Genomic DNA, 282,755 nt, shown 5'->3' on the forward strand with positions numbered 1-282,755 from the left:
TACAAAGGAGGAAGCCTAGCCCCCTCTGATCGTGACTCTGCATGTTCTTTCACACCTCCAGACTGACCTCTGCTCTTCCCTCGGCCTGGGGCGCCTTCTCTCCTTTCTTAGCTCACTGCTTCTTATGCTTCCAAGTTCCGCTTGATTCAGGTATCCTCACCACTGCAATGTGAGTACCCTCAAGACACCTAGAGAAAGCACTCTGACTTCTCAAATGTGCTGTGTCCACAGCTCCCCCAATGTTTCATTATGAAAAATTTCAAACTTACAGGAAAGTGGAAAGAATTGATGGAGAACGCCCCTGCGCCCACTTCTCCAAAGCACTCTTCACACTATTGTCTGTTTACTTGTCTATGTCCTCTGCTAACTTTCGAATTCCTTAAAGGGAAGGGCTGCGTGGGATTTGTTTTTTTGTCTCCAGGGGCTAAAAGGGCCTAATGTACGGAAGGTGGTCAGTAAAGGTTTGATGAATCAATAACCCACAAAGCATTTGGTGTTTCCTAGCAAAGGAGGAAAGGGACTTCTATTTATTGAATGCCTACGGGGGATTTCATACATCGTATCAGGGCACTGCATACGTCATTTCACCAGACCCTCACAAGTCAGGCGAGCCAGGGATAGCTGCCTCAACTTTACAGACTAAAAGAGGTTTCATAATTTGTTCAAGGCTCCCATTGTGTCCCTGAGGGAGCTGGTATTCAGATAATCTGGCTGCAATCACAGCCCATGCTGGTGACATTGCACAGCTGCCTGCTCCATAGACTGGAGGATAGTTGGTGCTGGAGACTGTGTCTTATGCATTTCCAAATATCCTAGGACCTGGCAACGAGCAGGTATAATAATATTTTTTGAAAGAGTGAATGAATGAACCTTTGGAGAATATTTTCATACCACTGGAATTCACTACTGGAATGTGGCAGTCACTGCTGGAAATTCACTCCCTACTGGATTACGGCACCTGAAGGGAGCTTGTCCTTCACCTCAATCAACCTCTTCACTTAGCAGATGAGGAATCTGGGGCTTGAGGGGCAATGACTCAGCCAAGGTCATGCAGGGAGCTAAGGGCAGAGCCAGTGTGCTGACTCCCTGCCCAGTGCTCTTTCTTTTCTCTCCTCTGCAGATCCAGCTGAGCGTCTGGTTTGGTACCACTCACTAGCCCAGAGCCTGGAGACCCAGAGAAACTGCATTTCCTAAGAACCTCTCTGTGTCTGTGGGCGCCTATCCAGGCACAGGCCAATGGAGCCTTTCTTCTTTCTTCTCCATGACGGTTCCGTGGACTGCAGAGGCTTGAAGTTGCCAGTGAAATTGTGTTTATATACTTTTCTCAGGAGCGGATCCAGAGTTTACGTCAGGCTCTTGGAGCAAATACAAAAACCATAACCCCAAAAAGTGGGTGGGGGAGCCTCCCCTTTGTTCTTTCCAGCGGTTCCCCAACTTCTTGACTGCAGAGATGAACAGAATTTTCAAGAGAATATTAGGATGCAAATTTTTGCCAAGTAAGCCCATTAAAAAGAAATTAGCCACCATCACAACACTGTCACGTCATAAAAGGACATTTTAACCCCTCCAAATCAAAAAGGATGCATTCTACAGGCAGGATCATGGCTGTACACAGAGATTTTCCGGGTAAGTTTGCTGAGGAGGAAAGTTGGACCCCGAGGGAGCGAGTCTCCTGGGGAGATGAGAGCCATGGACCAGAGTGCTGGGCTGCGGATGGGCGGGGCCTTGTTTCCCTGCGGCCCCACGTCTGCCCTGTAGGGTCTCCATGAGTGTTTCTTGAGTGAACAGAAAGTATTAAGCATCTAAGCCTGACAAATTGCTTCAACTCTCCCAGCCTCAGTTTCTTCATCTCTAAAATGGAGTCGAAAATGTTCCTCTGCCCCAGACACCCTCTTTGCGCTTGGGCAGGATTTCCCAGCTTCTGCAGGGTCCGGGGCAGAACAGGCCTCGAGCCATAAACAAGGCTCCTTGCCAACGCTGATGCACCCAGCATGTTTGCAGGCGCTTCCACATTAGGTCCTTTCCACACATGAGCGCACGTAAGACCTGAAACCCCGATTTAGCTGTTGGTGTGTCCAAGCGACGCATGAAGAACTGGGGACTTGGAGGGGAAGCCACTTGCTCAAGGCCACTTCACAAGTAAGGGCATAGCCCGCGACACACATCTGGTCTGAGAAGGTTCTGGGAATACTGTTCACTGTGCATGGGACCAATAACAGCCCTTCACCCAGTTTTGTTGATACAAGAAAGATGAGAAATAAACAAATGCTTTTTGGAAATAGTTGGGGGCATAATTAGGGAAGAAATGACCAGAACATCTAAATCATTGAAGCTTTTCAAGGGAAGCCCTAGTATTATTTTCAGATACACTACAGACGACAACCAAGATTCAGCTACCGTGGGACCCAGCTAGCGCCCGTGCAGCACCTGCTCAGAGTGCCGGATGAGAAGCGAGAGGGATTGCTCATGGTTTCTAAGCTAATTTGTGTGGTTTGCTTAATAAGCAAATTTGCATGGTTTGAATGGTTTCTAAAGGACTTGAGAGCAGTTTGGGTTCTTAACAAAGTTACAGAATTCCTTGCCATCTCATTTGTCCTTTGAATTGGTTCAGCAAACCGTATTTTTGTTTTGTTTTTGAAATCATAAACAGATGTTTATGTTCAGACTGCTGGCTCCAGCTTAAACACAGGCTTTCTGTTTCTCCTCTGCCCAGCTGGCTCTTCAAGGCACAGCGTTGGGGCTTCTAGGCGGGCTGGAGTCCTGTCCAGGCCCCTCCCCTGAACTGTCTCCCCTGCTGGCTCTCCCTTCGCCTCAGCCTCTGGGGGAGCAGAGGGCCCTCAGGAAGGGAAAGGAGTGGCTGCTAAGGAGTGGGGCCTTCTGAGCCAGTCTGCATAGCCTTGAGCAAGCCCCCTCCTGTCCTGCCTGTGGGGTCCTTACCTGCCAGCTGAGGGGGTTGGAGTGACAGAGAGAAGGAGGGTCAGCGTGCCCAGCACGTGCCTGACACAGAAGGAGACTCAGTAAACACATGCTCCCTACTTTTCCCACTCCACCCTTCCCCACCCTCTTCTAGTCCAGAGGGTGAGCATGGGAGCTGGGGGGTCTGGCTCAGCGAGTGCCCCAGGGAGGGGAACCAAGTGTACCCCTTGTTCTAGTCCCTGGGGAGCTATGTGCAACTGTGAGCGTCGTTTCCAAATGCCTAGGAGAACAGAGGGGATGGCTCAGGTAGGCTGAGAACCTGCAGCGCAAGGTGGACCAGTGTGGAGGGAGTGAGGCACCAGGGAGGCAGGAGGGCCCGTGAGCCCCCTGCCCTGGCTGGGCGGAGGGGCGTGATTTCAGGTCTGTAGCAGCTGTCTGCTGAGGGAAGACAGATTGGGGCATGTGGACTGGGAGCTGGGGCAGGACACGCAGCCTGGGCCGTGGGCAGCAGACCGCCCTGGTTCAGATCTCTCCTTTCTTCCCAGCACTAAGCAACTGGGGGACTTTGGGCAAGTTTTCAAACTTTCTTAGCCTCAGTTTCCTCACCTGTGAGCCTCCTGGAAAAATTAAAGGAAATAGTGTGTATTTACACTGGGCCCATCCTATAGTAGACTCTTAAGAAATGGTAGATAAAGGTAAATTCAAATGATAGACCCTGAAGTCCCATCCCCTCCCTGACATTCATGTGAGTTTGTGCCTCTTATGCACCTGGGCCTGAGGGCGAGGGCACCTTGGCTGGCTCTGGTCGGAAGTCCCTGCCTCCAAACATATCAGCTCCCTCTCATAGGCTTCTGATTGCTTTCAGGTAAAAGGAGAAAGAGTTGGGGTGGAGTTGGCCTTCTGGGTGGGGCTGCTCCTCTGCGAGGGAAGCCCCAGAAGGCAAGGAAGAAGGAGCCCACAGCTTTGCCTCCATCCTCAGCTCTTCTCAGCCCCCTTCTCAGGAGAGGGCTGCAGCGCAGTGCTCTCTCCCACTCTACCCCGTCTCCGTGACCCCCTCCCCAAACACTTGGTCATGTTAATTCACTTTGGTCCAATAAATGTTCTCTTGTTTGTGAATTTCCCTTTCAGACAAGGCTTGGTGGGAATACTGGGATGAACAGGCCATGGTCTCTCCCCTCAGTGAGCTCATAATCCTGTTGGAGGGGTGGGGGAAGACATCTCAATATTCATTCATTCATTCAACAATGTTTACTAAGCACCTACTTTGTGCCAGGCCTGTGCTAGGGACTATGGAGACAGTGATGAATAAGGCAGATGAGGTAGCAGACCAGGCAAGAGACTCCTGATGCCCAGTAACAGGTGCCCACCATTTGGCTTTCTTCACCGCCTCCCAGGGGCTGGGGCCCACTTCTCTACCGGGGAACTCTTGGGGGAGGGTGGAGTGGTGGGCAGGGCTGGGTGGGTCCTTGGTGTCTGGAAAGGCTTGAGTCGCCATGGCCCTGCCCTGAGTGTGAGGGTGGTCTTCCCAATGCTAGAGTGCTGAGCTGGATCCGTGTCCAAGTCCTGATTTGGCAGGTAGGAAAGTGGGCACAGGTGGGCTAGTGGCAGGCTGTGGGAAACAGCTTGGTGGTTTCTCAAAAAGTTAAACAGAACGACCATAGGACCCAGCAATTCCTCCCCTAGGTATGTATCTAACAGAAGTGAAAGCAGGAACTCAGACAGATACTTGCACCCCATTGTTCATGGCAGCACTATTCACAACAGCCGAAGGTGAAAACAACCCAGGAGTCCATCCACGGATGAATGAACAAAGAGATATCTCCATACAGTGGAAGATGATGCAGCCATAAAAGGAATGAAGTCCTGATACATGCTACAACATGGATGGACCTTGAAAACCACATGCTTAGTGAAAGAAGCCAGACAAAGAAGACAAATATTGTGTGATTCCACTTATATGAGGTACTTCGAGCAGGCGGACTCGTAGAGACAGAAGATAGAATAGAGGTGACCAGAGGCTGGGGGAGGCGGGGTGGGGAAGTCATAGTTTGACGGAACTCGAATTTTTGTGGGAGATGATGAAAAGATTTCAGGTATAAACAGGGGTGATGCTTACATAATATTGTGAATGTATTTAATGCTCCTGAAGTGTACACTTACAAATGGTTAAAATGACAAATATTACGCTCTGTATATTTTATCACATTTTTAAAAAAGTGAGTGGCAGGTGGCATGGAGAGATTGCTCCCCCTGAGAAATCCCCCTAAAGTGGGTCCTCTTCAGCCACTGGAAGGCATTATGTTGAAGATGGCTGTGAAGACTGCGAAGGAGAGACAGTGCAAATACGCTCTGGATGTTTCCGGAGTCGCCCAGCGGGACAGGCGGGACAGTTCAGAGCACGTGAGGCGAAGGGCCTCAGCTTTCTGGGATACCTCATTTCTAAAACGGGCGCAGGCACCTCCACCTCGTACGGCTGCTGGAAGCTTAAATGCACTAACACATGTGCAGTTCTTAAAACACTACAGTAAGCACTCAAGAAATGTTATTTATTAGTATTTCATTTGTGGTGTTAGTGAGCGAAAAATAACGGCAGCGAAGAGGCAAGGAAGGGGAGTGAGGTCTATCTCAATGACTCCATCTTGGAAAAATGCTTTACAGATGAAATCGCATGAATTCCTGCATTACCAGGGGAGAGGGACAGGTGTGAGCGGTGGCCGTGTCCTCGCTGAATTACTGCCTCCCCCAGCAGCAGGACTCGGGCAAGGGTCCCCGGTCCTAAAGGTGCTGATTCCCATGAATAAAGAGGAAAGGGAGACAAGATGTTTCCCTGGGGGTCAGCATCACTTCGTGAGGGCTGAGTCTCACAGGGAATTTGGGTTTCCCAGGGGAAAAGCCAGTGTCCTGCCAGCAGGCTGACATCACTGCCTTTTAAGACAAAACGGGAACCAGCTGTCGTGGAGATTAACTGTAGGCCCAGATGTGCAGTCAGAGCCCCACAGTAAACAAATTCCGATTATACCCCGCAAAATAGCAGCAGCTGTTCTGCTGTGGCTGGTGGGGGTTGCGTTTCTGAATCTTTGGGAAGAGAAAGGCCAGCGGAGCCAGGCTTCACCCAAGCATTGGGAAGGTGGTACTGGGGGAGCACACTCGGGGAGCAGATATGGGGAGAGGGGGACTTTTAAGTCCATTCAAGCATGCCCACTGAGTGTTGGGGACTCACGACTTGTCGAATCAGGGCCCAGCCCCTCCCAGCTGGAAAGTTGTGAAGAAGTCATTGGGCCACCCGTCACGTTTCAGCAGGGTCCCTGGGGTCTGCAGGGAGTTTTATGTGATTGTGGTGTACTCTAGAGAACTGAGGCGCAGTCGGATCAAAATCAAGGTTTGTAGATAGGTCTCTATGGCTAGTCTGGGGTGAATGTGTGGGGGGCTTATTTCATCTGTGGCCTGGGTCGGATGTTAGTCCCTGACTGCTCTCAAAGGTCCTGTCTGTGATGGGGGTTGATATTTGTCATGTGTGTGACACTAACCCCAACCATCCTGTGAGAATCTCACCTGTGACCCTGGTCTCAGCTGCACCAGACCCACCCCCCATATCCCGAGCAGTGAAAAGCCAGGTGGATGCTCAGTCTGCCACCGCCCATGTGCGGCTACCTGGGTTGTGGAAGTCTTGGCTGGAAAGGACCTCGTTGGGCTGTGGGGTGGGGTTGGCGGTGGGGAATCCCATGTGCAGGTTAAGGTGCTGGACCTGGCCCTCCTGGAGTCACAACCTGCCTAGGCCAAGTGAGCACTAGCTGTGCCCAGAGAAAGAGCTGCCCCAGCTGGAACGGACTCAGTTGGTGCCTGGGTCCATTGAGAAACAAGAAGTCTGGGTAGGAAACAATCCAGAGCCATCCCTCACCTTCTGTGAGAGGTTCTCATTTCTGTTGTCAGTAACAGAGAGAAGGGGGCCAGTCCCACGTTCACTTCCACCCAGGCAATGTGTCTTTTCTGTGGCTCCTTCACAGCAGGAGGAGCCAGGGGCAGTGGCTGCCTGGACTGGAATCAGCCTAGTGGTCCTTCTGGCCAACCAAGTTGGAGATGGGACCAGAGATTTAGATACATGGAATCCCTGCGCCGTGACCGGGGCTGGACTTTATAAGGAGGTAGGTTTCTATGTAACGTGACGGCTCACGGTTGGAACCTTCCACTTATAGAACAGCTGCTTCCAGAGATGATGTTTCTGCCTCTGGGAGAATTTGAGCAGAGGCTGGAAGATTCCTTGGTGGATTTCATTCATTCATTCATTTATTCACCAGTCTAATCATCCATCCAATATTTTTCAAGCATCAAGTTTATGCCAGGTGCTGGACTAGTTGATTCAACTATGAATAAGATTGAAATGGCCCTTGGCCTCACAGCACTGTGATAGGGAAATAATGGGGATTATAGGAGCAGGGTACAGGGTCCGTGACCCAGACCTGGCAGTCAGGGAAGGTTTCCTAGAGGAAACTGCCATTGAAGCCAAAGCCTGAAGGCTGTGGAGGATTTAGTCAGGGTGGAGGAGAAAAGCTCCAGAAAGAGGAGGCAGCATGTGTGAAGGGCTGGAGAGAGCATAGCCAACAGAGGAACCAATGAGCTCAGTGAGACAGGGCTTCTTCGGGGGAGCAGAGTTGAGAGTGGGGTGAGCATGTGCGTCACATTAGAGGGTTTGAGCTGTATCCCAAGAGCCACAAGGAACCAACGGAGGGTTTTCAGCAAGGCAATGGTGTGGTCAGATGAGCTTCCTAGCTGGTTTCGCCAGAGACAGACCTTGAGACAGGCGTTCGTGGGCAGGTAGTTTATGTGGGAGGTGATTCCAGAAGATACCAGTAAGGGAATGGGAAATTGAGACAGAGAAGGGAGACAGCAGAGAGAGTGTTGGTCAAGCAAGTCACCACTGTGGGTACTGGAGCCTAACCCTGCTGGAGAACTCTGGGAGCCCCTCTAAAATCATCCCTCAGAGTTACTCCTCCCAAGGTGGGGGGAGCTGGAGTATTTATACACTACCTCCTATCAGCCATTGAAGGCTGTTGTCAGCTGGGTGGGTCATGGTCGCTTCCTGAGCACTTTGGTCTTCCAGTGGGGCAGACAGAGTGGGCTGCAGTGTGGGCCCTCAGGCAGAGATGCAGGGGCCCGCTTGGAGTGGGGCCCAAGGGGATATGGGCAGAGCGCCAGCACCACTGTGGCTGTGAGGTTAGGGACGGGGTGGGGGGCAGGCAGCAGCCTGGAGATCAATGAGGAGGCTACAGCAAGACTAGTCCAGGCAGGAGATGTTGGTGGCCCGGGCTGGAGGGGCTGTGGTTATGGGCAGAAGGGGACCATGTCAGGATGCAGAGATGGCTGGCCTTGGTGACAGATGTGCGGGCATGAAGAGCATTGTAGAGAGGATTCACAGCCTCTCGAATCTGCAAGGGGCCCCCTGTACTTCCCCCAGGGCTCTCTCCGACCCGCACACTGCTTCTCCTCCAGCAGGTCCTCTTCTGCTCTCACATGTCAGAGACACTGACACAGCCCCCAGGGCAGCTGGGGGCCACACCCCAGAGACTATGAAGTGTGTTTGAAGGGAGTTGAAGGTGCTGTAGCAACTGTTTAAACGAAAACTAGGCTGTCATCAGCCCTGGCCCCAAGTCTTGGAAGACATCACTTGGGCTGTGTGTGTGTGTGTGAGTGTGTGTGTATGTGTGTGTACGTGAAAATGAGAGAAAAGAAATCTGGAATGCCACCCTGCTCCCCATGTCTTCCTCCATGCCCACATCTATCCTCCATGTCAGATAAGGGCCTCAAGGGGACAGAAGCTCTGCATGGCTTGTTCACTGGCCCCGGCGCCTGGCTCACAAGAGGTGCTCTGTAACTGTGTGTTGAATGATGGAACTTGTAAATGTTACATGCCCTTCAGTGCTCCATGCCCTTGGGAGGGAGGGAGAGGGAGGTGCTGGGGCCAACTGAGTGGTGGTTTTAAGGACCCTCAAGTGTGGGGTAGGAGCATGGTTGGGAATAAGGATGGGGGTGTGGAAGCAGTGAGGGAGGAGATGGGATGGTGTCATCAACCAAGGTTTTTAGTTGTCAGCAATAGAAGCCAAGTCTGGATGAAATAAGTAGAAAGAGAAACCAGTGACTGATGGGAGGTGTCTGGACGCCCGGCTCCTCCACGCTTGCTTGGGATAACTCTGAGATCTGGAGCTTTGTTGTTCTGGTGGCCCACAATGATGGCTTGCTGGATAATACACCTTTCACGGGCCCCCCTCCTGCCCTGGCTCACTTACCCTGTCCTCTACTGGGCCTTCCTTGGATCACCTCCCACATAAATTAGTGCACTCAAATCCTGTCTTAGTGTCTGCTTCTGGTACCCGGGGCAGGTGCATCTGACTGGCAGACTAGTCGCACGCCCTTTCCTAGTTACAGGGGAGGATGGGGAAGCAAGAATTGGGCACTTTCAGCTTCTGAAGGGAGGTGGCTCTGCTTCCAACCAGGACTCGGAGATAGTGTGTCATCAGAGTCCCTGTAGGAAGCTGTCTCAATCTGTTCTGGCTGCTATAACAAAATGCCACTGACTGGGTGGCTTATAAACAACAGAAATTTATTTCTCACGGTTCTAGAGGATGGAAGTCCAAGATCAAGGTGCCAGCAGATTCAGGGGGTCCATTTACTGGTGGCTTCCTGCTGTGTCCTCGAATAGTGGTAGGGACAGATCTCTCTGGGGCCTCTATTATAAGGGCACTAATCCCATTCTTGAGGGCTCTGCCCACAAGACCTAATCACCTCCCACAGGCTCCCCCCAAAACCATCACCTTGGGGGATTACGATTTCAACATATGAACTGTGCGGGGACACACACATCTGGACCATAGCAGAAGCCAATGGCATATTCAAATTATAATTTGAAGAGGGTTTGTTGATAAAGGGGCTGTTAACAAAGGCATGGGGGCTGTGGGGAAGCACAGGGATGGGGCAGTAACTCAGGATCAGCAGCCGGGAGCTGTGGCCACCCTGTGGTCTGAAGGGATGAGGGGAGGGGGCAGTTGAGGAGCCTGGAAAGAGAGAGACAGGCAGAGGCCTCCTGGAGAGGAAGAGGGACACAACCAACACAAGGCCACCTCACTGAGACACCCTGAGGGGAGTAATGCCCTCATCTCTGTGCTGCCGCCCCCCGTCCTCCAGCCCACGGACAGATAGGCTCAGACAGGGGGAGTGGGGTGAAGGCCAGACTTGGAGGGCAAAGGGAAGCTACCTGGCACAGTGGGGAGTTTCCTGTACAAACGGGAGGCCTCAGGTGTGACACAGTGTCCCAGTGTCCATGGGGGTGGAAAAACATACGTCATGCTGGGTCCTGAGTTGGGGTTGAGGGCTCCATAGCTGCCCCTCAATAGGAGTGGGCCATTCCTTCTCCTCGGTCATGCGACATGTTTTTCCCCAAGAGTCCTCCTTTCTGAGTCCTGCTGGCCTCTCCAAGGCTGTACTCGGGGTGGAGCACCCAGGACTCAAAGAGAGCCGGCTTTACCCCTACCTTCTGTAACCACAGTTAAACCCCTTCTCCTTCTGGGCCTCGCTTGCTCTATATGTAACACCAGTGTTAACCGGATGACCTTTCAGGGTCCCTCCCATAGCACTGCCCTTCTAGAAAGGCTCATGGTCCCCTTCCAAGTAGTCCTGAGAAGGGAGTAAAACAAAGATTGTCCTTTTGGTGAACCAAGGCCCAGGGAGCAGAGGGACTTGCTGGGGGTCCCTGAGCATGTGGGTACTTGAAGGACTCCCGTCTCTTGTCAGAGCTGTCCCCTGAGCCAAGCCCGCTCTGCCCTTCTTTCCCTGAGCAGTATGGCCCTCGCCTGCGTTTATCTTCGATTAGGGCAGCAGCCAGCGTGAAGTTTCAAGATTTCTCTTGTGCTCTTGTTTGTGTGTATGGCTGTGAACGGAAAAGTGTAAGAGCAGTGGTTTCCGCGAGGCTTTGAGAGCTCACCAACCCCCCTGCCCCCTCGGGATGCAGGGTCAGTGCTCCTGGGATATTGAGCCTATGGGTCCATGTAAACCTCAAGGGGCTGCGTTTGTAGGGGGTTTCATAGAGAGTGAGGAGGGCCATGCCAGCAGCTCCGGGCCCCTCTGACAGCAGCCCTGCACAGCCAAATCCCACCATGTCTAGGAGGCCACCCTGAATCTTGCCACCCACCCCATGGCCCTGTGTCCCTAGGCCTGTGTCCCAGGCACGTGAAACAAAGACCATTTCATTTTATATCAAAACCCAAGGCCCTGGGTCTGCATGCCAACGCCAGGAGGCCCTCAGATGCCTCCTTGTTGGGACCACTGCCCTCTCTACTTGAATTATGGGGCAGGGGGAGAGCTGTTCAGCCTATCAAATGGGTTCTGTTGAAATTAGAGTTTTCCAACTGATTGCCCCGGGTGAATTACTGCCTGCATACGTGTTCTCTTTGGCTTGTGCCATGTTTGCCCACATCGGTTTGTTTTCACAAAATGAAATGATTTGTCAACGATTAGAAGTCAAATTGGGATTTTTGGTTCCTTTAAGAAACTAGAAGACCTGGCAGCCCTGGGCTCACATCCCTGTATGGGAATCTGTGCTTGGTGCCGAGCTGCAGACCTCCTCTAGATGAGACGTGTGCCCTTCAGCTCATCGTAGTCCTCACCATTCCCTGTTGTCTCCCAGCTGGAAGCTAAATATCCATTGCCATTTATCACTGAGTTTATGCTGCTGTTTCTCAAATTAGACAGTTATAAGGAAAGTAAAATCTTTTGGGTCCCCACATTTCCAACAAGAGTGGAAAAACAGTTTATTTACATTTCCCGCCTGGCCCTGGGGGGAACCACCTCTCCTGCTGTATAGGGTTGCTGGTGTAGAAGTTTATCTCCAGGGCTGTGTTTGCTCCCCATCCTCTCCTCTGCCACAACCACCACCATCACGGTCAGCCACTGTCACATCAATTTATTGATCCTCTGTCAGGGTGTGCACACAAAGAGGAATCAAAGGAGCAAAGCTTGGTGGGAAAGAAGATAGCAAGCAGAGAAGCTGAGGCAGAACCAGTTAGACCTACTAGGATGGAGACTGCACCACGCTAGACAGGGCCGCAAGGGGACACCTTCCGTGACACCAAGCAGCCTAGTGAGAACAGCCTCCTGGCCTTCTGCCTCTGACCGAAGCCGTGGCCTGTGGAGCAGTGGCCACACAGCAGTGGCCCAGCCCCAGCTCATTTCTGAGGCTGAAGAATGTCAGAGCGCTAAGGCAGTTTGCACAGGGAGACTCAGGGTGGGCCTGTCAATTCAGCCAGCTCACTGAAAAAGCCACCTCCATGTTCCATCTGCCTAGTGGGGATGTGAAGATAGGCCCGGCTCCCTCTGCGAGAAGCCTGGGCATGCTGGTCCTCTCGGGGCTCAACGCTCTCACCACACGGCCCCGCTCCGGTTTCCTGGAGGCTCCCCCAGGAGCCCGTGGGGGGCGTACTCCAGGCAGGTGCTCGCCGTCAGGTGAGGCAGGCACTTGGCTTGGTAGGAGAATTTCAGGAGGCCGTGGTTCAGAGGGCACATCACCGTATGTGAGCCAGACTTCGGAGCATGGTCACAGCTGCCGAGGAGGTCATCGTCCCAGCCAGAGTCTGTGTCCCAGACCTGCACCCTCAGGGGCCCCCCCGTGGCCAGGAGCACATCCCCGAAGTCCAGCCGCGTCTCCCACCTGGGGTTGTTGTCGTCCCACACCGTGCCGGTCCTCAGCTCCTGGCCTCCAAAGAAGACTTTCACGTAGGCGTCCGTGGCAGTGAACATGTCTCCCCACAGGTCTCTCGCCAGAAAGCTCATAACCTCCAGCCGGGCCATGCCCCTCCGCCGGGGACAGCAGTCGTGGCTGGTGGCCTCTGAGCCATGGCACACACACTGGCAGGGGTCGTGGGGGCTCTTCTGCTGCCCCGGGGGGCAGGGCCGGCTGCAGTCCCTCCAGCGGGCCTTGTCCCTCAGGTACTTGCTCACGGCCTGCCTCAGCGCCTCGCGCCGCGGCTCCTGGCTCTCCAGGAGCATGTGCAGGGGCTCCAGGCTGTAGTCCACCAGGCCGGGCCTGTCCTGCAGCGAGGCCACCCAGGCCGAGAACTGCTCGGGCTCAGCCTGGTTCGCGAAGAGCAGGTCGTGCATGGAGCTGTGGTGGCCGCCGACTACTTCAGAAATGCGTTCCCGGTAGGCCTGGTGGAAGGAGGTCCCCAGCTTGTGCTGCTGCTTCTTCTCCTCACAGGCCTTGTATTGTGACGAGGAGCTGCCAAGGCCGCCTATGTTGACCTCAGCCTCCACGGCCAGGCAGTCCGCCACCTCGTCGGCTGTGAGCCCTTCTAGGGCCAGCATGCAGGTACGCAGCGCGGTGAGGGCCGAGAGCCGGCCGCCCAGCTCCATGGAGCGGATGAAGTGGGTGCCGTAGTTGGAGATGAGCCTGAGGTAGTCAGGCTCGGTGGAGGCGTTGAAGTGGGGTGGAAGGGCCCTGAGGGCCCTCTTGAAATCAGGGTGGAGAGGGGGAGCGTGCACCAGGCGAAAACTGTGAGGGGAGAGAAAAACATCAGGTGGCCATATTTCCCCCATTCATTAACTCCCTCAAGATCGTCCGAGGTCACGTGTAAGGGGCAGAACTAGGACTTGAACCCAGGTGGCCTGGCTCTAAATTGCAATCTCTCAACACTGAGCCAGCAGGGAAATCCGGTCTATCTGTGGCCCCTTGGTGACCCAGATACTTTGTATAGCTATTTTTGCTCTTCCTTTTCAAAATAAGAGTTTTCTTTCCTTTTTACTTTCTAATTGTACAAGTGATGGTGCTGTACTAGTGGCAGCCCTGGCTCTGGAACCTAGCCGTGCGGCCTTCGTCTCTCTCCACTGGATTGGTCGTCAGACGCCTGGGCTCCTGACAGCTCTGGCCACACAGGCAGGAGGTGCTCTACTCACCGTGGGGGAAACGTGGTCTCCTGGTGTGAGAAGTCAGGGCAGGGGACTCAGGGTCACCCAGGGAGACCACGCATTTCTTGGGTGGGACCCAGGTCCCGAGGGCTGGGGCGTGACTGCTCTTGCTCAGCACTGCAGCCCTGGTTCCCAGCACAGAGCTTGACAAGGCAGGCACAAATAGCGGTGGGATGGATGAATGGGGCCCATGGATGGGAGGGACCCAGCCAGGTCCCCTGCCTCCCTCTCCCATCCAAGAAGGACCCCACAGAACGCAGGAATGCCCAGGAGAGAGGCATCAGGTGCTCAAGAGACCTGAATGGCACTGTGCTGGGGCTCTCAGGCACAGCCTTGCTCTTCCCCTCCACCTGCTCTCTCCCTGGGCTCTTCCGGATTAGGGCCAGAGGGCGCAGTGCCACCTGGTGTGTGAGAATCAGGACTGCGGGGTTCTCCTGGCGGAAGCGGCCTCCGAGTCCAGACCCTGACTTCCAGAGCTCCTAGACCAACCTGAGTTGCCCACACCTTTTTCAAGCCCCCTCCATCCCCACCTCTCGTGCTCACCTGTAGAAGCGACACTCCACTGAGTCGCTGCTGAAGCTGTACTGGTCCTGGTAGGTTTTCTGGGCCGCGAAGTCAGCAGCCTTGGAGTGAGAGCCGGCCACGGTCACTCGTGCGTTGGCACTGGGCTTGGGGGTCACCTCTAGACCCACCTGCCAGTCGTTGCGGATGCTGCCAGCTGCTTCCCGGGCAACAGCCTCGGTGGAGCTGCCCTTGGCCCTGACCACGTGGCGCCGGCAGCCTGAGCCCTGGGCGCGCCAGTCAGTGAGCGCCAGGGGCAGGCGCTGGAGGGCGTCCTGCTGCAGGGCGTTGCGACAGAGGGTGCAGGTGCCATCAGGCCGCAGGAAATGCTGGGTGTCCACCGGGAAGGAGCCTGAACGCCGGAGGCTGGTCACGTCCACGCCTTCTCCCGCCAGCCACGAGCCGGGCACGAAGGGGCGTTTGCGCTGGCACTCGGAGCGCGCGGCTGTGTGGCAGGGGGCAGGGGCTGGCGTGGGCAGCAGCAGCAGGAGGAGGCCAAGGAGAAGCTCACGGGCGGCCATGAAGCTGTGGAGACAGGGGACATTTGGGCTTTGGGAAGCTGTGGGCCGAGGCTTGGAGGATGGCTGACCCCTCTCCCCAGCTGTGGATTATCAGGGCCTATGGAATGGGGAGGAACGCAGTGTCTCTTAAGTCATCAAATGTCAGAGCTGGAATGGCCATTACAAACCTGGTTCACCCACCACATTGTACAGATGGGCCCAGAGGGGGGAAGTGACTTGCTCAGGTCACACAGCCAGGAGGAGCCCCTTGTTAGGATTTCACTATTTAAGGCCTAACGGGAATCTAGATTGATGGCTTTGTTGCCAGGACCACAGCAGCTGCAGGTGGGGGGGTGGGGGGGGGGCTCTGAGTAGCTGTAGCAGATTTGGGGAGGGACCTGGGGACTCTAGAGAAGGCTGGATTCTGGAGAAGTGTCACTTTTGGCACTGGAACAAGCCATACTTTTCCTAGCTCCTCGCTCATTCTCTCTCTCCCTCACTAAGCCCTTGACAGAATCAGGAAAGAAGTGAGGGTGTGCATTGCCCTTATTCTCCCCATTTTCCCTTGGTGTCCTCCCATGGGGAGCCCCATGGAAGAACATGAGCCTGAATTGCAGAATAAAAGCAGCCACACGGACTTAGCTCCTGTGTGGGGAGGGCCCTTGAGTTTGCTCTCCAGATCTCCTGGCGCTCGAGTGGCCTCTTGGGCACCTCGGCCATGCTCTGCGGGATTTGGGCAGCGACTGCGAGCTGGCGGCCTAGTGCCTACTATTGGACAGCCAGTCAATAGCCAGCAGGTTCTTCCTCATTTTGAGGTGGCTCTGGAGCCTCACCTGGGTCAGCTTATGATCTGGAATCTGTTCTCTCTACCTCTGTCCAAACTGAGCTCCTCGGAGGCCTTTGCCCTTGACACCTGCCAGGGATGGCAGCTTCTCTGAGACATGGGGGTTATGCAGAGCAGGAACTTCCCCTGCATTCCCACCAGAGCCTTCCGTGCCTACGCAAAGGAGCCGCTTGAGTGGTGGAATTCCCGGCAGCGTGGCAGGCCCCAGGGAGGTAAAGAGGGAAGGGGAGTATGTCAGAGGCTCTCGGATCACCCACCTAGGAGGCCAGCGCAGCTCATCGCCTTGATCCAGAGAACTCAGTCTCCGTCCTGGCCCCACTCATATTATCTCCCAGGGAGCCTGTTTCCAGCTTTTTCAGAAGCTTTAACTGTCAGCATTTGAAAGGGCCTTAGAGACTATGTGAAGACTTAGAGACGCTGTGAAGACTCCAACCTCTTCATTTTATAGATGAGGGTACTGAGGCCTGGAGCAGGCACGCGCTGCCCACCCCAAGTCTCTTGTCTTACAGATCACAGCACTTCCTACTCCATCAGGTTCTTCCCCTAAAGGGGCAGCCCCACTCCCGTGCCCCTCTGTCCGCAGCCCGAGTCTCCCAGCCTCCTGCTTCCTCCGTACCTGGAGTCCGGTCTTGAGATGCTCCTCCACAGACACCCTCTCTCCCCATGAGAGGCACCTGAAATGGTGGCGTCAGCCCCCGAGACAGGCTTACCGCACAGCTCATCACCCAGGCCACCGTTCACATCACGTCTGCTTCCTGCACCGCCCCTCAACTGTGGTCACAGGTCGCCTTTGCTCTCCCCCCTCCCGCTGACACCCACCCTGCCCTCACCTCCTCATCCGGCGCTGCTGACAGCCCAGGAAGCCAGCTGTGAGGGCCAGTGGTTCATCCTCCAAGCAGAGCTGCCTGGGCGTGGGGACCTGGGGCAAACAGGAGAGTCTTGCGGGGAGTGAGCACAGCGGCCTGTGGACTTGGAGCTTCAAGTCTGGGATTTTGAAGAGGCCAGCAGGGGCACTCTCCCTGCTTCTGCCCCCAGTCCCGCATGTGTGAGATGGAAGAGGCAGTGGGGAGGCAGCTTAGAGCACGGGCTTGGGAGCCAGGCTGCCTGGGCTGGGGCCAGCTCGGTTATGCTCTAGCTGTGTGGCCTGGCAAGCTTCTTTAGTCTCTCTGTGCCTCAGTTTCCTCAAATAAAAAAGGGGATAGCAATAGTATAGGCCCACAGGTTGGGGAGATTAGGGTAGTCACAATGTTTGAAGTACCTAGGTTAGTGTCCTGCCCTCAGCAAGGGTTGGTACAGGTGACCATTTCCTCCTCCCCGAGCAGTGGAGGGGCACAAACGTTGTTCAATCCTCCTGGCCGACTTCCTGTCCACACCCACAGCCCCGCCCAGCCCAGGCCCTGAGGCCCAAGCACACGCCCCGGACAGGGTCTTCCGCTTTGGGAGGAGGATCAGTGGCGCGCTGGTCCCCAGCCTCCTCCTCAGCTCTGGCCTGAGGTTGCAGCCACAATGCGAGTGGGTGGACAGCTGCGGGACCCTGCTGAGGGGGCCCAGGGTCTTCTTCTTCCTCTGCTGTACCTCAGGTCGGGGGGGGTGGGTGAGGTTTCCATGGGTTGAGTGACTCACAGAGCAACTTCTGGGGGGGCAAAGTCACACTGGTCTAAGGCGGAGACAGCTGGGTATGTGGGGAACCGTTCTCGTAGTTCACCCTCCAGCTGCATACGTGACAGGAACAAATAGCCACAGGCCCCAGACCACGTGTGACACTATGGGATGGCTCATCCCTTGAGTTTACGTCCCCCCTTGTGTCCCTGGCTCTTACGGGAACAGGGGCTTAAGTGGCCTTCTCGGAAGCCGGCCCCATCTTCTCCGCGCAGTGTCCCCCTCCCTCTCCCAGAAACTGCGCCCCCTGACCTCCTTCTAGCTCCTGCCCCAGCCTGACTCAGATGCTGAGGCTGTGAGTTTAGTTCTAGCTGTGCTCCGAAGACCAGTTTGAGGCACATGGAAATCCTGCAAAAAATCTGTAGGAAGAGAAAGGCGAGCTAGAGCAGGTTCTGATCCCAGCCTCCCTGGAAACTCGCTGTGTGACTCTCAGTAGTGGTCTTAACCCTTTTCTAAGCCAGTTTCCTCATCTATTCAATCAAAGGGAGCAGCTTGGGAGAATCCTTAGATTCTTAACGATGGGATGCCCATTTACCAGGTTTTGTGTGGGGCATGAAGTGGCTCATGTCCAAGAGATGTGTGTGTGGGGCCATTAAAGAGCAGTGATAACAGGGAGGTTTATAACCACTGTTTTTTGACCTATATAACTGATGACAGCCATGCTCTCCAGTTAAACTTAGACTTGAAATGTGCTTTTAAACAGTTTTTCCTCAAAACGTGTTTCAACAAGAAGACAATTTGTTCAATTGCTGGACACCATCATTAACAACTTTATTGGGATGTAATTGACATACCGTACAGTTCACTCATTTACGGTGTATAATTCCTCAGTTTTTAGTATATTCACAGAATTGTGCAACCACCACCACGATCAATTTTAGAACATTTTCTTCACTCCCAAAAAGAAACCCTGTACCATTAGCGGTCACTGCTCACTTCCTCCCACTACTATCTACTTTCTGTCTCTGTGGATTTTCCTATTTTGGACATTTCATATCAATGGAATCAGACAGGATACGACCTTTTGTATCTGGCTTATTTCGTGTAACGTGATAGTTTCAACGTTCGTCCAAGTTGCAGCATGCGTCAGTGCTTCATTCTTTTTCATGGTTGAATTATGTCTGTTTGTGCGGACAGACCCAATCTGCTCACCTGTTCATCAGTTGATGGACTTTTGGGTCGTTTCCACCTCTGACTATTACGAATAATGCTGCTGTGAACGTCTGTGTACAAGTTTTTGTGTGGACGTATGTTTTCATTTCTCTTGAGTAAATATCTAGGAGTGGAATTGCTGGGTTATACGGTAACTCTACTTTTAACTTCTTAGGAACTGTTTTCCTATGTGGCCTCACCATTCTACATTCCCACAAGCAGTGTACGAGGGTTCCAGTTTCTCCACATCCTTGTTATTACCTGACTTTGATAGAGCCATTTTTGTGCATGTGAAGTGATATCTCACTATGGTTTTGGTTTGGATTTCCCCAGTGGCTAAGGATGTCGAGCATCTTTTCATGTGTTTATTGGTCATTTGTATATCTTATTTGGAGAAATGTCTATTCAATTCTTTTGCCCATTTTTGAATTGGGTTATTTGTCTTTTTATCGTTTATTTATAATTGTTCTTCACATATTTTGGATTCTAGACTATCAGGTACATGATTTGCAAATATTTTCTCCTATTCTGTGAGTTGTCTTTTCACTCTCTTAATGGTGTCCTTTGAAGCACAAAAGTTTTTAATTTTGATGCAGTCCAATTTGTCTACCTTTTCTTCTGTTGCTTATACTTTTAATGTCATGTCTAAGAAGTCTTTGCCTCACCCAAGGGCATGAAGATTTACTCCTATATTTTCATCTAAGAGTTCTACAGTTTCTGCTCTTACATTTAGGTCTATGATTCACTTGGAGTTTGCTTTTCTGTACGGAAAGGGGTCCAACTTCATTCTTTTGCACGTGGATGTAGTTTTGACATATATTTTTATAAGGTTACAAAATATTTACTCTTGACAGAAAAGCTCCGTGGATATTCTTCAGAGAATGCAGGAGGAAGATACTGATCCTGTTTGCATCTACTTACATAAACTCTATCTACTATCCACACTACAGACACGAACCGCAACCAAGGAGAGAACAAAACAAGTGTTTAGATTGTGATTCTTGTGTGTTTTTTAAAGATCCAAAATGCAGTCACGGCTGTCATTCCTTTCATCCTGCGATCACTCTTTGTTCCCTTTCTTCGCAGGTTTGTGAAACTCTGCTTCTCCTCCCTCAGCCCGCAAACGTGTTACGTAGTTAGGCTCAAGTTTTCATTTAGTCTCATGAAATGAATTGCAGAGTCTTTCCTCTTTTTCCATTCTGGGGAAGTTTGTAGAGATTGGCACTCAGTTTTTGTAGTTGGGTAGATTTTTAAACACTGAGTCCATGCCTTCAAAATTTATAGTTCTATTCTGGTTTTCTGTTTTTTTTCTGGTATCGGTTTTGGCAGGTTACGTTTTTCTAGGAAATCTTCCAGTCTGTCTAAAATTTCATAGTTGTGGTCATGAAATTATTTACAATAGTCTCTGTCTCCTTTTCTCTTTTTAAAAAATATCTTTCTGAGTTGATAGTGATGTCCCCTTTGTGATCACAAATTTTTTTTATTATGGTTTTTCTCTTCTTTCTAGATTAGTCTTGCTAAAGATTTTTACATATTCTTTCAAAGGATCTGCTCTCGGCTTTATTGATCCTATTGTATCATTTAATTAATTTCATTCTTATCTTTCCATTTACTTCCTTTTTCCTACATTCTTTGGGCTTCTTATACTGTTCTTTTTCTAATATCTTGAGTTGAACCCTTAGCTCATTAATTTCTAGCCTTTCTTCTTTTTGAATGTAAGCATTTAAGGCTCTACACTTCTCTAGGAATCTTTTTTCATTACTGATTTTAGTATAAAGTTTTAGTATAAAGTTTTTTTCATCACTCTCTAGTTTCTTAACATTTTCTAAATTTCCTTATGATTTTTCTTTGACCTGTGAGTTATTTAAAAGTATGCTTTTTACATTTCCAAGAGAAAATGGAGTTCTCAGTCTTATCTTTTGGTGATTGATCTCTAATATAGTTGCATTGTAGTCAGAACATGTTGCCTATACGACACCCATTCTTTGACATTTGTTGACATTTTCTCTGTGGTCTACTAAATGTTCAGTTTTTGTGAATTTCCCGTGTACTCGAGAAGAATATCTATTTGTCAGTTTTTGGATGCAGGTTTCTATGTTCAAATCTGTGGCCTCTTGATATATTAATTTCTGAGAGAATCATGTTAAAATCTCCCATCGTGAAGACAGATTGTTCGAGATCCATAGATTTCTCCCTATAGTGAGAGTTCTGTCAACTTTTGCTTTATGTATTTTGTTAAACAAGCTTAGTATTGCTTTGTCTTCCTGGTGAATTGAGCTCTTTATGTAGTAACCCTTTTAATCCCAAACAATGCTTTTTGCCAAAATGTCAGTTTTGTCTGATATTAATAGAGCTATCCTAACTTTCTTTTTTTATTGTTTTTAATTGTGGTAAAATACACATAACATAAAATTTGCCATCTTAATCTTTTCAAGTGTGCCAACTTTCTTTTGATTAGTACTCACCATAGAGATCCTTTATCTTACTTTCTAATTCCCTTTGTTCTTATGTTTTAGGTGGGTCTCTATTAAGCATAATTATTTGGATTTTTGTTTTGTCATCCAATCTGAGAAACTATCTATGTGACCGTGCATTAAGTCCATTTATGATTATTGTGATTACTGTTCTACTGGAGTTTATTTCTACCATCATGTGTTACGTTTTTTCACTGACCTGCATTCTCTCTGCTTCCCCTCCTCCTTTCCTGCCTTCTTTTAGAGTGACTGAACTTTTAAAAAATTACATTCTTTTCTCTGTCCTGGTTTAGATCTTAGAATCTTTCTGATTCTTTAGTGTTTACCCATAAAAGTGCTAGCATGCGTTCTTAGCAAGGTCTAAAGTGGGTTACCGTAGTTCTCATTTCCAGGGATACAAGGATCTTCGAATGCTGTGAGCTAAAACCACCTTTCTCATTCGGAGGGTCGTTTTTGTCCAGTATTTCAGTTCTATCCTACTTTTCCTCTACTAATTAGTCATTGATTGGTACTATTACTTGATACAGTCAACGTTTGTTTATATTTACCCACATTTTCCAATTTCTTTGCTCATTATTCTTTCATCTCTGAGCTTCCTTTGGAGATAATTTTCCTTTTCTTACAGGACACGGTCAGAAGTGCCTTCAGCGGGCGTCTCTGGCAGCACACTCTCGGTTCCTGTTTGCCTGAAACATCTTTTTTTCGTTCTTGTTTTTGAATCATAGTTTTATCTGGTTGACACTTTGAAGTTGTTGCTGGTTGACACCTCTCTGCACTTTGAAGTTGTTTTGCTGTTTCTGGCTTCCATTGTTGCTATTATTTAATTGCTATTCCTTTATAGAGAATTTGCCTTTTGGGGAGGGGAAGGACTGTTTTTAAGATCTTTTCATTTTTTATTTTTCTAAAATTTTACTACAAAGTCTTTATCTAGATATGAATTTCTTTCAATTTATTCTGTTTGGGATTTGTTCTTTCTGAATCTGAGGATTCACATCTTTCATCATTCTGGAAAATATCTTGGCCATTATCCCTTCATATATGCTGTCTCCCTCATTCTCTCTAGTTTTGTTTTTTGGAATGCCAATTCGACATGTAATAGAACTTTTCACTCTCTCCTCCATGTCTATTATACTCTTTTTCTTATTTTCTACTTCTTATCTCTCTGTACCGTGTCCTAATTATTTTTCTCCAGTCCTTTGTTCCAATCCACAAATTCTTGCTTTAGCTGTGTCTAATCTGCTATTTAATCCATCCACTGAATTTTAAAATTAGGTAATACATCTACCAAGATGCAAAGATCAAAACAGTATAAAAATATATATATAGTGAATAATCTTGCTCCTGCGAGATTATTTCTTCATCTGCTCTATTCCAACTTACCTATACAGGTATGCCTTTTTTTATTTTTCAGTTTCTTTGGTGTCCTCTCAGTTTTTTCTCACAAATATAAGCAAATACTAGAAGAAATGTTTTCTTATTTTCTCCCTTTATCACACAAAAGGAAGCATATTATACATCTTTATACTTTGATTTTGTTATTTAAATAACATAGTTGAGGGATCTTTCCACATCAGCACATAGAAAGTTTTCTTATTCTTTTATTTTTTTAAAAATTGTTGCATAGTATTTCATTATATAGATGAAACATAATTTATTTGACCAGCCTCCTGTTGATGGACATTTGAGTTATTTATAGTCTTTTGCTTGTACAAACAATGTTGCAATTGAATAACCTTGGATTATTTTGGATATGTGATGGTGTATCTGTAGAATAAATTCCCAGAAGTTGAATTGCTGGATCAGAACCCCGTGGGTGTTTAATTTTGTTATAAATTACATATATATATGTAAATATATACACATATAAATTACATACTGTAGGGGCATTAGCTGGTGCACCCCTTTAAAAACCATGTGTCCTTGAGTCTGCTGTCAGGGCTGTGCGCCGGCCCTCACGGTGATAATAATCCTGGGCTTGGCCAGCCTGGCTGCTTTCTTGTGGGAGAGTTAGCACCATGACCCTTGCCGTCTGAGGGAACACGGAGGCCCTGAGAGGGGCTCTGATCCTTGGAATGCAGGTCACACAGGGATGGTCCCGCTTGGCACGCATGCAGCCTTTGTTCCTCTGCCTACAAGCCAGCTTCTCTTGGGGCGGTGGCCGGTTCACATTGCTGTCCAGCCGGCCACCGCTGGACCTTCCCTGTAAGTAACTCCCACTAAGCCCATATATCTCGTTCGCTGTCTCCGGGTCTTTTCTTTGATCTCTTGGCCATCTATCCTACCTGCTCACCCAGCTGGGTGTGTGATGGAACACATCCATATACACACACACACGTGCACACATATCCATACATTGCACATATACATATATAGTATGTATATACACACATACACACATATATGAGTATACATGCACACCCTCCAGAGGGCTGGCCCCAGTTTTCACTTGTACCAGCAATGCCTGAGTGGGCCTGTTTTCCCTCAGTCTTACCTACCCAGTGTGTGGTCAAACTTCCAGGTTTTTGTTCAGTTAAATTTTACTTTCAAAGATTTATTTTTTATTTATAAACTCCCTGTTTCATTCTGTTTCAAATTTTGTGATTATGTTTTTTGTTACTTAAAAAAATTTAAAAACATTTAAACATGCTCATTTAAAATTTTACATCTAGTCATGCCAATATCTGAAGCCTCAGTGCGTCTAATTCTTGGTGGTGTTGTATCAGCTGAATCCCCGCTCTGGGTGGCTTGCATCCCTGAGTGTTGGGCGTGTGGGTTCGAGCGTGGGCTCCTGCCGGGCTGCTCTGTCTCTGTGGGAATGCCCCATGCCTGAGCTGAGACTACTTCTCCAAAGCAGGTTTGCATTTGCTTTATGAGGCCCCTCCCGGCTTTACCCACCCACCTGCTTATATTTACTTTTTGGTTTGGCGTTCTTTGACCCACACAAGGAGTGTAAATTTGAACCTTAAATGCAGGGAAGGTAGGTCTGTGGTCATGATGTCTCAGGAGAGACTCTGTCGTTCCACTCAGATTTGAGACAAACAAGTGTCCTTCTGGACTTCCTTTCCCAGCAAATAGATCCTTTTGCTAATCTACGCTTTCACGCACATTATTAACCCTTTGAGAATTTATTTAGATTTCATGTGGGATGATCTCAGTTTCATTTCACCTCCCCTCCCCCTCCCCAAGACCTTCTTGCCAGTTCCTCTGTGGTCGTCGTAACTTGGGCTCTGGTTCTCCTGGAGGGACACACACCCTCAGGGCGTCCGTAGCTGGTCTGCCTGCTTTTCTCTTTAGTTCTTACTCCTTTGGTTTTTGGCTCCTCAGGATTTCTCTTACTAATTTTCCATTTCATCTGTGCTTTCTGATACATGTTATTACATTTAATCAGCCTTTCTAGAGGTTTTGTAGCAGGGGTGCTTTTAAGGATAACTATTCTGTAATAATTGATCTTTCAAATATTACTCATTCAATAAATATTTATTCAATAAATACTTCATTCAACAAATACTGAATGAAATAAATATTGATTGATTGCCTACTTTCTGCTAGTCTAGTCTATTCTTTCTATTTTATTCCAAAAGATTCAAAAGACTCTGACAAGTATAGCAACCACCTGTTAATTCACACACCATTAGATGAAGGGGAAATTTTTTCCTGTTTTAAGAAAGCGATCTGAGCCCATGGCAGGTGACAACAGTTTCACGTGAGATCAACTCACCCTAGACGCACTAAGAGGGCACTGGGAAGACCCTTGAGTCGAGGTTCACCTCACCACATTAATTTCTGCTGATTAATAAAATGGATATCCAGATTGCCAATGTGCATACCATGGAAATGAATAATAGACGTAGAATTTCCTGTCTTTTTTTCTATTAATCACTGAGAATAATGAGGGTTGCTATAAGGATATCCTCCTGTGGGAATCTCCCAGAATGCCGGTACTTACAGGAACTGGAATCACATCACTCTTCACTCCTCACTCTCCCCTGTCCATGTTGCCTTTCTCTTTCAGCCGTCAGCGTCTTCCATCTCCTCTTCTTTCTCTGCTCCATTTTTTCCTGAAACCAGACTGCCTTCTCGGCTCACTCTTCTGCTTCAATGGTTCCCTTATGGCTTTTTAAAAATGGCAGTCCAGCCTTCGCAATTGGCTCGTGTGGCTCCCTCTCTTGATTTTGTACAGCACAGACTTTACAGTTTACAAAGACATGCACATACATTATTTCATCTACACCTAACACTGTTGTGACATAAGCAGAATATTGTTGTCCCTAATTATTTTATTTAATGAAAAACTGAGTCCCGGGAAGAAGAAGTACTTGCCTGACGTTACACAGGCAACAAGTGGCAGAGCAGGGACCAAGCCCAGGTTTTCTGGCTTGAGGCCAGCGCTTTCTCAGGAGCCCAGCACACAGACAGTGCCGAGTAAATCCACATCCAAGTGAAATTCCAATGTCTGGAAAATTTGGATTTCTAACTCATCAGTGAGCTCCCAATTTTCTGACATTTCTATTAAAGAACACTAGGTCTGGGATTTCTCTGTGAGAGTGGTGGCCTCAGATTATAGAGTTTAAAAAATTGATGTGGGTTTTTGTGAATGTTCTTAGGGCCATGCTTGGCCATGTCTGAGTGTTTGCGATGGGTTACTAATGGCCAAGGACTTGTGAAAACAAGCGTCTCACAGAGCTCAAACTGGAATGGAAAAAAAGTTCTGGGTAAGAATCTGACTAATGGCTCTTTGGAAGAAACTGAGCAGTGTCTGAGACTTTTCCATCTGCCTTTCAGCTAGAAAAGTTTCTTCCTAAAACCCCACAGCCTCATGCATTTGACCAGCACAATGCACTGTGCATGTTCATCTATTGTGTAACTCATCGATGATGTCTTTTCTGAATACCTACTATGTGCCAGGTGCTGATGATTACGGAGAGAGTTACAAAGGCACACAAGACAAGATTCCATCCTTAAAGGGACTATAGTCCAGGGAAGTTGTAGCACCATGATTAACCTTACAGTCTTGGGATCTGGACTGCCAGGTCCAAAGCCTTGTTCCGGCACAACTAACAATCAACTTGGGATAAGCATCTCTTTAAGCCTCAGTGTCCTCATCTATAAAATAAGCTCAATATTTGTATCTACCCAACTATGCCTGTAACTCAGAGTATTGCTGTGGACATTAAATGAAGTAATGTATGTAAAGGGCGTGACACAGAGTAAAAGATCTGAATAAAAGTTAGGTCACTGGCATAACATCTTAAACGAGGTTTGGGATGTGTGGCTTAGAAACGAGGAGCTACAGTGGTCCAGAGCAGTGGTTTTTGGTTTGGTTAACCCACTGTCACTAGAATAGGATGCTCTTGAAGGATTGGTAGGTGGCAGAGAATGTGCAGAAGTTTCCAGGGAGAGGAATAGCAAGAGCAAAAGCATGAAGGCAAGAAAGAGACTCACATCAATGAGATAGCTTGTGCTTATGGGTAGGACGAATATCTAGGGTATGAATGGGTAGGTATTAATAATTGTAATTGTTATAAGTATACCATGTTTAACTCTCACTATCTGCCAGGCACCTTGGAAAGTACTTTATAATTACAATGTAAATTAATCCTCCCAATAGCATGTGAAATCTGAAACTCGTCAGCCAAATATCCCTTCTAGGACAGAGCCCCACACTGAGGAGAAATGGCTGGGAGCAGACTCTCAACTGAACAGAACAGTGAGGAGCCGAGCAAACAGAAGATCTAGAGAAAAAGAGGAGAGGGTATCAGAGGAAGCAGCTCTCAGACTCCTCTAAAGCCGCATTTAAAAGACATCTTTTGGTACAACAGAAGAGGGAGTCCCAGAGTCGTGAATCTTGGTCAAGAAAGCCTTGCCCACTCTCCTCATCAAGGAGTACAGGGAAACCTGTCTCACTTAAATATGGGCCACAGAAAATGACTGAAGAGAAGGAACCCAGCTTCATTCAGGCTTCTTGTAAGAAAAAGAGACTAATAAGCATAGTAATAGGTCATCAGATAATGGAAGTCTCTAGAAAGACACACCCACTAAACAAATGAAAATTTTAGTTTAATATTTTAAAATAAGCTAAAAGAATTTTTTAAAAAATGACTGAAGCTATGAAATTAAAGCATAATTGAGGGTGGTAAAAATTTATAGATGAGATGATGGGACAAAACAAAGACTTGAAAAGGGTTCACATAGAATTCAGTAAAGAAAAACTACTTTAAAAATGAAAACTAAACTAGAGTGAATACAAGACAGAATAAATAACACAAATAATAGCATAAGAGAAATAAAAGATGAAAAAGAGGAAAATTTAAAAGAAATAAAAATAAACTGGAGAATGGAGAAAAGAATGTATGAGAGAAAGCAACAGACATGGAAGACAGAGAAGATCCAACCCGTGTGTGAAAGAGACCGAAGGAAGACACTCAAGCAATGAAACAGAGCAAACACACAAGCATAGTGAAAGATGCCAACTTACTTCTCTCTGTAACTGATGAAACAAGCAGACAGCAATAAAATCAGTAAAAATATAAAAGATTTGAACAAAAGAATTGATAAGCTTGGCCCCATTGACATATTTAGGACACTGCGTCCATGTACCAAAGAAATACACCTTCTTTTTGAATGCACAGTGAAAATGTCTCTATGTTGGCCATATGCTGGGCCATAAAATAAGTCTAGAAAATGGATTTAATTTCAATAGATTGAAATTTTACAGAAAATGCTCTAATACTCAGTGGATTAAGCTAGAAATCATTAACAACAAAAAATGAAAGACAACCTCAAAGATGTTTGGAAATCAACCAATATCCTTCAAAATAACCCTAAGTCAAAGAATAAATTAGAAAATACTTGAACTGAATGATAAAAATATGACATACCAAAATATGTGAGATGCAACAAAAGTCATGCTTAGAGCAAAATTTATAGTCATAAACGCATATATCAGAAAGGAGATTTAATATCAATGATCAAAGTACTCATCTCAAGATGTTAAAAAAGGACAACAGATTAAATTTAAACAATGTAGGAAGGAAATAATAATAAAGCAGAAATTAATGAAACAGAAAGCAAATGTATAATAATAAAAATAAAGCCTTAGTTGGTTTTTTTAAATAAGAAATAAAATTTATTAACCCTTAGCAAGACTGATATAGAAAGAGAGGAGGACCTGCCTGGTGATGTAGTGGTTGAGTTTGCATGCTCCACTTCAGTGGCCCAGGGTTTGTGGGTTCAGACCCCAGGCACAGACCTGCACCGCTCATCAAGCCATGCTGTGATGGTGTCCCTCATACAAAGTAGAGGAGGCCTGGCATAGCTGTTAGCTCAGTGACAATCTTCCTCATGCAAAACAAGAAAGATTGGCAACAGATGTTAGCTCAGGGCCAGTCTGCCTCACCAAAAAAAAGAGAGGGAGAGAAGGCACAAATTGGCAATATCGGGAATGAAGAAAGCAGTATCACTATGAAGTGTATATTAAACATTAAAAAGATCATATGAAGATATTATAAATAATTTTATGCCAATAAATCTGATAATTTAGATGAAATTAATACACTTCTTAAATCAACAGCTTACCAAAACTAACATGGAAAGAAATAAAAAACCTAAATAATTCTACAGCTAGAAAATAAATATTTTTCCTTTTTTAAATTAAGATTTGCATACTATAAAAGTCATTCCTTTAAAATATAAAATTGAGTGGCATTAAGTACACGCACAATGTTGTGTAGTCATCACCACTATTTCCGAAACATTTTTGTTACCCCCAAAAAGAAAGCTCATGTCCATTGGCAGTCACTCCGCATTCTTTCCTCCCCTTCTCCCAGTCCCTTGCAACAACTAGTCTACTTTCTCCCTCAATGGATTTGCCTATTCTGGACATTTCACATAAATGGAATTGTATCCTAGGTAAATGTAGCCTTGCGTGTCTGTCTGCTTTCACTTAGCATACGGCTTTCAAAGTTCATCCATGTTGTAGCAATTATCACTACTTTGTTCTTTTTATGTCTGAATAGTATTATTAGTAGTATCAATAGCATTAATCGCTATTAATTGTATGCTTAATTACTATTAACAGTACTATTAATTACTATTAACAGTTCTATTACTAGTACTATCAGTACTGTTAATGCTATTAATATTATTAATTACTATTACTATTAATTACTACTAGTAGAATCAATAATATTCCATCGTATGGTCAGACCACATTTTGTTTATTTAACTGTCGGTTGATGGATTGTTTCCGCTTTTTGAACAGTGGGGCTGTGAGCACTCATGTACAAATGTTTGTGTGGACGTACATTTTCGTTTCTCTCGGGCATATACCTAGAGGTGGGCTTGCTGGGCCATACGGTAACTCTAGGTAATAAACTTTTTGAGGAACTGCCAGACTACTTTCCAAAGTGGCTGCACCATTTTATGTTCCCACCAACAGTGTAGGAAGTTTCCAGTTTCTCTTTAACCTAGTCAACACTTGTTATTATCTTTTTGTCTACAGCCATCCTAGTGTGTGTGAAGTGGCATTTCATTGTGATTTCGATTTGCATTTCCCTGATGACTAATGATATTAAACATCTTTCCATGTGCTTGTTGGTCATTTTGTATACCTTCTTTGGAGAAATATCTATTCAAATACTTAACCCATTTTTAAATTGAGTCGTTTGTCTTTTTATTGCTGAGTTGTAAAAGTTCTTTATACATCTTGGATGCCAGGCCCTTTTAGATATATGATTGCAGAAGTTTTCTCCGTTCTGTGGGCTGTCTCTTCACTTTCTTGATGGTGGCGTCTTTTGAAGCTCAACAGTTTGTAATTTTGATAAATTCAATTTATCTGTTTTTTTCTTTTGTTGCTTGTGCTTTTGGTGTCATATCTGAGAAACAATTGCCTGATCCAAGGTCCTGAAGATTTATGACTATATTTTCTTCCAGAAGTTTTGTATATTAGATCTTACCTTTAGGTCTTTGATTCATTTTGAATTAATTTTTATAAACAATGTGAGGTAAGAGTCCAAACTTCATTTTTTTCCCCATCTATATGTCTAGTTGTCCCAGAAGCATTTGTCGAAAAGACTAATTTTTCCCCATTGAATGATCTTGGCACTCTTGTTGAAAATCAGTTGACCGTATGAGTTTATTTCTGGATTCTCAGTTCTATTCCATTGATATATGTCTATCCTTATGCCACATATAAGTACCTTAGTACCACCATGTCCTAATTATTGTAGCAGAAAATAAATTTAATCTGTAAAACCAAAACCAAAAATCTTCCCAAAAAGATAACTCTGGGCCCCAACGACTTGACTGTGGACTTCTTCCAATTATTTAGGGATGATATAGCACCAATCTTACGCCAAATCTTCCAGTGAATAGACGTGGAAACGTTCCCAACTCATTTTATGAGGTCAGAATCACCTTGTTACCTAAACTTCAAAAGGATACTGCAAAAAATGAAAACAACAGATTAATCTCTCCAATGATCATAGACGTAAGTATTCCATAAATATTTTAGCAAACTGAATCCAGCAATATATTAAAAGGATAACAAACATGACAGAGCTGGGTTTATTCCAGGAACAGATGCCAGGATAGTTTACAATTTGAAAATCAATCAGCATAATTTATCACATTAACTTACAAAAGGATTAAAATCATATGATAATCTCAGTAGATATAGAAACAGCATTTGATAAAATTCAACACCCATTCATGATAAAAACTCTTAATAATCTAAGACTAGATAAAAACTACAGCTAACACCATTCTTAATGGTGAAATATTAAAAGCTTTTCCTTGGAAAATGTGAATAAGACAAGGGTGCTTGCTTTAGCTAATTTTATTCAACATTATATTGGAGGTTATTGCCAGTACAATAAGGCAAGAAAAAGAAATAAAAGCATATGCTTGGAAAGAAAGAAATAAAACTACCACTTTGTGAAGAAGACATATTGAATACATTGAAAATTGAAAAGAATCTAATAATAAACTATTGAATTAATAATAAATTAGCAAGGTCACTGATTTCAAAGTCAATATCCCAGACACAATCATAAAGTAAAATTTAAAGAATGATTCAATTTATCGTAGCATCATAATACATCAAATTCCTAAGAATAAGTTTAACAGAAGGATGACCCCTATACAGAAATCTACAAAACAGTACTGAGATAAATAATATAATGGAGGGATATACCATCTTCATGAATTAGAAGATTTAGTATTGTAGAGAAGTCATTGCCCCCAATTTGATGTATAGGTATAATGCAACCCCAGTGAAAATCCTAACATTTTATTATGGAAATTTACAGGCTGATTCTAAAATATATATGGAAATGCAAAGGGCCAAGGATGGTCAAGAATATATATAGGAAGAACAAAACTGGAATGGAGAACTGATGTCATCAAATACAAAGACTCAATATAAAGCTATAGCAATCAAGACAATATGATATTAGCATAAGTATAGACAAATAGACCAGTGGACAGAATAGAATCCAGAACACATATATATGGTCATCAGATTTACGACAAATGTGCCACTGAAATGCAATGAAAGAACGTCTTTTCAATAAATGGTGCATGACATTTGGATATCCATATAGAAAAACATGGATCTTGGACCTCACTGCACCTCATATAAAAATAAATTCTAATTGAATATAAAACTAAATGTGAAAAGACGATAAATCTTCTAAAAGATAACATGAGGTTATCTTTAAGACCTTGGTGAGGTAAAGATTTATTAATTAGGATTAAAATAGGGCTTACTATAAAGGAAAAAATTGATAAATTAGAGTTATGAAAATGAAGAACTTCTGTTTATGAAAAGATATTAAGGGAGTAAAGAGGATAAGCCACAGAGTGGGAGAAATCATTTTTAATAGATATATCCAGCAAAGGATTAAAATTCAGAATATAAATAAACTTCCACAAATCCGTAAGAAAAAGGCAAACAACCCAAGATCAAACCATTTAGATAACTAGCAGTGTCTTTTAAAGATAAACATACATATATCCTATGATCAGGCAATCCCACTCCTGGGTATATACTCCCCAGAAATGATTGCTATGTCCAACAAAAGATATGTACCAGAATGGTCACAGCAGTGCTATTCATAATAGCCCAAGTGGAAACAACCCAAATGTCCATCAACAATAGGATGGGTGAATAGACGGCAGTGCAGTGGAGTTCTACACGGCAACGAAAACAGTGATCAGCTGAAACAAGAAACAATTATTGATGAATCTCACACATAAAATTTTGAATACAAACTGTATGATTCCACATATAGAAGTTCAAAAGAGGGAAAACTAATCGATGGTGAGAATGGTGGTTCTTTTGTGAAGAAGGATTAGGGACGGGGAAGGTACGTGGAGGGGCTTCTGGGGAGATCCCAATGTGTGACTGTGTGAGCAGTCCTTGTAAGGATTGAAGGAGACAACGCAAAGTGCTTCAGACAGTGTCTACCTCCAGTAGATGCTCAAAACAATGCTTTTTAATTTGATCTCTAATCCTGTAATCACAGACAGGTGTCTGACATTTATTTCTTGACCTGGGAAGTAGTTACGTGAGTTACATGTGTATATTTCTTATATTCTATTTGTGTACTTTTGGGTATGTATGTTGCTCTTCAATAAAGAAGCTTATTTTCTATGAAGAGATACTATACTTTAAAGACACATACGGAGCTATTTATGATTTGCCTCAAAATAATCTGATGAGGATGGAGTGTGCATGTGTGTGTGCGCGTGTGTGTATGGGAGTGGGGAGTGTATAAATGAAAGAAGTTGTCTACAAGTTAACTATTAAAGCTGGCTTATGGGTACACGAAGGCTTATTATACTCTTTGCTTTTGTATATATTTGAAATTTTTCATCATAAAAAGTTAAAAGATAAAAGCAAAGAGCCCCAAGCACCAGAGTTTAGCTAGTGACATAGTGCAGATGTAATTTACATCCCTGTCCACCCTGGAGAGCAGGGGAGATCACTGGAAGTGTCATTTGCAGAAGGACCCCTAATCCTACTGGGAGAACGTGTTCAAGGATGGGTATTAGGCCTCTGGGACCCAGAGGCCGGAGAGTTATGTACAGAGAGTGTTGAAAATCTAGCGCTGTACCAGGAAGATAATCAGTGAATTGCCTGACTCGGAAAACTCTCTCAAAGGGCAAGACCTTCAGCTATTAGGAGTCAGTCTTGTTTTAACTCCGTCGTCAAGCTTCTCTTCTGACTGCATGTGCTCGCCTCGGTGTCAGCTCACCCACTGCTGTGGCTTCCACTGCCACTCAGAGACCGGCGATTCTCAGATCTCTCCCCAGACCAGGGAGCACCCAGGGCAGGATGCTCCCTGCATGCTGGGGGAGAGGGCTTGCCTTGGTGGAGTCCCAGAAACCTCAAACTCACCTTGCCCCAAAAGAATCTCTTTCCCTTCTGAACCTCTCCTCTCGGTTTCAGAGGACGATTCCGACCCGCTTCTTGTCACCAAGGCAAGAACCAGTGGGATTGTCTTGATTTGCTCCTCTTCTCTCTATCGCACCCCCTGCCCCCACACTCCATCAACTGCTATGTGCTATCTAGTGTATTCACCCAACTGCTTCTCATTCTGCAGCCCCTTTCCTAGACCTGCAGCCAGCGTCCTGGGTCAGGCCACCCCCTCTCTCCCATGGCCTGTTGCACAGCCTCTTGTGTGCTCAGATCCTCTCCTGTTGAACAGATCCCTCCCTTGTCCAATCACCTAGGAGATAAATGTGCACCTTGGGAGGGGCCCCGAGTAGGAGCCAGGCATCTGGAGGGTGCAGAATGCTGGAGGCAACGGAGGTGGCAGGGAGGGGAGGGTGCAAGCTGGAGAGATTACAGGATTAGAGATCAAATTAAAAAACATTGTTTTGAGCATCTACTGGAGGTAGACACTGTCTTAAGCACTTTGCATTGTCTCCTTCAATCCTTACAAGCACTGCTCACACAGTCACATAGTAAAGGTCAGAGCTGGGATTTGAACCCAGGTCAGCTCAGAGCAGAACTCCTGTTCTTAACCACCAGGTGGCCTCCTGGCAAGGTTGGGGCAGCCGGTGCTGAGCTACGGCGGTTGGGGTGAAGTGCCAAGCAGAGCAGTCCTTGCCTGAGCTGTCTCTGGCCCTCCTAGCCCACGTTTTCCTGTCCTTTCCTTTTTTCAGATGAGGAAAATGAGGCTGAGAGGCCCACAGCCAGCAGGAAGCGAGCTGGGACCAACCCAGATACTCTGACTCCAGAGCTTCCTGGAAGCGGGGATCCCACGTGATGAATATGGCAATGACCAAGGAATGGGGAGACCCACTTCCAGGCCGGGTGCACTTGTTCATGCATGAAGTGGAGGCAGTGGGAAAGCTTCATGAGTGCCCGCCTCTCCATCCGTGCCCAAACTAGCCCTATGCACTGCCTGGGCTGTCACGAGGGTCAAGGAACTAGAGCCTGGCAGAGTGCTCTAGGGACCGGGAAAGGCGCTGTGCGTGAACAAAGGCGGTGAGCAGCCATCACAGGTCCTCACTGTGGTCACACAGCCACGCCGAGGGAGGAGGGTGCTTAGGTGCCCAGGGAAAAGACTAGACCAGTGGGCGGAGAGGCAGGCTGAGCTCAGAGCAAGAAACCACTGTCTTAACAAGTTAGAATCATCTGTCAGGAAATGAGCTTCCTTTGGCGGTAGTGAACGTCCCACCACTGGCGAGCAGCAAGCAGCTGCTGGGGGTCTGCACTGGGGGAGACATGGGCTGGGTCCCCTCAGCTCTGAGACCGGCTCTCAGTGAGGGTCTATCTTTCCAAGAGGCTCTGCTTCTAAACACACGGGAGTTCCCAGATTAGAGCCTGATGTGTTTGAAAGGTTCCTGTCAAGAAGTGGGGAAAATGCTATTTTAAGTTCACCAGAAACTTTTTCTGTTTGTTTTCAATGGTTTGGCGTAGAGCTAGAAGATAGAATTTATCTTTGGATTAAAGATTGAGCTTTTGTTAAGAACAAAATGCACTTTACAATGGGCCTTTGGAGAAGCAGAAGAACAGGCCAGGTCCCGGGGGCCCTGGAGACAGGCCTGCGTTGTTGGAGGCGGGTCTGAGAGGGGCTGTGGTGACAAAGGTGTCTTCCCTGTGACTGGGTCCCACAGAGGGCTTCCCGCCTGGCCTCCGGGGGTGGGCTGGGGGAGTTGATCTCCTGTCCCACCCAGGGCAGGTGACATGTGACATGGCAGCAAGCGGGGACAGCAGGGATTGCAAGCTGGGGGCCTCCTTAGAGGTGGTAAGCCAGGAGACTGCATGTGCATCACATTCAGTGCCCAGTTGAAAGCATTCTTTGCTGTGGCGTAATGCCCTCCTGTCACCCCCAGGGGCCAGGCGGGCTCTGTGGAGTGTCACAGTGCAGTGGCTGGGCCCAGCAGGGCCCTGCCAGCCCTTCCATCGGGGCCAGAGCAGGAGCAGGGGTGGAGCACTGACTGCACTGGAGGGTTGGCTGGGGACCAGTGGCCCCGGGGCGGATTTGTGGAGCTTGTCGCCTCTCCTCAGGGGCTGGCAGGATTTATCTGGGTGGGGAAAAGCTGGATAAGGCGGGTTTCCTTTGGTGGCTTCAGCAAGGGCCAGGATGAATGCTAACTGGTTCTCAAAGGGAGTGTGACGCGTCGGGGCTGGAGGAGTCAGGGGCATCTGCTGGACACAGAGATTCTGACTCTAACAAGGGCACTACAGAACTGTCCGTGTTGCAGAAACGTTCCAACAGCCTTTCATCTCCTGGAAAGAATTTGCATCAAGAGAAATGCACTCTGCAGGCATGTTTGTTGTTTCTTGCAACCCCAGAGCAGTTCTACCCATTTTAGAGGGACTCATACTTTTTCCATTCTGGCACCCACCTGGAGACAGTTAGTAGGACTGAGGGGAGATGGGAGACAGAGGTAGGGAGGCTGGAACAACCCCATTTAGTTCCCATTCTAGGATGAGGAAGATGGCAAGAAGGCCCATCCGTGGTCTGAGGAGATTTGGGATTGGAGCAAAGTCAAGTTCATTGAAGGCCCACCACTCTCTGGGCAGCAGGGGCTCTGAGCAGGACAGGCCAAGAGCTGCCCGAAGCCACATTACAGAACCTGCACAGTCTGCAGCAGGCTGTCCTCGTCCTCAGAGCCCAGCAGCAGTAAGAATCGGCCCCCAGGTCTCAGAACCCAGCCGGGGAGAGTCCAGTTAAGAGTTTTATAACAATTCATGAATTCATTGCACGGCCAGGGCATCTGAGGAAAGGACATTTGCAGAAAGTGTCTGGTGGAATAAAAAGGGGAGGACCATTTGCACCCTACCTCCTCCCAGTAGCCCTAGATCTGCCACCTGTCAGCCCTCCTCTAACTACAGCCACCTCCTAGCCCTCTCTTTCCCAGGACCCAGCATCTGAGAGAAGATACGTACCTTGAGTTTCGGCTTCGCGGGAGCCCAGGCATCCCCAGCTGCTCTTGAGCAGCCAGCAGGGCCGGCCTCTGGACTGGATGGAATGATCTGCTAGCTGGCGCCACACAGCTCTGCTGTGGCTCCCTGGGAGCTCTTCCAAGACTCCCTGAGGGCTGTAGTACAGGCACCTGGCTCTCAGGGGTGGGGTACAAGTCACCTGGTAATATGAACTCCAGAGTCTCTTCACTGAGGTGACAGGTGTCTGACATCCAACTTCTGAGCAGTAAGTTTTCAGTCACAAAAGCCAAGCTGGTCATCACCCCAGCCAGAGTCCAAGTCCCAGACCTGTACCCTCAGGGACCCCCATGGCCAGGAGCACGTCCCCGAAGTCCAGCTGCATCATCCACCTGGGGTTGTCATTGTCCCACACCGTGCCAGTCTTCAGCTCATGGCCTCTGAAGAAGACTTTCGTGTAGGCGTCCATGGCAGTGCCCACATTTCCCCACAGACCTGTCACCAGAATGTTCACAACCCAGGCCGGGCATCTCTGCTGGGGATAGCAGTCCTGACTGGTGACCGCCGAGCCATGGCACACACACTGGCAGGGGTCGTGGGGGCTCTTCTGGTGCCCCGGGGGGCAGGGCTGGCTGCAGTCCCTCCAGCAGCCAGAAAGGCTTCTTGAAAGAGGCAACATTTAAGATGGGTGTTGATGAGCCTAGAGCTTTGGTTTTGTTTATTTTTCCCCTGACTATCAAAGCAATACTCATGTGGAGAGTTTGGAAAGTACAGAAAAGTTGTTTTGACAACGTATTAAATACCCTCTCAGCAGAATTCTCCATCACCATCACAGACCACATTGCTGACCTTCCTCTTGGTAAACTAGCACTGCTCCATCAATGCTACCCCAGGCAGGGCTTTGTGTGGCATTCTGAGTGGCTGCTGCTTGTCCCCGTGTTTCCATCTCTATGCTCCTCACTGCAAATAGAACATTGCCACTCCTTCCCCCTTACCAACATTACCTGCCTTGACCTTTCCCTCACCCAACAGGCCTCCCCCCGTGCCCCTCACCTGTAGAAGCGACATTCCACCAAGTTTGTGCTGAAGCTGTACTGGGCCTGGAACATCTTGCGGGCCACAAAGTTGACTGCTTTGCAGCGGGAGCCTGCCACGGCCATGGTCACGTTGACCGCCGGCACGGGGGCTATGAGCAGCCTAACTCACCCATCATCGTGGATGCTGTCAACCAGATCCTGAGTCACTTCCTTGGGAGAGCTGAAGTTGGCCCTGGCCATGTGATGCTGGCAGCCAGAGCCCTGGGTGCGCCAGCCGGTGAGCGCCAGCGGCAGGCACTCGAGGGCAACCTATTGCAGGGCGTTGTGGCAGAGGGCACAGGAAGTGCTGTGTGTCCACTGGGAAGGAGCCCGAGTGCAGGAGACTGGTCATATCCACGCACTGCCCTGCCAGCCACAAGCCAGGCACAAACCAGCGGACGTGCTGGTACTTGGAGGACGGCTGTGTGGCAGGAGACAGCTGCAGGCGACGGCAGCAGCTGGTGGAGGATGCCTGGGAAGAGCACGTGGGCAGCTGCGCAGCTGCAGCCTGGTAGACAGGGGGCACTAGTTCATGGAAAGCTGAGCCCGAGAAGGAAGTGAAAGAGACAGTCTCTGCAGCATCCCAGTTCCTTCCCTCCTTCCACCTCTCCACACACTGAGGCTGACTCAGCCACACCCAGCCCCCTTTCTAGTACCTCCACCTCCTGCACGGGGCACGCCTCCCTGGCAACAGGGGAGCTGGTGTGGGTGCAGGGCAGGAGCTGAGAGCTCCTCCAGGGGCCCTCTGGAAGGAACTAGGCCCCATTCTGAAGCCAGTCTTGGTCACAGTGCATGATCAACCATCTCAGTTTGCCCAGGACGGGGATTTTTAATGCTAAACCCAGAAAAGTCCTGGGCAAACCAGGATGAGTTGGTCACCTTAGTCACTGCTCCCAGCCAGTGCTTACTCTGATCTGTGAGAAATAGGACAGAGGCTCTCTGGATCCTGCAGACCTGCCTGGCTCTGCCCGCACTGTGGCCCCTACATCTCTGGGACCTTGGGTGCTCTGCTGAATGGGTTCAGTTCTGGCTCTGTGAGCATAGGCCAGACCCTCCATTTCCACATCTATAGACAGGAGAATTAGTACCCACCTGCTCAGCAAGTCACACAGGGTCACTGTGAACGTGAAAGGACCTAGTGGGGACCTTTGACAGGCGGCCGCTGGCATTGTGGTCGTCTTCGCCCTCGGCTCTCACTCCAGAGGGAGATTAGAAAGCTGAGGCCGGCCCGAGACCGCTGGGGTCCTTACTCTGCTGAAGCTCCTTTACATGCTCTTCTTCCCAGACTTTCTTACAAGAGCACGTTTGTGGGCCATTTGATCACAGTCAGCGTCGCTTGTGTCACTTGCACAACTTTGTACAGTTCACAAAGGCTTTCACACCCACCCGTGATCTCATTTGGTAACTTCTCAATTTCTCATTTATAGAACATGGACTCTACCCAAGCCCGCAGACCTGCTGTCTGAGTATTCTGTAATCCTCGTCTAGAGCAATAATGTTAAATGCAGTCCGAATAATGCCTGACGTTTGTTGAGTCCTTACAACGTGCCAGGCACTCTGCTAAGGACTTTGCCTACAGAAACCCTCACCACAGCCCCATAAACCAGCTCTGTGATTTTCCTGCTTTACAGATGGGGAAACTGAGGCTCAGGGGGGTTAAGAAACATTTCCTAAGTCACAGAGCTGGTAAGTGGCAGGCCAGCATTGCTTACTTTCCTTAAGCCCTTCTGGATCCTGCATCTGACAGTGACAAAGCAGGGGCAGTGTGTAGGCTCCCCCTGCCAAGGTGTCTAATGTCCGAGCGGGGGGTAGCAGGCTGCTAAGGTTGGAGAGGTGATGGAAAGAAGGAGGTGGAGTCGGTTGACAGGGCACCCCCAGGCGGTGTGGGTGCCCTGGACAGGATGCTGGGGAACCCGGCTTGGACTGTCAGAGCTTATGTTCTCCTGCAGCGTGGCCTTGGCCGGTTTACCTCCACTCTGCTTCAGTTTTCCCACCAGAAAAACTGTTGGGATACTCATGGTCATCATTCACAGGGCTGCTGCTCCATGACAGCTGAGCACTTGCCACGGATTGTGGGATTAATCTTCACAAGTTCCCTCGTGAGTAGGTGTCTTTGTTCTTTTAATTCTACAGAGAAGGAAAGTGAGGTACTTGAGAGGCGAATGACCAGTACCAGTCACCTGGGTTGGTGGTTACCGGTGGCATCAGACTTGAACCCGGGCCAGGCTGATTCCAGAACCCAAGGCCCTAACCTCTGGGCCAAATTTGTGGAGCCCTCAGGTTCCTGCCAGCGAGATGAGATCTGGGTTCTCCTGGGGCCCTCTCTCTTGCTAGAGTCAGGATCAAGCAGGGAAGGAAGTCCCAAGGGTGGGGGCCTCTGTGGGTGGTCATGAACAGCATCATCTGAGTCATGGCTGTACCCTAGGGGACTGTTCATATCAGTTTAATGTGATCCTGGAAGGGCTTCCTTCCCTCTCCAGGACCCCAGGTACCCGACTCCCTCACCAGCCCTCACCTGGATCATCTCGGATCCTGCTTCCAGATGCTCTAGTCCAGACAGGGCTCAGCCAAGAGGAGAAAAGCACATGGCTCACGGCTTGCCCTTGGACTTCGGGGTGGCCTCTCCCCACTCAGCTCGCAGGCTTGCATCGCCCCCACAGTCTCTGTCGGGAGACAATCCCTATGGGTCTCAGTATGTCTCCTTACAGCTTTGTTCTGGACTAACTTTCTGAGGATTTTTGCAGAGCAAAGGGCCCTGGAAGACAAAGATCTTGTCTCTCTCCGGGGCAGAGGGCAGAGCTGTTTGCTGTTCCACCAGGGCAATGATTGGGCAGGTTTGCTAATCCCTTATAGGATTGGAATTTCCTAACCTCAGGGTTCATCAGCTGTGGCACAAACCCACCATGGGCACAGCATCCCCCCAGGCCCACCTCCACCTTGGCCCTGTGGGACTCGGGGGGCAAGGGAATGTGAAGTTCATGCTGCGTGCTATGCCATGAGCAGCAAAGTCCTTGGTCTCTGACCCAGGAGTTTAGTGTCTTCTGCAAGGAAGCCGTGGATTAGCCCACCAGTAGAGTAGCATCTCAGAGCCCTCATAGCTCTTTACAGTTTTGGCGACAGTTTTTTGGGTGCTGATGGAGACATGGCTTTCTGGAAGAGGAAAGGCCAAGTGCCCCATGGAGGCCCCAGTGGGGAAGACAAGAAGACTCCATGGATGTGGTAACAAATGCTCTCACCTGAGCAGTGGGGGAGGGCTGAGGAGAAGGGTCGCTCACTGTCCTTCCTGTTAATGAGGCTGTGGGGCACGAGAGAGGAGGGAAACAAGCTGCCAATGTCACCTTGGCTGTTGTGTGTGCTCCTGCAGCCAGGAGGAGGAAGGGCCAAGAAGTCCCCAAAGCTGACAGACAGCTCGGGTGGGTCCAGTCTGAGCCCAGGCTGCTGGAAACCCAAGCACAGGACGGACTGCAGCTATTGGCATTTCTTCAGGCGACTGAGAAATCCACATAGGCTTCGAAACTGATCTGTGTCTCGTGTTTGGCTTTCTGGGCCATCTGCACTTTGACAGGGGTGCACCTTCCAAAAGCCACTCCCAGGGACTGCTGGAGGGCTCCACCTCCCGCCTCCTGGTGGCACTCACACCTCAGTGAGGCAGGTAGATCGTTGGGCGTGGCCGTCTCCAGAGAGGGCTCATCTCCTCTCAGCTGCTCTTGGGCCGCAGGGCTGGAGAGGTACGCGGACCTATTCTGAACTTTCAGTGGAGGTCAGTGGCTCCCGAGTGGCAGGAAGCGTCCCCTCTGCCAGCTGCAGTGGACTCAGGGAAGTCCACAGCTCGGCAGCCCTGGTTTGCCGCTCCTAACATGCAATCTAGAGTCCTTTTTTAGCTCGTTCCGGATTTGGTCTTCACACTGTACTTCAGTTCTCTGCGCACTTTGCTCTCTCCGTGACCTTGTCTTCCCGCAGCTCTCTGTGCCCTTCTGCCCAAGGCTTGGCTCCACTGGCCGTAAGTAGCCATTCGATGACTGGGAAGGATTTCTGACCCTGTTCCCACCCCACAAACCAGCTTCCCAGAGCTGACTTGGCTAATTGATCTGGAGGCCTTGCCAAAAAACATATCCTGGAGGCCTGTGAAGCACGAATGTGGAGCGGCTGTAGGGCCTGGCTGACCTCAGCTGCTTAGAGTTATAAAAAGAACAGAAGGGCCTGTGGTGGGTGGGTGACTAATGGTGACCACTGGGGCGTCACCATCAGCTGTTGGGTGAGATGATGTATTTCAAGCCTCACTCAGTTCCCAAGGCCAGAGTATCCCTGGAGGCTGCCATCCTTTCTCACCTTCTAGTTGGGGCTGCAGGGACCATTTCTACTGAGAGCACAGGACACGGGACTTAATTGGTGGCCCAGTCTCCTGAGAGCTGTCTGTGGGTCCAGCCCAGTTCTAGTTACCGGGGGAAGCCGTGCACTATGAGGAACCATTAGGAGGCTAACAATTTGGTGAGAAACGAAATGCTTACAGACCCTACAGACGCTACAGGAGCATGGAGAGTGTGGATTTTGGAGACTGAAGACCTGACTTCAAGTCTCAAGTCTGCCACTTATTAGCCACGTGACCTTCGGCTGATTACTGACTTCTCTAGACCTCAGTTTAAGTCTCATCTGTAAACGGGGCCAATACCTACTCCACGGGGTTTACGTAAACAAAGACAGTAAAATAAAATCTAACCTGACCTTGGGTCCTAAGGGGAGAAGTTATCCCTGGGTTGCTCAGGATACCCAACTCCCATGGCTGAAGGCTGAGCTGACGGAGCCCAGCCCTTAACGGCAGCCTGCACGACCCACACTGTGTGCCACAAACATATTGTCATTACTGTTATCATGTCAATAGGAGTGGTGCTCTCCTTGGGGACATTTTGACTTAAGCCTGGGTCCGTACACCATGGTGGCAATGGTCCTCCTGGGCATTGGAGCTGGTGGGGTTTTCTTTGCAAGCACCACCCTGACAACCGGGGCCTGGCCTGCAGCTCCCACACTGGTGCCACGTAGATATTTTCTATCCTAATCTAATTCCCAATCCACACACCCTTCATGCAGATGACTTCAAATTCCTAAAGGAACTGTTTAGTCCCCTAGAGAGAGCTGCTCACAGAGCATGGAAGGCTGAGGGGAGGGGACCTCAATGCTGTTCAATGCAACAAACATTCATTGAGCACCTACTGTGCGCCAAGTCCTGGCAAGACAAAACCTGAGCAAAGAAAGGCCCCTGCCCTAAAGAAATTTAAAAGAAATACTTCAACAAGAAGCATGTATATTTTTCCAGACCATAATAGAAATCTCCTAACACTGCAGCAGGCTTAAGAAACCACGAATGAGTAATTCATGCATTCATTCATCAAACATTTATAAAGCATCTACTACATTCTGGGCAGAACGTTAGACTGTAAGTAAACGGGAACCTTTAGCTCATAGTTGTTAAGCCAGTGAATAATTTCAGCATGGGGAGTTCCACCGACATTTGTCCAAGGCACAGATGTGGAGCAGGAGAGGGAGCAATTGGATGATTTGCTGGTAGGAGAATGGGGGCGGTTGTGTGTCTGGGAGTGTGTCGTGGAGGAGGTGACCACTGAAAAGGATTTGAAGGAAGAGTCATAGCCTGCCAGTTGGAGGTGTGGGGAGAAGCACCCCAGGCTGGGGAACAGCCTGTGCAAAGGCTCGGGGGCTGAGTCAGGGGCAGTCGGGCTCAGAGGCCCCGCAGGGGTGATCTCATCCCTCCACCGTGGTGCAGAGGGGGAGGGGCGGCCTGCAGCCGCCCAGCCTGGGAGCCCTGGAGCCTTGATGGGAACCCTGGCCTCCTCGCTTCCCAGCTGAGGTTTTCCTCTTGCTAGGCAAATACTAGACATCATACAAAACATCATCTTTGACACTCGAATCCCAAGCAGGTACACGTTCAGGGCCTCTGAATTTAGCTTAAAGTTTGCAGATGGAGAGCAGAGCTGGGGCACAGACGTTTCCTGGGGTCTGTGCAGTGCCTCCCACAGTGCCGGTTGCACAGCTGGTGCTCATGAATACTTGCAGCCTTCCGCACGCCGGATGGTGTGAAGGCCTCTCCCTCCTTTGCAGGACACATGGGTGACAGCTACAACTCCTGACAGTTTGAAGCTGGGGCTTGTGAGAGCTCTGTGCATATGGAAGGCAAAAATCTCACAGGCAAAGCTTGCGTGCCTGTGTCGCCCTCGTTTGAAAAGGGGCGGGTCATCTGGAAATGAGCAGATGTAGATTCACTTCCCACTGGTCTGCTGTGTGAGCGGGCGCCGAGAGCGAGGCCTTACCAGTGACGCAGAGCCATCAGTCTCATGGGCTACGAAGGCAGTAGAAATGACAATAGCTAATATTACGCCCTTTCTGCCCCGCTCTTAAAGAGCATACGGCTGTGTGTGTCCATTTTTGATGGGAGAGTGATATTTCTGTTCTCGTTTTCCAGATTTAGAAAACCAAGGCTCAAAGAGGGGCTGCAGCCCAGGGTAACCTATTGGAGCAAAGTTGGCCTTGCGTGACGAGAGAAAAGTTGCCTCCTCTGTGGTGTCATTTCAGACACTTAGTTCCACCACCAGACTGCCACCCCATTATGTTGAAAATATATAGAAATAGAATAGTATTCTGTCTTTCTGAAATATGTCAAATATATGTATTAAGAGATATATCTTTGGGGCTGGCCTCGTGCCACAGTGGTTAAGTTCATGAGCTTCACTTTGGCAGCCCTGGTTTTGTGGGTTTGGACCCACAGCACGGACCTACACAGTGTTCATGAAGCCATGCTGTGGTGGTGTCCCACATACAAAATAGAGGAAGACTGGCACAGATGTTAGCTCAGCAACAATCTTCCTCAAGCAAAAAGAGGAAGATTGGCAACATATGTTAACTCAGGGCCAATCTTCCTCACCAAAAAAGATAAAAAGATATACATCTTTGTTATATTTTATACTGATATATAATTTTTATTCATATATAATTATAAGTACATTACATAGTTATTAAATTATATATTAAATATATAAAAAATTATATATTTTATATATCATGATATATAAAATATAATGTACATTTATAGTATATAAAATACAAATTATATGTTAAAATATAGATTGCATAATAGAAAATATAATATAAAGATACATTTTAATGCATAATATTTGATATATTTCAAAAAGACAGAGAATACTATTATAAGCAGCTCTCCCACTATATCATTATTAATGTTTTCACCACTTTGGGCTCTAAATACCCGAGTACACGACTATGGTTGACTCTAATACCACAGTGTGAGTGAGGAATTTGAGAGCAGGTTTTACATCTCACTAGCTTTCTAAATCCTAACGCTGCTCCTGCACCCTCATAGAACCTTCCAGTGGCTGTTGAGAGCCCTCTGGATGGGCCAGACCCCTTAACATGGTCTTTCAGTCCCTACGAAGTTGGATCCATGCCCACCTTTCCCCAGAAGCCCTGGGTACTTCCTCCAGAAAGCGTTTTCTGACTGCTCAAACATAAGTTTGGCATCCCTCAGTGCCCTTACAGCACCTGTGCCTACCCCAGCAGGTCACCCCGACCCTGGAACGCCTGACCCCTTGTCAGTGACCCTCAAGAGACAGTGAGCTCAGAACACACAGACTGGTCTGCCATGGTCACCTCTGGACCCCCAGTGTCAAGCACAGAGCTGGGAGAGGGGGCGTGCCCAAGGGTTTGTAGACGTTGACCAGGAGCTGGAAGATGGAGCAGGGAGAATCTGTGTCCTGGGGGTGAGGGAGGTGCCCTGACTGGTTAGAGTCAGCAGAGGGAGACGCCACCAGCTCCAGCATCTTCCTGAGCTGACTAATTATAGAAGGTTGGAATCATCCTTGGGTTCCCACGTAGTAACCATTCACTCCCCTCCCGCTTTTGGATAGAAATCCGGTTTTGTTCATCCTCTATGAGTGTCCACGTGCTTCCAAGGAAGGACTCAGTCCTCAAAGGGACTGGCTAAGAACCAACAGGCTGAGGGCAATTCTGGACACTGAGACTTGGGGCAAACTGCTGCAAAGGGGCCTCTGGAAGCCTCCTCCTTGTTTTTCCAAAGGGGCACGAGAATCTGCAGAGTTGTGCAGGACAAATGATCCTCTATGTCAACCAAAAAAACAGAGAGGAAAAACAAGAGGGGGAACTATTTAGATCAGGGGCAGGCAAACTTTTTCTGTAAAAGCCAAGTGATAAATATTTTAGTCTTTGTGGGCAGGACTGTCTCTGCAGACGCTACTCCACTCAGCCTTTGCAGCATGAAATGAACTGAAGACTATGTAAACGAGTGGAGGTGGCTGGGGGCACTTACGAAAACAGGCCGTGGGCTGGATTTGTCCGAGGTGTAATCTGCCCACCCATGGTTTAGATTAGAGACTTCTGAGACACATCAGCCACAAGCAACGTGTGGACTTTGTTTGGACCCTGATTTGAACAAACCAAGTCTTAAAAGCAAAACTAAACAAAACAAAAATTTTTTGTGACAGTTGGAGAAATTTGCACAATGATGGGATATAAGATGATTTTAAGGAATTATGGTTAATTGTTTTAGGTGTGACAAAGACACTATGGTTTTTGTTGTTGATGTTTTGTTTTTGTTTTTAAAGAAGAGAGAGTCTTTATCTATTAGCTACTGATACCAAATGGGAGATGATGTCTGAAATTTGCTTTAAAGCAACCCAAGATGTGGAGGGGAGGGGATAAAAATGAAACAAGACTGCCTGTGTGCTGATACTGGTCGAAGTTGGGTTAGGGGTAAATGAGGGGATCTTCCTACTGTTCTGTCTTCTTTTGTGTATGTTTGAAAATTTGCACAATAAAATCTTTAAAAAAAGGTGACAAGAAAGAATTTCCTTCTCTATTGCCTCTTGTCACCATTGCATCTAGTGAACATATGTTACCTGGAGCTAATGCAGCCACTTTGTGACTAAGAGGGGACAAGCCTGAGGACAAGACTAACTACCAAGCATGGCAGAGTGGAAAGAGGAAGGAACTGTGGGATTGGAACAGCCCTGCTTTGGTATTCCATATTATGTAGGGTAATAAATTAGACCACACATAAATTTTTTGTTTTTTTGGTTACGTGTAGCCCGACTCATCTAGAGAAAGGAACAGAATGAAGGCCTGGCCCCTCTTTGCTGCAGGATGCCACCCACAGCATCTAAGAGGAGATCAAGATTAGAAGAAAGGCTTGTGAGAAATGGGTCCTTGCTAAATCTCTCTGAGTCCTTCTCCCACACCCAGGGGCTCCAGGAAATGGGAGGGTCTCTGCTTTCTGCCTTCTCTCTCCTGAACTGCAAAGGGCCAATGCTGGGGGCTGCAGTGGACTTTGGTAAGAAGGACGCCGATGTCGCAGTCACACACCTACAGTTGTGGGAGAGGAAATGGCAGAAACAGAGTTCCTGAAGACACTGGCCTCTCCGGCATCCCTCCTTCCAGGACAAGGAGACCTCCTCTCCCCGAACCCCTAACATGCAGTAACCACAACCACACCACGTCTACACACAGGGCACAAACAGCATTGTTTCTAACTGATCTCACGGCCCAGCCGGTCTCAGGGGTGTCAGCTGCTCCGTAATGCATGACAAATCACTGTGGTTAACTTAACCCGTCCTGGTCTCCTAGAGACGGTCATTAGACACTGGCCAAAAATGCACAGAGGGAACCCTGGGGGAAAGGAGAAGGGTGATGTGGAGAAGGACCACCAGGCACGGCCTCTGGATCGTCTGGATGCTCCTGGAGCTCTGCCCAGGCTCGGAGTTCAGATACAGCTGGAGCCCAGGCTTTGGAGAGTGGGGGGGAGTGGAGGGGGCAGCCTTTAATTAGGAGCAGGCCACAGATCCTCTGTGAGTTTGTTCTCAGTGCTAATTTGGCCCCAACTTTCAAAGTTTTGCCTAGAAGAGTGATTCTTAAATTTGAGCATGCATTAGAATGCCCTGGAGGGCTTGTTAAAACACAGATTGCTGGGCCCTGCCCCTGAGTTTCTGATTGAGAAGCTCTGGGGTGGGGCCTGAGAATCTGCAATTATAACAAACACCCAAGTAATACTGAATCTGCTGGTCAGGGGCCCCTGACTTGGGAACTTCCGGCCCTGAACCTCCTAGCAGGACTGTGGCTCTCAAGTCATGCGAGGGAGAGACCCAAGCTGTCTTTCTTCCCTTTGGGCTGGGGTGGAAACCAAGAGTGGTGATGCTCTAAGATCACCTGAAGGGGGCCAGGAGACTTGGGGTGTGATCCTGCCCCTGAGCAATCTCACCGTGTGGCCTCAGGGAAGTTACCTCTGCTCTCTGGGCCTCAGTTTACCCTTCTGTAAAATCAGCAGATGGCACTTTTCTGTACGTGTTATCGTTTTCACAACAAAAAAGTTTAAAAATAAAAAAGGAAAACAAAATGAATTAGGTGACGTCTGAGGGGAGGAGGGTGGGAGGACGTGGTGCAGGCACACTGGCGTACTCGGAAGCAGGTGGGTTGGAATCCGACTTGGGTGTGAATACAACTCTGCTATTTATCAGTGTCTGTACTGGGGCAAATCGCCTACCCTTGCAGGGCCTGTGAGCGGGGATAAGGATACGGACTTGCAAGATGGTTGTGGGAACTGAGGCAAATTTGGAAAAGTGCCTGGCCCACAAGTTGCAGCCATGATGATTGCTTTTGTTATTTTTAATATCTTTTCAAGACTTGGGGGAACAGAAAGGCAGCTCCTCTCCCCACCCCTGGCCAACTGTGGAGCCTGGTGACCTTCATGTTGATGGTGGAATCAGAACTTGCAAGTGTGTGTCTCAAATTTTCCTCTGGAATGGTTATTCTGGGAAATGCTTAACTCCCCAAATTTTCCACGAACTGTTCCTTCTCCAAATCCCATTCATTTGATTATTAATTTAATATTTATTGAGGGCCCACCAGGTGCCAAACACGAGACAGGCACTGTGGATACAATGAGGAAAAAGTCCAGACGAGGTCCCCGCTCCCTGTGGAACTCATGGTCTGGCAGGGAAGCAGATGCGAATTTGCAAATCCCACAGAATCAGGTGAGACTCAACAGTGAGAAGTGCTGTGAGGGAGCAGAGACAGTGCAGCAACAGGGGGCTTTGATCCAGCGGAGAAGCCAGGATAGGCTTCAGGAAGGGATGACTGGAAGGACGTCTAAAGGGTGAGCAGGGATTGACTGGGTGAAGAGGCAGGATAGAGCATTCAGGGCAGAGGGGACAGCCTGTGCAAAGGCCCTGAGGCTAGAAGAGCATGGCATACAAGGAGCTAGGCTGGAGGGCTGTGTGTGGGGGTTTGTGGAAGCAGGAGAGTCGGCATGACCACCCCATGCAGAGCTTCATAGGCTGAGTTAGGGAGTCTGATCTTTACTGGAGGTTTAATAGTGGAGGTGGCCACTTGATCTGAGGTGTGTTTCAAATACCTCCTCTGGATGTGGCTGGAGAAGAGGTTTCAGGGGCCAGAGAGGATGGAGGAGATGTTAGGACAGACTTACGGCAGTGTCCAGGGATGCTCGTGGCCTGGAAGGGAAAGGGGAGTGCGTTTGAGATGGAAGGAAGTAGCCGTACTGGGGGTCCTTTGGAGCGGACTCCATAGGGCTTGGAGGTGATTGACCGGGCAGGGGAGAGGTGACTAGGGTGGCTCTGGCTGTCTGGCTTCCTAAGTGGATGGATGGCAGTAGCTTTCTCTGAGCTAGGGCAGAATTCCCTCTCTCCTCTCCTGAGTATATCAGAGCCCAACTGGCCACTGGTCACACCAGGGGTTATAAGACAGGGACCCTCTACGTGTGTTTCAGGGTAACACAGAAAGTGTTTAGCACAGCAGCTGGTCCTCTACAAATGACAGCCACCTGCTGGGCCTCCTGAGTTGTGACAAAACTGTGCCTCCCATTGCATCACGCACACCCCCGCCCCCTGCAGTGGGCTCCTGGCCTCCTGCTGCAGAGACCTGTCTCAGGCTGACACCCTTACTCCCTTGGGGGCATCTGTGAGTCCTCCTGAGATGGGGAGATTTTGTTGTCGCCACCTCAAACCACCTCCTCTTCATCTTGGAAGGTGGAGCAAGGGAGGGAAAGAGCTGGTGCCCAGGGGAGGCTGCGCTTCTGCCGCTGAGAGCAGGTGCCTTCGTTCTTAAACCAGGTGGTCTCTAAGCTGGCTGTGTGACCAGAGGCAAGTTCCTTTTCCTCTCTGGGCCTCAGTTTACCTAACTGGTAAAATGGGGGCGGGACACCGGACTGGAGACTGTCTCAGAGCCCCTCCAGCTCTAACTCTCCGGTTTTGTCTATGCTCAAAGGTAGAAGTTGGGACTCCCTTCCTCCTCAGGGGGTGCTCTCTCTAGGCAGGCTGGGCCCCCTACCAGGAGCTCTTCGACCTCTCCACCTCCCCTGGGGAAGGCTCAGCTGGGACCCTTGTCTTCCATGGAACATTCTCCTGAGCCTCTGAGTCCCCATAGCTCTCACTGGTGGCCCTGCTCCTTCAGCTAGAGCACGTGTCTTACCTTGTTTTCAGGCTTTCTCACGCACCCGTCATGTCTCCCAACCGGTTGCTGACGGTGTGCAGTGTGAACCGTTGGCATCTCCCCCTGCACCGCCAGGGCCTTGGACCGAGAGGTGTTGGTTAAGTGTTGAAGACTGTCAGCAAGAGAAACACCCAAGTTGGTCTGGCCCGCGCAGAATCCCAAGGCGAGACTGGGAACCCAGACGTGCCTTCCTAGCAGGGTCTCCAGCTGACGGCCGTAGGTTTCTTTGCTTTGGCCCTGTTCATCCCCAGAAATGGGGCCGGCCACCCAGCCATTTCCCCCACCTTCTGGCCCAGACTCTTAGCTATGCTCCCCTGTCCCTTCCTAACAAAGGCTTCCTCAGTGGAAAAGAGCTCGGACATACAATACTTGCCAACAAAAGCAACCATTGTAGCCCCGGGGAAGGGGGCGGGGGAGGAGAAGCAGGGTGAGGTCTGCTCTCTGCTCCAGGGAAGGCCCCAGCCCACTGCTCATGAGGCGGGCTGTGGGGTCCCAGCGTAATCTGTCCCTCTTGACTGACCAAGTCTAAGGCAGGAAGGATGGGGTGGAGTCCAGGGTCACAGTGGCAGGGAGAAGATCAGCAAGCCCACGCCAGAACTTTTCCTCCTGTCCCCACAGGGCCCCCACTCTGCAGCTGGGAAAACTGAGACCCTGAGAATCATTTCATCCTGAGCTAGTTAGCGGGTTTGCGGAGGGCCGGAATGAAGACAGATCCAGCCCGGCCATCTCACAGCCTCTTCTCTAAGCTGCCACGGACACACACGTACCCCTCCCATTCTTGCTCCACCAGCCCTCACACACAACCACAGTCTGGCTCTTGGCTTCACAGATCTTAAAGGAGCAGAAACTCTCCTCTTCCTGAACTTAATCTCGATCAGCTTGGTGGTGCCATTTCCAAGCAACTGGATGCTCTGATGTTGCTTGGAGTGGAGCACTCTCTGCACCTGCACAGGACTTCAGGGTTTTCGTCTACGCCTCCTGTGACCCTCACGGTTTCCCCTTTGACAGACGAGGTCCTGCAGCTCAGAGGGGGAAACGACTTGCCCTTGTCACATGGCCTGTACTTGGCAAAGTCCGGCCTAGAATGGTCTCCTGACTCCTAATCGTGTCTCTCTCTCCAGACTCTGGGTTCTGACACCGGCTCTGCTTCGAATGAGCTCTGAGACCCGGAACACATCACTTCAGCTGCCTGAACCTGCTTCATAAATGCACTGACCTGCAAAACCTCGATGTCATTTCATTCATTCCACAAGCACTGCCTCTCAGGAGGCCCTGAGCCAGGTCCTGGGGCCACGAGGATGAAGATTCCAGCTCTCTGCTCTCAGGGCAGAAACACATTCAGAGCCCAGCAAGGGTGTAGAATGGGAGACCTCACGTGGGGAGAAGAGGGCAGGAACCCGAGTCCTCTCTCAGGGGACCAAGGGATTCCCAAGAGAAGTCTGGTCAGAGAATTTCTGTCCACGAGTTGGCCTTCCTTTAAGAAAGCCCCACAACAAAATGTTTGAACTCAAAAGCAGAAAGAGTAGGGGTCTTTATACACTTTACACAAAGGTTCTTTATTCCACAGTTAAAAAAAAATTCTCGTTTCTTCAGTTCCCACCTCTGGATTGCCCGAAATGCAGTTCATTTGCAAACTGTTAGGAACACATTTACAGAGTAAGGCAGGAGCTGGCTGCTTGCCCTGACTACTGAGCTGGTCTCAGCAACACTGCAGAATAGCACCCACTCTCACCTGGTGGCTGTCCCCACCCGGGGCTGTGTGGCAGGTGCTATTGGGGCCAGTGGTGGAAGGAGACGACGGTTACCATTTATCCAACATCTACTAAGCGCTGCAGTTAGCACCCATTTCACAGATGCGGAGATGGAGGCTCATGGCTAGGACTTCAATCAGGGCTGTCTGACCGGGAAGCAGGGCTCTCCCCTCACTTGCTCCCCGGCTCTTGACTAGGACCCAGGCCAGTCACAGCACTTGGGGGCGCAGGCAGCCGCAATCTGCAAAATGGGTGGATCCAAGGAGTCGAAGGTCAGTGGGGGCATCAAGACCGTTATGAAAGAAAGGAGGAGATGCTCCCTCTCGAGGTGGGGTGCTCATAGCTTCCCCACCCAAATGCAGTCAGACATCTCTTCGGCCCGAGGCTCTGGAGAGCCGGCCCTACGGTTGAGCAAGGGGGGCGGAGAAGCCCAAGGAAAGCGGCTACCGGCCGTCACTGCAGGGGAGCCCAGGCGTTTGAGGGGACACGCGCCCAGGACGCCCGGAGCCCCAGCTCTGGTTCCGCGTGGCACTTCCGATCCGGCCCGGCCGCGCACTCCCCAGCCCAGCGCCCCGCCCCCCGGGCGCACGGCGCCCCCCGCTCCAACCCCGCCCCGCCCCGCCAGAGTGCCCACCCAAGGCCCGCCCCACCACCCCCTCGCCCGGCTCCGGCCCCGTCCTGGAGCGTCCCGGCTCGGGCGGGCTGAGTGGCCAGCAGTTGGCACAGGGGCGCTGGCGCGTTGGCCGCTCCGCTCGCCTGCCGGCAGCCTCGGGTGCCCGGAGCCAGCGGTCCAGCCGGCGGCGCCGCGCGGGGGGCCGGGAGCGGGTGGGCAGGAGGCTGCGAGGCGGGAAGAAGCGTCGGCGGAGAAGGCGGAGACCGGCCGGCCGGCCCGCGAGCAGCCCCAGGCGCGCCCCAGCCTAGCCCGCAGCCTGGGGCTCGGGGCTCGGACGCCTGCCCGGCCCGCGTCCCCGCGCGGCCACATGGCTCCGCTCGGTGCGCTGCTGTCCTGCCTGCTGCCCCTGCACTGTGCGCTCTGCGCCGCCGCGGGCAGCCGGACCCCAGGTGAGTGCGGGCCGGGCGCGCGGGGGCGTGTGGGGGCGCGTGGGGGCCGGGGTGCACTCGGGTCAGGGTGGCCCAAGGGTGCCCCAAGAGACAGCAGCTTTGGAGCGGGTGGGAGGCGGTGCGCACACCAGGGCTGAGCTCGCTTTCCTTTCCCATGTGCCACCGACGCTGTTCTGCGATTTCTCTCCCTTTCTGCCACAAGATGTAGAGAGAGATCCCAGGAGAGGATTTGGGAACACGGAGCCTCTTCTTAGGGGCTGTGTATCTGTCTCTTTGTCTCTGTGTTTCTCTCTCTCTGTCTCTCCTGTGTGTCTTTCTCTTTCAGTATCTTTGTCTCCAACTTGTATCCGTGTGTGCATGTGTGTGTATGTGTGTGCATGTGTCTGTCACATGCACAGAATCATTCTGGCAGGTGGTTGTCTTATACCCCAGTGAGCACCAGCGCTCACCCACACTTCTGCATGGAAACACACTTACATTTCTCTCCCCCAGCATTCTCTCTGTGCGCTCTCTGCAGACACCCTCACTCCCCAGACCAGACACTCTCCACCCTCACCTTGCAGTGTGGGGTGCCTTCCTGGGGGCTCTGAGCATGGAGAGGGGGCTCCAGTCATTTCCAGGCAGGGTGCCTGCTTGTCTGTGAGCTCTGTTCATGTACCAGAGCAGGATCTCTCTAGCTGAAGTGTTGGGGGGTCTTCTGCTGTAATGGGTAAAACCTGAGGAGGGTTAGTCCTCCCCCACCCATAACTGCTTTGGACATGGGGCATTTTCAGGACCCATCATTTTCCAGGTCTTATCAGTGCCGTGAAGGGGGTTGGGGAGGCAAGAGATAGAGCCGCACAGAAATGAAAATTCCTCCCAAACTGTATCCGTGAATCACCAGGCCTGGAAGCCAGGGAGCTGTCATTCCTGCCCGGCCTGGCTGGGCTCCGGGAAAGCTGCGTGAGGATGGGGCCACTGGCGTGCAGCCTGGAGCGTGGGGCCATGACCTCACACTTAATTCAGTCCGAGTGGGCAGGTCACCCCGTGCGCCTCCTTTTATTTTTGAAGATCTATATTTACCCGGCTTGGGGCTGGGCCACGTAGAAATCTCAGCAGCCACTGTGCTGCTTAAAAACTTCTCTTTCTAAACTTGGAAAACTACAGGCCTGTGTCCCCTCCCTTCTCTCTCCGCTCCTCCTTTCTCCTTGACGCGTGCCCAGGATCCCCTGGGTTTCTAGGTGTGTTTGTTTTGCCAGCCGTGTTCCCAGAGCTTGGCGACGAGGGCGCTGCCCCAGGCTGGGCTGGTGGCTTCAGCACACTGGGGGAGTTTGGACAGGTCCGGCCTTCCCTCTCTTTGCCCTGGGGGCATTCGGAGAATTCCAGTCCTTTCCTCCAAGTGCCCAAGGTTGGAAGGCTTGTTGCCAGAGTGACAGGACTGTTTGGCATCATTTGTTTTCTTCCGCTAAGTTTAACAAGGACCTGGGGACTACAGGGAGCAATTTGTGTCCACAAAGTACTTGAACACCATTCATCGGGGTGCGGAGATCCAGGGGCTCAGGAAGCGCTGGATGGGGAATGGATGAGCTTGGGCCAAGGGGTCCCTCCCAGGTGATGCTCAGGCTTGCAGATCCCTCCCTGCCCCCTTGGGATTTCTGGCTTCCCTTCCCTCTGCACAGGCTGCATTGAAGTAACTCTTGGTTTACCTCCAACAGAGCTGCACCTCTCCGGAAAGCTTGGTGACTATGATGTGACAGTGCCCTGCAGCACAGATTTTCGGGGACGCTTCCTCTCCCACGTGGTGTCAGGGCCAGCAGCAGCCTCCGCAGGGAGTGCGATAGTGGACAGGCCACCCGCACCACTGTCACACTCCAGTCACTTCCGGGTGGCCCGAAGCCCCCGGCGCCCCGAAGGAGCAACGCTGCGGCCTGGCTGGGCGGGGCGCCCCTCCCTCTACTTCAACGTCACTATTTTTGGGGACAAACTGCACTTGCACCTGCAACCCAACCAGCGGCTGGTGGTGCCCGGAGCCTCGGTGCAGTGGCAGGAGGATTTCCAGGAGCTGTTCCGGCAGCCCTTGCGGCGGGAGTGTGTCTATACTGGGGGTGTCACGGGCATGCCTGGGGCAGCTGTCGCCATCAGCAACTGCGACGGATTGGTAAGGAACAACCTACATCCCTCACCCCACGCCCCGCCCCAGTCCCTGGCCGTCTGAGCCAGGCTGACATGGTTTCTCCTTGGCTCCCCTGTGTTTGGGATTCCTATGGGCACCGTGTGCAGGCGGAGGCTTCGCCGCCTTCCACAGAGAACCCTGCATGCCCTGCTGGCTCCCAGGTCCACACTCTGCCAGGTGTGAAGTGGCAGAGTTAGGATGGTACCTTATCCTGTTCAGCCCCTCACCATCTGCTGATGTACCAGGACCACGACTCACCTGTCAGGGATCTGTGAGCCCAGACACACGCTGGGGTGAGGAGGGTGGGCTCCGCTGGGGATGAATCCTGGCTGTGCCACTCACTAACCATGAGGCTCCGGGTATGGTCCTTGCCCTCCCTGTGGTTCTTTCCCTTATGCGTGAAGCAAGAATTTAGTCATTCTGCACACATTTACTGCACATGTCCCATGTACCCAGCAGTGTTTAGGCCCTCCATATGGAAGTGCCCGAGACAGACAGGGTCCCTGCCCTCATGGAGCTGATGCTCTGGTGGTGAAAATGTGGCCTACATCGCTGGGCAGCATGGTTGGTGGTTGGCACCTGCCTGGCATGTGGTCAAGGCTCTGTCGTGTTAACCACTGTTAGTGTTCTAACTGCCATGTCCTCCTCATCCCCCTGTTCCTGGTCCGAAGCAAGCTCTGTGAGCTCTTTCTTCGGACCCTCTTCCCAGGTGCAGGGAACACCCCTGCTAGTTGGCTCCGTGTTGCAAACCAGAAGGCCACCAGTGGCTTCCCTCTTTCTCGTGCTCAATTTGTGCTGGATCTTGTGCCCCTCGCTGCTCCATCTTTGGTGTGTCAGGCCCTCGTGAGCCTGAGTGGCAGCCCCAGGGCCCAGGTGGCACTCTGTCCATGGTCTCTACTCTGCCAGGGATGAGCTGATGTGTCCCAGGAGAGGACCCACTTGCCCCTTGGCCCTTCGGCTGTAAGAGAGGGCTGCGTGAGATGGGGGGGATGAAAAGGAGGGGTCTTTCCTCATGGGCAGGGCTGGGAGCACTTCTCACCATCTTCCTCTTCTTAGGAGGGGTCTTCCTCTGAATGTCACTGCTGCCTTTGTCTAGGCCAGTGTTTCTAAATCTTTTTTTCATTATCACCTTCTTGAGGAGCCTTTTTAGACATTTTTTCCTAATTGCCCTCTCATGACATTTTAATACCACAGATGTACTGAATATCTTTTTATAAACTGTATGTATATCTTTATATATAAGAAGAGTACATTTTTTGCCTTCCAAAGAACCAATTTTTGCCCCATTCGAGGCAATAGGGCCCCTTGAGAGGTGTGGTCTAGGCAGTTCTCAAAGTTGAGCACACGGGAATCACTCAGAATACAAGGGTTCTGTGGAGCAGACTTGGAGAAGCCCAGGTCGTCAGGAGGGCTGGAGGAGGTGGAGCCCTTGTTCTGAGGCCCGGCAGCCGCCCGCCCTGACTCAGCAGCTCCGTGCGGCACGAGCCCTCGGTCAGCCTGCTGACTCGCGCTGTGCTGTGGCCACAAGTTTTGGTTTGAAAATCCAAAGTGATGTACGGAATCATCCAGGGATGCAGTGTCTTTGCAGAGGGAGAGACAGAAAGTGCCAGGGCAAACCAGTGGCTTGGCTGAATTGCCTGGTGACCTCCTAAGGTCATCAGCCACGTAGACTTAAGCTGTCCAGGGACGGAGCTGGGGCTCCCGCTTCTTTGACAACCTCCATAGAAGGACCCTGGGTGCATAAAGGGAGACATGCGTGGATGATTGTCACCATTAGTAGGTGACTGTCTACCCCCTTTGCACCCTGAGAATCTCTTTGTCACTGAACCAACCCAGCAGACCGTTGACAAGTGGTCACTGAACTGCTAGGGGCTGCAGGGACCGTAGCCACGAAGGTCCCTGGCCCAGCGCCCCCTGATCAAGGTCACATGGCCATGCGGTGCAGTGTACACGACGACAAGCTGCTCTCTGGTTGCTGGAGCGGGAGGCTGCTCAGTGGGCCTGGGCCGGGCATGGCTCAGCCGGTGTTGCTGACTTTTGGTGGCCTCTGAGTGAATGTTCTCATCAGCTGTGTGACTTGGGCAAGTCACTTGCCATTTCTGGGCTTTACTCTTCTCGTTTGTCCAGAGAGGGGCTGCACTGATGCTCCCTGGCAGACGGAAATGGCTTCTGTGTGACGTTTGCAGAAGCTGGATCAGGTCTCAGAGGCTGTCCAGGCATGGACTTCTGGCAGCCGGTTCCGCAGTGGAACTGAGGCCCCGGGTATGGCTCCATGGGCACCCCCACCTCTTTTCCCCACCCTTGGTGGGACCTCATGGCCTGAGCCTCGGGCTGGGGCCCTGCTTAGCACCAGGCCCCTGCTTGTGCCCTCAGCTGTCTCCAGAAGCCAGTCCCTAACTCCAGCTCCCAGCGGGCTCGCCGCCCATGTCCCTGACAGGGGCCACAGCCCAGCACAAAGGCCTCCCCAGGGCAGAGATTTCCTCACTTCCGGCCACTCCAGAAAACTGCCCTGTGTCCTGTGAGAGCGAGGAGCTGTTCACAGTGACCCGGCTGAGCCAACTTCGGGCTCAGAGGCCACAGTGCAGCATTTCTGTGATGATAAGATTCGACTCTGCATCCTTATGTGGTCTCTGGGTTTCAACCCATCTTCTTCAACATCTCAAGTGTGGAAGTCATTCATTCCAAAAAGATGTGTACAGAGCGCTGGCTGTGGGCAGGGTCCACAGGGAGATGTAAGAAAATGAAAGTGACACCAATAATGACAGCAGCGGTAACGAGTCCTTCCCACAGCCCAGGCACAGTGCACACTCTCACATGCGTTCATTAACTCTACCCGCTGTGTAGATGAGGAAACTGAGTCACGGGGGCACATATGAAGATAATACAGATAGCTTCTGTTAGCACCGGACTTTACAGTTTGCAAGCCCTTCAGTCATATGAGGTATGTAGACATTTTTACCCTGCTTTGCAGAGAGTCAGGTCCCTGCCCTCAAGGACCTTGGGTGCCACGCAGGGGGTACCCCACAGGTAGTTTCAACATTAACCTGTTGGTTTTCCAGAGCACAATGCGGGTGTGTCCTCAGTAAATGGGAGTGATTATTATCTTTGGTGTTAGAGAAGGTGGTATTTGAACTGGGCCTTGAAGGATGAGTAGAAGTTTGCTGGGGCCAGTGGGTGGGGAGGGCATTGTGGGCAGAAGGAAGAGCTTGAGCAAGCAAGTGAGGGAGCACCACGCTGGGCAGGGCTGGGGGTGGGATCCCAGAAGATTCACTGGGCAGGTGGGCCTTGGTCTGACCTTGAAGGAAGGGCAGGATAGGAGAGGGGGCCCAGAGTGGGGATGTGGCAGCCTGTTACCTGAAAAGAGTCTGGGCCGGGAGTTGGAAGACATGGCTGTGTGACCCTGGGCCAGCTGCCCTCCTTCTCTGGGCCTCACTCACCTCCTGGGTGCATCTTGGAGGCTGGAATGGATGAGCTCGGAGCTCCTTCCAGCTCCGGCAGTGGCACTGTGTGACACGGGGCAGGCTTTGCTGGGGGAGTTTGAAGCCAGGTCCCATAAACCTGTGGTGGACTCCTCCCTCCCTGGCTGGTCCTGGGCCTGCTCCATGCCAGGCCTGGGCTGGGCTGCAGGTACAGAGAGGAAAAGATACCAGTCCCAAGCTTGGCCCTCATGGCTGAGCGAACCTTCCAGTTGTGAGACAGTCTGAAGAAAACCCCCTCTGTGCGGACAGACTGGCAGCCGTGTGGATCTTGGCTGCTCTGGTGAGAAGCACCGTGTCTAGACCTGTGGCTTGATCCTCATTTCCAACTGGAGCCTGCAGTGGGAGTCAGCGACCATCACCCCTCCACTTCTGCCATCCGGGGGGCCACTCACCCGAGGGCGCCTGGGACAGACGTTTGGAGGGGTCTGTGCGCTGTGGTTAATTCATGACTAAAACTGAGGGATGAGCGCTTTGTCTCACTTCCCCCCTGCTCTTCTGGAGGGCCTCGTGTATCATGGCCAGAGGAGGGGGTTGGGAGGGACCCAGGAATGAGGGACCCAAGACCCCTGCCCTGGATGAGTTTGCAGGTAATGGGGACCCAGACATAAAAGCAGACAAATTACAGTCCTGTGTGAGGCAGCAGTGGAAGGACCGATTTATTTATTTATTTATTTAATTTTTTTTTTTTGAGGAAGACTGGCCCTGAGCTAACATCCGTGCCCATCTTCCTCTACTTTATATGTGGGACGCCTACCACAGCATGGCTTTGCCAAGCAGTGCCATGTCCACACCCAGGACCTGAACCGGCGAACCCTGGGCTGCTGAGAAGCGGAACATGTGAACTTAACCGCTGTGCCACCGGGCCGACCCCAGGACCAATTTATTTTGGTTAGGGCATCTAGGAAGGCTCCCTGGAAGAGGTGGCACTGAGCCAAGGCTGTTCAAACATTATAAACATGAAAGAAAGTGCCAGGCCCCTGGCCAGCAGAGAGAGCAATTGACCCAGGCAGGCTTGAGGGTGTTTGGAGGAAGGAAATAAGATGTGGGGAGGCCCAGCCCTACCTGCAGAGTGTTTCCTCTGGGGTTGGGGGCAGCTGTCAGGCCCTTGGGTCCCAGATTGGGACTGTGCCCAGGCAGCAGCAGCAACTTGATGGACCGCTCTTCAGAGCCTCCCTCCTGTGCCCCCAACCTCTGAGGGTGTGCGGGTAGGGAGGGCCTGGGTCGTCTCAGGGCCCCTGGTTGGGGGCCAGGTGCAGAACAGACTCTCTGCTAGCAGTTGTGGCTCTGAATTCCTGGGAGAAACATGGAGGCCTGGGTCGGGGGCCAGTTCTTTGTGGGTCCTGGAGGGGTTGTGGGGTGCAGGAATGGGGTCAGTGGAGTGGGGACCCCGTGTACCACCTGGAACCTGGACTCCCAGCCTCCTGAAAGGCTGTTTCCTCTGTTGCCGCCTCGGCCTCTCTGGGTCTCGGGCCTCGCTGCCCTTCCCTGGGGTGGTGGAGGCTGGGCTGCGCTGTGCGTCCCCCCTTTGCCTTCAGAGCCTCTGTGAGTCACAGGCCTGGCGCAGGAGCAGCCGCACGTGTAAGATTTGTCACATCTGGTTCCGTTTTCCACCTTCCGTAGATCGTGCATTTTTAGCGGGTTACAGAGTAGACCCCTGGCAGGCGGCGTGGGGAGAGGGCGGGAGGCTGAGCCCCAGCCCCGCTTCTTCCCTGCCTGAGGTTGTGCAAGTCACAGAAGCTCTCTCAGCCTCCTCCTCTTATCTTTAAGATGGGGTTACAGTCGGGGATCGAGACTGACGGCAGCAAGGACCAGGGCTTCTCTGTGGGGTGATGAAATGTTCTAAAATTGTGGTGGTGGCTGCACGACTCTGTGCATGTACTAAAACCCTTAAATCCTACACTTTAAACAAGTGAATCGTATGGTAGGTGAATTATATCTCAATGAAATTGTTACAAAAAGTGCCCGGCCCATAGAAGGGCCCTGACAGGCGTTGTTAGCAGTAATTATGAGGAGACAGTCTAGGGGGGCAGAAAGCGCGGGGTCCCTGCTCTGACACAGACCAGCTGTGGGACCTTGGATGAGTTTCTAAATCTCTCTGCTGAGATTCCTTGTCTGTAAGCGGGGAAAAGAGAGACCATCTAAAGGGTTGTTCAGAGGATTAAATAAATAACGTAAAAAGGTGAAGAGTCTGGGGTATGGTAGGGCCTTGAAAAATGGGGCTTATTTCAGTGATTATTAATAGCAATATTTATTAATTTTTTACAGTAATCACTACAGTAATTAGTTATTGTTAATAGTGAAAAATACCGTAAATGTCGTTAGTCCCTTGTATTGCAACAGCGTGCGGATTCTCAGTGTGCTCTGAGGAGAGTCTGAGGCCGCCCCTGGCTCCTGGGTTGGGGAATGCACCTCCCTCCTGCTGCGACAGCTTTCTCTGCAGAACGAGCAGGATGGTGCTTGCTCAGTGCGTGGGCGCGCACTACAGCTGGTCTGTAGTGACCCCAGATGCCTTCTGGGAGTGGGGGACACTGAGAGGTGCCAAGTGGAGTGTCCCATTAATCATGTATGGGCCCTTGACTAGGTCCTGGGAACGCAGGGATGAGCTCCGCGCTCTCTCCCAGGGCTCCAGAAGACTAACCTTCAGTGTTTGTGGGGCTGCAGGGGGCGTAAAACCCTCCGTGGGTGGCCTAGAGATGAGTACTGAGGACAGGTGCTCAGGAAAGGGTTCCCAGGGGAGGGGACCTTTGGGTGGGGTTTTAAAGCATCAGCAGGAGTTTTTAAAGCCAAGAGGTAGGAATTGTAGGCATTCTGCAGGGAAGGAAATCCTATATCTTCACAGGATTCAGGACATGGCAAGTCATCCCAGCTATCTATGGGAGGGGCCGGCTTGGTGAAAATGTCGTTTGGAAATCTCTGCCTCACCATGGAGCTTAGACTTGGCCCTGTGGCCATAGGGAGCCATGGGAGGTTAGTAACAGGAGTCACATTAGTATTTGGGGAAGATACTAATCTTCCAGCAGCATGCTGGTGTAGGGCTGGTGCAGCAGATGTGCCTGTGGCTCATTGGTGTCCTTGGGCCAGCACCTGTCTTCACCTTGGGGGCTGCTCCTTGCTGGCTGGGGAGTGAGTGGCCTGTCCTGGCAGCTCCTTGGGAAGCCCTGGCTCAGCCCCACTGCCCACCCCTGCCCTGGGGCTGTGGAGCGGGAAGCCTGGAGTTTCAGCGGTGCCCTCACCCCGCCACACAGCTGGCCTGTCCCCGTCCATCTTGGCCTGTAGGCCACCTGTCCCACGCGGGTGTAGGCCTCACCTCCTTGCTCCACCTCCCTCTCCAGCTCCATGGCGTCTCCTGCTCTGCACACTCCCACCCCCGCTGCAGCCAGCCCGGGGTGTTCTCGCCTCACCTTGCAGCCTCCCTGCCTGCGCCTGTGCTGTTCACACCTCCCACGGTGCCTCTCCCTTCCCTCTGCTTGATGCATCCCTCATCTCAGCCACTGGTTCCCAGAATTCAGAGACTGGGTCTTAAACTTTTGCATTTCTCCAAGAAGTGAGCACAGGGCTGGGAACAGGCCGCGATTTCAGCTGCCTCCAGGAGCAGGGAGTAACACGAGACAGAGAAGAGGGCCAGGTTCTAGTGGGGAGCTGTGATGGCGGCCACCTGGAGAGGGCATGCCCTGTGTAAAGGGGGCCCATCTGCGTATCAGGATCTTTGAGTATTTTAAGGAGATATCAGAAATATGGATTTTTAAGCTAAGTGTTCTATTTTTTAAGACAGTGTATGGACCAAACATAGCAGGGTTATTAGCAGGAGGCCGTGGATTCCCAGTGAGGCAGTACGTGCAGGGGCCTTGAACATGACCTGGGGGAAGAGACCACCTGGGTTGAAATCCCACCTCTGCCTTTTACATGCTGTGTGGCATTGGGCAATTTCTGAACCTCTCTGTGCCTCAGTTTCCTCATCTGTAAGGCGGGGATCATAATATAGTCACTTCATAGAGCTGCCAAGGGCTTCTTAGCTCAGTACCTGATATGCTGCAGCAGTTACTGTTAGATGGTATGGATTTATAGGTTGAGTCCGCTGGGTCTGAGGAGATGGTGACAGGAAAGAAGAGGTGGTCAAGAGCACCCTGCGTGTCTGCTTGACCCCCCAGGGGTCTTCAACTTCTGGGCCTTCAGCTAGGCGGGCAGAGCCCATCCGGTCTCTGTCTCACTCAGGCCTGTTAGTTTTCCTAGGCTGCAACTAGCTCCTCACCCCAGTTTGCATTCTCGCCCGGAATGTTCCCACTGGGCTCCCAAAGGCAGGGTCTGAGCTCGGTCACCTGTGTGCCCCTACGACCCCTGCACAGGGCAGGCTCTCTGGACGCCGGGTGAGCTGACGGGGAGAGAGTGCGAGGGCTGGCTGCCAGAGGTGGCCTGGTGCTCACGTTTGCATCTTCTCCCCCTGTTAGATGAGGAGGGACAGCGGACAGCACGCCTGTCATTCTCTCCATGGCTGACTGCCATCTGCCTCAGGTCGGCGATGATGGATGTGGCACACGCACCACCATTTGCTCTCCTGCACCCCGGCTGATGTTGCAGGTCAGCTGGGGCACACTGTCCCTGAGTGTGCCCCAGCGTGTGCCCCACACAGCCATGCCCCGTGGGTGTGCGACGTGAAGCTGCTTTGCCTCCCTCCCGTCACCAGCGAGCTTCTGGCTCTAGAGCTTGCATCCTCCCCAAGGGTGCCACCTGGGTCATCCCGTTCACTATTCACATCGCCCAGTTCCCTGGGAAACCCTGGGGCCGCTTCATAGAATTTATGTCTGTACAATGAAAACCAGAAATTGTCCCTTTGAAGTGAGAGGGAACTTCTCATGACCCACCCCACAGGGTGACCGTGGGTCCTCTGGTGGAAAGTAGCCTGCAGCCCATCTTATTCTTCATGCATCCTCTGTGGCCACTTCCTGCCCAGGGGGCCGGAGGGCCTGGGGGCCGCAGGCAGGGGCAGTGGTCAGCGTGGGGTGCCTTGCTCTCAGCCAAGTCCCGGGAGGGGGGCAGCACAGGTCTTCCTGGGGAGACAGTGTGGGGAAACTGAGGGGCTGTATCAGTTACCCACTGCTGCGTAACAAACCAGCTAAAACTGAGGACCTCAAAACAACAATGGATCCTCCCTCACGCTTGGTAGGGTGGCTGGGCAGCTCCTCCGCGGGTGGCTCCTGGGCCCTCATGTGATGGCCCGTAGCTGGAGGCTGGGCTGGGCCAGAAGGTCCCAGTGGGCTCCCCTCACACATCTGCCATTGGTGCTGGCTGTTGGCTGCACAGCCTCAGTTCTCCTCCCTGTGGCCTCTCATCCTCCGGTGGGCAAGGCCAGCTTCTTTCATGGGAGTCTCAGGGTCGCCTTCCAAGAGGGCGAGGCAGAAGCTGCAAGACTTCTTAAGGCCCGGCTTTGGAATTCACATAATGTTGCTTCTGTGCTGTTGGTCAGAGTGGGCCCCGGGCCAGACTACATTTTCCAAGAGTGGGCAGACGGACTCCACCTCTTGAGGGGAAGGGTGGCCAAGTCTCGTTGCACAGAGGGGTGCAGACAGGAGTGACTGCTGCAGCCACCTTTGCATTATTTCTCCCTACCGACCCTAGGCGAGTGGCTTGACCTCTTGAGCCTCAGTTTCTGCATCTGTAAAGTGGGTATCCCTACCTTGTGGTTTTATTGATTAGAAATCAAGCACTGACAGTACTGCCACAGGGCCTAGTAAGTGGTAGCTTTTATGATTATTGTTGATCACTCCGAATAAACACTGAAACTGAGGCAGGATCTGCAGTAGGTTCGTTTTCAGACCCCTGGTCGCCCATCTCCATGCTCTTCTTGCTTCCCGGAAGGCCCCATCCTGTCTGGGCCTCTGTCTGAGCAGACGCCCAGGGTCTGGGTCCTGGAGTTTTCCAGTCCTCAAGGTGGTCTGATCTTGCAGTCTCACCTCCCTGGTCTCCCCATGGCTGTGCCTTGCCGTCTGCTCTGCATTAATGACTTATTTATGATATGGAATCAAAGCCAGACACTGCCTCCCTGCCGCTCCTCCCAAGCAGAGCCAGCCTCCATTCCGGCAAGAGAGGCTGGAATCATTTTTCTTGCTCATGTCTTCAAGCTGGCTGGAGGGATGGCGGTCCAGAGGCCGCCCTGCGGGCTGATGCGTGTCCTGGGGGCTGCGCTTGCCTTCCCTCCGCCTCCCAGCCTCAGCGTGGTGGAGGCCCAGGGGCGGGCCCTCGGTGAGGACCCAGGGAATTTCCGCATTCCCTGGACCCTGAAGTTTCCAAACCATCTGCCAGGCTGGGCCTTCCATTGTCAGCATGCAGGCCGTGCCCTGCCTTCAAAGCCTTAGAAACAACAACAACGATAATAGTAATATCTGCGGGCTGCCTCATCCTTGGTAGCACCAGGAGTGCCCTGTTAGCACAGATGATCGTCGTGTTATGGACCCTCCAGTGGGGAATCACAGCTCAGCGTTGTGTCCACAGTTCATTCTGGCTTTGGCCTGAGTGTGGACAGCTGTGGCTGCAAGGGCCTTTGGGAGCCTCCTGGTCCCCTCTTCCTCTTTCAGATGAGGAAGCTGAGGCTCAGGGGAGGGAAGAGACTCACCCAGGCTCATGCAGCAACTGTCAGGGCTGTGGGGTCTGGGCCCCTGACTCCCAGTCCAGTGCTTCCTCAGGACCCCACCCGGCCCCTCCTGAGTCAGTGGAAAAGAACTGAGTAAATGTGAGCAGCGACTCAAGGTGCTACACCCTGTGCTGGGCAGTGATGCAGTGGCCGTGGCAACGGCTTCGGAGCTTGAATGCTGAAGCGCCGCTCAGGGGGCGTCCTGGGAGTCCTTGGGCCTGGGTCCTGAGTGGCGGTGTTTATGAGGCTCCCACTGCGGGGGTGGGCTGCTCAACCCCTGTATGTCATTGTTCTCCCAAAAACTGGGAAGCCAACTGAGAAAAAACAAATATCAACCACCCCGTTAGTGGGATTTGACGCTCAAACGGAACCCTCTGGTGTTTCTCAGCCCTGAGTCACCACTGCTGCTGTTTTATCCATTGTGGAAATACTGGAAGGCAGTGGGCTGCTGTTATGCACACATTACATGTCATGGAACTTTTAAAACGCTGCAGTCTCCTTTTCTTCTGCTTTCCGTAGCACGGCAGAGGGGGCAGAACAGGCCCCTTCAGGGAAATGTCCGAGGGTGGGCGTGTTTGTCAGGACATGGTGGGTCTGAATGCAAACCCTGTTCCCAGTGGGCTGCCTGAAGCCCTTTGTCAGCCTGTGCTTTTAAGCCGACCAAATATTTATACCTTTGATCTGTCCAGAAAACCCTTGTGCCCCCCAAGCCACCCTCGCCCTGCAGCAGAGGTTCATTCCTGCCCCTTGAGGCTGGCAGGAGCCACACTTGCATCAGTGTCCCCAGCCCATGGAGACCTTGTGTTCGTAGCTGCCAGTCTGCCAGCCTGGGTGCCCTGAGTGCTTGGTACTTTGTCACCTCGTAATTCATAGTCCCCTAAGCCATGGCCACGTTTTGTGGGAGAGCAGCTCCCTCATTAAGGGCAATATGCCCAGGGGAGTTTGTTTGTGGGCGTGGCCCCCAAAATGTTTATTTAAGGTGGTTTTGTTCTGAAGTCGGTCCCATGGCGTGGACCCGTCCCTGTCCTCCTGAAGCTCACGTCTAGAAGAGGGATAGACGGACACTCCTGGCCTGGGGTGGAGCGGCACCTGGAGCCACCGGGCCCGGAGGAGGGAGCGATGATGGGGTAACGTCTGAGCTGGGTCGGCAGGACACTGATGGCACAGCTGACGGCAGGGGCAGAGGCATGGGAGCCTGTGCCAACACATGTGGTGCCAGGTACGGAACAGGTCCCGTGTGGCTGTAGTGGGGGTATTTTTCTTGCTAGTAATTCCAAAAGGGAAACAAACAGGGCTTGAGAAGAATACCAAGTGGTGGGGTGGTCGGAGCCACCCGTCTCTCCTGGGCGGTGGTAATGGCCTCCCTGACCCATCTGCCTGTGTCCTTTCTCGCCCCTGCTGTCTCTTCACAGCAGCGGCCAGACCAGTCTCGTTAAATCTGAGCCTTCCTCTGATCCTCCTCCGGGAGAAGCCGAGCGGGCCTCCGGTCGTCCCTCCTCCTGGGCGCCTGTGACCTCCTCTGCCCCTCCCTCCGCAGCCGTCCCTCCATGCTTCTTGGGGGGACACTCCTCCCCAGGTACTGCCAGTGCCTGCCCCTCAGTTCCTTCAGGCTTTTGCTCAGTGGTCACCTTCTTCGTGACATCTTCCCTGACTCCCTTATTTAAAATTTCGATCCCCGGTTCTCTCCTCTGCCTAATTTTTCTCCACGGCTGTTTCTGTTTGGCATGCCGTATGCTGTATTTTACCTTAGTTACTGCGTGTCTCACCCCTCGGTGGAATGTTAGTTCCAGGTGAGAAGGAATTTTTGGCTGTGTCCCCAGCATCTAGAACAGGGCCTACTCGGTAGTTATCTGGTGAATGGATGGATGGATAGATGGATGGATGATGAATAGCATTGCAGACAGAGGTTTAGGAGACATGAAATCGCAGAGATGTATGTGAACATTTAAAGTGCGTTGGGGACCTGGCGAGTAGCCTGAGTGGCTGGGATGTGGGCACTTGTGTTGCTGGTAGCCTCAGGGCTCAACACAGACAAGCTTTGGTAGGTGGCAGAGTTCTGAGGAATCTGGGAGATGTGCTAATGGTGCCAGGCCCGGTGAGGACTGAGGACCAGAACGTGCGTCATTGGATGGTGCTTTCCAGCTAGTGTGGCTCTGTCCACTCCTCCCGCCATGCGGAGGTGGGCAGGGGCACCTGGAGGGGTACGTGCTGTTGGGGTCCCTTGTGGGGTTAGAGCTGGGCCTGGCGCAGGCACTCAGGCGGCAAAGCCCACCCATTCCATTCTCCCCTGCTTCCTTGCCTTCTGCAGGGAGTCCTGCCCCTGCCGCCACCACAGCCTTCATTCGCTGCGGACCTGCTGTGTGTCAGACTCTGTGGTAAACATTTTACACTCATGATCTCGTTTGAAACCAAGTCAGCACCCCTCTGGGCCAGATGGATCATAGGGGAGGCGTGGCTGAGACAAGTGACCTGCTGAGGGCTGACCCCCAGCTGCGAGAGGGACTGGCCGCACCTTTTCACTGGAGCTGCCCCACTGTCAGCTGGCTTACTTCTGAGCCATAGGGTTCAGACTGCAGGGCCTGGATGCAGGGAGCCACCCCTTAGCTCAGGGCCTGGCAGCCATGCTGCCTCCTGGCATTTGAGGGCTGCTTCCTGTCCCCTTGTCCCAAAGCCACCACCGCTGCCAGGACTCAGGGCCAAGCAGGGGGCCAGGCGGAGCTCTTGGCCCAACCTTGGTGGGCCGTGGTGGTGACATAGGGGGAAGCCTTGGAGCCATGTGGCTCCTGCGCACAGGGAATGGAAACTGGGGCGGCTGCCAGCTTGGCAAGGTCTGCCCTTGACTTTGGCTGGGCTCCAGGGTGGGGGTTTGGAGCAGAAGGGGAGTCTCTGAGCACCTGCTGGTGTGAGGGCTTGCCAGGGGCCAGAGGACAGAATCAGTCATCGCCTTTGTCATCATCATCATCATCAAGGTACTGCTACTAATTGTCCTCACTGTCTGCACTGTGAGCTCCCTAGCTGGGGTGGCCGTGACATATTGACTTGCCACTGGCTACACAGCAGATCACAGTCCCTGTCACCCACCACCTCCCAGACCCACCCAGCTCAGGGCAATTCTGGTAAATTCTTCTTCACCCACAGGGGAGTCGAACCTTGGGGGAGGAGGTGGTTAGGTTCTAAGACAGCACCTATGGCACAAGTCACATGTGGTGCAGGCGATTCTTGGTCATGCTCAGCACAGGGAGGTGCTCGTGACATCAGAGGCGTTCCTGTCCAGACTGCCTCCCCCGCCCGCTCCGTTGGTCCCCCCGCCCCCTTGGTCAGGGCACGGAGTCGTCCTCTCGTTCCCTTTCTGTCTTCCCTGCCCATTTCCTGTGTTATGACAAACGAATGCTGGTCAAACCCCTCACGCTGCTCCTACTCTGTGAAACACGGGTGATCACTTGAACACTCCTTTGAGTACCATTCCATAGTTTAGAAGCTTCCAGAGCTTAGATCAGTGGTCCCCAGACCTGGCTGCACATTAGAATAACCTGGGCATCTTTAAGAAAATCCTGATGCCTGGTCTGCGCCTACTGAGCTTTGATTCAGTGGTTTGGGTGTGGCCTGGGCATCTGTAGTTCTGCCAGTTCCCCAGATGATTCCAGTGGGCATCTAGGGGTGAGACCCACTGCTGCAGCCTGTTGGAAAAGTCTACTGTGTGTTTGATGGAAAAGTTGAAGTCAAGTTGCGGGAACCAGGAGAGCCAGGCCCCGAAGAAGGAAGGAGTAAAGGCCTCCCCTTGCTGTGAGCGGGGCCTCGGGGAGGGGTGTTTCCCCTTCATGACCTCATCTCATCCTCCCAGCAACCCTTTGGCTTCAGATACAGAAACTGAGGCTTGGAGGGCCTGCCTCAGCCGGCTGGGAAGGGCCTGGGCTGGGGCGGGGCCCCAGGTGCTTCACTCCCAAGGGCGGCCTCTATGCCACTTTGCAGGGAAGCTGGGTGACGGAAAAGGAGGATTACATTGGGTTTGTTTCCTCTTTTAAACTTTGTTTAAAAATAATTGCTCTATGATTATTTATTTGCTCATTGTAGTAGGCAGACACTGCAGAATCAGCTTTCCTTTTCAGATAGGAAAATCACAAGTTAGAAAATACCTAAAAGTTTGAAGAGAAGGAATTGCCTACAATTTTGCCACCCAGAGACAGCTGTCTAACGGCTGGGTGCATGGCCATCAACCTTTTGTGTGCACATGTTCTTTCAATTACCCTGAACCAGCCTGTTCTGTTGGTAAGGACTTTTCTCCATAAGGATGCTCAACCACTGGTATTTTTTTCTCAGGGATTTCCTCCTGTTTACAGGCAGGGTATCTGAGTAGAGATCACAGCAGAGCCATGAGTTAGAGACAGACCGTCCTGTGGTTCTGGATTGCTGCTCCAGCACTGAACGCCTAGGCTCCCTGCATGAGCCACTGGGACTACCAGGCACACTTTGAATGATGGTCATGATAATCGTGGCAGCAAACTCGAACACTTACATAGTCCTTGCTGCAAGCTTGGCCCCTCCTGGGTGCTCTGTGTGTATTTCTCAGAGCAACCCCACAAGAGAGTGCTGTTATAATCCTGAAGCACAGGACGTTCAGTAACTCGCCCAGCTCACATGGATGGAGAGTGGCAGGACCCAGGGATGCTGGCTCAGGGGTCTCTGCATTTACCCACCACACCCACCACATTGCTCCTTCCCTGAGAAGGATTCCTGCTACAAATGGACTGGGCCTAGCAAGACCTCGGGAAACTTTTACCCAGCACCTCCCAGGGTGGGGGGCCTGCAGACGTCATGACCCTGGGAAGTGGGGCTGAGCGGTCATCCCAGATAACTCCCTCCAGCTGGTGGAGGCTCTCCACTCCTGGTGCTTCTCCTGGGCCTTTGGCCTGTCCTGGGAGTTCTCACGCTGCCCATGTGGGGCATGCATGGCAGGGCCTGCCAGTTGAGGACAAGCTGGCGGTTCTCAGCTCCATCCTCCAAGAACTCCTTCCTCCTGTCTGTCCCCAGGGCTGCAGCTTGGGATGAATCAGCTTTCAGACTTTCCTTGGCTTGGGCCCAGGCCTTGGCAGCCCAGCCTCCAGCAGAGCTCCTGTGGCTTGGGGCTTCCACACCGGGTTTGAATTATATAGAATCTCAGCATCTGCAGGCTTTCATCCCAGCCACACTGACTCACACTTCCGTAGTAGCGGGCACCCTCTGTGCCTCGTGCATGTGTGTTGTCTCTGTGCGTGTGTCTGTTGCCTGCCTGCACATGTGTTGTCTCTGTATGTGTGTGTCAGTGCATATGTGTGTGTCATCTCCTTGCACGTGTGTCTCGTTTCCATGCATGTATGTGTCATCTCCATGTGTGTCATCTTTTTTTTTAACAGCTTTGTTGAGATATGATTCACATACCATGCAACTGACCCATTTAAAGTGTACAATTCAATGGATTTTTATCATATGCACAGAGTGGTGTAATTAGCACCACGTTCAATTTTAGAATATTTTCACTATCTCAGAAAGAAGCCCTGTATCCTTTAGCTATCACCCCCCTAATCCGTTACCCCAGCCCCTGGCTACCACTAATCTACTTTCTGTCTATAGTCTGTAGATTTCCCTGTTCTGGACTTGCTTGTAAATGGATCATATAATATGTGGTCTTTTGTGACTAGTTTCTTCCAGTTAGCATAATGTTTTCAAGATTCATCCGTGTTGTACCATGTGTCAGTGCTTCATTTTCCTGGCTGAATAATATTCCATTGTATGGTTATAGCCCATTTTGTGTATCCATTCATCTGTTGATGGGCTTCTGGATTGTTTCCACTTTTTAGCTGTTGTGAGTAGTGTTGCAGTGAACATTTGTGTAAAAATTCTTGTGTGGACATGTGTTTTCATTTCTCTTGAGTATATACCATGGAGTAGAATTGCAGGGTCATAGAGTAACTCTGTTTAATATTTTATGGAAATGCCAGACTGTTTTCCAAAGTGGCTGCACCATTTTACATTCCCACCAGCAGTGTATGAGGGTTCCAATTTCTCCACATCCTCGTCAGCACTTGTTATTATCTGACTTTTTGATTCCTGCCTTCATAGTGGGTGTGAGGGAGTATCTCATTGTGGTTTTGATTTGCATTTCCTTAGTGATGACTGATGTCAAGCCTCTTTTCATGTGTTCATTGGCCACGGGTACATCTTCCTTGGAGAAATGTTTACTCAGATCCTTCTCCCATTTTTAAATTGGCTTGTCTTTTTGTTATTGAATTGTAAGAGTTCTTTATATATTCTAGATACTAGTTCCTTACCAGGAGAGCAGAGACTGCTCTTACTTGTCTTTTCGCACACCCCCACCGCCATTAAGCCTAGCTTGCAGTAGATGCTTCATAAAGACCCAAGGACATATTGAGGGAGGAAGGGATCTGGGCCGCCTTGAAGAGTCCTGGCAGGAGTGGTGGTCCCAGGGTGTGGGGGGGTGTGGGGTGGGGCTGACCCCCTCACACTTGTCATGAATCAGGGACAGTGGCCCAAGATGACCCATTAGAGGGTCTTGTCCCCTCAGGTTACATGGGTACGGCTTCTGGTTGAACTGACTTCACCAGAACCATGGTGGGCAGGGATGGGGGAAGGATTTGAAAAAACCCAGCCCCCTGGCCCACCCTCCCCTTGATGGTTGGCTTGAGCAGCTGGGAAGAAGATGGTGCCATTTGCTGAGATGGGGAAGGCAAGGGGAGGAGTTGGTCTGCTTTAGGGTTTGAGGTGCCCAGCGGAGGCCCAGGGTCTCTATCAAGGAGGCTGTTGGACAGTCCTGTGTGGAATTCTGGGAGGGGTCAGGGCTGGGGATGTAATTTGGGAGTTATCTGTGAATACACGGTATTTAAAGCTGTGTGATCAGGGGAAATCCCCAAGGAGCATGTGTGTGGTGGGAGGAGCTGAGTGAGATCAGGACAAAGAAGCGATTGCTGGCTCTGGCCACATGAGGTGACAGGTGACCCTGATGAGGGCAGTTTCTGGGGAGTGGCGGCTCTAGAAGCCCCTGTGCATGGGTAGAGGAGAGGCATGAGGCACAGAGGTGGAGGCTGTGAGCCTAAACGACTTTCTGCTGTGGAGGGAAGCAGAGACCTGGAGTAGCTGGACGGGGCTGCGAGGGAGGGGGTTTCACAGATGGAGGTGCTCGAGTGCACATCTGTGACGAGGACAGTGATCCCAGAGACGGAGAGCATGCTGATGCTGGAAAGAGGGGTACTAGTTGCAGGAGGTGAGAGGGAGGTGATCCTGAGCACAGGCTGCTGGGGGAGGAAGGGGAGAGCACAGGTGTGGAGTTCATAGGGTGATGGGAGGATGGTGTCCATTTTCTCCTTGAAAACAGGAGAGGCTGAGGGTGGGGGCAGTGCTGCAAGTTGAACTGGAATGCAGACGTAGCAAGAAGGGCAGCAGAATCCCCAGCCAGCATCGTGCTCACATGAGAGTTGTGGCCGCTGATTTCAAGTGAGACCAGTGGGCACCGTTGCGTTTTCTCCATCAGCGTGCTGACATGGAGTCGGTGACTGGTTGTGTTGAACCAGGGCAGAGGCTTCTCTGGGAGAGTAGGATAGAGGGAAAGTGGGGGAGAGAATCATGGGTGTTTGTAAGAGATTTATTATGCGTCTAGACCAAGAAGTCCAAGGTGGTGAGAAGGGAAGTAAGGACTTGGTGAGGGGACTGACGGTGATGAGGCAGTGCGGTCGCGCGTTGGAAGTCTTGAGGACGTTTAGGAATAGCTGGAGCCAGCGCCATAGCTAGGTGAGCAGGAGGGTAGAGGAGGGGAAGAAGAGGCCCACAGTTGAGCCTTCTGAGGTTGTAGCAGGTGATGTGGTTGTGGAGGGAGCGTGGCTGGCAGTGGCTGAGGATAGGAGCAGGTTGCTGGGTTGAGGGTGAATCTGGTGGAAGCTGTTTCCTTTTTTTTTTTTAAGGTATGCTTTTTGATGAGGAAGATTGGCCCTGAGCTAACATCTGTTGCCAATCTTCCTTTCTTCTTTTTCTCTCCCCCAAACCCAGTACAGAGTTGTATATCCTAGTTGTTAGTCATTCTAGTTCACCGATGTGGGACACTGCCACAGCACAGCTTGATGAACGGTGTGCAGGACTGCACCCAGGATCCGAACTGGCGAACCCTGCGCCACCGAAGCGGAGTGCGTGAACTTAACCACTCAGCCACGGGGTCGGCCCAGCCATTTCTGATTCTCATGCCCCTCCCAGTTGTGTGCATCACCCCAGCCTCCCCTTGCTGGGTTTTCTTTCGTTTCCTACAGTGGAACAGTTTGAGACTGAATGTGCTGGATGCCTTGAACCTGAGACAGCTGGCAGTAACGCCCTCCTAATGGAATTTCCAGAACAGGTCGGGACTGACAATGCACTCTCCTTGGGAGGTGGCAGGATGGTTAGGTCGGAGGTGGCCTGCTCTGCTTCTTTCTCCTCTGGGGAGGCCCCAGTGAGGCTGGCCTTAGAAGCAGAAGGAAGGGGAGACCTGGCCTACCCCTCAGCTGGCTCTGCTGGAGCTGCCATCTTGAAATGGGCCCTCCTTCTGGGCATTCAACAGAAGTTGGTAGAGCTGAGGGCATAGCAAGGGGGCTCAGGATCTCGCTTTCCCAGAGGGCCTGCAGCTGTCTTCTCGGAGCTAAGCCCCTTCCCTTGCCTGGACCCCATGCTGGGCCCTTGCTCATTGTCTCTGCACCTGACTCAGCACAGAGGGAGCCCTGCCCTTGTCCAGGCCTACACTTGTCCAGGCACCATCCAAGGACACATGTTCTCGTACTCAAGGATCTCTTTTTGTGGCCTCCCTGGGGATCTGTTTATTGGCTCATTGAACCCTCACCTCCCAGTTTACATGCAAGTACATGCAATTTTAGAAAAAACACATTTACACATGTACACATGCAAATACCAAAATAATATGGCTTCAATTATCTGCTTCAGTATTTGGGACCTTGCCCTGATGATAGACAGCTGCCAGTGGCCAACTGAACTTGCTCAATTATGACCCAAGGCAGGACACAAGGCGATTTCTAAGCCAGCACCCACCTTCCGCATCACCACGTGACCCTGTCTCCTTCAAGTGCCCTGGAATTACCCTCTGGATCTGGGGGCTTCCCATGAGGGGAAGCAGGACTGGAAAACCTCAATTAGTGTGGCCTGGAGGCCTCGGGATGAAGATGTAGCAGAAGGTGTCACCTTTGCCACCAAAACAATGTCACAACCATATTAGAAAAGTCAACAGATGCTCCCCATCAGCCACGCAGCTCCCAGGAAGGGCCCCTCCGAAGCAGCCGTAGAGTGGGCTCTGCTGAGGGCCGCCAGGCCCGCCCGTGGGAGAGTTTCCGTTGGGGAAGCTGCCTGAGGGCGTGTATAGGCTGTGGCTCAGTGGGACGCGATCAGCTATTTCTGTTGTTCTTATTGCGTGAAGATCCTTTCTAGTATGTATTTCCTGCTTATTTATTTTTCCAGGGAATAAGGTAAGGGTGAGCACAGACATGGCTGCCATCTCTTTTCCAGCCTACCAGAACTTATTTCCCCCCCTTTTCTTGATTTCTTACACAGAAATTTGACTTGATTATAGTGCTTTAAAATTAGCCACCACTTGTCAGAAACATAAACATCTCATCAATTGAGAGATGGGAGTAATTTGGTGAGGAGGCAGAGCCAAAAATTCCTGTTGCCAGTCTGTCTGCCCGCTCGGGGCCTGGTTTCCTGGCCAGGGCAGAGCTGGAGGGGATCATCGGCCAAATCTCTCATGGTGCAGAGGGGAAACCAAGGGCCTGCCTCCTGGTCTGGTGGCCGAGCCTGCCTTCCCATCTCCTCTCCAGGGGGAGGGTCTTCGAGGCCAAGGGGGCGCCCAGGCCTGGATAAGAGCTGCTGATCAAGGCTGGATGTGTGCACAAATGGACGAGGAAAATCACTGGGGAAGCTCTGCCCTTGTTCCCTGGGGGGGCTGGTGGAAACCACGGTCACACAGAGGTTTGAGCTTACATCCCAAGTTGCATATTACAGGGCTGAGGTCTTTGCCCTAAAGAGTTAACTGGGCTGGGGAAAGAGGGCTTCTTGAACTCTGCCCTGGGGAGAGACGTGTGGGCAGGGGGCCTTGACCACACCCAGGAGTCCTGGGGCTTCCAATTCTGGTAGAGAGGAGCTGGGGTGTGATGAGGATGCTGTGCAGAGCCTCTCATGCCAGATGGAGGTCACCTGGGGAGTCTGCTCTTTTTGGGACTTTGTGCTGAAGTTTCTCCTCTGTTCTTGCATGCATGGTGGGAGGTGGACTGGCTTCCGTGGGGGCGTTTTGCCCAGGGTGAAAAGTGAACATCCTGCTTACTCTGCGAGGTCAGACCAGACCAGAGGCCCAGGGATTTGCAGATAGGATTATGAAAGGAAGGTTTCCTTGCCCCAAGTGGCCCCCAAGGGCAGAAGCAGGGCCCAGGGATGACCTGTGGTAGTATAGCCTAGTGGTTAAGAGACACACAGAGCTGGGCTCTTGTTTTAGTGCTGTCACTTACTTGCTGGGTGACTTTTGGCGAGTTACTTAACCATTCTGAGCCTCTGTTCCCTCCTGCATGAAATGGGTCTAATATTTGTGCCTCCCTCATAGGGTCATTGTAAAGATGAAATAAGATGTGTAAATACAAGTGATAGATACTGCTACTAACGTCAGTGATAATAAGACTGTTTATAAAGGGTGGAATGTCGGGAAATGTGTTTCTGCTCAGTAAAACATTGCGAATGTCCCTACACATAATAGGTTCCATCTTGAGGGAGGGAGCTCTCTGTCACTAGAGGCATCCCAGTAAAAGTGAGAGGTCCCCTAACTAGGGATGTTGTCCAGGTACCGAAGCCTCAGACTGAGGCAGGCATGGTGATCTTGAAAGGTCTGTGTGGTCCATGATTGTGGGCAGGGAGGGGTGGGCTGGAAGGCAGTGCCTTGCAGCCAGCCCCTCCCTAGGCTGTGTGGCTCATTCCAGAACCTGCATCCCTCACATGAGGCACTGAGATCTGGTGGCCACATCGAGTCGTTGGACAGTGAGGGAGGGAATGCTGGCTTTTGAAGAATCCTCCTTGTGCAGTTGGTTAGCCGAGTCTCAGTGGGGGAGGGCTGTGGCGAGGTGGCCCAGGTTTGGGGGTGGCTGAGTGGAGTCTTCTGCCCCCTGGTCTGGAGAATTCTCCTCTGCTGCGTTGCTTCCAGAGGTGTGGTGGGCAGGGACAGCACAGCTGCAGTCCTCGGCGAGTCTGGCTGTGGACGACTTCGGTCTGGATGAAGCACAGGCCTTCTGACTTGTGCTGTGAGGGGCCCCTGCCTTGCTTGGTCCAGGGGGGCTGGAACAGGGCAGGAACAGCCCCCTGGGTATCAGACGGGTACAGAAAGAGGAAAGGGCTGGAGTGGTGGCCGAGCTGTAGTAGCTTTGGGGGGAATGCCCTGGGCTTCCTGTCTGACAGTCGTTGTGTGCCCTGGAAGACAAGCTTCCTTTTGGGGGGCTCTGCAGGGCTGCAGTGGCAGAGGCCCTTCAATTTGGCCATTACCTGTTGTCCAGGTTTGGGCTCAGCCTCTGCCCATGAGCCTGAATGCCTCCCCAGGCCTGCCCTGCCCTCATGCTCCCACGCTCTTGCCCGGGCCCCTGCCTGGTGCACCCTTTCCAGCCCAGGCGGGTTTCTCTTGCCACCCTAAGAATTTCTCCCTTCCAATGCAGTCATCGCCCTTCTGCGGGCCGTGGAGGTCTCACAGGAACTGGCAGTCCCAGAGTGACCGTGTGACTCTGGCTGGACCCACCACAGTCCTCCCTTGGGCTGTTGCAGGTGGGACTATGAAAGGACCATCTCCTTGTCTCTGGTGGCAGGGCAGAGATGTGCCTGCCAGAATAGACTGCATAGCACTGCTGGGAGAATGCAGCTGACAGGGTGCCCAGAGGAAGGGTGGGAGGGAGCTGAGGGCATTAGGTCCCTCACTCCCAGCGCCTGCCCCTGCCATGGTTTGTCATGGGGCCAATATACTCTCCTTTGGGCCAAGAAGGTTCAAGCTGAATTTCTGCCCCTTGCAGCCAGGAGTCTGGTGGATACCTGGCCCTCAGGCATACCCGCCCTAGTACCCAGCACGACACCCAGCCTCCCCCTGCTTCTCTGCGGGCCCCTCCTTCCTGGTGAAGAGCCACGCACAACCCAAGGCTGGGCCTCGTTCATCTGCTTCTCCCTGCCCTGGACACATAGTAGGTACAGATAAGAGGGAGAGTGCTTTGAATGAAAGGATATTTGCTCCAAACAAGCTGCGACGTTGACGTTTTAATAAGCAGACCAGAACTTTTGCAGACAATTGAGTGTCACCTGATAAAATGGTCACCTTGGGAAGCCCCAAACTTGACGCAGTAATGCTGCTATTTTTCCCTATAGCATTTTTGGCCTTCTGATTGAGGCGGTTTATGAGGCGCAGAAGGCAGCCCCCTTGGCTTTGATCCAAAATGGTGTTTGCCGTTTGATCCACACATCTGGCTGGAAGGGACGAGAAAGAGATTGGCAGCTGCTGGGAGGTTCGGTGGTGTGTGCTCCGTCGGACTTGCAAGGGAGTTCCCAAAGAGGCCATCTCCAAACAGGCTGAGGTGGGAAAATTGGTGGCAGTTAACTGCGTAAAGTAGTGGCTGCTTTAAAAACAGGCAGCTCCTGTTCAAACGGAGAAGGGGCAATGGGTTTATAAAAATGGTTCCTTCGTTCGCTGCCTTGTGTTCCCAGCTGCATTTCCAGTGTCTGGAGCAGTGCTGGGAGGTTGTAGGCATTCAGTAGACAGTTGCTGAATGAGTGAGGGAATTCGACAAACACATATTTATTTAGCAGTGCCTGCTCTGTCCCAAGCACCATGGTAGGTGGGCTGTTCTGATTTTATAGAGCTGATGTGTGCCGGGGGCCGGGGCCCTGCGCGGCTACTTGTATATTCACACACATCTGGTTGTGTGTTTCCTTGGCCCCTGTGATTATTGCCTTCACCGGGGGCTCATAACACATTTGCTGGGCTTGGCCAAGGTTGTAATTTTCTGTTTTTATTTCCAAGGTCAAAACACCCGATTTTTTTTAAGGGAATATTTTGATGCAGGCAAAAAATTAGATTGAAAACAGAGTGTGCACTCGTGTGCACTGTGCTGGCTCGTTGATGGTCAGCGAACATTAGCTGCTCTCCCTGGCATGAGTGCTCACATGCTTCAAATCTGAAATAATAGTGCTTTGTCCTGGAGCGGGGAACCAGCACCCTCCTTGGGCATCCTTTACCTTTACAGATAGGATTTGCTCTCCTGTCTGCAGGTAGGCAAAGGCAAATCCACGTGCCAGCGCTTCAGGGTGGGATGCGGTGTCCTGGGATGTGCGCGTGTATTCTTTGTGGCAGTGGCTTTCCTCCCCTCCCCCCTTTTAAGCACAGGAACCGTTTGTTTCAATGAAACGTTTTGTGGAACCCCATGAGTGCACAGCACAGTCAAGTGGATCTGATTTTCTGGAAATGGGCATGGGCCCCCTTGCTCAGCTTCCTGCCACCCTAAACTTCCCTGCTGGGATCCCAGGGCTGCCTGAGGCCCCCCGGAAAGAGCCTGCACCCATGTGGTCACACACATTTGCATTCACAACTGCTCACCTGTTCTGTGCCGTGTATTCATGCCTCTTCTCTCTCCCCTGGTTCAGGCGGGCCTCATCCGCACCGACAGCACTGACTTCTTCATAGAACCCCTGGAGTGGGGGCAGCAGGAGAAGGAGGCCAGCGGGAGGACGCATGTGGTGTACCGTCGGGAAGTTGTCCCGCGGGAGTGGGCAGAGCCTGGCGGGGACCTTCACAATGAAGGTAGGCACTGGGCAGGTCCCCGAGCTCTGCCTCTGTCCACACCTCTGGGGGGGGTCTTTGGGTAACTTCTGACCTTAACCTCTCAACTCCTGGCCTCTGCCTTCTTATCTGTAAAATGGGACCAGGCTGTGTAGATCTTCTGCACTAGCAGAGAAACCCCAGTGGGTTTAGGGGCTACTATAGCTAGCTGGAGTTGGGGGCCACAGAAGCTACTCAAGTCCCCTGAACTGTAGTCCTTGGGACTCCAGAGGTCTCTCCAGGGCTCAGGGTTGCTCTGCAAGGCTGTTTCTCTGCCAAGGCAGAAGGTGGAATGGCTGCAGTTAGCTCTTCCCCCTAAAAATCAACTCAACCCTGGGAGCCACAGGAAAGAAGTTCTTGGGGCACTTGTAGGGGACTGCCTGGTGTCAGGGCATCAGAGTCAGCTTGGTGTCCAACAGACGATTTTTTTTTAGAATTTTTTTTAATTTTAAAGATCGGCCCTGAGCTAACATCTGTTGCCAATCTTCTTCTCCTCCTTCCCCTCCCCGTCCCCCTCCTCCTCTCTCTCTCCCCCGCCCCAGAGCCCCCCAGTACATAGTTGTATATTGTACTTGTAGGCCTTTCTGGTTGTGCTGTATGGGACACCGCTTCAGCATGGCTTGATGAGCCATGCTAGGTCTGCATCTAGGATCTGAACTGGTGAAACCCTGGGCTGCCAAAACAGGCCGCGTGAACTTAATCACTCGGCCACGGGGCTGGCCCCTCAACCGATGATTTTTAAATCCTGCCTCCAACACTGTCTACCGTGTGACCTTAAGCAAGTTACTTACATCTCTGAGCCTCATCTACTCTGCAAAGTGGAGGTGGTCATTGTCTGCCTCTCAGGTTGAGTGCATTAGTGATAGTGTAGGTAAGAATCCCAGCACGGAGCTGGGCACGTAGTAGGTGCTTGCTGAGTGGCTGCTCTTACTACAGTATTGTTACTAGGGTAACTGCTGGTTAGGGTGAGAGCCCCTGAGAGCGGGGCGTCCCTGCCCCCCAGTGACCAGCACAGCCGCCTGCGCAGCAGCAATGCTCAGGACCCATGGTTGAGCCCATGAAGCAGCGGCTGCGATGTGTGCTGGTCCTGGGCCCGTGGCCAACTTCATAGTCCAACTTAGCTTTGTCGTGGAGCCCCTTTGGCCACAAGGACATGAGAAGGCCTGGGTGGAATCTGGCTGTGAGCGGACCGCGCCCTCCCGTCAGGGCCCCTGTGGGGCTGGGCATCGCGTGAAGGAATGCCTGGAAGCCAGTTGTCCCCACACACAATGCCTCTTTTGAAGCCCCAGCTGCTCCCCCAGAGTCGCTGTAAGAGAAGCCGCAGCCCCAGGAGCCAGCTGAGTGGTGGAGGGCTCTGCAGGCCTGGGGTGGGGTGGGGCTAGGCTGGGTTTTAGGGGCAGGGTGGGGACCAGTGGGAACCAGCGCCCACCTTAGGGATGATTGACCTCAGATGCGCAGCTGGCAGAGTCAGAGTTCAGCCCGGGAGGCTGTGTGACTCCCTTTCATCGCACTGCCTGCTGGAGTGCCTGTGAGCCTGTGGGCGATGCCATGCCGGGGCTCATCTGTGTCCTTCCTTAGAATAAACCTGTGACACTCACTCCTTCTGTTATTTTAAGACTAGCAGCGGGGCTGGGCCCAGTGTGTGGAGAAGGCTTTGTGGGTGCACCCATCTCCACTGAACATTCTTGAGAGGACGAAGGGTTTTCCCGCATGTCTGGGGGTGAGAAGAGCCTCAGAGGCCGGGCCAGCTGGTCAGAGCTACTTGGCCACCAGGAAGCCGGCTTCTGAGAAGGCTCCCTCAGCCTGGGCACCTTCCCCTCTCTGTCCTTCCCCGTCCTGCTGGGGGTCAGCGCAGTTCAGGTGTCCCCTCTCCTGGATCCCTCAGCCCCCTGGATTTCTCCTGGGACTGTTTCCTTCTCCCACACAGGCTGGGGGTCCTGGAGGACAGATGCCAAGTCTTAATGATCCTTGTGTCCCTTGCGTGAGCTCTGCTGCCCTGTGGAGTGCGTCTGGCTTTCCTGAGGAAGGAGAGGCAGCGTCAGAGGAGCCATCAGGCTAGTTTTCCAGCTGAGCCCGGGCCTCGTGAAGGGCCTCCTGCCACCTGGGCCCCACCGTGCAGGTGGCTGACAGGCACCCATGACATTGGGGGTGGGACTCTTCCCGTTGGCACTCAGGATGTGGTCCTGGCTGCTGCCTCCTGAAGAGAGCATGTGTATACCCACACACACTCACACACACTCGCCCACTCATACAACACAACCCCCCACACTCACACAAACACCTCACACAGTCACAGCTCACACACTCACACTCACACTCATTCACACATATTAATACCCACTCACCTCACACACACACACTCACTTACACACACTTGCCCACTCACATACACCTACACACACTCACCCACTCACATGCAATACACACACCCCACACTCACACCCCTAGACAGTCATACGTCTCACATGTTCACACACACTAATACCCACTCACACCCCCCGTAGCCACACAACTCACGCACACTTGCACTCATTCACACACAATAGCACAATACCCACTTGCACACCAACGGTCACACCCCTCACACATTAATACTCACCACCCGCACAGTCATACACCTCACACATTCATACTCACACTCATTCACATACACTACACCCCACATACACCTCATCCACACACAGTCACACACCTCACACATAGTCACACTCATTTACACACTCATACCTACTTATACTCCCTGCCACACTTGTACCCACTCACACACCCACACACAGTCACCTCACACATGCTTGCCCACTCACCTACACCCCCTACCCACTGACATCTCCTCACACTCATGCAAACACACACTCATACTTACACACATCCTTGATGGGCCCCCAAAAAGAGTTAAGCACGTCTGTCCTCAAGGGCTCTGTGAGAAATCTAGACTGTTTAGCATCTGGAGGTAGAAATTCCCTCGGCTAGACCTCCAGGTGTGAGCTGGCCCTTGCCCCAGCCCCTCAGAGACTCCCCTGTGGACCCTGCCTTGGCCTTGGAGGCTGTGCCCTGGACGCTCCCATGCTCCCAACACTGCCCTTTCCTTCCTCAGCCTGTGGTCCTGCTCTCTGTCACCCCCTTTCCACCCCAAGTCCCCCCTGAGGAGGGAACTGGAGGCCAGCAGGCCGTGTGCACCTGTGGGCGGAGTTCCAGCTCCTTGGCCAAGGGCCGGGGCTGCCAGACACTAGGGCAGCTCATCCCTTGAGGGACAGCCAGCCGGCTGGGCCTTAGGGCTGCTGCTGCTGCTGCTTTTTTAAAAAAATTGAGATAAAATCCACCATTTTAACCATTTTAAGGCATACAATTCAGTGTTTTAGGGTTTTTTTTTTTTAACCGTATTCACAATGTTGTGCATCTATCACCACTACTGAATTCCATAACATTTCCATCACTCCCATAAAACCCTATACCCGTCAATCAGCAGTCACTCCCGTTTCCCCTCCCCACGGCCCTGGCAACCACTGGGCTGCCTTCTATCTCTGTGGACTGCCTGTTCTGGACATCTCGTATGGATGGAATCGCACAACATGTGGCCTATTGTGACTGGCTTCTTTCACTCAGCATCTCAGGTTCATCCATGCTGTGGCACGTCCCAGGACTTCACTCCTTTGCACAGCAGGGGAATGTCCCATCGTGTGGGGAAACCACATGTTGTTTATCTGTTCATCTCTTGATGGATATTTGGGTTGCTTCCCTTTTTGGCTATTATGAATAGTGCTGCTATGAACATTCATGTACAAGTTTTTGTGTGAACATATGTTTTCAGTTCTTTCGAGTATATAGCTAGGAGTGGAATTGCTGGGTCCTATGGTAATACTATGTTTAATTTGGGGGGAATTGCCAGACTGTTTTTCAAAGCAGCTGCCCTGGTTTACATTCTCTTGGGGCTTCCTGGGTGGGCTCACTGAAAGCCTGCCAGCAGCCTGCTGCCCCCATCTCCCACTTTGAGGGTTACCTATGTGTGGCCTGAAGGATGAGAGACACATAGAAGAGGGTGTGGTTGGGACACCTCCGGGGTCTGTGGCTGACCTCGGCAGGCCCTCCCCAATCTCCTCACTGTTTTTGCTGACAGAGAACTCTGGGTGGGCCCTAATAGGGTGTGATAATGGGAGAGTGAGAGACTCGGGTTCACATTCTGGGCTTTTGCCTTTAACTTGCTGTGTGACCTGGGATGAGTCAGGTAACCTCTCTGAGCCTCTCTTTGACAGGCGTTGCAGGCGGAGCTGTGAGGGGTCAAGTCCCACATTTCACTCGCGGTGTGTAACCCTTCGGGCACTGCTCCCACGTTGGGAGTGACTGTCATTTCTTCTCCACGCTCCCTGGAGGGAGCCCTTGCCTCCTGGAGTTCTCCCTCCTCCCTCCCAGGAATTTGTCTCTGGGCAGCTGCACTCCCCGCTGGGCTCACTGCCAGAGCTCTGTGCAGTGTGACCTGCAGAGAGAGAGGCAGTGGCCCCAGGGGTGAGCAGTGGTGACACCGGCCTGAGCCCTGCTCGCCTGACCGTGCACTTGGAGGGCCGGCCGCCCTTCTCTGGTGTCTCCAATAGGCCAGTGGCCACACAGTTTTCCAACCCTTAACTCTAGTGCTTTCCTTGTTTGTACTAGAGGGCCGCTAACGGAAGGGAAATCAAAAGGAACAGAAGCACAGCGTCCCGTGCTTGCCCGTTGCCCTGTCCTCAGATTTCGCTCCTGCAGTACCCCTGTTGGCAGAGGCTTGGAGGCAGAACTTGGGTCTCTGCAAGGTGCTCGTTAATCTGTTACTGCACACAACTGGGGTTCTCTTGCCCAATGCACGTAAAAAAAAGCCAATTTTATGGCATCAGCTTAGGGGAAGAGAAATCAGCTTTATTTTGTGAGATCCAGCTATAAGGAGACAGGGCGTGTGCTCTCGGATCTGTCTCCCCGAGCCAGGGCTTGGGGCAGTTTATGGGATGTCGAGCAGGGCGGTCTGAAACGTGGAGATGGATGATTAGAGGTGAGGAGAAGTGAGGTCATTGATGATCTGTGCAAGCGTAGTCAAGCTGCCTGCCTCTTCATAGGATGCGTGCTCACAAAATGGCAGCGTTACCATGATCTGAGGGTGGAATTTTCAGCCCTTTGATGTCAAAAGGGTTCATTTATGGGCATTTACGCAGGCCCACTTGAGAGGTTGGTGGTCTCAACTGGCTGGAACTAGACAAGGGGTCGTTTCTCAGTTCCTAATTACTCTGTTGATAAGATGGGGACAGTTGAACTAGTCCTAGAGGGCCTGTGGTTACATTTCCACTCACTGCCACCTATGATTTTTACAGCAGGCCTGTGGGGCAAGAGATCCAGGATTATTCATCACCATGTCACAGGAGGGGAGATGGAGGCCTGGAGAAGCGAAGGGGCTTGGGCTAGGACACACTGTGGGACAGGACCAAGTGGGAAGTGGAACCCAGGCCACTTATCACTTCTCTGCTCCTCATTGCCTCAAAGACGTAGCCATTCCCTCGTGCCAGGAAAACGGTTTGTGCCCACGAACTATCTGGTATGGAACAAACCCTCGGGCTACGTTGGCTTACAGAGGCAGGAGAGGGGGCACATGCGACAGGGGGCAGAGGTGTGTTGGCGGGCGGCATGAGGGGGCCAGCCCCTCACGTGGGTCTGACCTCCATCTCTTCCCATCCTGGTTTCAGCCTTTGGCCTGGGCAGCCTTCCCAACCTGCTGGGCCTGGTGGGGGACCAGCTGGGTGACGGGGATCGGAAGCGGCGACATGCCAAGACGGGCAGCTACAGCATCGAAGTACTGCTGGCGGTGGACGACTCAGTGGTACGCTTCCATGGCAAGGAGCACGTGCAGAACTACGTCCTCACCCTCATGAACATCGTGAGTGTCTCCGAGTCCTGGGGCTTAGGGCTGGGCAGGGGGTGGAGTGGGAGCCACCGGTATTGGTCTGAATGGGTGGTTTCTCTCGGGCCTGGTGTTTTCTGCGTGGCCTTGGGGAAGTCACTGCTTGTTCCTTAGCCCAGCTGGACAGCGGGTTCTGTGGTGAAACAGGCCTGAGCTAGCCTGATGCCCACCCCAGGCCGCAGCCTGACCTCAGTGGTGCATACCTGTCTTGAGGTGGTCACAGGCCATCAGTGCCAGCCCCTGGCGAGCTGGGGCCCGCTGACAGTGGGTTCTGGGCTTGGACACGTTCAGAGCCTGGGGCAGGCGTGTCTCAGGGGTGCTCGCTTGCCTTAGAGTTGAAGGGGCTTCCCTGAGACCCATCATCTGGAGAAAATGTCCAATCCCAGGCTGGAGAGACTGGCCAATGAGCTATCAATCTGCTAGAGGGGATCCCAGGTCCCCACTGTGGGCCTTGTGTCTTCACAGAGACCAGACAGGCAGGGAAAAAGAGAGTCATGGGCAGACTTTGAGACTGGTGACGCTGAGCCCACTTCTGTCCCAAGTGAGTGCCTGGTACTCACTCAGCTGCTGCTGGTGACTCTCATGCAGAGATGCAGGGCTCTTGTCACATATGGCCAGTTCTTCTAGAAAGGTCAGAAATGCAGATTTTTTTAAAAAAAACTTGATATTATGGAAAATTTAAATCTAGATGTCTAAGTGAAGCTGTCAATTTTTAAATGTTAAAATAAAAAACCACAGTGAATGCTGAACAAAATGTATCTACACACCACATTTGGCCTGTGGGTTAGAAGTGGGCGCCTCGGAGCTAAAGAGGCACAGACCAGAAAGGAAGGAGGGGGAAAGTGTTGGAGGTGGGCCCTCTGCTGTTTCTCTTCTGGCAAGAGGCTTTTGTCAGAGGGGCCTGCAGCTATGGCTCTGGGAGGATGAAGACAAGTCGAGGTGCAAGAGGGACCTATGGTGGCAGTCATGCAGGCCACAGCCAGATGCTAGGGAGGGTGGGCAGAACCCCGGGCCCTCCCCTATGAAGCTGGGTAGAGGGGTGACATGTTGGGGTCAGGCCCAGCTCAGCTTGCTGGGGCTGTGTGGAGTCCAGCAGGAGGAGGCGAGCAGTGTGGGCAGGCAAATGCCACATCAACAGGGGATAACAGGACAGGGTCCTGAGTCCCTGCAGGTGACCCAGCTTGACAGCTCATCATAGACGTTCATCCAGACGTAAGAGCTGAGAAGGGTGATGCCTACACGTGGTGGGTCCCGAAGAATTTGAGTGGGGCCTCTTTAGAAGGCCAAGGGTCCACCTGCTGCATGGGCCTCCACTGGCTTAAGGTTCCTCTGACCTGTAAGGTAGCTGTGTTCTCATGCAGACCAAACGACTGCAGGTGGGCAGGCTGGGATAGCATCACCTTGCGCTCAATCTACCCTGGCAGTTCTTGAAGCCTGTGATTGACCTGCAGCCGACCACAGTACTGCACAGAGAGGAACACTAGTGGACTGGCCAGGAGCGTGGGCTTTGAAACCACACAGTCTGGCTGCGCCCCTTCCTATCTTTTTGACCTTGGAGCCAGGTTACTAACCTTCTCAAGTGTCCCTTTCTCCACTTTTAAAACAGCATTAACAATACTCACTGTGCATGGTTTAGGGGAGTGTTAAATGAGACACACAGTGTGTAGCCTGGTACCTCACATAGCATAAGCTCTCAGTAAGTGGTTGGTGAGAATCATGATATGACTTCCATGAGGTGAGTAGTAACACGTTTCTGGAAGCCGAACAGTCAATGAACAGAAGCATCAACCTCACAGTCATGACAATCTGCCTGGAAATACTTGTAGGATAATGAAATAGCCTGATGCTGCCGTGCCGTCTGGGGTCCAAAATCCGGCCACACAGCAAATGAGGTGGCTGCTAAGACAGCATGCAGCTCAGGCAAAGGACCTGCATTGCTTAGGACTCTGTAGGTTGCAAATGATGGGAAACCAACTCAAATTAGATTAAGAAAGACAGGGTAATTTATTGGCTTATGAGCCAGCTTGTGAGAGGAACAGGATGGAGGTGGTTTTAAATGTAATTGGTACTGGAGGCTTACATGGACTCTGTCTTTAGGTTCCTTACTTTCTCTGTGACATCCCACTTCTCTCTGACCAGCTTCTCTGCAGGACAGATTCTTGGCCTTTAGCAACGTGAGGCCAACTCCTACCCCCAGAGCTCCATGGCCAGAGACAAGAGAAGTTTTCCCTCCAGTTCCCAGGCAAAGTTCCGGGAACAGGACTCTGATTGGTCTAACTCTAGGTCACATGACCACCCTTTGGACCAATCACTGTGTGTTGGAGAAGGACATAGAGTTTCCCAAAGTAGGAGAGGGACTGGACACAGGCATGGCCACTGGAGAAGTTGTTCTGAGCTGGACAGACACCCTGACTGTGTCTGCTCCAGTGTTTAACTCTGAAAGCCTCTGTATTTTCATAATTTCATAATAGCATCTGCTCTTGGGTTTGTTGTGAAGGTTAAATATGTGTAAAGTATTTAGCACACGCCTGGCACATAGTGAGTACTCAAATAATGTGTTCTGCCCTTCTTGTAGCCGTATCGTTTGTCTTTGTGTGTGCCTATAGAGGTTCTTTGTCTAAGTCTCTGAGCGTGAGGTCCTTGAGGGTGAGGACTTTGTCTTGGGCTTGAACCCCAACAGCACACAGCACAGAGCCCAGCACCTGGTAGGTGATGAGTAAATATGGAGCTGGTGGTGTCTATGGGAGGAGCAGGGAGCCAGCATCTGCCCAGAGGGGAAAAGGGGAAGGCAGGCAGCAGGTTTCTATCCAACACCAGCCTTAAGGAAAGAGCAAGGCTAGAAATCAGCTCCACTTACAGGAGCCCCAGTGAGGGGAGGGGCTGCCAGAAAGTCTGCCCCTTGCCACCCTTTGTTTGGATACTAATTCTATCCCTGAAGTAACCTGTGGTTTGGAACTCAAAGAGCAAAGGCTGCTGTGTGGGCTGTTGGAGAAAGAGAGAGGGAGGAAGGGAGGATGACTATGAATATGAACACAGCCACCTATACTCTATAAATCACTGGCCCAACCTAAGACCCCACAGCTGAGGACCAATCCCATTGGTGGGAGAGCCAGGTCGGCCGCCGGAGCCAGCAGGTGGAGAACAGGAGGAGGAGCTGGAGTGGGTAGGCGAAGGGGAGGCCTTAGGAAGCCCTTGGGAGCTGGGAACCTGGGTCCAAAATAGGGGCTGAAGAGCCCAGGATTGTGAGCTGGGCCCTATTCATAGCCCCAGAGTCCTTCAGTTTGCTAAAAGATAATTTTCAGAAAAAGGTAAAATCGTGACTCTTGTACAGAAATGAAAATGGGTGTGTGTTTAAAGCTTTTGCTTTACTCACTAATCAATGAGGGAACCAGGCAGATGTCATAACCTATTCAAAAGAGAGCCCAAAGAACAGAAACCTTTATAGATCAGGAATTTTGAAGTGAATGTGCAGATAGAGACAAAACTGGCTTTTTCACGGGGTGGAAGGGAAGACAGAATTTGCGTGTCGATAGACGAGAGTTGTGCATTGCTGTCAGTTGTCTGTCTTGCTCGGGTTGTAAAGTAGCTTCTGCCGCATCAGATTCAGGTAGGACTGAAAGGTGTGCTGTGGACAGTGCTTAGTCTCCATTGAAGTACCAATTTTTATTCTCTGAGTTTGAGGCCTAGACCAGGTCCCAGGTAGAGAGCACTTTCCCTGGATGGCTGGGAGTCTCGTGGCCCATCTGACTTACCGGCTGTAAGCTCGCCCCTGGAGCTAGAGGAGTGGCAGCCCTGCTTAGGACCCACCCCGGATTCTGGCTGTGGGACCTTCCCCCAGCCCTCTCCTCCCCAGCACTGCCCTGGCCACTGCCTCTCCCTTTCTGGATTCTGGCTGGGGCGTGGGGTATGGAGGGAAGGCCTGCGGTCGGGAGTGGTTGAGGGTGGGTTGTCTGCGGAAGACCACAGAGCTCTCTTTCTTGAGCCTTCTGCTCCATTCCTTCTTGCATCTTTTAGAGAAACCCCTGTTTGTGCGCCTCCATTGAGATTCTGTTTCTTTGCTTCTCCTTAAATGTCTCATGGTTGGACTGAGTAGGTCAGCAAGTTCTGGAAGGGTGGAACAGACTTTCTGGAGCCCTGCTTCCCCGCTGGCCTTACCCACAGTCTTGGCTGTCATTCATTCATTTGTTCAGAGCCAGGTGCTGTGCTGCCTCAGTGGGCCCTCCTTGGTGCTAGGCATTAGGCAGGATGGGGGTAGGTGTTAGTCAGGGCTCTGTGGTTGCAAGTGACAGAGACCCAACTCACACTAGCTTAAGCCAAGGAAGGGATCTGTTGGAAGGAAGCTGCAGGACAGGGCAGCTCCAGGAAGCACAGGGACTAGGGCCTCAGGGCCATTAGGACACTCTTTCCCGCTGCTTGTCTGTGCTTTGAGACACATTCCAATAGGAACCAGGCTTTCTCCCCATGACGGGAAACAGGGCCACTGGCAACCCCAGATTCCCACACCTCCTGCTCTCGGGACCCAAAGGCCAGGGATCCTTCCCCCTCCCAGGGGGGATTGGCCTGGGGTGGGTCACGTGGCCATCCTGGACTAGTTGCTGTGACTGGAGGGTCGGCTCCGGCCCCCCAGGTGGAGCTCATTGGGCATGTGTGTTGAGGTGGAGCAGGGTCTGTTCCTGGAAAGCAGGAGTGAGGCGTGCAGACGAAAGAACAGCTTGCACAGTGGAAGGCTCGGAAGGAGGGGAAGATGCAGTCCCTCCCTCCAGCACTCACACTGCCGTGTGTCCACAGACGACTGCAAGTGACGTCATTGGAACCGTTTCTGAGCAACCACTGGGAGCCAGACTCCTTATAAACGTGACCTCATTTACTCAAGTCTCCCAGGAACCCTGTGAGAGGTCTGAGTATTGCTGATGTCCCCACACAGAAACTGGGATGCAGAGCGCTCTGCAACCTGCTGGTCTCCTGTCTGGTCAGCCGTGGGGCTGGGATCCAAGCTCTGCTCTGTCGACTTCAGAGCTTACCTTCTTCCCACGGCCTCTATACAGTGTCTGTAGCCTCATGCCAGGTGGTGCTGTCCATGGCTGGTGACCCAGGTGCCAGGGAAGAAAAACAACTTTCCTTTACCCTCTTAGGCTCTGTTCCTGGGGATCTGTGATTTAAACTAATTAAAGACAGATTAGCAAGAGAAAAAAACATTTACTTACGGGTTCAGTGTGCATATCCATGGACATACTGATGAGTAACTCAATGAGGTGGTTAGAATTTGGGGCTTATATACCTAATTTAATAGGAGAAAGAAAGGAGGGAGAAGGGCTCTAGGGGTAGGATGAATAGGTTTCTTTAGGAAAGACAAATGGGTTTTTAGGAGAACTAAGGGGAAATAAGAAAGTTTATGATGATATTTGTTTATGTAGGTGCAAGTGGTCTTTCCATCACTTTTTATGGCTGTGAAGGTTCCCTGGGGAGGGGATTTATGGTAGCTTGCTTCCCGGAAATTGCTTCTTTGTCAGATAAGAGAATTTCTGAGAAGCCTTCTGCATCTGTTGAATCCCAGATGTCTTCAGCTTAAAATAATCTTTATACCAACTCTGCAGTTCTGACTGGGTCCCCACACAGGCCAGGGGTGGGACCTGAGAAGCGACCCCAGGAAATGAGTGATCATATACGTGTGTGTCCCTGTGCCAGTCCCTGAGGTCCCTGCTTAGGGTGGAAACCCACATGTTGTGGCTTCCTGGCCACTGTGTGCCCTTGGCAAGGCCCCCACTAGACCCAGTAACTGGTCTAGTCCAAGCCCCACGACAGGGTTCTGAGAGGATCAGCTCAAGTGGCCTGGGGGCCATGGAAAAGATGAGACCTGCCTCCGAGGTGTGGGGTTGAAGGCAGCGAAGTTAGGAAGGTGATGGGGAGGGGCGGCAGAACTTGTTCCCCAGGCAGAATTTGGGGCTTCCCTTGGAAACTGGAGGATGTCTTTTAATGGGTCATACAAGGGGATATTTTTTCCGTAGAACAAAGTGTACTTTTGAAACTTGGTATTCCAAAGGCGCTCCCAGACTGAAATGTGATGCGTTCAGAAGGGTCTGTTAATCCCTCAGATCTGGAGCTAGTAGAGACCATGCAGATGGCGGTGAGGAGTGGGTGGGAAGCTCTCCTAAGTAAGTTCTGGAGGTTCACGATGTGGAGTCCAGTCGCCCCCTTCCCTCCTGTCCTTCCCCATGTCCTTGGAACTTTACCGTTGGAGGAAGGTAAGCCCATGACCTCTTCCCCCTCTCTTGACCTCTGACTCACAGTCTTGGCCAGGGAGCTCTGCGGCATCTTCACTGAAGACTGTGCCATGCGGGCCTGCCTTGGGGACTGCTGTTTCCGCAGTCTTGGTTCCACCTTCCTTCTCCTCACCACCTGCCAGAAAGGAGGTGAGGAGGGGAGGACATGTCTTCTCGGAGGTTCTGGAAGGCTGCTGGAGGCTGGGTCTTCTGCTCATTGCTGGCCTGCCCTTGTGGATGTGGGAACAGAAAGGGCCTGGGGTATGTGAGGGGTGCAGCTGAGGCAGAGCTTCTCATGGCGGCCTGTTCCCCCGGGGGAGAGGGGCTCATAGCACTGAGATGGCCCCGCTTAAGGAGCTGTGGCAGACCTGCCGCTGCCCCAGGGAAAGAGGGCTGTGAGGGGTTCTGACTAACCAGGGTGCAGAGGAGCAGCCCGCCATGGTTCCGGCCCGTGGAGGTGAACAGATGGGCAGCCGGCAGCCTCTCCCTCCCGGGGGAGCAGCAGCTCATCCTGTGCATTGTGTGGGAACTTTTATTTGCCTGGGACACTTGAAGCACTAATTCCCCCGGGGATTTCATGAAGCCAGTAAAAAGCGTGTCCCTTTGCTGTTCCCTCAGAGTGCCTGCCTGCCTGTGACCATTTCTGATCCTGATTTCCGGGGCCAGGGCTGGCCTGGCAGGAGGGGAGAGAGGAGATCTGGTTCCCAGGGTGCATGGTCTCATTGTGCTAAGCCAGCGAGCAGAGGGCGGAGCTGTTAGTGGAGCGCTCAGAATGATCTGATCGGGTCCTCGTCCCTGGAGCTCCCCACCGCAGCTGAGAGAATGAGTCAGGGGCATCCTGCTTCTCATTTTTCTTTTTATTAACCTGGGGATGTGCTATAAATATTCATGCAGCTCCAGATGGTGGGCAAGGACTCCCTCCTCACCCCTCCCTCATGTGCTGGTGGGCCCTGGGTGGACTTGTCTTTCTCTGTGCCTCAGTTTACCCATCTGTCACTCTCCTTAAGGCTTCTTCAAATTTGAGGACTTTGAAACATGCTGGGCAGTTTTCAGCATTTAGTGGGCACCTGGTGTGTGCCTAGTATGACAGACAGACTCCTGTTGTAGAAGCTTTGGTCTGGCTGCAAAAACAAGCCTCAGTCCCATAATAATTTGGGAATCTCTGAGGGCAGTGCTGAAGGAGGCAGCTGTCCCTGTGGACTAGGGGAGAGGAAGGCTTTCTGGAGGGGGTTGGAGCTGAGCCAGCCGTGGGTGGGAGGGGTTTGGCGAGGGGAAGAGCACGCAGGCTGAGCGTGGCAGCGGGGCAGGGCGGCGAGGCAGGGTTGTGGAGGCAGCGTGAGGAGGCAGCCGGGTGTTCGGGGAGGTGACGGAGGCCTGCAGAGAACGCTCGGAGTTCACCTGTGGCAGGATCTCCATCAGCCAGTAGCCCGGGCTCTCGAGTGGAGAAAATGTGTGAAGAACAGTGCCTGTTGGTGGCACCAAGGTAGATTTGGGGAGGCGAGGATGGGACACCAGAGGCCAGCTGAGGCTGTGATGGGGCAGTGGAAAGACCCAGGAAATGAGGACTCTCCAAACTACCTGAATATCTCAGACGTCCCAGTATCACTCCAGTCCCTGCCGCTCATCAGGCTCAGAGCTGAGCACTTCACAGAAGCCCTCCTAGAGTCCTCGCTGCGCCTTACGCAGCCACATCCTTTGACCTCTGCGCCTCTGAGAAGCTAAGTGACTTGCTCAGAATCTACACAGCTAACAAGTGGCAGAGCTGGGATTCGAACCCACAGCTGTCTGATTTCAAAGTCTACGCTTTCCCCCACTGCTGCTGTGGCAGAACTTGGGGCAGGCAGCTTGGGGAGGAGGGAGAAGGAAGGTGCCCAGGCTCCCAGCCTGGGAGGTGGGAAGAATGCTGCCCCTTTGCAGAAGGAACCGCTCTCTGCCACGGGTCTCCCTGGCAGGGGCAGGACCCTGGAGCTGCACCTGGATCACCCTTGCCCTTGGCTCCTGGCTATGGCCGGGCCTGCCAGCCAGGCACACTCTCCCTGCCTCGGGGTGATGCATTCAGTCTCTGGGGCAAGGACTCCCTTGGCCGTGGGGATGTGGGATCCTCTTAGGGCCTGGAGCCGGAGCAGAGGGTGGGCAAGAAGGGATAAAGAGGCCCTTTCACTGAGCCTCACGCAACCAGCCTGCAGCTGGACCCCTCTTGGCAGCCCACTTGTCTGGGTGGTGGGCTCTCTGCCCACCCTGCTCCCCACCTCGCCCGGCTGACACTACAAAGGTGTTGGACGTGGTTGCCGGAGAGACGCTGGCTGGTGCCTCTGTGAAGGTCCTACCAGCTCCCACCCACCTCGGAGCCCCTTTCTGAACACTGAAGTCGCTCAGACGGCCTGCTTGGAAAAGCTTGGTGCCCCTTCCAGACCCGGGAGGTTTGGGTGTGGGTGACTGTCAGACCAGAGCCTTGGTGGCCGCAGCTTGGAGGGGGGTGGCATTCTGTTGGCACAAAACACGTGTTAAACATTCCTGCTAAGGGCTGGTTTGGAGCCCCACAGAAGCTGCTCTCCTGCTGATGATGTGTTGCTTTGCCAGATCTTTCGTTTCCAGGGGTGTGAGCTTCCAAAGCAGCTCGTCCTGCCTGCTCGTCGTGAAGATGGGAAGCCTCCCCCTCCCTCTCTTTGCTCCTTTCTCTTCTTGTCTCTCCTCAGGAAACTTTCCACTGCTTTTAGGGCACTCAGAAACCCCCAAAACTAAATGCAAACATTCGTGTACTTTAAGGCAGTGGGTCTTAACCGGGGGCAGTTTTGCCCCCCAGGGGACACGGGGAAGGTTTGGAGGTATTTTTTGGTTGTCACAGCTGGAGGGCTAGGGGCTGCTGGCGTCTGGTGGGAGGAGGCCAGGGATGCTGCTGAACGTCCCACGATGTACAGGATGCCCCGCAACAGAGAATCGTCCACGTCAAAGCACCCCTCATGGCCGGGCTGCAAACCCCTACTGCCACACACAGGTGTTTACATTCCCACTGGGCAGAGAACAGCGCCCACCACAAAAGGACCACTGCTGGGACTCCTGGCAGGGGAGATGTACTGATAACGAGTACCCTCACGTGTAAAGACAGCTTTACTGTTCACGAAGGGCGTTCATATCTACCGGCTCACTCAACATATTGGACAAACTGGAGGTCAGATTCCAGAAATCCTGTTTCTGGGGTGGTCTAATGGGCTCCCAAAGTGAGAAGTAGAAGTTTTAAACTAATTAACAGATGCCGTTGATTGAGCACATACTATGTACCAGGCCTGGTTCCAGATGATTGACGTTTGCCTCACCTTCCGTCCTCAGGCCTCCATAGTCTGATGAGGAGAGATGGGCTTGGGGGTGAGATCGCGCAGCAGAGCTCCGGTCTTCCCAGGCCTCCACACTGCCTCTCTTTACACACAGGCAGGCTGCCCTGGGACATAAAGCCTGCTGCAATTTGGAAATAGGTCGTGGAGGATAAATGCTGAGCGTTGTGGACTCATGAAAGGGCTCTGTTCCTGTGCAGTCTGGAACCACCCTGCACACACAGCCTGGGCATGACGTGGGCCGAGCAACTGGGTCCCGGGAGAACCGCTCAGGCCAGCCTGCAGGCCCTGGGAGTCCCGGAGCCCCACCCTGGAGAGGTGTGCTGGTTAGACAGCAGCTTCAAGTGCCCACCTGTAGCCCACACCAGCCCTCTGAAATACAGGGCCATGATCGTGAACTGGCAGGGAGGGGATGGAGCAGCCGAGTCTGTGGCAACTGAGCCTGTGGCAACTGAGAAGGGAATCAGGAGATTCAGCAACCTCCTCCCACCTCCCAGAGAGCAGGCTCAGCCTCCAAGATCTCACTGGTGACCTTGAAGGCAGGGCTGCCAGTGTGGCATATGAGTGAGCGTGACAGCCTGGTGAAGTCTGTGTCCCAACCCAGGGGAAACCAGGGCCCAGCTCTGGCTACTGCGTGGGTCAGCCCCTGAGGGCCCAGGGAAAGCAGGGATCCCAGGCTGCAGGCAGCAGTATGTTGTTGACACACATCCACACATGTGTGCATATGCGCACATATATGGTACATGTGTTCGCACATGTAACACAGATATGTGTGTAGATACATGCACCTGCGTGTACCATACCACATCAGATGTGCACACACAGATGAGTTCACACATATGTGTGAGCACGTCCTTACCATATTTCATCAAATCTAAGGCCCCAGACGCTCCGTTATTTTATGTACTGAAGGAAGAGCAAAACCTACCAATTAAACTCTGTGTTTTCTTATCACTTAGCATTTTTATTTGTATTTATCAGAAGAGCTCTTTTAGCCTCATTTAGACTTAGATTTTTGTCATGTTGCTCTTGTACACACATAAATAAGACAGTGTGAGGAAGTAAGGTCTTCCCATGACGTCTTCACATTCAGAGCATCACTTGTCCAAGTCACTTTCAGCATAGAGCCATCAGAGTCCGTGTTTTCCCACGTGGTTTTGTCGCCTGTGCCTTCAAGAGCACGAGTGATCCTGCAGGATTGCTCTTCTCTTGTCACTGGGATTTTGTCAAAGCTACGGACACGACACCCCTTCTGCAGCTTTAATGTGGGTGCCTTCTTGATCTTACCGGAAGGTGGCAATGCAGGTTTTCAGACAACCGGGACTCACATTCCTTCCTCAGATAGTCCCTAAACGGGTCATTACCTGAAATGTTGAGGGGTTGCGGTTGTCCTGTGAAGCCGCCAGGAACAACAAGAAATTCGTGCTTGTACGGGCAGTGACCACACACGGTGACTGCCCCTGGCCCACTGTGATAGTAAACAGGGAAAAAGAAGAGTGTCTCAGACTCTAGAAGCGCGGTGTGTGTCTCTGGTACCTGGGCGGTGGAGCGCCTGTTCTGCAGAATCACCATGTGACCTGTTGTTAAAAGGGTCGTGGCTGGGGAGACAGAAGGGCTGGTTTTAGGGCCTGGGACTGAGAAAGGGCAGGAGAGGTCATTGTGGCCATTCCCCTGCCTTCAAGCAGGGCTGGCCCCATTCTCTCCAGGTTCAGAGGCAGTGGATGCCCAGGGAAGGCCCCTGAGCAGAGGCTGAGCTTGAACCAACTGTGGTTGCTGTCCTTGGGCACGCTCCTCCATCACTCTGGGCCTGCCTTTCTCACCATGAGAATGGGGATAATGCACTGTGCTCCTGGGAGCTCCTTGGAGGATGGCTGACTCCAGAGCTGGGGCAGGGAATGTACAAGATGAGCATCTCGTAGGGCCGGAAAGGAAGGAAGTGTTTAAAAAACACAGAACCCCAGAACCAAAACCAATGAGGGTATGTTAAAGGGACATGGGAGCCAAATGAAAGTGCTCCCAAGGGCCATAGCTGGGACAACTTGAGCAACCAAATAAATGATGCAGCATTGAATTATAGCTGGAATGTAAAATAAATATCCATGAGTTCATGCTGATAATAAGTGATTAAATGAAGAGATAAATGGAGGAGAAGGAACAAATCTTCTGTGCAGAAGAATTCCAAATAATTGATGCATATACTCTGGCCTCAAGGAAGTGGATTTTAACTCCACTTTGCATAGAGACTTTCTTCTAAAGAGCACGGCATGGAAGGGGGCAAAGGTGAGTCACTTCCCGGTGGAGAAACCCGGCAAACGCTCTCTCAGTAGGTGGTCAAGGTCAGTGTCATCAGTGATGCACCGTGTCAGTCCGTGATGAGCCGTGTCGGTCAGTGATGCACCATGTCAGTCAGTGATGCTCCATGTTGGTCAGTGATGTGCCGTGTTGGTCAGTGATGCAGCGTGTTGGTCAGTGATGCGCTGTGTTGGTAGCGTGCACTCTTGATGTGATGTGGGGAGGATGGCACTTTACCTCTGTGATCTTCCTCCCCAAACCCCGTAACCCCTGTCTAACCATGAGAGAAGCCTCAGGCCTACCCAAATTGAAGGGCAGTCTGCAAAATACCTAACCAGGACTCCTCGAAACCTTTTAGGTCATCAGAAACCAGGAAGGTCCGAGAAATGTCAGAGAGGAGAAAGCGTCTGGAGCAGCCTAAGGAGGAATGATGACTGAGTGGAATGTGGTGTCCTGGATGGGATCCCAGAGCGAAAAAGAGGACATTGGGGGAAACCTGAATAAGATATGGGCTTTAGCTAATAATAACGTGCTGATATTGGTTTACTAGTTGTGACAAAATGTGCCACAGTAATGACAGATGCTAATAATGCGGGACACTGGGTGCCGTGCAGGCGGGAACTCTCTGTATTGTCCTTGCAGCTTTTCTGTAAACCTGAAGCTATTCTAAACTTAAAACGCGTTAATAAAAAAGAAAAGAAGGGGTGGCACTTCCTTCCGGCAGGGTGCTGGGAGGGTCCAGAGAAGCGGTGCAGGGAGCTGGGGGCGCCGGCAGCCCTTAGGTTGCAGCTAGGGCCTGTCTCCTGTCTGAGTACAGGGTGGCTGAAGACCCCAGGGTCTTACCTTCTCAGCACAGCCCTCCATGTTTGAGACCTGCCTGAACCTGGCTGCCAGCAGTAGGGGGACCTTCTGCTCCATCGCTCCTCGGGAGCTGTGTTCCCTAGGAGTGAGGGCTTGGGGTTGGCCGGGACCTTCTCTGCTGGGCCCCCCTACCCCTGCCCTGCCAAGGAGAAGCCCATCTCGGCTTGGTCCAGAAGGGAGGGCTGCCAGCTGCCCTCCCATGGGCTCCCTGGGGGCCTAGCTCTCCCCATCAAGCCGCAGACTAAAGCCCGGGCATTCCTGCCCTAGGTGCCCGGAGTCTGACCCTCCCTTTGGGCAGGAAAACACATTCAGAGCTCCCACCCCGATAGACCTCCTTCCCCTCTTCTGGCTCTGTGGGCTTGACCACAAGGGCCCCGGGAGGCGTGGTCACGCAGGGTTATAGGAGAACAAGGCAAGGGTTCTTGCGCTGACTCTCTTGCTAGTTGTTTCGCTGTTTACTGGATGTGGAAACCCACCTCCACCCTGCGTTTGCTCCCAAGAAAGACTTTTTGTGCTTCAGAAGTTGAGGTGCACCCACGAGGGACTGTTTGGAAGCAGGTCAGAAAACCCAGGGAATGTGGTCGAGGCTTCAGGAGCGCCAGGCTCTCTTCCTGCGCCTTCCCCTCTGAGGTGCCTCCTTGCCCGTTGCTTCCTGGCCCCTGGGCATCTCTCTCCTTCCATCCCTGACTTAGAAGCTGCCCCCGGCCCTCCCTATCCTGCCCCCAGTTCAGTGCCCGCGAGCATAAGCCTTGCCTCTGCTGGCTCCTCCCGTCTGCCCGGATCTCACCTCCTTTGAACCTCCTCATCTAATTACCTCCCAGCGTGGCTCGTATCTTCTCAGAAAGACTGCACTATTGGAGGGCAAGACCTCTTTCCCTCTCCCTAGCCAACCAAGGGGGTGGCGTTTTCTGAAGTGAGGACAAGTGTGCAGATGGAGAGAAGTCCACAGTCAGGGCTGCCTTGCAAACCGCAGGCTCCCGAGCTCAATTTCTCTCTATTACCTGCTCGTGCCACGTTGGCTGGACCCAGGTGAGCAGGGCGCCTGAAGGCTTGCCTTCCTCCTCTGAGTTGTAAACTTTCCTCGTCTTCTCTCCCAGGCCAGAGAAAGCCCACCCCCGCCAGCCTGCCACAGAAGCTGGTTCTGGAGAGCAGCAGCATTTAGTGGCTAAGATTCACAGAGATCTGAGTTCAAATCTTGGCCCTCCCACTTCCCAGCTGAGTGGCCTTGGGCAAGTTAACCTCTCTGAGCCCTGGATTTCTCGCTTATGAAAAGGGAATAGTTCCTCTCTCCATGCGGCTGCTGTGAGGTTGTCTGCACAGTGCTCAGCACAGGGCCTGGCACATGGTTGTGTTTGGTGACCAGCAGCTCATTCCCCCAGCTCTGGTGCGCTCTAGCATCCTCTCCCTTCTGCTGTTTTGTCTCCCTGGGGCCAGAGAAAGTCCTGAATTTTCCTTCTTTTTCTGGTGCGCATCCAGTGGCATCCCAGGCCAATGTGTCATGCCGAACCCTAACCTGGGGTGGGGGGCTCTTTGCAAATGACATGGAAATTGTCTGAGGTGAGGAAGCAAGGAGACTAGACACACTGTTCTTTTCCGCCCTGTGGATGTGTCTTGCCGCTGCCATGCTTGTGCCCACCACCGTGAGAAGCAACTCCTGGCCTCCTCTGAGCTGGTTCGCGGCCTCACCTCTGGCATTTGAGAGGGAGCGTGGAGGGCAGAGCTGACAGAGCCAGGCCCTGGAGCCTGTCAGCGAGCTGCCTGTGTGTTCCACGGGGCTGGGGTCCTTGGCCTCCCAGGGCGCTGCACTCCTGGCTGGGGCTCCAGCACCGGCTCAGGCTGTGGATGGGACTCATGTGCCAGGCGGCCTCTGCAGTTCTGGCTGGACATGGCAGCCCTGGCCAGCCACCTCTTTGGCCTGGGCAAAGACTCTGGGCAGCTCCGGCTGAATCAGAGCCACTGAGGTCCCTATTCAAGGGCTGGGGGTAACAGGGGTGTGTGCAGATGACTGTGCCAGGGCCCCAGAGGTGGGCTGGACTAGGGGACTTGGAATGGCAGGGCCAGCCCCACTTGTTTTAAATGGGAGAATAAGGGAGTAAAGAGCTACTTTATTATCCTTGTTCAGAATAAGAAAAGATCAGACTGTCTCTCATTGCTGAACCCTGCTTGTATCACAGCCTCAAAACTACTCATCCATTCCTGTGGGTTAGGTGTCCTTTTCAAGATCATTTTCCATCTTCTTTTCCTGCGCATCCTTTAGTGGGTCCTGTGAAACTGTCTCAGTTTTTGCTTACTTGATAACGTCTTCATTTCATCATGGTTCTTAAGAGAGAGTTTGCTGGGCCCAGGATTCTGGGTCAACAGTTCCTTTATCTTGGTGCTTTGGTGGTGTCACTTCAGTGTCCCCCTTGTTACGTTGAAACCCTGCTCCCAACCCAATGGTGCTTCCTTGCTAAATGATCTGGCTTCTCTCTCTTGCTGCGTGTGAGATTTTCTCCTTGACTGATGTGAGCTTGGAGAAGTCCCTGAGAGACTGTGGTCACCATCTGTCCCCAGGAATGGCGCAGATGTGCTCAGTGAAACTTCAAGAGGGAGACTTGAGGCCAGTGGAGGAGGTGGACGGGAAGGCTGAGTGGGGCCTATGGCACTGAGGACATTTTAACAGCCGAGAGCTCCCCATTGCTAGAGGTGTGTGAGCGTGGGCTGGGAAGAAAGTCCCCATCACATGGGGGTTGGCCTCAGTTACCTTGATTGCCAATGACCTCGGGGCTCTCTTGGTGGCTCCACATGGCTCCTGCCTTCCTCTCCCCTGCACCAAGCCTCTGCCCATCTCCTCCGAAGGGTCCACAACCTTCTTAGTCCAGAGATCCTGCCGGTCCTCCAGGGAGACCTCCCTGACCCCTCCTGCCCACACGTGTACCATCTGTTCCCTCAGCTCCTGGGGGGTGGCATAGGGAGTCTGTGCTGCAGAGCTCCATATACCAGTCGCCCGAAGCCTTTGGGGATTGTTTCAGGGTGCTGAGTGGTCTCTCCAGATGGGGTGTCCCTTTCTGCTTGCTCAGTGTTTGCATTGAGGCCAGTTACCTGGGAGTGGGAGGTGGCGTCACGAGGTCCCACTCAACCCCATCAGCATTGGACACTCAGGCTCTGATTCTGCCTCCTGCTCAGAGTGCGGCAGCCCCCTCCCCAGCCCCACCGTGAGGACCTCCCAGTGTCCTGGGCTGGAGATGGAGCAGGGGAGCGGGGGTCACTGGAGGCCTTGATAGGGGTTTGGCCTGCTGCGTGCGGGGATAGAAATGAGTAATACGGCAGGATTCTGGCAGCACTCCACCTGGTCCACTTTGGAGAGAGACGGGGCAGGAAGGCAGTGGCCCTGGTCACTCGCTACGCCCAGGGCCCTGCAGATGCCCCCACCTGTTTCCCAGTGCCTGCTCTCTTCCCCTGCCTCGGGGCGGCCGTGGTTTATACATGTGTAGTGGGGCGCGGTGTGGCTGTGTGGAATGTGCGTCACCCGTGACCCCACCCTTGGTCTACGTGCCTACAGGGCATGTCAGGGTGGTCTGAGACACCGACCCCACCCCTGTGTAGAAGGAAGGCCAAGTTCTGGTGTTGGAGGGGCTAAGACGTCGGGGTTAGTTAGGAGTCTTTCTATTGCAGATCAGCAGTCATGTCAGCAGATCAGCGAAGAATCCTTAGGTTGGAATTTGTTGGGGAGAAAATGTGTGTGTGGCTGATTGGACCCCTGCCCCTCCAGCCCGCAGTTCTCCTAGGAAAGTCAAGGGTGTGCGGGTTGAGAAGGACATCTCTTTATGTATTTGAGCACTTGTTCCCATGATGTCTCTGTTCCTGCTGGGGAGAGGGGGCCGGTGGGAGGAAGAGCTGCTGCCTGTTGGACTTCCCACCATTCCGTGTGGCGGGGTGTTGGGGAGGCCTGCTGTCCCACAGGGGGCACTGGTCTTCCATCTCAGTTGGGTCCAGACGTGGGTGCCAGGCAGACCCTGGTGGAAGCCTGATGCTGGCTGCTCTGAAGTCTGCCTGCTCATGAGTTGGGGCAGCTGCCTGTTCTGGGCACTGGGAGAGGCGGGCTGGGGCTCCACGGTGCATACAGCATCTGCTGCCGCAGCTCGGCCCCCACAGCCTGGCCCAGGAGGGCTGTGTCGGCACAGGAGCAGACCTCCGCTTCCCCTCCTGGATTCCTCTCCCGGGGGGCTCTCAGATGTGGGGCTGGCCGCCTGGTTCCTCTGGGTTTGCTGGACCGCAGTCCCCGTGTGGGTTGTAGGCTGGTTACTTTGCTCATGAGCTGAAGGGCATAGAGGGACGAAAGTGGTGAGAACAGGGCCATGCGTGAAACTCTATCCCGGCTCCTGGGAAGCTGTGCGGGCAGGAGTCAGAGGCTGGGTTCCACTTCTGTCTCCATCACTGTCGGTGCCTGGGGCCTGTCTGCCTGTGTGGCTCACTCATCATTCCCAGATGTGGAGTTGGCGTGAGACGTCCACACGACAGCCATTATGATCCCTGTTCTAAGAGACAGAAACGGAGGTTCTAAAGAATTACCTGGTTTGCCCCCGACCACCCAGCTCCAAAGCGACAGAGCTGGGATTTGAACCAGAACTCTGGCTCCCAGGAGCTGCATTGCTCCACTAGTGCTGTGTACTGACACTGACTCGCTCAGCAAGTCATTTCTCCTCTTGGACAAATCACTTCTCTCTGGGGTTATGTCCAACTGGGGGATTAGTTACATAAGTGGTGGCGCATGCCATGCAGACACTGGAGATGATACTTTTAAACACACAGAATAATGTTGCATGAAACAAGCGAAATGCAAAGAGTATATTCAGTGTGATTCCAATTTTGTAAAATGAGACACACATAGAGCAGGAAGCGTGTTAACTGTGGCTGTTATGTATCTGGCTAATAGTAGGAGAGGTGATTTAATTTTCTTCTTTTACTTTTTTTGTACTTTTCAAAGTTTTTAGAGTGAAATGTTTTATATTCAGAAAAAAAAGTTATTTAAAGCAAAAAACCTGGAGTTGTCCAATGGGACAGCTCAGGAGATGGGTATCCTCAGGAGCGGGCTAGCTCCCTGTCCTTGGGGGTGGACTGGCAGAGGCTGTGTCCACCTGTCATGGACACTGTTCTGGGGCTTCCTGAGTAGGGGAGTAGATAGGACTGCGTGCTTTGATGAACCGTGCAAGGCACTGCCCCACAGGTCCCTGGGCCGGTGGGAGAGGGAGTAGCCAATGCAGTGATGCTCAGACATGATCGAGCCTGAGAATCACCAGGGATCTTGTTCAAATGCAGACTCTGACCCAGGAGCTGGGCCTGAGGCTCTGCCTTCCCAGTGAGCCCCCAGGTGATGCTGATGCTGCTGGTCCCAGCACTTTCCCCCTGGATTTGCCCTGGAGGAGCGCCTGCCCCTGCCTCCCCAGTGCCCGGCCCGACAGGCCAGACAGATGATTGCGGTGGCAATTGAAAAGGTGTGCAGGGATGTGAGGACGAGGGATCTGAGCCAGGTGACATTTCTGTAAGGGCTCTTCAGAGATGTAGAGAGGCGAGAGTTGGTCAGAGCTGCTGAGTTTGAGACCAGACGCCTGCACACTTGGGCTTCGTGGGGAGAGCTCAGGGTCGGAGTCAGGCAGCCAGGATTCGAGCCCAGCTCTGCTGCTCGTTGGCTGCACGTCCTGGGCGGGTCATTTTACCTCTCTCCAGTACCTGGCCCAGTACCTGGCATACAGTAGGCCCTTAACGAACATTTACTTCCCCTAAAACTGCATGCTCTTCTCTTTCAGGTGGATGAGATTTACCACGATGAGTCCCTCGGAGCCCACATAAACATTGCCCTTGTCCGCTTGATCATGGTTGGCTACCGGCAGGTAAACCGCCTTGTCAGCAGGCGGGGTGTGGAGGGACAAGGGGTGTGGGGCCAGTGCATTGGAGCAGCTACAGCGTGGGGGAGGGGGACGGCATCTAGGAAACATTTTGTCTCTGGAATCAGAGCCCTGAGACCATTAGAATTGAGGCTTCAGTGGCAGAGGCATTTGGGGTTGGTAAGCGAGGACTTAAGGGCTCCCTCTAATCTGATAAATGGACAGTCCTGTACCCTTATAGCTGGAGGTCCTGGTCCTTGAGGAATCGATGGGGAAAGTGGGGCTTAAGGAGGGGCAGCGACCAAGACAAGTCCTGGTAGGGTGGGGCCCTGGGGCCCTGGGCTCTACAATCTTAGACCAGTCGCTTGTCCTCCCCAAGACGGGGGTCACAACAGAGCTTTCCTCTAGGGGCTGTTCTGAAGATTAGATAAGACAATGAATGTAAGTGTAGAGGAAATGCTCTGGACAGCATCTGCTTGGCAGGTTAGTCGAGGGATTAGAGAGAATGTGTGTTGAGTTCTCAGCTGACGGGTGTCCCTGCCCAGGGCTTGGCACCTGAACATCCCCTGAAGTGGGAGGGCTGTGTGCCAGCAGCAGCCAGCGTTGGGACGGCTGGTGGCCTTGGGACCAGCGCTGCAGTCCGTGGGCCTTGGTGTTCTCTGCCAGTGGGAAGAGAGCGCCGGGTGCCCGCTGTGGTCTGGGGGCTCCGACCCACCGCTCCGCTGTTGATGCTCTCCGGCCCCCGCAGTCCCTGAGCCTGATTGAGCGTGGGAACCCCTCGCGCAGCCTGGAGCAGGTGTGTCGCTGGGCACACTCTCAGCAGCGCCAGGACCCCGACCATGCAGAGCACCACGACCATGTCATCTTCCTCACCCGGCAGGACTTTGGGCCCTCAGGTATGCCAGGTACTGTACTTGCAGAGGCCAGGTGTGTGCAGCTGCAGGGCAGAAGCCGAGGCTCAGGGCTGCGCTCTCTCCGGGGCCACCCCAGGGAGGTTTGAGCGGCTGGGTTCCCTGGCAGCAAAAAGGTCCATGGGACTTTGGAGACAGGACCTGGCCAGATGGGTGAGCGAGCTTTGGAATGGCTTCCCGGGGGTCAGGGGAAGTGAAGGGGTCCCCGCCATGGTCCCTACTGTCTGGGCCGAGATTGTGGGCAGCTGTGAGCGGTCAGGTCCCAGGCTCTGTGCTTCCCATCCCAGAGGCTGGCTGCTTGAGACCCCTCAGCGATCTTCAAGATGCTTCTGCCCACGCCACATCCATCTGTCCTTACTGCAGGCTGGGGGGCAGCAGGGTGGGCCCGTATGGACTTCGGAAAGGAAGGCTGTGCTCTGCCCCCAGCTCCGTGCCTCTGGAGCCTGATGATCCAAGCTCACTTCATCTGCCTGTGATCTCTCAGCTGTCGAATGGGGCAAATAAAATAGCAGCCTCCCTCCTTCCAGGGCTGCTGCAAGGGCCAAGGAGTGCATGGAATGTCTGTGACGGAGTGTGCCTGTGAGTGCTCTCCAAACACAGGAGGCTTTGACCACTCCCCGTTTTCCATGTGGGGAAACTGAGGCACATCGTGGTGAAAAGGCTCACCTATGTCCCACAGCAGAGAAGAGACAGATCTGAAACTCAGACTAGATCTCCAGGCTCCAAGTTGAGGACTTTCTAGTTTTTTCTGATTCGATGTTAGAAATGAGTCTGGCAGCCATGCCTCGACCCAAAGAGCTCCTTGCTGAATCCGTAAAGCCCCCAATGTGCACTTGCATGCACACACACAGATACACCTACGTACAGATAGACATGCACAGACACATGGACATACATGTACATGCACACATAGACACATGTATCAATAGGCACATGCATACACTGCACAGATACACATGTACATGCACAAACATGTAACACAGCAACCTGCAGCATAGACAGGTTGCATAGACACACATGCACAGACACACAAACATACACCCATGTGTGTACTTGTATCCCAGGTAAGGCAAATCTCAGACCTCCAGGACATTGGAGGCCCAAGAAACCTGCTCCCCTACAGCCTCTCATTGTGCCCCCAAGACCCTCTCCAATGAAAGAGCACTTTGGCAGTCCTGAAGGGTCAGCTGCAGGCCCAGCAGGGAACTTACGCCAGGAGCGAGCTACCTCACCCCTCCTTGGGTGTGTTCCCGGGCCCTCTACCCTCTCAGCCCATACCAGGGCCCCAGGGTGGGTCTTGCAAGCAGGCCCCTGAGAACACAGGCCTCGCACCAGCGCTGCCTGGTACACGTGGGCCACGCTGTTCCTGCACTGCCCACGGCTCTCTGGGCCCTGCCCCCTTGCCTGTGTCCTCCACACCCACATGCCGTCTCTCCACCTCCAGAGAATTGTCTCACCTGTCCTCCAGGCCCAGCTCTGTGCCCCATAAGTCGTTCCCTGGTCCCCTCAGCCCCTTCAGTTGAAACCCGCCCCTTCCTCCAGATCACCCCTGCACTCCGTGCTGCGCTCCTTGAACTCTGGCCCTGCAGGCACACACGTAACTCACCTCCTGACCCTTGTCCCTGCTAAGCCGTGGGCCCCTAAGTGTGGGGGTGTTGTAGGTTGGGGGATGGGAGGCTCTGACCTGATTCCTCTGTTTTCCCCATAGTATCTAACACTATGCCACCCCTACCCCCACCTAGAAAGCATTTGGAGCTTGTTTGTTGACTAACTGACTGGCTGGCTGGAGGGACGAGGCATGGGAGTCAGGTGTGCGCAGGCTCGGGCCCTGTCTGGAAATCCTGCTGCCTTCTAACAGGCACAGGGAAGCTGCAGGCCGAGAGGGAAGCCGGAAGCCTTAGGATGTGGGGGCAGCTTGGCCCAGACTGTTCCACTGCGGGGGTACTTTGCAAGGATCCTTCTTCCTCCAGGGACCCTCCGGCAGTGACCAGTCAGGATGTCCCTGCAGTGGCCGGTAGGGCACAGACCTTGTGTCCTACCTCACCTGTGCATGACCTCTCTCTCTGACCTCTCTTCCTCTCCCGGCAGGGTATGCACCTGTCACTGGCATGTGCCACCCCCTGAGAAGCTGTGCTCTTAACCACGAGGACGGCTTCTCTTCAGCCTTCGTGGTGGCCCATGAGACCGGCCACGTGTAAGTGGCACCAAGAGGGCTGGCTGTGCTGTGAGCTCCCAGGATGTCTGTGGGTGTGGGAGGCTTTGCCCCAGATTGGGCTCCTGTCCCAGTGTCTGAGGAGATGCCAGAGGAGCTACCCTGCAGCGAGGCCTTGCGCTGGTGGGGAGGGAACCCAGGGGCCCAGGACTACCCGAGCAATTCTGGGTCTGCCTTGTGCCTGGGGGCCCAGATGTGGGCCGGCCTGTGGGCAGGTCAGTGGCAGTGTCCCGTGGTAGGCAGTGTGCTCTCTGGGTAGTCTCTGCCCCTCCATCCCATCCCCTCCTCGAGGCCCTTCTGAGAGCCCTTCCAGCCTGCGCTGGCACTCGTCACACACTGGAGTGCTGGCCTGAGCCCACCATAAGCAGTGCACTGGCACTCAGGCCACAGGCCGGGCTGGAGGCTGGCTTGCTTGGTCCTTGGGCTGGGATTTTGTCTAGAGCATGTTCATTCATTCATTCAACCTGTATTTCTTGAGCACCTGCTGTGTGCCAGGCCCTATTCTAGGAATGGGGCTACAGAGGAGATCAGGACAGAGAAGAGCTCTAGAAGCCGGGAAAAAGCAAATAAGCCTCTGTCCAACGTGTCAGGTGGCAATGTGCACATGCCATGGTCGTGCCTTGTCTGTGCACAGGGGCAGAGCTAAGGGACGTGCACCCCCGCCCCCGCTGTCGCACAGAGGGAAGCTGCTCTCTGCAGGGCGTGGGAAGGAGAGGAGGGGCCAGCCCCAGCGGGCGGGTCTGCCGTCCACGGTCTGCCGGACCCATCTCCTCATCAACCCCACCAGCGCAGGAAGCCCATGCAGACTTCATCCCAACTCTGCCCCTCCCGGGCAGGTGCGCCTCCTCTCTGGGGCCTCGGTTTCCTCATCTGTGCAGAGAGGCTGGCCCCAGGGAACCTCCGAGGTCTCTTCCTGCCCCGGAAGCCAGTGGTTCTACATATTCTGGAGCCAGGAGTTTGTCTTCCTGTATGTGGGGGCAGGGGGTGTCCACTCTTCACTGAGCAGGGGCCCCTCCCTCTGGAGGGACAAGGTCAAGCTTAGAAGCCCGTGTGTTGAGTAGTCAAGGCCAGTTGCAGCCACCTGGAGTATTTAAGAATTTAGAACCTTTGGGTTTTGGCGTTGAATACTAACTACAAAGACAACTTTAAAATTTCAGCTGTCATTGTAATAGGTGCCCACCATGTGCAAAGCTCTGTGCTAAGTACAGTCGGGTCTTGGAGCAGCTTAAGAGGCTGGCCCAGAGGGACTCAGCAAATGGGGTTGAACTGAACTGAAGGAGACCTGGTCCTTGTACCCAAAGGCCTTGGGTCTGGTGGGAAGACAGTGCCTGGCGTGCGAGTTGTTAGTGATGATACAGGTGGCCCTGCTGTGGGAGGTCAGCCCATGAGCTAGGAGGCCAGGGAGGGTCCCCTGGAGCAGGAGTGGGGTTTGAGCTGGGCTTGGAAGCTGTGAGGATGTGAGTGGAGTTTGAGGAGGGGGCAGGAGGACAGAATGAGTCCAGCCCTATTGGGGGTCAGGGTGGGGCTTCAGCTTCCATCGAGAGGGGTGGTCCTCTCCGCTGCGTGGTGAGGAAACTGAGGCCAGGAGGTGCAGTCTGAAGCCTGCTCAGGGCAGGGTCTCCCACTGCTGGCCTGCCTGCCTGTCTTCCCGGGGCGGGCTCCCTGAGCATGACTCAGGGCTCCCCTCTGTCTTCCCACACCCTCCAGGCTCGGCATGGAGCATGACGGTCAGGGGAATGGCTGCGCAGATGAGACCAGCCTGGGCAGCGTCATGGCGCCCCTGGTGCAGGCTGCCTTCCACCGCTTCCATTGGTCCCGCTGCAGCAAGCTGGAGCTCAGCCGCTACCTCCCGTAGGTCGCCTCTGCCCTGGGGGCTGGGATGGGGAGCGTGCCGCCACTCCACGCAGAGGTCACACTGCTACCCGTCTCCCGCAAGTCACCTCCCCTCCCAACACCATCCCGCCCGTGACACACGCTCAATTCCTGGCTTTGCCAGTTGGCTCCTGGGGCTCCAGGGATGTGGAGGCCCAGGACAAGCGTTAGACTTGGGGGTCAAGGCCGAGATTGGGCGCAGAGTGGATTTGGATGGGGCAGGTACGCGCAGAGGTACTGTCACTAACCTCATGTGGCAGCTGGCCCAGCATATGTTCTGCATGGTGGGCTGACTTTTCTTCTTCCCTCAGTGCAGTGAGCCCTCAAATTGTCCATGAACCAGCCCTTGCTCTTGGCCATAGCGTGTCCCTCTAAAGTGGGCAAAACTGGCCCTGTAAGGCAGCTACAGGCTGAGCTTCTGACCCCAGGCACGCGTTGGTGGAAGCGAGGTCCTGCGTGAGGGGGGCCCAGGGCAGCCGTTGTCCCCAGAATACGCAGCTCCTGGCGCGGAGCAGTGGGTGGACTCCTGCAGGCCTTCCCAGCCCCGGGAATGGAGAGCTAAGGGATTCCTGCCTCCGCCTGGCTCACCTCCCGGTCTCCACTGGCAGCTCCTACGACTGCCTGCTCGATGACCCCTTTGTGCCCGCCTGGCCCCGGCCCCCAGAGCTGCCCGGCATCGACTACTCGATGGACGAGCAGTGCCGCTTCGACTTTGGCACTGGGTACCACACCTGCTCAGTGGTGAGTCTCCACCGGCCTCTGCCAGCCGGGGCGCCAGGTCGTGTCCTCTGTGACCCAGGCTGGTCAGTCACAGAGCACCGTCTGCCCTGCCAGCCAGGTGGCCCTGTGATGGGCCTGCAGCCTCAGTGCCAGCCACCATGGGGGGATGCAGGGTGACCAGGGCCCAGGCCCTACCACCTTCTGCACATACCTGCCCTGCCCAGTCCCACCTGTGGGGGCAGATGTGTGCAGTGGCTAGAGAACACTTCAGCCCTGGAAAAGATGGGAACAGAGTAAAACAGAGGGCAGATGGCCAATGGGATCCTGGCTGAGCTGGTCACCAGGGGCTTAAATGCCAGGCAGTCCGCATGTCAGATGAGGCACTGGGCTCTGGCCTGGCAAAGGAATAGTTGCCACCATCTGCTCTTCAGGGGTTTGGGGCTGACTTCCCACCCTAGTGAAATTCTCCTGTGCCCGCACATTCCTCTCTCCAGGGGGTCAATTCCATGCTCCCTTTCTCCCATGCCTGGGAGATGGATACGGAGAGCATAGTCCTGTCCCTACTCTGCAGTACAGGGCAGGGGAGAGCCTGGGGCCTGGCGGCCAGCAAGAGCCACCCAGGAGAGAACTGAACAGCTGCTAACTGGGGCCCAGGTGGAGGCTCAGAGAAGGGGACATCCTGGGGCAGAGGACTTTCTGATGGGGCAGGCCTTGGTGACCTGAGTGCCTCAAGCCCCTTACCCAGGAATGCAGCCCACCCCCCTCCATTCTATAGAACCAGGAGGCCCTGCACGTGGTCACCTTCTCCACTGCCCAGGGCACAGTGGGACACATGGTCTCTGCTTTGCGAGTCGGGGAACAGCCTGGGATAGGGGGTTTCAATGCCCCAGTGCTGTATTTGCAGGACACTTGTCTGGCTGGCACGGATGACAGAAGAGAAAAGGAAATTGGGGCTTTCCTAGACAATTGGAAACTTAAGGTCACCAGCCTCTGGCAGGCTGGTGAGATTGGAGGGAGATGGAGTGCTGACTTTGTCTGGGTGCTGCAGGTCTGAGCTAGACCGGCAGGCCCCTCGATGCCCCCACGTGCACAGGACTCAGGGGGCATTGGTGGGCCCCGCCTCCCTAGAGCCTCAAACCCTAGTCTGCACTCAGTCACACAGTGGCTTCTGCAAAGGCGGGGAGGGAGGCCTGGGGAGGGAGACGAGGGGGTGAGGGCTGTGCCTGGGCCCCTCTTCTCTGTGCCCTGTTGGAGAGAGGAGGGGGCGCTGGAGGCCACTGGCACTTGGGCTAGGGTGGAGCTTGAGGATGTGTGCGGCTCTGGTTGCACAGTCCCCTCCTACCTTCTTCGCAGTCTTCTGGGCCCAGTGTCCACCACCCTCCTCTCTCTCTGTGTCCCTGCCCTTTGCACCCTGGACAACTTGTCAGAGCTGGAGAGCTAGTCCTGCCCTGTGACCCTGTTCCCCTTCCACGCAGTTCAGGACCTTTGAGCCCTGCAAACAGCTGTGGTGCAGCCACCCTGACAACCCATACTTCTGCAAGACCAAGAAGGGGCCCCCGCTGGATGGGACCGAGTGCGAGCCAGGCAAGGTACCTGCGGGCCCGGGGTCTACAGCAGGAGTGGCTTCCTGGAGTGCAGGTCTCAGGAGAACCCCTGCCTCCCCACCTAGTGTGTATATGAATGTGGTGGGCGGTGCTGGAGGACAGGTGCGAGCCTCGTGTGAGGTAGATGTGCACGGAGGCCGCAGGTGAACTCACACACACTCACACCCTCCCTCTCTCCCACCTCACACTCCGTGGCTTCTGCAGTTTATGGAGCTTGGCACTATCTCGTAGGCCACCCGGCCGGAGTGCTTACTCCCATTCTACAGATGTGGAGGACGAGGCCTCCTCCCCCAGACCTGCCCTGTCACGCATTTCCCTGTCTGTTTGCTCCCTCACGCGTGTGTGGGTGCAGGGCTTTGTTTGTCAGGGGACATCATAGCTGCGGCTGAGAGCCCTGGGCTGGGGTGTGAACCCCACCTCTGCTCTATTGCTGGCCCTGCCGTGATCGCTGTGGGGTGACCTTGGGCCATTCACTGAACTCCTCCTGACCTCTGACCAAGCATCCTTCCCACCCCTCGGGGTTGTTCTGAAGTCACTGAGTCACGTCAAAGCAAATGAGAGAGCTCGGAAGAAGCAGTGTTGAGAGGCGTGATGATGGCTCAGCATCAGCTGGGATCCCAGCCTGGGGACCTGCCCCCACCAGCCTGCCCTCTGCCCTCTGCCCTCACCAGGCTCCTCCCACTTACAGGGGTGTAGAGTCTGTCCCTTCACCGATGGATGGGGCTTCCCATGGCCTTATACAGGCCCGCGGGCTCCAACCCTGCCGTGCTATTATCCTGGAGACTGGTACACCTGCTCCGGGTGTTTTCAAAGTCCCAGGCCCTGTCGTATCACAATTTCATGTAACAGTTAATCAGCCGCTCTCAATTTTGGCCACATATTAGAACCGTCTGGGGAGCTTTAAAAGTCCCCACCCCCAGAGTGGGGAGTGACTGCAGATGGTCACGAGATATCTCTCTGAGGTGATGAAAATGTTCCAAAATTGGATGGTGGTGACGATTGCACAATGCTGTAAATTTATGAAAAATCATTGCCTTGTACACTTGAAATGAGTGAATTTTACGGTATACAAAGTATGTTGCTTCTTCTTCTTTGTTTTTTTTTTCCGCCTGAGGAAGATTCACCCTGAGCTAACATCCACTGCCAGTCTTCCTCTATTTTGTATGTGGGTCGCTGCCACAGCGTGGCCACTGACAGATGAGTGGTGTAATTCCGCACCCGGGAACCAAACCTGGGCTGCTGAAGCAGAGCGTGCCAAACTTAACCACTAGGCCAAGGGGCTGGCTCTGCTGCTTCTTTTAAAAATTACAAGCTTAGTTAAAAATTCCCTATGCCTAGAGATCCTGACTCAGTTGGTCTGGGGTAAAGCTGAGGCATCCGGAGTTTTTGAAGTTCCCCAGGGTGGCTAGGAACCACTGAGTTATGTCTTGAAAAGGACACAGAGAGCTTTGCTGTATTTATTCCCTGTTTGGTTGAGGCCTACTTTGTGCCTGGCCCTGTGCACAGGCCTTTGTTATTCCTGTCAGTTCTTAGAACAGTCCCATTTAACAGGTGAGTAAACTGAGGCTCAGCAAGGTGAAGTTATGCCAAAGCCACACACAGCTGGGAAAGGCTGAGCTGGGGTTCAAACCCAGGCCTCTTGGACTCGATGCATACAGTCCCTCCACCACATGGACGGACCTCCCCATGTGGCTGGCTTGCCTCCCACAAGCACACCTGCTTGTGGCCCCTGGATGGTGGTTTCGAGGTACAGCCAAGATCAACTCTAGATAGTGTGGGAAAATTGTGTCTTCTCTCCTCTATCAGGCTTTTATTTCTCCTGGAAAAGTGAAGCAAATAATTGCACAGTTATTATCATCTTTAATAATACCGTCTGCCGTTTTTGGAGGGCTGTATGTGCCAGGTGTTGTCTCATTGAATGCTCACAGCAGCTCTGTGGACAGTGCTTTCATCACGTCGTACAGTTGAAGAACAGGCTCAGAAAGGGGAGTCCTTTGCTGAAGGTCATTCAGTGCATGGTGGGGGGGATTCTGTGTAACCCCAAGGCTTGTGCTCTTAACGACCCTTTCTCTGGGCTCACCATGGTGCCTACCAGCTGTGCCATGTGCCTGGTTGGGCACCCTCCATGGCAGGCAGGGCAGCAGTGGCCCCAGGGTGACGTCATGCCCTCTGTTCCATCCCAGTGGTGCTTCAAAGGTCACTGCATCTGGAAGTCGCTGGAGCAGACTTACGGCCAGGATGGAGGCTGGAGCTCCTGGACCACGTTCGGGTCATGTTCGCGGTCATGCGGGGGTGGGGTTCGATCCCGCAGCCGGAGCTGTGATAATCCCCCGTGAGTGTGCTTGGCTGGGGTGGGCAAGGCAGGGAACCCCGCTTCCAGGCCTGAGGGGCTTGGAGGGGAAGGCACTGGGGGGTGGGGCACAAGAGGAGGACCCCTGCAGGGGTTATGTATTCTAATGGATGAGGACACAAAATTGTTGGGGGGCCAGGTCACTTCTGGCTGGGTCTGCCATCTGAGAATGGGTCTGAACCAGTGATTTGCAAACTCTCGTGTCCTGAAGGTTGCCCGCACAGGCTGGGTGGGCCCAGGACTCTGCCAGATTAACAAGCCCTGCCATGATCCTGATCCTCCAGCTAAATTTGAGAAAACCCTGAGCTAAGTGTTCAATGGCCATGTCTTGGGAGAATAAATTCCCCAAGTTTTTTTTCTACCACATGAAGCAAAACATCCTTTAATTTTTCTTAACTTACCTCTTCCTATAGTCAAATCCCGTCTCTCACCACCCCCTCCCAAATTTCAGCATTCTGGGGAAGCAGTCCGTTTCTCCCTTGTTATCCCTTCTATGGCATCCCCTCCCATGGTTTTGGAACTTTGGAGCACCAGCTCTCTATGGCCTCCATCTCTCACGCTGAAGCACCTGCTTAAGGAGCTTCATGAGACACCGGGGCCGGCCGGGGTCGGCCACGTGGGGCTGCCTCCAGGAACGAGGGATTCTGCCCCTCTGTGGGGCAGGGCCTGGCCCACCCTCATGGCGCTGAGTGAGCTGATGAGGACTGCAGAACGGCAGGGCCCTAGGAGCGCAGCGGCTCGGTGGTGGTCATCTGCCCTCTAGCATCCTCAGGAGTGGTCCTTCATACTCTGCTGTTTACCTCCAGGGATGGGGAACTCACTACCTCCTGGAGCAGCTTGATCCTGTGTCAGGTGGCTATACTGGCCTTGTACAAATACGAGCCAAAATGAACTGCCGTGTAACTTCCACCTGATGAGGGTATGAAAGCCGGAGTTAGAGAAAGGCCCAGCGGTGCCCACTGAGAAAACCACCTTCCAGTCATGACGATTGTTATTTCCATTTATTGAAGTCCTCTGTAATAGTAACTTTTTATTTTATGAAGCTTAAATGAAATAATATGTGTGTTCTCAGCACCATGCCCACCACAGATTAAGCACTAATAAATAGCAGCTGCTGTTATAATTATTGCAGCGTATGGAACACTTGCTCTGTGCCAGGTGGGACGCTAAGCGCCGTGGTGTGTGTAAGCACCGTGGTGTGTGTAAGCGGGTGGTGTGTGTAAGCGCCGTGGTGTGTGTAAGCCAGTACTTCTCCCGGCTGTCTGAGCAGGACCGGCTTGGATACTGTGTATCCATAATCTTACCTAATCCTCTAACCTACTGGAGGAGAGAGTACAGATTGCTTTAAAATAGCTTTTCTTATTTATTCTTCACAGGCACACTGGGAGGCAGATAAAATACATTTTATGGTCCCTCCTTTAAAGGGGAAATTAAGGTACAGCAAGACTAAGTCACTTGCCCGGGGACAAACACAATCAGGACTTGGGGTTAGATTCAGCCAGATCTTCTGATTCCAGGTCCGTCTCTTTACCACTCCTTAGTTTATTATGGTATTAAATGGAAGCAGATGCAAATAGGAGTAGCTGAGTCGTTTACTGAGTACCTATTGTCTGTCAGGCCCTGTGTAACAGCTGGAAGAATATACACAGATGAGTAAGACTGATTTCCCTTCCAGCCCAGTTGGAGAGGGTTAGTCATTCCTGTCTTCCCTGCCCCGCCACATGGTGGAATAGGTGGCGTGTGCCTGAAGGAGCAAGAGGGATCTGGAAGGCTCTGAGCTCAGCAGCCCCAGCAGTGGGGGTCCCTCTCCAGTTTATGAGTTAGTGGACCTCCTTTTGATGCTGCTCTATTAAGGCCGAGCTTGCCCCTGGTGGCCATGTTGGAAGCCTGGCCCTCCCCAGCCTTCCCAGCCAGCAAGGTCACTGGGTCTCTGTGTCTGCCCAGCCCAGCCTATGGAGGCCGCCTGTGCTCAGGGCCCACGTTCCAGTACCAGATCTGCAACAGCGAGGAGTGTCCGGGGCCCTACGAGGACTTCCGGGCCCAGCAGTGTGCCAAGCGCAACTCCTACTATATCCACCAGAACGCCAAGCACAGCTGGGTCCCCTACGAGCCTGATGACGGTGAGCGGGCCCTGCTCCCCCTCCCACCCCCACATCCCTGGGCATGTGCTGGGTCTGTGTCTTCCCCAGCAGGGCCTCCCCTGCTGGCGAAGGTGGAGGGACAGTGGGGACACCAGAAGGGACATTGCAGTCAGCAGGCTTGCCACAGACCTTTGTGCAGCCCCTTGTGTTGTTTACCTCGGGGGACCACCGTCCTCATCAGACCCATCTCTGATATGGTACTCTGATGACTGTTTTCTGGCAGATGCCAGGAAAATGCCTTGAGCAAGGGGCACTTCACCCAGGGGTGCCCTTGAGGCCGGCGGCAGTGCCGGCTGTTGGGGCTGGTGCCTGTGACATGTCCTTCCCTGAGGGAAGGCACCACACAGGCTCAGCCCCCTCGCTTTGCATAACCAATGTCCTAAGAAGCTCGGTCCTGTGACCTGCCGTGCTTGTAGGTTTTGCTGATTGTGCTGCCGTTTTAGCAGTTAATGAAAATGATTTGAGAGGCAGGCCGATGGGAGCCTATGGGATCCTCACACTGACCCCCTCCAGGCTGCCCTGGGACAGACACAGGCCTCGGGACTCACCCACAGGGTCTGAATTTTGGGACCAAGCCAGTGCCAGCATCTGTCTGTTTTGGAGCATTTCTAGTGATGGCTTTCATAGCGGCAGAGGGAAGGAAGCCCATGAAGGGCTGGGATTCATGGTGTCTTAAAGCCTTCAGGCTGGAGGGGCCTGTAACCGTCCTCTGGCTCCACCTCCCCCTGCCGGCCTCTCCATGGTCCCTCCAAAGACAGATACTCACCCCCTAACACACAGCCCTCAGCCTCAGATGGAGCAATGAGAACAGCCCTTCCTCTCCTTAGCCCAGGGCCACCCCTTTGTAGCCCTGGTTCCAAAGTATCAGTTGCAGGACCCCTCAGTTCTTCAGCTCACATTTAGAATGACAATCTTCAAGTTTGAAAGGACCACAGAGGCCTGTCCATTGCCCGCTGGTGCACAGACCCCTCCGGAACAGGCTGGCAGGGAGTGTCTTCCCTCTGCTTGGATTCCTCCCACTCTGGGGAGCTCACTACTCCCTTGCCACTGTTGGCTGGCTTCCACGGCTGCCCGGAGACCCACCTGCCTGGGGCAGACAGGTCAAAGTCCTTCCTGTCTGTAGGAGGGTTGGAGCCCCCCACCCCTTGACCCCTGGCCCAGGTCCCACCATGTGTGAAATCCAAAGTGGTGTTGGATGTTGTGGCTCCAGACTTGAGTGCTGGGGCAAGATGTCACTAGGTGTCCGAGGAGCCTGGGCACCAGGAGCAGGGAGCCAGACGGGTCCTTAGAAATGTGGCTGAGGGAGCAGCTTGCTTTGAAAGCCTTGCAGGTCCATTCAGAAGCCAACAAGCCACAGGGGCACGGGGTGGGGAGGGGCAGGAGGCTGCGGGGGCAGCGGGACTTTGGGTTTTCCCTGCACTTTTAGACAAATCCCGGGATGTTGGCTAAGCCCCTGCCTCCCTTTTTCTGAAGAACACAGCAGGTGTTTCTATGTTCTCTGGAGCCTCCTTTTTGGGGACGTCAATAGCCTGGATAGAGAAGAGAACCTTCAGTTGTTAGACGTGGGAAGGACTCCCCACCCTCCCTCAGTGCTGCTCCATTTTACAAACCCAAACACAGACTGCTCTTCTGCCCGCCTTTCACTTGGCCTGCTAACATTCACAGATGTGTTAGGACACCCCATCATCCGTGTGACCGGTGAAGTGTGTGCAGGGGTCAGAGCAGCACTAAGGCCAGGCAGCCTGGGTTAGAATCCTGGCTCTTCTGCTTATTGCATGGCTGTGTGGCCTTGAGCAAATTCCTTAACCTTTCTGGTCCTGGGTTTCCTTCTCTGTAATGCCAGAACCTACTTCCTCGAGAGATGTAAATGAGTTAATTCACAGAAAGCATTTAAAGTTGCACATCAAGAGTGTGTAAAGGTTTTGGAAGTGCTTGGCACACAGTAAGCATTCACTAAGTGTTGGCTTATTATTATTTTGTCATTTGATTTTTCTCATCATCATTACGGTTCAGGGATAACAAATAAGGAACTGAGGCTCGGAGAAGTCAGATAATTTGCCCAAGATTACCTGGCTAATAAATAAGTGACATTACAGGGATTTTAAGCCCTGGCTCCACACCCGTTGCTCCCCTCGCTGCCCAGAGCTGGCCCTCAGAGCTTCCTGCTTGGGCCGTGCGCTGGTGTCATTCCCTGGGCCGTGCGCTGGTGTCATTTCGTGGGCCATGCGCTGATGTCACTCCATGGGCTGTGCACTGGTGTCCTGGGCCAGCCCACTTTCTCCATGCCCACCTGGGGGCTCAGTGTGGTTGGTCCCTCTCCCCACAGACGCCCAGAAGTGTGAGCTGATCTGCCAGTCGGAGGACACAGGGGCTGTGGTCTTCATGAACCAGGTGGTCCATGATGGAACACGCTGCAGCTACCGGGACCCATACAGCATCTGTGCCCGTGGAGAGTGTGTGGTGGGTGCCCCCTGCAGGCCACCCGCCCTCTGCCGGCAGCTGGAGATGGAGAGCTGCCCCACCTGCCCCTTCTGCTCCCTGGAAGACAAGTGTCGTCCCACTTTCCCCACCTGTGACACCCCTCAGTCCTCAACATAACCCTGGGATGCTGGACCAGGGTTACTGCCAGCCCCATTGGAGGGGAGAGGAGCGGGCCAGGTTTAAGACCTGCCCATGTCACATGGCGAATTTGTAGCAGAGCCCTGTCTAGGGATGCCTCTCGGTCCAGGGTCCTCTCGTGTCTGGGGCCTGGGGACCCAGGAGGGAGCCGGGGGCTACACCTGGGGGTGATGGTGGGGACGTGGGAGCCTCCTCCTGCTGACCCCACCTCTGACCACAGCCCGTCGGCTGTGACAAGGAGGTGGGGTCCATGAAGGCTGATGACAAGTGCGGGGTCTGTGGCGGTGACAACTCCCACTGCAGGACTGTGAAGGGGACGCTGGGCAAGGCCTCCAAGCAGGCAGGTGAGCGGGCTGGGGCTGACCGTCGACCAGGAGTGGCTGGGGTTCTGGGGTTCCCCAGCTGGGTTCCTAGAGCCTGAGCCGTCCCTCAGGTGGGCCCTCCCTCCTTGAGCCAGGCCACAGTTCAGGGCAGGGAAGAGGGGCCCTGGAGCCCATCTCCAGACCTTCACAGGTTGCCCCAGCTGGCGAGCCAGGAGCTACGCTGGCCGCCTTGTCTTCCAGGCACGCTGCTGCCTGCAACGGGCCCAGTAGCTTGGAAGCATATTTCTGCTAGGCTGTGTGTTGTGATAGGAGCTTGGCTATCTCTTTGGCCCTGGGCCTGTTGGTGGGAGTGAGGGGTCAGACAGGTCTGAAGATGTGGCCCAGACTACACTGGTAATTTTCTTTTCCTCTCTGCTTTCTCCTCTTTCCTCGTTTTTTTAAACCTGTAGTGCTTCCTGCTTTGAACTCCTGGTACCTTTGAGTTCCTTAACTTCCCTCCCTACCTCTGATCTGGTCACACTTGCTGTTGAAAAGGGCCAGATGTTAGTTCTTTACACTTTAGTATGAACTAAATCTATTTCCCCTTTGGGAATGTTACAGCTTTGTCTTGCCTCTCCTTGTGGAGACAAGGTTGGTGGCTCTGAGAAAGGTTTGTTTCCAGGCCTAGGATTGGGAGGGCCAGGGGGAGCTAGGGCAGCCATACTTGATCTTCATGGCCTGTTTCATCCAAATCCTACAGTGACTTAAGATGTGGGAAGAAAGGGGGGGTGGAAAATCAGGAGAGAAGAGGAGGGTTAAGAAAGTGGGCAATAATAGAAACCAACACACAGAGCCCCTTAGAGTTAATAGAGCATTTGGAGCTATAGCCTCTCATTTGATCCCCACAGCTCCTCGTGGAGAAGGGCCCATTCCTATTTTATGGATGAGGAAACTGAGGTTCCTGGGTATCTGGGTAGGGGGGTGTCATGGGGGATGATGGGAACTGAGGCCACCGGCTCAGGATGCTCACTGCTTTTCTGGGTCCTCCTCTGTCGCAGGAGCTCTCAAACTGGTCCAGATCCCAGCGGGTGCCAGGCACATCCAGATCGAGGAGCTGGAGAAGGCTCCGCACCGCATTGGTGAGTGCTGGCGTGCCAGGAGGGGGCAGCCAGGCCCGGGACCTGCCCTCGGGCTTGGGGAGCTGGGAGAACAGAGGAGAGGATCCTAACGAGGGAAGATTTCACAAATCTGAGTAATGGCAGAGAACCTTTTTGTTAGATTCTTCTGCCAGCCATCAGTTTGGGCTGGGCCCAGCTGGGTGCTACCTCTGCTCCGTTGGACTCACTCATGCAAATGCAGTCTGCTGCTTGGTCTCTTGGGAGCTGGTTGGTACCACTGGCGGCTGGGGTCATGGGGGTGACAGGGCCATGTCCCCAGCAGGCTAGCCCAGGATTATTCACATGGTGTCTGTCACATAGTCCCCAGGAGTGGCAAGAGCAGGCAGCCCCAGTGTGCAAGCAGTTTTCAGTCTCAGCTTGTGTCATGCTTTGTTGAATGTCCCATTGGCCCAAGCAAGTCTCATGGCCAAGCCCAGACTCCAGGGGTAGAAACAGGCTCTCTCTTGGGAAACTGAGTCACACTGCAGAGGGGTGTACATACAGGTACAGGAGGAATTTGGAGCCGTTTGTGCAGTCGACCACATGGACCCTTCAATTATTCTCATTATAATGATGCTTCATCACATAGTCCCTAAACTAGATGTCCACCCCTTACGCTCACAACAGTTGTGCAACTATACAGCCAAGACAGATGGAAAATTAGAGCCCCAAAATAAAGCAATAAAATTCAAGTTAAGAGAATTACTGTAATGGGAGAGAATTTTTGTTTGTTTGCTTTGTGTTCTTTTTTTGCTGAAACTAAATTGGCAGTGAAAAAAATGAGCATGTCTAGAATAGGCAAATCCATAGAGACAGACAGTAGGTTACTGGTTATCAGGGGCTTGGGGGGTGGGACGGGGGGTGGAGTTGGGGAGTGACTGCTAATGGGTCTCAGCTTTCTTTCTGGGGTGATGAAAATGTTCTGGAATTAGATAGTGGTGATGATTGCACAACCTTGTGACTATGGTAAAAATCACTGAACTGCACACTTGAAGAGCCTGAATTGTATGGTCTGTGAATTATATCTGAATTTAAAACACATAAACATGGTTTGGAGCTGGGTCCCGGTGGGCGGGTGGGCAGCTGCCTGCACTTTGGGTGGTGGCTGGGTTCTCCCACACTTGTCTGTTTTCATACCCCTTTGCAGAGGGCATATGGGCTACAATGTCACCTGGCCTTGGCATGTCACAGAGGCCCCTCTTGTTTATTATGCCCCAAAGTCACACTGCTTGGTACGAACTCATCATAAACACTAATACAAAACATAACATCTCTGGGCAGGCTCAGATATAACAAAAATTCTGGCATTCATGTTTTTGATTATCATCAGAATAATAACTTTTTTTAAAGTCTCCTGGAGAACTTGCCCCTTGGAGAGGACATCCACATTAGTACAGCTGTGATGGGTTCCTAACCTGCTCTGGAAGAGGCACCTGAGAGAGTGTAGTACCAACAGGCAGTAGGCACAAGGGGAAACTGAGGCCCAGGTGGATTGCAGCCCCTCATGTGCCCTGATTCGCTCATGGGTTGAGCCTGTCTGGGCCCGGGTCTCCTGCCCCTTGCCCTGTGCCCTCGCCAGCCACACTGCTCTTTGCGGGTACGTGAGTGGAGGGCTTTGGCTCGGCCACCTCCCTGCCCACTTGCCTGTCGGCTTGGGGGACTGGTGCCCTGGAACGGGGGCTGAGGAGGGGAGGGGGCAGGAGAGAAGGGTCCTTTCCTCCAAGGAGAGGGTGGAGTTTACAGATACTCTTCCTGCTGCACCCCTACAAAGATTTCATAAGGTCAGCAGCCCCTTCCAGCCCCTGTCTCCACAAGTCTGGCTCCTTGATCCCCTGGAGGCAGGGAGTGCTCCTCTAGGCCGAGGGTCGGCTTCCGTGGAGGTCGGGGCAGAGGCTCCTAGCCCTGGGGCAGGCCCAGGGTGGCACACTCAGTGGGGTTTGTGGGTGAGTCCCCTGAGGGGTTAGAGCTCTGCAGGACCTGGATGGGGCATTGAAACCTGACGCTGGCTCAGGTTGTGCAATTACACACGTATGAGGTAGACAGCAGGCCCTCAGTAAAAATGTGCAGGCTCTGTGTTTGTGTGTGTGTATGAGTGTGCGTTTGCATGCCCTTATGCATGTGTGTGTGTAGGGGCGCATGTATGCATGTGTGCCCTTGTGTGTGTGTGCCTGGCAGGGTATGCACCCTCTGGAGAAGCCCAGGACAGGCGGCAGCCTGCTGTGAAGGCCGGAGCCCTGTCCAAACTCACTCGTCTCTCCTGGACTTTGGTGACAGTGACTCTTTAAAAGGAAGAGAAGTCACACTGTTAATATCCACCTTGTGCTGGGCCTCGAACTGGCACTTTTCATACGTTATCTCGTCTGAGCCTCATGGCAATCCATGTGGGCTGTTGTTATCCCATTCTGCAGCTGAGAAAACTGAGGCACCCAGAGGTTAAGATAGTCGCTCAAGGTCAGAGTGGGTCAGTGGTGAGGCCAGGACTCTGAGCTGGGCCTGGATGGTAGAGTCCACGCTGAGTCCAGCCCACTGAGTCTAGCCCGCCACCTCCTGGAACAAGGGTGTACAGCCAGGGGGCGGGGCCGGCAGCTGCTGTGAGGTGAGGAGCAGACAAGAGCAGTGGGCAGGGCTGAGGCTGACCCGGCCTGAGGAGCTGCCCAGCTCTAGCCTAGAGGGTCTGGAGACCCTGGGGACTGAGAGAGATCAGAGATGAGGGGCATCTCTCCCGGGCAGGACCAGCCTCCCCTCCTTCTCTGCTCATCAGGGAGGCCGGCCCATCCCCGTCCACTGTGTGTCCAGGAGAAACTGCTGCCCCTCTCGGACACAGCCTCTGATTCCTGCCTGGATTAATAATGGCAATGAGCTCGGGGGCAGTGGCGGGGGGGAGGTGAGGACCGCCCTGGGGCGGTTACAGAGTGGCCAGCACACGGTCAGAGCTTTGGATCCTTAGCTCTCCTCTGACAGTTACGCTCGAACATTTGAATCTGCACCAGGAGGGGATGCCCTCCCCACCGGGGTCAGCGGCTCCGTCCTGGCTGCAGCCTATCCCCGCCCCTGCTGCTTCCAGGGCCCGAGGCCACGACACGGGGCCTTTGTGGGGCGTCCGCCCGCACCCCTCCTACCTGGTGCCTTTCAGTAACAAGCTGTGAGTCACTCACGGAGGGGACTTTAAGGGACAGACATTTATGGACATTTTAAAGGCTCCCACTCCGTGCCAGTCTCTGCACTGAGCCAAGGACGCCAAGACGGAGGAGTTGCGCTGACAGGGTGTGGGAGAGTCGGGACGTCTATCCCAACAGTGCTCGCGTCAGGCACTGTTCTGAGGACAGTCATGGTGCCTCCCGCTGGTTAAGTGCCAGCTGCATGCCATGCACCCTGCCTAGTTCTTTACGTGTCTAAACTCCTTGAACTGTCCTAGGAGCCCCACGGCAGGGCAGGTGGAGGTGGGGACAGTGATGATCCTCACGGGGCAGCAGCCCTACCATTTTACAGATGGTAACACTCAGGCAGCAGAGGGAGGCTGAGTAGCTTCCCCAGATCAATCTGACTCAGAGCTTGTTCTCTTAATCTCTATGCTCTGCCATAGGAGTTATAGGGAGAGCAAATCCCTAAAGACTGGGCAATCAAAGAAGCCTTCCTGGAGGAGGAGAGAATTGTGCTGAGCCTTAAATATGGGTGGAAATTAGTCAGGCATGAAGAAGGGGAGACAGTGAGGGTGGGAGGAATGGTGTGCACCAGGGTCCAGAGGCAGGGACGCTGTGTTGGGGGCAGTATGGTGACCAATCTGCCTGGGAAAAGGCTCGGGTGAAGAAGTGACAGGTAGACAGGAGCCCCAAGGGGCCTACTGGGAAGGCGTTGAAGCCCTAAGGAGGCCTGGCTCGTGCTCCTGTGGAGGGGAATAGAAATCTGTGTGACCCTCTCCCCATGGCCAGCGGTGAAGAACCAGGTCACAGGCAGCTTCATCCTCAACCCCAAGGGCAAGGAAGCCGCGAGCCAGACCTTCATGGCAATGGGCCTGGAGTGGGAGTATGCGGTGGAGGACGCCAAGGAAAGCCTAAGGACCAGCGGGCCCCTGCCTGAAGCCATCGCCGTCCTGGTGAGCCCCACCCACACGGTGGCCCTGCCCCCCCTCTAGCTGTCCCAGTCCAGTCCCCTCACTCACTGTCTCTGGGGTGAACCAGCACAGGCCTGGGGAAATCCTCCTGTTCTCGTGTCTTCAGGAGCCTGGGCAAGGCCAGGGTGCCCTCCGTGCTTGAGGGTGGCCAGATGGCAAGTGAGGAGGGAAGAAGAGATGATTGTCAGACAAGAGACGCCACACATGGAGTCCGTTCTCCCTAATGCAGGGTCAGAAACAGGCCTGAGGGAGCCAGAGGGGCCTGGGTTGCTTCCCTCTGTCGTCCTGGCATCATCCAGTGTCCGCTTGCATTATGGCGTTGCCAAAAAGTGAGTCCAGGAGTGGCTTCCTGTGGCCTGTAGGGCAGCTGACCCAGGGTTGCCATCTGGCACTGCCCACCTCCTGAGAGGGGGCTGGAGCCACTGTCCCGGCTGGGGCCTGCCTCCGCCCGCACTCCCCTCTCCTAGACCATAGGCCAGGGCTTGTGGAGCAGGAGACCAGACCAGGAGGGGCTCTGTCTGCAGTGCCCTCGGCACTGGCTGGTGGCAGGGAGACCCTGCACAGGCTTTATTCCTGGTGCTACCCTTGTGACTAGGGGAGGGCCTGGAGGGCAGAGTCTGAAGGCTGTTGTTGCCTGGTGTTGGCATATTAATTCAATCCAACATGTATTGTCCACTCACCCTGTAGTTATTGACCGCCTGTGGCCAATTGATTGTCAGTGAGGGTGCCAAGACCATTCCCCGGGGACATGATGCTGGGACAACTGGATAGCCACATGTGAAAGGGTGCAGTTGATCCCCTGCCTTACATCATATACAAAAGCTGACTCAAAATAGACTGAGGACCTAAAGAAACAGGAGTTAAAGCCATCGAACTCTTAGAGAAAACAGAGGGATAAGTCTCATGACCTCAGATTCTTAGATATGACACCACAAGCGTGAGCAACAAAAGAAAAAATAAATTGGTTTTCTTGGAAATTGAAAACTTTTGCACATCAAAAGATATTATCAAGAAAGTGAAAAGACAACCTGAACAGAGTGGGAGGAAACACCTGACAAGAATCTGTATCACAGACCGTCTTCTAGAGTCAGGCAGGGCGGGTGCTCTGGTGAGCAGGACAGACCAACAGACGTAGTTCCTGCCCTCATTAGAACTTAGGTCTGTGGGAGGGAAAATCATCAATGGGAACGCGGGTCGTTCTCGGGTCTGGCACAAAGTAGGTGCCTAGCTTGATTTTGCCACATGGCTGTTGGTCTAAATGGCCGCCCAGGCCACGCTCGGTGCAGTCCCCTCCTGGCTTTCACTGGTTCTGCTTTTCACATCCTTCCCTTTGCCCCCTCCTCCGCGGCACCCCTGCTAGCCTTGCGTCTCTGCTCTCCAGTCCTGTGCCACCTCCTGCATCTCCCCTCAGGTGCTCCCCTCGGCTGAGGGTGGGCCCCGCAGCACCCTGGCCTACAAGTACATCATCCATGAGGACCTTCTGCCCCTTATCGGGAGCAACAACGTGCTCCTGGAGGAGACAGACACCTATGAGTGGGCACTCAAGAGCTGGGCCCCCTGCACCAAGGCCTGCGGAGGAGGTACTGGTCCACCTGACCATCCAGCTGCTGTGTGGGGGCAGCCCAGGGCCTCTCGGGAGAGGAGCAGGAATGGCCGGGGACTGACCTTGTCCCCACTTAATGTGTCCACAGCTCGTGCCTTTCTGGGCAGGGCCTTTGGGATGGGGCTGGGAGTGCTAGAGCAGGCTGGGGCAGGGCCCGGGCCCTGTAAGGGCTCACCAGCTGTGCGGAGGGGGAGCCGTCTAGAGCCACGTCCCGCCTGCACTACACTAGGGACGCATGAGATGGGCTGGTGGAGGACGGCTTCCTCAGAAAGTGACTTGGGCAGGAGGGGGTGCAAAGGCTCCAAGAAAGTGGGACTAGCCCTCTGGGCTCTCCAGAACGCACCATCCCTGAGGCCCGGGACAGGGCAGTGGGAGCCTGGTGGGACCACGCCCATGGCAGCCTGCCCTCCCAACAGGAATCCAGTTCACCAAATACGGCTGCCGGCGCCGCCGGGACCACCATATGGTGCAGCGGCACCTGTGCGACCACAGGAAGAGGCCCAAGCCCATCCGCCGGCGCTGCAACCAGCACCCCTGTGCCCCGCCTGCGTGAGTGCTCCGGGGAGGGACGGGGCCTGAGCCCACGCGCTGGTGTCCCTGTGCCTCACCTGCATGAGTGCTCTGGGAAGGGACGGGGCCCGAGCCCACGTGCTGGTGTCCCTGTGCCCCACCTGTGTGAGTGCTCCCAGGGAGGGACGGGGTCCTGAGCCCATACCCGGGTGTCCCTGTGCCCCACCTGTGTGAGTGCTCCCAGGGAGAGACGGGGTCCTGAGCCCATACCCGGGTGTCCCTGTGCCCCACCTGTGTGAGTGCTCCCAGGGAGAGACGGGGTCCTGAGCCCATACCCGGGTGTCCCTGTGCCCCACCTGTGTGAGTGCTCCCAGGGAGGGACAGGGGCCTGAGCCCACGCCTGGGTGTCCCTGTGCCTCACCTGTGTGAGTGATCCCAGGGAGGGACTGGGCCTGAGCCCACGCCTGGGTGTCCCTGTGTCCTGCCTGTGTGAGTGCTCCGGGGAGGGACGAGGAGCCTGAGCCCACGCCTGGGTGTCCCTGTGTCCTGCCTGTGTGAGTGCTCCGGGGAGGGACTGGGCCTGAGCCCACGCCTGGGTGTCCCTGTGTCCTGCCTGTGTGAGTGCTCCGGGGAGGGACGAGGAGCCTGAGCCCAGGCCTGGGTGTCCCTGTGTCCTGCCTGTGTGAGTGCTCCGGGGAGGGACGAGGAGCCTGAGCCCCAGCCCAGGGTGTTGCAGACCCTCTGTCAGCCCCAGCCCCAGGACGAGGGACTGCTGAGCCTGCTTCCTCCAGGCACACAGCCCCTGCAGCCAGGACTCCCCGACGGAGAGCAGCCACATGCCAGACTCTGCCATGGCCAGCATTGCCCTCCTTACTCATCTGTCCTGTCTGGGATTTCTGGATTAACTTCCATTCCCAGAAGAAGGAAGATGCTTCCTTTGTTCTGCCTCTCCAGGCATTCTTTTACAGATGGGGAAACTGAGGCCCAGTTTGGGGACACAGCTTTCCCTTAATGATCTGGGGGGGTCTATCGAGGTGAAGTGGATTTCAGTGCTTCCAGGCTCCAGGCCCTAGGCCAGGATGCTGCCCACTAGCTCCTCTCAGCCCGGTCATGTGGAGCCCAGGACGCGGTCTGGCCTGCAAGCCCCTGATTGGGATTCCCTGGCCTGAGGATACAGGCTCTTTGGAGCACAAGGTCATGTTCTTGGGGTTATTTGGAGGCGGCTTTGGAGAGAGGAAAGAGCTGTGACTTGTGGAGGATTCAAGGTCCGGCCTCTGAGCCTGTAGTAGAGCCAGCCCCAGCACCTCCTCAGTCCCCACGAGGCTTCTCTAGTGACCCCCAGGCAGGGCCACGGGTAGCTGGCCAGTAGGAAACCTCAGAGAGCCGAGCCCATCCTCCTGCCTCCCTAGGAGTCCTCTTGGGATCTGGGGGTTTTGGACTCAGCCTTGGTGACCCACAGCAGCTGTGCTCCCTCAGGCCCGGGGATCCTCAGGGCCAGGGCAGGGGCTGGTGACCCGTGCTAGCCAGCATGGGCTCCTTGTGCCCAGACCCTCAGCGCCCCCGTGGTTCTCTCTCACGTCTTACTTTACACTGTATTCCAGGCCACTTTCCCCACAATCGTCTGTGGTCACAGAGCATGCGGGGCTCCCTCTGCTGTGATCCCGGCAGGTCCCCTCACCCCGGTTTGTCTCCATCCGTAAAATGCCAAATGAAGTTGAGGCGCTGTGTGTTTTTGTGTTTTAGAGGAAGGGGTTGGCTGAAAGAGCCTTGCTTTACTAAAGGATGCCACAGGAGGCTGAGAGGGGCTGGAGCTGGGGGCTGCCCTGCCTGCCCTCCACCAGAGCGGTTTTGCTTTTGTCTAACTCACCTGGGGGGCATCTGCTTAAGATGCTGCTGGAAGTTGCTCTGTGGCTAGAAGCCACGTGGAGACCACCAGCTTAGCTGATCAGCGCTGAAGCTCCCCAGGTGCTGACAGTGGTAGTAACAGTGCATTTATCACATGCCTACTGCATGCCACACACTCTGCCACATGCTTTATGTATACAAGTGCTTTAATTGTCCCAAGAGCCTGCATGGGGGTGGTTCTGCTATACAAGCTGTGGTGATTTTCATCTGTTTTGTGCACCACTGTGTCTCAGCACCTAGGACAGGGCCTGCACATGGGGAAACTCCAGTACATATTTATGAGGTGTTGAAAAAGTCCTGATGTAAAGATGGGGCCACTGAGGTTTAGAGGGGTTCACAGCTTCCCCAAGGATGCTCAAGGGGCCAGAATTTAAATATGCATCATACCCGTTTTCCAGATGAGGAAACCGAGGTGGGAATAAGTGACCTCACTAAGACTGCACAGCCTGGCAGAGCCAGTGGATGGTCGTCTTGGCCCCCAAGCGTTCTGAAGCCCAGACCCACTCTCTGGCTCTTGCTGGCAGTGATTCAGGGGGTGGGAGTGACCCTGGGAGAAATTGTCCCCCTGGCCCCACCTCCCGTCCACCTTCTGCCCTGTCTGCCTCCAGGTGGGTGACGGAGGAGTGGGGCACCTGCAGCCGGAGCTGTGGGAAGCTGGGGGTGCAGACCCGGGGGGTGCAGTGCCTGCTGCCCCTCTCCAACGGTACCCACAAGGCCATGCCGGCCAAGGCCTGCCCTGGGGACCGGCCCGAGGCCCGGCGGCCCTGCTTCCGCGTGCCCTGTCCAGCTCAGTGGCGGACGGGAGCCTGGTCGCAGGTGAGTTGTCCTCAGAGGGTGGGAGGGGCTGGGCCTACAGGCAGCTTCTCTGGGGAGTCAGGGAAGAGGTGGGTCTGGGTGGGGGAGCTGCAGAGGGATCTGGTGCTCCCTGTGGGCAGGGTGTTTCTGGATGAATTTCTCCCTGACATCTGATCTGATTTTTCTCACAATGAAGTCCAACCGCTCCCACGTATGTGGGCCATGGTTCTGGGTTCATTCGCCATCACCCAGAGCTAGGAGGCACGGGCTGATCTTCCTGTGTACAGATGAGCAAACTGGAGCACATTCTTGCATTCAGGAAATATTTCCTGATTGCCGACTATGGGCCAGGCGCACTGTACTAGGAATGCCTGGAATCCAGCATCGTCCAGACAGACCTTGTGATTCTTGTCTCTGTGGAACCTGCAGTCCAGGGAGGGAACCGTACGAGACAAGTAAACCAATAACGAAGGCGTTTGCAGGTTGCAGCTAGAGCTGTGTGGGATAAATGAAGGTAATGTATCATGGAGGGCCTCTCTAGGGAGGTGACATTTGAGCTGAGACCTGAGGGATGAGCCACAGGAAGACCCTGAGGCAGGAACAACTTTACCCTGTTCCAGAAACTGTAAGAACAGTGGGACTGGAACTTAATGGGAGGGGCAGGGGCTACAGGATGACGTTGGAGGGGCAGTCAGGGGTCAAATGCCACAGGGCTTTATGAGGAGGTAGAATGTGCATGGGAAACCATTGAAAGGTTTTAATGGGGGTGTCACAAGCTCTGGTTGGGTGTAAAAGATCACTCCAGCAGCTCGGTAGAAAGTTCATCATTGGGAGGCCAGGGTGGGAATACGGAAACAATGAGGAGGCTGTGGAATAGTCCAGGTGTTCACAGCCCTGGAAGTGGCCACAGGGAAGTTTTTTGATGTCTTGGATTTTCTCTCAAAAATTCATTTGATGTGAACCTTGAAGACGTTATACTAAGTGAGATAAGCCAGACGCAAAATGACAAATACTGTATGATTCCACTTATGTGAGGTGCCTAGAACTGTCACATTCATAGAGACAGAAAGTAGAAGGGTGGGTGCCTGGGGCTGGGGGAGGGGAGGAAGGAGGAGTTAGTGTTTACTGGGGACAGAGCGTCAGTTTGGGAAGAAGAAACAGTTCCGGAGATGGATGGTGGTGGTGGCTGCACAGCAGTGTGAATGGACTTAAGGCCACTGGACTGGACACTTAAAAATGGTTAAAATGGTAAATTTTATATGTATATTTTACTACAATTTTAAAAGCCTCATTTGATCATAGAGATAAGTACAATGATGCTCATTGTAATAGAAAAATATCAGAAAATATCCTAAATGTCCATCTGTAGGAGATTGGACCAAAAAAATCATGGTCTGTTCATACAATAAAATACAGCAAGAAAAATGGGTGAGCTTGAACTGTACTTATCGATATAGATAAACCTCAGGAAAATAAGTGAGAAAAAATTAAAGTATTAAGGATAAACCTCTTCCAATGGGTTACCATTTCCTTCAAGTTTCAAAAGGCAGAAGCCAAGGTTTGAAAATACTCCAGAATGCTGAGCTGTGGTGGTATTGGGACAGGCTTTCATGACCAACTTCCTCAGACTTTTCTGTATGCTTGAAATATTGCATAATAAAGAGTATTTTTTTAAATAATCAAAAATCCCCACACAGCTCATGCAGATTTTATATTCTTCTCCATGATATGTAGATTTATTTGCTTTAATATAAAACAGGAAGATTGCTGGTCCTCAGAGGACCCCTCAGATGAAACTAACAGAGGTGACAGATAGTGGAAGATGGTGGCCCCTGTAAGACTGACAAAGCACTCAAGAGCTGTTGTTTGTAATCATTCCTCTTTGTCCCGTGGTTCTGTGTGGCCCGTGACCCTTGTGTCTCCCTCGGGTCATCAAATGCCCCAGTATTATAAGTGGGCCTTTGCAAGTTTTTCCCCATCCTGCTCGGAGGGGCTGTGGTCAGTGCCTACAAAACCCAGCGACCTGGTCACGTTGGGCAGCCTTGCTTTGCCGGGAGTCCCCCCTTTATCAGAGTGTGTGAGGTCCAGGGGATGCTGTGTGTGGCAGCGCTTGTAAACTGTTTGCCTTCTGCTCCTTGCACCCACGGCTTTCCCTCTTGAAGAAGAAGATAGGCCTCTGCAAGCTGAGTTTTGGTAAACTGAGTCACAAAGTCATTAAATCTCAGAGCTAGAAGGGTCCATGGCCACCCTGTCACCCAGCCCTCTCAGTTTAGCAGGTGTCACAGTCCAGTTCCCTACATCTCGTTAACAAGATATCATCAGGTGTTGGCCTGCCCCGGGTCCCTCAGGCTGGTGCATCATGAGAAGGGAGTGTCCCACGGTGATACACAAAATCTTTAAGGATCCAGGCACAGATTAGACACAGCAGGCACAGGCAGCAGTGCTGGAATGGGGTCCTGGAGGTCCCCTCCTGAGCCAGGGTGAACCATTTAGATGGTAGAAAGGTCCAGGGCAGTGGCTATTTACCACCTGGTCCAGGAGTATTTGACAGCTGGTGTGCTGTCCTGGTGAGGCCATTTGGAGCAGAGCAGTCCTTGCATGTCCCTCCGGCCAAGTAGAGACTTGGCACCCTCCTCTGTACCCTTTCTGTCCTGGACATTGGCTGGACTTCAGAGCTCACTGCCTGCTTCCTCTGTCTCTCCACCTACCCCTCCCCGGCCACCGTGGCCTGGCCTGGCCCTCCCATGGCAGTGCTCCGCCACCTGTGGAGAGGGCATCCAGCAGCGGCAGGTGGTATGCCGGACCAGCGCCAATAGTCTCGGGCAGTGTGAGGGGGACAAGCCAGACACTGTCCAGATCTGCAGCCTGCCTGCCTGTGGAGGTGAGCGAGATAGGATGGGGGGCAGGCTCAGCTCCTCCGGCCTGGACCTGAGACCCAGCCTGGCTTGTGTCCTGGCTGACTAGAAGTCCCAAATGCTAGAGCCGCTTCTCCCCGCTCACAGGAAATCTCTGGAACTCCACAGTGAGGGCTGACGTCCCGGAACTTGTGACCCCAGAGGGGCAGTGGGTGCCACAACCTGGACCCCTACATCCCATTAACAAGATATCATCAAGTAAGTATATCTCGGGACTCCACCCCCTCCCCAAACCTTGCAGTGGCCATGGTGTCACAGACACGGGCAAGCAGTGGAGTAGACCCAGCCTCCAGTCTGTCCATGTGACCTTAGCCTCCTGGAGCCTCAGACTGCTCGGCTGTGTGATGAGGATGACACTCATACTTGTCCACAATCCCTTAGCTGCAATTCCAAAATGTTGAAAGTTGCAAGTGTTTCCCTAAATTTGGTGCAAACTCATTTGGCAGCAAAATCTGACCCGAACCAACAAGAGATAAGTTACTCTTTTGCTACAGAAACATTGCCATATTTGGTGACAAGGGGATATCCCAGTCTCCACTGAGGATGTTATATAATATGACTACACCTGATATTACTTTTATAACCTCAAAAGTTCTGAATTATGAATAATATCTGGTTCCAAGATTTTTGGATAAGCAGTGGTAGGTCTGAGCTGTCTTCATAGGGCTGTTGAGAGAGTTAAATGAGATAATGCATGCATTCCTGCCTACCTGACAGCTAACAACAACAAAAATAGTAGTAGTAACTTCTTTCTGGCTCATGATCAGGAGCCCGTCAGTTCATCCTCCTGTCTCTCCTTCCATCTACCCAGCCATCTGTCCATCCACTCATCCACCCACCCACCCAATCCATCCATCCGTTAATAAATATTGACTGATCACCTGTTATGTACCAGGCTGTATGTTCTATGTTCCTTCACTCTTTCCCTTCCTCACCTTTCCAAGGACCAGGGTCTGACAAGATGAGTAGCAAAATGATCACAGACTCTAACTCCTAGTTAGAGGCCCATTAGCTGTGCGACCTTGTGCAAATCCTGGAGCCTCTCTCAGCTCAGCGACCTCATCTGTAAAATAAAGGGTCTGACTAGATGTTCTCAGAGGATATTCTGGCTCCAGCCTTGCTGCTGCTCTGCTGTGCTGAGGCTCAGGCTGTGCAAGTGCCTGGGTTTCCTTCCCTTTTCTCCTGGGAGCGCAGGTGGGCCTCTGATTCTGGTCCTAGAATTCTGGTGCCATCTAGAGGCCACTGGCTCCCCAGTTTTTCTAATCTTTCTCCTATTCCCCTAAACCAGCCAGCCCCCCACCCCCGCCCACCCACACTGTGCTCTTCCTCCCCCTCCCTCCATCCCTCCCTCCCTCTCTCTCTTTTTCTCTTTCTCTGCCAAAACTCAGTAGAAAGCAAAGCTCCTGCTTTCACATTGTCTGGAGAGACCTATCTGGGATTTTTACAGAAACACAGAAGTATTTTTAGATGATATTTGAAACAAAGCAAACAAAAGTAGTATAGTGCACACCCTCTATAAATGTTATTTATCATTATACTGTTATTTTTCATTGGGAGATGTCAGCATTATCCCCATTTTACAGGTGAAGAAACTGAGGGTTGGAGAGTTTAAGTGACTTGCCCGAGGCCTCATAGCTTTTAAGTGACAGGGCCTCCGTTGGAACCTAGATCTGATTGATTCCAAATTTATGGGTGGAGGGCTTAACGTTGCAAATACGTGATGACTGGCAGCGCGATGTGTAATCTGCGTGTCCCAGGTGTGAGTTCCCTGGGCACTTGCCTGGCCCTGGGCAGAATCGGCCGACTCCTTTGGGTTGAATGGGATCCCACTTCCATCTCGAGCAAGGTTCCCAGGCTTTGTTGCAGGTTAGGATTGCCCAGTGCCCAGGCCGCACCGAGACTGTCTGGTCTTGCTGAGGGTAGAACCCACAGCAATTTGCAAAGCTCCCAGGTGATTCCATTTTGCAGCCAAGTCTGACAACTAATGCTGTAGGGCCATGGCTCTCAGATTTTCCCAGGCATTACAATCACCTTGAAGGTTTGTCAAAACACAGAGCTGGGCCCCACCCCCAGAGTTCCTGATTCAGTGGGTCTGGATGGGGCCCAAGAATTAGCATTTCCAACAAGCTTCCAGGTGATGCTGATGCTGTGTGTGTGGGGACCCCACTTTGAGAACCACTGCTCTAAGGGATTGTAGTTTCTTGTCTATATAATAAGGACTCTCAGGCCAGTCTCTCCTCTCGGGCAGCCATGTGGCCCCCTCTGGGAAAACCTTTGTAGCGAGTCCAGCCAGGGCAGGAGATGGAGGGCCTGCTGTTGGTGGGCTGAGTGGGAGGTGGGGGCCTGTGTCCCTATGTCACCCCAATGATGGGTGTCCCCCCAGCATCGGTCCTTGTGCTGTGTGTGCAGCAGAGCCCTGCGTGGGGGACAGGTCCATCTTCTGCCAGATGGAAGTGCTCGATCGCTACTGCTTCATCCCTGGCTACCACCGGCTGTGCTGCGAGTCCTGTACCAAGAAGGCTTTGGGCCCTGGCGTGAGCCCGGCCCCTGCCCTGGCCTCACCATCACCCTTCTCTGCTCCTGGGAGCCCTTTACCAGGACCCAAGGCCCCTCCAGATGCGGTGGAGCCCACTGTGGGGCCAACGGGATCAGAAGACCACCAGCATGGCCGACCCACACAGCTCCCAGGACCTCTGAGCACAAGCTCCCGAGTGACCCAGCGCCCCTTTGCTCCCCAGAAACTGAGCCCTAGAACATTCTGGGGCACTTCCCCATGCACCCACCGGGGACTAACTTGGGGCTGGACCGGAGCTCCTCTGCAAGCCTCTGAAAATAAAGGGCAACTCAGGGAAGACCCGAAATATCCAGGCACCAGCCTTCCGGCCACCTCCCCGGTGACATGAGCCCCCCCTTCCCCATCCCCCTAGTCAAGTTTACACTCTGTGTGCTGCCCGGAGACCCCCACGCAGAGGACACACAGCGGGCAGGGCAAGCACAGACTTCCTTTTAAATTATTTGCTTTCTTGTTCTAGTCTGGGGCTGTGACACTTTCACCCCGTGAAGTGGGTGTGCAAGGAAGGAGAAGATCAGGGAATGTCCTAACCAGAGATACCTCAGCGAACAGCCCAGGCGGCCGAATCGAACCTCTCAGGGGCTCCTGTCAGTCTCTCTGCCAGGACTGAGGGCCAGCCAGCACCCCCTCCTCACAGCCACTGGATCCCTCGGGCTGTCTGCCTTCATCAGAGCTTGGGGGCACCCCTGTGGAGGCCCTGTCCATCTGGCCCCTCTGCCCAGGCAGAGCGGGGCCAGGGGAGGTGAAGGGGGCCCTCGGGGCAGTCCGAGAGGGAGGGAGCTGGGGCAGTGTGGTCGTGAGGCTCTGGCTGCAGGGCTGGGGCGGGTGGGAGGCATGTTCATCTCAGGCCCAGCTCTTTGTAATGAGAGCTCCACACAGCTCCTCCGGCCAAGGCCAAGGGTCCAGCCTGCCTTGCCTGGCTGGAGGGCAGTGTTGGTGGCTACCTCTGTCCCTGGAGATGGCACTTCCTGTTCCTTCTGGGGCCTCCAGGTTACAGTCGGGCCTCCCAGCCCACCCGAGAAGGGGGCTCTGGACACTCTGGAAGGTGTGTCCTCATCATCCAGGGGTTTCCCAACTGGTGCTAGACCCCTGGCTGGACCAGGAATGCTAACTTTGGTCCTCACTCTGGGGCACGAGGGGGACTTTGTGGGACACAGAGGAGACGTGAGCTGTCTGGCTGTGCCCTGTCAATCATTGCCCTCTGCCGAAGACCATCCTGCTGGAGGCAGGGCTTCTTCTCCCAGCTGGCTCAAGCTGGGCCAGAGGTTTGTGGTGCTGGTGGTCAGGCCCCAGAGCTGAGGACCAGAGTCCACTCATAGCTGGGCCCTGGGGATGACAAGGGCCACCCAGGCCAAGTGGCCCAGGGTAGGATGTGAGCCTCTGCCCCATGCTGGGGTGGGGAGGAGACACTGACCCACAGCACTGTGGGGCCTCGGCCACCCTCTGTGTTACCTCCAAAGGCAGGTAATTTCCCTAGACCCTCCGGCCCTGGGGAAGCCACGCGGGGCTCCCCAGAATCCCTCCCAGGGGTCCTCCGAGCTGTGCAGAGGGCCTCCCAGACCCTTCGGCAGGTGACAGAGGTGCTCGCCAGTCCTTCCTTCCCCAGGTCCACAGGGCCGTTCTGAGCCAGGCTGGAGGAACAGGAGCAGTGGGCCCCGGCCCGCAACCCCCTGGAGAATAGAGGCCCTAGAGGGGACTCCCCAGGTGCCCTCTCCACCGCTGCCCACCCCCTCCTGGGATGCTGGGCACACGCTCAATCATTCCTGTGAGACCCAGCCTGCCTGTGTTAAGGGGTGTAAACTCTTGTGCCTTTGAGATTCAGATCTTTAAATTTTTATGTATTTATTAATATTTTATAATAACTTGGTGTTTTGTTTTGGATCCCAAAATGTTGTGTTGTGTTTTTCTTTTTCTCTATGTTTTTGAGGAAAGGGACAACGAAGCCAGGGCTCTAATCTGCTGGACTGGGCAAGATGACTGGGTGGAGGATGTTCAGGGAGGGGCTGGAGCCACAAGAAGACTCGACCTTCAGCCTCCCTCCCTTGGCCCTGCTCACTCTGGGGCTCTCTGAGCATCCGCTCAGGGCGGAGAGGCAAGAACAGAGCGAGAGGGTCCCACTTGGGCTCCACCACTTAGTAGCTCTGTGGCCTTTGGCAAGTCACCATCCAGAATCTGGTCCAAAGGGTGGAAGTGGCTGGGAGGTAGTTTTGGGATCTGCGTAGGGAAGAACGTTCTAATTAGCAGAGCTGTTCAAACATGCAGGGGGGGCTTCCTCGGAAGGTGGTGAGTGCTCTTCCCCTGCAGAAGTGCGAGCAGGACGTGGATGCCAGGCAGGAGGCGGAAGGAATGAGGTGCGTCTTAGAGGGCAGGGAGGGCTGCCGTGAAGCGTGTGATGTTAATTTAACTCACCCCTTGCCCATGTCAGACATCACTAATCCATCGCCACACTCTTTCAATGAGTGCATCACAAGCCCCTCCCTGACATTTGTGGGGCGTGGGATGAGGGCACAGAGACCTCCTTCTGGGGGCCTCACATGCCTGTGTGTGGACAGTCTAGCCCTCAGGTCCAGGCTCCAACATCCCTCTGCAAACGGCCTCCCCTTGGAAACTACCCCTTCTAAACAGCTACCATTTGGACCTACGGGCCACACATGGTAACCTGTCACACCTTAGGGGGACTGTCCTAGGTCAATGCCACCACAGGCCCTAGAAGTGCACTCAGGGCTGTTCAGGCAGGGAATTCTGTGGGCCGAGGTACCCAGAGTGTGGCCTGCAAAGTTGGGGACCCTGGCCCCGGGGGGCACATGCCCTTGGCACAGTGCGGTCCTTTCCATGGTGGGTAGTGCAGGCAGAGGGGCTCTCCAGGAGGCCAGCCTCCCTGGCGCTAAAAGTGGTCCTGGCACATTTCGTGCAGCAGGAATAACGCATGGAAATGTATGCTGATGCTCCCCACCTCATGCCCATGGCAGACATTGCCAGTCCATCACTGACTCTTCCCCACTGACCCGGATGCCCCCTGAGAATCCTTCACATAGTGCTCTGGGAGTGACCACTGGTCAGTTGCCATTGCCAGGACAAGGAGCAGCGGGGTTGGCCTGGATCAGTAATTTCGAATCTTATACCATTGGGAACCTCTGCCAATCAACAGCTCAGGCAGAAGCTCAAGATCTGGAAGCAGGAGTGCAGCGCTCAAGATGAGGAAGAGGGACCTCCGCTGACCCCAAGGGCCCCACAGCGTCCAGTGTAGGGGCCAGACGGCTCTGGGGAGCCTTTGGGCTCTTGGATTTGGAGGGACTCTGAGCCCTTCTGCTCATGTGAAAAATGGGAGGGAAAGTGTTTGTCTTGCCTACCTATGAAAACAGTGTGACCAGCAAATGCAAGGGACGATGACAATGAGGCTCCTCCCAGGGGTGACATTGGTCTCTGGGTTACTCCTGAGCTGCGGCTTGGTTGGGGGGCCAGGTGAGCTGTGGCTGTGCCTCAGGAGTGGGCCAGGGTCAGGATTTGGGTTCCTCAAAAGCCCCCAGACCTCCGGCTGGACTTCTGCCCTTTCTCAGTCTCCCCCCGGCCCTCCCACCCCTGCAGGGCCTGTTGTTACCCACGCCCTGCTTAAGGTGTGGAGGGCTACAGGAGAACATCGGTCCCACTCTAACAATAAGAAAAAGCCCGATAATCGAGGAAGTCATACTTTTCTTAGCCCAGCAGAGGGCTGAGGTTGCAAGGCAAGCAGGTGAACTGAATTCCAAAGAGTACAGGCCCTCCGAGAAGAGAGAGGGCACACCTGCTCTTCCACCCTTGGCGGAGCTCGGAAGGAAGAGGCCCACATACAAGCAGTAAGAAAATACAACAAAAATTTTAATGACTTTTTAAAGGTTAGTGTGACAGTTTGGAATCATTGGGAGCCCCGTGCACAGGGGGGGTCTACACCTACTCATCAGCTCTTGTCCACAGGCTTCTGCACGAGAAAAATCTGGAGCAGGACAGGAGACCGCAAGAGCAAGAGCATCCCTCGGGGCTCCGACCACCTGTGAGAGTGCAAGTTAGGAAAGCAAGCCCATGTGCAGTACATCAGGGACACGGAATACCTGTGCACGAAAACCATAAAGTCTTGCTGAGAGAAATGTAAGAGTATCTAAATGAAGGTAGACGGTGTTTATAAATCAGAAGCCTCGATAATGTTAAGACATCAATTCTCCCCAAAATGATCTATAAGTTTCCTGCTATTCCAATCAAAATTCCTGCAGACTGTTTTTTAAAAAGAAATTGAAAAACTGATTATAAAGTTCTTATGGAAACGAAGAGATCTAGAATAGCCAAAACAATTCTGAAAAAGAGCAAAGTGGGACGACCTATGTTACCTGATTTCTAGGCTCACTGTGAAGCTACGGTAATCGAGATGGTATGGTCCTAGTGTAAGAATAGACAGAGAGAATAGTAGAACAGAATAGAGAATTCAGAAGTAGACCCACACAGACATGGTCAGCTTTCAACTAGGTGTCAAGGTAATTCAATTAGGATAAGATAGTCTTTTCAATAAGTCATGCTGGAAAAATGGAACATCTATATGGAAAAAATAAACCTCAACTCTCTCCTCATATCATATACAAAAATTAACTCAGTCAAAATGGATAATCGACTTAAAGGTAAGAGCTGAAACTATAAAACGTCTAGAAGAAAACATTTAAAAAAAATCTTTGTGTTGTTGGGCTAGGCAGAGATGACACTAGAAGTTCAAGCCGTAAAAGAAAAGATTGACAAACTGGACTTGATCAAAACTAAAATCTTCTACTCTTCAAAAGACAGTGGTAAGAAAATGAAAAGACAAAATACAAGCTGGGAGAAAATAATTTCACATCACATATCTGGATTGTATGCAGGATATATAAAGAATTCTCAAACAGACAACCTAGTAAAAAATGGGCAAAAGATTTGGGCACTTTACCAAAGAAAACATACGATAACAAGTAGGCAGATAAAAAGATGCTCAAGGTCATTAGTCATTAGGGAAATGCGATTAAAACCACAACGAGATCCTACTTCACACCTATTAGAATGGCTAAAATTAAAAAGATTAACCACATCAGGTGCTGGGAGGGTGTGGGGCAACTGGAACTCTCATCCTTAGGGCGGCAATGCAGAGTGGTACAGCCACTTTGGAAAGCATTTGGACAGTTCCTTATGAAGTGAAACTCACACCGACCCTACAAGCCAGCAATGCCTCCCCTGCATATTCACATGAGGGGAATGAAAACATGTCCCCAAAACCACCTGGATGCAAAGGTCCATAACACCTTTATTTGAAAGCACCCCCAACTGGAAACAACCCAAATGTGTATCAAGTAGTGAGTGGTAAATAAATCGTGGCATGCTTGTACAATGGAATATTACTCAACAATGAAAAGGACTGAACCACTCCTAGGTACATGCATGCATCAACTTGGACAGATCTGAAGCTCTCTGTCCAAGACACCAGCCAGGCCCAAGACGGCACCCCGGGTGATCTCATTCAAATGATGTTCTGGAAAAGGTAAAACTGTAAGAACAGGAAGGAGATCACTAGTCTCCAGGGCTGGGGGTGGGAGAGGGGACTGACTGGGAGAGGGCACGAGGGAGTTTTGGGAATGGCAGAGCTGCTCTGTATCTTGATTGTGGTGGTGGTTACATGCACGTTGTAAAGTAAATTTTCTTGTATGCAAATTATATCTCAGTAAAAAAAAGGTTTGAATCACATAACCAGGGCAGCGGGGGATGCTCTGTCCCCCTGGGGGGAAATCTGCCCCTCTCCCAAGTGGACAGGGATTTGTTTGATTCCTGGCACCACCACTGACCGCCTGGGTGGAGACGGGAAAGTGATTTTACCTCTCTGAGCCTTAGGCCCCTCATCGGTAAAATGGGCGTAATTCTTACCTGTGAGGTGACTGACCATTTACTTAAGGGGCTGAGTGCTGGGTCTGGCCCAGAAGTGATTTATAAGTAATAGTTATTCCTTATATATATGTATATATATATTTGTGTGTGTGTGTGTGTGTGTAAGATTAGCCCTGAGCTAACATCTGCTGCCAATCCTCTTCTTTTTGCTGAGGAAGACTGGCCCTGAGCTAACATCCCTGTGCCCATCTTACTCTGCTTTATATATGGGACGCCTGCCCCAGCATGGCTTGCCAAGTGGTGCTGTGTCCGCACCTGGGATCCGAACCCCGGGCCGCCAAAGTGGAATGTGCGCACTTAACCCCTGCACCACCAGACCGGCCCTATTCCTTACAATTTTAACATATCTGTCTTTGCCTACCTAGGCTGTAGGCTGCCAGAGGGGGAGCATGATTCTTTTGTATTTGTATTCTTCTGTCCCCACACCCTGCCCCCCAAGAGGCAGCAGCAGAGGCCTCTGGGACTCCTGGCTGGCATGATGCTGGAAAGAACTTGCAAGGACAGCTGGAGATGCCCAGGCCAAACCATCCTCTCCTAGGAGAAGGGCCTGTTCCTGCTGCCGGGCTTCCCCAGGAGAGGGTGACCACTCAGGGCTGGCAGTGCCTCAAACTTCCCAGAGACGGGGAGGCAGGAGGGTACCCACTCACGCTCAGAGTCCCAGGACAAGCTCAGGGAGGCAGGAGGTCCAGCTCCACTCCAAGCTCTTGGCCACACGTGCAGCCTGCCCAGCTGCCACCTCCCTTCCAGCCTCAGCTGGGAATATGCTCAACTGGGAATATGCAACTGTTCGCAGGATTGATTTTACAGCAAAGGAAACAGTCTATGAAAGTGCTCAGCAAGTGAGGGATTATTATTATTCCTAAAAATATGATGATGAATAGTAATATTAAAGAGATCATATACACAATGGAATATTGCTCAGCCATAAAAAAGATGAAATCATGTGATTTGAGACAACATGGATGGACCTCGAGGGTATTATGCTAAGCAAAATAAGTCAGGCAGAAAAAGTCAAATACCATATGATCTCACTCGTAAGTGCAAGATAAAAACAACAACAGGGCCAGCCCCATGGCCAAGTGGTTAAGTTCGAGTGCTCTGCTTTGGTGGCACAGGGTTCACGGGTTCAGATCCTGGGCGCAGACCTACACACTGCTCATCATGCCATGCTGTGGCAACGTCCCACATAGAAGTACTCGACTGACTTACAACTAGGATATACAACTATGTACTGGGGCTTTGGGGAAAAAAAGGGGAAGATTGGTAAGAGATGTTAGCTCAGGGCCAATCTTCCTCACCAAAACGCATACCTAAAAAACAACAACAAACAAACACGTAGACACAGAGATTAGATTTGTGCTACCAGAGGGGAAGTGGGGAGAGGGGAGTGTGAAAGGTGTAAAAGGGCATATGTATAAGGTGACAGATGGTAAGTAGTCTTTGGGTGGTGAACGTGACGTAGTCTGCACAGAAGTCAAAATATACTGATGTGCACCTGAAATGTATATAATGTTATAAACCAATGTTACCTCAATATAAATTAATTAATTAAGTAATTTTTAAAAAAGAGATATCTACCAGGGGTGGGGAGGCTGGCTGGGGGCTGATTCAGTTCTGCCTCATAAGGGCCCTGCCAAAAGCCATTCAGGGGCTTCTACCGCCCTTGGGGAGAAGACCAAAATCCTTCCTGTGGCTGCCGGGCCCTGCTGGTCTTCCTAGGGGCTCTTTCTCTGACCTGTTTCAGAGAGCTTGGTGCACTTGTGTGTTTCCCTCTGTGGGTCCTGAATAAGGCCTGTTTGCCCCTAGACCGTGAGCCCCATGAGGATAGGAATTGCTCTCAGAAAACCCAGTGTCTGCAGGGTAAATAAACAGGAACACACAGAGAGGGTGGGTTCTGTGTCTCCTTTCAAGGTCCCGCAGGGCTCACGTCCTCTCACTAGACTCTCCCTGGAGGCTGGGACCTGGAAACCGAGGCAGCTGGGAGCCAGGGATGCGGAGGTGGGCCCACTGGGTCTTGGAGCTGGTTCCAACCCTGGAGGGAGCGTCTCCTTGAAGGAGCCCGTCACTGGCTGGATCAGTGACAGGGTACTGGAGTTTCCAATCTCTGGGAACTCAGTGGCGAGAATTCAACACATCACAGGGCCTGGGGGAGGGAGGGCACAGCAGGGGGACAAGTGGACGGCAGGCCTAGGCCTGCATGAGTTGACCTCGTGCAGGAGAAGGGGCTGGCGGCTGTGAGGAGAGGCCCTGAGCCTGTGACGCACAGTGGGGGGCCTGCTGGGGGGATATTGTGGATGTGTGAAGACCTCTGTGTGGAAGGATAGCAAGGGAGATGGTGGCCCAGCCAGTGGGAGGGTTGCACCCCCTCCCCTGCCAGAGGGCTGTGGGAAGCAGGGCCCACCAGGCGAGGCCCCACGGCTGCCTTCCAGGCTCAGGCCCCAGTCTCATAATTACTTCTACCTGATTTTCTTGTCAGCCTCGCCTCTCTGCCTCTCCCTTCACCCCTACCTGATTCCCTGTCAGAATCCACTCGGCCTTGGCCCACCCTCCCCTGCCTGCTTCCAGGTCTTTGCTCAGGCTGTTGCCAGAGGAACCCAGGAAAGCCGGCCCCTCTCTGCCAGCTGCAGTCCCGTCCACAGCAGCATCCCTTCAGAGGGGACTGTGCTGTGTAGAGCCTGGTCTTTGGGCCACAGTGCCTGGGGTCAAAGCCCAGCCCACTGCCTATTTGCCAGAGATGCTTGCCTGAGCCTCCGTCTTCCCTCACAGTGCTGAGAGGGGTTTGGATGAGACCGTGCACTGCAGGACCAGGACAGCCATCATGCATTGCAGGACTGTGACCCATCAAGGCTCCGTCAGTGCATTTCCCAGGCTGCTTCCTCCGTGGAGCCCTCCCTTGTCTTCCCAAGACAGACTTTATAGCCCCTCCTGAGTGCCTGGAAAGTGCTCCCTCAGTGCCCAGGAGACAAGACCAGCCTGCGTGTCGCCCCTGCCCCACAGTTGGCCCCCGAGCAGCAACGAGGGCAGGGACTGCACTTCTCTCTGGACGCGGCACAGGGCCGGCACTGAGAACAGTGAACGAGTCCTGCTAAGGCGTATTGACTTCTCTCCACCCCAGAGTTCCTCAGGGAACAAGATAGAAGGAAATGGCTAAAAGTGAGGGCGGAAACAGTAATCTTGCCCAAAGCCTTGTCTCATGTTTACTATTCCCGTCAGCCCGTCATTCCCCCATCCTTCTTGGGTGTCACTCACCTGGCTCCACCACTAGCCTGAGAATCCCCCAGAGCAGAGGTTGGCTCTCCAGCTCAGAGCCTGGCACACAATAAACGGTTAGTGAATCGTGGGTGGATGCATGAAGCAGAGAGTGGATGGTCTGGAACAGTTTCCCATCAGACCCTGGTCTGAGCTAAACGGCCCTGGCCCTGGGGTTCCACCTCTTCCCTATGGGCGTCTCCCCTCCCGTAGCTGCAGACACAGTCGCATGGGGCTGGCCAACATTGCTGTGTTCAGGGGCGGTGGGGGACCTCTGTTCCAGCTGGGCCGTCAGCTGGCCCTGGTGAAGGGCTGTCCACAGAGACCTGGAAATCCACTGCCAGGGCAGCCCCAAGGGGAGACCCTTTCCATTTTCGGGCTCCTGCTCACTCACATAGAGCCATTATCCAGATAATCCGGGGCCACCCTGCCTTGGCTGAGCGCCTGCTGAGAGGAGACTGCTAGGAGTCCAGGAAGCCTGCTGCCCATGTGGGGACAGGCTTGAGGGAAACCCGTTCATCTCGGGGCCCTGGATGCCCTGTCACAACCTCAGGCGCCAGCTCAGAGCCCCTCTGTCCCATGCCCAGGTGTTGGTTTTCAGTTCCTGCGCCCACAGGTTCACATCCTCCAGAGGAGACACGTCCAGGCTGTCAGCCTTGCACACGCATCACCGCCCGCAGCCTGACCACAGTGGGAACCACAGGGGCTCTGGTGGTCGCCCCTGCAGGCCTCATGCTCTTCCCGCCTTTTCCCTACTCTTCTCTCAAGACTAGGACCAGATGTCACCTCCTCTGGGAGCCCAGATGAGTCTGCGGCACCCTCCTCTGTGCATGCGTGCAAAGCTGTCTTCACATACATCTGTGTTCACACCACTCACTGTCCCTCTGGTGGGCGGGGCTTCTTGAGAGCAGGGGCTGATTCTTCTTCTTTCAGTCATTCAGTCAGCAAACATTTATTGAATACCTACTGTGTGCTTTGGGGCCTTACAGAGGTGAACATGACAGACATGGTCCCTCCCCTCATGGAGCTGAGGGTCTGATGGAGGAGGCAGATAATGAATGAGAATGAAGTGAAGAAGCCCCTCTCAGACTGTGACAGTGCTGGGAGGGAATGCACAGGGTGTTAGGATGGAGAATGAGGTGGCGAACTATCTATGGGCAAGATGGTCAGGGAGGCCTCTCAGAAGGAGCCGTGATTGTGCTGAGACCCGAGGATAAGGAGGCAGCAGGGAAGTGCTGGGAAGAGCATTGCAAGCAGTGGGAACAGCCTGAGCAGGTGCTTTCCAGGAGGAACGGGTCCACAGGTTGCTGGCCCAGTCAGAGAACCGGTGCAGCTCTGGGGAGAGAGAACCAGCAACAAAATGGGATAGATGAGCAAGGGTCGGGCCTTGTGCCAGGGCAGGGAGTGGACAAGAGAATGACACAGTATGACTTACATTTTAAAGGCTACCAAGCAGGGAATGGGTCAGAGCAAGGCCACTGCCATTGCCCAGGAGGCGGTGGTGCCTGGACCAGGTGGTGGCAGAGGAGGCTGTGGGAAGCAAATGTAGTGCTGGGGGAGGGACACGGTTCCAGGGAAGCAGGCGTGCCTCAGGGCCAGCAGAGACCGCCTCTGCTCTGAGTTGCCTGACACTTTGCTCAGTCCGTCCAGGAGCAGGGACATGGCCTGGCTCACCTCCTGCTGGCAGAGCCCAGGTCTCTGCGGTCACTCCCTGCTCAGTCACTCCCTATAGCCACCTGTCTGCTGGACGTTGCCCAAACTCCTAAGCCTTCCCATCTCATCTCCCACTAGACCTCAAACTACAGCAGCCACAGATTGGCCCCATCACCTCAACCTCCTTGCCTTTGCCTGGGCTGTTCCTCTGGCCTAGGATGCCAGCCTCTCAATCAGCACCTGTCAGAAGCGACCCTGACCTTCAAGATCCAACTCTCGGGGACCAGCTGCCTAGATCACCCCTGCTGGGCCCCCTTTCCAAAGACAACTCCCAGCATGATAATCCCAGACTCCCCAGTGGGCAGCTCCAAGGGCCTTCCATTCAGGGAATTCTGGAGAGAAAGGAAACCCCACATGGCTGTGTGGCTCCGGCATGCCCCATGAGCTCTCTGGGCCTTCCTAAGTTCTGACCACTCACCATCAGCATCCACAGTGCACGAGCCTGTGCTCTTCTCCCTCCCTGGGAACGAGCTGGGTGGGCAGTAGGAGGAGCCTGGGGCCTGGGCAGGGAAAGGTCAATGTTGGGTCACTGTCCCTCCTCACTGCCTCTGCTTTCTCACAGACCACAGAATGTCAGAGCTAGAGTGGACATTAGAGAGGACCCTGCCCAGCCCCATGGGGAAACTGAGGCCAGTTTCCTACAGACATTTGCCCACGGTCATGCAGTACGTTCCTGACGGACCTCAAGTCTCCTGCTCTTAGGCCAGTGGTTTCCCAACCTCTGTCCCATCTGAGCTCCACAGGTTCTCCTTTACTCCACGTGGGTGGGAGGAGCATGGGGTGGGGGTGGGGCCTTGAGAGAGACAATGCAACAGCGCTGGGGTGGCCTCTGGAGCCTCATGCGCTGAACAGCAGAGGCCTTGGAGCCAGACTACCTGGCTTCCAATTCTGACTCCACCACTCACTGTGTAATCTTTGGCAAGTTATTTAACCTCTCTGAGCCTCAGTTTCTTCATCTATAAAATGAGGATAATAATAACAGTATGTATTTCACAGGATTATTGTGAGGATTGAAATGTATATTTTTGCATGACTTTGCAATCCACACAAACCCCTTAGCACAGTGTGGCACATGCTAAGTGCTGCCTAAGTGTTTGCTGCCATTATCCTCTTCATTCCTCCCTCCCCGAGCTATGCCCACAGCCCCCTTGGGTAGAGTGTTGGTGTGGGTATTCTGCAGCAGACTCAGCAGGTCTGGGATGGCTGGGGGGCCAGGGCGGCTGTGCACAGGACCATCTCCTGCAGGGTGCATGCTCCATGCTGCTGAAGTCCAGGAACTCCGAGCGTGGCCAGGGAGACCTCTGATTGAGTGGAGGTGGCCGTGTCCACCAGGAAGGTGCTGGGCGGGGGGGGCAAGGTCACACTGTGGGGGCTGAGAGGGCAGAAGGAGGGCACAGGTCGGTGAAAGAGTTTTCCAGCCCTGCAAGGATTCTGGGTGGGCTGCCCTCTGGGGGTGTCAAGGCCCCCCACCCTGTGGCAAATTCTGGGCAAAGGAGCTGGGGCAGTTGTCCCATCTGTCTCTGAGGATGGAGGGAGGGGCCTCTTAGGGAGGGGTCTTGCTAATGCCCCTTGAGGGGATGCTGACACAAGGCAAGGGTGCCCTGGTACTTAGACAGCCGAAGGCTGGGGGCTATAGTTCATGAGCGAGGGGTCGTATCTGGGGACTTCTGAGAAAACTGAGGAGGGGGCAGCAAGGGTGAGAGCAGAGGGGGAGGGGAGCCCACGGTAGAGTGCCAGGGGCTAACAGCACAGCCCTTCCCTGGGACCCGCACATCTGCAAAATCGCTAGAAATTCCAAATGCTCACTAGTGGAATCCCAGTAGCAATTGGTGCAGGAGCCAAATTCTGCATCTGGGCTGACATGAGGGGCAAAGCGAGGGCCAGAGGCAGAGGGGCCCCGAGACCCTGTGCCTGCAGGATCCCCAGGAATCTTTGGACTATGGGAATTGGGAGGGTTCAAGGCTATCTCACCTGAATGCCGTGGGCCGGGGGACAGAAGGGCACAGAGCACAGAGGACTGAATACTGGACCAGGGGGCCTGGATGCTGTTTTCCACTCCACTTGCTGATGCTATACTGGATCTGACCCTGGCGGTTTGAGTGTTTGCAAGGTGTTTTCACTAAACAGCTTCATTCTGTTTTATTCTTCTACTTTGCAGGTGTGGACACGGATGCACTGAGAAGTAAAGCAAGGCGTTCAGAACCGGAGCGTGAACCAGGTGTGGGTTCAGCCCCAGAGTGTCTGGGCCCTGGCCTCGGAGGCCAGCGAGTGAAAGGACTTGGCCAAGTCCCTGGGCCAGGCGGAGGCAGATGAGCGGTGACTGCCAGGTAAGTGGAGAGGGGATGCCTCCTGCCTGCAGCCCGTCCAGCTCTCCAGGATCCCTCGCGCAGGCCCGCCCCCAGAGCCCTCACCACACCCACAGCTCCTCCAGGCCGCCACTGGGGAGCCCGCAAGTGGGGCTGGAGCCAGAGAGGGGTTCTCGAGAAGAGGGATGCTGGGGGCAGGCGCGGGAGGGCTGGGGTGCCAGGCGCGCAGTTCCCAACTCTCTGTCCAGGGGAATGTGGCCCCTCCTGCCGTCCCTCGACCTTCCCACTCATGCCAGACACCGCCCGGTTGGCATGAGGGTGCAGGTAACCAGCTCTCCCACTTCCTCAGGCCTGAACTGCGGGACTTTATCTCTGCATGGTGCTGCAGGAGAAAAAACCCTGGTGAGTCAAATTTGTGACAGTCACACCCTATTCTAAATGCGACAGGAGGAGCTCACTACAGAAATCTCAGGGGGCTTTGATAAAGCAGCCATCGACTAGAGAAATGTCATTGAAAAGAAAATGGTTGCAATCACTTTTGCCTTCTTAGCGAGTGGCAGAATTTGTATCACAGAATAAATAAACCTACATTGCTGGGGACACCGAGAAAAGGTGAGGCTGGGGAGAGGGCCTTTGCGACCCGAGAGCTGACTCACCCCCTTAACGCAGAGGAGACAGTGGTTTTGGAGATGGAAGTTGGAACCCAAGGGAGTGGGGACTCTGCTGTGTGGCCACTGGCTTAGCTGGTGGAGGTCTTGCCTCAGCCCCTCGTAGCTGCAAGGATCCTTGGTCTTAATCACCATGCGCTTCTGCACAGAGTGGGACACCTGGCAGGCCTCAGACGTCCTCCTAGAACCAAACCAACTTCCAACTTCCAACTCCCACCCTGGTCCGGGGTGAGGGAGGGCTCCAACCTCTTCCCATTTGCTCACCTTCAGTTCTCCCAGCCCAGCCCTCCATCCCCGCCATCACTCCAGCCTTCAGAAATGAGAAGCCTCCCAAAGTCCGAGAATGAGGGCCTTTGTCAGGGGACAAGGGTCGGGGGAGGTCAGAGTGACCCTCCTGCTTCTGCCATTTTCTCAAGCTCCTTCAGCTTAAAATGTTCCGCATGCTGCGGGGCAATATTTTGGGGCTGCGCTTCCTGAACCCCTCCCTCTCTTGCCCAAGTTGCCTGGCAAGTTGTCACCATAACTGTCCCCTGTGTCCACATGGCCTCCTGGGGGCTCCAGCCTGTGACTTCATTTGGGACTCAGGGCGAGCCCTGTAGTCTCCTGGGGGAGGGGGAGGGAGCTGGCTGCGTCTCAAGGACAGGCAGGAGACTCACCTCCCCAGTCTCCCAGTGGAGAAAGAAGGGCAGCCGTGCCTTGTCATAGTCCTGGGAAAAAGGCCGGCCTCTGTGGGACAGCCTGGCCTCCGTCTCCTTCTTGCTGGAAACTACCTCCTGGTGGACCTCCAGGCCTTCATCTGAAATGACCAGGCAGGCGGGGGAGGAGGGGAAAGCACATGACCTGGAACTCTGGGAGGGGGGGCACTCTGAGGAGCCCCTGCTCCCTGCCTCTCTTCACGTGGCTAAGGGCTTATGGGAAGGGGAGGGGTGGCTGGGGACGAGGGTACAGGGAAGAGAAGGGGTGGGATGGCTGGGGCAGTGCCCAGGGACCCAGCTTCCACTGAGTAGAAATCCCCAGGGCATACACCCCAAATCGTTTTCTCTGTAAAAAATTACACGAGAAACATGCTCGTTATTGAAAAAATCTAAAAACCTAATGAGAAAAAAATCCATATTTCTACTTAGCAGTAACCACTGTTAACAACTTGGTTTGCCTTCCAGACGTATGCAGATATATGCGCGCACATGCATGTGTAAGAGTGTGTTTCTGCACACACACACAGGATGCTGCTATCCATGCCATGGGTAACTTGCTCCCCTCCCCCACTGCCCCTGCAACAGTATAAGAAGAAACTCTTTCCATCCTGAAATATGTCAAGCTACGTCTTCATTTTTAATGACACACACTACCTCATTGTATGGCTAGATGATCACTTATTTAACCAAATCCCCTAGTACTGTAAACTTAGATTGTTTCTAAACTTTGGTTTCATAAACAATGATATAAGGTAAATCTTTTCATGCTTACCTGATTTTTCTTAGGAGATACTCCCAGGAGTGAATTGGAGTGAAATGTACCCAAACCACATTTTATAAAGTCACTTGATATGTATTTCCCAATTACCTTCCAGAAAACTTGTTCAGCTTTTAGTCTCTCCAATGGTGTAATACTATTACAGCTAAAATGTTAAAAATTTTGGTCTTCGCCATCTTCTCTCAAAACACAGAAGAGGTCTTGGACATCCAAACAGATGAGTTTATCAGACTTACCAAATTTGCCGTCTGCATGGCAAGAATTGGCGTTCCCAATGGTGTCCCAGGAGCCTAGGTCATTCGAGGGGCTTCTGAATCATCCACTTCAGCTGATCATCTCAGCGGGTGGTCAACAGGACGTAGGAAGCAGAATCCTGGCCGGGAGGCTGGAGACCCAGGTTCTAGCCCAGCTCTGCCTGTCTTCGTGTCTGACCACTAGTGCCTCGCTTTACCTGCCACCTGCCAAATGCGGATGCCACTTCTGGCCAGATCCTTTCGTGGGGCAGTTGTGAAGATTGTAACCATCGGAACCCTTTGTAAGTATTAGCCTGTTCCTGGTATAAAGAGCTGTCAAGAAAGTAGGTATGGTACTAGTAATGTGGCTTTCGTGCTAGATTAATTTCTGAAAGTGGGTGCTTGAGTGTCGGGCAAAATATTGCTAACGTCCATTGAACACATACTGTGCTCCAGGCACTGCACTATGCCCTTCACCTAATATCTCACTAAATCCTTACAAAAACCCTATGAAGTTGGTGCTATTAATATATCCACTTCCTAGATGAAGAAATGGAGGCTCAGAGAGGTTGAGTCACTTGCCTAAAGTCACACAGCTAACGCAGAGTAGAGACAATCCTCATAGAGGCAGTCGAAGAGAGACCATGCAGTTGACAAAACAGATTCCTGGAATCCTGTCTGCAGTACAGCCTCTGTTACCGAGTAAGTGATGGTGTTTTCACAAAGAAAAGAGCTGAGGCTCCTTGTATTGAAGTCAGAGCCCAGATAATCCACCTGCTGATTAATCAAGTGCTCTGGCTGGGGGCAGTTCTCATAGGAATGCAGAAGCCAAGGCTCAGAGTAACGAAGTAACTGGTCAGGGCACAATAGTCCTGTCCACTCGATCAAATGTGGGGTCCCTCATTCCCTTTTGCAGTGGGTAGAGCTGGATTCCCAACTGCGAATTTTCTGTAACTTAGAATACGATCAAACATACCTCATACAGAACTTCCCCTGATCCCTGACTGGGGGCAAAACCTTCCCCTCTCCAGGGCTCAGCCACTGAACTAAACGCTCAGTGGGCAATTGTTCCAGCCAGGAGCAGGTCAGACGGTCTCAGGGCCTGGAGGCCGCTGCTCTGTGGATGCAGAGCGCCAGGGGACAGAGGAGCTGGAGGGCTGAGTGTGCACGTGCAGAAGCCAGAGCAGGTTGTAAATGTGTGCATGTGTGTCAGAGCTGGGCTCAGCCTCCGGGCGAAGCTTGTAAATGAGGGTGGGGACCACGGTGAATGAGCGCTTAGGCCATGCAGAACAGGGATCTGGTGTTTCCATACCTTCTGATGTTAGAAGAGAAAACCTAAATTCTGATTTTTAAAGGTCAGCAAAAAAAATGAATACTCCAAGGTCAAATGAAACCTATCACAGATCTGGGCCTGGTCCTTCCACCGAAGGCTGCGAGGTGGGCAGGGCTGGACCCTCCCAGAGCAGCCAGCACCAGGCACCTTTTCTTGGAGCGCCCCCCACCCCTTGCGTTTCTCTCTAGTCCAGGTGTGCCGCTGCAGGTCAGGTTACTTTAAAGGGCCAGGACCCTTCAGGGAAAGCCCTCCCTTTGCCCTGGCCAGACCGGTTTGGAGGGGGCATTGCTAGCAGCTCTAGAAAGAGAGGCCAGGAGAGGGTAGTGGCCTGGGAGCCAGGGGACCTGGGTTCTGGCTGTGTGACAGAGGGGAGTCACAGCTCTCTCTGAGCCTCAGTTTCTTTTTGATCTCTCCATGATACTTAGGGAAACAGTATGCTATGCTGATTAAATGTAAGGGTTGCCCCTTACTAGCTATGACAAGTCACTTAAGCTCTCTCTGCCTCAGTTTCCTCATGTAAAAATGGGAAAATAATATTTAATTTATTGTTATGAGAACTAAATGGGAAATGTGTACAAAATGCTAAGCATAGTGCCAGGACATGGAAAGCCTTTAAGAAATGCTAGTGATTTTTGTTACTGGGAACCCCACTTAGTGCTATATTTTGAATCACAGATTGTCTGACTAGGAAGAAGGGGCCTTAGTGAGCTGAGAGATGAACTGAGGCCCAAACAGAGGAAGGACTCACCCCGGGACAGACAGCTCTCTGGGGACAGGGCCAGGTGCCCACGTGGTCCCATGGCAGGGTGTGGGGAGAGGCCCTGATCGTGGACCCTCCACCCAAGGGCCGTCCGTGGCTGGGCCTGGAGGTCGTCCGCCTTCCCGCGTGAGCAGCAGTGTTTCGGGCCCACCTGGAATCGGTGAACAGCTCTGAGAGAGCTGCTAATAGGCATGATTGTTTTCCCTTCCTGCTGGCAGGAGGAAAGCACCTAAGCAGTCATTACCCTGGGTTAATTATCCCGGAGGGCAAACAAAAGTTTAGCTGAATGGAAAAACGGAGCTGGGCGACACCAGGTTAATACCGACTCTCACAGTCTAAGCAGCCACAGACCGCAGAGGACAGGCCTGTCAAATTTATTAACTTCGTCCAGTGAGGGAGTGTGGAACGCTGCTGGACAAAAGAGGGGGGAGTGTCTTTTCTAAGATTTGGGTTCCCACTGACGGGTTCTGGAAGGGTCCAAGGGAGGCAGGGGTCAGTTCTGGATTGGTGACTGTTTCTGAGGCAAGATTAGGAGAAATGGGGATTAATTAGGGGCTGGGTGCTGTCATTAGGCAAGAGCAGCTTAGCAATTGGGTTTCCCCAGGAGTAAATCAAAACAGCAGCAGGGCTCTCGCGGGGTCTCATTGGTGAGAAAGCAGCAGTCGCCAATGAGGGGGTGATTGTGGCATTTTACACCTCTTGCAGGACCTTGGGGAAAGCAGCGTTTCCTGTTAACTTTGCAGCTGGTTTTGTCTGTGTCTGTCCCCCAGCCAGAGGGATGGCAGAGCTGCCTTTGTTTCTTTTCAGTCTGAGTTGATTTTCACACTTTTAACCCTATTTGGGTGGGTTTCTACTCCTTCACAACCAAGTCAGCAAAAATTAAAACATGATTACTGTTACAGCATCTCTATTGCTATTTTAATTTCCTTTTCCAAATTGAAATGGCCCAAATGAAATAAAAACAGGAAGGAATGGGTCACTAATGTAGAAACTCAGGCAGGGTCTCAACCCAGACCACGTGCTTCGGGAAGATTCGCCCAGAAATGCAACAATTTAGGCCAAACTAAATGAAGGCTCCAGGAATAGCCATGTGCCTTATTCCCTGAAAATGGTACGATGATGAAAGTCAGGCAAAGTCTAAACACCTCATGGGTTCCCTCCAATTTGGTGGAAAAGGGACTGTGGGTTTGGAAGCGCTCGGAGGGCGCTGTGACACCTGGTTCTTGTCTCCCGTTTGGGATCAAGAGCATCTCAGAGGGAGACAGAAGAACTGCTGGTGTGCCTTCTCCCCTCCCAGCTGCGGGAAGAAAGTACGCAAGCAATAATTGCCCTATTTCCTAGTCTCTGATGGCGCACGGGCTCGGCTGGATGGAATGGACAAACTGCTGGATTGTTTAACCAAGCAAAAACTTGAGACCCTCAAGCCAAAATGGCTGGTGGGCTTTCCTTGCAGAGCGTCCCCTGTAGAGCTAGGAAAGTTCCAGACAGAATGGAGAATCCTCGTCTACAAAACAGGAGTTTTGTTTTTAAAAACAGAATTACATTGGAATAGACATTTCTTGAAAGCAGATACACGAATAGCCAATAAGCACACGGAAAGGCACTCAGCCTCATGAGCCATCAGGGAAATGCACGTTAAACCACGACAAGATACTGCTTCACACCCACTAAGGTGGCTGTAGTTTTAAGAAGACAGGTAATGCAAGTGTTGGCAGGACGTGGAGAAATGCAAACCCTCATACACTGCTGGTGAGAATGTACAATCGTGCAGTTGCTTTGGAAAACAGGCTGGCCTGGCCATTCCTCAAGGCAAAGAGTTATCATAGGATCCAGCAATTCCACTCCTGGGTAGATCCCCAACGAACTGAAAACGTATGACCACACAAAAAGTTGTACATGAGTGCTCATGGCGGCTCTATCCACAAGAGCCAAAAGGTGGAAAGAACCCAAATGCCCATCAGCTGATGAATGGACCAACAAAATGTGTTATCTCCACACAGTGGAATATTATTTGACCATAAATGGAATGAAATTCTGACACAGGCTACAACATGGATGAACCCTAAAAACATTATGCTGAGTGACAGAAGCCAGTCACAAAAGCACATATTGTATGGTTCCTTCTATGTGAAAAGGCCAGAACAGGCAAATCCACAGAGACGGACGGTAGCTTAGTGGTTGCCTGGGGCAGCGGGCGCTTGGAGGGAAATGGAGAGTGACTGCTAGTGGGTCCAGGAGTTTCTCTGTGGAGTGATGGAAATGTTCTGGAGTTGATTGTGTTGCACAACTCTGTAAGCACTAAACGCCATTGAACTGTATACTTTAAATGGGTGGATTTTATGGTGTGTGAATTAGATCTCAATAAAGCTGTTATTAAAAAAATAGGGGAAACTGGGTGTGGGATATATGGGAGCTTTCTGTACTGTTTTCATGACTTTCCTGTAAACCTACAAAGGTTCTAAAATTAAAAGTTTTATTTAAAAAATTACAGATGAAGAGAACAGCGAGCCAATTCATTTACCAGCTTCCCAGGCCTCAGTCTTCCCCAGCTCCTGTCCCAGGCAGCTGAAGAGGAAAACAGGGAGAATATAAACCAGCAACACTCAGTTCTCAAGCTGAAGTTCAGAGGGGAGGGGGCACACAGGGCCCGGGTAAACAAAGTGGAGAATGGAGAAGACACTCTTCTGTAAATAGGAGGCTTGGCCAGGAGTGTTCCAGATGCAACGTAAGCAAAAGCAAAAGAAACCGACAGGGTACCTAGGCAAAATTCTACAGGAAAAAGGGAAAGAAGGAAGGAATGAAAGAAGGAAGCAAGCAGAGAGAGGAAAGATAGCATGGAAAAGAAAGATGAAGTATACATTCTGGAAGAGGACATCCCCAGAAAATGGAAGGAAATATTAGATAAGAAATGTTTTGCATTCTCAAGAAATTAAAGATAACTTGAACTCTTTGAAACAAGCGATCAAAGTTGAAATGAAGCAATAGATTAAGTTGGAAAGGAAGTCGTGGGAACTAAGAAAAGAAACCAAGCTCAAAAATAATGCCACTGTTAATTAGTGCGTACAGTAGTGTAACATTAAGGGTATAGCTGACATGGCAGAAAACTGAGGCAGTGAAATAGAAGACAGATTCGAGAAAAACCACACAGCATGCAGAAGAAATGAACCCAATGTGCAGTAGTGGTGAACTCTAAGACTGCCCTATGAACTCAAGAGAAGGATGCACTTACGAGCTGTTTGACCTTGGACAAATCGCTTAAACTCTCCTGAATTGTCTGCAAAATTGTGCTAATAATGGTAACTACCACATGGAGCGTTATGAGGTGTACAGGGTCAGAGAATGGGTTCTGCCCATTCAAGCCGCTAAGTTTGAAGGCTGAATCTGCTTCTCGCTGCTTGTATGACCTTGAGCAATTTACTTCTTTTTCTGCTCCTGATCTGTAAAATTGTCATAACAATAGTATTCACTTCATAAGGTTCCAGTGTGGATTAAACGCTTAAGAATTGAAAGATACTTCTTGGCATGACTTCGAGAACATGTGAATATTTCAGTTTATATATACATATGTATCTTTGATATGTAAACAAAGTCAACTTATACTTAGTGGAAAATGAGAGGCATTCCCATTAAAATAGTATTAAATATCCGTTATTATCATTATTTAACCAAAGTCTCTGAAAGTATTAGCTAATGCAATCAGACAAGAAAAATAAAAAGTAAAAGGTACAAATATTTGAAAGGAGGCGTGGTTCGATTGACGCTTATACATGAGGTTTGACAAGGGAAAATTAGCTAGCCAGGGGAGGAGGGGAAAGACTTGATCTTTGTGGCTCTGGGGGCAAAACTAAGGCTTAAACAGCGTGGAGAGGCAGAGATCTGTTACTGTGGTTGTTCAAGCTGAAGTTGGACACCATGTGTGGATGCTACGATGGGGGTTCCCTGTAGGCTGGAAGGGTTCCAGAGGGCTTCTGAGGGCCGTCCCAACAATGGGATTCTCAGGCTTTAGCAGTGAGGTACAACCTTCCCCTGCTTTTGCTGGAAATGGGTCTCCAGTCTCACAAATTGAAGTGGAATTGGGGAGGGCCCAATTGTTGAGCCAGCAAACTGGATGGGAAGAAGCTGACTCCTATGTGTGTCCTTAAGCCAAGAGTCCCAGGGGTGGCTCTCTCATCTTCAAACAGCAATCTGTTCTGGTCAATGTTTCCCAGGGTGTGGTCAGTATACCTGCTGGTACAATAGATGAACTTAGCTGGCACAGGGAGGAACATTTTAAATCTTAATGCATCTATGTTATTTTCACGTGTATGAGATACTTTTATAAATAATACATCAAAACCATGACACCATCGATATTATTGCTTAGGAAAAAACTATATTTACTTAAATAAAAGCATTAAAAAAGTAAGTTTAAAGAAACATTAAAGAATGGTACAGGTGGTGAACAAGTGCGACAAATTCATGATGGAGGTACAAGAATGGTTCAAGTTTGCGAAGCAAGGGCTCTTGTTGGTGACTCTGGAGTCAGATGGGCCTGAATTCTAATTCTGGAGCCTCCACTCACTAGCTCTAAGACCTTACATTATCCAGAATCCTTTTGCTTACACGTGCCATAAAAATCAATCACTTTTGTACACTAATGTACATAGTGGCATTATTCACAATAGCCAAAAAGCAGAAACAACCCAAATGCCCATCAATGGAGCAGTGGATAAATAAAATGTGGTATATAAATACAATGGCATATTATTCAGCCTAAAAAAGGAAGGAAATTCTGACACACGCTGCAACGTGGGTGAATCTTGAAGACACTGTGCTAAGTGAAATAAGCCAGAGACAAAAAGACAAATATCTATGATTCCACTTATGTGAGGTACCTAGAACAGTCAGATCATGGAGACGGAAAGCAAAAGGGTGGTTGCCAGGGGATGGGAGGAGGAGGGCCTGGGGAGTTATTGTTTAATGGGTATAAGGTTGCGGTTTTGCAAGATAAAAAGAGTTCTGGGAATGAATGACGGTGGTGATGGTAGCACAAAAACATGCATTTATTTAATATCCCTGAACTTAAAAGTGAGTAAGATGGTTTTCTGTTACAAAATGCATAAAAATCAACTTTAAGATTAAGAAGTTATTGTCTCATATAAGGGGGAAGGATGGGGAGAATCAGGGCCACCAGGTGTGACTTAATCTAGGACTGTGTCCCCTTGGAGCAATGATAATCAATGATGGCATCCTCTCAAATGCCAATATTCCTCCCCCTGCACGCAGAAAATTCCCAGGGACAGTCTGTGATTGGCCCAGCTTGGGTCACATGCTTATCCTACCCCTGAACTGGTCACTGTGCCCAGGGATGGGGTGCTCTGACTGAAGAGAGCTAGGCCTCATGTCCGCCCTGGAAGAAGGGTCGGGGACATCCTGGGCAGCCCAAACAATGGCTACCACAGTGACTTAAGGACTGGGGTCCCAAGAGGAACCTAGAGCCGTAGCAGGGAAGGCTGGAAGGTGGAATCTGTCTTCCTGTCTCAGGCAGAGGAGCAGAGGACAGGGAGAAGAAAAATTCCAGGACCTGGAGCCAGAGAAAACTTAGGAGGGACCCGGAAGTGACCATGGTGTCCTGACACCAGCAGAAGTCACCTTGCTGTCCCAGTGGGGGCCAAGCCGCTGAGGACAAGGAATGTTGCCAAGCAGAGCGCAGAGACTCTGCAAAGCCAAACAGACCTTATGGGTCACAGCCCAGTAACCAGCCTGGCCTCCAACCCACACTGGATCTGAGGGCACAGATGGCCCACTGCAGGTGACGACGAAGGCAGGTCCGACGCCACTCACATTTCCAGGAAGGCCAGTGACAACTCTGACCAGTACTTTGTGAGGTGTCTGGAACCTTCAAATTCCCCCCGCCCTCCCGGCTGTCCTCCTAGGGTTTAGCAATGCCTCTCTTAAAACCTAGAAAGAGGGTGCAGGCCCTCCCGGGGACTTGGCAGAGGGCCAAGGAGTCAGAGCAAACTCTGTCTTCAAAGCATGGGGAAGAGGAACCAGGAGCAAGAGTGGGTGAAGTGGCTGGAAATGAGAAAAGGATCCATTTCTCTCACCTGGAGAAGAGTGGGCCTTGGGGTATGGCCTGCAAGATGGCAGTGTAGCACAGTGAAAAGAGCGCTGGCTGAGGAGCCCCAAAGCCCTGGGTTTGAAGCCACTGTTTATTGGCTGTGTGAGCCTTGACGTGTTACTTTGTTCTAAGCCTCGGATTTTCCACCTGTAGGATGTGGATAGTAATACCTGCCTTACGGGTTGCTGCAAGCGTTGAATGAGGACAGGTCACCCCATACAATCATACCTTGGCCGTCCGTATTTTTGCAGTATAGTGGTTTCCTATTTGCATATCACAGTGTTTATTTCCACGATGTTTTCATACGCGCATGGTTTGGCTGAGTTCTCTTCTCTTTCTTTCTCCTGATAGACTGCAGGACTGCTGAAAAAGTCATCTATCTACCCTCAAAATACATGGCTAAGAAGCCAGGCCCAGGAAGTCTTGTCTTTAAGTGCAATGATAAGGGGTGCAAAGGTCAGGCAGTGACAGGAGCGTTTTTCAAGGAGTTGCGAAAGCAAACACAAGCCAGAGAAAGCAGAATAAATAAATAAATTTGAAGGATGGGCTAAGCAACTTTGAAGAGATGTGCACTTTATGGAACAACAAAATTTTGAGAATCTGCAGTGGCAAATATTACTCTCATGCAACATTTCCTGAAAAATTAACGGTGATAGAGAAGGATTGCCTAAACAGCCAGGGTTTTTGTGCCAACAAGTCTGATTTATTTTGGAAGCAGATATCTTCTAGAATTTTTTACTGGGTGGATTTTAAAAAATTATTCATACTGGAAGATACTATACTCTTACAACCACAACTGCCAAGGGGCAAAGACCTTGTCCCCTGAACAGACCTTCTGTTCAGCTCAGCCCCTTGACGAGGTTGGCCAGGCCAAGGTGGGGCTAGAAAGTTTGAGAAGAGAGGCTAGAGGAAGCTGAGCTGCTGCATTAATAAGAAATAAATAAATGTGGGAGGAAATTCTGACACATGCTACCATATAGCCGAGCCTTGAGGACATTATACTAAGTGAAATAGGCCAGCCACAAAAGGACAAACATGTATGATTGTATGATTCCATTATATGATGTGTCTAGAGTAGTCAGATTCATAGAGACAGAAAGTAGAGTGGTAGTTGCCAGGGATGGTGGGTAAGTGGTGGGTTGGGGAGTTATTGGTTCCTGAGCACAGAGTTTCAGTTTTGCAAGATGAAGAGAGTTCTGGAGACAGATGGTGGTGATGGTTGCACAAGAGTGTGAATGTATTTAGTATCACTGAACTGAGCAATTAAAAATGGTTAAAATGGTAAATTTTATGTTACGTATATTTTACCACAATAAAAAAATTGGAAAAAAATAAAAATAAAATAAATGTGGGCTTTCTGGGGAAGACTGGTGGCAGGAGTGGGGACAGGGATGGAGAAAGCCAGCGGGCACAGTTATTATAGGAGAAGCTGCTACCAGGGAACCATCCCCAGCGGGAGAGTGGCCAAGGACTCTTAAAAACAAGGCAATTTAATGTGGACCACGAAGCTGTTTGCAGGATACAAGGCAGATCCCCACCCTGACCTTGACTGAAGCCTACTGTGCACAGAAGTTTTCTGTGAGTGGGGTCCTCGGGAGAACCTGGAGGGACTGAATCCAGCTGAATTGCTGTGCAGTGGAGCAGTGCTGCAAGCAAAGAATGGAACCACAACCCACCCACTGGGCTGAGTCAGTAGAAGTGGGAGCTCAGAGCCACAGGTGACCATGACTTTGTCAAACCTTGATGCCTCCCTCCCCTTCATGTTCCCAGGAAATTTGCAAAAATCTCAAGGAAGACACTGGGCTTCCCAGAGGGTCATGGCCACGTTCTCTAGATCTTACAGGATAGAGATACCCCAGCTGCATCTGGGTCACATTTATATAATGTCCCTCTCCTCGTTGATCTTGACAACCACTATTTTGCTAACCCTTATGCTTTTCAGGAATGTAACCACAACTTTTGGTGAGGGCAGCTGTTTGTAAGGCAGTAGAATACAGTGGATAGAAACAAGGATTCTGGAGCCAGATATGTTGGGTTTGGATCTGGACTCTGCCACTTATTGTGTGGCCTTGGACAAGCTGTTTCACCTTTCCGAGACTGTTTATTCATCTATAAAATGGGAGTGACAATATTAATACTCTACCTCATAGAGCTTTTGGGAGAATCAAATATAGTACCCCACATAAAGCCTGTAGAACAATTCACATAGTGTTCCTCATTAACTGTTCCCCAAGTCCCTGCCTCAGGGCCTGGTAGGAACTCAATCATTGGTATCGATGATGTTCTAAGGAGGCCTGTGGGCTCCTGACCTCTGCTCTAACCTCGCCAGAGCCCTGTGTTTCTTGGCTCAAGGAGGGGCAGAGCCCATTTCTCAGGCCGCCCTAACCACCATCTGCCCTGGAACAGAAAAGAACCAGGAAAGGCCCATGTGATTGATGGCACTTGGCTTTCTCCAAGGGCATGGGGATGGTTCAGTGCAGCTCATCCTCTCTCCTGGAATAAATGCCCCAAGCACAGACCTGCTACTGATAGGAGAGCGGAAGTGTCCTCTTAAAAGGAAGACAGTGTTTTAATAGACTCCATGTGATATGAAAGTATGTATCGCTGTTGCAGTGGTGGGTGCAGAAGCAACCCCGAACGCGGGTCCTGAGCGAGGTGGGCAGAGAGGCTGGTGGTCCTCAGCATTCTGCCTTTGGCTTTGCCGGTTTCTCTTCCATGTTCTGGCTGGAATGCATCCGGAGGACTTGGGCTTTCCCAATGTTCTCTGCGGGAAGGGGAGACACCGCAGGCAGGAGGGGATGAGGGGGGCCCAGGTCCCTCCCCAGAGAGCTGGGGGACCCCTTCTCCTTGCAAGTCCCCCGGCGGATGTACGAGAGCAGAGGGAGGTGTGTGAGAGCCTGCGTCAAGCCCAGCTTCTGCTCTGGGCTCTGCTGGGGGCCCAGGAGGAGCTGACCCCTTCTCTGAGCCTCACTACCACCCTCTTCTTTCTATGTGCAGGTAACAGATATCTATGAAGTCCCTGCTCTATGCCAGAGACCCTGCCCACCACTCAGGACACTGTGCCCTCTCCCCCGCACACACGTCTAAGGCACCAGGATGCCTGCGGCAGCCTTCCGCCTTGTCTCCCTCATCCTCTCTTGCCCCCACAGTCCATTCTCTACACAGCAGCCAGAGGGGGCCCGCTGCACCCTGCTTGTCACCCTCCAGTGCACCTCACGCCCTCTGCAGGATACCACACGCCTGCTTTCCCTCAGGCCGGCCCTGCCCACCTGCCTCATCTCATTCCACCACCATCCCCCACCTCAAGGCCTGACCACCATGGTCTGCTTGCCCTTTCACCAACACACCAGGCGCTGGCAGCCCTGCTTATAGGCTCTCCCTCGACCTGTGTAGGGCTGGCTCCTTGCTGTCTTTCAGCTCAAGGAACCCTCTCCCCACGCAGCCACCCCTCACTCTCCATCACTGTCACCCTGCCTTATTTTCCCTATGGCACCTGTCCCCCCAATGTTTTTATTTGTTGTCTGCACTCCTCCCTCGGATGCAAGCTCCGTGGCAGCAGGAACTTGTCTGAATTCTTCCCCAGGGATTTCCAGAGCCTAGCACACAGGTGCTAACTAAGCGTCTGTTGAATGAATGAGTGAATGGATGAATGGATAAGATGCGCAGCTTCCTTGGGCAGAGATTCATCTCCAGGGTGCCTTGACCCCCCTGGGAACCCCAGCCAGGCTGGGCCTCAGCGAGCCCCCAGAGTGACTTGCTTAGTGGCCTCCTACCTGGTTTCTCCCTCCTTGGTAGAGGTGGCATCTTCGTCTTCTTCGGAGATTGGCTACAACCAACACAAAGGAGAGGCAGGGAGGGTCAGGCTGGAGCCACCCAGCAGAGTGGCAGGGCAGGCAGGGAGGCGAGAAAGGTGCTCCAGGGAGGGGCAAGAGCGGCCCTCCCAGAGAGGCAGCAAGTGTCTGTCCTTGGCTGGCACCAGCCCAGGCGGGACCCCAACCACTGGGACTCCATTGCCTGCTGCAGCCACAAGGAAGCAAGGCCCTCCCATCCCAGGAAGCACGAGGGAAGCCACTGGCTCCTCGCAGACAAGGAGCCTTCCTGCATCAGTGGAGAAGCCGGGAACCGCTGCTTCCCTAGTGAATTACTTACAGCATGAAGGACGCTCTTCAGTCTCGGATTGGCTTTACACTTCGGCAAGCCTTTCTATGCACCCCACCCGATAGAATTTTTCCTCCCTACACCTCTGGGAGAGGGGGTTTTGAGAAGGTGAAACTGAGGCTCACAGATGGAAGGCGGCTTGCCCAAGGTCACAGTGAACACTGCCTTCCTCCTGTGCTTCCTCTGGTCTCTCAAAGCAGAAGGGAAAACGAGTCTAGGGCTAGAGCAAGACCCGTGCCTCCTACAAGTCTAAGAACCCGCCCCTTCTCACCAAGCCTGTCCACGCTCCAGCACGGCCAAACTTCACGTTCCCCAAAGTGTGCGCAATCCTGACTTCCAGTCCTGACTTTATCCACCCTCTCCTTTGCTCACTCAAATCCATCCCAGCAGTGTTCCCAAGCTCTATCAGGCATACTCAGGTGATTGTTAAAAATACACATCCCCTGTGTTCACCGCAACCTGCGGTGTTAGCATCTCTAGGAATCTGCATTTTTAACAAGCTCCCTGGTGAGGCTGGGCACTGCTGGGCTTGGAGTTTGAATCCTAGATCTTCTGCTGACCAGCCAGGGGACTTTGGGGGTCATTTGACTGTTCCTGAGCCTCAGTTTTCTGATGTGTAAAATGGAGGCAATATTGCCTCCGTGGGTGGCTATATGGACAGAAGTATATAGAACACCGGGCAATGTTAGGCCAACAGAGTGAGCCCTCGACATTACGAGTTCCATTGCTGACACTCAGGCCCTGCTCACCCATTTTGTGAGGCTGTCCCTCACCTTCCCTTTCCCCAGCTCATCACGAATCTCTCTCTCCAGCCAGCCAGGGCACTTAAAACTGGCGTAAATGTGTCTTCCCAAAGACCAAGAGCTTCTGGAGGCCTAGATGTGGCTCATCCAGCCCTCTCTTATTACAGCTGACACAGGTCACACCCTCGGGCATCCCCCACAGCTGGCAGCAGAGTCTGGTCTGGCAGAGTGGGCCTTCCAGCAGCACAGGTAGAACTGGAGGATGTCTGGAGAGGGACTGAGCCTTCCTCCAGGACAGGCTCAGTCAGCCGCGGCTCTGGCCAGTGCCAGGCTCCCTTCTCATCTGGGAGGACAGATGGCTGAACAGGACGGAGCCTTTCTGGGAACAGAGGGGCAGGTGAGGGGTGCCAAGCCCACCTGTAGGGTGGCTGTTTCCTCTCTGGAGGTGGTTCTTGGACTTCCTGGAGCTGGTTCAGGAGCTTTTCTGCTGGGATGGAGACGAGGGGCTGAGGAAGGAGCTGAGCCACGGCTATCTGCAGGAGCCCGAGTGCGAGGTCTTTCTCTGTAAGCACAGCAAGGAGGCAGAGTCCTCAGGGCCATGACCCCAGCCCCTATCCTGTCCCTACATGGGGCAGGCAGGAAGCAGGGCCTCCAGCTCTTCTGCCCAGCGCTGGCCCAGGGCAGCTTTCTCTAACCATCTCACACTCTGCCCTCTGTCCCGGTGAGGAGATCCCCACTTCTCTCCTGGCCCCAGTGTGTGCACCATGCCCAGCCCTTCACACCCCGCTCCTGCGTACACTGTTCTTGGCCCAGCTGCTCACCACACTCCCTGGCCCTTCTGGGAAGCCTGCTGGGGATCGGCCCTCCACCCCCTAGCCCCATTCCCCCATCCAGGAAGCCTTCTCCAATAAGCTGTCTGGCTCCCATCACTCCTCACCCTCTCACTTAAATACAGCCTCCAACTGCTGTCCCAGTGCGTGGGTGTATGTCCACGCATATTCATGCGCATATACGTGTGTGCTCTTTTGTGCATGGATTTGCATGTGTGTGTTTTTTCCACAGTGGTAGATGAGGGGCTGTGTCTGCTAAGTACGGTCTTTCGACTTCTCCCTCCCAGGTGCTGAGGCCTGCGGTCAGTGTGGAAAAGGGATCCCCTCCAAGGAACGGGGTCATAGAAATCCTGCTGAGGAATCTGGAGGAAGGAGAAGTGACATTGTCCAGACGGAAAAGGTTGGTGTGGGGCTCCAAAAAGGAGAAGAGGCCCAGGCAGAAGGCCCTGGGGTGACTGCTGAGTGACATCTGAGTCCTGCAGAACCGAGTCCTGCAGAACCATCTGCCTCCACTCAGAGAAGGACCCAGGCATGGGGCTGTATCCTCACCCTTGGAGGGAGCGGAGAGAAGCCAGAACTGGATGGCACTCAGGGAGTCTGTTTGCAGGATCTGACAAAGGAGCTCCAGGATCTGTGGGCAGGAGGAGAGGCCCGGGTCAGTGTGCCCGGACAGCACGTTCCAGCCAACGCATGGGCCCCTCCCCAACAAACTGGTTCCCAGAGCCACATGCTTGGCTAAACAGGTCCCCACGATGGTCCCTGCCTCCCCTCTGCTTGGGACGTTGCACTTCACAGAGGGCTGTCTCTCCTGACATCCCTGGAGGAAGACTGTTAGCCTCCTCACTGGATGGATGAGGAACTGAGGCCTTGATGGAGGAGCACCCCTAGCAGGGAGCGGGTGGAGAGCTGAGCCTCGGAATCAGATGTGTGGACTCCTCACCCTTGAGCCCCTCTTGGGCTGATTGTACCCCAGAGTCCCTCACTGTGAGGGTAAAGTCAGAGCTGGCCAGTCAGCTCCTCGGAGACACAGCAAGTCCCCAGTGCCTGGGTCCTTGGTGTGGGGATTTCAGGGACCCCACAGGCCTCCCCACTCTCAAATTCCAAAGCTCAGAGTCTGGAGATGTCAGCAAAGAGGTGGGGTGCCCCTAGTGGGCAGCCTGAGGGTCAGGGCTTGCTGCTTCTGCAGACCGCTCAGCCAGGGCTCCTTCTTGATGAGCAGTGTGCACCCTCTGCTCCTGGCCGCAGTCTCAGCCTTCGGGATCTTTGCTACGTCAGGGTCCTTTCCCCCCTGTTCTCCAGTCAAATATCACCAGGAAAAGATCCAGCTCTGTCTTGGATGGACAACGGGGCTCCCTGGGCCGCATTGCTGATGACCCCTGTGTCAGCTGGAGTTGGGGCCCGTGGTGGGAGGTGGAGCCCCTGGAGTCCTCGGAAATTGGGTTCCCTCAGTGCTTGGTAGTCAGTCTTCCCAGGACGTGAAGGGGTCTGGCTCCTCCCTGGCAGAGGAGGGACTAGGCCAGGCCGCTCCCCAGGCCCACGCCTGTTCGGGTGCCCACCCTCATCCCCAGGTACTCACCTGCTGGAGCAAGTTCCACCCACACCTCTGGTCTGCCCTGGGCCCTTCTCCGTTCTCCGCAGCCAACTTACCTGCCCTGTGCCCCCTCCCCACAGGACCCGAGAACCTAATTCCAGGCAAGGTGAAGCCGCCCTATGGTGGAGAAAGTACTGTGTTCTAGTCCCGGCTATGCTTCTCCCTCTTTGGGGACCTGGATCACAGAATGTCACCTGGCAGGGCCTCAGCCTCCTCATCTGTGGAATGGGGATCCCAGGCCCTGTCTGCTCTATCCACTTCACTGGAGTGTTGTAAGGCTCCAAAAGGACAGCGTGCTTGGAAGCACTGGTCACAGGGAAGGGGTCTAGATGCTGGCTAATGGTCTGGCCTTCCCTGGAGAACACATGTGCATTTTAATAGGGACTTTCATTGCCTTAACCTACGGGAAGGAGTCATGGACTCATCTCAGACCTGCATGGGGAAACTTGAACGTGGAGAAAATGGGCTTTGTGCTTTACTGTAGCACAGACCAGACCCCTCTTGGAGCATGGGGAGACCAGGCTGGGGACCAGCCTGCAGGCTGCAGGCTGCAGCACACTGGGGTGTGGTCTGAGGCACACTAGGCAGGACCTTCATCTCCAAGTTTCTCATTCCACCACTGTAGCTCCCTTCATTAACTCGTCAAGTGGCAGCTGGAACAGACCTTCGCAATAACACGTTCATGCTTCCGGTTTGGCTAGATCATGGAACTAAGGCCCCAAAAGGGGAAGGGACTTAACTGAGAGGGAAAGGCTTACACGGAAACCTAGGGGCCCCGGGGATTGGAATCCAGACTCCTGACGCCCAGGTCTGGGGTTGTCAGTCTTACAGAATTAGGTACCAGTATTCCTGGGAAAGGCCACACTTTAAGGCAGTGTATGAGGGTCCTAGTTGGGATTGCTGGGAGCCAGGGAGCTGGTCCAGCCATGTTCTCTGCCCTCAGACTAGGGCCATGGCCCCCAGCCTTCCCAGGGCCTCACCAGCAGCTCCTGATCCTGAAGGACAAAGGTCTGGCCTCCTCCATCTCGGCCTGAAGCATTGTTCTGCCGGCCGCGGCGGGAGTGGCGGCGGCTGACAGCTCGGGTGGCAGGAGGGATGAGCCTACCAGTCTCCGCAGAGTACTTTGCCCCCTGCTCCCGCTGAGGCTCCTCTTTCTGCTGGGAGAAAAGTCGCCAGAGACTCCAGATGGGGTGAGGGGAGAGAGAGAGAGGAGAAGGCAGTGGTGAAGAGAAGAAAGGAGAGGAGAGGAGAGGGAAAGTGAGGGGAGGGGAGGGGAGGGGAGGGGAGACGAGGCTGGGTCACACCTCCAGGGCACCCACCACCTCCTCTCCTGGAATACCAGCATCACAGTGTTGCAGGGACCCGGAATATTGGCCAGGCCAGCCCACACTGTCCTAGAGCCCTCTCCCCGTTGGGAGCCCCTCCATTATAGCCAAAGCCTTTCCTCTTGGAACTTTGTAGGACCCTGGCTGCCTCTGTTGGTCCTTGCGTGGTCCTCATACTTCCTCTTGGGCAGGCCCATTGCTGCTTCTCTCCCCAGCCTATCAGAGATTTGAAAACAGTATCTTGCTGCACCAAGGACCCCACCACCTGCCTTACTTCCTACCTCAGCTGTCCCCAGATTCTTTTCTTTGCCCTGGGAAACCCTCAACTTAGGCCTGTAGGCACAGCGCCTGGGGCCTCCTGTCCCTGCAACTCCAGTTAAGACTGGTGGTATCCTTCTCCCCATTTTAAAGGTAAGAAAACTGAGACCCGGACAGCTTAGCTGAGTTGCCCTGGGTGAGTCAGCTGCAGAGCGGGGACGAGAACTCTGTTGCCTAAGACAAGGGCAGGACCAGACTCAGCCACAAAGGGCCAGGCCTGTCCTGGGACCAATTCCAACTGCCTTCAAGTTGCCTCCCACTTGTCTTTCCTGGTTTATGGGCACATATCACCCATGAGGCCACCCATCTTGTTTGAAAAGCGTCAGTGTTTCTCTACTGCTATGTGATCAGACACTACACTAAGTTCAGAAGTTCAAAAGAACAAGCTGGTCTTGCACAGCTTCTAAGTCGGCCCCCTTCCCACCTTCTCGCGCACTGCTGCCCACTTACACCTGCGCTCCAGCCCCCGGTCTCTAAAGACGTCCTGTGCTTTCTAGCGTCTGAGCTTTTGTGCTGTGTGTCTTCACTAGGAATGTGTGCCCAGTCCACCTCTAAGCTCTGAGCCCGTCTTGGATTTCTCCAGCAAGTTGTGGTCTCTCCTGCTCTGAGCCCTGGCTGCGACCCTCTCCCTCCGGTTGTGTTTGTTGGCCCCTCCCCCCCAGTGTCAACAGCAGCGCCTCCGCGAACCTGCTCTACTGCTGGTCAGGTTGAACCCCCTTGGGAGGGATTTTGTTACAAAGGGATGGATCCATTTCGTCTCTTCCCAGACAGCTCCCTTGTTCTGCACCCACCTCTTTGTTCTTCATTTGGTTCTCCTTGGTGAAGATGGCCACCCGGGAAGCCAGGTCCTTCAACTCCTTCCTCCAGGCCTCTGGGAGGAGGGGACAAGATCCTGCCAACTGACACCTGGGGCTCTCCTCCTTGCCCTCCCTGTGGCACTGGGGTTTGGGAGGGCTGTGTGTGGAAGAGCCTCCCCTCCTTCCAGACTTCACTGGCATCTTAAAGGGAAAGGGGAGGCAGTGCCCTTGGGGGAAGGATTAGGAATCACACCATGGGCAGGGGTGGAGCGGGTGGCTCCTGGGGGAGGCTGAGGTTCGCGTCCTAGGCTGTGGCTTCACTGGGAGATGCTGGAGAGCATTTGGCTGCATACCAAGATGCCCGTGGTTTAATCCAGCTTTGCCTCTTTTAGGAACTGGAGGCTGGGACTGAGATTCAGCAGAGATGCTGCGCCAGTTATGAAAACGTTGAACTGCTCCCGGAGAGGCTGAGGCCAGTAAGGAGCGCTTCAGCAACCTGCCAAACCCCTCGGCCCTGCACCTGTCCCAGCCTCCTCCACAGGCCTGGCCCCTGCCTCCGCCCACCGTGAGGGAAGGGAAAGGCTGGGCAGAGCAGAGGCTTCTGGAACGCTGCTCCAGCATTGTCTATGGTGGATCATTCTGACTGGCCAGAGCCTGAGCACGCAAGTTTCTGAATATTTCCAACAGTGTCCCTGTCTGCAGCTGTAAGTCACATCACTGCTGCCCCCATCTGCTTGTCTTCTGCCTGTTATAACTTCTCAAACACCTCAAATCCAAGCAGGGGCACATTTCTGAGGATGGGTAGGGTGGGAATAATGCAGCTGTCTGAGGAAATGAGGAAAAAAGTGGGGTACCCCACTGGAACCCCCCCAACCTAATAGCAGTAGCCTTTTCCTTCCCAGGCACCTGCCCAAGAGGGGCAGCCCTTGGGGAGAGGTGGAACCCCGAGCTAGTGGGGATGTGGCCCAAGTACCCACCAGAAGAAAGCCGGGGGTCGCGATTGGACTGTGGGTCTCCAATAGGGAGAGAGATGGTAGGCATCCCCATCAGACAGCGGGATAAGAATGCGGCGTGAGGCAAAGCGGCCAGAGAGACCTTGTCCCTGACGACACAGACAGGCTTCCCGGTGAGATCTGTGGAGGGTTAGAGGCTGTGGGAAGGGAGGCCTGGGTGCACCCCAAGAACTCTGGGAGGCCAGGAGGAGGCTGGTGGGCAGGGAGAGCACTGGCCCCACTTCTTCCACTAGCCACAGCCCATAGATCACTAGAGCTGGGAGGGCCTCTGCCACCACCGAAACCTCACCCACAGGGGCACTGACAATGGACAATGGAAGGGATGTGCTCAGGGTCACACAGCAAGTCAGGCAGAGGTGAGACAAGAACCCAGGCTTCCAGGGACCCTAGTCCTGGGGTCCTTTTGGTTTTCTGTGACAGAGCAACCAACTGCAGGTGCCAGTGCACAGAGGCAGGCACGTGAGGGCAGGGGCATTAAGCCAGAGCCTGTGAGGAGATTTCGCCAGACCCTCTGGATAAGACTTCCCGCCATCTCTCAGCCTGTGCAGGGCTGAGAGCACGGCAGCCTGGAGGTGGCAGCAAGCAGTGTACACATGAGGACCCTTCCAGCCAAGGTCTGTGTGCCATTCTAGGTTCATCAGATAGTTAAGCTTGGAGGAGCTGCCTGGTTAGGACTCAGCGTGGTTGCTCACTCTCTCCTTCCTGAAGCACTTTCCTTCAGTGCAAGACTCCTCCCTCTCCTGGTTCCTCCTAGCTCGGGGCTGCTCCTCATCTCTGCTGCTTCCACTGCATCTCCTCAGCCTCTTAGCCCTGAGATCCCCAGGGCTCAGGCCCCGGTGCTCCCATCCCATATCTGCACATTCTCCTGGGTGACCCCACCCAGGCACGCCCCTTCCAACACAGTCCCTACTCGAATAGCTCTCATGTTCACATCTGTCCCCTGGACTTCAGACCCGGCTGCCCACTCTGCACCTCCACCTGGACGTCTAAAAGGCATCTCGCCTCTTTCACATCCCAGACCAGACTCCTGACTCCTCTGCCCAGCTCCACTCACCCCTTCTGCAGTCTTCTTTGTCTCAGGCAATGCAACTCCAGTTTTCCAGTTGCTCAAGCCAAAAACCTTGGAGTCGGCCTTGCCTCCCGCTTCCCCTCACAGCCCATTTCTAATCAATCGGCAATTCCTGTTGGCTTTCCTTTCTGCGCATCTCAGGAGCGGGGCCACTAACTCCTCCACTGCTACCTTCCTGGTCTGGACCACCATCCAGACAGAGGCCAGTAGGTCACTTCTGTCACTTCTTTGCTCTCAGCCTTCCAATGGCTCCCATCTGACTCGATGAGATGGCTTAATGGTGACTACGGTGACCCCCAAGGCCCACGTGATCTGGGCTCCCACTGCGTCTCTGATACATCTGCTTTCTCACCCTCCTTACTCTGCTCCAGCCAGGGTGGTTTCCTTGCTGTTCCTCCAACAGAGCCAGGATGCTCGCCTCAGGGCCTTTCTATTTACTCTTCCCTCTGCCTGGGACATTCATCCCTCTGATGGCCACCTGGTTCATGCCCTTTCTTCCTTTCGTTCTTTGCTCAAATGTTATGCTGCTGGTCAGGTCTCCCCTCCATAGCCTTGGGACTTACCACCTCTGATACTTAGTGTTTCCTATCCTTGCCCACCAGACAGCAGGCTCCCTGAGGGCAGGGACTGTCAGTATTGGCCACATCCCCAGGGTCTAAAAAAAGTACCTGTCCCATAGTTCACACTCAGTGGGTATTTCATGAATGGTTGAGTGGATGAAATGGCCTGAGTTAGAGAAAAGAGCACAGCTCTGGGGCAGAATGTTCATCCCTTTTTCTTTTTCTGATTTGTAAAATGGGAGATTGGGCAGTGAGAGAAATCCTGTAGGGATGTGCAGCCTGCCCCCCAAGGCAAGTCTTGGCTTGGCCAAGTGATTGCAAGTGGCCAAGCAGCTCTGTGACCCTGGCCATGTTCCCATCCTCTCTGGACCTCAGCCTGGAAACAGGGGCTGGGTCCTCCCTTTCCAGTTTTCCAGACCGCCCCACCACCGCCAGCCAGACCTTGCCTCCCCCAGCCCTACCTTGGATGTGGGTCACGTGCTGGGGGTGGGGGTGGTGCCGGGAGAAGAAGGAGTGGTGGCTGAGGCAGCCAAAGCGGTAGGCACCAGGGGTTTGGGGTATGGGGGTCCTCAGTGCCTCTCGGATCAGCTCGAAATCCACAATCCCTGGGATCATCGGTTCTTTCTGTGGCCTGCTGTCCCCATGGTTCCTTGGCCTGTGCCCTGACTTCTTCTCAGGCTTCGGTTCAGCCTTTGGACTGAAGGAGAGGGTCAAGGAGAAGTTAATGGAGCCTCCTGGCAGCAGCGCCCAGCCTAGCTCAGAGCTGTGTTTATTATAGAGTCCATTCCTGAGACTCTGAAATCTGGTTTCCAGGATTTCACCACCACCCCCTTGACGCCCAAAGCTGAGCCTTCCCCAGGGTCCATTCCCGATTGGTGCAATCCAGTACCAGGAGGCTTTGTCTTTCTAAGATGTCTTAGCCCGGAGCTAGGATCCATTTGGGAGCACTCAGATGGAACCTCCCAGGACCCCAGTTGTTTCCCAGAAACCATCTCTAAAGCCAGAAAGAGAAGCCATAGACTCACCTACTCCTCCAAATACTTGGGTTGGAACAAAGGCACACTATATACACCTCCAGGGCCAGGGGGCTAACCCAGAAGGGCCTCTCCCCAAGCCAAACTGTTGGCAGGTCAGGAGAAGCCAGCTGTAGGCCGTCACCCTCCCCCCATGCCCTCAGGGGCAGTTTTGGCCCAGACTCGGCATCCAAGTCTTTTTCCCAAGGGGGCCCCTCCCAGGAGGTGCAGAGCTGACGGGGCAGCTATCAGGGCTGCAACGCTGCAGGGAAGCTTCAAGCTCTTCGCTTCACGGGAGACAAACCGTCTCAGGTTCTCTGTCCTCCACCCTGCACCCCTTCCCTCTCCTGAGGACACTGTGCCTCTGACCCTGGAGGAAGAGGTCGAGGTCAGTCCAGCAAGGATCCAAAGGTGGTCTGCTCTCGCCCGGGGCTTGGGAGTACCCCCTGCCTGCTCGCTGTCTGCATTCCCTTCTGGTGGCCCTGGCTGAAGGGAGTCCTGGAGTATATAGATGGACTCTGGATGTGCTAAGCAAGTCATTCTGCCCAGGGACCCTCTGAGGATTTTGCTGACCAGGCCCCTGAGTTTCCTGTTCTCTCCTTGACTCGTCTCTAAGGGATCTGGGACTTAAAGAAATAAAAGCAAACTTTCTCTGAAAGTCAAAGTTGGCTGGCCTTCCCTGTCCCCAACTAACAGGAGAAGTCACCCCTTGAAAACCCCTGCAATTTCTGTGCTTAGTGCCCCTGCCCCCTGCCACCCCTCCTCCCCCCGCCCCCAGGGAGGGGTCCAGCCTGTGACCTGTGACAACTCAGACCTGAGAACCCACTGGGGGCATGACTGACACCAGTGGAAAGTGAGCAAGTACTGCCTGCCTTGAAGCCTCCTTACCCTCTACCCATCCGTGGAGTTCCCCCGAGGCCACCTTGGTCTTCCACCCTGCCCCATCCTCACCCCTCCTCAGCCAGCATTGGGGCCTTACCTCATGGGTGGCTGTTCAGCCAACTGGGTCCCCACCTCCATAGCCATTGGAGGGTTTCTAACGGAGTAAAGACCAGTACACTTAATACCAGTGTTGAAGATGGATAACAGGAACTCTCATAGGCTGGTGGTGGGAGTGTAAACTGGAACAGACACTTTGGAGGGAAAAAATTGGCAATATCTTGTAAAATTAAACATTTTCATGCCATATGACCCAGCAATACCTCTCCCAGATATATGCCCAAGAGAGACTCTTGCAGATGTGCAACTGGGGCTGTTTGTAAGAATATTTAAACTAACATTGTTCAAATTAGCAAAAACCCGGTGACAACCCAGATGTCCAAAGGCAGAAGAATGGATCAACAAGCTGTGGTACACTCAGACCCTTGAATGTTATATTGCAATGAAAATGAATGAACCACAGCTTCATGCAACATAGATGAATCTTACAAATATAACGCTAAGTCAAGAACAGCAAGTTGCAGAAGATCCTATAGCCTGAGATTCTTTTTAAAAATAAAGTGGGAGGGGCTGGCCTCGTGGTGTAGCAGCTAAGTTTGTGTGCTCTGTTTCGGTGGCCTAGGGTTCACTGGTTCAGATCCTGGGCATGGACCTATGTACGGCTTATCAAGCTGTGCTGTGGCAGGCGTCCCACATATAAAGTAGAGGAAGACAGACATGGATGTTAGCTCAGGGCCAGTCTTCCTCAGCAAAAAGAGGAGGATTGGTGGCAGATGTTAGCTCAGGGCTAATGTTCCTCAAAATAAATAAATAAATAAATAAAATTTGAAAGCAAGCAAAATTATCATAAATGTGATTAAACAAAAAAAAAGGTGAGGAAATGCTAGACGCAAGATTTAGCTAGTGGCTATTTCGGCGGGCAGGCGGGGCCGGGGAGAGGACAGGAGAGGAGCATGGAAAGTGTCTTGGTGGTGATGTTCTAGTTCTTGGGTTTTGGGAGGTGCAATTACTGGTGTTCATTATACTATTAAGTAAACTAATTAAGTGACCGGGATGATGGGTGATAGATGTCAAAGCGAAGAATCGTGATTAACCCAAATCTGTGGGTCTGCATCTACATAGACGTTGTGCTGGCGTTGCAGGGCCCAGGGATGAGATTGGGGCAGGAAATCAGTGCATGTGAGAAGGAGCCCTCAGACTCGTGGCCTCTGGTGGTCTGGTTCGTCAGGTTAGGATGGAGGGTGGCAGGCAGCGCTGCCAGAGACCGGGGAAGGGGAGAGACTGTGAGATCACACATCAAGGAGCCAGGCCTCCTGACTCGAAGGCTCCTGATCTTTTCTCTAAAGAGAAAAACAACTGGAAGAGCTTCCTTTGAAGGAGGCTTTGGACATCCTTGATGGTAGGGGCTAGGCTCTGGGGCTGAGAGGCTGTAAGCTTGAGGACAGGGTATTTGGAAGCCTGGAAACCCATCTGCCTAAGGAAAAGGGACTCACTAGAACAGAGACTTTCAAACGCTTTTGGCTGTGACCACGGTAAGAAGTTCATTTTTACATCATGATCTATATGCATGTGCATACATGTGTGTGCAGGTGCTTGTGTGTGTATGTGAAACTGAAGCAACAATATCCCGAAGCAATATGTATGATGCACACTAATATTTTCATCCTACTTTTTGTTCGCATTTTGTAAATGTTAGGTGTGACCTATTTAACTGATTTTATAAGCCACTAATGGGTCACACACCACAGCTCTGTAGAGAGGTCAACGGGGACTCTAGCAAGACAAGCTGCGCCCCCATGAGTCTGCCCCTGTCCTCACTTCCTTCTCCCCTGTGGGTGCCCAGCCAGCCAGGCACAAGGGGTCTGAAGGCTCACACCAATCCAGAGATGGAACTTCCCTTTCCCCATCTGGGCCCTTCTGGGCCCACCCCTGGGCCCCGGTCTGGCTCTAGTGTCCATTTCCTACCCTGGAGAGATCCCTGGACTCACCGAGGAAAGTGGCCGCTATAGCATGTGGGAGAGAAGTCCCTGCTGCCGGAGCAGGAAGGAGCAAGAGGACACATCAACGGGAAGGCTCATTTGTTCTGTGGGCAAGCCCTGTCAGCTTTGTGACCACATGAGCCAGTGGTTGCTAGGTTACCCCTTCCCCACAACTCCAGAACCACTCCCCCCACCCCTCTCCTCACCCCCACCCAGCTCCTCTTACTCTCCTGGAGGGGCAGGCAGGGCTCACTGAGGACCCGCTCTCCCTCCAACCTCCCGCTGTACCTCCCATTCAGCACTTTCAATGGGGACCAAGGGAGAGAATGAGAGTCAGGGGCTGGTTTCAGCCAGCGAGCAGCAGGCAGAGAGAGAAAAACTGGCAAAGAAGTTTGCTTGTGCTGGGTCCCAGCTTTGTCAGCCAGCTGGGCCAGATGCCACCGTGGAGGCATCTGTCTCCACACATCCTGTTTCTGGGGATTGATTCGCACAGCTGTCTCTTAGATGGAAAGGAGGTGGCTGCCAACATGACCCAGAGCATCCTTCCAGCCCTACTTTAGGCAGGATAGCTGAGTGGGAAGATCCTGGGTTTTCAGTTGGGCAGGGATTTCAATCAGATTCTGACACTCCCTAGAGGTGTCACCTTGGGTAAATTGCCCATAGTGCCAGAGATGTATAATAGCGGTAAGAATGTTTGGTTCAAATCCCAGTTCTCCTTCCTAGCTGTGTGGCCTCAGACAACTTACCTGATATCTCTGAATCTCAGTTCTCTGAATCTCTGAAATGGGGATCCTACCTGTACTTATTCTCGTAGGATTGTTGGGAAGATTGAGTGACTTAATGCACATTCAAGAGTTTAGAACAGTGCCTGGCACCAAGTGTAGTCTCTGACTGTTATAACCTTCTCTGAGCCTGTAAAATGGGGTAACCTCACCTACTTCTGGGGTCATTCTGAAGGACCAAAGAGCTAATGGAAGTGAAGCACCTAGTCATATGCCTGGCACACAAGAGATGCTCAAAAATGGCAATCTTAATGGAAGTAGGATTATATAGTATGAGTCCTTAGTCTGAGAACTACCTTGCGTAATACACTTTATGTCTCTGAGGCTCAACTTGGACACCTGTAAAATGGGGTAAGTATAATCCTTAGTCCACAGGACTATGGTGAGATCTGAGGATTCGAGGGTTATAAACGCCGTGAACCAGGGCAAGGTCTGCAGACGGTGCTTCATGCCGTCCTAGGAATGAGGCTGCTGGCCCTCAAAACTGATGGGGATGGGCCTATTCGAGGGTCTTCCTTCTCAGCACCCCTGGCTCCCTATCCATGCCCTGAAGCTTCTAGACTCTGTGTCTTCCACTGGAGAGGAAGAAAAGGAAGGAGGGTAGCTAGAGGCAAACTCAAGTCCTTCAAAAGTTCTGCCCCTTCTGGGCTGAGGGCTGGGAATTCAAACCACTGTGGTGACCCATTGGGAGGTGGCCTCTCATCTTGACCTTGCTCCCAGTGCTTCTCCATCCACACAGGTCAGAATGTTCCCCGTGTAAGCTCTGCCTTGCCCTGGGCCTGTCTCTGCAGGAATGAGGCAACCCCTTCGAAACGGTTCTGAAAAGCCCCTCTTCCATGCTTCTGGGAATCCTGGCAACTACTGTGATAAATAACACCATGATTGAAAGGAGAGAGGGCTTTCTTCCCCCTGCTGCTCTCAGCCACCTGGGGAATTTCCCACACTGAGCCCTGACACAGCCGAGAGTAACCGTGCTCCTCACTGCACTTAACGCTCCACTCTGCTATTTAGAACTGAGCACTGGGTCTGCATGCAGATTGCAGCTGGGGGATGAACCTTACAACACTCGTTTGTAAGGTTGAATGAAAGAATTGCTGACTTCTTTCTTTGTGGAGTGTCAAAATAGGAGAGAGATTTTGTCTGCCTGGAAATGATTTGAAGTAAATTCCTCCTGCCTGGATGCCATGATTATAAGAAAAGCAACATAAAATTTTATGGAACACTTCCTATGTGCCAGGCACTGTGCTCCCTTTTAAATATGTGAACTCACTTAAGCCTACAGAAGAGGAAGTCGACGATCCCAGAGCTCGTTAGTTTCATGTGTGGCAAATACGTTCTCCCCTCTGTGGCTTGCTCTTCTGTCTCCAAATGTAGTCTTTCGATGGGCGAAATTCCTAATTTTAACCTAGCCCAATTATTAATCTTGTCCTTAGTGATTTGTGGTGTTTATGTCCTCGTTAAGGGATCTTTGCCTGCCCAAGGTTATGAAGATATTCTCCTATATTATTTTCTAGAAGGTTTACTGTTTTACCTTTCACATTCAGATCTATGCTCAGTCAGAAATTGCTTTCTGTATATGGGGTAAGATAGGGGTCAAGAGCCATGTTTTTTTCCCATGTAAGTATCCATTTGACCCATCACCATTATTTAAAACACTGTTCTTGTGCTGCTTCTCTATAGTATCATCTTTATTAAAATTCAGGCATCTAGATATGTGTGGGTCTGTCTTTGGACTCTGTTCTTCTCCAGTGTTCTGTTAGTCTACCATTCCACCGATACTACTGACAAATTTTCACACATTGAGGTATATGAAGTAGCTATTCTGGTTTAAACCTGATTTGTCCTTAACTAAAGAAGCCTTATATGGCCTTTCAAACATACATTGTGCATCTGCTTTAACCATTAAAGTAAGGAATGCATTAAACATTATCTCAAAGTAAAAGAATGCGCTCTTTGAAGATAAGGATGCGTACTTCCTGTCCTCTGACGCCAGTAATGCCAGTATCGGTGCTCCTGAAGATAAATTTCCTTTCCCAGACATCAGGGTCATGTTGACCTGCTAATCTGCAGCTGAATACCTCTTTGAAACTTTGATGACCATATATGTTAGGTATCCTGGGCATGTTTGATGTATGTTTTTTGTTCTGAAAAGGTATAAAACTGTACTGAAAACCTTGCTTCTCCAGGGTGCTTTCTTCCTTTGTAGATCCTACCTTCCCAGCTTATGCTCAGCCTGGCTCAAGTAAAATTCACCTTCTCTCTCTTATCTGTAGAATGGTTATTGGTTATCTGCATCCACACTGCATTCTCTTAGTAACTAGTTTTAAATAATCTTGATATCTAGTGTAAGACTCCGTCAGGGAGAACTGTTTTCTCCGCAACTCTCTGATACCAGCTGTATGGCAGTTTTTTTCCATACCAAGCATTTCTCCATTTCAGGGCACCAACCGGATGTCCTGCAAGTTTGACTTAATTCTGACACTGTCTACCTGAAGATAACATCAGACCCCACAGGGTAAGGGCTCAGTCCCTCAATACGCTCCTACTTCAGGCACTGGTCACAAGTCCAGATTGTCATCTGTATTTCTGACTGACCAGTTATAGATCGGGGTTCCCATAATCCCCTCCTCGGGTTCAATAATTTGCTAAATCAGTTTATTACAAAGGATATTATAAAGGATATTGAAGAACAGCCGGGTGAAGAAGTATATAGGGCAAGGTCTCGAGTACAGGAGATTTTGTCCATGTGGAACTGGAGTGCGCCACTGCCTGCACGTGGATGTGTGTTCACCAACCTGGAAGCTCTCCGAACCCCATACCTTTGGGTTTTAACGAGGCTTCATTAGGGAGGCATGATTGATTAAATCATTGGCCATTGGTGATTGATTCAAACATCAGCCCCTCTCCCCTTCCAGGAACAGGGGGAGTAGGGCTGAAAGGCTCCCTAGCAATCAAAAGCCATCTTTATTAACATAAATTCAGGTGTAATTGAAAGGAGCTAGTTATGAATAACAAAAGACATCTTTACCTCTCTTATCTCTTAGGAAATTCTAAGGCTTTTAGGAGCTCTGTGCTAAGAATGGAGAAGACTAAATATGTATGTATATTTCTTATTATAATCACAATATCACAGATTTCCAGCTTTGTTTTTTAAGATTTTCTTTGCTCTTTTAATTCCTTTGCTTTTTCATATAAGTTTTAGGATAATCTTAGCTATATCTATAAAGATTTTTGCTGGGATTTTATTAGCAACCCAGTTAACCCTGGGTGCCCATTAGAGGAGGACTGACATCCTTACCATGTTAAAGTCTTCCAGTCCCTGAGCACGGTGCGTCTCGCTATTTGTTTAGATCTTCCTTGATTTCTTTCATCAGCGTTGTGTAGTTTTTAGCATACAAACTCTACACACATTTTGTTAGATTTACACCTTAGTATTTCAGGGTTCTTTTTTTCCTGTTTTTTCTCCCCCAATCCCCCCAGTACATAGTTGTATATCCTAGTTGCAGGTCCTTCTAGTTGTGGCATGTGGGACTCTGCCTCAATGTGGCCTGATGAGTGGCACCATGTCTACGCCCAGGATCTGAACCAGAGAAACCCTGGGCTGCTGCAGAGGAGCTCGCGAACTTAACCACTGGGCCACGGGGCTGGCCCTTCAGGTATTTTTGAGTAAATGACATTGTATGTTTTTTTTTTTTTTTTGGGGGGGGGGTAGATTAGCCCTGAGCTAACATCTGCTGCCAATCCTCCTCTTTTTGCTGAGGAAGACTGGCCCTGAGCCAACATCCATGCCCATGTTCCTCTAGTTTATATGTGGGACGCCTACCACAGCATGGCTTGCCAAGCGGTGCCAGGTCCACACCCAGGATCTGAAACAGTGAACCCTGGGCCACCAAGCAGAACGTGCGAACTGAACTGCTGTGCCACCAGGCCAGCCCCAATGATATTGTATTTTCAATTTCAGTGTCCATGTGTGCACTGCTAATGTATAGATTTTTATATGTTAGTTTTGTATCCTATGACCTTGCTGAACTCATTTGTTCTAAGAGATATGTTGTAGATTTCTTGGGATTTTTAATGTAGATAATAATATCATCTGCAAACAGCAGTTTTCTTTCTTTCCAGTCTGTATGCCTGTTATTTCCTTTTCTTGCCTTATTGCACTGGCTAGAACTTCTAATACTGTATTAAATAAAGAGCAGTGAGATTGGACATCCTTGCCTCATTCCTGATCTTACAGGGCAAGTGTTCAGTCTTTATCCATTAACTACAATGTTAGTTGTAGATCTTTTGTAGGTGTTATTTTTCAAGTTGAGGAAGTTCCCCTTTATTCTTATTTTTCTGGGAGTTTTTAGCATGAATGGGTGTTGAATTTTGTCAAGTGCTTTTTTCCCCCTTAATTGATATGATCGTGTAATTTTTCTTCTTTAGCTTGTTAATATGGTGGATTACATTAATTGATATTTGAGTAATTAAACAGCCTTGCATGTCTGGAATAAACTTCATTTCATTGAAGTGTACAATCCTTTTTATGTATTGCTGAATTCTATTTGGTAACATTTTGTTAAGGATCATTGCATCTTTATTTATGAGGGATATTGGTCTATAGTTTCCTTTTTTGTAGTGTCTTTGATTTTGGTATCAGGGTAATACAACTTCACAAAATGAATTGCAAAGTGTTCTCTTCTATTTTTTAGAAAAGACTGTGTAAAATTAGTGTTAATTCTTCTTTAAATGTTTGCTAGGCTTTTCAACTGAAGCCATCTGGACCTGGAGATTTATTTTTGGGGGGCTTCTAAATTATGAAGACTGTTTCATTAATAGTTTTAGGACTATTCAAATGATCTATTCTTATTGGATGAGTTGTAGTAGTTTGTGTTTTTCGAGGAATTGGTCCATTTCTTCTAAATTGTCAAATTTACATGTGTAGAGTTGTTTGTAGTATTCCTTTATTATTCTTTTGATATCTGTAGTAATATCCTATTTCATTCCTGACATTGACGGTTTGTAATTTCTCTCTTTTTCTTTGTCAGTCTTGCTGAAGGTTTGTCAGTTTTGTTGGTATTTTCAAAGAACCCATTCCAGGGGCCAGCCTAGTGGTGTAGTGGTTAAGTTCGTGCACTCTACTTTCAGGGCCCAGGATTCACAGGTTTGGATCGTGGGCACAGACCTAGCACCACTCGTCAAGCCATGCATTGGCAACATCCCACATAAAATAGAGGAAGATTGGCACAGATGTTAACTCAGTAACAATCTTCCTCGAGCAAAAAGAGGAAGATTGCCAACAGACATTAGCTTAGGGCTAATCTTCCTCACCAATAAAAGGGGGGTGGGGGTAAGAAGAACCCACTCTTTTTTTCATTGATTTTTCTTTGTTATTTTTTCTTTACAGTTTGATTGATTTTTCTCTTATCTTTATTATTTCCCTTTTCTGTTTGCTTTGGGTTTATTTTGCAGTTCTTTTTCTAGATTCTGAAGGTAGGAGATTAGATTATTGATTTGAGACTTTTCTTCTTTCCTAATTGTATGCATTTAGTTCTATAAATTTACCTCTCAGTACTGGTTTAGCAGAGTCCCATAGATTTTGATATGTCATATCTTCAATGTCATTTAGTTTAATGTATTATTTTATTTCCCTTGAGAATTCCTCTTTGACTCATGGTTTGTTTAGAAGTTTATGCCTTAGTTTCCTAATGTTTGAAAATTTTTCTGTTATTTCTCTACTATTGATTTCTACTTTGATTCCATTGTAATTGGAGAACACACTCTGCATAATTTTAATTCTTTTAAATTTGTTAAAGTCTGTTTCATGCTCACGATATGGCTTATATTGATACATGTTCCATGGACACTTGGGAAAAACGTGTTTTCTGCTGTTGTTGAGGGGAGTGCTGTGTAAATGTCAGTTAGATCCTGCTAGTTGATGGAGGTATTGAGTTCTTCTCTATCTTTGCTGATTTTCTGTCTAGTTCTACCAATTGCTGAGAGATGGGTATTGAAGTCTCCAATTATAATTATCGTTTGTCTATTCTCTTTTCAGTTCTATCAGTTTTTTATTCAAATATTGTATGGCTATATTGTTTGGTGCATACACATTTAGGATTGCTGTGTCTTCTTGGTGGATTGACAATTCTATCGTTATATAATGATTCCACTTTTTTGGGTAATTTTCATTGCTCTGAAACTGGCAGAGAGTTAGCCATTAATAATTAAGTAGCTGGGAACTAAAGTTTTTTTACCTTTTTGCAATTACTGATTATAGCTTTTGGCTGTTTTACCCACCCATTGTTAACTGTGCTGCTTAGGCAATATGCTATCTGACTCCCACTAGGCTCCTATAGGTAACATCTCCCTGGAGCCTGGGTCACCATGGTAATGGGTGTGTGAGCTGTTCTTCAGGAATTGGAACCCCTTGTCCACTTCAGGCCTGTTGAGACCACCAACTCATCAATGGGACCAGGAGAGATGTCCGATAGGTGACCTTTTGAAGTTGAGAGGCTAAAAACTCCACCCTCAGAACATGCTAACACCACCATTTTGTGAACATGGGTCCTATGAAGAGGCATGGAGTCTGACTACCCTTGTGCGCATCATCAATTACCTTACCTGGCCTCACCTCCAATCACTTCTCTCCACATTTCAGACCACCTTGCTCCCTAGCCCATAAATATCCTTGAGTCCCTATTTTTGGGGAAGCAAATTTGAGGTTCATGCTCTTGCTTCCTCTCATGGCTGCCTTGTGAGTAAACTCTCTCTCTGCTGCAATCTCATTGACTCAGTGTCTGGCTTTCTGGATGGCAGGCAAAAACGAACTGGGTTTGGTAACAAATGGTGCGCCAGCCAGGAGCTAAGTCCAGACAGATCTTTTTGACTGAGACTCATCAGCCCCTTGCCAGTATGAAGAACCTGTGGCCCAGTCCAGCAGCTGCTGGGAACATTTCTTCTGGGACTATTCTGGGATTTTTCCTGGCTTGGCACTGCCAACTCCTTGGTGCCTATTTTCACTTTGCAGTAGAGAGACAGTTTCTTGATTTGGAAGATGTATTTTTGGTGAATACCTTCAGTATAAGTGACCACATTCTTGTTTCTTCTTCACATCTGACTTCTGAAAGGAAGCCTTGGTTTGGCAGTGGACACCCTCTGTGACTTCTGACAAAGGAAGCCTTGGCCTGGCCTTCATTGTGAGGGTCTTGGTTTTGAGGACGCTCGATAATAAGGAAGAATTAGGGGATCCACTCACAGAAGTGCTCTTGGCTTGGCTTGGTTTGGGCTGGTTTTGAGATCTGGTTCTAGCTGCCGTATAAGTATATTTCGACCGGCCCTGTCTAAATTACGCTAATTTGATTCCCACCAGCAGCCCCCTAGGCTGCATTCTTCAAAATTGGACAACTTTCAGTTACGAGTCCATGAAAAAGGAAAAGATGGTATTTTTCTGTAACACCACGTGGCCACAGTCAGAGAGCTCTTACAATCACTAGTTTAAGAACTTAATCAAATTGGGAATCTCGGCTTCCACTGGTCTTCCAGGTGCTAATGAAAGCTCCACACCCACCCCCGCCCACCTCTGCCTGGTTTTGAAGAGTCCATGTTCCACCCCGGGAGCCCTCCTCTGCCTGGTTTCAGAGAGTCCTCATTCCACCCCTGGCAGCTCTCCTCTGGTTTTGGGCACCTGGAGTGATTCCAGGTTGGCCCCTTGGTCAGTCCTTTGACTGACAGTCTGGAACCCTGTTTTGTCTCCTGTCAAGAGCTTGTTGAGGGTTTTAGGTGCCTACTCAGTCTGTTGTGGGGACAGGAGACCAGTAATTTATTCTGTAAACTTTCTTGCCTGGGAACTGTTGTTTGTGTGACCTTTATCTTGATAACTCTTGGGAAGAGGCTGGGAGGGCAAGGCCTGATCACATCTTTCCCTTGTTTGTCTGTCTCATTCGTCACCTCCTCTATTGTCATCGTCGGGGTTCAGTTCAGGCTGGACCTGAGCAGAACCTAGACTTTCTGTAAAATCAAAACTTGAAAACTTTCTGCCAAGGACTTCACTTTCAACCCTGGCATTGGGAGCCTGCCCTGGCCAGCTCCAGGCCTTTGCCTCTCGCCCCCCTGGCTTGCCTTTTGCTGGCTCAGGGACTAAGTGCCTGGGCTGAATGGGACTTGACTAAATCTTTTAACTAAGTTGACACCTGCAGTCGGGCTCTGCACCCTTCTCCAACCCACTGTCAGCCAGACACTGACGGTGCTTTACCACCATGAGGAACGCCCCAAGCATCCTCAGAGACTCACTCCTCAGGTGCATTTTAATTAATTGGAAATGCTTTCAACTTTGGATGGGTTATGTCCCAGAAACTTCATCTTGGAGAAAACTTGAGTGGTTTCTCTGCCTTTATGTTGTAGTTGGACAGGTAGATCAACCCATAATGTCATTTGAGTTACAACCCAGTTTCTGGGAAAACAAGAGCAACCGTCTTTGGGAAATCGTTGTAAGACTGGAAATGCAGCTTTAGAGGCAGTTCCACCCGTTTCTCTTATCTTGAAGAGCTTGTAAATCCTCTGGAGATTATCTAGCCCATCACTAATTCCTAAGACTGAAGGAAAAAAAAGGAAAAAAGCCAAAAAACAGCCAGAAGAGCACCCTTGCCAGAAATCTAGCATCTCAAATGTCTTCTCCACAAATATTAGTAAAAAGGCTCCAAACAAAACTTGGATTCATAACTAGGGAGACTTGTACCTGATTCATGGCAGTAATTTTAAAACAATAGCTGTGCAGTCTCTGTGTATGTGTGTCTATATGTATGTTATATGTGAGTGATATTTTTACTTTGGGATGGTATGGCCAAAAATTAAGAACTCTGTTTAATTGGCTTCAAGCAAGCACTTACCCAAATTATTTCTAAATGGAAAAGAAATTAACCCAAATGTCTTTTAAGTTAACATGATGTAAAATTAATCTTTGGTAAATGAAAGCGTATTTAAATTTGTTGGTTTGATTAAAATGGACATGTCCTCCAGAGTTAGCACTGGATATGATGCTGACATGCAGCCTTTATCCTACATTTATTGGTCAAATAATCTGATGTTATCTCTATTACAAAACTGGTTAGCAAAAATAAAAATTTAAAATGATGGCTAATTTAGTCTAATGTCTCATGAAGCTTTATAGGCAATCTAAATAATTATTGGGAACAAGTAAACTAAACAGATGTGAAAAAGATAAAAGTGCTGGGTGAACTTTTTAAAATAATTATGTCTTTTGATATGTATATTTAAAATAACTTCCCAAATCTTCCTGGTAACTTGAAACTTTGAAATGTTGCTAGGTAAAATTGAATGATAAAAAACTCACTGAATATCTGGGTCATTTTTCAAATAAGATTAAATACTGAAACATTATCATTAGACATGTCTAGATTTATCTACTTTTGGCTTCTTATTATAAAGAAACTAAAAGGTGTTTGGATCTATTAGTAAACATGTCTTGTATTTTATTAAGATTGTATCATGAAGTAATATGTTTCTTGAAATTATAAAACATATTTATAAATTTGCCAAGCCACAGGATGCTAATGTAAAGGGCAGTTCATAATTGCTTAGTTTTTAGTTTTTGCTAGGGTCTGTAAGGGTTAAAAATTCTCATTAATATACATAATTAAAGATACTAAAAATTAATAATGAAAACAGCTCTGTATACAAGGAAATTAAAATGTATGTTTTCAGTAAACAAGGTATAAAGAATGCAAGTAGTTTTGTTTGTTGGATTAAGAAAGATAAATTTGTCCTCAAGTACCAGAATGGAAGAACAAAAGTACGGGACAAATTCTGAATGTAAAAAGAAAGTTATAGAAGGTTTGTGAAAGAGAAATTCTGAAAGGAGTTTTATACCTAGTTAAGTTGGCTAAGATTAAAGTAAATCCAATTAAGTAAATGAGTTTTAATGTAAAAAAAATATGAGCTGGTGCAAAAATTAAAATTTGGTTTTCTCTCTCAAAAGGATGATTTTCTTGAACTTTTGGTCTCTCTTTTTTTAAATTTTTATTTTTTATTGAGTTTATGATAGGTTACAGTCTTGTGAAATTTCAGTTGTACATTATTGTTTGTCAGTCATGTTGTAGGTGCACCCCTTCACCCTTTGTCCCCCCCACCCCCGCCCCACCTTTCCCCTGGTACTACTAATCTGTTCTTTTTGTCTACATTTTTAAATTCTTCATATGGGTGGAGTCATACAGAGATTGTCCTTCTCTATCTGGCTTATTTCACTTAACATAATTCCCTCAAAGTCCATCCATCTTGCTGCAAATGGGACGATTTTGTTCTTTTTATGGCTGAGTAGTATTCCATTGTATACATATACGAACTTGCGGCCTCTTCCTGATAAAGAGATTATAAAAGGTTTTTTTCTTTATTTATGAAAGTCTACCTAAAAGACAGAAAATCTATGTTTTTTAAAAATAATTTCGTATGTTCAGAATGACTAAGGCCTCTCTATCAAGATTTTTTGATTGTTTCTGTTGTCACTTTGAATAGATAACTGTGTTGTTTCCTATCTGAACAAGTATTTTTAAACCTTTTGATGTTTTTGACAAGCTCCCCCACCCCACCAAAGTATTCAAATCCTGAATAAAGGCTTTCTTTTGGCCTAGAAGAAGGAAGAGAATTTCTCTGAGGATTTTCAGAGGGCCCCTGAGACTTCGCAAAGAGATTTGCTCTCTCTTCCTATAAGGAGGAAGACGCTAAGCTAATTAGGCTTATTTGGTATATTAAATTATATGGGAAGCATTGTCAAATAAGTGATGGTAAACATTCTTAGGTGGTGTTATGTGGATAAATGTTATTGATACAAATGTTCTGAAATTAGATAACATTCCTAAAATTCTGATCTGGCCTGGTTATCAGGCATAAAATTCTCGTTATTATTTTTAAGTGTTATATGTCACAAAATTAAACAAATTTCTTTGTCAATTTCCATTTTTGAGTCTTTTGTTGTTTACAGACAGTTATTATTTTACTCTGATGCTTTTTGCTTTTGCAAATATGTCTCATCTTCAGAGAGATTCATGGAAAGGACTCTGACACTTACTCTGGAATACAGGTTTCTGACAAACTTTCAGATTGTAAAACTGAACCGGGTAAGAAATTACAGAACTTTAACAGAGAAACTGATGACCTCATACAACTGCCAACAGAACATTAAGATCAAGAATCGATTACACAGGACTGAATGAACTGATGAGGATGATTATGATTTATATGACTTTTCATTTGAGATATTGCTGATTTTTTTCATGTTCTGTTTTGTTTCCAGATATAAGGAAGTCTTTTTCTCTTTTTTTCTCATGCTAAATATGACATATCAACTTGATAAACTATATCTTTGTAAGCATATTTGAAACATTTATTTTTCTCCCTACTTTATCCCTCTAGGATTTGGAAACTCTTAATGAGTGACTATTATTTTCATGGCAATATAGTTATTTGCATGAGTTCAATAAGAATCTGTTCTCCTTATAACAGGACACAATTGGAAACATTGGTTATCTTACCAAAGCTTTGACTAGAATGTCATATTTGAGAGAAAAATACAGACACAGATATGACAAGACAGCTTTTGAGGAATAAATGTTGACTTCCTGGAATAAAGTGACTTGGAAATATTGGCCTGGTACCTTGTATACAAGGATTCCAGCAACCCGGTAGTAAGGAAGGTCACTTATCTGGCAGGTGCCTGGAACCTTGAAATACCTTGGGGAACCTCAAGAGAAGAGAGGAATTCACCCAAATCTAAGGTATTGCGGGCGAAACCTGATGACAAATCCTTGGCTTGGCTTTTCTGGCTTTGAGAGGCCTTTAAAGTTCAACCTGAGATTCCTTATAAAAAGTTACAGCAAAGCAGATTTTAAAAAGCCCATATGATCAATGGCTATTCTTGCTGTACTTTTGTAAATAATTGAATTAAGTTTTATTGAAACTAGGCTTATTTTGCAAACCAGTTAGTCTTAATTTGGCTATCTTTGGTGAAAATGAGGGTGATTTTAGAGAGAAAAATTATGTTTCAATAAAAACTATAGTAAACACTCATGGATATTAGGTTCTAGTTCTTCTTCTTCTTCTTTTTTTTTTTTTTTTGAGGAAGATTAGCCCTGAGCTAACATCTGCTGCCAATCCTCCTCTTTTTTGCTGAGGAAGACTGGCTCTGAGCTAACATCCATGCCCATCTTCCTCTACTTTATATGTGGGACGCCTGCCACAGCATGGCGTGCCAAGTGGTGCCATGTCCGCACCTGAGATTCGAACCAGCAAACCCTGGGCCGCCGAAGTGGAACTTGTGCACTTAACCGCTGCGCCACCAGGCCAGCCCCTATCTAGTTCTGACAATTGTCTTTGAGGTTTTTATTTTATGTCTGTTAACTGGACTGGATCCTGAATTCTTCTAGTCTCTTGAAATATCTGACTACAAATCTCCAAACCAACGTTTTCAATTTTTTTCCCATCATTTTCATTTGGAATCATTGAGAATTGAACCTGCCCTTTTTCCTGAAACCCTGCAAACTGAGGCTGGACAACTTGATATAAACTTAAGAGAGATTTATGTCTGTTGCTATGTAATACACTCAGTAAGATACCTGAACACCTGATGACATTGTCAGAAACATTTCAAACTGCAAAAGATGCTTCAACTCTGACTCCTAGAAATCTTTTGACTGGCTGCCACCTGGGCTCAGAAAGGTTTATAATTTGCTGGTTTATAATTTGCTTCCACCATTAACCTTGTTTTTCTTTTTGTCTCCCTGGAAACACTTCTTATTAAATACCTGGTTACTTGCTTACACAATATAGGCTGAACATTGGGAGCCCACCTGCATCACTGTCTTACTAAGAGACTGGTTCAATGAGATGGAAACAACCTATGCTCCTCATCAACAGGATATTCCCTCAAGATTGAAGACGAACAAGAAAAGAGGAATTTATACCAGTCAACACAAGGTTGACATAAGGGAAGCCATATTGTAAAAAAGAAGCCATATTGTAACTTTGAATGACCTCTGATTAACTAAGCCAGACATGCCCCGTAGATTTTATGGACCCTCTCAGCAATTTTGTTCTTTTGAGTTCCTTAGGAATGTAATGACCCCTGGCAGAGAGTCTATGCTGATGGCCATCATCAATGACAACTGAAAGATCAGGATATAGGCTGTTGCTCTGGTCTCTGATGTGTATCTAGTAAAACAAAAGACTATCAGGATCTGAGACCAGATGTCTGCCCCATCTGGAGATCAGATGGAGGCCCCAGTGGGATTAGGTCTATTTTTCAGGGACTGTTAAAATTTGGGTTGTCTATACTTCTTATCCTTCTGCTTGGACCCTTGATTATAAAATGTGCTTTTTAGATGTTTTAGATGTGGAAGAAGATACAAAATTCTAATAATGCAAAAATGGCAACGTGAATCCCTGAACAAGAGAATATTTCCAAATGAGTGCTAAACAGTTTCATTCCTCTAAAACAGATCTGTGCCCTGATTCACCAGGAAGTAGCTAGATCTGTTGTCACCCCAAAATCCTCACGAATGAGGAATGACCAGAGAATAGGGGGGATTGAAGCCAGCAGAGAGTTAGCTATTGATGATTAAGTAGCTAGGAACTAAAGTTTTTTTCACCTTTTTGCAATTACTGATTATAGCTTTTGGCTGTTTAACCCACCCATTGTTAACTGTGCTGCTTAGGCAATATGCTATCTGACTCCCACTAGGCTCCTATAGGTAACATTTCCCTGGAGCCTGGGTCACCATGGTAATGGGTGTGTGAGCTGTTTTTCAGGAATTAGAACCCCTTGTCCACTTCAGGCCTGTTGAGACCACCAACTCATCAACTGGACCCAGAGAGATGTGCGATAGTTGACCTTTTGAAGTTGAGAAGCTAAAAACTCCACCCTCAGATCATGCTAACACCACCATTTTGTGAACATGGGTCCTATGAAGAGGCATGGAATCTGACTACCCTTGTACACATCATCAGTTACCTCATCTCCAGTCACCTCTCTCCACATTTCAGACCACCTTGCCCCTGTGGGGGACTGGTCTTGGCCATGCCAAGATATGTCTCTTTGGCATGAGGATTATTTGGGACAGGGAAGGAGGCTCTGTGGAGTGGAACTTGCTTGCCTTTTGTTAAGAGACATTTACCTTGTAAAGGAAATCTCCATCTGTAAAGGTGCCTCCCTCTCTGTACCAGGAAGAAGAAAGGGGATGACCTTATCTCTAGAAACTCTTAATCAAAGCCAAAGGCAAGGACTTAAATCTGCATAATAATTTTATTCCTGTTTCTGGTAACCTCCTGTAACTGACTCCCCTCACCCCCAACATCCTCCTTTGTCTTTAGCTGGATATGATATTTAAGGTGGGGGCTTCAGCCATTTTGGCGAGTTGCTCAGATTGCCTGAGCCTCTCCCCTGTATATATTTTATAAAGCTTTGTTTAATTTTCTCCTGCTATTCTGTCTCATGTGAATTTAATTCATTCTCCAGCCAGACGAACCCAGAGAGGGTAGAGGAAATGTCTTCCTCCTCTACAGTTTGGCAACTTTGACAGGATAAAATTTCACTGGCTGGACACTGCTTGCTCCTGGACTGCTGCAGCTGAGAGATCCTGGACCCCTGATGAGAGCCGGCAAGAGGTAAGAGTTCTTACCATGTCAGTCTCCCGGATCTCTGCCTGCAGGGTCCAATGGAAGCAATAGTGGTGAGTGGTTTTTTTTTTTTTTCGCTCTTCTAAATTTGGATTAGCAGGAGAAAATGTTGGTGACACTAGCTTCTTGGATTCAGCAACTCTAGGATTGTGTTGAGTACTCATTGGTTGTAGATCCTTTTCCTCCCAGAGATAGACTTTTCCTTGTCTCTGTCTTTTTGTGGTTTGTACTACACAGGCATCTATAAGCCTGTTGTCTGGGCTTTTTTTCTTGTTCTACGTCTTGAGAGCTTGGTTTTGTGACCTTTCTGGTCTCCGCCATCAGAGGATGCATGTACCAGCATGCATCTTGGCAGCCAGTTGTGTAGACTGGGGTTCCAGGACACTCTCTTTGTCCAGCTGTGTTAGCTCTCTGGGGAATTTGTCATAAGACGTCCCAATTGCTTTCAAAAGGGGTCTTTGTCGTCTGAACCTTTGTTGCTAGCTGTGCAATGAAGGTCTTTACTTTCTTACACTATTTTTGGGAGTGAACTTTCTGGATCTCTTTTGAAGACGCCTCTTTGTGTCCTTGGTTAAGCTTTGGTTGAGTCGCTGTTAAGATCCTACTCGCCAACTCGGCCATACAATGGATCATTTAAATTCAGAAAACTTCTAAATTGGGGAAAAAAATTGTGAGAGCTCTCATCATAATTTTTATTGGTATCTATGAAAAGGCCAAATTAAAAAGGAAACACAAGAAAATTATGACTAGGTTTAAAACCCTAACTCAGGTTATATCTGAATTGGTGAAATATAAAGGTCTAAGTCTTGGTAAAATTGTAAAGCTTGGAATGCTTGAGCTGATTTTCTTTATAAAGAGGTTATGTCAACTTTGCTTGAGTATGTTTTAAAATGTCTGGGTGGGAATACTTCCCTATCCAATAGTATAAGACTAGGACCTGTTAAGTCCTGGCCATGGGCCCTGTCCCCATGCTGCAGCTCTTCACTGCCCATAGGCCCTGTCCCCATGCTATTTGAATAAAGGAGCACTACTTCCAGACCTTGAGAGTCCAAGAAATCTTCCTTTTGACTCCTTGGCTCGCCAAGCCCGCTTGCTTCACCAGCTTGTGAGCTAAAGTTATAGTCTTCCTTGTGCCTTTCTCTTTTTCAAGGATGGATCTAAATTCACTGCTCCATCAGGAACCTTCTCAGACAGCTGTATGAATCCATGTTTGCTGCCCATGGCTACTCTATGGGGCAAATTGTGGCATTCAGCCTGAAGAGAATCAGTACCTTAAGCCTGAGGGTGATGGAGAATGAATTAATCCATTGCTTCCTAATTCTATCTCTGATATATAAATTTTACATGGGCACGGGTCGACCACTTAAGTCATTAGGACGGTCGCCAATCTCCAAGACTCCCGTGACAGGTTTCTTTTCCTAAGGCTGGATTGGAATCCCTCCCTATGGCTCCTGACCACACTCCGAACCACGGGAAAGTCCCAATCGGGACTCTGGTTCAAGGAAAGTACCAAACTCTAACCTTTGGTTGAGTATGGGAACCCCTTCTTGGGAGAATGGCTCCAGAACGCAATTGGGTATAGTGTCCCCCAGACTGGTGGAAAATTCTTATCTGTTTTCTCTATTCTTTTATCTTTGGGACAATTCACCCGGCACTTATGACTGCCAGGCATAATAGGGAAGGTATACAAGGGATGCAATGGAGGGGGATGCCCCCATTACCCCCTTGCTATAGGAACCCCACAGGCAGAATGGGTAGGCTACTGCCCTAGGTTCAGATTTTCAAGGTAATGGACCCTTTTCTTTCCTCTCTCTTAAAGTTACAGTGGCCATTTTTGGGCTCCTTTTGAGCTTTGCAATTGAGAAACAAGGAAATCTTTAAAGTATTAACGGCTCCACTCCTGGGAACCCCCACTCTGGTTTCCAGGCCTGATCACCCTGGCAACCAAGTGGGGTGCCCTCTCTTGGCTATTGACTTGTTAAATATTTTACGTGGCCTACTGAGTTGGTTGTGAGGATGGGAGACCTGTGATTTATTCTGTGAACTGTCCTGATGATATTGTGTGCCCCGGCACGGGAACTGTTGTGTGACCCTTATCTCAATAACCTTTGGGGAAGAGGCCATAAGGGTGAGGCCTGATCTCTTTTCCTTTCTGTTTGTCACCTCCTCTCTTGTCACCAAATCGAGGTAAATTTCAGGCTGGACCTAAGCAGAACCTGGACCTTCTGTACTTAACTCTCAACCCCAGACACAGGGAGCCCCAGCCCCCAGCCAGCTCCAGGCCTTTGCCTCCTGCTTCCCTGCCTCAACTTGTGCTGGCTCAGGGACTAAGTGCCTGGGCTAAGTGGGACTTGACTACATCTTAGAACTATGTTGATGCCTGCCATCAGTCTCTGCACCCTTTCTCTGGCCGCTGTCAGTCAGACACCACCTTTCCTGCCATGAGGAATGCCTCAACCATCCCCGGAGACTCACCCCCTGGATGCATTTTAACTAGTTGGAAACGTTTTCAATTGGGTGGTTTATGCCCCAGAAACTCCATCAGAAAAAACTTGAGTGGTTTCTCCACGCTGTTGTGATGAAGTTAATTCCCAGGACTGGGAAAAAAAAAATCTAGTATCTTGAGTGTCTTCTCCACAAATATTAGTAAAAGGGCTCAAAACAAAATTCGGATTCATAACTAGGGAGCTTTGTATTGTACCTGATTCATGGCAGTGATTTTCAAAACAATAGCTGTGGAAACTGTGTCTGTGTGTCTATATGTGTATAGTTATATATGTGTGACTTTACTTCCAGATGGTATGGCCCAAACTAAGCGCTCTGTTTAATTGGCTTAAAGTAAGCACTTACATAAATCCTAAATGTAATAGAAATTAACCCAATGTCTTTTATGTTAAGATGATATAGATTAATCTTTGGTTAATGAAAGTTTAAGTCTGTTGGTTTGATTGAAAAGGCATGTCCTCAAGAGTTGTCAGTATTTAAATATGATGCAAACATGCAGCCTGGGTTTACTAGTTTAAAAAGAAGAAAAATAAAAGCTCATGTTATCCCTGTTACAAATTTGTCAAATAATAACTTTAAATGACAGCTAAATTTGTCTAATGTCTCAGAGTTTTTGTGGGTAATCTAAACATTATTGGGAACAAATGATTTAGATATAAATGAAATAAGAGTTTATAGATAAACTTTCAGCAATAATTATAGTTTATGGCATGTGTACTTAAAATAACTTCCAAAATATCCTTCGTAACTTGAAATTTTCCAAGTTTTGCTAGGTTAATTTAAATGATAAAATTCATTGAGTACCTAGATCATTTCCAAATAAGATATTAGACATTAATTATTAAATGTAAGTTTATCTACTTTTGGCTTCTTATTTCAAAGAGGCTAAAAGCATTTGGGTCTATTAGAAAGTATGCCTTGTGTTTTATTGTAGAGTGGCGTGTTTCTAGAAATTATGCAGTGTTTAGAATGCCAGGATAAAAGACAATTCATAATTGCTTACCTTTTCAGTGTTTACTAGGGTCTGTAAGGGTTAAAAGTTCTAATTAACATATATAATTAAAGCTACTGGGAATTAATAAGGAAAACAGCTCTGTATTCAAGGAAAGTAAAATGTATGTTTTCAGTAAAGAGGGTATAAAGAATGGAAGTATTTTTGTTTGATGGGTTAAGAAAGATAAATTTGTCCTACTATACTAAAAAGTAAGAAAGAAAGCATGGAACAAATTCTGAAGGCAAAAAGAAAGTTGTAGAAGGTTTGTGAAAAAGAAATTATGAAAGAAGTTTTATGCCTGGTCAAGTAGACTAAGATTAAAGTAAATCCAACTAAGTAAATGAGTTTTAATGTTAAAAATAAGCTGGTGCAGAAATTAAAATTTGGTTTTCTCTCAAAAGATGATTATCTTGAACTTTTCAGCCTGGTCTAAGTCTGCCTAAAAGACAAATCTGTTTTGTTAAAATAATGACTGAGGTCTCTCTTAAGATTTTTGGCTGTTTCCATTGTCATTTTGAGTGCATACCTGAACATTGTTTCACAGTGAGAGTTGTTTCCTATTTGAACAAGTGTTTTAAAACCTTTTGATATTTTTTTGATAAGCTTCTCCCTCAAAAATATTCAAATCCTGAATAAAAGCTTTCTTTTGACCTGCATGAAGGAGGAGGACTTCTCTAGGAATTTTCAGAGGGCCCCTGGGACTTCACAGAGAAATTTGCTCTCTCTTCCTATAAGGAGGAAGATTCTAAACTAATTAGGCTTATTTGGTCTGTTAAATTACATTGGAAGCATTGTCAGATAAGTGATGATAATCTTTCTTAGGTGGTATTGTGTTGGTACATGTTACTGATATAAGTGTTTTGAAAATTATATAACATTCTAAAATTCTGATCTGTCCTGGCTATCACCCATAATTCTAATCATTAGTTTAAGGTGTTGTATATCACAGAAATAACCAAGTTTCTCTGTCAATTGTCATTTTTTTTTTTAATTTTTTTTTTTTTTTTAAGATTTTATTTTTTCCTTTTTCTCCCCAAAGCCCCCCGGTACATAGTTGTGTATTCTTCGTTGTGGGTTCTTCTAGTTGTGGCATGTGGGACGCCGCCTCAGCGTGGTCTGATGAGCAGTGCCATGTCCGCGCCCAGGATTCGAACCAACGAAACACTGGGCCGCCTGCTGCGGAGTGCGCGAACTTAACCTCTCGGCCACGGGGCCAGCCCCTGTCAATTGTCATTTTTTAAGTCTTTTGTTGTTTACAGTCAGTTTTACTCTGATGCCTTTCGCTTTTGCAAATATGTCTCATCTTCGGAGGGATTCACAGAAAGGACTCTGACACTTATTCTGGATTACAGGTTTCTGATAAACTTTCAGATCATAGAACTGAACTGGGTAAGAAATTACAGAAATCTATGGAGAAACTGATGACCCCATAAAACTGCTAACAGAAGATTAAGATCAAGAACCGATTATACAGGACTGAATGAACTGAGGATGATTATAATTTTTGTGACTTTTATTTGAAGTATTGTTGATTTTTTGATGTTTTTCTTTGTTTTCTCAGGTTCAAGGAAATCTTTTTCTCTTTTCTCTTATCCTAGCTATGACTTTTGGCAATTTGGTGAAATTATACCTTTGTGAGCAAAACTGAAACATTTATCTTTTTCTCCCTACCTGATCCCTCGAGAATTTGGAAACTCTTTGTGAGTATGGTTATTTCATGGCAATATAGTTATTTGCATAAGTTCAATAAGAATCTGTTCTCCTTATAACAGGACACAATTGGAAACATTGGTTATCTTACCAAAGCTTTGACTGGAATGTCACATTTGAGAGAAACGTACTGACTTGGATATGACAATACTGCCTTTGAGGAATAAGGTTGACTTTGTGGAAATAAAGCCACTTGGAAATATGGGCCTGATACCTTGCTTTACAGAGAGAGATTCCAGCAATCTTACCTGCTGAGTAAGGAAGCTTGCTTATCTGGCGGGTGTGAGGAACCTCAAAATATTTTGGGGAATCTCAAGAAAGGAGAGAAATTCACCCAAAAATAAGGTATTGCAGGCAAGGCCTGATGGCACAAATCCTTGGTGTGGCTTTCCTGGCCTCAAGAAGTCTTTAAGGTTCAGTTTGAGATTCCTCATTAAAAAATTCCAGCAAAGTAGATTTAAGAGCCTATATGATCAATTGCTATTCTTGCTGCACTTATGTAAATAATTGGGCCCAGTTTCTTGAAACTAAACTTATATTGCAAACCAATTAGTCTTAATTTGGCTATCTTTGGTAAAAATGAGGGTGATTTTAGAGAGAAGAATTATGTTTCAGTGAAAAACTATAATACACATTTGTGGATGTTGGATCCTAGTTCTGTTAATTGTCTTTGAGGCTTTTTTCTACCCGTGAACTGGACTGGATCCTGAACTCTTCTGCTGAAATATCTGGTTACAAATCTCCAAACTAATGTTTTCAATTTTTTCCATCATTTTCATTTGGAATCATTGAGAATTGAACATCCTCTTTTTCCTGAAGCCTTCCTAACTAAAGCTGAACAACTTGATAGAAACTTAAGAGAGATTCCTGTCTGTTGAAAAGATGCTTTGACTCTAACATCTAGAAGTCTTCTTGACTGGCTGCCCCCTGGACTCAGGCCTAACTTTGGGAGTCCACCTGCATCGCCACCTTCTAAAATGACTTTAACTGGACTGTTCTATCACCAGGACTAAGAAATGTGTTCAGTGAAATGAAGCAATCTACCACTCAGCTTCTGGACTATGAAAGCTCTTAAAGTTACAAAGGACTGTGAAACTTTAAGTTTCAAAGGCGGGACTGGTCTTGGCCATGCCAAGATATGTCTCTTTGACATGAGGATTATTTGGGACAGGGAAGGAGGCTCTGTGGAGTGGAACTTGCTTGCCTTTTGTTAAGAGACATTTACCTTGTAAAGGAAATCTCCATCTGTAAAGGTGCCTCCCTCTCTGTACCAGGAAGAAGAAAGGGGATGACCTTATCTCTAGAAACTCTTAATCAAAGCCAAAGGCAAGGACTTAAATCTGCATAATAATTTTATTCCTGTTTCTGGTAACCTCCTGTAACTGACTCCCCTCACCCCCAACATCCTCCTTTGTCTTTAGCTGGATATGATATTTAAGGTGGGGGCTTCAGCCATTTTGGCGAGTTGCTCAGCTTGCCTGAGCCTCTCCCCTGTACACACGTTATAAAGCTTTGTTTAGTTTTCTCCTGCTATTCTGTCTCATGTGAATTTAACTCGTTCTCCAGCCAGAAGAACCCAGAGAGGGTAGAGGAAATGTCTTCCTCCCCTACACCCCCATCCCATAAATATCTGTGGGTCCCTATTTTTGGGGAAGTGAATTTGAGGCTCATGCTCTTGCTTCCTCGCATGGCTGCCTTGTGAGTAAACCACCACTCTGCTGCAATCTCATTGTCTCAGTGTGTGGCTTTCTGGGTGGTGGGCAAAAACAAACCTGGTTCGGTAACAGCTCTGAAGTCTACTTTATCTGATATTAAGATAGGCACTCTTGCTTTCCTTTAATAAATGTTTGGATGATTTATCTTTTCCCATCCTTTTACTTTCGACTTGCCTATTTTGTTATATTTTAAATGAGTTTCTTGTACACAGTATATAGTTATGTGATTTTTTATCTTTTATTTATTTACTTTTTTTAAAGATTGGCACCTGAGCTAACATCTGTTGCCAATCTTTTTTCCTCTTCTTCTTCTCCCCAAAGCCACCCAGTACATAGTTGTATATTCTGGTTGTAGGTCTTTTTGGTTCTCTTATGTGGGATGACACCTCCGCAAGGCCTGATGAGCAGTGCTAGGTCTGCGCCCAGGATGCAAACTTGTAAAACCTTGAGCCACCAAAGCAGAGTGCACAAACTTAATCATTTGGCCACAGGGCCCACCCTGTGTGTCATTTTTTAAAACCCACTCTACCAATCTGTTTTTGTTTTTGTTTTCTTTTTTCTGCCTTCTTCTGGATTAGTTGGATGTTTTTTGGAATTCCATTTTGACTTATTGATAGTGTTTTTGAGCATCTCTCTTTGAATAACTTTTAATGGTTGCTCTAGGTATTACATTACAGTTATGGGTCACTTAATGACAAGATAAGTTCTGAGAACTGTGTCGTTAGGTGATTTTGTCATTGTGCAAACGTCATAGAGTATACTGACACAAACCTAGATGGTATATCCTACTACACACCTAGGTTATATGCTACTAATCTTATGGGACCATCATCTTGTATGTGGTCCATCGTTGACCAAAATGTCATGATGCAGTGCATGACTATGTATATATAAAACTTATTACAGTCTACTGGTGGTGTTATTTTACCAGCTCAAGTGAAGGTTTCTGTGTGTAGAAATCTTACTTCCCTTTGTGTTCCTGTATCCTCCACTCTTTATAACATAGTTATCTTAACTATTTCCTCTACATAGATTTAGAACCACATCAGTGAGTGTGATAATTTTTGCTTCAACTCTCAAACATAATTTAGAAAACTCATGACAAGGAAAGTCTATTATATTTACTTATGGTTTTATTTAGTGTGGTCTTTCTTCCTCCCTGATGTTCCAAAGTTTCCTCTATTATTGTTTCTTTTCTGGTTAGAGGAATTCCTTTAACCATTCTTTTAGGGCAAGCTTGCTGGTGACAATTTATCTTAGTTTTCCTTCATCTGAGAATGTCTTGATTTTCCCTTCATTCCTGTAGATATTTTTGCTTAGGTATAGGATTCTGGGTTGATAGTTGTTTTTCTTCATCACCTGGATATATTGTGCCATCTCATTTTGATCTCCATGATTTCTGATGAAATCTACTGTCTTTCTAATTACTTTTTCCCCTGTGGAAAGGTGTTGCTTTTCTCTGGCTGCTCTCAAGATTTTTTTTCTTTGTCTTTAGTTTTCAGAAATGTAATAATGATGTGTCTGGATGTGGATATCTTTGAATTTATTCTGTTTTGTTTGCTCAGCTTCTTGAATCTCTAGGTTTATGTCTCTTGCCAAATCTGGGAAGTTTTCAGCCATTATTTCTTTGACTTCTTTTTCAGCTCTGCTCTTTCCTCTGGGTCATCTGGGACCTTGATGGCACAAATGTTAGATCTTTTATTATAGTCCCACAGGTCCTTGAGGCTATGTTAATTTTTTTGTTTTTCGTCTAATTTTTCTGTTTTTCAGACTGGGTAATTTCTATTGTTCTATCTTCCAGTTCACTGATTCTTTCCTCTTCCACCTCTATTATATTGTTGGGCCCCTCCATTGAAACTTTTATTTCAGTTATTGTATTTTGCAGTTCTAAAATTTTCATTTGCTTCTTTATGTCTTCCATTTCTTTGCTAAGGCTTTCTATATATATTTTTTCCCATTCAATTCAATTGTATTCCTAATTGCTTATTAAAGCATTTTTTCCAAGGCTGCTATAAAATCTTTGTTAGATAATTCTAACATCTCTATCATTTTGGTGTTGGTATCTATTGTGTTTTTCTAGAAAATTTTCCATATCAACATTTTCAAGTTTATCACATTGACCATATCTTTGTATCGTCTTGAGGAACTATGGTGACATTTTCTTTTTCATTCCTGATGTTAGACTGAATTTGTCCATTATCTTTCTCTTTTTTTTAATCAATCTTGCCAAGGGCTATTATTTTTATCCCCCAAAGAATCCATTTTCCTTTTTTTTTTTTCTTTTCCCTAAAGATTGGCTTTGCCGCAACCAGAAGGATCCACAACTAAAATATGCAACTATGTAGTGGGGGGATTTGGGGAGAAAAAGCAGAAAAAAAAAGAAAAAGAAGAAGATTGGCAACAGTTGTTAGCTCAGGTGCCAATCTTTAAAAAAGCACAACATTGGCCTTAAGCTAACATCTGTTGCCAATCTTCCTTTTTCTTCCTTCTCCCCAAAGCCCCCCAGTACATAGTTGTATATTCTAGTTGTAGGTCCTTCTAGTTCTGATACATGGGACATCACCTCAGCATGGCTTTATGAGCAGTGCTAGGTTCACGCCCAGGATCAGAACCAGCAAAACCCTGGGCTGCTGAAGTGGATTGTGCTAACCTAACCAGTTGGCCACAGGGCTGGCCCCAGTTTTTTGGTCTTCTTATTTCCTTTCTTCCACTTTCTTTGGGTGTAGTTTGCTGTTCTTTAATTTCTTGAAATGGATACTTGAGTAATTGACTTTCAATTGCCTTCTTTTCAAATATATTATACATATAAGGCTATAATCACTGCATCTCACAAGTTTTGCAAGTTTGTTGAAGATAAATGCTATCTTACTATAGCTTTAATTTGCATTTCTTTAAAGAGTGAGCATCTTTTCATACGTTTAGGTGATATTCATATATATTTTTTGTGATCTCTATTCATATCTTTTGCCTATTTTTCTGTTGGTTTGTTAGTCCTTCTTATATGGATATTTGGATTTATATATTAGATTATGCCTTGGTAATATGAGTAATAAAAAATTTTTTTCTAGTTCATTGTTTTTGTTTTGACTTTGCCTGTGCTGTGAACTCAGGCTTTAAATTCTTCTTCCACTGAACTGCTACTCTGCTGAACACTTGCTCACCTGCCTTTGGAGTTCAGAGAGAGTAGCTCTTTTTGAACCACTCTGCTTGTTGGGCTTTCATTTAACCACACAAACATTTTCACAGAACAGAGACCAGAAGCACAGGCTCTGGAGACACTCAGACCTGCCATTCTCTAGCTATGTGAACTTAGATAAGTTTGCTAACTTCTAGGCCTCAGTTTCCTCATCTGTAAAATAGGGATAATAATTCTGCCCACCTTATGGGGCTGTTTGATGATTAAATAACATAATGCATATATAATCACCCAGCACAGTGCCTGATGCTTAGTGAAGGCTTGATGCGTGGTATTTTTTTTAGTTTTTTATTGTTTACCAAAATGAAGTGAACATGTCATGAATGGCTGCTGTATTTTCCTGATGCTATTCCCCATTATTGTATAGGAGAAAACCCTGCGATCACATGGCCATTGGCTCACCTGCTTTGTCTTTTCTGCTTTGTACATGGAGTTCCGGGTTGTGGCCAGTACTCTTGGGTGCTTTGTTGAGGGTTGGCTGCTCTGAGAGTTTGTGTCTCTGCCAGGCTGTTGGAGTACACCTATCATGGCATTTCCTGTGCCTCCATTGTCCCAAATTCTGTGTGACTAGCTTTCTGATGGTTTTTCAGAGAAGAGGGAAAGAAAGAAAGGGGCACGACTAAGGACTCTACATGGCTCACCCACCTGTCTTCCCTGGGAAGATCAAAGTTACCTGGTTACTATCATTTGATTCACAGCTCTGGAGCTGACAGGTATAGACTGCTTTAAGCCAGCACCCAGGAAGATCATCCAACTGGAAAAGCAGTCATCAGAGAACAGAGAAGCCTGAGCTCTTCAAAGAAGTCTAAGGTCATGGAACCAAACAAGCTTCCTATATTCACACCTTTTCAATTCAAATATCTCTTCTCTGACCTGCACCACAAGTTCTCCCTTCACACTCGCTTTTCATATCCGATAATTCTGAAAATGACATGTATCTCTCCTGTAAGCCTTTAAGTTCCAAGAGATAAGAGGCTGCATCTGTCTTGTTCGTCAGCACGTATGGGGCCTTGCTTTGCATGGTGGTTGCATGCGCGTGCTTTTTTTGTGTTAATTCATTGAGCTCTTGGTGCAATGCCAGTGCCCAGTAAATATTCATTGAATGCATGAATGAATCACAGAGTCTTCGGTAGTTATCCAGGCCATTCACCCACTACATTCCTGAATCCTTGCCTCAAAATTCCTACCAAGTGTCTGCTATTATTTGCCAACAAAACAGCTCTAGTGACAAGGAGCTCTCTACTGCCCAAGGCTGCCTGTTTATTTTTTGTGTAGTTCTGTTGGCTAGAAAGTTCTTCTTAATATGGAGCTGAAATATATCTCCTTGAGGCTTCCAGTCAGTTTCTTGTTCTATCCTTATGATCACATAAATCAAGCCTACGCCCTCTTTGTGACGACAACCTTTTAGACATTTGAAGTTAGTTCTCACACCCACCTCTTCTCCAAGCTAATCACAAAATCATTGATGAGACGCATATTTGTTGAGTACCTACGAAAGGAATAGGCTAGAGAACACAAAGATGAAAAGATATAATACCTGTCCTGAGGTCTCCAGTCTTGGGGAGCCAGAGAAATTTAAGAGAGAATGTGATAAGTGCTAGGGATGGTGGAGACACAGGGGAAAGAGAGCCCAAGCCCACTCAAGGAGACCCTTGAGGAAGCCTCCACAGAGGAGTGGGCTATAGAATATGCTCCAAGCAGGCCAGGGAGGAGAGGATGTTCCAAGAGGAAGGGAGAGCATACACAAAAATCTGGCAATATAAGAGTCCATGGCATGGAAAGAGAACTTTCAGTAGTTCCATATGGCTAGGAAGACCGCAAGTCCCAGCTTGCTCAGAACAGTCCAGTTTGTGCCTGTTGTCCCAGAAAACGTTTAGTATGTCCTCAGTCTCAAAAGTGGCCTAGATTGGATAATAAATTATATGGTCATTCTAAGTATGCCTGGGACATACAGTCTAAGGGTGAAGTGGAAATGGGGGAAATGAAGGCAGAGGGAGGCAGATGCTGATCACAGGGGCCTTGTGGGCCAAGTTTACAAAAACATTCAGTTAACTGGATTTTGTATGGTGTCTTCCCTTTGAAGTCATCTTCTCCATGTATAATCTAACTCATAGATAGATAAGTACATCTATTGAAGATGATGGTTGCTACTGGTTACCATTTATGGAAGACTTACCAGGTAAGCACTTCCCGCATAGCCTGGGGTGCGGTGAGCTGCCCCTCTGCTGACCCTGGTTCAGGTATGTCCTGTAACTGCTTGTCTACCATTGGGTCTTGATTTTGACTTGTTTTTATGATTGTAAGATTGTGTCCTGAGTCAACATTAGGCAATCCCCTCAGGGCCTTCTGTTTCCAACTAGAAACTTTGTAAGGCTTTCCTGGAGGGGGATAGCTAGGGTCAGGAGTAGGCTTATTATCTACAAGCAATTTGTTTTAAAGGACTGGCATGATTTGTATATTGGAGGGACTTGAAGAATATTCGAATGAATGAGTTTATTTGGCTCTCAGATGATGCAATAACCAAGTAATGTGGAGTTAGATATTTGAACAGGCAGCCAGGGGAAATGGTTTAAATGTAAGAAATACTTGAATTACATGGAAAGTGGATAGTAAGAATGGGCATTTGAGATTTTATTTATTTATTTTTTTCCTTTTTCTCCCAAAGCCCCCTGGTACATAGTTGTGTATATTTTTTTAGTTGTGGGTCCTTTTAGTTGTGGCATATGGCACGTGGTCTCAGCATGGCTCGATGAGCGGTGCCATGTCTGCGCCCAGGATTCGAACTGGCAAAACCCTGAGCCATTGAAGTGGAGCGTGCGAACTTAACCACTCAGCCACGGGGCTGGCCCCAAGAATGGGCATTTGAAATATGTCTGAGTGAATGATTTTGTCCGTAGTGCCCCCTGCGACATCTGTCCCTCAGTGGCAAGTGTTGGTTTGTACCCCAAACTGAATGTAGCCGTCCGCTAGAGCAGTTCTGCAACGGCTAGCTTCAGGCTGCTTTTGCCCACCAGGAAGCCAGGTGATAGTGGACCTCAGGGCTTCTAGAGGCTCCCCCATCCCAGCCACACTTGGATGCTGCAAGGAAATATGAGTCTACTAGGAACGGTCATGTCAACCCACCCTTCTCATTTGTCCTTTGTCAACCTATTAATGTTTGGGGCTAGTTTGTGGATCTAGGTATATAAATTTGCCAGGGCTGCTGAAACAAGGTACCACAAACCGCGTAGGTTGAACAACAGAAATTTATTGTCTCACAGTTCTGGAGACTAGAAGTCTGAAATGAAGGTGTCGACAGGACTGGTTCCCAGCTAGAAACTTTGTAAGGCTTCCCAGGAGGAGGCTAGCTGGGGTCAGGAGTAGATCCATTAGCTATAAACAACTTGCTTTAAAGGACTGGCATGATCTGCGTATTGGAGGGACTTGTAAGGAGCCCTTCTGAGAGCTGTGAGGGAGAATCTGTTCCACGCCTCTCCCTGAGACTGGTGGTTTCCTGGCAATATTTGTTGTTCTTTGGCTTTTAAAAGTATCACCTGATCTTTGCCTTCATCTTCACCTGGCATTCTCCCTATGCACGTCTGTGTCCAAATTTTATCTTTTTATAAGGACACAGTTAAATTGGATTAGGGACCTACCCTACTCCAGAATGGCCTCATCTTAACTAATTACATCTTTAGTGACCCCATTTCCAAGCAAAGTCACATTCTGATACTAGGGGTTAGCACTTCAACATAGGACTTATTGGAGGACACAATTCCACCCCTAAGACTGGGGTAGACAGAAACAGTGACAGCATAGATGCATTACTATTGATTACGACTGCAACCAACTCTACTTTTTGGGAAACCATCAACTCAGAAAGAATCCCATGGCTAGGGGAGACATACCTCGATCCTGCTGTAACAAGTCAAAGGTATAGCCCGTAGATGTGGGTCAGTTTGCCTTGAGCTTTGCATGTGACTTCTCCCCAGAGGCTCCTTACTTGAGGGCACACACGGGACCCTGCTCACCAGGGTACAGAGTAGCCTGTGGCTCTGGAAACCTTGTTTTAATCTGTTACCTGATTTTCCAAGAGTTCATCTTCAATCTTATGCCATTATTCTACCCTAGAACCAACTATCTTCGTTCTCTCTGAGATGAATGCAAAAACCTTGTAACCAGTCTGCCCATTTGGTTCTTCTCCAGCCGTTCTCCACACTATGCAGAGGGATTGTTTTAAAACACAAATGTGATACAGTCAGCAACTTGATGGAAACGACCTCAATGGCTGCTTGCTGCTCTCGAGATAAAGATCAACACGCTATGTCCTACAAGGCCCTGAGGTCTCCAACAGGAGGCTTACCATCTTCATCTAGTCCTTAGTTGCATTTTTTAAAAAATAAAATTGAACTGGCAATGCTCTGTTTCTTGATCTGGGTGCTGAACACTGGTACTTACCCTGTGAATATTCATCAAGCTCTACTGTTTGATTTGTGGGCTTGTCTGTATGTACGGTATATTTCAATTAAAAAACAAAACCTCAAAACAATTGAATGAGTTGCTTAAAGTTCTGGGAGTTCCTTGGTCATATTCCCCTTTGTGGCCTTTTAGATCTCTTGATAATCACCATACAAGTAGAGATTTTTGCTCCATCTTGGGGAAATAAAGATGGAATTAACAAAAAGGGGCGACTCAGCGAATTACGTCATGGCCACAAGATTAATTATGCAGATTGCAACAAGAAAACAACATGGTCCTACAACATTTTTGAGCTCTTTTTGTCCAGAAATTATGCTGGTTTGCTGTTTCCTGTTGCTAACTAAGAATAGAGAGCCATCAGCACATTGCATCTGCCTCCCAGTGCCCAGAGGATGTGAGGAGATGTGATTGGGCGTCAGCACTGTGTATCATTTCTGCTCTAGGGAGTGCATCACTCCCCTCTGCAGCAATGGCCCTGTCTTCCAACAGAGCTTGGGCAAGCAGGCGGCTGTGGGCAACCCCTCTAGCACCCATGACATCTGTCCCAGGCCCCACACTTTCTATCTCCCATACTCAGCTTTGCTGCTTCTTTTTCCATAGCTCTTGGCGCCTTCTAAGTTACCATGTAGTTTGCTTATCATGTTTATTTGTCTGTCTCTTTCCACTAGAATGTAAGTTGCATGAGGGCAGGGATCTATGTTTGCTCAATGATGCATTCCCTGCCCATGATATTGCAACCTAGCATCATTCATTCAATGAGTGAACGAATGAACCTAAGGCCTACGTTCCCAAATGGTAGCAGTCACATTACCTGCCTGGGCCCCTGAAGGCATGTGCATTTGGACACCTGCCCTACACATATGTCCCTACTGACCTGCACATCAGCCTCTCCCTCTCCTTCCCTTTAATCTTGTCTCTTCCGGGCCACACTGGCCTTCCTGCACCCAACACTGAGACTTGGCATATACAATTCCCTCAGCCAGAATGCTCTTTCTGCCCCTCTCTGCCTGGTTAACTCCTGGTCATTCTGCACTCCCAGCTCGAGCTGCCCTTGATCCCCCTGCCTAGGTCAGTTTCCCTGAGCATGGGGAATAACTGCCCTTAGTTTTTAAAAAACTTACTAGAGAAAATTACGTTAATTCCATTTTTAAAGACATACATAAAAGCTTTTTCATCCCTTTGTGGAGATGCACGCCCTCTCCTCCTACCCTGACCCCTGAGCTACCCAGCCATCCAAAGCCCAGCCTCTTTGAGTGAGTCAGCCCTGGAAACCGGTTCTGCAGGGCTTGGTAAGAAGTTACCATGGGCAAAGGTTCCTAATTATCTTCTTGCTCCTCTGCTTACCCAAGACTTACATTATGCTGGGCCTCTTTGTTGTGTCCCATCTGTGTCAACACTGAGCAGGAGGGAGAGAGGGACCTGGCCTCCCAGGGCATTCTGGCCACACTGCTCATCCTCAGAGCAGGACCACCAGGACGACACCCTCCCCAACCAAACAACCATGTGATCAGGGGCCCTTCCTGGGAACCTGGGGACAGAGAGGTAGAGTTTCCAAACAGAGGCTTACAGGTAGTGTAACTCAAGTGGGGCATAGAGAATTCTGGACTGACGAAGCTGGAGAACAGCTTCTCCTCTCTGCTCAATTTTGAGGTGAGGAAATTGAACCCAGAGAGGGTAAATGGTGCATCCAGAGCTACACAGTTTGGTGAGTCCCAGAACCAGAACAAGAAGCCATAGCTTTCACTGCAGTTTGGGGCCTGGCCTTCTGGGCTGGAATGCCAGGAATTCTAGGTTCAATCTCCACCAGCTGTTGGACCAAGGCATAGAAATGGGTGGAAATGAACAGAATTTAGCAGCTTCTACCCAGGGGTGTTCAAAATACAGATGTGTGGGCCCTACTTTTCACTCACTAGGTCTGTAGAAGAGCCCTGACGTGGATTTTGAAAAGCTCCTTGGAGATTCTGATGTTTGATGCTAGCTGGGAAGCACTGGCCTGGATGCTTGACAGATATTTAACTATAAGATGAGGCTTGTGCTAGACTCCATTCCTATTATCAGTCCACAATGTGGGGTCTCAGCTCCCTGGAGGGCATCTCGAAAATTTAAAAAGTTTTGGTTGTCACAGCGTTGGGGGTAGTTCCTCTGGCGTTCATTGATGGATGCTAAATGTCTTGCAATGCAGATATTACAAGGGCAGCCCTTAACAGTGAGGAATTGTCCTGAGTCCTGCACGTCTTTTGAATGTCTTGCCAGAACATTCACATGGGTGAAAAGACAGCTCATAAGCACACGAGTCAAAAACTCAGTTTCACTTAACATACAAGAATTGGGTTTCTTTAGAAATGTGGTTTTATTATACACCCTTACTGGAGCACAACTACCTTGTTGAAAGTTGCATGTCAGTTATCCTTCATTTTGTTTGGGACTTCATCAACTTTTAATGCACTGTTCTGGAAAATCACATCGCCTTTGGCAACGTGGCTCACATAGTAGTTGGGTCACCAAGACACCTCTCCGCAAGTCTGCATTTGTAGCTTTCCCTTTCATGATGATTTTATGTGGTTCTATAGAGATCCTAATTTAGCCCTTATTCAAAATGTCAAATATAGAGGAAAAAGACAAATACTGCCTTCTCTGAAATGCATATTTACCCATTTTAAGTTCGTGCATCTGCCAACTTCATGTATGATTTTATTATCATGCCTTTCACTTTTAAAGTTAGGGTACTATATTTGTAAAATAATTATATGTGTAGGTAGGCGCATAAGAATTTGACTTCAGAATAGTAAAAGGAAGTTACAAAATATATTTGTTGCAAACAGGGGGTGCGGGGTCTGGTTTGGGTGTTGGGTGTTGAGGTTGGTTTGGGACTTACTGATGTACAAACAACAAAACCTGCAGGAAAACAGTAGATCTGTAGCTCTTGGACACGCCTTGAAAAGGCCCAGGTTTCCCTAGATGGGGTAAGGGGCACATTGGAAGGACTAATCAACCTATCCAGATCAGGGCCTGATGGGGATTAAAGCCAGGCCTAGAGCAACAAGGCGAGAGGGCTGGACTTGGTTTAGCCAGTCACAGAGTGCAGGCTGGAGTCTTACCTGGGCTCCCCCTGGACATGCATGGAGGGGTTAGACTAATAGTTCTGAGTGCCTACTGGGGTTGGACCCTGTGTCGGGTACATGTATCCGTTTCCTGCAATTGATACCACAGTCCTAGGGTAGATGCTATTAACCTTTGTTTTATAACCAAGGTAGCCCAGGCTCAGACAGTTAAACCAACTTGCCTGAGGCCACCCAGTGATCTCTAGGTGGAGGCCAGCCTGTCCACCTTCAAAGCTGTTCTGTCATTGCCGGCCCCAGCCAGTTTCCTTCTGCCCGAGGAAGTCTGTATTTATTTGGTTTTCAATGAGCAGTCACTCTCCGGTTTTGATGCTTTGCTGGGAGTGATTGTGCAGCCTGGATAGCAACAGGGGGCTTCCTCAGGAAAGCTGGGCTTCCTTGGGAAAGAACTCTTGTTTCTCAGGGCTTGGCCACTCTGACTTTTGGCTGAATTGGCACCTTGGATTTGTACCTCAGTGACCCACTGTGCCTTGCTGTTCATCCCATGGTGGCAACCTCTTGGCACATGCTCTCTGTCCCCAGTACTCCCATGTCTTCTTGGCCCTTAGCTCTCCTTCCCTGGTGGCCATTCTGTTGTGACCATCCCAGCCGGCTGCTCTTGGCTGGTTTCCTGGCCCTCCTTGGGCAGGGCATTCTAGGCTCTGTGAGTGGAGGTCCTCAGGGGGCTTTCCTGTGGGCCATTCCTTTCCAGGAAGGGTTCAGGGGTTCAGAAGCTACAAACTCCCTAAGACCTGCCCACAGCTCTGCCCTGAGCTGAGCTTCCACAGAGGGTCCCCAGTTGGGTGGGGGTGTCAGGGACAGGAATGGAGGCATGGGTAGCGTGCTCCTGCTTCTTAGAGTGGGGAGTGTGTGCTCAGGTATGGGGGGAGCGGTGTCAGTACTTATAGCTGGATAGCTGCCATTTTAAGCAGAACCAGATATGCTGGCATGAATTGTTTTAAAAGAAGCCATATGGGGAAAAAAATCCCAGACCATCTTCTTCTGTGCTCTGCCCCACCCCCGCCACTGCAAAGCCTTTGTCATCAGCAGGACTTTCAGTCTCTCACGGGCTCCCCACAGGCATTTCTAATCTCTCTCATCTTTTGTTATCCTGGAAGGCACCACAATGGCACCGAAGGCCACTTGGGGAGCATTAGTTCTCCTCCTCGTCCCCCATATGTTTTCTTCATCAACCTCCTTAAACTCTCCCAGACAGACACAAAATCTTGTAAAGACACTGTGCTTTCTCTACAAGCAGGATGTCCAGGGATGTACTCCTCAACGTTACTGTACATAGACATCACCTGAGATCTTGTTAAAATGTAGATTCAGATTGAGTAGGTCTGGGGTGGGGCTCCAAGAACCTGCATTTCTAATGTTCCCAGGTGATGCCAGTGCTCCCGATCGGGAAACCACACTCTGAGCGTCGAAGCCCCAGATGACCCCACTTCTGCCTCCCACCAGCCAGCTGAGCCCCTCCTTTGCAGAATTTCTGAAGCCCCTACTGTGGGAGTGTCTGCAGGAGAGAAGAAGGTTGGCATGGGCCTCTTTAGCCCATACTTCTTGCTTTTTCCTATTCCTCTTCTCTCTGATCTATAATTCCCTCTTTTATTTATATCCTCTTTACTCTCTTTTCTCTTGCTTTCCCCCAGGGGCCCACCAATATAGCCAGGACATGTAGGACCGAGAGTCAGTGGGGATTTTGTTCCATTTTGGTACAATGTGATTCTCCTGTGAAGGCTGAAGTTTTCTCCCTTAATCCTCATGCATCCTTTGTCTCTGGCTGTTTCCTACTTGATGATCCTCTTGTGATCCTTGACGTTATTCTGCAGTCAGGGGGAGTGTGGGGCAGAGGTGCAGAGGAGCCTGAAGTCACACACACACACACACACACACACACACACGCACATTCGGCTTCCGGGCTCTGCCAGGAACTGCCAGGAGTCACATTCCTCTCTTGGCCTCAGTTTCTTCCTGTATCTACTATGGGATTCAGCTGGAGAATAGCTGAAGACTTCTCTAGCTCTAACAGTCTTTGATTCTAATTAATCAACAAGCATATTTTAGGTCCTCCCTGCAAAATCTGAAGCCTCAACTTCCCATCTGAACTCTACTGCCTCCTCCTGTATTTCTTTGGGATAACCTTTTACCTTCTCTGGGCCCTAGTGTCCTTGTTGATAAGTTGGGAGATAATGAGTCACCTGATCTGGGCAAGTTGGGACATAAACAGGGCCTTAGATGTAAAGGTGTCTAGTGTAGTTGTTGGCAAAGTAAGTATCTTGGTCAGCTTGGACTGCTATAATGAATACGTCATACACTGAGTGGCTTAAACAATAGACATTTATTTATCACAGTTATGCTGGCTGGGAAGTCCAAGATCGAGGTGCTGGCAGATTCATTTTGTGGTGAGGGCCTCTTCCTAGCCTGCAAATGGCTGCCATTTCATTGTGTGCTCATATGATCTCCCCTTTGTGCATGCGTGGAGAGAGAGAACTCTGATCTCTCTTTCTCTTCTTGTGAGGACACTAATCCTATTATGGGGGCTCCACCCTCATGACCTCATCTAAACCTAATTACTTTCCAGAGGCCTCCACCATCACACTGGGGGTTAGAGCTTCAACCATGAATTTTGGGGGGAGAAACATTCAGTTTATAACAATAAAGATTAGTTGATATGGTTGAATTGGTTCGTTCATCTTGGAAGAATGAACAGACTCCTACTGTGTGTGGAGGACGAGTGAAGTTGTACTGTAGAGTGTAGGGAGGAGTCAGACGTGTATCTTGCTCTCCAGTTGGTGGGTACAGAGATTCTAGATTAATCTACATGATTAGGATGAGAGGTGGCAGCTAAGAAGGAGAGCAGTGATACCAGATCCCAGGATCTGAAGAAGAAAGAGAGCAGAGGGGTGGAAGATGGGGAAGGGGGAGGACACGCCTGGAATCCCAAAGTAGCTCTTGATGAGTAGGCATTGGCAGGAGGCCCTGGAACATTTTCTGACCCTTCAACACTGAGAATGCATGTCTATGGGAACAGCAGCAAGCGGGGTAAGGGTATGGGGTGTCGGTGCCTGATTCAGGAGCTCTAGATGGTAGAGATGTCTGCAACTTGTGATGGGGGGAGGGTGAGGCAGCCCAGAGAGAACCTGCTCGACTCTTTCAGGGTATAACCATTATGGCTTGGAAATGTGGAAGTGCTGAGAGGGTGTTCAGAGGAGGGCAGCGGTGATAACAAAGAATTTCATCCTAGGAGCACCAGATGAAGATAATAATGGTAGTCATGACAGCCTAAATTAGTGTCATGACAATATTTTGCAAAGGGATGGAATTGGGTACTCTCATTAGCGTCATTTTTGCTAAGATTTCAAGATTCCATCTTGGTGTCATTTTAAAAATCTGGTGAAAAAAATACTGTATGCAGATCACTGATCAGTTACATGCAACTATGCTGCCTTCCACTTCTGCTAAATTTGTGCCATGTTGACACGGGCAAGTCATGAAAAATGTATTTGAGATTTTGTTATTTCATCTGGAAATGAAGGGTGACCTTTATGTTCCTGGTGATGATTCCCAACATTGCTCAAGAAAATAAAGCAGGATTGGTAGCATTTTTGCCCAACACCTGTAGTTTCTGTTCTCCAATTTTGTGGGAGGAGAGGAGGCTGCGGACGTATTTTCACTAAGGGAGTTTTCATGTCATTTTTCTTCAAGCATCACTGACCTCGATGGAAGTCTCCAGGAAAGAGACAAGGGGCAAATCTCTAAGTCACCCATTAAAATCCCAAAGGGCTCTCTAGAGACCCACCTTGAGTTGTTATTTTGGATCACTTTGTACAGAGCTCTGCAGGCCGACTCTCTCAGGAGTTCCAAGCGACCAAATGTGACCAGCAACTAGGCTTTTTAGAAAGCAGCCTGAAGGAGAAGCTGGTGACCACCGGGGTGGGCCGGTGCACGCTTCACAGGAGCGCCCGTACACCCGCCCTTGCCAGGGCTGAGGGCGGCGCGCACGCGCCGTGGGGCCCGGAGGGGAAACGGCCTCGCTCCCGGGCCGGGGCGTGCGCGCGGCCGGCGGCGGGGCGGCGCACGCCGGCGCTGGGGAGCCATTTCCGGGCGGGCGGGAGGGGCGGGGCCGCGGCGGCCGGACCTCCAATCTCCTCGGCGGCGGCGCCAGGGGGAGCTCGCGGCCCGCCGCCCGCAAGGCTGTCGCGTGTTGAGGTGGAGCCGGGCCGACGAAATAGTGCCCGAGGGAAGGCGCGGGGAAGCTGGGTCTGGGCTCAGGAGGTGGAGTGGCCGCAGCGGCTGGGGAGCAGGGAGGAGGGATTCGGGTTGGGGTGGGGGAGAGTCGAGACTGAGTGGGAGGCGGGTCCGCACTGGGTGGCGGGCGTCCTGGTTGTAGTGGGCGAACAGGGGAGGAAGGGCCGCGCGGGACTTGGGGGCTGGCGGATGCCGAGTCGGGGTGCGGGGCGGGCGCCGACCCCCGAGGTCCGAGTGAGTGGCAGGTTCGCGAGCGGGTGGGGGAGGGCGCAGGGCGGAGTGGGGCGGGGTCTGAAAGCCCACTCCCACGGCGGGTAGGAGTGCACCTGGGGCGGGCAGGACTTCTGACCCTTCGCCAGAGAAGAAGGGGTTCTGGGCAGGGAGGAATGAAGTCGAGCGAGGCCCTGTGGTTTCTAAAGGGAGTCCAGGGAGGCTGGACCCTGGGACTGGGCTGCCTGTCGCGTCCGATCCTCCGCCCCGTTGGGTTGAATAGTCTGGGCTTTGGGGGCCCGGGCCTGGTCGGGGGCGGGTTGGGCGTCCCCCGGGGTATCCACCTGGGTGGATTGCTTTGTGGGAGGCTGGGTCTGGATGCGTTTGCTCCGCCGTGGGAGGGAAGTACAGTGGCAGCAGGATTCTGATTCGCTGGGTTGGGGTGCGGGGGTGGAGTGTGATATCTGGGAGTGAAATCTGAGGTCTCGAAGGAGGGAGAGAACTGTTTCTTGACTGCTCTGTGGAGTCTAGGCGGGCCGACGAGACAGTTTAAAGCTTTAGAAGTAAACAAAGCCGGTTCCCTTTTGCAGAGCGGGGGCGCTGAGAGGACGGCTGAAGAGGAAGATGCCGGGTACCGACCTTCTGATGTCGGTGAGTCTTTCCCACACGCCGGCCTGGTTATAGGGCACTTGTCCCTTAAGTTTTATTTTTAGTCCCAGGGATCTGAGTGTGTGGATTTCCCCTCTGATGGTTGCTTTTGGTAGCTGAGCATTTCTGCCACGTTTTATTTTGGGTTCAATGATTAAGATGGATAAATGACTGAATTAAATATGTGAAATATATATGAAGAATCTTTTTCAGAGTTCTTGCAGTTGATTTTAATCTCTCCCTTCCCATACTACCAGAGCAATTTTAAAGCTGCTGTTACAGTTTGTGTGGATCTGCCCTATGTTCGTTTATAAGTGTATGTTTCCCAGACTAGAGTTATAATTCCCCAGTCGGCAGATATCATGTCTTATTTGTTTAGAGATGAATAAATACCTATCATGGTGTTTTGTATACAGCAAGTGCTTATCAAATGCTTTTTGAATTGAAGTACTTTGAATTTTTCTTTTTTTTGGGCGAGGAGTATGCCTGCTTTGGTAGAGGCTGTTGCTTTCTCTCCTTCTGAGATCTTTCTGTGTTATTTTTTACTGAGCAAGGAGAAATAAATACTCATTTATTGCCAAATGAGTATTTACCAAAACGACGTTTTATTCTTGGGACGTTTATGATTCTATAGAGGCTCTTTAGTGTGGGGAGCCCATGGTTTTCAAATAGCTATATAGTGAAAATGTCTGTTTAGTTGTTAATAAGTCACTTCTCTGGGTCTGATGTCTCTTTGTGTAACATTGATTTAAAAACTATTCCTTTCCCTCTCTTTATCTCATTGTCCCAGAGAGTTGGTAGCTCTTGCTGGGAAATTTGCAAAACTAATAGGCAGTTTTTTTTTAAACCCAGTGCTGACTTCCTGTAGTGGCAGAACCCGTGAGGTCTCCGGGAAGGATAGAGAGGGGAACTAAGTCGAGATTAGTTCTGGTTTGCGGTGGGGAGCAAGGATGATTTTGGAGACATAGATAAATCCTTGGTTTACCCACAGATCATGGTGAAGAGTTCACCTAAAATAGTTTCTTTCCTCCAATTTCATGAATTGTCAGTAGATAATAAATAGCCTTATGTAATTTTAAATTTTTATTACAAGAGCAATATGTTAGAAAAATTGGAAACTATAAGCAAAAGGGCAACCCCCAGTAATTCTACTTCTCAAAGATAAGCACTTGTTAGCATCTTGGAAGGTTAACGCAGAATGATTTGTAACAATTGGCAATTTCTGGTTTCCTCTTATAGATCAGTGTGTTTATGTAGGTTCAGATTCCTATATGCGGGTAGGATGTTCCTCCATGCCTGGAGATGTGCTTATGGTGCTTGGGCCTGTGTTTTCCCTTTAACAATTGGAGCGGTGAGTGCTTTTATTCAGAATATTGACTTTGGAATCAGTTTTGTTTTGAAGTGTTTCTCTAGCTGTTGCCACTGCTTTTCACTTCCTCAAATTAATTCATGTGGATAACAACTGGCCCTCGAGAATTATCACTCTCTGAAGACACTATACGTGTTGCTTGAGGTGTTTTCACTGGAAAAGGTGTTATTCCTTCCTTGACTGTACCTGTGCTCTTTGAGGCTGAGCGCTAGAGAACCAATGACCCAGGCCTGGGTGTTCAGTGGGGGCGCTCTGCCGTCATGATTTGAGTTCAAGGTGTTTCTCCAGCTACTTTGTATGTGCGTAAGACATGTTATTGGCCCTCTAATGGGGAAGAAAGGACCTCAGTTAATAAAAAATAACCTCAAAGCAGGGCAGCACGTTGCACAATCTCCGAATTAGAGACGATCTTAGAAGTCATGTGATGCAGCTTCTTGCTTATATTGTCTATATGAGTCCTGCTTAGAGCATCTCTGACAAAGGGATGTCCTGTCATCCGTCCTTTCTGCTGGGGCCGTAAGACGGGCATAAGCGAGGACAGAGTACACAATGGATTCAGGATAGCTGAATTGTCTGATGGCTGACATTTATTGAGCATATTTTACATGTTGGGTAGAAAAATAGATACTCTGCATAGTCATTTAGTTTTCACAAAAACCCTTTGAAAAGTGTGCCACATCCTCCTTTTATAGGTGAAAAACTAGACTCAGAGAGGGTCCAACAGTAGTGAAGTGGTGTACCCATGTTTTCAGCCACGGTTGGTGACTTCAGATCTCTTCCTCTTCCCTACTTTGTGACTCTGCCTCTGGGTCATGTTCACCATAAGGGACAGAGGTTGCTGACCTCGCACTGATGGGAGAGGGCTTGTGTAGAGCAGAGGGGATGGGATAGCTCCGCTCTCTAGGGGGCGCTGTGGAAATCTCTGTGTGTGTGTGTGTGTGTGTGTGTGTGTGTGTGCGCGCGCGTGTGCTCACCCGCGCACGCCCGTGCGCTTGCTTTTTTTCTTCTAGTATAGTGTTGTCTGAAAATACATGTTTTATTATACAAATCTTCTTACACTGCAGTTAACACATTATTTTGAAATTTAAAAAGTGATGTCTATAGGTATCATGTTGTAATCACTGATCTTCACTTGAGAATAATAAAGGGGCATTGCATTACAAAATATTTGTTATAAATAGAGGGCATTGGGTCTGATAAGATTGAAAACATTTGTATTGGTAGCATGCTATGAAAATAATACTTGAAGATCAGCTGGAGTCTGTATATGACAAACCTTGTATTCCAGACTAATGTGCTTGGACTGTCAGCCCCCAGTCCCTTCCTGACCTTAATTTTGTCCTCATTCAGTGAGGGTGGTTTGCCTGCCTTTTTTCATTTGCTCGTATGTCATGGACTGTAAGACTTTCCACCTATGTTGCAGAGAGAATAAAATGAGGAGTATTCATCTGAGGATTGCGATCCTTTCAGAGGGAATTCAATTTGGGCAATTTTTTAGCAATCCTTTTCCATTTTTGGCAACCATCCTTTTCATCCATATTCTTGTCCTTCCCAGTGCCAGGGTCGGGTATCACTTTGTAAGTTGCCAAATACTTGTAGCTTTTCAGACAAAGGTACTTTGTAAAGATAAGTCTCCTTTCTTAGGTGACTTTCCTCTTTTCCCATCCAAATAGATGAATCAAGGTCATCATATGTGCTCTGGTAGTGCTGGGCGGAGTTTGAGTGAAAATTGTTTATCTAGAGCCATGGTTCTCAACCAGAGGCAATTTTGCCCCCTAGGGACCTTTGGCAATGTCTGGAGACATTTTTCGTTGTCACGCTTGAGTACTTGAGGTCATGGGTGCGACTGAACGTCCTACTATATACACAGTCCCCTCAACCAAGAATTATCAGGCCTAAAATGTCAGTAGTGCCCAGGTTGAGAAACTGTGGTCTCGGGTTCCTTAATACAGATAAGGGTATCTGTAGCCCATGCGTTCATGTAGGTGGGGGATGAGTCTTTTCTTTGAGTTAAATGGGTCTGTTACAGTGTTACTTTGGGTTGTTTTGCCCATGGATCAAGTCCTGCTGCTTTAGAATATAGGAGATCATATAGCAGGATCTTCTGCAGTGCAGGAAATTCTTAAGAACTGCTTTCTCAGCAGTGTTTGTGCAGCACTCTTTTCTTATTGGGAAACAGCAAACCCCTCGTTTTGTTTTTCGGTCCAGATCTTAGAGCTTTCTCTTTGACCCTTGAATCTTTTTCAGGGAGGCTTTCCTTCTGAATCTCAAATGGGATTTAAGCAATAAACTGGAATATCAACACTAAAAGCTCATTTCTGTTATTTGAATCTGGTGTCTTCTTTGTAGGATTGTCTAGAGAAAGGGAAAATTCATTGGGACTGGTAGGATGTTTAAAATTTTGTTGACAGTTTGAGTGGTGCTTGTAGGAGGAACTCTATTTGGCATTGTTCCAATCTTATAAGTAAAGCAGAACCATAATAACAAGTATGATAATTTCTCCAGCCTTTGGTCTAAAGGAAAGTACAGTTATAAGAAGATAAACCCCAAATCCCAGTATTTAACTTGGCTTTGCAGTCTGTGTGTCAGGAATTTTTAGTAACCTTTACCTTCTTAATTGGGCTTTGCCCACAATCTAATATTACATACAGTTTGTACACACATTAGTGGCAGAATAGAGAATCAGCCTGGGATTAAGAATTTCCCGTAGAGGATTGATTTTCAGTGCATCAGTTCATATGTAGAAACATACAGAACCCAATTACTGCGAGAAAAACCGTGCTATGGGGTAAGGGGATATGGGAGCCATCTGGGAAGATGGAATAGTGCAGGCAGAAAGTAGTTTGTTGGGTATATCAGTTGTCTCCTGGCACACTTCAACAGTGTGATTGAGGAGATGGAGGGACTGTTTACAAACCTGGGCAGGACATAGAAAGACCAACAGGTTGGTGACACACCTCAGGGCTAAGAGCCATTATCAATCTTAGGCCTGAAGGGGCAAGAGAGGGAGTAGTTTCTAGAACCTCGAGAGAGCTTAGCTGAAGAAGAGGATAACCTGTAGGAATATGCAGCCATTGCCAACCAGTGGCTTCTCTGGAGGGGAATTGGGGAATAAATACCTCAGACTCTTTCTTTTCCCACCCTCTAATCTCCTGCTGGAGCCTCTCATTGGTCAAACCCAACTGAAACCAGAGGATAAGGGAGGCTGGGTGATTTAATTCACGGAGGGCAGTCCCATGAGGCACCTAGCAGAGTTGGAGGAGGTTGGGTAGTAGAGGATGTGGAGGAGCAAAGGGAGGAGATGCAGCATGCTGAAGTCAAGGTCAAGTTAGTTTTGAGAGGCACAATGAGAAGATAGTGTTTGAGCAGTCTTGAAGAATGGATAGGACATGGCATGTTATAGAAAAGGAATGTTCTCACTGATAACAGAAAGATAAATTCAGAGGCGAAGTGTCACTGTAGCTTTGGCAAGCCGGGAGCTGCTTTTCCCTCGTAGTCTTATATCCTAATTGCCTGAAGGGCCTTTAGAATTCCCTTGCTGTAGGAATCCCTTCCGCAGCACACTACCAGGAGTGGGTGCAGAATACCTTCTCAAGGAGTTCTTTGCATTGCTGGACAGCTTTAATTTTTGGAAAGTTTTTCCTTTGTCCAGATCACTGAATGAATCAAGATTAGGTTTGGCTTTACAGTCATGCACTGCATGATGATGTTTTGTTCAACAACAGACTGCGTATATGACGGTGGACCCATAAGATTAGTGCCAAATAGCCTGGGTGTGTAGGAGGCTTTACCATCTAGGTTGTGTAAGTACACTCTGTGACGTTTGCACAATGACGAAATCACCTAATGACACATTTCTCAGAACGTATCCCTATCCTTAAGTGGCACGTGACTGTATATAAGAGAAAAATCTAAAGTAATAGAGATTTTTAAAAGATAGAAATATATGCTCTAAAGTAAGAGAAATCCAGAGTAGACAGTTCCTAGTAGATATGGCCATTCCTAGGTCTTTGAGGAAGTTCCACCACTCATAGTGCATCCCCTCCTCGTCCAGGGTAGTTGCTTTGAGCTCGAGCTGTCAGGTTCATGTTTCATTCGGCAGGAAGAGGAAAGGAAAGGAGAAGGGCTTGCCTGCCTTCTTATTTATAAATATTTTCATGTGAAATTTATTATACAAACGAAATGTGTAAAGCACACATCTACATTTTAAAGAATAATAATAAACAAAAGTTACATATCTACCACCAGGTTAAGAAATAGAATATTTACCTCTAAACCCTTGTGCCCCACCCTGATTACATCTCCTTCCCTTCCCTCTAGGAATAACTACTATCCTGATTTTTGGAATAGTTGTTCCCTTGCTGTTTAAAAAAAAAATTGTGTTACCACCTATAGATGCAACCCTCATTTTAGTTTTTTAACTTGATATAAATGGGTTTATATATATTTTGTGTGATTTTTCCTGTGTTGCTCACTATTTGTGAGATTCATGCATCTTGTTGCATGTAGTTTAGTTCACTTGTTTTCATTGCTGTATAGTATTTCATGTGACTGCCACAATTTATCCATTCTACTGACGATGGACATCTGGGTTGTTTCCAATTTGGGGCTTTTCTGAATATTATAGTTATGAGCTTTCTTGTATATGACAAGTGATCCAGTTATAAGCGTTTTTCTGGGATTTATTCCGAGGTGTGGAATTGCTAGATTGTAAAGGGTATAATCCTTAACTTCATTCAGTAGTGCCATACTTTTCTAAAGAGATTGATACAGTTTATACTCTCAGCAACAGTATGTGAGAGTTCGTGTTCATACACAGCTTGACAAACTTGATATTTATAAGGCTTTTTATTTTTTGCCAACCCAGTAGGGGTGAAATCTGATTGATTTCTGTAAGTATTTCCCTGATTACTGATGAGGTGGTGTCCTTTTAAACGTTTATTGACTATTTGGATTTCCTGTTTTATGGCTGCCTCTTCACATCTTTGCGTTACCAATTATTTGTCTGTTTCTCCTTGTAGTTCTGTTAGATTCTGTTGTATATATTTTGAGATTTAGTTACTAGGTTCGTACAGATTTAAAATTGTTATATCTTACCTAGTAAGTTGCACTTTTTAATAATGCTTTTTGACTTAATATATATAGCTACATGAGCTTTTTGTCATGAAATAGGCAAACTGTAAATGTGATGACGGAGTGACCTGCCTCTTGTACAGCTCAGTCCTCCCAGCCTGTTCTTCTGGTCACTGTTATTTGTGTCCTATTATCCTGTGAAGTGAATAAATCACTTTTGGACTAGAAAAAGAACATAGCTTTTTTTTTAGGGATAACTTGCGTGCAGTAAAGGGCACAAATCTTAATTGTACAGGTCAATAAATATTTGCATATGGGTACACTGTACTCCCTGCCCAGATTAAGATGTGAAAAATGTCCAGCATACCAGCAAGCTCCTTGTATCCCTCCCAGTTCATGCCCACCAAAGGTTATCGTTGTCACTATAGGTAAGTTTTGCTGATTTTTGAACTTTGTTTTTTCCAAAAGCATTTAAATTCACTCCTGTGAAATGTATTTTGGCAGGTGGGTCTAAAAAGGAACACATCAGTCCTGTCTTGAGTTCCAGTATTAATGGTGCTGTCTTTGAGACAGTTGAGGCAAGCAGAAAGTTCTCTTTTGAAACTGTTAATAGGAAGGAATCTGGGATAAATATGAGAATGCTACAGTGGACCTGCTCCTTGTCTAGCTGTATTACAGCCAGGGTGGGAGAAAGCCTAGGATTGTATTTCCTAGCCTTCTTGGATAAATTTAAGATTTCAAATAGTTTCCCAAGACTCATGACTGTAGCAGTCAACAGCAGTCTATCTGGATGACTGAAACCAGGTTTATGACCTGTAAACATAGTAGGTAAGTGATGTAATCCTGTTCTGTAGGTAGGTGAGGGCGCACGTGCAACCTTCTGATTGAATTATATTGTTGAGGGCTAAGAGTTAACATCCGTCTTATAAAACTGAGGAGCAGCTAACTGTTAACATGTGTTTTATTATCATTATCTGTAAGAAAATACAGCATAGGCCTGGAAATCAAACTACTGAAAGCTTCTCCCAGCCCCCTGTGACTTTGCCTTGGACGTGGTCAAGGTGGTTTTCCCCTGCAGCTTACTGAAGAGGAGAGGAAATGTTTATCATCAGAAATTCAGAGTTACCAAATATTTAGTGTTTATTATCTGCAGTCATTTTCTTATTACCTTACCTCATTTATATTCACAACAGCCCTGTGAGTGGATGGTGGTGTCTTTTTTATCTTGTGAACTTTTTGTTGAATTATTACAATGGCATCTATTTTTGCAGATGAGCAAAATCCAGTTGTTTAGAAGTTCAGTAATGTGCCAAAGGTCACATAGCTTATAAGTGAGAGCTAAAATTAGAGTCGAAGGCTTTGATTACCAGTCCAGACTTTCTAGGACACCTCAGCAGTCAGTAGAACACCGTTAACATGACTCTCGGAGAGTCCACGGGAGTCGTGATGAGCTGTCAGTTCAGAACAATACCCAGAGGTGGCTGTCCTTTTCGGATATCCTGGGTAGTGGCTGCAGTCTGTGTTTATGAATTGCCAAAGGGGAAATAGTGTTTTTTAAAAGTTTCATCATTTTAGCACTTGGTAGTTCTGTTTATAGACTCTTTAAAAAATACACCTTTAGACAATAATGACCCTCTTTGTCTAGTTTATACATAATTGCTCTGCGAATTTCTAAGTTATTATTAGATACTTTTGGTTGATTTTGTTTGGAGTCCAAAGCTTTACTCTCTGTTTCCGAAATTGCAAAGTTTCTGCTGTCTTTGGCCTGTTTGGAAACTTTTTTCAGAAAGGGCTGCTTTTTTTTTTAAAGCCTATGAATCCAAAGAATCTTAACTGAGAGAACATTTAATGGAATTGCTGGGGCATAATGTGCTTTTTTTTTTTTTTTAAGTATACAATTCAGTGGTTATTAGTATATTTAGAGTTAGGCAACCATCACACAATCAATTTGAGAACATTTTCAGAAGAAACCCCGTTCTCATTAGCAGTCGCTGCCTTGTGTCCTCCCGGTCCACTAGCCCTAGGCAAACATCAGAGTACTTTTGTCTATAGATTTCGTTATTCAGAGCATTTCGTATAAATGGAATCATATAATATCAGGTATGTTAAAATGAATGTGCATATAGAGGGAAAACTAGTTTCTTCCATAGTGGAGAGGGAAGTCATTTGAACTTTTACTGCACATGGCAGATTTTGCATGTAAATACAAGTAAATGAATAAAATTTTTAAAATGACCCTTTGGCATGGTTAGGGCCATTAGCTTTTATGAGCTCAGAAGCTTTGATTTTCTGTGAGTGCACTCCTCATGGCTTGAGGATATTGCGTGTCTGTCTCCTTTTTGAGGCCAAGATTGTACCTCTGTGATGTACTTTGCCTACATACTCAGTGCTAAGTGTAGAGCAATTCGGTTTGTACTTGCTTGTGGAATAGTCCTGAGCATGTATATCTGACGCTTGAGGCATGGCTAGAAGGGAAAATGTGGACCGTGAAGCTTTTTGAAATGAACTTCTCAGATCCTGGATCTCTTGCCTCACATAGTGGAATTTCGGTTTGCTCTTTACCCTCTAAGAAATGATGATTCATGTGGAAGATTAAAAAACCCCTCAACAAATGAGCCAGTGGATACAGAGAACATTTTGGTGGTTACCAGAAGGGAAGGAGGGCGGGGGGAGGGTGAAAGGGGTAAAAGGGCACATGTGTGCAGCGATGGATGGTAATGAGACTTCGAGTGGTGAACATGATGTAATCTACACAGAAATTAAAATATAGTGATGTACACCTGAAATTTATATAATGTTATAAACCAGTGTTACCTCAGTACAAAAACAACAACAACAAAATTTCTGCATCACAGTCGTTACTGGTTGGTTGGAGTGGCTGTCTGGTTTTGTTGCTCAATTCTTACTTTTTTAATGACCCAAGGGAGTTTTCCCTTTGGGCTTGTGATCTCTTTTGGCTGATAAACTGTAATGCCTTTTGAGGCTCTAAAGACAGTAGTGTTTTCTTACCTGTTTACTTTGCGCTTTGAAGTTCTGCAGAATCTGCTATGAAAGAATATGGGATTCAGTTAGCTTTGATGTCAGTGTTTTAGGGCGGAAGTAGAGTAAGAATACCTGCATCAATTCCTTGGCTCTCTTCTGTGTTTTAACTTCACTCTCTGCCTGAGTCTTAGTCTTTAGAGTATATTTGCTCTCTAGACGTTAAAGCAGTGAGTGAATTGGGTAAAACAGGTTTTTCTTTTCCTCAACAGCCCATTACTGCTGTAAAGCTCGTATTTCTGGCTCTTCTGGGAAAACTTTTGAGTGTTGAGCTGTGCAGTTGTGTTAGAGGTGAAGAAGGTGGAAGGAGGAGGAAAACAAGTCCTTTCTTCTCTACAGCATTGCCAGGTGGAAGATTGTGACTTAGTTTTCTTTAGTGTCTGGCCAAAGAATAAACATTAGCCAGGAGCAGTGAGTTGATCTTGTTGCTTGGCATGGCTGGGTCCTGACTTTAACACTTCAAGGAAGCTGGGCCGATGTCTTTTTATCCCCTGTTAAGAGAGAGATCACCACTAAGTTTGGTGATGGGGTGTCAGTAATATGTTCAGTCAACTGCCAGGTAATTATTTTATAAAAGAAGGGGATGGGGAGAGAAGGGAGCATGTTACAGTGTAGAGAAATGGTTCTTAACCAGGGATGCCTATCAGTCACCTGGGGGAGGTTTTCCAAAATACGTATTTCTGGGCTCCACTCTATTTTTGTACTTACTCAACCTCTGGATGGGGGATTCTGAAAACGCTCCTTGGATGACTTTGATATACTCCACTGGTTAAATGGAAAGAGTATTGAACAAGAAGTTAGATTCTGATGGGGACTCTGCCTCTAGATTGACCCCAGAGAAGACACAGTAGTATTAGTCTTGGAGCCTCAGTTTTCAATTTCTTCATCATTGGAATGGGTTAGACAGGATGGTCTCTAAGGTTCCTTCAAACAGCCACATGTTATGATTTTTTTTTAGATTGGCACCTGAGCTAACATCTGTTGCCAGTCTTTTTTTCTTTCTTCTTCTTCACCCTAAAGCCCCCAGTACATGGGTATTTGCTCTAGTTGTAGGTCCTTCTGGTTGTGGCATGTGGGGCGCCGCTTCAGCATGGCTTGATGAGCGGTGCCATGTCCGTGCCCAGCATCCGAACCAGTGAAACCCTAGGCCACCGAAGCAGAGTACGCGAACTTAACCACTTGGCCATGGGGCCAGCCCCTATGATTTTGAAGCTAACTCTCCTAAAGTACTTTTTTTTTTTTTAAAGGATAATGTTTTTATTATTTTTTTTTTTTTGAGGAAGATTAGCCCTGAGCTAACTACTGCCAGTCCTCCTCTTTTTTGTTGAGGAAGCCTGGCCTTGAGCTAACATCCGAGCCCATCTTCCTCTACTTTATACATGGGATGCCTACCACAGCATGGCATGCCAAGCGGTGTCATGTCCGCACCCAGGATTCGAACCGGTGAACCCTGGGCTGCTGAGAAGCGGAACGTGCAAACTTAACCGCTGCGCCACTGGGCCGGCCCTCTCCTAAAGTACTTTTCAAACTGATTTCTTTCAGTCTTTCTTTTGGAAACAGATAAGTGGTGTAAGTCTGTAGTTGAGAGAAGAATGAGGTTTGCAGTTTGAGAAAGCCATTGACTAGCAGTCCACAGCCCGAAAGCACTCAGCTGCTGAAGGACGGCGTTCAGGTCATTTGGCAGTGTTGTCTTTCTCATTTGGGAGAGTAGTAAAGCTGTGGGCTCTTAATTTAGCTCCTGGGGTAAACTAGATGATGTGACGATGAGAATTGTCCATTTTAAACCCGTTGGTCTTCTGCTAGTTTGTGCCACTGATAGTTTGACTCTGGAAAACTGGGCAGTGGAAAATCTAGTAGAAAAAGCAATGCATTTTGGGCCAGAAGGCTTGACCTGGCTTTGCCATTTCTGAGCTGTGTGACCTTTGGGCCCCAGTGTCTTCATCTGTGAAGGACGGAGAGCAGTCTTAAACTGATCTTTAACCTCCCTTTCAGTTCTGATGGCCTATGACATGATGTATCTTGTGAGCTCATCAGAAGTGTGCCAGTGTGCAGAGTTGGTTACAAATTACCAGTCATTCTCTTCTGCGGGTACCAGGAGAGATGGGGGAGGCGGGAGGCAGAAACTTCCTAGGATCTTATGAAACAAACTGTCATAAGTATATGTAGTATTGAAATTATTTCACTTTAGTTGATAAATTGAGTTCTTACCATGTGGAAATTGCTCTTCTACATAGCATAGGAGATAGAAAAATTATGTCTTCTCTCTTATTTGTATTCTTATCAGCACCTAGTACCATAAGAGAGTTAAAGATGTTCAACATTGTCAGATGTTAAAACAATTATTTGGTGATTCTCCCTCAGGGTTCTATGCCTCTAGGACAAATAAACTCACAGTGCGATTGGCAAATGCAGTTTGGCCCTGATTGACTCTTGAGAAATAGCCTGAATTGAGGCAGATTGGATGTTTGGCATATTAGAAAAGCAAGGAAGACGTTGTGCTGTGATAGGAAGATTAACCTTTTGTAGGGAAGTAGTGTTCCCAGAATCCTGATTTTACAGTGACTCTACAGTAACATTATTAGGCATTACTGTCTTGAATTTTTCCTCTAGTGAGTGACAGACTTACACTTGGAGCCCAGGTCTGTGTTGTGGCCAGCAGTCCACATTTGGACAAGCAGGAAGTGTGAGAGGTACACGCTGTCATTGGAGCCGGAGGAAACTGGCCTGTGCGCACTTTAGTGTTGACCATACACCTTTAGCGGACTTTGTGCTGTGTAATAATCAGCTGAGCAGAATTACTCCATTTTCTTTGGCAGGGAATGTGTGTCTTTGTGGCTGTTCAGAAATTATCAGTAGAATGGATCAGTCTGACAGCGGGAATGTTTTTCTTTGATCTTTAGCCTGATTCCTTTAGGGTGAGAGGAGCAGGAAGAAGAGAGGATGTTGGAATGTCTCACTGGTTCCTCTGCTTGGCGTTGCAGCTCTTTACTTCTCTTTGATACTCCTCTTTTAAGTCATACTCCTCCAGTTAATGTTTCAATATTTATTTATTTTTTATTTTTCTTCTTTTTAAAAGATTTTATTTTTTCCTTTTTCTCCCCAAAACCCCCCGGTACATAGTTGTATATTCTTCGTTGTGGGTCCTTCTAGTTGTGGCATGTCGGACGCTGCCTCAGCGTGGTTTGATGAGCAGTGCCGTGTTTGCGCCCAGGATTCGAACCAACGAAACACTGGGCCGCCTGCAGCGGAGCGCGCGAACTTAACCACTCGGCCACCGGGCCAGCCCCAATGTTTCGATATTATAATGTTGTGAAGCTCTGAGAGATGGTTGCAGACATCTTGGAATTCAACTCTGAGTGTGCAGTCCTGGATTTCAGTCCAGAGTCTGCCACATACTATCTGTTTGCTGTAGAACAAGTCAATTAACCTTTCTTGACTTCAGTTTTCCCCACCAGTAAAGTGAAACTGTTCCTTCTTAACATAAGAACCTCATAAGGTGATAAAGTACAATAAATTAACATGAAAAGATGTTTACAATTTTAAGTTGTATAAATATTCATATCTTCTTTATAAATAAGTTAATGCTTTTAAGTGCTTCACCCTTTCCTGTGTATGTTGTCATGGCCTCCTTGACCTTCTCTTTCTTAATTAGTTCTACCCACTCTTTAGTCAGGTGGTCACCTAATATTTGAGTTGTAAAGGGAAGAGGAAGCTTTAAGTGAAACAAACGGGTGAACTCTGCTGCCTGTAAAACAGTGCCATGCACATAGTAGGCACTCAGAAAATAACCATCAAATGATGGAGACCCTTAAACTGCAGTAAGTGTGCCTAGAGCAGTGGCAGCATTGCAGGGCAGATCTCGTCTTAGGACAGTGTGGTAGGCAGCTCCAGGGGCTGCCCGAATGGAGATGCCATTGCTCTTGAATAAAACAGATACAGATGGTTGGTCCCTGTTAAATACGGGAAAAAGGATTGTTACTATTTGTGTTAGCTCCAAGGAAAGAAATGGGTCCAGTGTGGGTCTGGAAATGTCTGCCAGTCAGCTTTTCTCTTTCAGTGATATTCATTTTTAGTATGTTTCTTCTGGTATAAATTGGTAATTAAGAAGTTTAATGGGGAAAAAATGTCACTGCCTAATTGGCAGTTGGTCAAGCGCAGTACTAGTTCTCAAAGAAGTTTTTGTGCTGGTGGGGGGGGGTGGATAGTGCCACTGTGGGAAGTTTGCTTCTCTTGAAGTGATTTGGGGACGGAAAGAATTTAATGTCATTGGGGATAGCTGTGGGCTAGTACCGACAGGAAAGTAACTTCTGACTGAAGAATCCTGAATCTCCTGGACTTAGTTACTTGGTCAGATCATAATCCTTGCCTCACAAACGTGTTAAGGGAATAAATCATGAAGTATAAAAAGCACTGAGACTGTGTAGAGCAGAAAATAACCTTCGTGTTAACTCCCTTCACTGCATTACACAACCATATTTAAATATAAGGAAGCCAGGAGTAAAATCACTCTCAGGCACTGTTTTTTTTTCTCTTTTTGTAAGGAAGATTGGCCCTGAGCTAACATCTTTGCCAGTCTTCCTCTATTTTGCCTATGGGATGCTGCCACAGCATGGCTTGATGAGCAGTGTGTAGGCCTGGGATCTGAACCCACGAACTCTGGGCTGCTGAAGCAGAGTGTGTGAACTTAACCACCATGCTGCCGGGCCAGCCCCTCAGGCACTGGTCTTAAACTGAAAGGTCATGATCCATTTAGAAGGATGCCAAATCAACTTAGTGGGTCAAACATTTACAAAACAAGGAAGAAATAGGAAAGAAATGTAAGTGCATCACAAGTAATGAGGGGTGAGGTATTATTTTAGAATCTTTTGGTTTGGTTTTCTGTGTTTCTGTGTGTACTAGATTTTGTTGTAGAATACATTTCTGTGGGACTGTATTGGAAAAGTTTGAAACTCATTGATTTAACAACTAACATGCCACAAATTTACAAAATTTGTAGATTTCTACTATCATTTTGTATTCACAGAAGTGTCTTGCTCCCTTGAAGTGATTTGGGCTGAAAGAATTAAATATGATTGGGAATAGTAGGCTGCTAAACGCCCCTAAATTCTAGCAGCTGCCTTTTGTCTAATGACGATTAGAGCTAACTACTGCCAGTCCTCCTCTTTTTGCTGAGGAAGCCTGGCCCTGAGCTAACATCCGTGCCCATCTTGCTCTACTTTATACGTGGGATGCCTGCCACACCATGGCATGCCAAGCGGTGCCATGTCCACACCCAGAATCTGAAGTGGCAAACCCCAGGCAGCTGAGAAGCGGAACGTGCAAACTTAACTGCTGCGCCACCGGGTCGGCCCCGATTAGTATCACTGAAAACTATTTTGATGTCTTTCAGGCATCAGCTAAAACCTAAATCGTTAGATTGGAAATGGAATTGATAAGAAGAGAAAGCCTGGTTAATTGACGACTCATAATTTGACAGTAGCTTCTTAAAGTAGTTAATATTTTGAATCTTCATACTACTAAGGTTTATCTTTTTTCCTTTAATATTATACTTTTAGAAGATTTATGGTATTCTTTATCATTTTATGCACATTCATTGGGCAGAGTATTTTGTTTTTTCTGTTTTTTTCCTCTGGAGGAATACATTTCCACTTTTAGAACAAAGTGTGAAGGAAGGAATGTTTTACTTGCAGAAATGTTACCAGGACTATGTTCTGTTAATCGGGGCACCCACACTCACAGGTGCACGTTTACATAGACACGGTTGATTTGTTTTACGACTATTATTCTGTGTCTCTCCTAGATAAAGAAATGGAGGCACAGATTGGTGAGATAATTTGCCCGGAGTTGCGCAGTAAGCTAGAGGCCTTCCTAGGTGACTGTTCATAGTTCTTGTGTTTCCAGAGACAGAATAAGTTGATTAAGCTGAAAGAAGCACAAGCCTACATATTATAATCATAAGTATATATATGCAGATGTATATAGACAAAACATGTATTACTGTGAGCAAAAAAGCATGGTGGGAAATAATCATTATAGTTTTATTAAGTTCTTGTGCTGTCTCTATCTAGATGTCTATCTGTAGTCATCACCTAGCCATACAGTTTTAGTTTGTTATAAACTGTACTGTATAGCCAAGGAGGATTCTGCCAAGAAAATAAATTGTAAAAAGAAAACTCTGAGGATGGCACTGGATTGTAATGTTGTGACCCTCTACCCATGAACACTGAGACTGAAAAATTGAAAGAGTACTGAATACTGAGTCAGGAGGCTTGAGTTCCTGGTCTGCACTCTGACACAAGTCTATCCATGTGAACTTACGCATGCTGTTTCACTTTGGGGCCTCTCTTTGTAAAGTGAAAATGTGGCCTTGGTGTCTAAAGTTCCCTTCAGTATTTAGACTGTAGGGTTCCCAGGGGCTGGAGTATTGCATCAGGATCCAGCCTGGGGTTTGTGCTATTTGCAAGGCCCCCGGGGAACTGCCTCATCCTTTTTTCCGAGGAGATAGCGTATATTATCCCACAGAGCCCAATAATGCAGTGAGCTGTAGTGTTGGGAGGTGCTTCTTCGTTGGGGACTGAGCCTGGGTTGTTTATAGTAACGTACAAGGATCTTGGAATGAGGCCAGGAGATGTAATTTCTGTAACCAACTAGTTGCCTACTCAAAAGTTTGCTAGGACCCATTGACGTACGATATCATTCTGTCTTTGGAGTAAGAGAGTATAGAAACATATCTCCTGTTAAGGAGATATATTCAAGGGCTTTGAATTCAAGGATTCCCATTATCTTCCTATAGCAATTACCAAGGAAATATATTCTTGCTGAAAATAATTTTATAAATGTTAGCATGGAATGCCTTCATATCCTAATAGGCTTTTAAAAAATTAAATTAGTTTGGGTTTGCTGATTCTTTGCTCTCTCCCTAATACTGGTTATGACTTTTTTGTTCCATGCTGTGGAGAGTTGATAATATCTACAGTCCTCTTTTAATGTTGGTAACCTCTCTTTTCTGGATGAATTAGGAACTAGTATCACCACAGGAAAAGCTGATCTGAATGATTGTTCTTCCGTTATCCCATTGATACACACTATTTAGGCATTTGATTTGATCACAGCTTTAACACTAGAAGATTATAATCTTTATAATGAGGGAAATCATGAAGTACCTTTGATGATAATAGACTCCTCTGGCCTTTGCCAGCCCTTGTTTAGCACTGCTTCTGCTCTTCAGGATTTAGGTTGTTGATAGCAACAGAGGGCTCTGGGGAGTGGTGACCAAGAACTGTGAGGAGGTTGCAGCTAAACTGCCTGGATTTTCCATGGATAGCCCTCTAGGGAACCCGGTACTTGCCTAATGTTAATTACCTATACCACAGCCTAATTGCTAAGAGTATAAATGTTTGCAGCAAACCTGTGTTGAACACCTGTCCTCCTTGTAGCTTTCATGCTCCTACTAGAAAATTGCATCTAGATATCCAATAGGAACATAATTCAGACCAATATTATTTTTTTCTCAAAATCTCCTCTGCCTTTTTCAACTTCCATTCCATTTCTAGTCTACTATGGTTAATAGTGAGACCATTTCCCCAGTCTCTCAAACTTGAACTTGAAAATTTGGAATTATCTCTACTCTTCCCACTCGGTACTTCCTAGATCTAATGTTATCAAACCCTGTTTGTTCCACGTCCAAAAGTGTTTTTCAAATCCATACTGCTTTTTCTTCCCTAGTGTCATACTGCTGAAGGTCAAACCCAGTTTATTTCTCCCCTGGACTATCAGCAGTCCTCTCAACTAAAATTTTTGTCTCTAATCTCTGTCCTCCTTGTACTCATCTCCCACCAAATTATCCTAAAAAAAAAAAATTGCTCTCTTGATGCAAAACCTATGTCTTTTGTTTTGTTGTTCTGCAATTTGCCTTTTCTTTTTTTTGTGAGGAAGATTGGTCCTGAGCTAACATCTGTTGCCAACCTTCCTCTTTTTGCTTGAGGAAGATTGGTCCTGAGCTAACGTCTCTGCCAGTCTTCCTCTCTTTTATATGTGGGACACTGCCACAGCATGGCTTGATGAGTGATGTATAGGTCCAGGCCTGAGATCCAAACCCGCGAACCCTGGGCTGCCAAAGCAGAGCGTGCAAACTTAACCACTACGCTACTGAGCTGGCCCCATGGAATTTGCTTTTTTTTAAGTCAACATCCTATTCTGGAAATTTTCCATGTAGTTCACATAGATCTATCTTTTTAGTGGTGCATAGGATGGGTATATAAAATGTGCATATTATAGTTTATTTAACCATTCCTCTATAAATGGACATTTATGTTATTTATGTTTTTTCTTTTGCTGATTTTTACAAAGAATACGGAAATGATGTCCTTTTTTTTTGGTGGAGAAGATTGACCTGAAGCTAACATCTATTGCCAGTCTTCCTTTTTGTGCTTGAGGAAGATTGTCACTGAACTAACCTCTGTGCCAGTCTTCCTCTGTTTTATACGTGGGATGCCACCACAGAATGGCTTGACGAGCAGTGAGTAGGTCTGTGCCCAGGATCTGAACCTACGAACCCTGGGCTGCGAAAGTGGGTCACACAAACTTAACCCTTGCGCTACCAGGCTGACCCCTGATTGTCCTTGAACATGTCTCTTTGTACAAGTGTGTAGATACCAAAAAGTAGAATTTCTGGTTCAAAATGAACATACATTTAAAATGTTAATAGATAACCAATAAATCATATTACAAAAAGTGCCTATCAGTTTACACTCCCACTCTCCATGCCCCCTTTTTTTCTTCCCAAGGCTGTTTTTAATCTGGACCTGGTGCGCTTTTCCCAGCCTCAATTCTTGATGGACGTATTCAGTCATTTCCTTGGTCGCTGTCAGCCACTGTCCACGTTTTGCTCAGCACAGGGGTGCGCCAGGCCCTCTGCTGTGTGTTGGAGATGTAGCGCTGGCTCCCGTGGGTTCGCTCCCTGCCCTCACCTGGCTCACACTCCTGCACACACCACTCTCTGCCCTTCCCAGACTCTTTATGCAATTGCAGCTGCTCTTCTCTCTTCCTGGTATGACTTTTTTTTCTTTCAGCTTTTCTGCCTGGAGAATTTTCTTTGATCATTCTTTTGCCCTTTAACCAACTTAGGTTTTATCTTCTGTCATATCTTCCCCATCTCCCCTCAGGTTAAGTTAGATAAGCCTTCCTCAGTGGTCTCTCTTAACACTTAACTTACAGCCATTTTATAGTCTTTATCCTCAAGAGTTTTATTTACTCGTTTATATATGTGTGTGTGTGTATGCGTATGTGCATATGCACACACATACCTGTAGAGACCTCTCTTGTCAGATTGGAAACTCATTAGGGGCAAGAACCTATGGTATTTACCTTAATGCTCCCCCAGCTTGATGCCTTACACACTGGATGCTTGATAAATGTTGAATAAGTGAGTGAGTAACCAGCTATCAGATGAACTTATTTTGTGCAGGGCACGCTGAGGCTTGTAAATATGACTAAGATCTGGTCTCTTCAAAGACCTACCTGTGCAGTCGTGGGGAGGAGCGGACTGCGAGGCAGATTGTGATAAGCTCTGTGTAGAGGTGCAGATAAACTCCAGAAGAGAATTTGATGGGGGAGGCAATTCTCATGAGTGAGAGATGCTGGTAAATTTTCAGATGAGAGGATTTTTCTTGCTTGTGCCAGGTATTATGAGGGATACACATAGTGACAAGCCTGGCTTTAAGAATTTTTAGTCAAATAGGGCCTTTGAGCAGAGATTGGCAGACTTTGGCCGATGGGCTAAATCTGGTCTGCTGCCTGTTTTTGTACAGCCCCTGAGCTAAGAATGATATTTTACATTTTTAAATTGTTAAAAAAGAAGAAGACTATTTTGTGCTATGTGAAATCATATAATTTCAGCATCTGTAATTAAAGTTTATTGGGACACAGCCCTGTTCATTTGGTGAGCGGCTCTCTCTGACTGTTGGTGCTCCCACAGCAGTGTTGAGTGGTTGTAACAGAGACCGTTTGGCCTGCAACACCTAAAATATTTACTCTCTGGCCCTTAAGAGAAACAGTTCCCTGACCCCCCGGCTTGAGAGGATGGGAGATTCTGATAAAGTAGAGAGAAGGACATTCGTACTGAGAGTAGTAGTTTGAGTTAAGAGAGTGGGACAATGAGTACTGCAGTCTTATAGAAGCTTTAGAGCTGAAATTATGACCTAGCTTAACCTTTTATTTTACAGAATGGGCAGAAGATCACAAATCTTGTCAGAGTCCACGTGACTCGTAAGGGATGTGTGTGCTGGAGTGACTGGAGCAGAAGCTTGAGGGCTTTCGAGGAGGATAAGATTATTGTTGGGGTAGGGCTGGGTGGTGGATGGCCTTGCCCTTGAAACATGAGAGTTGAAGACCTAAGCACAGACTTCTTTTCTCTCTCTAATGTAATATTTCTTTTTTCTCTTGTATTTCTAGAAGGCCTTTGAACCCTACTTCGAGATTTTGGAAGTATATTCCACAAAAGCCAAGAATTATGTGAATGGGCATTGCACCAAGTATGAGCCCTGGCAGCTGATTGCATGGAGTGTCGTGTGGACACTGCTGATAGTCTGGGTCTATGAGTTTGTCTTCCAGCCCGAAAGTAAGTATGCTGTCCCCTCTGTAAAGATAAAGCGGAGTTTACTAGCCTGGGAACTTATGGCTGACAGATTGGACTCATTTCTTGCCTTTGGTTTGGTTCTGATTTTTTAAATTTATTTAAATGGGAAGTGGACATTGTCTTCTAACTGGTAAAGTTATCTCTTGTGTAACTGTTACTGCTTACCTATACTGTTGATTTTTCTAGATTTGCAGCTTCCATAAAAACTCCTGAGAAATTAGTCATTTTAAGGATCCGCAGATACCTCAGAGTGTGGCTTAAACCTTCTTTAGTTCCAGTTTCTTGCCTAGAATGTAATTGTATCACTTGGAATTTCCCAAGCAGGAATTTATTGCTTTCTTTTTAGGCCATCCTTTTCAATAAAGATTATGTGAAATTGGAACAGGACTCATGCAGTGATAGTATGAGTGCCTGCTATGTGACGGGCACTGTGCTAGGCTCTGGGGAGTAAGTACACAAGTAATACAAGGTCCGTGTCCTTTTGGAGTTGACTTCTGTCATCAGGGAACAGTGCACCTTGAGCTTCCTGGATAGTGATTCAATGAGCCAGATTGACATGGGGAAGAAAGAGGCCACTTCTCAGGAAATACAGAAGGAAAGCCTCTTAGTGATCAACTTATAAATCCTCCATCCTTCCTAAGGTGTAAGCTCCTCTCCTGCCACCCCTCTTCCCCAACCTGGAGATCTGGTTTCCTGTTACTTCCTTGTGAATTCTTATCCCCCTGCAGGCTGTGCTTGGTATGTTTTGCTTGATTTCATCTAAATACAAATGGTAGGAGTGGTGGTGGGTGTTCTGTGACTCTGCCGCGCCCCTTCCCCACTCTTATAGGGTATCTGAGTTCATTTCCTTGGGATAAGAAACCAGTAACATTGAAGAGAATCGCTTGTCGTTTCTCTTTTGTTTAAAATTTCCGTAACTATTTGCTTCCCTGATAACATCGGTGTGAAGGGGCTCTTTAGCTGTACTTTTTCTGCTTTTCTTCCTCTTCCCTCGAGAAAGTCCAGATTCTGTTTTATCTGTTTGCATGCAGATAGCCATTGAGCCATTTTAGTAAAATTGCAGAGTTATGGCGTAGTAAACATTGCACTTAATTAAAGTGGAAAGGAGACATGACTGCCCTGTCTACGTTTTAGTACACTCCAGCTTTGAAAACCCTGTCCTTAGTTTCTGCTCCTGCACCTTGAAAGATTCCCTCATAAATTCTGACAGATTAGATGGACCGCCCTTCTGCTGCATCTGCTTTCTGGTTTGGAAGTGGACCCAACCCTTGTCTTGCTGCTCAGGCTTATTTCTTTCCCGGGAAGCATTGGTTTCAGTGGTGCCCACCATCCTGTCCTTCCAAGTGAAGTGACCTATTGCAGAGGACTCTAAGGAGTAGCAATAAATGTACTTTTCCTCCTTTGTTTTTTATTGTGATGAAATGTACATAGCACAAAATTTACCATTTTACCCATTTTTAAGTACATTTAAGTTCACTGGCATTAAGTATATTCACATTATTGTCTAACCATCACTGCCATCCATCTCTAGAACATTCTCGTCATCCTAAACTCGAACTCTGTCCCCATCAAACACTAACTCCCCATTACACCCCCCCCCCCCCGACTCCTGACAGCCACCGTTCTCTGTGCCTTTCCCTTTAAGGTAGTGTATTTGTAAACTGGACTATGTTTAGAGATCTTGAGATTGATATTTCTTTTCTCTGGTTAGTGTTCGCTTTAGGTATTTACTTGGGTTTTCAGTTCTGTGGCCTGCAGTGCCCGCGTGTGTTTTGTTTAACTGGTAGCAGAAGCAGAGCTGTCTTAGGTCCTGGTACTTACTCATCTGCCTTTAGTGTTCAACGAGAGCATGCTGGCCTCTGAGCATTCCGTGAGAAGTTAGCAGTGGCAGTGTGTTAATGCTGCATGCCGTCTGAATCTCTGTGAGCTCAACTCCAGGCCATTTTGGTTGTTTCATTTTTAATAACATTTTTTTCTTGTTACAGAAGTAGTGCGTGCTCATTGTAGAAAATTAGACAATATAGATAAGCCGTAAGAAAAAAATTAAAATCTTGCTACCTAGAGATAACCACTATTTATGTATCTATATCTCTTTTTAAATCTGAATCAGGTTGGACTATACAAAATATAGTTTTTATAGGTCAAAAATTGTTGAATATTGGCAATTTCATACAGTTTATCACATATGCACGCATAACGTACTTTTTATTTTGTAACTTCCAGCTTGAATTTTAGACACAAATGAAAATATCTTCCCTCTAGAGATCAGAGATAATTTTGGTAGAATTGCCATTTTTTTCAGCACCTTGCTCGTGTTAGGAGTATTCTCTGTGTCACTGAACAATTGAGTTGTTTTTAGTTTATTGCCTGAGGAGTCTAAAGTCTGGACTAGTGATAAATTTTGCTGTTTTTCAAACTCTGAATACCCTTCTGAGGGGGAGAGGGTCATGCTGGAACACCGGGTAGACACTGGAGTAATTAAGAACTGGAAGGGGCAGGACGTTGGGGCATGGAGGGGCGGGCAGAGGGTCGCTCTCTAAAGTGTTCTCTCTGCTTTAATTCTGCTCCCCGATTATCAGCTAGTGTGCTACTACTTGACGTTGATTTTAACTGTGGGGCTGTCCGTAGTTCACCAACAGAAATCAGACTTATGTGGTAGGAAGAGGCAGTAAACTCCAGTTTCCAGCCATGGCACTGTGGGCAACACCCTTAAGCTCTCTTAGCATGTTTCCTCACAATAAAATGGGCATAATCACACCTGCCTCACCTAGTTATAGGGTGATATGAGGGTTGAGTGGCGTCATTTGTGACCTGGAAAGAGCCATGCGTTGTTTTTCTTACACTGGCATTTCCTATTTTATTACCTTAAAACATAATAATTACTTTTCTTTCTGTACCTCTGGGGACTTTTACTTTTGAGATAGTCTTTTTAGGTCATGACAACATAATCTTTTCATTTTTACCGTCTCTAATCCTGTATTCTGTTCTTTTTACCCCATACCATTTTATCTCACAACTTTCACAAAATTAGTCTATTCTTTTCTCCTCCACCTAGTCACATAACTGTTCTTTTGGACACCTGCCTCAGTTTGCTGATTTTTAGACCTCTCTTATTAATTAATTACTTGATCTATTAAATAAGGAGTGGTTCCGAATCTTTACAGCTTTGACGTTGTTAGACATAGTCAAATAACAAGCAACTTAAGTATGCAACATTGTTATTCTCATTTGATGGACTGTTGTGGTAACATTGAAAAACATGTTTAGGAAGAATTTTTAATAATGTAGAAAATGCTTTAAGTGAGCAGAGGACACCGTATTGTACATACAGCAAGATCTCAGCTGTGTGTTACAATGTGTAGAACATAGAACCAAAAGGAAATACCCAAAATGTAAACAAAAAAGTAACTACAAACAATTGATTTCAATTCCTTTGCCTTCTTATTCTGTCTGTGTCTTGGTTACCTGGTTTTGTCCTAGACATTTACAGAGTGTTGACCACAGTGGTAGGCACTGGAGAGTGAAGTAGGCGCGGGGGCAGCCTAAGCACAAATCACTGGTAGAAACGCAGGCATCATACAATGCCAAAAGGAGGTCCAGACACGTTCTGGTTGCTGAGAGAGGGCACCTTCAGTCCAGGGAAATTGGAATGACCAGATCTCCCAGGAATGCAGTAAAAGTTCATATGCAGTACATGCCTTGCATAGAAGCTGGTCTAGAATCCTTACAGACTCTTTGGGATAACAGAAAATTCCTATTGTGCATTTGAAGCAGTGTAGAGTCCTGGGGGTCTAGGACTGAAAAAACAGACTTCAGTTAAATCCCTGCTCCGTCACTGATTTGATCTGTCACCTTGAGCAAGTTATTAATGCTTTGATCTTCAGCTGCTTGTGGATAGTATGTAGTGTCTTCTATGCCAACCTCAAAGTCTTGTTGTTGGAGGCAGTTGAGATATATTGAATCTGGATTCTTTGAAAGGTAGAATAGGGGGCTGACCCAGTGGTGTGGTGGTGAAGTTTGCATGCTCTGCCTCGGTGGCCCCAGGGTTTGTGGGTTTGGATCCCAGGCACAGATCTACACACTGCTTGTCAAGCCATGCTGTGGTGGCATCCCACATACAAAATAGAGGAAGATTGGCACAGATGTTAGCTCAGGGTCAATCTTCCTCACCAAAAAAAAAAGTCTAAAGAAAACAAAAAGGTATAGTGGTCTATTTAGATGCCCTGTACTTATAATTATTGTAATTGACAGAATCAGAATTCCGTATTTGTCCTATGTACCACCTGACAGAATGGAGTCTGATTGGTATTCATGATACTGAAGGCCTTTTTAGGTCCAGAAAATGTTGCTAGGATATGTGTTGATTGAGTTACTGGAGCATAGATCCTGAAAAAAAGCATGGGTTGGTCATTTGTTTTGGAGGAGGGAAGAGAAATGTTGGACATCTGGAAACATTGGGAAGGTAAAGAACTCTGGAATACATGTCATGTGACCTGGCAATTCTGTTTCTGGGAATTTATCCTGTAGGTATACTCTCATGAATGCAGTATGGTGTGTGTTACAAGGTTATTTCAGCATGGTTTGTAATAGCAAATATTAGAAGCAATCTAAATGTTTGTGAGGAAGGAGCAGGTTAAATAAATTATGGTATATCCATATAGTGGACTACTCTACAGCTGTAAAAATGAATGAAAAGCACTGGTCTTTAAGAGAATATTCCTACGTAGAAAAACAAGGTCTAGTACAGTGTTAGAATATGCTACCTTTTGTGTAAAAAGAGAGACAAATAAGAATATATCTTTATTCTTGCTTCTATATGCATAAAGAAATTCGAGAAGGGTATTCCAGAAACTTAATAGTGGTGTTTGCCTGAGGGTAGGATAGGTTCTGGGGGATAGATGAGAGGGAAACTTTTAACTCTGTGTTTATTTATTTATTTGTTTGTTTGGATCATGTGAATATATTACTTATTCAAAAAATTAAATTTAAAAGGTTTTTTTTTGAAAGGAAAGAAACTCTACCTTTGCGATCTGAAGGCAAGTAAGATTGCAGAGGACATACTGAATAGTTCAGACATTAGGGCTAGCAAGTCATATTCATGGAAATTTATTTGGGTAATAGAACCATTTTTTCTTTTAGGTTTATGGTCAAGGTTTAAAAAGAGATGTTTTAAGCTCATCAGGAAGATGCCTATTATTGGTCGCAAGGTAAGTGGAATCTTTGTAGATCTTCTTTCCCCTTCTGCCCCCATGATCATCCCTCTTTCTTTCTATTTACTGACCCTAGTGTTCTCAATGGGGAGGGGTAATCTTGTCACCCACCTCCAAGGAACATTTGACAATGTTTGGAGACATTTTTATTATCACGGCTGGAGGGGAGTTCTGTTGGCATCTAGTAGATAGGGAGAGGCCAGGGATGCTGCTAAGCATCCTGCACTGCACAGGACATACCCCACAACAGAGAATTATCTGGCTCCGAATGTCAGAAGGGCCAAGATTGAGAAACCTGACCTAACCCTTTCTCCAATGTACTTGACCAAAGGAGAAAGGAGATGTCTGTTAAGGAAGAATTTAAAATTAGAAAACTTGACAGGAGTGACAGGATGCTTTGGGACAGTATTGACTGGGCTGAATTTAAATATCTGGGGGTTGGGTGCTTAGATGGTTTAGATCAGAGTTGGCAGATTTTTTCTGTAAAGGGCTAGGTATGGAACTTTTTAGGCTTTGCAGACCTTACCGTGTCTGTCACACTCTTCAGCTCTGCCTTTGTGGAGGCAAAGCAGCGACAGGACGATAGGTAACAGAATTAGGCTGTGTTCCAGTGAACCTTTCCTTGAAAAACAGGCATAGGTCAGATTTGGGCTATACTTCACTGATCCCAGGTTTAGAAACTTAGGGAGGAACAGAGCTCTCCTGCCGTTTGTACCGATCTATAGTGTAGTGTGTGTTCCCTTCACTGCTTCCTCTCTGCCCTCCCCCCGCTGAGGAGGAGACAGTCACCCCTCTGCCCTTCCCGCAAGTTCTTTATCACAAGTGCAGATAAACAGGCTCCACTGCAAGCTCTAAGCAGATGAGTCCTTGAGGTCTTCATCTCCCTTAGTCCCTGCCCCGCCCTCAACTTTCCTGCAAGCTCTGTTTCACTCTTGGCTTTCAGTTCGCTTTCCCCATTCCTGGCCAAACCAAAGAAGATGTCAGTTATCTCTGGCCATTGACTAAAATCCATTCAGACCACTTTGCTAACCCTCCTGGAACTATGTATTTTCGGATTCATTTCCTGTGGAGCAGTGGAAACAATAACGGGTGGAAAAGGGGAATGAGACTCAATGGGCTTTCATTTGACTCCAAATCTTATGAAGCCCTAAAATTAAACCCCCTCCGTCCTTCTCGAGTGAAGGGTAGAGGGGAGGGAAGATACGAAGGACGGACTGGATCACCAAGGATGATAGCATTTCCCCTTATCATTGCTGGTATTTTTTCTGCCCGTGTTCTTCACGCTTTTCTTCTTCAGTTTCAGATTTTGAGACAAATACTAGGGTTCCAGAACTTATTCTTAAATTTATAAAATAACAGAATTGGAAGGTACTTAGAAACTATATAGTCACCTTTCATTTTTAGAAGCAGATTTTGAAGCTGAGAGACAAAAGTTACTTGTTTTGAGTGAGTATGTGTCCCCCTCTCATTCATCACTTACGTTCACGTGTTCACACGTGTTAGTACTGAGCACCTGTTCCGTGTCAGGTGCTGGTCTAGGTGCTGAGGGTATTGTGGGAACAAGACCAAGTCCTTCCTCTGTGAAACTTATATTTTAGTAGAAAAGACTGAAAGTAAATAAGTAAACAAATACGTAAGAATTTCATTTTGAAATAAATGCTGTGAAGAAATTAAAACGTGATAGAGGCTCTGAGGCAACAGTTGGGAATGGGGAAGTACTTGCCGTGCTTTCTGATAGCCCTCTTACTATCATTTTTTGTCTTTTATTTTATTCCAACAGCAGAGTCTATGCATGAAGCTCAGCTTTCAAAGTTTGTTCCTGTTGCATGGTTGCCGTTTATGCAGCGTAATTCTTTATTTACAACTTTAAAACTATCTTCATGTCCGTCACATGTCCATAGCATTGCCCACGCGTGTGGTCTCTACTCCCTGCCAGCACCTGCCTGTCACACTGCTGGAGACATGTTTTGAAGGAGTGGCTTCCCTGTGGTTTCATTGAGGGCCACAGCTAAGAAGCTCCTCCTGTGTGCTTGTCATGCACAGCTAGAGATGAGGGAATCTAAAGTTTGGAGTGAGCTCTTGGGCACCAAACTTTAACAGATGTTGCTGAGACCGTATCACTGTGACACACAAAACTTGTGACACATTGCTGTTCTTCCCCAGACCCTACCACCAAGAGCCTCTTATCACAGTCGGCAGCCCTTGCCATTCTACCTCCTTACTCTGTTCGAGGTTTGTTTTTATTTCCCAGCACTTTTCATGACCTGACTTTTATTTTCTGTCTCTGCTGCTAAAAGAAGCTTCATGAGAAAAGGAGTTGTTGTCACTGTATACTGCTTAACTGTATTTTGTTCACTGTGTATCCTGGGCCCATGGTAGTAGTTCAAGAGATACTTATTGAGTATGTGAGTAAGTGAGTGAATGAAAGGAAAGGTCTCAGAAGCTGTTGCTGTGAGGATGGAAGAGAAGTAACCATAGTTGATAAATTAGGTGGCAGAAAGGACCTTGCTCCTCGTAGCACTTAGGGTCAGTCAGTCCAGGCTGTGGACAACCTGAGGACAGAAAATACAGGCTTCCTGGCACTTCCTGGTGTGGCTTGGGCTTATCTGTGGGGAGTTGTGTGGGGCCTCCAGTTTCTCTGTGCATGTCTGTGGAAGGAGCTCATCACTTGCACAGACACCGGAATCCCTTTGACTGCTGCGTGGCCTCTTTTCTGGCTACTGTCCGTGGCCCTAACTTTGTTTCTTTAGCGCACACACTGTAGCTGCTGCTGGGGTGGGAACAAGGTCCAAATACTGCCGTCAGAGAAGTGCTGCCTCTAGCAAATGCAAACCAAACAAAGCGGTGGTGATGTCAGCATGGCAGAGGAATGGGGGGGATTGAGTGCATCTTTGACTTTCAGAGCAAGTTGACTTTTCAGACTTCTAAGAGACTGTTGGACATGCCAGAAAACAGCTGAACAGTTAAAATGTCGCATCTCTTTATGAAAAAATAGCGTCCCTTGTTTTGTAGCACTTGTGTGGTGCCCAGCCTCAAGCAGTTGACTTGGTGTCATATCTGGTTCCTCTACTCTCTCTCCTGTATTCCTCTGTCTCCTTTTTAACTTTGTCTTTCTTACCTTTGGAGATCCAGGATAAGTTGAACAAGACCAAGGATGATATTAGCAAGAACATGTCGTTCCTCAAAGTGGATAAAGAGTATGTGAGAGCTCTACCCTCTCAAGGTCTGAGCACGTCTGCAGTTCTGGACAAGCTCAAGGACTACAGCCGTCTGGGTATGGTTCTCTGCAAATGTGTGCTCTCTCCTTTCTTAACGGTGCTAGTTTGCTCATTGTTTCTGTTTGCATAGGTTAAGAATAGTTTATCCCTGGTACATATACTTTCAGGAGGGCCTGCTCCCTTTCTCAGAGGCTGAATTTCGTATTTTAAAAATTATGTTTAGATTCATCCTTTATTCAGAAAGCAAAGCAATCTCAGAAACAGTGGAACTTGGTTCTGTTTCCTTTTCTAAGCCTGAATAAAAAAGAAACATTTGTTTTTTAAAAAAGAATATATATAATAAAAATGAAATACAGATTCATTATGAAAATTGTGAAATCTGCATGAAGGCACAAAAGAAAATAAAAAGTCCCTGTAATTCCGTCATGGAAAGATAAACACAGATGAGAGATACATATGTACGTAACAAAATGTTGTTAGTGTTTTGTGTGATAAACACACACACGTACACGTATGCATGAGCACATATGAGAAGGATAAATGCAGCTTAATGTTTGCGAGTACAGCCCATGGAATCAGCCTGGATTCACATCCTGGTTCTGCCACTTAAAGTGTGACTTTGGGTGAGTTACTTCTCTATGCCTTGGTTTTTCTCTCTCTACAATGGGGATAATAATAATAGTACTCACCTGAAAGAATGATCATAGAGATTAAATGAGATCATACAGGTATATATAATACCTGGCATACAGTATGTGCTCAATAAATGTTAGCTATTATTAACACAAGCACAGTAAGATCATATTACAAATACTTTTTTAAAATTGGCTTTTTCGTTTGGTATGATTTAGATTTATACAAAATTTGCAAAGGTAATACAGAGATTTCCCGTGTACCCTTTACCCAGCTTCTCCTGATGTTAATTTGTCAAAACTCAAAATTCATGTTGGTACAGTACTATTAACTACAAATTCTGGTCCTATCCCACCGGTTTTTCCACTAATGTCCTTTTTTCTGTTCTAGGATCCAATTCAGGATACCACATTACATTTCAACAAATGCATTTTGAAATTTCTAATTGACATATGTTGAGTTTTTGACATTGGATGGTACAAAATTAGGTACAGTCTGGGATTTATAAATGATAGGAAGCAGGGTTTAGTACTGGGAGGCCTGTATATTAAAGATTTACATGATTATGATTATTTACATGATTGCTGCCACCGTATTTCCTTCCCTTCCCTTTTTAAGTCAGTGTCCATTGCCATGCTCTGTAGCACCAGTAAAAGAGCAGGAAATGAAACTGTGTCCTGCTTTTGAAAGGCTGGAGACCTCTGGTCGGAAGAGATGCATGGTACAGACCAGTGTCCTCTAAGGAAAGAGGGAAAGTAACACTGGCAGCAAGCCAGAGCTGGGCAGATTGGGTGAAAATGAGGGGTTGGTTTGGATAGTCACTGCTCAGTGTTCTGCTCTCTTGTTGGAGCTGAAGATTTTGGATTTCTAGAGCCCATGGATGTAGTTTTAAGTTACTGTGTTTCTGTGATAGGTTTCTCACTACTCGCTTTCAGTAGGGCTCAGCCATGCCGTAGCAAAAGGAGACGCCCATATCAATAGATTTGTTGGTATGATGTAGAATGTCTCTGGGGAAGCACCTCAGACAGGACGTGGAAAGTTGGACCTTATATTCTGGTCAGGAGCCTTTCCTCCGAGCTTTATCCGCATGTGACTGCGTTCCTGATCCTGAGTGCCGCAGCCTGTGTTGCTGGAAGCAGGTGGCTAATTCTGTGTGGGTTTCCACGCTCCTCTGAAGGAGGGGCTCCTGAGACCAGGATGCCGAGGGTTCATATCTCGTCATGGTTTGTTTAGTCAGGGATTCAGTTCCCTGGCTCCAACTCTGATGATAGTATATTGAAATTTCACACTTTTGTGTTGCTTTTTTCTGCTCATATCACTTCCTTTGGGTAGGAAGGGAGAGAAGAAGGAAGCACTTGCAGAATAAGGTCAAGCCTAAGCCATACAGAGAACAGGAAATGAATATGGATCAAGGAAAATTTTTCTGCTGTTAGAAGGCAGTTGGGGATGATGACAACGTTATTGTTGTGCTAGCTTTGTTGTACCTAGATGCTGTTAATGTCTTTTTCTCACTGTTGATAGGAATTGATCTTATGTCTTTATTTTGCTGTGATAGCTCTTTATTGGGATTCTTTTTCTCAATCTGATATCCCAATGCCTTTGGGTTTCCACTCAAACTTTTTTTCCTTTTGTACCCAGAGGAGTTTCTTCCTATTTCGCCTTTATCAGAACCTGTCTTCCCAAAGGTTGCTGCGTGCTGACCCAGTGGTCGTACCTTTCTCTGCAGATGTCTTGTGGCAGGAAGGGAAAGCCTCCGGAGCTGTGTACAGTGGGGAAGAGGAGCTCACGGAACTCCTCGTGAAGGTGAGTGTCCAGCCCTCAGTGGGAGTGTGTGTGCTCTGTATTGGTTTATAGGATCTCACTTTTGCCTCCTTACTTTTATAATTAAAAAAAAATTACTTAAGGAAAGTTTATTTTTAAAATAAAACTAAACAAGTTTAGAAAGTTTTTCTTTATCCAGACACAGGTGAATATGCATAATATTGTCAAAGACATCTTCAGTCTGTAAAAAAGAAAGATATTATTTACGTCTCCAGGTCTTACAGACACCCTGTGTAGGAGGCAGATTACTAGGGAAGGTAGTTCCATCATTTGAGGTTATTAATGCCAAGACCAATTTTGTCTGATAGCAGGAGACAAGGGTTGGAAATGCGGTCATAATTTCTTTTGCTGCCAGAATCTCAAATCAAATGATCTGAGAATGAGCAGTAGTCTCACCAATAATTCAAATAATTCTCGTTTTTGGTTGACTTTAGAATTGGCTTTAGCTTTTTCCGTTTCTAATCAAATTTATTTTTTAAACCCCACTTTGTCATATAAAATTAGTATTGGACCGATGGTCTCTCAGGTCTTTGTGTTTGATTATTATAACTGTGAAGCTGCTCACACCTCACTGAATATTACATGTGTTGCTCAGCTATATCTTTGCGTAATTCTGATCTTACACCTATGCTTAAAAGATCTGTTACTGGCTTCCCATTATCTTCAGGATAAAAGGCAAGCTGCTTATGTAACAGAAAATACAAGTCCTGTCATAAGCCAACTCCCACCTATTTTTTCAACCACTCCTTTTAATTTCCCACGTACACACTAACTCCTGCCTTTTCTCTTGACCGAGTATACACCTTGCTCTTATGTTGTTTTCCTTTCCCTCCTTCATTCCACCTGTTCTAAATGATGAATTCGTATTTATCACTCAAGGTTCCATTCAACAGACAGCTCCAGAACACCTAAGATGTCCATTATTCCCTCTTTAAGGCCCCTTACCATCATGTCCATACATCTGGTATTGTACTCACAGCAACAGCTCCTTTGTGCCAGACACTCTACTAGTGCTTTGCATGCCTTCTGTTGTTGACATATCGCTAGAACCCTATCAGATAGATACCATAATTATCCCCTTTAGCATATGAGGAACTGAACCTCAGAGAGGCTATTTGACCCAAGATTACATAGCTAGAAGTGATAAGCAAAGCCTAGATTTCAAACTGGGTTTGTTTGGTGTTTTAGTCTGTGCTTTTAACCACATTTATACTTCTCTTACCACATTGTAAAATAATTTATTTGCACGTCTGTCTCCTCTACTATATTTTGATCTTCTTTAGTTTGGGGAACATATCTTACCATTTTTCCAGTTTGTAGTGTTGTTCCTAATACCTAGAAACTTGTTTAGTGTGTGATTCTTTGTCCCATACAGTATGATTGTCTTACTTCCTGTCTGCTTGCATTTCTTTGCAGGCCTATGGCAATTTTGCCTGGAGTAATCCTCTGCATCCAGATATCTTCCCGGGACTGCGGAAGATCGAGGCAGAGATTGTGAGGATAGCTTGTTCCCTGTTCAATGGGGGACCAGATTCCTGTGGATGTGTAAGTGTATGCAAGTGGCATCCAATAATCTTATCTATGGTAGCTTAACATAGAAGATTTTATTCAAGACATTTTATTACACAAGTAATATGTGATTTTTGTAGAAAGAACCAGATTAACAACAGTTCTAAAATATTACTTGTAATTTGTAATCTAGAGTATCAAAATTTTTGTTCTTTTTTAAAGATTGGCACCTGAGCTAACGTCTGTTGCCAATCTTCATTTTTTTTTTCCTTCTTCTCCCCAAAGCCCCCAGTACATAGTTGTACGTTCTAGTTTTAGCTCCTTCAGTTGTGCCATGTGGGACGCCGCCTCAGCATGACCTGATGAGCAGTGCTACGTCTGCGCTCAGGATTCAAACTGGTGAAGCCCTGGGCTGCTGAAGCGGAGTGCTCAAACGTAACCACTTGGCCATGGGGCTGGCCCCTCAACATTTTAATATATGTTCTTCTAGATATTTTTTCTTTTCAGTTTTTTACTTTGAAAAGCAAACTTACATCAAGTTGCTAGAATAGTTTAAAGAATACTCTCGTTAGCTAAATAGAAGTATTTTGCTGCGTCTGCTCTCTTTGCTCCTTTCTCTCCCTCCCTCCCTCCCTCTCTTTCAACCCCCTATACATCCACCTACCTACCCATTTATCTATATAACTTTGTCAAACCATCTTATAGTTTTTTGAATATACTTCTTGTTTTACTTCAGCTGGAAGTTTATTATTTTGATATAAGTTGAATCCCATTTAGTTGATTTAGGAATAAAGGAAGAGGGTATCATTATATTTAAAGAGACATATGAGGATTCCTTGTTTCAGCTATTCTTTCCAGTAGATGTTTGTTAGTTTTCCTAAAGTGTGATTCATAAATTTCTGCCTAGATTTTTTACAACAAACTGATAATGCCTTCTCTAGAAAAAATTAAATCTCAGCTTGTGTGGAATAGTTAGATTTAACCCAGTATGCTGTAATGGTAACCTAAAGGTGCTAATCCTATCAGATACTTTCATATAATCTTTATAGTCTGCAAATTTAATTAGTGAAGGGCCCATCCAAAGATAAGAATATTTTATAGTTCCTTTTTGTTTTTTCCAGTAAGCAGTATTGTTTTTATTTTGTCTTGGCACCATGAAAAATCAACATGTTCATATATTCAGTAGCTAATAAAACTGGTATTCCTGGCATTCATTTCTCCAAAAACAATCCAAAAGTATTAAAAGTTGAACCAACCATAATCTAGCAATGGATTCCCTTATGCCATTTAGATGGCTGGGGTGACATGGAGGGGAGATGACAGTATACTTAGTGTTCATAGGTGCTCTCCTGTGCTATTAGACTCTTCATGACCTTTTAAGACACCATAGGTTAAACACAAAATGGTTTGGCCTTATCCAGTAAAGTTGAAGATACACGAATCTTTGGACCCTGAAATTCTGCTACTCGGGATATATCCTAGAAAAACTAGTGTATATCAGGATGGATGTGTATTTATAGCAGCCATGTTCATGATAGTTGAAAAGTGTTAATTCAAATGTCTGTCAACAGTAGGGTAGGTAAATTGTAGAATACTATGTATGCTTCAGTCCACTGTAGTTGTTACTCAGGTTGATGCTCAAATTACCCCATTTTTGGCCAGTGGGAGCTTCTTAATTTTGGCTCCTGGGTCATTTTGCATGACTCAAGTAGTCTTTGAAAGTTTCCTTTCTTTCCTTTCTTTTTTTTTTTCTTGGTGAGGAAGATTGACTCTGAGCGAACAACCATTGCCAGTCTCCGTCTTTTTTGCTTGAGGAAGATTGTCCTTGAGTTAACATCTGTGCCAGTCTTCCTCTATTGTTTGTATGTGGGATGCTGCCACAGCATGGCTTGATGAGCAGTGTATAGGTCTGTGCCCAGGATCCGAACCTGTGAACCCCTGGCCACTGAAGCTGAGCATGCAAACTTAAGTACTATGCCACCAGGCCAGCCATGTCTTTCCTTTTTTTTGACAAATTATTTTTATTTGATGAAATATTCCAGGTTCGCCTTGTACATTTCCTGCTCCAGACCCAGAATTAGCCATTTGTCCAAGGAGTCTTGGTTCATTTATAACTATATAAAATATTTACATGGTTCATAAGTCAAATTTATGGAGTAAGACAGATAAAAAAACTTTACCAGAATAAAATCCAGAGAGACAAGTAGAAAGTACAAGAGAGGTTAGGAGACATGCAGAGTGAGAAGGGCTAACACACATCTAATTGGTGTTTAAAAGCAGCCAGAAAAAATAGAGACCCTGTAACCTATAACTGTTAGAACATCTGATATTCCCAGTAGCAGCAGTGGCTGGAGCAGTTGGGGGTGATGAATGGTAAGCTATGAATTGATAATCGTTGGAGCTGGGTGATCCATGAGCCTTACCCGTCTGTCTCTGCTGGTTTCACTCATGTTGTCTTGTATCTTTATAATTGTCGTTTTTTTTTTTTTTTACTATGAGCCACTCATTTTCCTGGGAACTTAACTGTGAGGCCTAGACTGAGGTTAAGTTCTTCCAGAAAGATTTGTAATTACTTCTGCCAGTTGCTGGGGCATTGCTGGGAAGTGCTACCACATTGGAACCAGTTTAAGTCCAGTTCTCAGCATGTAGTTTTGTACAGCAGAGGTGTGATGTGAATTCAGACCACAAACTCACAAAAATCTGTCTCCCCATAACTTCTTGGGAGATTTATTTTTCTTTACCTGTGCATCAGGGTTGAGAAAAGCAGTTTTTCCTTCTGTCCTCTTTGGCACCAGTGGGGTTTATTTCCTGTACCCCTGAGAATGTGGGTGTAGTCCCAGTGTTTTCAGCTGTCTCCTGTTAGACCTCTTCCCTTGGGCGGGCCTGGAATTTAGCTGCTGTCCATTTGTCTGAGTGAGAGTTTGAGGTCTCTAGGGGTTGGCAGCAACCCTCGAAGGTAAAGCCGGCTTTGGTACTTACTTATCTTGTAGGATTCTTGATTTTGCTTTGTTTGGGCATTCAGTATATTCCTTTATGTTAGCTTAGTGGTGGATGTAAAAAAATTTTTAAGTGTTTTATCAGGCTTTCTGGTTGTCTCAGGTAGGAGGGTCGCCCAAGGCAAATGTTCTATGTTGCTGGAAACAGAAGTTCCATAATTGTTTTTTTCCACGCGAGAGACCTTTGTATACTTGAAATCCTTTCCCCCGAATCTTCTCTTTCCCACGTATTTCCTAGGACACTCAGCTGTCCTTAGAGAACATGGTTTCACAGATGTCCAGCCATCTCCATCATTCTCCTTTGGTTCTCTCTGACCAGCCAGATGGACATAGTTCTCCAAGTGTGGAATGACATTGATCTTTCAATCTCTCTCTTTTTTATCTGGGTTCACTAAACTTATCTTAAACCTTTCCTCTAAGTCAGTATTTTTGTTCTCAGCGGTGTTTATTCTGTTCCTGATATATTTATTAATTCTGTATTGATGCTGTTTGGTACTTTGTTTTTTAGGTCTGCAGTCTCATTGTGTTGTTTCAGTGTCCAGTGTTTCAACTCTTGTTTTCTTGGATTCATGTTCTCATGATATTGTCCAGTAGGGGACAACAGTCATGAGGATTTTCCTTCTGTCCTTAGGTTGGTACCTTCTGAGTTGTGCCTTTATTTTGCAAACTACTTTTTTCTTTTTATATGTTTGCATAGTTACCATGCTATTTTCTTTCATCTTGGCTCATGCTTGGGTGATTCTCTAGACATTCTGTTTGTTCTGACGCATGGTGGGTGATTTTCTTGTCTGAGAGCGTTTGATTGAGGGCAGGGCTCAGCTAAAGCTTTGTTCCGTCTGTCCTAGACTCTCTAGGTGTCTTTCGAGAATGTGTTAAAGGTTATCTACCAGAGTTCACTCTGCCTAGTTGGAAGAAAGTAATTCCCTTTGGGCTGTGGTGATTTAGCCCATCCTGTGTCCCTCAAGTCTTCACTTTAAGAACCAGTCCTGATGTTCTCTCTCTCTGTTTTGCTTGTTTCTGCCTAGTGGCCATGGCTACCACTCACTGATCTGAAGCTAAGGAAAGAAAATAAGGAAGCTCCTTCCGCTTGCTTCTCTGAAGATTAGGAGTATTAATGATTATTAATTGATTAGGGGTATTAATGAGAATTCCCAGGATTTTGCTGACTCACCGGACAATCTCCGGGGCTTGGAGGAGGGGTTAGGAGTTGTGTTTTGCTCTCGGTTCTGCTTTAGAAACTTGTTCCTTTTTTTCTTTTCTTTTTTGTTTCTTCAAAGTTTTGCCGGTATTTGAAGTTTATTGCATTAGATTCTCTCTTTTCTTGTTTGGTGGTTGTTATGGCAGATAATTACTGCTTTTTTCCTTCATTCTTACGGTTATTGGGGGAGAAAAAAATCTGTAAAGTAGCTTCAGTCTGTCTTAATCCAGAAATCCAGCCTGTGGGGATTTTTTGTATTGCTGCATTTGGACCATGCCTCTCGCATTCTGCTCCTTTCTAGTGGATGTGTCAGGGATCAGGAGGAGGATAAAGTCAAAAATCCCCAGTCCCTTCGAATGCTTAGACTTTTGTAAGAGAACTAATTACCTCTGGGATTATTCAAGTTTCTCTCTTTCTCTTGAGTCTGTCTCTCTCTGTAAATCTCTCCGCCTCTGTCTCTCTTGATGAGCCACTTTCGGTGAAGAAAGTTCAGTTTACAGGTGGGAAACAGGAAGACAGCCAGATGGCTGAGCAGCCTTCAGCCTGTTCGCAGCTAAGGTCTTAAGCTCTTCTTGTTCATTGTTCTTCAACCTTAAACTAGCTTTCCTTTTGTTAACTTCATTTGCCTTAGTTAGAATGGGTGGGAGGTAGCTTCATATACTGAAAGAAATTAGGTTACCACAGAAAACAGTCTTGGCTTATGCAAATGCCATTGGGTCCAAACAGCATCTAAAAGAAAGTTTTCCAAATAGGTCATGTTCTACCCTTGTTTTCTCACATCCATATCCTATGTAAGAGTGAGTTTTTATAAACGTTGAAAGAAGATGATTAATATAACAAGTAGTCATTGAGGTTTCTATCTTGTTAATTCACAATTAAATTTCTGTTTTTCTTTGGGTACAGAGGATGGAGGGAAATGGGAGAGTAGTAGCATATTTGAACACAGAATTTGGCCATCAGAAATAAAAATTATAAGTAGAATTTAGGCGTTCCTGCTTTTATAGTCAAAAGTACACTGTTGTTTGCCTAACACATAATGATGTTGATTTGATGAGTTAACAGGACTGAAAATAGGACATGTGAAGTGGGTGACTAGGGGGTTTGGAAATATTTTTGCTTAGGTCATTCCTGGGCCTTAGTAAGAGATTGACGCACTGCACGCTTGGACTTTGCTCGTCCTTTCCTGACTTTCTTCACAACTGGTTTGGTTCCACATGTGACATTCTGAGGTTTTCTGCTAGACCACAGGACATGCTGCTGATCTGCAGAGCTGATCTCAACTGTGAGCATTTTGTCTTCTCTAGCATAGAAATGCAGAGAAGGGTCCGATGTCCAAGACAGTGTGTTATCTTGTGGATGACGGTCACATGTTTCATAAAGACTTCCTGAATCAAAAAATGACTGACTTTGCTCAGCTAATCTGCCATGTAACTCTTGACCACTGGGATTGTCTATCCAATGGTATTTTTGTCCTATATGTGGATGTTATTTTAGGAAATTTCAGTAGTCACTCTCTCATTCCATCTCATAGTAAGCTACACTAAATATGAAAACTTAGAAAGTTTTACTTCTTATCAGCGGATGCTAATGGATGATATTGGGTGAATCCCTTTAGTCTCTCAGGGGCTCCATTTTCTCACCTGTAAAATGAAAAAGCTATCTAAGATTATGTGAATCTTTGGAGATGATAAATCTAAGAAAATATTGCCCCAGCTTTGCTTTTCTGTTCATTTTGAAATGATTCGTTCTTAGATGTTATCGAAGGATAGCCAGATGGGTATGATGTGCCTGTGTTGGTCATGGTTTACTGAGAGTGACCTTGGGCATTAAGAAATATTAATGGAAAGTCTTGGGCGTCAGCCATGAGGCTGGGTGCTTGGAATGCTGTCATGAACAGATTGGTCCCCACCTGCGTGAGTTTGTAGTCCAGTGAGGAAAAGAGGATAGATGAAACTACCCCCGAGTGTGTTTGTTTCATCTCTGGTAAGTAAGTTCGCCTGTAGCAGAGGGGCCAGGCCTAGCTGCAGGAGTTTTGTTTTATTTAAAACAGGAGCTTTTTTTTGATTTCAGATAAGTAAGATAAACTTCTGTCTAAGTAGAGGCTTCTACTTTTCTTTGTCTTTCAAGCTTGTCAAAACCACAAGTTCACTTTGGAATGTATGAATGTCTCTTGGTCTTGTAATGTATTGCATAGCTTACTAGAATTATAGCTTTATAATTTCACATTCTTCAGTGGGTATTGAAAATTTACAGCAAAGTCAGTAGCCCTGATGGTTTTGAGTGGTGTAAAATGCTCTGTCCTACCTGCAAGTGGACGAATTGCGGAAAGGGAAGTGGAGGCTGCACAGGTGGGTCTGGGCGGATGTCTGTTTGTCCACACAGTGTGGAGCCTCTGCCCATTCTTACTTAGTAGTTTTTACTCTGTTTCTGAACCAAAATTGGGCTTAGCAACAAAGCCAGACTCTCCTTCTGGAAGACGTGGCAGTGTCTGCTCCGCAGCATCCAAGACCTGATCTGTTCCTCCGTCAGACAGTGACAAGATCAAGGCAGGAAGTGCGTGCCCACAGCTCTAACTCCCCTCCATAGATAGCATCTCTTCTTTGTTACAGGTGACCTCTGGGGGCACAGAAAGCATATTGATGGCCTGCAAAGCCTATCGGGACCTGGCCTTCGAGAATGGGATCAAAACTCCAGAAATGTATGTATGTGTGGCTGTCCTTTTCCCCTTTTAGATTTGTCTCGTTGGAGTACTGCTCTGTGAAATGGCCTGACAGTCTGTTTTCCGCTTCTTCTCTTCCTCTGGCAGTTCTGGTCCTCTTTCCTCCTGTTCTATGCCCTGGATGCTTATCCCTTGACATTCAGCAAAAGCCTGAGTGGGTCAGCCAGTTAACTTTAAAGATCGTTCCCTTTGCCATCCCCCAGGTTTATACCCGGTGTATACTGTAAGCAGAGTGAGATTCTTTTTCTACAAGTGACAGTTATAGGACTACATCTTTAAAATCCTGTGATATTTATTATAAATTATCTGGAGCCTAAGGAAAGCTCTCTACTTGTCTTAGTTCAGTGAAAGTTAAAATATGAATATGCTGCCTCAGGGTGCTCCCTAAAGAAGCCTGAGGGCTGTTTTCTGGGGGGAAAAATTTGAAAACTCTTTTGGAGATTTACCCATATTGCCATCCCATGGACCTAATTTTGGTATCTAGTTGCATTTTTTTGTCTTGACCCTTTCCTCGTACAGTGTGTTTATACCACATCTCTTGGGTTAATGTTTTTCCTACAAGTGTCAGTGACTAAGGGTTTTGCCACACATGATCTCATGCTGTGATTCATACTTAGCCTAAGAGAATAAATCAGGCCACCATCTTGCTTCGTGCGTCAACCTGCAGTGCTCTGTGCTTACTCGGTAATAGCGATTCTTCTCCCTTAAAGGGAACAGATCAGTTGTAAAATGAGTGCAGTAACTGAGAGAAGTCTGAAAGCAAGTACTCTTTTACTGTGAGAAGTTTCCTTTTTCGATACTATTTAAAGTGCTGCTTCCAAGTGTGTAGGAAAAATAGGGATTTTAGTTTCTCATAGGATCATGGTCTTTCAGAGATGGAGGGGACCACTGATCTGATGCTTGACTGCTGCTCTGACGTCCCTGCCGAGCAGTCTTACATTTTCTGCTAGAACATGTGTCACATCAGAAGCTTGCTTCCCGTCGAGGTACTGTCTTCAGGTAGCCGGCCATAGAAGGCTCTGCCTTGTGTGGAACTGATCCGTATTCCCTGCCCCGCATCTTTCATCTGCCAGCCGTAATTTATGCTGTGGATCCCCTGATGTGGGATTACTTTTGCGTTCTTCCTGTTGCCAAAATGATTTCCTAAATAGTAGGGAGAAAATTTCTATAGAAAATCAGTTGACTACTTCTTGTTTCTGCTTAAACAGAAAATTAAAATAATATAAGCACTTTTAAAAATCTGAGGAAAAATAATCAGAGGTTCACTCCTGGTAATTTAGATTAGCTGCTAGCTCTGCTTTCTCTGGAACCCTATTTTGATCTGAATTTCGTTATTCTCTTCTTCCCTGTCATTTAGTGTGGCCCCCCAAAGTGCCCATGCTGCATTTGACAAAGCAGCCAATTATTTTGGGATGAAGATTATTCGGGTTCCACTGAACAAAATGATGGAGGTGGATGTTCGGGTGAGTTCCTCGGAAGGGCTCTTGTCTGCCTTGGGCTGTGAGAAGCAGGAAGTTTACCTGATTGACTAGCTTTTCCGTGTCACACACTGATGGGCTCAAAATGCCTTTGATTGTAGCAGCCTGAGTTGTGAAAACTGCCGTTGGCAGGGGTGGTGGATTGTAGCTGCAGTCTCTTCATAGACTCAAGAGTTCTCATAGGAGGGTGAGCTGGTTGCTAACTTGAGACTTTAAAGACCTGGGCTTTGCTTCAGCACCATCACTTTCTCTTCTTGGTTTGTAAAATTATCATTAAGACTCACTCTGATTTTGATTGGCTTGATGAGTACTGTTGCCGTTAAAATAGTAATTATGTTTTTCAGAAGTAAACTATCTAATTTACTAGCACTAGCATTATTTCCACTTCCCATCTTTATTGAGGTGTTAACTGATAATTAATTAACAAATAAAAAATTGTATGTAGTTAAGGTGTACAACTTGATGTTTTGATATACATATACATTGTGAAATAATCACCACAATCAAGTTGTTTAACATATCCATCGCCACACATAGTTACTATTTTCTTTCTTCTTTTTTCACGGTTAGACTACTTAAGATACCTTCTAGATCTCTACACAGATTTCAAGTATACAGTGCAGTATGGTTAAGTATAGTCACATGGCCATACGTTACATCTCCAGAACTTACTCACGTTGCATAACTGAAACTTCGTACCCTTTGACCAACGTTTCCCCATTTCCTTCATCCTCCAGCCCCTGGCAACCACCTATTTACCCTTTGCTTCTGTTTTAAATTCCACATATAAGTGAGATCATACGGTATTTGTCTTTCTGTTCCTGGCTTATTTAACGTAGCATAATGTCCTCTACGTTCATGCATGTTGCTGCAAATGGCAGGCTTTCTTTTTTAAGGCTGAATAATATCCCTCTAGTAATTATTTTTATACCTTGCATTTGTGTAGGACTTTCCAGTTTTCAGAGTGCTGTCAGAATCGCATTTGAGCCTCATGACAGCCCAGGGAGGTTGTAGAAGTTATTAGTGTTCTTGCAGTTCACTGATGAGGACACAGACTGGGTGAGGTGAAGTAGTTTCCTCCAGGTGCCACTGCTAGTAAGAGGGGCTGGGCCGCACATGTGGCTCTTTTGCCTTTTAGCCCAGTATTCTTTTTACCCTCACAGTGATTTTGTTCTTTTTATATTGTGCTCTCAGACTGTTTTCCCCACATGGACCCATCTGGCCTTGTTTGTGTTCTGCCCCTGTGGTGGGGAGGCGGTCTTCTCCTGGGTTGGAGAGGTGAAGGAGGGTGCACAGTGGACTGAAACTCAAATAGTAGCCTAGGTTGCTCTTGGCAGCAGAAGAGAAGAGCAATTGTGACGTGGCTTCTCATTTTCCTCTAAACTTTGAACCCCTAGGCAATGAGAAGAGCCATCTCCAAGAACACTGCCATGCTCGTCTGCTCTACCCCCCAGTTTCCTCATGGCGTCATAGATCCTGTCCCTGAAGTGGCCAAGGTACGGAGAGGAATGGGCTGCTGGGCAGTCAGCTGAGGTTCTGCCGTAGAATCTAATGGTGCAGTGCTTGGCAGCTAAAGCCATCCTGAGTTTAGACTTCAGCACATCAGCCCTGTAGGAAGCCCTGCAGCTCTGTTTGGAGCCTCTGAAAGTTACCAGCTTCTCTATGGGGGAGGGGTAACACAAGGAAGAAGCTTTGTTTAAATTGGATACTCTGACAGAGTCCTGACTTTTCATTCAGATCAGAAAATAATCTGCGTTTAGAGGCAGGCATACCAGAGGGTGGTCTTCAGCGTGCTGCCCCATCGCACCTCGCTTCCCTGCCTGCGGTTGTTAAAGCAGGACCTTCCCCTCCAGAGGCAGCCTGAGTCTGAGTGCTGTGCCTGGCCTGCCTGCCTTTGCAGAGAGTTTGACGCCCTTGCATTTTTAAATATAAAATAGCATATTTCAGAGAAATTATTTTGAATGCTAAATACATTTGAAAGATGAGCAGTATTAGGAGTGTCAAAAATAGCCAGTTTTTTAAACATGGAAGAGAGAGTATGTAATGGCCTGTGGTTCTAGCCCACCTCTCCACCCACGTCTTGCAAAGTCTTTATTAGACGCGATAAATGAAATTCTCTCATGGTCTTTGTTTTTTTGGAACTAGCTGGCTGTCAAATACAAAATACCTCTTCATGTAGACGCTTGTCTGGGGGGCTTCCTCATCGTCTTTATGGAGAAAGCAGGATACCCACTGGAGCAACCATTTGATTTCCGGGTGAAAGGTGTGACCAGCATTTCAGCTGATACCCATAAGGTGAGTGAGGGAAGAGATCAGATGTTATCAGAGTAGACAATTGATTATTTTGACTATTATCAACAAAATAAATTGGGTAAAGCATGAGCCCCCCCCAAAAATATAAAATTAAATCTGACTCTGCTCTCACCAGGACATCTGATTCAGTTGACAAAGTGTAGTGATGGAGGAGACAAGCACTAGTGAAAAGAGACCTGCTATCTGCGTGTCACATGGCTAAGAGAATTTCTGTGTCCACTGACTGTGTAACTGGGATGTGCTAGTGTAGTGGCCCTTATATAAAAATTCCCTGAATCCTCGAGGTTGTGCGGGCTGGAGGGCGGAGGTGGGGTTGATGTTGGAATTCCTGAGCGGAGGTGTGCTAATGCTGCAGTTCCCACGCTGCTGGGCTCCGCACTGAGTGACAGGACTGTGTTGACGGACGAGTCCTTGGAAAAAAAGAACTTGCGTGCTCAGGAATGTTCAGCTTGTAATGTTTGAAAAGTCCATGCCTGCCACCCCTGGTGGACTGAGACAAAATCTAGATCAGTCAGGAACTCTTTTAAACTGTATCCAGATGTGGAAGAAGTAGCAGCCTCGGGAATGTATGCCTTGTTTTGATTGCAGTTTCCGAGCTTATTTTAGAGTGTAGTAAAGACCTGTTTTTCAGACTCTAAATCATCAGCATGAGATCTTCAGTCGGGGTATGACTTCATTTGGCCATGGCACCCAGACAGCTCCTGTGCCCTCTTCTCACTACCCATCCTCACGTGGGTCAGGGAGTGAGATCAGTTCCCTGTTACTTCAGTGTGAGTTAAGTAGGATGGCCTGTTTGCTATAAGGAAACCAAGTACCTAGTTTATTTCAGAGTTAGGTTAAGTAGCTTCTAGATCCTGAGCACCATAGTGTTCTTAAAAAGGAAGTGGAATACTAAGCAAAAAAGATGAGAAGGGAGTCAGAGCATGATTTTAGTTGCTCCAGGTGACTTGAATTTCATCCTTTCCTGGCTTCCAGTGGAAGTGGAAATTTATCTTTGCTTCCATCCTGACATACCACCCTGGCGTAATGTTTTAAATAAGGAAAAGCACATGCTGAGCGAGAGAGAAAGTAAAGGCATTAGCTGGACAAGACATTCTTCTTCCTAGGCCTCAGATTCCTCATCCCTAAAATAGAGATTTAAACTCCATCCTTTCAGTTCCCTCTGCCCTTTAACAATCTACCTTTGAATTCTTGGTGTGAGTGGGAAACAAACTGACACACGAGGAAGTGTGCATGATACGTGTTCTGGGACAGGCCTCTGTCTGGAACGGTACCCTCACCTGTCTGCTTCTCCCCCTCAGTATGGCTACGCCCCCAAAGGCTCTTCAGTGGTGTTGTACAGTGACAAGAAGTATAGGAGCTACCAGTTCTTCGTTGACACGGATTGGCAGGGTGGCATCTACGCTTCCCCGACCATGGCAGGCTCACGGCCTGGTGGCATCAGTGCAGCCTGTTGGGCCGCCTTGATGCACTTCGGTGAGAGCGGCTATGTCGAAGCTACCAAACAGATCATCAAAACTGCTCGCTTCCTCAAGTCAGAGTATGTGTGGAAGATGTGGTTCTGCCTTGTCTCTTGCTTTGTCTGCTAGTAGAGTAGGCTCAAGGCATCTGCCTGGCCAAGCACCCATAGCACAGCCCATTTGCCGTCCACTGAGAGACCAAGGATTTAGGACAGCAGCTTAGGAGTGTGTTGCTGGCCTGGGAGGATGAGCTCCCTCGCTCCACTGTGACTTGGAGGGTCAGGTCATCTCTGAGGGTGTCTTTAATAATTGGCAGCTCTTACCAAGTGCTAATGTCCAGTGTAATGGTTAAGGCAGTGGTTCTCAATAGAGCCTGCATCCTAATCACCTGCAGGCCGTGTTAAAATGCACATTGCTGGGCCCCACTCCTGGAAAGCTGATTCAGTGGGTTGAGTTTGAGGATTTGCATTTCCAGGAAGTTCCCAGTAGATACTGATGCTGCTGGTCTGGGAATCACACTTGGAGAGTCACTGGAATGAGAAAAGAATTAGAGATGGGACAGAATGAGTAGGGGAGCGGGGGTGATGAAATCTGGGGCTAAGCTAAGGCTGGAATTGGCTGCATGCTTCATTTCACATATCCGTTTGTGTATTCCCTGCCTGTGTCTCTGCATGTCACTGGGATTGGGGATGCTTTTTCAGGATCTTGAGGGTGAAGGAAAGTGGCCAGTAGGCATGTCTCATTTGAAAAAGGCCCGCGTATGGTTCTGATAGACCCATCTGTTGAGAAGTGCTGGACCATTTCTTGCTGTAGGGATTACATAGTGACATTTTAAACTGTAGAGATGGAGGGATTATCTTTCCAAGATTTTTATTAAAGTACATCTTTTATGCCTCAGAGGCCCCTGGGGGATTAAAGAGATGATGACCAGAGGAATATATGTGGCTGAATTTCCTTTTTGTTCCTTTGTTTGTTTGTCTTAAGACTGGAAAAAATCAAAGGCATCTTTGTTTTTGGGAATCCTCAATTGTCAGTCATTGCTCTGGGCTCCCGTGATTTTGACATCTACCGACTATTTAACCTGATGACTGCTAAGGGGTGGAACTTGAACCAGTTGCAGTTCCCACCCAGGTAAGCTTGAAGAAGCCTCTTTCGCTTTCTTTACATCATGACTTGAAGAACTTGGGAGGCAAGGAGACCTGAAATACAGAGATTGACTGCTAGAGCCCAGCACATTAGTGGCAACTGTGGTATCTACAGGATTTCTGTCTTGCCACCTGGCGTTATTCAGTATCAAGAATGAGACCATTAGTTTTAAACTCTGGCAAAATAAGATGGCAGCCTCTTGAGACCAGTGGTTGGTAATGAGATCCCCCACTCCACTCTCTTTCTAGGCTCCATACTCGCTGATCCATCTTGTACACAGCCATCAGATTGCTCTTATAAACTGACTTGGTACCTGAGTAATAGTCAACTTAGAACCTTCCAGAGGGCCTTTAAGCATTCAGGGCCACGACTGTCTTCTTTAACATGCTTTTCTAACCTAATCTTCCATGATGCCTTTAAATACACACTCCACTCCAGTGGACTAGGTCTCCCCATGTCCTTCATGTACCCATGATCCTTTCACATGTTGGTGCCATTGCCAGCCCCCGCTGGACTCTTCTCTTTCCTCTTCACAATCCCTCTGTCTCCCTCCAGGGAGAGTTACAGTTTCTTCTTTGCCCTGAAGTCCTTCAGGACCCCAGCCTTACGGCCCTGTCCCCGTGAGGGTTTATCATCTAAGAGAGAAGCATCCCATTGGTGGTTGAAGGAATAGCTGTTGACAGTTTTGGAGGGAGGGGTGGGCCAGAACAGCCAGCTGTATTCATTCTATCCAGATGGTTCTTGATCACGCTGAGAAGCCCTCCTGCTGGCCCATACTTGACAACACATGTATTTGAGAGCCCTGGGTCCCAGGACTGGGAACAACTTGGATGCCTACACTTTTCACAAATAACATGAAGAAGCAACCAGTAAATTCCTGTATTTGGGGCTGCTTTATTTTATGACTTTTTTTTCCTTTTTCCAAAGTTCATCTCTCTCTGTCTCTTTTCTTCTCCCGTAGTATTCATTTCTGCATCACGTTAGTACACACCCGGAAGCGAGTAGCCATACAGTTCCTAAAGGACATCCGGGAATCTGTCACTCAAATCATGAAGAATCCTAAAGCAAAGACCACAGGAATGGTAGGGACACTTTGGGTTTTTTCTTCCTGTGGAAGTTTAGGTATTGGTGGGGATTTGAAAGAATCATATGACCTCGAATCTGTTCCTGCCTCTGCCCTGTATCCACAAACCTCTTTCCTTATTTAATTGGAGCTGATGGTCTCTGCTTCACCCAATCCTAGGGTTTTTTAGTCTCAAATGAGATATACTATATATAAAGCACCTTGTAAATTTGAAAGTGCTGTACAAAGGCAGGTGGTGGTGGTGGTGGTATCCATTTGAAAGGAAAAGTTTGACACAGGAAAGGCAATAAACCTGTTTTCTCTTGAATTTTCTATAGCAAAATCCATAGGATAGTTCCTTTGGGAAGAAAGGCAGACTGGCAAGTACCCATGAGAAATTTACTGTGCCAGCTGTCTCCTGATAGAGTTGTGCCTGGATGGGCATGGAGGGGAGAGGAGAGCACGTGGGGGACAGGGAGCAGGAGGGCATAAGCATAGCTTCGTTTTTGTTCCCGTACCCCTCATCTCTAATTACATGCTTTGACTGGATTTGTAGGGTGCGATCTACGGCATGGCCCAGACAACCGTTGACAGGAACCTGGTGGCAGAATTGTCCTCGGTCTTCTTGGACAGCCTTTTCAGCACAGATACTGTAACTCAAGGCAGCCAGATGAATGGTTCTCCAAAACCCCGCTGAACCTGACCCCTTTCTGCCCCTGAGGGACTTCTGGCCTCCAGACGATTCTCTGGGTGTGGAACAGGCCACGTACAGTTTCACCATCTGCTCTCGCTCAATAGAGCACAGCAAGACAGACCACGAGACAGCTTGATCCTCAGGATTCTTGTTCCTCCCTTGATAAAGGGATAAATAATTCCATTATGTAATTATTTTGCCCTTGTTCTAAATGTTACCCTAGCAGTTGTTTTAACCATTTCCTTCTCTAACCTCTCTGGCTTTCAGCTTCACTTGATCCTTGTGGGGCAGCTCTGACCTGACCTGACTCCTTAGGGAAGCCGAGTTCAGTTGATGAGATAGAAAAAGGCTTTCTCGGGGATCTCAGGCGGATGGGTTGGATAGGAAGCTTTGAGCGAACCGCTGTCTCCCAGGTGGGTCTTGGGTATGCTTTAAGCAGGAGGCGTTTTCATGCCTCCTCGCTGAGTAGTTTAGTTGTCTCTCTTAGAGTCACTTTTATTGCAACTTATTTTATTTTTCTAGGACACAGATTGACCAGGCTGTTGTGCCTACCATTCAGGATTGGAGTGGTCAAGCTTATCTGCTCAGTCTACAAGGCAGGGTTTGGAGTGGTCCATTGGTCCTGTTGTGCAATTGCAGTCCCCATTTGATACTTGATTGCCACCATCTTTTGAGATTCTTGTTTGAAGTTATGCTCCCATTAGTTTGTTCTTGTTTCCATGGACTGGGAAGAGAATGTGGTTTCTAGAGAATCTAGGACTTTCTGGCCCTGGTGCTGCCTCTGAATTGGCAGTGTTCAGAACCCACCTGAACTCTCTCCTGGGCTGGTGATGAAACCAGACCCTTTTCCAGCCTTTTCTGAGTATCAGAGTAGGATGAGCACCCAAACTCAAATGAGTGTCACCAAAGTTCATGGTGGTCCTCCCCTCCCCTATTGCTTTAAGCCACCTTGTATGAGAATGTGTTCGCTTGAAGGAACAGCTCAGAGCACCTTCACAAGTTGCCTTGACTTACACCCTCCTCGCACCCACCTAGGGTGAGAGAGCCCCAAGGCAAGGAAAGTTTTCTCTCCCCATAGTATGTTCTTCCTGCCTCTTCCTCCTTTAGTCTGCTCCCAAAGGTACTATGGCAGCTTAGCCTCTGGTACTGACTGCTTCTCAGCCCTGTCTAGGACGAGAGAAACTTTTTGGAGTAGGCGAACACGATGGCAAGTGTCAGTTGTGGTCTAGGGCCCGAGATCCCTTCGTAAGACTAGTTGCTCAGGGTGGTGCAGGGACAGGACCAAACCCTGCACCCACTTCCTACCCTCCTCTTCCCTGCATGGGCCCTGATCTAGGTTGAGCCACTGCCCTACTCTGCTGAAGACATACTGTGTGCCTTTTCCTCGGCAGTGAGCAGCACTGGGCTATTCCTGACCTAGGCCCTAGAGGAAACGGATCAGTCTTTGAGGGTTTTATTTGGGTAGGGGAGTACGTAGGTAAGTCAGGAGAAACTTTCCTCTGTTCCATTACCCTTCTCAGGGACTCCTGAACATTCAGCCTCTTCAGGCTGGTAGCCTCTTGCCTCCCTCCCTGAGAATGCTGGCTGGGAGAGCCAGAATGACCAGACTTTCCCCAAGCTCCTTAGCATGTTTGTCTGAAGTGTTCTTAGCACCGTACTTCCTACACAACAGCTCTGACTGGCTGGTCATCTCATTGGAGGGCTGGGCTGTGTGTGTGCGTGTGTGTATGTGTGTGTGAGAGAGAGAGTGAGAGAGAGAAGGAGGGGGAGAGACGAGGATATGGGAGTCATTCCCTCCAGTTGCTGAACTGGTCGGCACTGCCAGAGAGAGGACCTGTGGTGGGAGCTGTGTGTGAATTGTCTTGGGTCTCTAGTGCATTCATTATGTTGGAGGAAGTCCAAGGACCCAGAACCACCCAGCAGGCACCACTGTGGTTTGTCAGCTGCTAAAATGGAGAAGCATGTGCCCTACAGAGTGTGCTGCTGCTTCCAGTGTCTCTCCAGGACCTTCTCCTGTGCTGTGGCAACACTGCTGCTGGGGGCAGTGGTGTTTTTCAAAGGGACCTACTGTAGCCACTTGAATTTCTGATCATAAGCCTGAGTTTGACTAACAGTTGTGGACTTTCCATTCTGTGTATCTACGTGTAGTAACACCTAGTCTGGCGGGGGGGGCGGGATGTCTTCATGATACCATGTAGCAGATGTCACACTGGCCTCTGCAAAACTCTGCCGTCTTGTTTCTGCACTAGAAGTAAGTAGTCCTGTGAATACACTGCCATGTCACTCTTAACATTACCAATTTTATATTTGGAAGATGGTACTTGCCTCTTTTTAAATCTTTCGTCTTTAACCTCCCCCTTCCCATCTCAAAGCTCCCTTCCTAATTGCAGCAATAATTTCTTAAAAAGCAATTAAGTAATTAAATGTCCCAAATCTTAATCACTGTGGGTTGCATTCGTTTATTGCGGCACAAAGGAGATCCCAGATGGGGTGGTGGCAGCTGGCGAACTGCCTGCTGGTGAGACATTGCCCCCTTGTGGTGAAATGTTCTGTGACCACTGATATTGGGGCCAGCGGGCAGAGATGATGAGCAGCAATCCCGCACAATTCCAAGCACTTTCATAGGTAGCTCCACTGAAGGGGTGGTCATACCTGTTTTAAAGTGGTTTGGAACTCAGGTCTTTAGTTCCCCAGGGCCAGGGCCCTGCCTTAAGTGTTCTGTCATCATCATCCACTTCTGCTTACACCTTAATGACGCCTTAAGCTCTCTGCGGTAGTCTCGGCCACCTGGGCAGTGTGGCTCTGTCTAACCAGAGGACACTGACTTCAAGCCCTGCCTTTGGTTTGGGGGCTAATGGAACCCCTCAGATGATCTTTGCACATGTCACCGCTGGGCATCTTGTTCCTTTATGAATAACAAATGAGAAGTCTTTCCAAAGGGTCACTCAGGTTCTGAAGACTGTTATTCAGATAACCCAGCTTTGCATTCTGGCTTTCAGCCCTTTCAGACTTTGCCAGAATCAAGCGAAGGAATGCCACCTTTGCTATAGTTTCTGCCAAATGACTCGGCTCCTGAGCACCTACTTGCTTTGAGGTAAACCCTGGAGAAAGAGGGGCCAGATATGCTTGGTTAGGAGGCCTGTCCTGTCCAAGAAGTGGGGTCCAGATGCTTGTACATGCTCCTCACGGCTGGGAGCCCCTTTGCCTTCTCTGGATTCTCAGTGGCAACAAGCCGCTTTTAGCTAGACCCAGTAGTGACGGAAGTAAGGACGGAGCCTAATTTGATAGCCAGCAACTCGAGCCTGGTCAGCAAAAGTCAGGTGTTTGAGAGCTCTTTCTTGAATTGGAGTCTTAATTGCCTTACTTGTGCTTTCTTCTTTTTCATAGTCTTTCCTTAACATTCTCCCCTATAATTTCAATTATTTCCATTAATTTTAGAATAAATATATTTATTTCTAAAAAGTATTCCTGTGTCTTTGTCTAACACAAAGATGCTTCATACAACTGGAATGACCTCTAGGTTGGCATTTTTCAACCTCTCATCCATGACAGTAAGCAGAGGCAGGGAGGTGACGTACACATGGTCCATACCTCCGTGTCTGGTGGCTTCTGTCCCCTAACACACAGTCATCAGGTCAAAGCACACTTAGAAAAATTTATGTCAGACATGGAGCACATGGGGGACTGCTGTCTGAACCTTGTTGGTTTTGAAATTAAGCTTTGCTGAGAACATGCTAGTAACGTAGGTACTGATAATCCTTACTGGCATGTAGGCTGGGAAGGGAGTCCTGCTAGTCCATCTTACCAAAAATACGCTTATTTCTCAACCACCACCCTCTGCCTCTTTTCTCACCCTTGTTGCAGGACCAACTCATCCAGGGTGACTGGGTTGACACTGCTAGATCCCTGGTCCCAGTGACCCTGGCATTTGGCTTAGTACCCAGGCAGCTTCAGGTTCAGGTCATAGGTGAGAGCCTGTCCGGAGAAGGGCTTCCCACTCTTGCATAATGGCATACGTGGGACAATACCCACATGGCATGCACACAGGGGTAGAGATGAGACTGCTCTCGGCCCTTCTAGTCACGGCGCATCAGTGGGAGCATTCTGCCCTAGAGTTACTGAGCTGGAGGAGTGATCTGTGTGAATCAGCTGCTTAACTGCTCAGATGGTAGATAGCCTGTCACCTCCTAAGCTGGGCCTTTTCTTATCTTCCTTATAGAGTAAAAGCAGGTGACCCTTGAGACTTTGGCTAAGTTTCTAAGAAACTGTAGAAACCATGAGGATTAGAAATCTCACCATTGGATGTTGTAGACCAGAAGAAGATATACAGCCCATGACACCCTGGCTAGTCATAGGTCACACCATGCATATAATACTGTCCTGCACACCTTCATCTTTGTTCGTGATGCTCCCTGAGCCTTCTCTGCCTCCAGAATCCTATTCAGGTCTTGAAGGCACATCTCAAATCAAGCTTCCAGATTCCCCTTCTTAATCGCTGTGTGTTCCCATTTCATTTCTTATCCTTGCATCTAGCATTAATTCATCCTGCCTAGTTAACTGTTTTCTTGCTTAATTTCCCAGGATGATGATGAACTCCTTCAAGGCAGGGTGGTCTGGTGGCCTTTTCCCCCCAGTGCCTTGAACACTGCATTGCCCAGAGGAAGTGCTTTAAATGCATATTGACTCCAATTTGGATTGACCTGTGGAAAAGAAGATTCTAGAGCCTGAGGCCAAGTAAAACCATAGTTTTATTTGAGGCATAAAAGCACATATGTTTCTGTCACACAGGATAGGCTTGACTTTAGGATCTTGGTTTCTATCGTAGACACAGCTGTCACAGCTTCTTGGGAAATAAACTAAAAAGGGATCAAGACACAGCCTGGAAAGAAAATTACTGAAAAAACAGTACTGTTGCTGGAAAGTTACAAAGAAAGGGAAGATCTTACTTCACTTAGTGTACATGTAACAGAGCCCCAAGGATGAAGAGAGTGGTGTGGGGAAGAGTTCCTGGTGTTGGCCCATGTGCTGGCATCTCCCGTTTTCCCAGCAAGAGCTCACCCCTAAATGGAGGCAGCAGGGTCGCCTTGGCAACTCTGACTGCATCAACATCTCGAGGCTCCCCAGTTCCCTCTCTAGATTCCCAGTTCAGTAACCCCTGTCCCCTGAAGAATTCCAAGAGGAAGGGCAGGGTCTATGTCATGGACACTGCTACTTGTTCGATGAAGCTGGCCAGGTTTATGTCCCGCTCTGAAAGGCCTGCACACTCATGGGTACTCAGGGTGATGTGGACCTGAAACAAAACCAGAGATTCAGGGCCAGCCGATTCCACTGACTTCACCTAAGAGCAGGAGAAGCACTAGCTATGGGGCTCAGCCACCCTGAGAGCTCCAGAGCAGTGGCCGGTGTCCACAGTCTGTCCGGGGGCTGCCTGCCTGACGTGTCTGTAACAACAATGCAAAACTGTCTTCTATTACACCTCCAGAAACAATGGAGACTTCAGCTATAGGATAAAAAAGAAATATCGAAGTAGCATGAGCAACCTAAAAGCTAAAGACCAGACCCAAACCAACTCCAGCCCCGAATGCTGTCCATCTGCAGCCCATCTCTTCCAGCCTGCAGTGTTCTTAGGGAGTCCAGCATGGCACTTGGCACATGGCAGGCACTGAACGACTGTCTCAATTCATTCAGCAGACAATCTGTGTTTGCTGTGCATGGGTGTTCTTAGCTCAAGTTTATTACTTTTTCATTCTTCCATATCTCCAGAAAGCTGGAAGCCATTTAGAGCTCTTAACAGTCACTAGGCCTGACTGCCACAGCCCTTCCTTCCTTGGGTTTTGCCTTCTTAAGGTCTACTTTAACCACAGGTTATCTCACAAGTGTTTTAATTTGCAGTTCTTTAATTTGTAGTGAGAGGGGAGTAGTTTGTGTTGATTCTAGGAAGGAGATGAATGGAACAGGAGGAGTGGACAGTTAACCTGTGGGTGAGGAGGGCTCATGGGACGTCCAAGGAAGGGGCCTTCAGAATGAGCCAGAATCCTCAGATCCCGGGTGGGTGGGCCCAGCGCAGCAGGCATGCGCCACTCACCTTGTTGTACACGTTAAACCATTCGGGGTGGTGGTCCAGTTTCTCGGCCTGCAGGGCCACTCTGGTCATGAAGCCGAACGCCTGTTTGGTGAGGTGAGACTCAGGTTAGTGTTCTGAGAGACTTCTGGGCACCTTCTCATGGCCAGTGTGAGGCCTCCATGAGGAGGGTGCACAAGCGCCCTACAAACAGAGCCCTCTAACTTTCATCACTCCCCCTGGCATCCTGCCACTGGTTCTAAGGCCAGAGTTGGAGGTGATCTTTCTGCAGTAGGAAGAAAGTCTTGTTACTAGGATCACTAAGGAGGTGGAGACACCTGAGAGGTTTCTAGTCTTGGCCAATCTTCTGGCTATCCACTAAAACGTCTTCAGATGTACGTGTTTCCTACTTGAACTATCTCTTTTAAGGATTTTTTCTCAAAGTTCTAGGTATGGAGAGCCTAAGACCCATCTCCCCACACACCAATCCCCAAGGATGACACCTGCCAAGGAAACTGGATTAGTATCATTTCTCAGAGTCTTGGCCAATAGGACTTTAAGGGAGAAAACACATTCTGGAATGTGACCCCATCAGCCCAGTCTCAGAAAACTCTGGTGCCATACCCTATTGAAGTCTTTGAAATGGAACTGCTTGAAGATAGCATCTCGACCTTCCAACTCGTTCCACCCCACAGCTCTCAGGTTTGGCAGCAGCTGCTCCCTCTCCTCAGCACTTAGCCTGTGTGCTTTGCCAGCCTAGGAGAGGAAGAAGAACAGAGCCCAAGGGCATTTCTTTTTCACAGGACAAAAGAAAGGGCCCCAGACCTTCGGGGAAATCTAGCCAGCCTCCACTGACACCCTCAAAGGGCAGCTGGTATAAAGCAATAGACTGGGAGGTGTGAGGGTGGCGCCCTGCCCTGGAGGTGGGGCCCTGGCTCACACACTGATAGGTTCTTAGATTTTACACTCCACTCACAGGACAGAAAATCCTGAGGAATAATGCAAACACTGGGACTGAGAAACACTCCTCCCCAACCCCTGCCCCCAAAGCCTTACAGATGAACCGCCCCCTCCCAAAAAAAACCCCAGGTCTCTTACGTTAGAGGGAGGAAAAGCAAAATCAAGCCCAGATGTGTTTGTGTTACAACACAACCTTTCAGAAAGAGTCCTGTGATGGTCCAACCTTCCTTTTCCAGTCCACCCCATGCCTCTACTGTTACTGTCAGGTGTATGGAAGAGGAAACTGAGGCCCAGAGAGGGGAAATGACCACTCTTCTCCCACCCCCCCCCCCCAACCTGTCAGTGAGAGCACAGGCATCGTTCTCAACGTGGGTCTGTGCATCTGCATGCCTGGGGCCCGGCAAAGGAATTAGCACTTAAAACATGTTCCAGGCAATTCTTAGCCACACTGCAGTTAACAACTACTGGCACTACCTCCCAGTGGGTCCTCTGTCACGCTCCCATGCAGCCTCTGGTTCCCAGGTGCCAGGCCTAGGCTTCTCAGATTTCCACCTTCTTTTCTAGTCTGTCCACTTGGGAAGCCCAAGCCACATAGCTCAGTCCCAAAAGTGGAAGTAATTTGGCCTTCTGGCAAAACTAGTGCCTCATCCTATTTACCTATTGTGCAAAGTGCCCTCTAGGCAGCCACTGGCACAGCTGAGGCCATGAGCGGAGCCCTCAGAGAAGAGGGAGGCAAAGGTCAGTTCCATCCTCTGGAAGGATGCAGGCCTAGGAGCTTAAAGGGATCCCAGAATTTAGGCTCCTGAAATAGAACTACTCAAGACAAACTGTAGAGGGCTACATTAAAAATCAGTCAGTCAGGTCTGGGAGAGTCCGTGAGGGAGGTCAGTGTAGCTTTCAGGAGGCAGCCCGCAGACTGGAAGCCGTGGGGTGAGCTGGCAGCACTGGTCCAGGCCTGGGTTCTGCCACTCTCCAGCCAGGTGGCCTGGTGGCACTCAAGGGGACAAGAACTTCCACTCCAGAGATCAGCAGGAGGAGCCAATGGGACACTTTGGTGAACACTGTTATTAAGGAATGTCATCTGTATTTTTAAAAAGAGATTCCCTCGGGCAAGCAGCTTCTGAGGGGCCTTGCAGGCTGGGGTAGGACTGGAAAAGCGTTGCAGCACTCAAGTCAATCTTTTCTCCCTCCTGGAAAAGCCTGTTCCCTCGGGACTGATCTGGCTTGGTCCATCTCCTCGGCTCTGGAAGGCTGGAGCCGGCAGTAGAGATCTGCATCACGCACCCACCCCATCTCTGTTCCACAGCTGGCCCTTTCTCAGTGGCTGAGAAGCCTGGTCCATGTATCCAGGCAACCAGATGACCAGATGTCAGCCAAAGCATCAGAACCCACTTAGTTCTCTGGCTCTGAAAGGAGTGGGTGGGTACCAGTGAGCTCCTAGGAAGCCCCCCTCTTTCTCTTTAGAGTCTTCTGGAATCTCCCAAGTTTCATTGCTGGGGGCTGAACTGACAAGCCCCTCTGAGATCTGGGATCAGAGAGGGGGAGGGGTGGTGTTTGCTTAGTAAATCACAGGTCAGGCCTGGACGGCCTCCGCCCCTGGGAGAGTGTGCAGAGGGGTTACTGATTACCCATCCTTGGGGCCTCAGTGCCCCTCACAGTCAGCTTCAGTCACCACACCCCCTCCCTCCAAGCCACAGCCTTCAAAATGCCCTCCCAGGTGTCACCACAGTCCCAACTGTTCCTAATGCTTTTGGGCCAGAAATGGGCAATTTAGTCGAGTTACCTGGGTCTAGCAGCTCCTCTGCCTGTTGCCTAGGGGCTCACCTTCACCTCCCTAGCTGAGAGCAGCGGGGGGGCAGGGTTGAAGAAGAGCTGAGCACACAGGGCCCGAGACCCTCCTGGGGGGAAGCTCAGCGGGGAGGAGGCGTCGTCCTGAGCAATCATGTCCCCGTGGCTGGGCACAGGTCTCAAACTAGGCGCCAGGGGCCGGCTCTGAGGTGGGGGCCAGCACAGGGTGCACAGAAGGCTTGGCCAGCCCCCATGCCCAGAAGTGCAAGCGAGGGGCAGTACACAGACACGCAGAGGAACACACACACTATCTCCTCCTCTCACTCACACACACAGCCTTCCCCTCACCTCCAATATGGAGCAGAACCGTGCCACCGAAGGGGACGATATCTGCGGGCTCACTATGCTGCCCGTCCCCACCCTGGCCCCGGGCCCACCGCCCCACCCCCGTCCGCAGCACTCAGGCGCCGAGGGGGGCACCGGCCTGGGAGCAGGGCCAGGCCTGGGCTCCCGCCTCGCTGTTACCCGGGCCTGCCTTCGCCCCTCTCTCAGCCTCAGCTTTCCCTGGGGCGCCACCAGGGGGTAGGAGCGGGGGACACCCCGACTCTCCGCGCCAGGGGCGCGGCTGCTCTGCGATGGGCTCGGAGGGGCCTTCCCCTGCCCCCCCGCCCCGCCCTCGCCGCCGGCCTGGGCGGGACCCTGCGCGGGCCCCTTCCTCTCCTCCGCCCCTCCCGCGCACCCGTTCCTAACGGGGCTGCTCCGATCGCGGCGGCACGCGAGCCCCCTCACCATGTCGGGGCGCAGACGCGGGCGGGCGGCAGGTGGCGGCGGCGGCGGCGGCGGGGGCGGGCGCGGCGCCTCGCGCACTGGGCAGCCGCCGGGCGGGGCTGCGCTCGGGCCGCCCCGGGGCGGGGAGCGCGGCGGGGGAGGGGCCGCCCACCGGTAATGTTTAACCCCGGCCGACGCGCTCGGCCTCTGCCCTCTTCCAGCACCTTTCTCGGTGCCGGTGCGGTTGTCACAGGGCGCGCGGCTTAAGTACGCGGGCTCCAAATGCGGGCTTCTTGCATTTGAATCGTGCTCTGCCGCTGCCGGCTGCGTGACCCTGGGCGCGAGATTACCATTTTCTTTTCTTTTTTTCGATAAAGTGTTTTACCTTATCGAGGTATTGACCTACAATAAACCGCACGTATTTAAAGTGTACAATTTGCTACGTTTTGACATGTGTGCTCCCCTGCCACCGTCACCACTATCACGATCATGAACATATCCATCACCCCTAAAAGTTTCCTTCTCCGTCCTCAGCCAGCCATTGATCTGCTTCTGGTCACTCCAGATTGGATTGCATTTTCCAGAATTCTGTGTAAATGGAAATCATACAGTACGTACTCCTTTTGTGTCTGACTTCTTTCACTCAACATAATTACGGTGTGCTATGAACTTTTGCATACAAGGTTTTGTGTAGATACATACTTTCATTTTTCTTGGGTAAATGCCGAGGAGTGGAATGGCTGGGTCATATGGCAGGTGTGTGCTTAAAACTGGTTAGGAAACTGCCAAACTGCTTCCCAAAGCGGTTGTACCGTTTTGAATTCCTACCAGCTGGGGAGGAGAGGGCCAGTCCCCGTCGTCCGTCTGTCCGTCCGTCGTCCCCCCCCCCCCCCCGCCCCCCAACATACAGGCATCCCCCTACTGGGTGTGATCACCTTTTTAAATTTCACCCATTCTAATTGGTGTGTAGTAGTATCTCACTGTGGTTTTAATTTGAGTTTCCTTAATGACTAATGATATTAAACACCTTGTCATGTGCTTATTTGCCATTGGTATGTCTTTGATAAATTGCCTGTTCAAATTCCCTGCCCATTTTGAGTTATTTTCTTATTGGTTTTTGAGAGTTCTTTGCTCTGGACACAAGCACTTTATCAGATACATGGTTTGCAAACATTTTCTTTGCATTCTCGCAGTGTCTTTCAAAGAGCAAATGTTCTTAATTTTGATGAACTCCAATTTAACAAATGTTTCTTTTGTAGATTGATATTTTGGTGTTGTAACTAAGAAATCTTTGACTAAAAATGTCTAGGTTTATTTGTGGATTCTCTATTATGTTCCATTGATCTATTTGTCCATCTTGACAGTCAGGTAATATAAGTCCTCTAACATTAAAAAACATTTCTTTTTTTTTTTTTAGTTTCTTTTTTTTTTAATTGAGTTATTGATAGGTTACAATCTTGTGAAATTTCAGTTGTACATTAATGTTTGTCATTTGTGTTGTAGGTGCACCACTTCACCCTTTGTGCCCACCCCCACCCCACCTTTCCCCTGGTATCCACTAAACTGTTCTTAGTCCGTAATTTTAAATTCCTCATATGAGTGGAGTCATACACAGATTATCCTTCTCTCACTGGCTTATTTCACTTAACATAATTCTCTCAAGGTCCATCCATGTTATTGCAAATGGAATGATTTTGTTCTGTTTTGCAGCTGAGTAGTATTCCATTGTATATATGTACCACATCTTTATCCATTCGTCTGTTGCTGGACACTTAGGTTGCTTCCATGTCTTGGCTATTGTAAACAGTGCTGCAATAAACATTGGGGTGCATAGGACTTTTGGGATTGCTGACTTCAAGCTCTTTGGATAAATACCCAGTAGTGGGATGGCTGGATCATATGGTAGTTCTATTTTTAATTTTCTGAGGAATCTCCATACTGTTTTCCATAGTGGCTGCACCAGTTTGCATTCCCACCAGCAGTGTATGAGGGTTCCTTTTTCTCAGCAACCTCTCCAACATTTGTTGCTGTTAGTTTTAGATATTTTTGTCATTCTAACGTGTGTAAGGTGATATCTTAGTGTAGTTTTGATTTGCATTTCCCTGATGATCAGCGATGATGAGCATCTTTTCATGTGCCTATTGGCCATCAGTATATCTTCTTTGGAGAAATGTCTGTTCATGTCTCCAGCCCATTTTTTGATTGGGTTGTTTGATGTTTTGTTGTTGAGTTGCGAGAGTTCTTTATATATTGTGGATATTAAGCCTTTGTCAGATATATGACTTGCAAATATTTTTTCCCAGTTAGTGGGTTGTTTTTTTGTTTCAATCCTGTTTTCATTTGCCTTGAAGAAGCTCTTTAATCTGATGAAGTCCCATTTGTTTATTCTTTCTGTTGTTTCCCTTCTCTGAGAAGGCATGGTGTCTGAAAAGATCCTTTTAATACTGATGTCAAAGAGTGTACTGCCTATGTTTTCTTCCAGAAGCCTTATGGTTTGAGGTCTCACTTTTAGGTCTTTGATCCATTTTGAGTTTATTTTGGTGAATGGTGAAAAAGAATGGTCAGTTTTCATTCTTTTACATGTGGATTTCCAGTTTTCCCAGCACCATTTCTTGAAAAGACTTTCTTTTCTCCATTGTATGCCCTCAGCTCCTTTGTCAAAGATAAGCTGTCCATAGATGTGTGGTTTTATTTCTGGGCTTTCAATTCTGTTCCATTGATCTGTGCACCTGTTTTTGTACCAGTACCATGCTGTTTTGATTACTGTAGCTTTGTAGTATGTCTTGAAGTCAGGGATTGTGATGCCTCCCGTTTTGTTCTTTTTTCTCAGGATTGCTTTAGAAATTCGGGGTCTTTTGTTGCCCCATATGAATTTTAGGATTCTTTGTTCTAATTCTGTAAAGAATGTCATTGGGATGGCGTTGAATCTGTAGATTGCTTTAGGTAGAACGGACATTTTAACTATGTTTATTCTTCCAATCCATGTACATGGAATGTCTTTCCATCTCCTTATGTCGTCATCCACTTCTCTCAGAAAGGCCTTGTAATTTTCATTATATAGGTCCTTCACTTCCTTAGTTAAATTTACCCCAAGGTATTTTATTCTTTTTGTTGTGATTGTGAATGGTATTGTATTCTTGAGTTCTTTTTCTGTTGGTTCATTACTGGAGTATAGAAATGCTACTGATTTATGCAAATTGATTTTATACCCTGAAACTTTGCTGTAGTTGTTGATTACTTCTAACAGTTTTCCAATGGATTCTTTGGGGTTTCTATATATAAGATCATGTCGTCTGCAAACAGCGAGAGTTTCACTTCTTCCCTCCCTATTTGGATTCCTTTTATTCCTTTTTCTTGCCTGATTGTTCTGGCCAGGACCTCCAGTACTATGTTAAATAAGAGTGGTGATAGAGGGCATCCTTGTCTCGTTCCTGTTTTCAGGGGGATGGTGTTCAGTTTTTGCCCATTGAGTATGATGTTGGCTATGGGTTTGTCATATATGGCCTTTATTATGTTGAGGTAGTTTCCTTCTATGCCCATTTTGTTCAGAGTTTTTATCATAAATGGCTGTTGGATCTTGTGAAATGCCTTCTCTGCATCTATTGAGATGATCATGTGGTTTTTATTCCTCAGTTTGTTGATGTGGTGCATCATGTTGATTGATTTGCGGATGTTGAACCATCCCTGTGTCCCTGGTATGAATCCCACCTGATCATGATGTATGATTCTTTTGATGAATTGCTGAATTCTGGTTGCCAAAATTTTGTTTAGAATTTTTGCATCTATGTTCATCAGTGATATTGGCCTGTAGTTCTCTTTTTTCGTGGTGTCCTTGTCAGGTTTTGGTATCAGCGTGATGTTGGCCTCATAGAATGTGTTAGGAAGTGTTCCATCTTCCCTAATTTTTTGGAATAGCTTGAAAAGGATAGGTATTAAATCCTCTCTGAAAGTTTGGTAAAATTCCCCAGGAAAGCCATCTGGTCCTGGAGTTTTATTCTTTGGGATGTTTTTGATTGCTGTTTCAATCTCTTTCCTTGTGATTGGTCTGTTCAACTTGTCTGCCTCTTCTTGAGTGAGCTTTGGGAGATTGTAGGAGTCCAAGAATTTATCCATTTCCTCTAGGTTATCCATTCTGTTGGCATATAGTTTTTTGTAGTATTCTCTTATAATCTGTTGTATTTCTGCAGAGTCTGTTGTTATTTCTCCTCACTCATTTCTGATTTTGTTTATTTGAGCTTTCTCCCTTTTTTCTTTGTAAGTCTGGCTAGTGGTTTGTCAATTTTATTTATCTTCTCAAAAAACCAGCTCTTTGTCTCATTGATCCTTTCTACTGCCTTTTTCGTTTCAATAGTATTTGTTTCTGCTCTGATTTTTATTATTTCTCTCCTTCTGCTGACTTTGGGCTTCATTTGTTCTTTTTTCTCTAGTTCAGTTAGGTGTGCTTTAAGGTTGCTTATTTGGGATTTTTCTTGTTTGTTAAGATGTGCCTGTATTGCGATGAGTTTTCCTCTTAATACAGCTTTTGCTGTATCCCATACGAGTTGGTATGGCATGCTATCATTTTCATTTGTTTCCAGGTATTTTTTTATTTCTTCTTTAATTTCTTCAATGATCCATTGCTTGTTCAGTAGTGTGTTGTTTAGTCTCCACATCTTTGTGCCTTTCTCAGCTTTTTTCTTGTAATTAATTTCTAGCCTTATAGCCCTATGATCTGAGAAGATGCTTGTTATTATTTCAATTTTTTAAAATTTGTAGAGGCTTGCCTTGTTTCCCAACATATGGTCTATCCTAGAGAATGTTCCGTGTGCACTTGAAAGAATGTGTATTCAGCTCTTTCAGGGTGAAGTGATCTATATATGTCTATTAAGTCCAATTGTTTTAGTTTTTCATTCAGCTCCACTATTTCCTTGTTGATTTTCTGTCTGGATGATCTGTCCATTGATGTGAGTGGGGTGTTGAGGTCCCCTACTATTATTGTGTTGTTTTTAACATCTTCCTTTAGGTCTGTTAATAGTTGCTTTATGAATCTTGGTGCTCCTGTGTTGGGTGCATAGATATTTATAAGCGTTATTTCTTCTTGATGAAGTGTCCCTTTGATCATTATATATTGTCCCTCTGTGTCTCTCTTTACCTGTGTTATTTTGAAATCCACTTGGTCTGATATGAGAATTGCAACACCTGCCTTTTTTTCCTTGCTATTTGCTTGAAGTATTGTCCTCCACCCCTTCACCCTGAGTCTGTGTTTGTCCTTGAGGCTGAGGTGTGTTTCCTGGAGGCAACAAATTGTTGGATCATGTTCTTTAATCCATTTTGCCACTCTGTGTCTTTTTATTGGAGAGTTCAATCCGTTCACATTGAGAGTGATTATTGATGTATGTGGACTTAGTGCTGTTAATCTGTCGCTCATTATCTTGTTTTCCTGCGTTTCTTTTCCTGTTTGCTTTAGACTACCCATTTAATACTGCAATTTCTTATGCTGGGTTTCTTAGATTTTTCCTTATTTATGACTTGTGACTCTGTTCTGTACTTTATTTTAGTGTCTACCTTGAAGTTTGTGTTTAGAATCTCGTGTATAATATAGTCTATTCTCTGGTGGTCTCTTACTAACTTGACCAATACTGATTTGGACCCTTTGCTCTTCCCCTCCTAAATAATTATTTTCAGTTTTTATTCCAACTCATCTTATTAATTGGTAGTTAGAGTGCTAAGATCGTCCTTGTTTTGGTAGTTTCCTTACCTTTACCCTAATGCTATAGTTGAATATTTGCTATCCTGTTCTGGTTCTATCCATCGGTCTCCCTAGTCTCTGGATTGTGTCCCCTTTCTCCCTTTTTTCTTTTTTCAGGTATGAGAGCCTTCTTGAGGATTTCTTGTAATGGAGGGCTTTTGGTTACAAATTCCCTTAACTTTTGTTTGTCTGGAAAAGATTTAATTTCTCCCTCATGTCTGAAGGAAATTCTTGCTGGATAGAGTATTCTTGGCTGAAGATTTTTATCCTTTAATGCTTTGAATATGTCTCTCCATTCTCTCCTAGCTTGTAGGGTTTCTGTAGAGAAATCCGCTGACAGTCTGATAGGGGCTCCTTTATAGGTTATTCTCTTTTTATTTCTTTCTTCCCTGAGTATTCTTTCCTTATCTTTCCTTTTTGCCAACTTTACTACTATGTGCCTTGCAGTAGGTCTTTTTACATTGACAAATCTAGGAGATCTAAAACCCTCCTCTACACACATTTCTCTATTGATCCCTAGATTTGGGAAGTTCTCTTCAATAATTTCGTTAAGCACACTTTCTGCTCCATTTTCCTTTTCCATAGTCTCGGGAATTTCTATGATCCTTATATTCTTACTCCTCATTGAATCCATTATCTCTCGGAGATTTTCCTCATTTTTTTTTAATTCTTAGTTCTCTTTCTTCCTCTGTCTGGCGCCATTCAGCCTGTCTATCTTCGATTATGCTAATTTTCTCCTCTATGTTGTCTACACAGGCATTCAGGGAATCCGTATACTGTTTTATCTGGTCCATTGTGTTTTTCATCTCAAGTAATTCTGTTTGATTCTTCTTTATGATTTCAATCTCTTTTGTGAAGTAACTCCAGAACTCGGCTTGTTTCTCTATCTTTCTCTCTACCTCATTGAGTTTTTTGATTATAGCTGCTCTGAACTCATTATCACTTAGTTTACCTAATTCCAAGTCCTCAGGACTTAATTCTATGTTTTTATTGTTTTCCTTCTGGTCTGGGGCTTTTATAAATTGCTGGATGGTAGAGGAGCGGTTTTTTCACATGGTGGTAGAATTCGGTTGCAGTTACAGCCTGTCGCCACTAGATGGGGGTCGAGAGCGGCGGTTTATGAGCTCTCCACCTTCGGGGAAAGATGGCTGCGCCCACTGGCTTTGGGGGCGGGGAAGGGGGAGGGGGAGGGGCTGTTACTCACAGGTGCCAGTCTGGGTTCAGATCAGTTCTGTTCTCTGGTCTCCCAAGGCCCTTGATTTATAGGGTCCCTGCAGACGGAAGCTTGCCCGCCCCCCCCCCCGTCAGCGGGTTTCCACTGAACCAGGGCAGGAGTCCTGGATGATTCCCCGGTCGTGCGGCCCCTCCCCCGCTCCTTCCCGACCCGCGCCGCAGGGATCGCACACTCTAGGGGAGGGAGCAATGTTCTCTCCTACCGTTCCGGCGCCTCCGAAGGTGTAAGTAGGGTTTATGATCTCTGCCTTCTTGGTATTGTAGGTCTCTAACGAGCTGGCATTATGTTTATTCTCTGAAATTCAGTTCTTCCAATCTTTTGTTGTATTTTGGAGGGGAGAGAATCCCGGGTCAGCTCACCCCGCCATTTTGCTCCGCCCCCTCAATCAAAACATTTCTTTTTTTATAAACCTTTCTCCCTATACTCCACTTCTATTCCTCTCCTCCCAATAGTGACCATTGTAATGTGTTAATGTGTATTTTTGTTTCTACGTGTTCTTGCAAAAATGTGTGTTGTTTCATCTGTATGAGTTTTTGTTTTTGTAGATAGTAGTGTATGCCATATCTTATTCTTTTTCTTTCAAAACAGACTAGTTAGTGGACAATTAATATGCATCCATGTTGCTATATGCATGCTTAATCTGTAGCTTCTAACTGCTGCTCACTATTCCGTGGCGAGAATCCCTGTGGGTTTATCGTTCCACAGTGATGGATGCTCAGGTTGCTTCCAACTCCCACCACTACTGCCACCACCCCAAACACACGAGTGTGTGACACACACACGCAGGGCAAAGCAACAAAGTGATAGTGCAGTGAACATCTCTTCCAACTCAATAGCCCCCTGGCCTGTGAGAAGTGTCTTAGACAACTTAAATATATGCATATCCTGTAAATCCAGCAATCCTCCTTGTGGGTGTGTATCCCCAATACTTCCAGCTGCTGGCCAGAAGGGCTGCACTTGTTCTCGTCTCACCTGCAGTGTGTGAGGGCTCCTATTTCCCTGTGTTCCTCACACACAGCCTCGCCCTTGGCATTATCTGGCTTTTTCATTTTTCCCAAGTTAATAGGTATAAAATGATAGCTTACTGTTTTGCTTTGCATTGCTGATTGCTAAGGATTCTGAGCACTTCTTCATAGCTTGTTAGCGCTTGGGGCTTACTGTTTGTAAATTGCTTTTTAAGATCCTTTGTCAATTTTTCAGAACTTACAGTGCTCTTTTTTTAAGTTGATTTGTAGTTTATATCTTGACATTAATTGTTTGTCAGTTTTGGATGCCGCAATGTCTCCTCCTATTCAGCCATCCATATACCAACTTCTCCCCTGATGTCCTTTGTTGGCAGAAATCTTATATGTTGATGTAATAAGATTTATCTTTTTTTCTGTACTTCATAATTTATGCTTTTGAAGATTTATTTGGAAGGTCCCCTCCCGCCCCTGCCATAAAAATATTCTTTCTTCTCTTATCTTTACAGTTAGATAAATTTAAGACCTAATGTGAAAGGTCCTGTTGGTATGCAGTGTGAGGCAGGATGTTGGCTGGTCTCCAGAGATGGCCTCCAGTGAAACCTGACTCCTGGTGTTCACACCTTATGACTTCTGCTGATCATTGGCCGGTCACAGGACCGGGGCTTCCTGGCCACCCAGGCCTTCAGATGACTTCAGCCCTAGCAAACCTCTGCCCTCAATCACATACAAGACCCCAAGTGAGAACACTGCCCAGCAGAAACCATGTAATCCACAGAACTATGAGAAATACTAGTACATTTTTATTTTAAGCCATAAAATTTTGAGATGGTTTGTTATACAGCAAGGATAACAGGACAAATAGATTCGTGAACAAAAACTGCTCCCTGGCAGTGGAGTGTTAAGACCAACCCAAAACCTGTAGCAGTAGCCTGGAAATAGTGGTGAGGGGACGGTGGAGAGAAGGTTTCAAAGACAGTAAGGAGACCGGGGGCTTCCACTAGGATTTAGAAAGCTGGAAAGAGCGTGGCTCCCACACTAACAATGAGAAGAGCCTGGAAGTACTACAGAACCATCACTTTCCTTCAGCTCGCCAGGGAGATGAGTTCACAGGCAACCGAGTAGCCTGAATTCCAAGGGGACCTCTGAGGAGACGTAGGCTTGTAGCCTGGCTCACCCCAGGCCAGCGTTCGGGGACGGAGGGGGCAGACACACAGCCTCCATAACAGTGGGTGAGAAGAAATCAGCTAACATTTTAACAAATTGTTGGAGGCCAGGTGTGTGCTGGCATGTGAGTCTGGAATAGCTGGGGGCCCCAGACACTGGCAGAGTCTGCACGCACTGACAGCTTTTATTTACCGGCCTCCACTGGGTACTCCAGAGAAAGAGTAGGAGAAGGACGAGGGAGCAGGGGCTGCAGGGGACTGACTGCTGCTGTGGGAGCAGTGGCCAACCCCGCCCTCCTCTTCAGACCCTAGTCTCAAAGGAGCAAAAGCCTTAAGTCACTAGGAGAGGGCCAACAAATCCTGTTACTCCCAGGGCCCAGATAAAGACCCACTGTGGCTTCATTTTCTGTAGGAGAAAAAAATCCCTCTGCCCCTGGGGGAGGTGCAGGAAACCATCCTGGGCCCGGGATCCTGTACCAGTACCACTAGAGGTGGGCAACCGCAGGGGAGGAGCTGGAAACTCCAGACAACATGAGACAGCCTGGCTGCCACAGAGGATGGGCAGGAATGCTGGGAAAGCTCCTGTCGGGGCAACGGAGAGCACCTCCTCCCCTAGCCCTGGCCACAGCAGTAGTAGGCTAACACTGGGTGAAGGGCAAGAGCGTATGCAGTGACACCCTCTTCCGGTGGGATCCGTAGGGAAATGCCAATTGGTTCCACAATGAGATACCGCTACACCCCTCTTAGAGCTCCCAGTAAACAAGGCCCCCTGACAGTACCATGTACTGGAGAGGAATGTGGGGTCACTGGGACTCTCATATGTTCCTAGTTGAAATACAAAATGGTTCAGCCCCTTTGAAAACACTTTGGCAATTCCTTGTGAAGTTAAACATACATTTACCGTATGAATCAGCAATCCCACTCCTACAGAAACGAAAATGTGTCCATGCAAAAAGCCCATATGCAAACATGCATAGCAGCTGTAGTTGGAAATAATCCAAATGTCCACTAACAGATGAATGTACAAATGTGGTCCATTCATACATTGGAATACTACTGAGTAATATAGAACAACAAATTGGCGACCCATTCAACAAAGGGGGTGAATCCTAAAAGCATTACTAAGTGACAAAAGCTGCAATCAAAAGGCTACCTACCGTATTATTCCATTTATATAACTTTCTGAAAAGCGCAAAACTATAGGGAAAGAAAAGATCAGCAATTGCAGGGGGCTGGAGGGAAGGGAACTGACTACAGAGGGGCCCAAGGGAACTCACTGGGGTAATCAAAACATTCTGTATCTAGATTGTGCTGTGGGCACATGACTGGATGCCTTTGCCAAAAAGGATGAATACTATAGCATTGTGATCAGAAAAGATGCTTGTTATTATTTCAATTTTTTAAATTTATTGAGGCTTGCTTCGTTTCCCAACATATGGTCTATCCTTGAGAATGTTCCATGTGCGCTTGAGAAGAATGTGTATTCTGCTGTTTTTGGATGGAGTGTTCTATATATGCCTATTAAGTCCAACTGGTTTAGCTTTTCATTTAATTCCACTATTTCCTTGTTGATCTTCTGTCTGTATGATCTACCCATTGATGTGAGTGGCATGTTGAGGTCCCCTACTATTATTGTGTTATTTTTAATATCTTCTTTTAGGTTTGTTAATAGTTGCTTTATGAACTTTGGTGCTCCTGAGTTGGGTGCATGGATATTTATAAGTGTTATTTCTTCTTGATGGAATGTCCCTCTGATCATTATATACTGCCTCTCTTTGTCTCTCTTTACCTGCCTTATCTTGAAGTCTACTTTGTCTGAAATAAGTATTTCAACACCTGCTTTCTTTTGTTTGCCATTAGCTTGGAGTATCATCTGTCTTCTACCCTTTCACTCTGAGCCTGTGTTTGTCATTGGAGCTTAGATGTGTTTCCTGGAGGTAGCAAATTGTTGGATCTTGTTCTTTAATCTATCTCACCACTATTTGCCTTTTTATTGGAGAATTCAATCCATTTACATTTAGGGTGATTATTGAGGAGTGAGGGCTTAATGCTGTCATTATATCTCTTGTTTTCTGATTTTCCTGCATTTCTTTTGTTTCTTGTCCCATGTGTTTTGGTCTACCTGTTGAATTATGTAGTTTTTTTATGATGTGTTTCTTTGTTTTTTCCATATTTATTTTTTGTGTCTCTGTTCTGCTTTTTTTGTTTAGTGGTTACCCTGAGGTTTGTATCTAGAATCTCATGTATAAGATACTCCATTTTCTGATGGCCTCTTATTTCCTTAGTCTAAACCAATTCAGTCCCTTTCCTCCTCCCTTCCTAAGTTGTTTTTCTCCTATTTTGTTCCCACTTGTGTTGTGATTTTGTGGTTAAAGTGACAAAATTGTCTTTGTTTTTGATGTTTTCCTTCCCTTTAGCCTTTTGATATCCTATTCTGATTCTGTCTACCTATTTGTCTCCTTACTCTGTGTTTCATGACCCCTTTCTCCCTTTTTCAATTTTTTCATGTATGAGGGCCTTCTTGAGAATTTCTTGCGGGGGTGGTCTCATGGCTATGAAGTCCCTTAGCTTTTGTTTGTCTGGGAAAGATTTACTTTCTCCCTCATATCTGAAGGATATTTTTACTGGATAGACTATTCTTGGCTGAAGATTCTTGTCTCTTGAAGTTTTGACTATGTTGTTCCATTCTCTCCTATCTTGTAAGGTTTCTGCAGAGAAATCCTCTGAAAGCCTGATAGGGGTTCCTTTGTAGGTTATTTTCTTCTGCTTTGCTGTCCTTAGTATTCTTTCTTTGTCATTCATTTTTGCCAGTTTTACTACTATTTGCCTTGCAGTAGGTCTTTTTACATTGACAAATCTGGGAGATCTGGAAGCCTCTTACACACGTATTTCCCTCTCCTTCCCTAGATTTGGGAAGTTCTGTGCTATTATTTCTTTGAACATGCTTTCTGCTCCATTCTCCTTCTCTTCACCTTCTGAAGACCTATAATTCTTATGTTGCATTTTCTCATTGAGTCAGATATTTCTCAGAGACTTTCTTCATTTCTTTTTAGTCTTAGTTCTCTCTCCTCCTCTAACTGGAGCATTTCAACTTGTCTGTCTTTAATTATGCTGATACCCTCCTCTGTGATGTCTACTCGAGTGTTCAGGGAATCTGTATTTTGTTTTACCTCTTCCTTTCATCTTTACCTTTCATCTTTCATCTCTAGTATTTCTGATTGATTTTTCTTCATAGTTTCAATCTCTTTTGTGAAGTAGCTTCTGAACTCGTTGAATTATTTCTCTATATTCTCTTTTACCTCGTTGAGTTTTTTGATGATAGCTGTTTTGAATTCATAGCCATTTAGCTTACATATTTCTGTGTCCTCAGGACTGAGTTCTGGGTGCTTGTCATTTTCTTTCTGGTCTGGAGATTTGATGTAGTGTCTGATGTTGGAAGGTTGGCTCTTGCTCATTCTGATATTATTTGGTTGCAGTTACAGCCTATTGCCACTGGGTGGGGGTCTAGAGCCGCTTATTCTGAGCCCTCTGCCTTCAGCAGAGATCCCAGGCACTGGAGCATGGGGGCACTGGGCGGGTGCCGGGAGTGGCGCCTTTTCCTGCGTGCACTCCAGGATTTCTTGATCAGCTCTCACTCTCTGGTCTCCTGTGGTCTTGGCTTGATGAGGTCACTGCCTGTGAAAGCTTTCACTGCGTTAGAGGGCTTCCCTCTAGGCTGCAAGGGCCCTAGGGATTTCTTGGTGATCCCACGAACGAGCAACCCCTCCCCTACTCCTTCTCTCATAGATCCTCCCAGGGTCATAGATCGCAGTCTTTAGGGGAGGGAGCAAAGTTTTCTCTTACCCCGTTCCAGCTCCTCCGAGTGGGGCTTCAGCCTATCCGCCCTCCGTTGTGTGGCTGTGTGTCTCTCCGAGGTTTCTGTGTTGTTAGGGTGTCTTCTGTTGGAGTATGGATGCCCATTTGGTTGTATGTTGGAGGGGAGAGAGTCTCGGGTAGGTTCACTCTGCCATGATGGTGATGTCACTCTCTTGTGGCTGTAATTTTTGTCTAATAGCATGAACCTCAGGGGCTGGCCCCATTGCCTAGTGGTTAAGTTTGGCACACTCTACTTTGGCAGCCCGGGTTCATAGGTTTGGATCCCAGGCATGGACCTACACCACTTGTCAGTCATGCTGTGGTGGCAACCCACATACAAAATAGAGGAAGATTGGCACAGATGTTAGCTCAGGGCGAATCTTCCTCAGCAAAAAAAAAAAAAAAAAAAAAGAGAACCCCCTCCCCCAATAAGATCCATAGGAAACTCAAAATTTTTAAGAGAATTATATTGGTAATAGCACTACTAACTTATATGGAAAAGGACAGGATAATCCAAAATGGA

At 49.0% G+C, this 282,755-nt stretch overlaps 5 protein-coding genes and 2 long non-coding RNA genes across 26 annotated transcripts; 3 read left to right on the forward strand and 4 right to left on the reverse strand.

The window, feature by feature from the left end:
- Nucleotides 1-11,851: 11,851 nt before the first annotated feature.
- PRF1 (perforin 1) lies at nucleotides 11,852-16,538 on the reverse strand. Its single transcript, XM_001502776.6, has 3 exons — nucleotides 16,385-16,538; nucleotides 14,407-14,949; nucleotides 11,852-13,450 (listed from the first exon to the last, which is right to left on the reverse strand). The coding sequence occupies exons 2-3, from the start codon at nucleotides 14,943-14,945 to the stop codon at nucleotides 12,322-12,324; spliced, it is 1,668 nt and encodes a 555-aa protein (XP_001502826.4). The 5' UTR covers nucleotides 14,946-14,949; nucleotides 16,385-16,538; the 3' UTR covers nucleotides 11,852-12,321.
- Nucleotides 16,539-29,252: 12,714 nt separating this feature from the next.
- LOC138923587 (uncharacterized) lies at nucleotides 29,253-50,383 on the reverse strand. 3 transcript variants are annotated; one of them, XR_011437402.1, is made up of 4 exons: nucleotides 50,049-50,383; nucleotides 40,045-49,072; nucleotides 36,460-39,656; nucleotides 29,253-32,270 (listed from the first exon to the last, which is right to left on the reverse strand). It is a non-coding gene; the product is annotated as an uncharacterized lncRNA (long non-coding RNA). The 3 variants fall into 3 exon arrangements; XR_011437406.1 differs by having other exon boundaries at nucleotides 29,253-30,493; nucleotides 32,143-32,270; nucleotides 36,460-49,072; XR_011437399.1 differs by having other exon boundaries at nucleotides 36,460-49,072.
- A 2,270-nt stretch (nucleotides 50,384-52,653) lies between these two features.
- Nucleotides 52,654-135,695, forward strand: ADAMTS14 (ADAM metallopeptidase with thrombospondin type 1 motif 14). 6 transcript variants are annotated; one of them, XM_023644388.2, is made up of 22 exons: nucleotides 52,654-52,882; nucleotides 54,577-55,019; nucleotides 78,813-78,969; nucleotides 84,687-84,877; nucleotides 103,430-103,513; nucleotides 104,256-104,412; nucleotides 106,507-106,612; nucleotides 108,338-108,481; nucleotides 109,111-109,243; nucleotides 110,698-110,811; nucleotides 113,010-113,158; nucleotides 115,121-115,296; nucleotides 117,644-117,777; nucleotides 118,157-118,280; nucleotides 119,297-119,377; nucleotides 123,325-123,488; nucleotides 124,918-125,086; nucleotides 125,526-125,658; nucleotides 128,133-128,340; nucleotides 131,071-131,200; nucleotides 131,322-131,432; nucleotides 133,618-135,695. In XM_023644388.2, the coding sequence occupies exons 1-22, from the start codon at nucleotides 52,801-52,803 to the stop codon at nucleotides 133,770-133,772; spliced, it is 3,345 nt and encodes a 1,114-aa protein (XP_023500156.1). In that variant the 5' UTR covers nucleotides 52,654-52,800; the 3' UTR covers nucleotides 133,773-135,695. The 6 variants fall into 6 exon arrangements, 4 of the variants coding, with proteins under 4 accessions (XP_023500156.1, XP_023500136.1, XP_023500143.1 ...); XM_023644368.2 differs by having other exon boundaries at nucleotides 133,644-135,695; XM_023644375.2 differs by having other exon boundaries at nucleotides 133,647-135,695.
- A 20,126-nt stretch (nucleotides 135,696-155,821) lies between these two features.
- Nucleotides 155,822-174,057, reverse strand: TBATA (thymus, brain and testes associated). Of its 2 annotated transcripts, none has more exons than XM_001502787.7 (10): nucleotides 173,914-174,057; nucleotides 171,966-172,119; nucleotides 170,435-170,670; nucleotides 168,309-168,464; nucleotides 167,326-167,405; nucleotides 165,872-166,045; nucleotides 163,850-163,931; nucleotides 162,888-163,032; nucleotides 161,343-161,395; nucleotides 155,822-160,333 (listed from the first exon to the last, which is right to left on the reverse strand). In XM_001502787.7, exons 2-10 carry the CDS (start codon nucleotides 172,010-172,012, stop codon nucleotides 160,248-160,250), a joined length of 1,059 nt encoding a protein of 352 aa, XP_001502837.3. In that variant the 5' UTR covers nucleotides 172,013-172,119; nucleotides 173,914-174,057; the 3' UTR covers nucleotides 155,822-160,247. The 2 variants fall into 2 exon arrangements, with proteins under 2 accessions (XP_001502837.3, XP_023500184.1); XM_023644416.2 differs by having other exon boundaries at nucleotides 158,251-160,333; nucleotides 165,872-166,048; nucleotides 173,914-174,045.
- Nucleotides 174,058-174,084: 27 nt separating this feature from the next.
- On the forward strand, nucleotides 174,085-177,784 carry LOC138923595 (uncharacterized). Its single transcript, XR_011437420.1, has 3 exons — nucleotides 174,085-175,037; nucleotides 177,126-177,201; nucleotides 177,731-177,784. It is a non-coding gene; the product is annotated as an uncharacterized lncRNA (long non-coding RNA).
- Nucleotides 177,785-211,131: 33,347 nt separating this feature from the next.
- Nucleotides 211,132-262,149, forward strand: SGPL1 (sphingosine-1-phosphate lyase 1). 4 transcript variants are annotated; one of them, XM_023644446.2, is made up of 15 exons: nucleotides 211,132-211,238; nucleotides 212,078-212,138; nucleotides 232,069-232,234; nucleotides 237,392-237,459; nucleotides 240,589-240,736; nucleotides 243,040-243,116; nucleotides 244,551-244,679; nucleotides 251,447-251,535; nucleotides 252,914-253,019; nucleotides 254,432-254,530; nucleotides 255,180-255,329; nucleotides 256,649-256,887; nucleotides 257,792-257,938; nucleotides 258,915-259,035; nucleotides 259,573-262,149. In XM_023644446.2, the coding sequence occupies exons 2-15, from the start codon at nucleotides 212,112-212,114 to the stop codon at nucleotides 259,711-259,713; spliced, it is 1,707 nt and encodes a 568-aa protein (XP_023500214.1). In that variant the 5' UTR covers nucleotides 211,132-211,238; nucleotides 212,078-212,111; the 3' UTR covers nucleotides 259,714-262,149. The 4 variants fall into 4 exon arrangements, with proteins under 4 accessions (XP_023500214.1, XP_023500198.1, XP_070119273.1 ...); XM_023644430.2 differs by having other exon boundaries at nucleotides 211,142-211,304; XM_070263172.1 differs by having other exon boundaries at nucleotides 211,188-211,267; nucleotides 212,076-212,138.
- Nucleotides 262,150-264,440: 2,291 nt separating this feature from the next.
- On the reverse strand, nucleotides 264,441-269,577 carry PCBD1 (pterin-4 alpha-carbinolamine dehydratase 1). 9 transcript variants are annotated; one of them, XM_070263202.1, is made up of 6 exons: nucleotides 269,309-269,330; nucleotides 268,515-268,569; nucleotides 267,389-267,506; nucleotides 266,396-266,527; nucleotides 265,796-265,876; nucleotides 264,441-265,000 (listed from the first exon to the last, which is right to left on the reverse strand). In XM_070263202.1, exons 5-6 carry the CDS (start codon nucleotides 265,862-265,864, stop codon nucleotides 264,902-264,904), a joined length of 168 nt encoding a protein of 55 aa, XP_070119303.1. In that variant the 5' UTR covers nucleotides 265,865-265,876; nucleotides 266,396-266,527; nucleotides 267,389-267,506; nucleotides 268,515-268,569; nucleotides 269,309-269,330; the 3' UTR covers nucleotides 264,441-264,901. The 9 variants fall into 9 exon arrangements, with proteins under 9 accessions (XP_070119303.1, XP_023500239.1, XP_070119291.1 ...); XM_023644471.2 differs by lacking the exon at nucleotides 268,515-268,569 and having other exon boundaries at nucleotides 269,309-269,424; XM_070263190.1 differs by lacking the exon at nucleotides 267,389-267,506 and having other exon boundaries at nucleotides 269,309-269,419.
- Nucleotides 269,578-282,755: the final 13,178 nt, after the last annotated feature.

This window comes from Equus caballus, chromosome 1 (assembly GCF_041296265.1).
Source record: "Equus caballus isolate H_3958 breed thoroughbred chromosome 1, TB-T2T, whole genome shotgun sequence".
NCBI classification, from domain to species: domain Eukaryota; kingdom Metazoa; phylum Chordata; class Mammalia; order Perissodactyla; family Equidae; genus Equus; species Equus caballus.

Coding starts and splice junctions, on each gene's coding strand:
- ADAMTS14 (XM_023644368.2), top strand. CDS start 52,801: ATGGCTCCGCTCGGTGCGCTGCTGTCCTGCCTGCTGCCCCTGCACTGT. Junction 123,489..124,917: donor CTGAAGCCATCGCCGTCCTG/GTGAGCCCCACC, acceptor ATCTCCCCTCAG/GTGCTCCCCTCGGCTGAGGG. Junction 128,341..131,070: donor GGACGGGAGCCTGGTCGCAG/GTGAGTTGTCCT, acceptor CTCCCATGGCAG/TGCTCCGCCACCTGTGGAGA.
- TBATA (XM_023644416.2), bottom strand. CDS start 172,012: ATGGCTATGGAGGTGGGGACCCAGTTGGCTGAACAGCCACCCATGAG. Junction 170,671..171,965: donor GCTGAACAGCCACCCATGAG/GTAAGGCCCCAA, acceptor CCTCTCCTTCAG/TCCAAAGGCTGAACCGAAGC. Junction 168,465..170,434: donor GCACGTGACCCACATCCAAG/GTAGGGCTGGGG, acceptor AACCCTCCACAG/ATCTCACCGGGAAGCCTGTC.
- PRF1 (XM_001502776.6), bottom strand. CDS start 14,945: ATGGCCGCCCGTGAGCTTCTCCTTGGCCTCCTCCTGCTGCTGCTGCCC. Junction 13,451..14,406: donor GTGGAGTGTCGCTTCTACAG/GTGAGCACGAGA, acceptor CTCCCCTCACAG/TTTTCGCCTGGTGCACGCTC.
- PCBD1 (XM_070263235.1), bottom strand. Junction 265,877..266,395: donor ATTTCAAAGACTTCAATAGG/GTATGGCACCAG, acceptor CTCACCAAACAG/GCGTTCGGCTTCATGACCAG. Junction 265,001..265,795: donor GGTTTAACGTGTACAACAAG/GTGAGTGGCGCA, acceptor GTTTTGTTTCAG/GTCCACATCACCCTGAGTAC.
- SGPL1 (XM_070263160.1), top strand. CDS start 211,467: ATGCCGAGTCGGGGTGCGGGGCGGGCGCCGACCCCCGAGGTCCGAGTG. Junction 257,939..258,914: donor CAGTTGCAGTTCCCACCCAG/GTAAGCTTGAAG, acceptor CTTCTCCCGTAG/TATTCATTTCTGCATCACGT. Junction 259,036..259,572: donor AAGCAAAGACCACAGGAATG/GTAGGGACACTT, acceptor CTGGATTTGTAG/GGTGCGATCTACGGCATGGC.